Below are 260,000 nucleotides of genomic sequence, written 5' to 3'. Positions count from 1 at the left end.
CATGGTTAGGGTTAGGGATAGGGACAGGGTTAGGGTTTGGGACAGGGTTAGGGATTGGGACAGGGTTAGGGATAGGGTTAGGGATTGGGACAGGGTTAGGGTTAGGGATTGAGACAGGGTTAGGGTTAGGGATTGAGACAGGGTTAGGGTTAGGGATTGAGACAGGGTTAGGGTTAGGGTTAGGGATTGAGACAGGGTTAGGGCTAGGGTTAGGGTTAGGGATAGGGATAGGGACAGGGTTAGGGATTGGGACAGGATTAGGGTTAGGGACAGGGACAGGGTTAGGGATGAACTGGATATCTCAGGTCATATGAATCCTGTTCTCCTTTCTTTTTGTTCATGGTCGTCTGTGTAGCCAGTCAAGAGGTCAATGGCCACCCAGTCCCCCAGTGTGTCCCTATGCTACTGCTGTCCCTCAATACATCCCACTGGCTGATCACCTCCTTCAGTCCCCAGGCCTACATGAACATTATGGGTATCGTTCATATGACTGAACCACCCAGAGGTAGACTGTCCATTACGTCAGTGAGAATATCAACCGTTTAGTTCAACGCTGTGTCCAAACCCTTGGAATTAGCCAATGGATCAGTTTAGGAGAACTAAAACCATTCCATATCACACAGAGGTGGAACAACTCAACTCTTTAGCCCCCCTCACAGACGTGGATCATTTAGGCTACACAGCCCAAACAACCTTGCTTTGTTCCCAGCCCCATTCAACATGCTACGGCTGGAGTCACATGTCAGACAGAGAAAGGAAGCATTAATCCCCTGTCGTCCATTACAAGGCATTACTGCTGCTGTGCTGTCTTTTCTCAAAACGTTATTTATTTCCTGCCCTGTAATTAGGTCGCCTGCATAAGAAGCCGATTTGTTTACCCTGATGTTATATCTTATTATGTTTTGAATATGTCCCCCAGGGAATTACAGCATGTATGCAGAGAGAGGCCCCAAGAGGCATTACTGCATGTAGGCAGAGACAGGCCCCAAGAGGAATTACTGCATGTAGGCAGAGAGAGGCCCCAAAAGGAATTACAGCATGTAGGCAGAGAGAGATCCCAAGAGGAATTACTGCATGTAGGCAGAGAGAGGCCCCAAAAGGAATTACAGCATGTAGGCAGAGAGAGATCCCAAGAGGAATTACTGCATGTAGGCAGAGAGAGGCCCCAAAAGGAATTACAGCATGTATGCAGAGAGAGGCCCCAAGAGGAATTACAGCATGTATGCAGAGAGAGGCCCCAAGAGGATTTACTGCATGTAGGCAGAGAGAGGCCCCAAGAGGAATTACTGCATGTAGGCAGAGAGAGGCCCCAAGAGGAATTACTGCATGTAGGCAGAGAGGGGCCCCAAGAGGAATTACTGCATGTAGGTAGAGAGTGGCCGGCCCCAAGAGGAATTACTGCATGTATGTAGAGAGCGGCCCCAAGAGGAATTACTGCATGTAGGCAGAGAGCGGCCCCAAGAGAAACTACTGCATGTAGGTAGAGAGCGGCCCCAATAGGATTTACTGTGTGTAGGCAGAGAGAGGCACCAAGAGGTTGTGTTCAGCTTCCACCATGATAGGTAGTTCCGACTTGGTTCTTTTTAAGGTTCCCTCTCTTCATTCTACCGGATCCGTCAAGCCTTTGCACGTCACAGTCTTACTCATTTGCATGTACAGTACCTGTGATACTTTAATATACTGCGGGCTTCCAGTCAGAACACCTGAGGGTTGAGTGTATGTAATTGTTTTTAGGTACCCACAAGTTTGCACCTATACTGCCATTAATTGGGGACATGGGCTGGGAACCCTGTGAGGTGAGATGGACGGTGTGTGACGAGACTGTTGGATATGCCAATTGCCAGAATAGCCCCCAAAGTTTTTCAATGGGATCTCTCCATTGGGGGAGCCCGGTCAACCAAAATGTCTGACCTTTTCCAACAGTCTGACTGTGAACAGTTGTAATAAAATGAAGGGAGACATAGACACAATGAACAAACAACTGAGGATGCAATATCACAAGAAATGGGTGGAGGAGATAAATCATAAACCCAAATTGAGAACCTTTTCTTTGATTAAGGGTGAATTGGTATGTGAGAGATATATGATGTATAACCTACCTAAAAGCTGGAGATCGCTATGTGAACAGGTCAGATCAGGGTTATTGCCCTGTGTATTGAAACAGTTCGGTATAATGGTGACATGGAAGAGGATAGACTATGTAACTATTGTGACCTTAAAGAAATAGAGAATACATTTTTTAAATGATCTATTTTCGTTTTTTCCTTATTCTAATTTATTCCAGAAAGCCCACCAGATAGGGTACCCTGGAATTATGTGGCTGAGCCATGAGGAGAAATATGTGGCTGAGCTGGAATTATGTGGCTGAGCCATGAGGAGAAATACCCTGGAATTATGTGGCTGAGCCATGAGGAGAAATACCCTGGAATTATGTGGCTGAGCCATGAGGAGAAATACCCTGGAATTATGTGGCTGAGCCATGAGGAGAAATACCCTGGAATTATGTGGCTGAGCCATGAGGAGATATACCATGAGGAGAAATACCCTGGAATTATGGGGCTGAGCCATGAGGAGAAATACCCTGGAATTATGTGGCTGAGCCATGAGGAGAAATACCCTGGAATTATGTGGCTGAGCCATGAGGAGGGCTGAGCCATGAGGAGAAATACCCTGGAATTATGTGGCTGAGCCATGAGGAGAAATACCCTGGAATTATGTGGCTGAGCCATGAGGAGAAATACCCTGGAATTATGTGGCTGAGCCATGAGGGAGAAATACCCTGGAATTATGTGGCTGAGCCATGAGGAGAAATACCAATTATGTGGCTGAGCCATGAGGAGAAATACCCTGGAATTATGTGGCTGAGCCATGAGGAGATATACCCTGGAATTATGTGGCTGAGCCATGAGGAGATCCTACCCTGGAATTATGTGGCTGAGCCATGAGGTCAATACCCTGGAATTATGTGGCTGAGCCATGAGGAGATGTCCCTGGAATTATCCCACTGGCTGATCCCCCTGGAATTATGTCCCTGAGCCATGAGGAGAAATACCCTGGAATTATGTGGCTGAACCACCCAGAGGAGACTATCCAATTATGTGGCTGAGCCATGAGGAGAAATACCCTGGAATTATGTGGCTGAGCCATGAGGGAGATATACCCTGGAATTATGTGGCTGAGCCATGAGGAGATATACCCTGGAATTATGTGGCTGAGCCATGAGGAGAAATACCCTGGAATTATGTGGCTGAGCCATGAGGAGAAATACCCTGGAATTATGTGGCTGAGCCATGAGGAGAAATACCCTGGAATTATGTGGCTGAGCCATGGAATTATGTGGCTGAGCCATGAGGAGATATACCCTGGAATTATGTGCTGAGCCATGAGGAGAAATACCTGGAATTTGTGGCTGAGCCATGAGGAGATATACCATTATGTGGCTGAGCCATGAGGAGATGTACCCTGGAATTATGTGGCTGAGCCATGAGGAGAAATACCCTGGAATTATGTGGCTGAGCCATGAGGAGAAATACCCTGGAATTATGTGGCTGAGCCATGAGGAGATTACCCTGGAATTATGTGGCTGAGCCATGCTCCCTGGAAAATGAGGAGAAATATGGAATTATGTGGCTGAGCCATGAGGAGAAATACCCTGGAATTATGTGGCTGAGCCATGAGAAGATATACCCTGGAATTATGTGGCTGAGCCATGAGGAGAAATACCCTGGAATTATGTGGCTGAGCCATGAGGAGAAATACCCTGGAATTATGTGGCTGAGCCATGAGGAGATATACCCTGGAATTACTGGAATGTGGCTGAGCCATGAGGAGAAATACCCTGGAATTATGTGGCTGAGCCATGAGGAGAAAGGACCCTGGAATTATGTGGCTGAGCCATGAGGAGAAATACCCTGGAATTATGTGGCTGAGCCATGAGGAGATATACCCTGGAATTATGTAGGCAGAGCCATGAGGAGAAATACCCTGGAATATGTGGCTGAGCCAGAGGAGAAATACCATGAGAAGATATACCCTGGAATGTGGCAGAGCCATGAGGGCCCTGAGCCATGAGGAGAAATACTGGAATTATGTGGCTGAGCCATGAGGAGAAATACCCTGGAATTATGTGGCTGAGCCATGAGGAAATACCCTGGAATTATGTGGCTGAGCCATGAGGAGAAATACCCTGGAATTATGTGGCTGAGCCAGAGGAGAAATACCCTGGAATTATGTGGCTGAGCCATGAGGAGATATACCCTGGAATTATGTGGCTGAGCCATGAGGAGAAATACCCTGGAATTATGTGCTGAGCCATGAGGAGAAATACCCTGGAATTATGTGGCTGAGCCATGAGGAGAAATACCCTGGAATTATGTGGCTGAGCCATGAGGAGATATGTGGCCCTGAGAAAAGGAATTACTGTGGCTGAGCCATGAGGAGAAATACCCTGGAATTATGTGGCTGAGCCATGAGAAGATATACCCTGGAATTATGTGAGCTGAGGAGAATACCCTGGAAACCCTGGAATTATGTGGCTGAGCCATGAGGAGAAATACCCTGGAATTATGTGGCTGAGCCATGAGGAATATACCCTGGAATTATGTGGCTGAGCCATGAGGAGAAATACCCTGAATTATGTGGCTGAGCCATGAGGAGAAATACCCTGGAATTATGTGGCTGAGCCATGAGGAGAAATACCCTGGAATTATGTGGCTGAGCCATGAGGAGATATACCCTGGCCAAGAGAACCCCTATTAAGGGTGTGGCTGAGCCATGAGGAGATATACCCTGGAATTATGTGGCTGAGCCATGAGGAGAAATACCCCAAATTATGTGGCTGAGCCATGAGGAGAATACCCTGGAATTATGTGGCTGAGCCATGAGGAGAGAATACCCTGGAATTATGTGGCTGAGCCATGAGGAGATTACCCTGGAATTATGTGGCTGAGCCATGAGGAGAAATACCCTGGAATTATGTGGCTGAGCCATGAGGAGAATACCCTGGAATTATGTGGCTGAGCCATGAGGAGAAATACCCTGGAATTATGTGGCTGAGCCATGAGGAGAAATACCCTGGAATTATGTGGCTGAGCCATGAGGAGAAATACCCTGGAATTATGTGGCTGAGCCATGAGGAGAAATACCCTGGAATTATGTGGCTGATAGGAATTACCCTGGAATTATGTGGCTGAGCCATGAGGAGAAATACCCTGAGAATTATGTGGCTGAGCCATGAGGAGAAATACCCTGGAATTATGTGGCTGAGCCATGAGGAGAAATACCCTGGAATTATGTGGCTGAGCCATGAGGAGAAATACCCTGGAATTATGTGGCTGAGCCATGAGGAGATATACCCTGGAATTATGTGGCTGAGCCATGAGGAGAAATACCCTGGAATTATGTGGCTGAGCCATGAGGAGATATACCCTGGAATTATGTGGCTGAGCCATGAGGAGAAATACCCTGGAATTATGTGGCTGAGCCATGAGAAGATATACCCTGGAATTATGTGGCTGAGCCATGAGGAGAAATACCCTGGAATTATGTGGCTGAGCCATGAGGAGAAATACCCTGGAATTATGTGGCTGAGCCATGAGGAGAAATACCCTGGAATTATGTGGCTGAGCCATGAGGAGAAATACCCTGGAATTATGTGGCTGAGCCATGAGGAGATATACCCTGGAATTATGTGGCTGAGCCATGAGGAGATATACCCTGGAATTATGTGGCTGAGCCATGAGGAGAAATACCCTGGAATTATGTGGCTGAGCCATGAGGAGATATACCCTGGAATTATGTGGCTGAGCCATGAGGAGAAATACCCTGGAATTATGTGGCTGAGCCATGAGGAGATATACCCTGGAATTATGTGGCTGAGCCATGAGGAGAAATACCCTGGAATTATGTGGCTGAGCCATGAGGAGATATACCCTGGAATTATGTGGCTGAGCCATGAGGAGAAATACCCTGGAATTATGTGGCTGAGCCATGAGGAGAAATACCCTGGAATTATGTGGCTGAGCCATGAGGAGATATACCCTGGAATTATGTGGCTGAGCCATGAGGAGAAATACCCTGGAATTATGTGGCTGAATGAGGAGATATACCCTGTTATGTGGCTGAGCCATGAGGAGAAATACCCTGGAATTATGTGGCTGAGCCATGAGGAGAAATACCCTGGAATTATGTGGCTGAGCCATGAGGAGAAATACCCTGGAATTATGTGGCTGAGCCATGAGGAGATATACCCTGGAATTATGTGGCTGAGCCATGAGGAGAAATACCCTGGAATTATGTGGCTGAGCCATGAGGAGATATACCCTGGAATTATGTGGCTGAGCCATGAGGAGAAATACCCTGGAATTATGTGAGCTGAGCCATGAGGAGAAATACCCTGGAATTATGTGGCTGAGCCATGAGGAGATATACCCTGGAATTATGTGGCTGAGCCATGAGGAGAAATACCCTGGAATTATGTGGCTGAGCCATGAGGAGAAATACCCTGGAATTATGTGGCTGAGCCATGAGGAATACCCTGGAATTATGTGGCTGAGCCATGAGGAGATATACCCTGGAATTATGTGGCTGAGCCATGAGGAGAAATACCCTGGAATTATGTGGCTGAGCCATGAGAAGATATACCCTGGAATTATGTGGCTGAGCCATGAGGAGAAATACCCTGGAATTATGTGGCTGAGCCATGAGGAGAAATACCCTGGAATTATGTGGCTGAGCCATGAGGAGAAATACCCTGGAATTATGTGGCTGAGCCATGAGGAGAAATACCCTGGAATTATGTGGCTGAGCCATGAGGAGAAATACCCTGGAATTATGTGGCTGAGCCATGAGGAGAAATACCCTGGAATTATGTGGCTGAGCCATGAGGAGAAATACCCTGGAATTATGTGGCTGAGCCATGAGGAGAAATACCCTGGAATTATGTGGCTGAGCCATGAGGAGAAATACCCTGGAATTATGTGGCTGAGCCATGAGGAGATATACCCTGGAATTATGTGGCTGAGCCATGAGGAGAAATACCCTGGAATTATGTGGCTGAGCCATGAGGAGATATACCCTGGAATTATGTGGCTGAGCCATGAGGAGAAATACCCTGGAATTATGTGGCTGAGCCATGAGGAGAAATACCCTGGAATTATGTGGCTGAGCCATGAGGAGATATACCCTGGAATTATGTGGCTGAGCCATGAGGAGAAATACCCTGGAATTATGTGGCTGAGCCATGAGGAGAAATACCCTGGAATTATGTGGCTGAGCCATGAGGAGATATACCCTGGAATTATGTGGCTGAGCCATGAGGAGAAATACCCTGGAATTATGTGGCTGAGCCATGAGGAGAAATACCCTGGAATTATGTGGCTGAGCCATGAGGAGAAATACCCTGGAATTATGTGGCTGAGCCATGAGGAGAAATACCCTGGAATTATGTGGCTGAGCCATGAGGAGATATACCCTGGAATTATGTGGCTGAGCCATGAGGAGAAATACCCTGGAATTATGTGGCTGAGCCATGAGGAGAAATACCCTGGAATTATGTGGCTGAGCCATGAGGAGATATACCCTGGAATTATGTGGCTGAGCCATGAGGAGAAATACCCTGGAATTATGTGGCTGAGCCATGAGGAGAAATACCCTGGAATTATGTGGCTGAGCCATGAGGAGAAATACCCTGGAATTATGTGGCTGAGCCATGAGGAGAAATACCCTGGAATTATGTGGCTGAGCCATGAGGAGAAATACTGAGCCTGGAATTATGTGGCTGAGCCATGAGGAGAAATACCCTGGAATTATGTGGCTGAGCCATGAGGAGAAATACCCTGGAATTATGTGGCTGAGCCATGAGGAGAAATACCCTGGAATTATGTGGCTGAGCCATGAGGAGAAATACCCTGGAATTATGTGGCTGAGCCATGAGGAGAAATACCCTGGAATTATGTGGCTGAGCCATGAGGAGAAATACCCTGGAATTATGTGGCTGAGCCATGAGGAGAAATACCCTGGAATTATGTGGCTGAGCCATGAGGAGAAATACCCTGGAATTATGTGGCTGAGCCATGAGGAGAAATACCCTGGAATTATGTGGCTGAGCCATGAGGAGAAATACCCTGGAATTATGTGGCTGAGCCATGAGGAGAAATACCCTGGAATTATGTGGCTGAGCCATGAGGAGAAATACCCTGGAATTATGTGGCTGAGCCATGAGGAGAAATACCCTGGAATTATGTGGCTGAGCCATGAGGAGAAATACCCTGGAATTATGTGGCTGAGCCATGAGGAGAAATACCCTGGAATTATGTGGCTGAGCCATGAGGAGATATACCCTGGAATTATGTGGCTGAGCCATGAGGAGAAATACCCTGGAATTATGTGGCTGAGCCATGAGGAGATATACCCTGGAATTATGTGGCTGAGCCATGAGGAGAAATACCCTGGAATTATGTGGCTGAGCCATGAGGAGAAATACCCTGGAATTATGTGGCTGAGCCATGAGGAGAAATACCCTGGAATTATGTGGCTGAGCCATGAGGAGAAATACCCTGGAATTATGTGGCTGAGCCATGAGGAGAAATACCCTGGAATTATGTGGCTGAGCCATGAGGAGAAATACCCTGGAATTATGTGGCTGAGCCATGAGGAGAAATACCCTGGAATTATGTGGCTGAGCCATGAGGAGAAATACCCTGGAATTATGTGGCTGAGCCATGAGGAGAAATAATTATGTGGCCTGGAATTATGTGGCTGAGCCATGAGGAGAAATACCCTGGAATTATGTGGCTGAGCCATGAGGAGATATACCCTGGAATTATGTGGCTGAGCCATGAGGAGAAATACCCTGGAATTATGTGGCTGAGCCATGAGGAGAAATACCCTGGAATTATGTGGCTGAGCCATGAGGAGAAATACCCTGGAATTATGTGGCTGAGCCATGAGGAGAAACTGACTTTTTTTGTTGTCCTTTGTGTATTTCCATTTGAGGAATTTTTAGATAAAGCCTGGAATAATAAAAAAAAGTGTGACTAATTAAATATATACAGTTGAAGTCGGATGTTTACATGCACTTATGTCATTAAAATTCGTTTTTCAACCACTCCACAAATGTCTTGTTAACAAACTATAGTTTTGGCAAGTCGGTTAGGACATCTACTTTGTGCATGACACAAGTACTTTTTCCAACAATTGTTTTCAGACAGATTGTTTCACTTATAATTCACTGTATCACTGAATTATCCCAGTGAATGATTGTAATGTTTGTTAATGTGTTAATTAATCCCGTAAGGGATGGGTCGCCAACGGGTGATTTGACACGAAAATAAAATGCTATTCATTCATTTATTCATTCAGTCAGAGAAATGTCATAAGGTCATAATGACTACTGTGGTTGGGACTATAGAGCCCTCTATTTTCATTAATATCTGTGGGGATTAAATATCTGTTAAAGGTACAAGAGGACATCATCACGATCATCAACAGAGTATCAGACAACAGCCAACAGAATTCTAATTCGCCCAGACTGCCCATGCCATGTTTGCTCATGGCAATTGGCTCCTTGCACATTTAAATGCAGTGTGAGTGAAAGTGTGAATGAACTATGACCTTTCTGGTTGTGTGCTACCAGCCCATGATTGTAATGTTAGCATCACTAAAGGTCGTACTAAGGATGCCTGTGGTTTCAGTGGGTGATGTATTGTGATGACACGGAGACAGAGGTCAACAGATCTGCAGATTTAGGCATTGTGACGCGCCTCCTCCCACCACATCTAATTGCAATGTACAGATGTAGGATCTTAATTTGATCACTTCTGTTGCTGAGAACATTCCTGCACAGCAGAAAATGCAAATTTGTAATGTATTTGAGGTTTAATAAGGCTTCTAAAGTTTGCAATTTCCATTTAAAATGTCAGTCTTGATTTGCCCTAACGAAAAATTGATCTACCTCTACAAAAAAATGTCTATTCATTATAATCCACATCATTCACATTTCCTGTTGCTGCAGGATTATTTTCCTGTTGTAGCAAACTGGCTCAAATGAAGATCCTACATCTGTATGTCACTGGAGTCTAATCAATGGAGTCTAGTGTTCATCCACTCCAGCTTCATTCCTAAACTTAGACATGTTAGATCTCGATGACCAACGCCTCACGGCCTGTATATACAAGGAGTAGATAGCCATTCAATTGATGCGCACCAGCAGAAGCATCGGGCATGTCTGTGTGAGGTTGTGCCTGCAAAAAGGAGATAGGGTCACTAGGCCTACTCCTCGTGTAAGGAGACAGAAAAAGAAGTCTTAATACCGTGCCAGGTTGTGCTTGTCCGTTGTTGAACAACTGGCAGTGTGTAGGCTACAGACAGTGAGACACACAGTTAAATACAGAGGAAGCAGTATTGAGTGTTATTCCACTGTCTGCTGAAGTAAGAGCTTCGTCTTTACACGTGTTACAGAGAAGAAGCCAAATGCAGATGAACCAACTGTCTCTGGCACTGACAGCCCCTGCTTGAGATCACACATCTCAGAATGCCGCTGATCGCAGCTTGTCTCGACATGTCTCCTTGTTAACAAAGTAGCGCCTCCGAATCTGCTCCTCCTAACACCTCCTTCACTGGGTCATTGTGACTACCGAGGCGAATGCCACCGACGCCCAATCAGAAGGCAGAGCTCAGTGAGCTCATTGCCACAGGCCCCACCAACCGAGCATCATGGGAGGCATTCTTCAATGACTGACACTGAGAGTGCTAACCACAGTGAATATCAATTGTGGGGAGGAACATGGCACCAACAAGTAGCACATCATTATCACATGGCCTGTGAATGAATGAGTTTGGTGTGTGACACTACTCTACACTTGAATCCGTGTGTGATTATGCAAATATAGTGCATTTACAGCACCAGCTGCATAGATCAGTTTTTTTGGTCAGTGCTAGGCCCACACGCTGTTAGCGTACCCTAGCTGCTGTAAGGAACTTACAACAACGGACTATTTTGTAATAAATGCTTGACCGTCTGCTTATTTAACTGTACAATAGAGAAGTCGGCTATGGAGGTATGAATGTATACATGTTCAGTATTAGGTATGTAGTGGAGCATAAACTATCACGACTCTAGATATGACTCAGATGCAGACACAGAAGGTGGATGGTTCAGTTCTCAGATAATTTATTATAACACGGGGAGCAGGCAGGCAGGGTCAGGGTCAGGGCGGGCAGAGGTTCGTAACCAGATCAGAGTCCGACAGGTACAGGACGGCAGGGTCAGGGTCAGGGTCAGGGCGGGCAGAGGTTCGTAACCAGATCAGAGTCCGACAGGTACAGGACGGCAGGGTCAGGGTCAGGGCGGGCAGAGGTTCGTAACCAGATCAGAGTCCGACAGGTACAGGACGGCAGGGTCAGGGTCAGGGTCAGGGACGGGCAGAGGTTCGTAACCAGATCAGGCAGAGGTTCAGGGTCAGGGCGGGCAGAGGTTCGTAACCAGATCAGAGTCCGACAGGTACAGGACGGCAGGGTCAGGGTCAGGGCAGGCAGAGGTTCGTAACCAGATCAGAGTCCGACAGGTACAGGACGGCAGGGTCAGGGTCAGGGCAGGCAGAGGTTCAGGTAACCAGATCAGAGTCCGACAGGTACAGCACGGCAGGCAGGGTCAGGGTCAGGGCAGGCAGAGGTTCGTAACCAGATCAGAGTCCGACAGGTACAGCACGGCAGGCAGGGTCAGGGTCAGGGTCAGGGTCAGGGTCAGGGCGGGCAGGCAGATCCAAAACAACGTCAATAAGGGACAGAATGGCAGGCAGGGTCGGGGCAGGCAGAATGGTCAGAACCGGGAGGACTAAAATTCAGAAACGAGAGATACTGAAAAAAACGCTGGTAAGACTTGACAAGACAAGATAGCAACAGACCAACAGAAAACGCAGGTATAAGTACTCAGGGGATAATGGGGGGAAATGGCAGACACCTGGTGAGGGGTGGAGACAAACACAAGACAGGTGAAACAGATCAGGGTGTGACATAAACATTGTTTATGCATATTTTTATTCAGGGAGGAAGTGGTACTCGCTAGGCAAAGCAGCGTGACATCCATTACAGACAGTGTCATGACCCAGATCTGAAGTTGCACTCAGCTGAACTCTAAGTTGCTGTGGAGTGAGTTTGAGGGGTAAATGTAACACATTGGGATGTGAACTCACTACTCAAGTGTCTCCACTTGAGCTGCCGAATAGCTAGCTTTTCTGTGGTGTGACGAGTAAGAGGCTTCCGGAGGGCAGTCACGTTTGTTTTGCAAGGCAGAGGTCCTGGGTTTGAGCCTTGAGTTCCTCCTTGAGTGTCTGTGTTCTTTTGCCCATCTTAATCTTTATTTTTATTGGCCAGTCTGAGATATGGCTTTTTCTTTGCAACTCTGCCTAACAGGCCAGCATCCCAGTTCTTCGCTGTTGACAAGAATGGTGTTTTGCGGTTACTATTTAATGAAGCTGCCAGTTGAGGACTTGTAAGGCGTCTGTTTCTAAAACTAGACACTAATGTACTTGTCCTCTTGCTCAGTTGTGCACCGGGGCCTCCCACTGCTCTTTCTATTCTGGTTAGAGCTAGTTTGCGCTGTTCTTCGAAGGGAATAGTACACAGCGTTGTACGGGATCTTCAGTTGCTTGGCAATTTCTCTCATGGAATAGCCTTCATTTCTCAGAACAAGAATAGACTTACATAAGTTCTTTGTTTCTGCAAAAGGGGTTTCTAATGATCAATTAGCCTATTAAAATGATAAACTTGGATTAGCAAACACAACGTGCCATTGGAACACAGGAGTGATGGTTACTGATAATGGACCTCTGTACGCCTATGTAGATATTCCATTAAAAATCAGCCATTTCCAGCTACAATAGTAATTTACAACATTAACAGTGTCTACACTGTATTTCTGATCAATTGTATTTTATTTTAAATGGACAAAAAAATTGGCTTTTCTTTCAAAAACAAGGACATTTTTAAGTGATCCCAAACTTTTGAACGGTAGTGTACGTACGGTCACTGTGGGAACAACGTTGTTGATGCACTTATTAATGAAGCCACTAAGCAAGCAGTGTGAGGTCCGTGACATTAGAGCGAGCGTTTACGGAACTCAACACCATCTATGTTTAGCGTTTCTCTTGCTTTTACCACTAAACCCTTAGTAAAGACTGTTACAACCTGGCTCAAGATTGTAACAAACATTGGGAAACCACACACTGAGTAAAGGAATAACAGAATAACACCTCTCCTACTCCGCCCACCAATCTCCTGCAGGAAGTAAGCACAGCAAAATCCAGTAGACAGAGCAGGGAAGGGCAGTCACAAGACAGTATAGTTCACCCTTGGTAAGGACAGTATAGTTCACCCTTGGTAAGGACAGTATAGTTCACCCTTGGTAAGAACAGTATATTTCACCCTTGGTAAGGATAGTATATTTCACTCTTGGTAAGGACAGTATAGTTCACCCTTGGTAAGGACAGTATAGTTCACCCTTGGTAAGGACAGTATAGTTCACCCTTGGTAAGGACAGTATAGTTCACCCTTGGTAAGGACAGTATAGTTCACCCTTGGTAAGAACAGTATATTTCACCCTTGGTAAGGACAGTATATTTCACTCTTGGTAAGGACAGTATAGTTCACCCTTGGTAAGGACAGTATAGTTCACCCTTGGTAAGGACAGTATAGTTCACTCTTGGTAAGGACAGTATAGTTCACTCTTGGTAAGGACAGTATAGTTCACCCTTGGTAAGGACAGCATAGTTCACCCTTGGTAAGGACAGTATAGTTCACTCTTGGTAAGGACAGTATAGTTCCCCCTTGGTAAGGACAGTATATTTCACCCTTGGTAAGGACAGTATATTGCACTCTTGGTAAGGTATAGTTCACCCTTGGTAGTATAGTTCACCCTTGGTAAGGACAGTATAGTTCACTCTTGGTAAGGACAGTATAGTTCACCCTTGGTAAGGACAGTATAGTTCACCCTTGGTAAGGACAGTATAGTTCACCCTTGGTAAGGACAGTATAGTTCACCCTTGGTAAGGACAGTATAGTTCACCCTTGGTAAGGACAGTATAGTTCACCCTTGGTAAGGACAGTATAGTTCACCCTTGGTAAGGACAGTATAGTTCACCCTTGGTAAGGACAGTATAGTTCACCCTTGGTAAGGACAGTATAGTTCACCCTTGGTAAGGACAGTATAGTTCACCCTTGGTAAGGACAGTATAGTACTGTTCAACTCAACAACACTCTTCAGTAGAACACCTCAATTGTTAGCTGATTCAGTAAAGTGAAACATTGTTGGTAAGATTGGGAAGCCAATACGGTCCCTGTTTGCATCAGAGAGGAAATCAGCGCAGACAGCTTTAAATGCTCGTGCCCTTACTTGTCTCCATCCTTACAATCCAACTCCATATTTTATAGCTCAACGCTCTCAGTCGTCTGTTTGGGTTTGGTTTCATCTTCTCTGCGGCTCTATGAGTTCTTGATCCTTTTTTGATCCCCCGCCAATTAAGGCATTCATAAATGAAGAAGATTTACTTTACATTCCGGTGCTGAATGCAAGTCAGATGATGCCGAGATAGTTTCCTTATGAATTGCAGTCTGTAAAGTAATACTATTCTCTCTGTTAAACATTAGTGTGGCTCTGATCGTGACAAAACTACTCCCTATGACTGGAATATCATATCACAACTAGAAAAGAGAAGCTGCGTTATGAAAACAATATGCATATTTCACATTCATTATGATTCATTCATACCCGTCATGTTTTAAATTATTAAAGTCCCACAGAGAGTTCCAAGGATGAGTCGCTATAAAAGAGACCATTGAAATTCAGTTTAGACTTTAATGGGAACCAGAAAGAGAATATTTAAGTTTTTTAAGAATGTGTGGCTGTTCCAAAATGTATGATGGGGTTGAATGTATCAATATTGTGATATCACACCGAGTACCATTAGAGTTCAGTACTTTTAAAGCTTGAGTACACATGACATGACAACATGACAAGACAATTAGTCTCAGGGGGAATTTGGATATGGAAAAAACACATTTCCAATTCACACATGGATATTAATACACACGTGTACATGTATAAATTAGGACAAATATAAGCATCCACCAAATAATTATTATTATCATATTACAAGAACCATACAATATATCTGTTATTGGGATCCACACATATACAGTATGTCACTGCAAAGATGAATACAATGTTGCATCATTCACTGCCATGTATAATCCATTCAAACACATGCTCAGTCTCCCTATTTCTCTATTGAATAATATGGTGATATGTAGTCTATTACTAAGACAAGCTAAGTAAATTGTTATTGAAGCAGATTAGAACCAATTGTGGATGGTCAGAATCTGGGTGACATATGGGGACCCACTGGTGAAGCCCCCCCCGGGGCCTACAGAACAGGTGGAACAGCCTTTTTCAGAGGGGGGTGACTTCAATAATCGGAAGAGCCCCCACTGGCTGCATCTCGCTGTGCGCCCAGAGACGTGCCAGGGAGATGCCGAGCGGCCTGCCAAGACATACAGCTACGCTACCGACAACTGTGCCAGAGAAGAGGGGGGTGGAGCCCTCTGAGACGCAGCGGTGTGTGTCTATCCTTTCAGTCCACACAATTGTTAGAGGGACCATCAGTAGAGACCACATGAATACACACAACACAGCCTGAAACATTGGAATAAAGCTCTCATGTGGAACATGGTCTCCACACGGAAGGCAAAAAAGACACAAGTTCATACACAGTACACACTTAGACTGAAAATGGCCCCCGAAAACACTGAAAATGACAGACATTAGTCCTGTGTAAATACAATGGAAGAATTATCTATGTACAAAGAGGCCATTGTGCTTTTCAAGAAAATGCAATAGGCTAATATTGAGAAAGAGGTTAGTATACTTATGTGGTATAGTATATAATCCCATGTACTTACTAACTTATCATAATGTAATTACATGTAGTTACTAAAAGGCAGTCATCGTGCTGAATGGTCTTCTCATTATTCAATGCACTACACTACAAGATATATGGGATATGGGAAAATAGAGCCTTTGTTCCTGTCATCGTATAGCATATCTATATCAGTACATATACATCAAATATCCATACATCACTCACAAGCCATTACACACACAGGTGACTGCCGTCATCAACACATTACAGTCATTGTTTTATAATACCCTGTGCAAGCCCATACACATCATGGGGGACACACACACACACACACACACCACCAAGTAGCCTGGTTCTACCACCCAGCACTTAAGATTGACATTTCAGCTGCCATCAATCAAAACCCTCAACCATTTGCTAATCAAAAATATGTTGCCCATGCCGACCTCAATCACTTATCCAATAGGATGGCAAATTACACTATTTAAGGAGGATTTATGCTCAACGACTCAATCATACGCTAATTAACATGACAGTCATTTGGTGCACTCATAGAGTCTTTGGTAACAAAGAAAATGATATTTATATCAGTTATTTTTTGGGCAGCAGGGGAGAAATGTATGTCAGTGACTATAATGTCGATATGTATAATTCCATCAGGGAAACAAATCCTGCAGCAACAGGGAATGTGTGTTTGATGCATTTTTCATAAGAGAAAATCAAGTCTGAAATTTCAAAGTGGAACTTCAGAAGCCTTTTTTTTTCAACAAAAAAATGTCTCCCCAATTTCAATCTTGTCTCATTGCTGGAACTCCCCAACGGGCTCGGGAGGAGAAGGTCGAGTGTTCTCTGAAACGTGATCCGGCAAACCGTGCTTCTTAACACCCAACCACTTAACCGGAATCCAGCCCCACCAATGTGTCGGAGGAAACACCGTTCACCTGATGACCGAGGTGAACCTGCAGGCACACAGCTCGCCACAAGGAGTCGCTAGAGGGCAATGAGCCAAGTAAAGACCCCCGGCCAAACCCTCCCCAACCCAGACGACGCTGGGTCAATTGTGCGCCGCCCTTTGGGACTCCCGATTACGGCCAGTTGTGAACCCGGGTCTGTAGTGACGCCTCTATCACTGCGATGCACAGCCTTAGACCAGGAGGCCCCCTCAGAAGTCTTTTTAAACCTCAAATACACTACATGTTTTAAATATCCTGCAACAGTGTGATCAAATTTAGATCCTACATTTGTATCCCATTTTATAATACAGTACTTACAAGCACATTTGTACCAAGGACAGCAGCACAATGGTTAATAACCCAAGGGAAAGAGCAGATGAACACCATGTTGAGATTACGTTGACGATGAAGGTCGGAACAGCAGAACTGAGAAAATGTTTTAACCACTCACGTCTTTGTATTATTCAGTCTTTTAAACCTTTTACTGCGGTGGGCTGAATCAGGGTCACACAGAATGCTTCTTGGTAGTCTTAAACAAATCTACTTTCAAACAAATGTAAACACCTCACAGACATGGTCATGGCCTTAATAAAAAACAGTGTCAGATATACAGTTGAAATGTATTACATGTTGAGTTTGCATTCCAATATTACACTTTATATACATCACAGAAGACTGAAATATAACAAAACCGATTTTCGGCAGCTTTTTTGAAATAATAAATCATTAGGAAAAATATGAATAACATTCCACCCATGAGGCCACCAGGTCATTCGACTGCATGAAAGGGCTGCGTCATGAAATCCTCTGAAATCAGTTCATCTGGTACTTGTATCTTCTTTGGTAAGATTTATTGGGTCCAGGAGGCCCTTGTGTTCCTTCTGTGTGAGAGTAGAGAAAAGCCATTACAGAGAAGGCCTGCTTGGATTCACAGGCCCAGTTATCCTGAGTGATTGCAGGGAACAGCCTTGGATAAATCACCATAATGTGTTATTCATCACCTCGCAGCTCTGAGGCCCACAGCAACACACACACACTCACACCTGCACACACACACACCCGCACGCACGCACACACACACACGCACGCACACACACACAGACACACACGCACGCACACAGACACACACGCACACACACACACACACACACACACTCACACGTGAATGAACATTAACATACAGTACAAACACACATACTTGCATATGTACGTGCACACACATACCGACATAATAGCAGAGAGACAGACAGGCATACTTACATGGACACACACACACACAGAGACAGGCATAAATATACATGCCTGTATTAGCACAGATAACCTCTAGGATACACAGACATGCACGTACACATCCACGTTTACCCTACCAACGCAAACAAAAAGGAAGAAGCTACATTCAGATACAGAACATACTAGAATAATGCTCCATCTGAAAAACTATAAATGCACTGCTATTTCTTAATAAACTCATTCAGAACTAAGGGAACCTAGATACAATAATCCAAAAGCTGTTGGTGTAACTGAAATGATTGTGACTAATTATCATAATCAACTTAAATGATTGTGATTATCTAATTGATCCAATTATTCAGATAAATTGAGAAGGAGGTCTTTGGGATAAAAGATTTTTGTGTTCAGAATTGGCCGGCTCTATCGTCACTGGTCTGCCAAAACAACAGGAAATGGCTCCAACCAAACAAGCCAACATGGCTAACAACGTAGAGCTGATACACAGGCTACTTACTGTTAAGGGCTTTAGTCCCATTGTATGGTTTAATGACGTTTGATTACCTAGAAGAGCACAGAAAACATAGAATTGACAAAGTGAGAGTTTAGGAATATAAGGTTCAATCTGCAAAAAGATGATTCTGAGGTAATTGGCTTTAATGTGTCGAACTGTCATTGGTTGGAATGGTATCAGCTATTTTTATATTGTATTCTTTTGAACTTAACAACACGAATGAGGTCATTTAGAGTACTATATAGGGAGAGAACATTGAACATAACAAGGCTTAATGTCAATAACTACACTTAGACTAAAAAGCAGATAGAACCTTTATGTCATAAACTCTCAAAAGGACAATTATACGCTACTATAATCTGCCTCTACTGTAAAGTGAATGCAGGAAGAAAATGTCAAGCCACGTGTCGGTTCTTCAGATTTCTATTGAACAGTCTCCAAACCACAAACCACAGTCACGTTGCCAGAACATGCCTGGATGATTGGTGGGTTTCTCAAGCTGGCAACCTTTCATCACTGCAGAGATGCCAGTTCACTTCAGAGAATGATGCATCTGTGAAGGAGTGGGACCATAGAAATAGAATGACTAACTCAATATGGCCGCCGGTCCACCCATCACAGAACGTAGACTTCAAAGGGAATGTCCAGTCTGTAGATTATATTTCTATGAGTGAGACAGAGCTGAGGGGTATACTACAAAGCAGGCTCAATGAGTTAGCCTGCTAACTTTGATAAACAAACTGAAATAACTAGAGATTTTCTTGTTCATTAGGAATGCTAAACTAAGATATTTACTGTACTTTTGATTGTTGGGTCAATCAGACCATGCGTTATTTCAGAATATTTAGGTAAGTTAACTGGCTAAGTCCCGGATCTTGCTTTGTAGTATACCCCTCTAGGTAGCTTAGACTGAGCTGGCTGTGTAGCTAGCTGTTCATCTTGTAGACAGTGCAGAACTGTCTGCTCCCCCAGATAGGGCGATGTACTGCAGCCCACTAGAGAAAACCATGATGGATTGGGCTGTGCGAAACCAGTGTAATACCCTGTCAGCGTGTGAATGAAGATTGTACACTAGCGGCCGGTCACCATGTGTGTTTGGCGTGTTCAAGGAGTGACTTTAGTACTGATTCAATACTGTGAACAATCAGATTAATTATACATTGTGAGACTTTACCTTTACCATGGCAGGTCCAGTGAATATTATGTGGGAGAGTCAACAGTCAAAAGTAAGAGTGAAATTATGCTCTTTCTTGTTTCTGACCAATTTTCAATTTTACAATCTAATGAAGCTGTAACGTGTGGCTGGGAGTCGGGAAGCAAGTTCAGGGAGTGAAACATGTAATAAATAAATAAAAACATAATACAAAACAACACAAACAGCATACAGACATGAAACAGAAACAGAAACAATGATGACTGGGGAAAGAACCAAAGGGAGTGACATATAGGGAAGGAACCAACGGGAATGACATATAGGGAAGGAACCAAAGGGAGTGACATATAGGGAAGGAACCAAAGGGAGTGACATATAGGGAAGGAACCAAAGGGAGTGACATATATAGGGAAGGAACCAAAGGGAGTGACATATATAGGGAAGGAACCAAAGGGAGTGACATATATAGGGAAGGAACCAAAGGAACCAAAGGGAGTGACATATATAGGGAAGGAACCAAAGGGAGTGACATATATAGGGAAGGAACCAAAGGGAGTGACATATATAGGGAAGGAACCAAAGGGAGTGACATATATAGGGAAGGAACCAAAGGGAGTGACATATATAGGGAAGGAACCAAAGGGAGTGACTTATATAGGGAAGGAACCAAAGGGAGTGACATATATAGGGAAGGAACCAAAGGGAGTGACATATATAGGGAAGGAACCAACGGGAGTGACATATATAGGGAAGGAGCCAAAGGAACCAAAGGGAGTGACATATATAGGGAAGGAACCAAAGGGAGTGACATATATAGGGAAGGAACCAAAGGGAGTGACATATATAGGGAAGGAACCAAAGGGAGTGACATATATAGGGAAGGAACCAAAGGGAGTGACATATATAGGGAAGGAACCAAAGGAACCAAAGGGAGTGACATATATAGGGAAGGAACCAAAGGAACCAAAGGGAGTGACATATATAGGGAAGGAACCAAAGGGAGTGACATATATAGGGAAGGAGCCAAAGGAACCAAAGGGAGTGACATATATAGGGAAGGAACCAAAGGGAGTGACATATATAGGGAAGGAACCAAAGGGAGTGACATATATAGGGAAGGAACCAAAGGGAGTGACATATATTATTATATATAGGGAAGGAACCAAAGGAACCAAAGGGAGTGACATATATAGGGAAGGAACCAAAGGGAGTGACATATATAGGGAAGGAACCAAAGGGAGTGACATATATAGGGAAGGAACCAAAGGGAGTGACATATATAGGGCAGGAACCAAAGGGAGTGACATATATAGGGAAGGAACCAAAGGGAGTGACATATATAGGGAAGGAACCAAAGGGAGTGACATATATAGGGAAGGAACCAAAGGGAGTGACATATATAGGGAAGGAACCAAAGGGAGTGACATATATAGGGAAGGAGCCAAAGGAACCAAAGGGAGTGACATATATAGGGAAGGAACCAACGGGAGTGACATATATAGGGAAGGAGCCAAAGGAACCAAAGGGAGTGACATATATAGGGAAGGAACCAACGGGAGTGACATATATAGGGAAGGAGCCAAAGGAACCAAAGGGAGTGACATATATAGGGAAGGAACCAAAGGAACCAAAGGGAGTGACATATATAGGGAAGGAACCAAAGGAACCAAAGGGAGGGACATATAGGGAAGGAACCAAAGGGAGTGACATATATAGGGAAGGAACCAAAGGGAGTGACATATATAGGGAAGGAACCAAAGGGAGTGACATATATAGGGAAGGAACCAAAGGGAGTGACATATATAGGGAAGGAACCAAAGGGAGGGACATATATAGGGAAGGAACCAAAGGGAGTGACATATATAGGGAAGGAACCAAAGGGAGTGACATATATAGGGAAGGAACCAAAGGGAGTGACATATATAGGGAAGGAACCAAAGGGAGGGACATATATAGGGAAGGAACCAAAGGGAGGGACATATATAGGGAAGGAACCAAAGGGAGTGACATATATAGGGAAGGAACCAAAGGGAGTGACATATATAGGGAAGGAACCAAAGGGAGTGACATATATAGGGCAGGAACCAAAGGGAGTGACATATATAGGGAAGGAACCTAAGGGAGTGACATATATAGGGAAGGAACCAAAGGGAGTGACATATATAGGGCAGGAACCAAAGGGAGTGACATATATAGGGCAGGAAACAAAGGGAGTGACATATATATGACAGGTAGTCAAGGAGGTGATGGAGTCCAGGTGAAACAGTACTGTCCATCATGATACTTCATCTGATATTCTTTTCTCTAGGGAAAGGGAATCTTAGATTCAAAAACACTTTGAGCAAAGCCAAGACTATTACTGTATCTAACGCAATAACTTTTCAAGGTAACCTGTTTTGAAGACAATTAATCTGTTCAGCAGTTTATAGTCCCTGTATGCTACTTAATGTGGTAGTAGACCTATCTATGTTAGTGATAGAAAAGAGAAACGTAAAAGTCACCCTTCAACATGCGAGCACAGGAAGTAAGCGGTTGCCATAGAAATAGATGTTGATTCACTGGAACTAAAATACATTTTATATAGTTGACTTTCGCAAGTAAGCATGCATTCAAAACCATTCATAACATGACATTGACTGACACACAGTTACAGGGGAATTGTTGCTATTGGAGTAAGTGCAGTACAACTGGCTAAGCTCAACAGCTGAGGTCTGGAGAAGTCATAAACAATCATAGGCATAAACAGAACAACACATAAACAGAACAACACAAACAGAACAACACAAACAGAACAACGCATAAACAGAACAACATAAACAGAACAACACATAAACAGAACAACACAAACAGAACAACACAAACAGAACAACACAAACAGAACAATAATAATAATATAATATATGCCATTTAGCAGACGCTTTTATCCAAAGCGACTTACAGTCATGTGTGCATACATTTTACGTATGGGTGGTCCCGGTAATCGAACCCACTACCCTGGCGTTACAAGCGCCATGCTCTACCAACTGAGCTACAGAACTGCCAGAACAACACATAAACAGAACAACACATAAACAGAACAACACATAAACAGAACAACACATAAACAGAACAACACAAACAGAACAACACATAAACAGAACAACACATAAACAGAACAACTCATAAACAGAACAACATAAACAGAACAACTCATAAACAGAACAACATAAACAGAACAACACAAACAGAACAACATAAACAGAACAACACATAAACAGAACAACATAAACAGAACAACACATAAACAGAACAACACATAAACAGAACAACACATAAACAGAACAACACATAAACAGAACAACTCATAAACAGAACAACACATAAACAGAACAACATAAACAGAACAACATAAACAGAACAACACATAAACAGAACAACACATAAACAGAACAACACATAAACAGAACAACACAAAACAGAACAACACAAACAGAACAACACATAAACAGAACAACACATAAACAGAACAACACATAAACAGAACAACACATAAACAGAACAACGCATAAACAGAACAACACATAAACAGAACAACACAAACAGAACAACACATAAACAGAACAACACATAAACAGAACAACACATAAACAGAACAACGCATAAACAGAACAACACATAAACAGAACAACAAACAGAACAACACATAAACAGAACAACACAAACAGAACAACATAAACAGAACAACACAAACAGAACAACACATAAACAGAAAAACACATAAACAGAACAACACAAACAGAACAACGCATAAACAGAACAACACAAATAGGACAACACATAAACAGAACAACACAAATAGGACAACACAAACAAAACAACACAAACAGAACAACACAAACAGAACAACACAAACAAAACAACACAAACAGAACAACACAAACAGAACAACACAAACAGGACAACACAAACAAAACAACACAAACAGAACAACACATAAACAGAACAACACAAACAGAAAAACACAAACAAAACAACACATAAACAGAACAACACATAAACAGAACAACACATAAACAGAACAACACAAACAGAAAAACACAAACAAAACAACACATAAACAGAACAACACATAAACAGAACAACACAAACAGGACAACACAAACAACACAAACAAAACAACACAAACAGAACAACACATAAACAGTGTGATCCCAAACAAAAATCATATGAGTAACATTCCCTGAATGCTAAAAAGCTGAGCAGTGCCAGCATATTGTGCCAGCAGTTTTTTTACGAGTCGGTTTAGCCCTAATGTCCAATTGCCTTCAAGGCAAAGCATACAGTTGACTGGCCCCGGTGGCCATATGGAGTGAGGTAGAACAGCACTCGGCTGAGGGAATCAGGCCAGACCACATCTCTCTGACCTTGTGCAGAGAACTCAAACAATGCATTGCCTTCATATGAGAACCAGCCTAGGTTTTCTCTTCCTCCCTGTTTTCAAAGGAAACCTTATTGGCTGTCATGTGAAGTGACTTTGCCTTTGCGAAATCGAGGACTGCTCCGAGCAGCGGAGTGGGGCCTGTCTCTCGATGTCCCGCCAATCATCTGGGTGTGTAACTCAAGACAGGGTGCAGAGCCACATTTAAACAAACCCTCCTCTGGACCGGGGGCTGACTGATGAGGTGCTACGCAATGGCCATGACCCTACTCAGCTCTCTCTCCGTCCAATAACAACACACACTCGTACGAACACGTCCATGATGCCTAATAACATTGCCACCCGATACAACTGTCTCCATTACATAACATGTCACTTTTGACAAAGGCTGTGGTTGGGGGTGTGTGGGGTGGAAGGGGTGGAGGGAGTGCATTCCACAGTGAGGGCCTGTTGTATGTAAGCTATGGGGCCCATAATGAAACGCAGGAGCTGTAAAAAAGGGACATTTGGAAGGTACTTATATAACCCCATAGACTTGACTCTGGATCTCCAGGATGTCAGGGGAAGCTATGGTTTGACTCCAGATCTCCAGGATGACATGAGGAAACCATGGTTTGACTCCGGGTCTCCAGGATGTCAGGGGAAGCCATGGTTTGACTCCGGGTCTCCAGGATGTCAGGATGTCAGGGAAGCCATGGTTTGACTCCGGGTCTCCAGGATGTCAGGGGAAGCTATGGTTTGACTCTGGATCTCCAGGATGACATGGGGAAGCCATGGTTTGACTCCAGATCTCCAGGATGACATGAGGAAGCCATGGTTTGACTCCGGATCTCCAGGATGACATGAGAAAGCCATGGTTTGACTCCGGGTCTCCAGGATGTCAGGGGAAAGCCATGGTTTGACTCCGGATCTCCAGGATGACATGAGGAAGCCATGGTTTGACTCCGGGTCTCCAGGATGTCAGGGAAAGCCATGGTTTGACTCCGGATCTCCAGGATGACATGAGGAAGCCATGGTTTGACTCCGGATCTCCAGGATGTCAGGGGGAAGCCATGGTTTGACTCCGGATCTCCAGGATGTCAGGGGGAAGCCATGGTTTGACTCCGGATCTCCAGGATGTCAGGGGGAAGCCATGGTTTGACTCCGGATCTCCAGGATGACATGGGGAAGCCATGGTTTGACTCCGGGTCTCCAGGATGTCAGGGGGAAGCCATGGTTTGACTCCGGATCTCCAGGATGACATGGGGAAGCCATGGTTTGACTCCGGGTCTCCAGGATGTCAGGGGGAAGCCATGGTTTGACTCCGGGTCTCCAGGATGTCAGGGGGAAGCCATGGTTTGACTCCGGGTCTCCAGGATGTCAGGGGGAAGCCATGGTTTGACTCCGGGTCTCCAGGATGACATGGGGAAGCCATGGTTTGACTCCGGATCTCCAGGATGACATGGGGAAGCCATGGTTTGAAGCAATGGTTTGACGGATCTCCAGGATTACATGGGGAAGCCATGGTTTGCTGACTAATGACTGCTAATGTTTGTTGGGTGTTTAAAGTGGTCAGACAAGCAGTCAGCTGTTCTCCCATTGGCCAGCTTTATGCCCCTAACGACTAGGCTATGGCGGTGATTTCTTGATTGGCTCAGAACCCGACTGGGAGTGATGAAGAGTTGATCCGAATTCGGTTACCAGTAGAAAGTAATTCAAGCATCTGTGATGTGTTTGACATCTGGACAATTTTTTCCCAGGCCTCCATAGTTGATGACCCATGATCCTTTGCCCACCTCGGTTTACCCTGTCCTTAGTGACAGCTCCACTGCAGCTGGGTTGAGTTACCTACCTCCCCCACCCTCCCTTTCCAGTCTTGAGTCTTTCACTCGGGCACCAAGGTTCCACTCTAGGACAATGGGTAAAAGAAGAAGGCAGGCGGAGGTAATGTTGTCAGAGGTCATGTAGTCAGAGGTCATGTAGTCAGAGGTCATGTCATCAGAGGTCATGTAGTCAGAGGTCATGTCATCAGAGGTCATTTCATCAGAGGTCATGTAGTCAGAGGTCATGTAGTCAGAGGTCATGTCATCAGAAGTCATGTCGTCAGTGGTCATGTAGTCAGAGGTCATGCAGTGATACAAAGCAGGGTTTAAAGTAAGGTCTTTCTTTCAGAATTGCTGTTTAGCCTGCTATTAAAACAATGTAAAGTCATTTTACAGAGGACTTAAGACTTCCTGTGCTTGATTCCATTTACGAGACTTCTATCCTATACGGATTAACACAGCCATCTTGTTCATGGGCATCAGCCCAGAGCATGTGCTGCACAGACCCACCAATCTCTGCGTGGGATGGATTACCTAGCCACAAATCAATGATTAGATTGACACATCCATATCATAAAGTTGGGGAGAGCTTTGCAGCGGCTGCTCTAAACTGATAAAAAAGGCTTTACAGTAAAATGCATTAAGGTTTGCTTCTCTCCCTCTCGTGGGGAATTCGAGGAGGGAATTTGAATGAGGCCTGTCTGTGAGTAACAGTTTTCTGGTTTTGGTTAATTCGGTACGAGAATGGGAGCGATTTGACTCAGAGAGCAAAGAGCTTCCATTGGGATATAAACCTGCCCTGATTAGTGGAACATTACAACTACATCCATCATTCAGATCAACAACTTCATATCCCAACATTCCTGGCAGGGTCCATCCACAGAGACTCTCCCTACTCTGTCTATCTTCACACTTCCTCACCATCTTAATGAGAGAAACCTGTGGTGCAGTGAGATGAAGCAGATCACTCCAGCTAGTCGATGACTGGCTCTGGCTGAAGATTCTTCTGTGTGATAGACAGAGAATGATTAATGAGCACACTGAATACAACACGGCCGGGAGATACTCCATAAATGTGTCTATTTTTCTGGCTGCTCTGTTATAGAAGCTGGCAGAAACAAAGAGGTCTGAAGATCGACCCAGGTGGGACTCTCCCGCTGCTGGGCTGCATCAGTCTTCTCCGTCAGCATGACAGCTAACAGGTGGCTGCTTCAAGGAGATGGATGTCTGAGGGAGGAGTAGACTGCAAAACACTCCGCTGAACGACAACGCAGTCTGGACTCGTCTTGTGTTAATGGCGCTATGAACACAATGTAACATCTACCCCCCTCTGCGACTCTGTTATCATCATCATCATCACTCAGCAGCTAATTATTTCAGCTACCCGTCCGGAATGTCTAATGTCATATGTTGACAGCACTGTTGTTTGCTTTTTCAGGAATTCCTCTGCGTGAAAACATGAATGTTGTTCTGTCTCTGGGGGAGTTGTAGAGACTATTTTCAATACTGAACCAAACCCCTGTAGGTTTGTCTTAAGTAGTATGTAAGCAGTCTCAAAGGTGAAGAATCTGTTCAGCGATTTGACAGATTGGAGTGTAGTTCATTTCACAAACATAAGCTACTCTCAATGAAATTGAACATGGAACACAGGCTGCTCTCAACAAAATTCAATATGGAACACAGGCTGCTCTCAATTAAAATAATTGTGGAGCACAGGCTGCTCTCAACGCAATTAATCATGGAACACAGGCTGCTCTCAACGCAATTAATCATGGAACACAGGCTGCTCTCAACGCAATTAATCATGGAACACAGACTGCTCTCAATGAAATTTAACATGGAACACAGGCTGCTCTCAATGCAATTAATCATGGAACACAGGCTGCTCTCAATGAAATTGAACATGGAACACAGGCTGCTCTCAACACAATTAATCATGGAACACAGGCTGCTCTCAATGCAATTCAACATGCACCACAGGCTCCTCTCAATTAAATTAATCATGGAACACAGGCTGCTCTCAACATAATTAATCTTGGAACACAGGCTACTCTCAATGAAATGAATCATGGAACACAGGCTGCTCTCAACGCAATTCATCATGGAACACAGGCTGCTCTCAACGCAATTCAACATGGAACACAGGCTGCTCTCAACGCAATTAATCATGGAACACAGGCTACTCTCAATGAAATGAATCATGGAACACAGGCTGCTCTCAACGCAATTCATCATGGAACACAGGCTGCTCTCAATGAAATTAATCATGGAACACAGGCTGCTCTCAATGAAATTAATCATGGAACACAGGCTGCTCTCAATGAAATTAATCATGGAACACAGGCTGCTCTCAACGCAATTCATCATGGAACACAGGCTGCTCTCAATGAAATTAATCATGGAACACAGGCTGCTCTCAATGCAATTCAACATGGAACACAGGCTAGGCTTCTCAATTAAATTAATCATGGAACACAGGCTATTCTCAATTAAATTAATCATGGAACACAGGCTATTCAATGCAAATCAAATACATTTTTATTGGTTTTGCAGTACACAGTTATCACAGTTGCAGCAAAATGCTTATGTTTCTAGCTCCAACAGTGCAGTAATATCTAGCAATACAATAACAATACACACATAGCCCAAAAATAAAAAAAAGAACAAGAAATTAAGACATTATGACAGAACGAGCAATGTCAGAGTCTGCAATATATATATATAATCAGTGTAGATGAAAGGGAGAATACAGGTTAAATAATGTTTTTTAAGCCTTGGAACAATTGAGACATGGGTTGTGTGTGTGTCATTCAGAGGGTGAATGGGCAAGACAAAAAATGTAAGTGCCTTTGAACGGGGTCTGGTAGCAGGTGCCAGGTGCACCGGTTTGTGTCAAGAACTGCAACACTGCTGGGTTTTTCACGATCAACAGTTTCCCATGTGTATCAAGAATGGTCCACCACCCAAAGGACATCCAGCCAACTCGACACAACTCTGGGAAGCATTGGAGTCAACATGGGCCAGCATCCCTATGGAATGCTTTCGACACCTTGTAGAGTCCATGCCCTGACGAATTGAGGCTGTTCTGAGGGGAAAAAATGGGGGGACTCAATATTAGGAAGTTGAATGGTGTGTATAGATATTGACAGTATATATATATATATATATTTTTACCTTTATTTAACCAGGCAAGTCAGTTAAGAACATATTCTTATTTTCAATGACGGCCTGGGAACCGTGGGTTAACTGCCTGTTCAGGGGCAGAACGACAGATTTGTACCTTGTCAGCTCGGGGTTTTGAACTCGCAACCTTCCGGTTAATAGTCCAACGCTCTAACCACTAGGCTACGCTGCCGATAGAACAAGTGTGTACAGCAATAGTTATATAGGAGGAGCCTTGACTAGAGTACACTATTTACATACACTGTGTTAAAAACACTAGGACACTAGGACTCTAGAAGGTGTCGAAAGCGTTCCATAGGGATGCTGGCCCATATTGACTCCAATGCTTCCCACAGTTGTGTCAAGTTGGCTGGTAGAGGATCTCTACTCCAAATGGCTTGTTCCATCTCCTCCCACAGATGCCCAATTAGATTGAGATCTGGTGACTGGCCACTGCAGTAAGCTGAATTCACTGTCATGTTCGTGGAACCATTCCTGGACAATTCTAGCCCTGTGGCATGGGGCATTATCCTGCTGAAAAAATACATTCACTGATGGATACACTGCTGCCATGAAGGGATGCACCAGGTTGGCAGTGATGTTCAGATATCCTGTGGCATTCAAGCTCCACTTTTATCAAGGGGCCCAATGTGTGCCATAAAAACACACCCCTCACCATCACACCACCTCCAGCCTGCAATGTTGCCAAGCAACATTATGGATGCATCTACTCATGTGGTTTTCTCCATAACCTAGTCCTCCCATCAGCGTGAAACAGGATTCATCAGACCAGGCAATATTTTTCCAGTGTTTTCATTCATTAGCCTACAACAACCACAGTTTCATTCTGAAAGAAGTGGACCTCTGTCGTCCTTGGCTGCCATACCCCATTGGTTTTATTTTTTTATCCATTATTTTACCAGGTAAGTTGACTGAGAATACGTTCTCATTTACAGCAACGACCTGGGGAATAGTTACAGGGGAGAGGAGGGGGATGAATTAGCCACTCAGTGTACAAAGTGGGTAAAACACTATGTAACCATTATTAAAGTGACCAGAATTCAATGATTATGTACATAGAGTAGCAGTCTCTAAGGTTGAGGGTAGAGTACCGGGTGGTAGCCGGCCATTGGTGACTGTTTAACAGTCGGATGTCCTGGAGATAGAAGCTGTTTACCAGTCTCTAGATCCCAGCGTTGATGCACCTGTACTGTCTCCACCTTCTAGATGGTAGCGGGGTGAACATGCTGTGGAAACATAGGCTGGAAACATAGGCTACTCCATTCAACATGGAACATAGGCTATTCTCAATGACATTCAACATGGAACATAGGCTATTCTCAATGACATTCAACATGGAACATAGGCTACTCCATTCAACATGGAACATAGGCTATTCTCAATGACATTCAACATGGAACATAGGCTATCCATTCAACATGGAACATAGGCTACTCCATTCAACATCTACATTCAACATGGAACATAGGCTACTCCATTCAACATGGAACATAGGCTACTCCATTCAACATGGAACATAGGAACATAGGCTATTCTCAATGACATTCAACATGGAACATAGGCTATTCTCAATGACATTCAACATGGAACATAGGCTACATAGGCTATTCTCAATGACATTCAACATGGAACATAGGCTATTCTCAATGACATTCAACATGGAACATAGGCTATTCTCAATGTCATTCAACATGGAACATAGGCTATTCTCAATGACATTCAACATGGAACATAGGCTATTCTCAATGACATTCAACATGGAACATAGGCTATTCTCAATGACATTCAACATGGAACATAGGCTATTCTCAATGACATTCAACATGGAACATAGGCTATTCTCAATGACATTCAACATGGAACATAGGCTACTCCATTCAACATGGAACATAGGCTATTCTCAATGACATTCAACATGGAACATAGGCTATTCTCAATGACATTCAACATGGAACATAGGCTATTCTCAATGACATTCAACATGGAACATAGGCTATTCTCAATGACATTCAACATGGAACATAGGCTATTCTCAATGACATTCAACATGGAACATAGGCTATTCTCAATGACATTCAACATGGAAGTGTCATCTTCCATACATCTACAACAGGGACATTTTCCACTGAATGATGTGAGCTTCACAGTGGCACAAATGTGCTATTCCTAGATAGTCATATCTGGGGACATTGACACATCAGTTCCCCCTACCTACCTCTCTCCCTCCTCCTGTTCCTCTCTCTGCCAGTTAGAGTACCTGCTCTGCTCAGATTACAAAGCCTGTGTCAAAGGGCCAGCCCCTCAGGCTAGCTGTAGCAGAGATGTAGGGGCCGTCTCATCCAACCATTCCACTAAGCATTTGGGCCTGTAATATACCAGAGTGCATAAAAACGTGAAATACATGCCATTTAGAGTTGTGGGCGATATATGCAGTCAGTACACCATCAGAGATACATGCCTGCACATGCCTCGTCTCAAGGGCAACACATTTACATAACTTCAATGTACTTGACTTAAACAGTTTTGATCAATAGAGTTTAGTCTCAATCAAAAAATAATGTGGGTGTTATTTTAGCTTTCCTTCTCTGCCTAACCACCCAAAACATGAATGGAAAAAAACTGAGGACTCAACCAGGCAATTCATTACCATGCCACCTCATCCCCATTGTCAGGGAACTCTACACTGTACACCTCCCTACCAAATCACTCTCATCATCCCAGCTCATCTTCAGAGCATCTTCCCTCTCCTTTGACCCTATGCCCAGTCCTCCTCAAATTGTTCTGTTTTGAAGGTAATATAGAATATTAATTCAAGTTCAGACCTTGGTGGGAGTGCAGTCATTATGGTATGCTGTACACGGGAGGGGCGATGAATAGAACCAGGGAGAGAAACACTGGAGTGACCCTCGTCACCTTCACCTCCTTTCATCATGGCTGCTGTACGCTACCAAGCGCTCCATTACCCAGCATCCTCTCTGGCTGACGGATGGTTAATCGATGTTCCTATGTGGATGAAAGAGGGATGGGGGTGATGGAGGGGGAGAGGTGAAGTGAGATGAAGGAGATGAGGCTGTGAAATATGGTGCAGCTGACAGAGAGCTTTGATGTTGTTTGATACCAAGTGCAATAATGCAGCATTACTTTTTACATAAACCAGATTTAAGGTTTGTTGGATTGCAAAAGCAATGCTTAAATTTAGCCTGAAAAGAATTGGATCTAATATCAATCATATGTACATATGTTTTATACCACACACCAGGTGGATCTTAGACCAGGTGTATTCAGTTACTTACTCAACCCACCCTATAGGGTACAAAATTATTCCCAGCCTGAAAAAACTGCCTCGGGATCAAAGAGTTTCTCCTAAACAAAATTCTCTATCTTTTCTTGTGAAAATACACATGGACACCTCTATTTAAAAGACCAGTGATAAATTAGAGATACGTTTTACAGATAAACAACAGCCAAAAGATAGATTTGGCATTCTGTTTGATTGGTTAAAGAAGTGTGTCTGTTTGATTGGTTAAAGAAGTGTGTCTGTTGGATTGGTTAAAGAAGTGTATTGACTTCCAGGTTTGTTTGCTTGGTATATGACAAGATGTTAGGGGGGACGTTCACTGTGACCCCTGCCATCGGTGTAACAGATCTCTCCAGCAGGATGTTAGGGGGGACGTTCACTGTGACCCCTGCCAGCGGTGTAACAGATCTCTCCAACAGGATGTTAGGGGGGGCGTTCACTGTGAACCCTGCCATCGGTGTAACAGATCTCTCCAACAGGATGTTAGGGGGGACGTTCACTGTGACCCCTGCCATCGGTGTAACAGATCTCTCCAACAGGATGTTAGGGGGCCAGCCATCGGTGTAACAGATCTCTCCAACAGGATGTTAGGGGACGTTCACTGTGACCCTGCCAGCAGCCAGCAGTGACCCCTGCCAACAGATCTCTCCAACAGGATGTTAGGGGGCGTTCACTGTGAACCCTGCCATCGGTGTAACAGATCTCTCCAACAGGATGTTAGGGGGACGTTCACTGTGACCCCTGCCAGCGGGATATAACAGATCTCTCCAGCAGGATCCAGCAGGATGTTAGGGGGCGTTCACTGTGACCCCTGCCAGCGGTGTAACAGATCTCTCCAACAGGATGTTAGGGGGCGTTCACTGTGACCCTGCCAGCGGTATAACAGATCTCTCCAACAGGATGTTAGGGGGTTCACTGTGAACCCTGCCACGTTCACTGTGAACCCTCCAGCAGGATGTTAGGGGACCACTGTGACCCCTGCCAGTGTAACAGATCTCTCCAACAGGATGTTAGGGGGACGTTCACTGTGACCCCTGCCAGCGGTGTAACAGATCTCTCCAACAGGATGTTAGGGGGCGTTCACTGTGAACCCTGCCAGCGGTGTAACAGATCTCTCCAACAGGATGTTAGGGGGCGTTCACTGTGACCCCTGCCAGCGGTGTAACAGATCTCTCCAACAGGATGTTAGGGGGACGTTCACTGTGACCCCTGCCATCAGTGTAACAGATCTCTCCAACAGGATGTTAGGGGGGGCGTTCACTGTGACCCCTGCCAGCGGTGTAACAGATCTCTCCAACAGGATGTTAGGGGGACGTTCACTGTGACCCCTGCCAGCAGTGTAACAGATCTCTCCAACAGGATGTTAGGGGGACGTTCACTGTGAACCCTGCTAGGTGTAACAGATCTCTCCAACAGGATGTTAGGGGGACGTTCACTGTGACCCTGCCAGCGGTATAACAGATCTCTCCAACCGTTCACTGTGAACCCTGCCAGCATAACAGATCTCTCCAACAGGATGTTAGGGGGCGTTCACTGTGACCCTGCCAGCAGTGATCTCTCCAGCAGGATGTAACAGATCCATCGGTCTCCAGCAGGATGTTAGGGGGACGTTCACTGTGACCCCTGCCAGCAGTGTAACAGATCTCTCCAACAGGATGTTAGGGGGACGTTCACTGTGACCCTGCCAGCGGTGTAACAGATCTCTCCAGCAGGATGTTAGGGGACGTTCACTGTGAACCCTGCCAGCGGTGTAACAGATCTCTCCAACAGGATGTTACCCCCCCTGCCAGCAGTGTAACAGATCTCTCCAGCAGGATGTTAGGGGGCGTTCACTGTGACCCCTGCCATCGGTGTAACAGATCTCTCCAACAGGATGTTAGGGGGACGTTCACTCAGATCTCTCAACAGGATGTTAGGGGACCCACTGTGACCCCTGCCAGCGGTGTAACAGATCAGATCTCTCAACAGGATGTTAGGGGGCGTTCACTGTGACCCCTGCCAGCGGTGTAACAGATAACAGATGTTAGGGGGCGTTCACTGTGACCCTGCCATCGTGTACGTCACTGTGACCCCTGCCAGCGGTGTAACAGATCTCTCCAACAGGATGTTAGGGGGGGCGTTCACTGTGAACCCTGCCATCGGTGTAACAGATCTCTCCAACAGGATGTTAGGGGGACGTTCACTGTGACCCCTGCCATCGGTGTAACAGATCTCTCCAACAGGATGTTAGGGGGGACGTTCACTGTGAACCCTGCTATCGGCAAGACGGATCTCCCCATAATCAAAACCATTTGAAACGCATAGTTTACATTATCCTCCCGTAGATAGAATTAGGTCACTTTCAAGTGGTCAAAACCACAATTCCCTCCCCCACACACACACGGCAAGTTACGACAGAAAAATAATAAGGAATGTTTCGCTTTTGAAGAGGAAGGAGCTTTCGAAAACATCCGAACTGAATTGCTTGACAGCCAAGCCGTGAAAAACACCAGTGTTTACATGACTTCTCCTGACCAACAGCAGTTGTCCGCCCTTTGGATAACTTACAGGTTGACTTGAGCTTTCTCGCCAATTCTGTTTTTCTCTGTAAGCCTACAATTGGCCCAGTTAGATAGGGTGGTGGTGCTGCAGAATCTTATCTGTGGGGAGAAATAGATGTGTTGGGCACCCTGTGTAAAGACTCACTGCCTGGGGTTTAATATCTGTTGAGTGGACAGAGATTTACGAAGGTGAACGCTGAGATCACAGCTTAATGTCACAGTGAGCTCTCCTGCCTGGCTAACCACTAACAGCACCGCCAGGCAGCTGTCGGAGTCAACTCAAGGTCCACCTGAGTCTGTTCTGTTGGTTGGAGGCTGGACAGTTTGTATATCTCCTGAACTGACGAAGAACATGCTGGTCATAACACTGTGGAGTGTTGTGTAAAGGTCACTTGGAAGAGCAGCAAAATGTATTGTTTTCTTTCACTATTCTTTCCATATCCAGATGTGGCACAGCAACTGGACAAAAAAGCTAAACAATGCCTTTTTATGTTTTATCTCAGAATTGAACAGTTTATCTACAAATACTGTACTGTCATTAACAATTAGGATGACTGATATCGATTCCATGATCTATTCCATACAGCCCTTTGGAAATGTGATATGGGTCACAGCTGTTCTTAGCACCTATTTCAAATGGTAGATGTTCAGAAGAAGCCAATGTGTCTTTTTAACTGTCGTCACCCACGTGTTGCAGTAAAGATGGAATAACTGTGTCATGAGGCACCCTCAGGTGATCACTAAACTCCAGCCTGACTCTCTGGCCCTCTCCACCTCTCCTTGACCCCTTTCTGACCCGATTACCCTCCTCTCCTCAGTAATGTTTACACCATGTCCTAACCCGTTAATGAAAGGCAGCTTTCAAACGGTCTCGACTTTTCCAAATGAGTTTCTTAAGCAGTGCTTTTAAGTTTCTTAAACTAGGTAAAAGTCTGCAGAGGTATTTATTTCTAAAAATCATATTTCCTTAGAAGGTGAGTGTCTGAATGTTTTCAATAATGTGCAATCTTCTCACATATAGGGAACAGTAATTTAGCGACTCTGAACAAGTGAACAAGAAGTGAACATTCATACATTGATTTGTAAGATGCTGATGGGATAAGTGCCAGCAAACCCTGGAGGTGTTTACAGTTGTTATGGTAACTCTGAACAAAAATCTAAAACTGTCACGGATCCCTCCGGAACTGTGTGATTACGCACACCTGGTCCCTATTTCCCATTGATTAGTAATTGTATAAGTGTGCCCTTTGTTTACCATTGTCCTGTCGATTATTGTTATTGTTCCAATGTCCGTTGGTCGTGTGAGTACCTGTGTTATGTTGTTTTGGCTTTCATGCCACGTATATTGTGCAGATGATTAAGGGTCTCGCCCCGAGTGATAATCATTGTGCAGTTGTGTATTTATTCGAGGTACTCCTCTATCTTTTTTGGGGTCTCTACCCTGTGTTTAGTGGTCGTGTTTGTTTGTTTGGTCTTCGTCCCCGTGCCTGTACATGGTATGCTGTAATTTGGGTAACTAAAAAACCCTATTACGCATTCCTGCGCCTGTCTCCCGACCCTTTATAACAGTGTGACAAAAACGAACAAAATAAAATTTCCCTCTGAAATGATTCTCTGGAAGGTTTCAATAAGGTGTTAGTCATACAGAGGAGTGCAGGTAGAACATACAGTGATACATCTTCCAACAAAATCCTCTCAAGGACATGGTTAAATATAATCTTGTCCCCTCACTATGTTAACCTTCCAAGGCATTACAGGACCTAATGTTCAGTTTCCTCCACGTCACTCCCACAGAGTAATGAATGGGCATGCATGCTACAGAGGCAAACATTAGGAGCAGCATTATTGACTATCACTCGCCCTTTCACATAACATTCAATACTGAAAGGCAGCGTCTATGTGTAAGAGGCAGCAAGGCCAAACCCACTGGGCACACTACGTCATTTAAACATGGATAATTGGGTAATATTTGGTTGATCAATGAGATCACTACCTATATTTACACACTCAAATGCAGCTTTGGGTAGTTGAATTTCCAATGTGTTATCACTATATTTTCAACCATCTAAAAGCACAACCAATTGAAAAACAATGTCTGATTTTGTGATTAGTTGTCATTTAGCAGACGCTCTTATCCAGAGCGACTTACAAATTGTCTATCAATGCGCTTTCAACCATTTAAAAGCACAGCAAAGTTCAAATGGGAATAATTGAGTTTATTTACTGTGTACAACAGATTAATGTGATATCCATAGGTGGCTGCTGAGGGGAGGATGGCTCATAATAATGACTGGAACGGAGGGAACGGAATGGCATCAAACTGTGTTTGATGTATTTGATTCCATTCCACTAATTCCACTCCAGCCATTACCACGAGTCTGTCCACCACAATTAAGATGCCCCAAACCTCCTGTGGTTTGATATCGCTGTGCTTCATCTAATACAAGGTTTCCCAACATGGGTCCTCTGGACCACAAAGGTGTACCTTTTATTTTTTGTCTTAACACTACACAGCTGATTCACATGATCAATGCGTGATGATTAGTTGAATCAGCTGTGTAGTGCTAGGGCAAAAGCTGAAACGTGTACCTCTTGGGGTCCCGAGGACCAGGTTTAGGAAACCCTGATCAAATAGCAGAACCAAATGATCTGGATTGCAGTTGAGATTACATTAAAAGGTGCATGGTGCAAGTGATCAATACTATTGGAGATTCTGGTCAGATTATTACAGGAATTGTGAAGATTTCCACAGACCTGCGATGACCTATTCATGCTATCTTGAACATACACATGTTATATGATAACAGAAGAAGACATTTATAGTTACACTAACTTCAAAATGTGGCCGTAGATGTGTTACTCATTTTAAAGTTGAATGTTACATTAGTTTGTAAGATAGTAAATAGCCTAAAGGTAAAGCTGTCTTACAAAAGTAATATGGAATTGTGTTTGGTTGACAATGCAAACAAATATCATTTAAAGGAGACTGCGGCTAGTTTCATCTGAGCCACTGTGTCACGTTCTGACCTTAGTTCCTTTCATTTGTCTTTTGTTTTAGTATGGTCAGGGCGTGAGTTGGGTGGGTTGTCTATGTTAGTTTGTCTATGATTTTCTATTTCTGTGTTTGGCCTGGTATGGTTCTCAATCAGAGGCAGCTGTCAATCGTTGTCCCTGATTGAGAACCATATTTAGGTAGCCTGTTTTCCATTGTGTTTTGTGGGTGGTTGTTTCCTGTTTAGTGTTTTTGTTTCACCTTTCAGGACTGTTTGTTTGTCGTGTTTGTTGTTTTGTCTTAGTGTTGCATATTTCATGAAATAATATGAACACTTACCACGCTGCACCTTGGTCCTCCTCTCCTTCCCCAGACGACAAGCGTTACACACTGGCTTAATCACATTCCTTAACTGTTTATTTTTGGTTGAGTTGGAGACATGAATCAAACATATCATTTCCTAACTGGTTGAAAAGCTAATAGGCAATTTATTGTATTTTAAAAGTAGCAATTGTTTGAACAAAACAATTCCAGTTTTCAAATGAATAAGTGATGGAGTCACGTCTCCATCTCAACCAAAAGTTATAGAATAGGACTAAATGAAACTTTAAATAATTATTTGTAGACAAACTGGAAATAAAGCCAGACTCCGTTAGTGGTACAGATGAAACTATCCAAGCAGAAGATACATCTCCTTCAAATGGTGATATTTGGTTACAATGACAAACGCAATTCAATATCACTAAATATCATTACATGTTTAAGTGGCAATCTCTCAACAATCATTCTCATGATAGCACATTGGTAATAGTCAGTGACATCACAGCTAAGCAGGGCTGGGCTTGGTTAAAACCCTGGATAGGAGACCAAAGGGTTGGCTGTAGATAGATCAACTCTCCAGTAGGAGGTGCTGCCAAGCCTATAGTTTATTCCTTAAAGATATAGCGTTGAAAATCTGACGTTTTAAAGGTACAAATATTATATATATTATACAAGGTTTGTCTGTTGACATTTGGTTACCACAATGACATAATCCTGTGATGGAAATGTCACCCTCTAAACAACTTAGACTTTTTTCAAATCTAATGTATTTTCCACATTACAAAAAGTTAACAAATTACATTAAAAAAAACATTGATTCTACCAGTTTCTACCCAGTGGGTACCTATCATCTTCACAACATGTAAGCAATATGACATTACAGAGAGATCCCAAGATATGCATCATTGGACCTGTGGTGAATAATACTGCAACGATAAGGGAGAAAAGTTCAGTTGAAATCATTCAGGGAAATTTGCAAAAAGAGCAAAGTGGCTAAGATCAATATCTCAGTGATATAAAGACCTATGTTTATCCTACTGCAAAAGAGGGATCTTTGAATGCAATTAATATGTGCTTCAGCGTTTCAATGAAGGTGACACCTGATCTAAACCAAGAGAAGACAATCAGCTGTAACGGTCAGACCATTTGTTTGTAAACACTGGAAGCCTCCATCATGAAACCTGTAAACAATGACATGTTAGATGTGATAAACATGCAGGTAATTAGTTTGTAAGCACAACCATGACAAGCCTTCTAATAGAGCACAATATCAGAAGTCACATCCTCTCTGTGTGTGTGTGTGTGTGTTAACACACTGAGCCCTGTGTATGGGATCATGCTGGGGTGCGCCCTGGGCCCTGTGTATTGTAGCAGACATGATGTGTAACAGGTGTATGGGTGAGAGAGGAGGAGACATCTACAGCTGTCCCTGCAGATACAGGTCATGGCCTACCCCATCTGCCTTCCCCACTGCCCCCGAGCGCCCTGTGTGTGTGTGTTAGGGAGAGTGGACATGTGTATGTGGTGTGTTTGAGAGAGAGAGAGAGGGAAAGAAAGAGTGCCGTGTGTGTGTGTGTGTGTGTGTGTGTGTGTGTGTGTGTGTGTGTGTGTGTGTGTGTGTGTTTCAGAGACCAGACGTTGGTTCCCTCACACTCCAGCCAGGGCTCAGCGCCTGTCCCTCTGCCCTCCAGCATCCCACAATCCCCTTCCACCTGCCCCGTCCACCATCGATAACCCACAGGCACACGAGGAGGCGGGACTCACACTGGCTCTGCCATGTGTCCATTTACCAACTCACCATCATGGCCCATAGTCCTGCTTTGGCCTGCAATACCAAGTCCCAAGTATATCTCAGTGAAACAAATCTATTGAAATAAAATGGTTAGGGCAAATGTGTTGTGAAATTGATAGGTGGCCTGTATTTGTAATGGGGAAATGATAGGTGGCCTGTATTTGTAATGGGGAAATGATAGGTGGCCTGTATTTGTAATGGGGAAATGATAGGTGGCCTGTATTTGTAATGGGGAAATGATAGGTGGCCTGTATTTGTAATGGGGAAATGATCGGTGGCCTGTATTTGTAATGGGGAAATGATAGGTGGCCTGTATTTGTAATGGGGAAATGATAGGTGGCCTGTATTTGTAATGGGGAAATGATAGGTGGCCTGTATTTGTAATGGGGAAATGATAGGTGGCCTGTATTTGTAATGGGGAAATGATAGGTGGCCTGTATTTGTAATGGGGAAATGATAGGTGGCCTGTATTTGTAATGGGGAAATGATAGGTGGCCTGTATTTGTAATGGGGAAATGATAGGTGGCCTGTATTTGTAATGGGGAAATGATAGGTGGCCTGTATTTGTAATGGGGAAATGATAGGTGGCCTGTATTTGTAATGGGGAAATGATAGGTGGCCTGTATTTGTAATGGGGAAATGAAAATGATGATAGGTGGCCTGTATTTGTAATGGGGAAATGATAGGTGGCCTGTATTTGTAATGGGGAAATGATAGGTGGCCTGTATTTGTAATGGGGAAATGATCGGTGGCCTGTATTTGATATTTGTAATGGGGAAATGATAGGTGGCCTGTATTTGTAATGGGGAAATGATAGGTGGCCTGTATTTGTAATGGGGGTGGCCTGTAAATGAAATGATAGGTGGCCTGTATTTGTAATGGGGAAATTTGATAGGTGGCCTGTATTTGTAATGGGGAAATGATAGGTGGCCTGTATTTGTAATGGGGAAATGATAGGTGGCCTGTATTTGTAAATGATAGGTGGCCTGTATTTGTAATGGGGAAATGATAGGTGGCCTGTATTTGTAATGGGGAAATGATAGGTGGCCTGTATTTGTAATGGGGAAATGATAGGTGGCCTGTATTTGTAATGGGAAATGATAGGTGGCCTGTATTTGTAATGGGGAAATGATAGGTGGCCTGTATTTGTAATGGGGAAATGATAGGTGGCCTGTATTTGTAATGGGGAAATGATAGGTGGCCTGTATTTGTAATGGGGAAATGATAGGTGGCCTGTATTTGTAATGGGGAAATGATAGGTGGCCTGTATTTGTAATGGGGAAATGATAGGTGGCCTGTATTTGTAATGGGGAAATGATAGGTGGCCTGTATTTGTAATGGGGAAATGATAGGTGGCCTGTATTTGTAATGGGGAAATGATAGGTGGCCTGTATTTGTAATGGGGAAATGATAGGTGGCCTGTATTTGTAATGGGGAAATGATAGGTGGCCTGTATTTGTAATGGGGAAATGATAGGTGGCCTGTATTTGTAATGGGGAAATGATAGGTGGCCTGTATTTGTAATGGGGAAATGATAGGTGGCCTGTATTTGTAATGGGGAAATGATAGGTGGCCTGTATTTGTAATGGGGAAATGATAGGTGGCCTGTATTTGTAATGGGGAAATGATAGGTGGCCTGTATTTGTAGGGGAAATGGCCTGTATTTGTAATGGGGAAATGATAGGTGGCCTGTATTTGTAATGGGGAAATGATAGGTGGCCTGTATTTGTAATGGGGAAATGATAGGTGGCCTGTATTTGTAATGGGGAAATGATAGGTGGCCTGTATTTGTAATGGGGAAATGATAGGTGGCCTGTATTTGTAATGGGGAAATGATGTATTTGGTGGCCTGTATTTGTAATGGGGAAATGATAGGTGGCCTGTATTTGTAATGGGGAAATGATAGGTGGCCTGTATTTGTAATGGGGAAATGATAGGTGGCCTGTATTTGTAATGGGGAAATGATAGGTGGCCTGTATTTGTAATGGGGAAATGATAGGTGGCCTGTATTTGTAATGGGGAAATGATAGGTGGCCTGTATTTGTAATGGGGAAATGATAGGTGGCCTGTATTTGTAATGGGGAAATGATAGGTGGCCTGTATTTGTAATGGGGAAATGATAGGTGGCCTGTATTTGTAATGGGGAAATGATAGGTGGCCTGTATTTGTAATGGGGAAATGATAGGTGGCCTGTATTTGTAATGGGGAAATGATAGGTGGCCTGTATTTGTAATGGGGAAATGATAGGTGGCCTGTATTTGTAATGGGGAAATGATAGGTGGCCTGTATTTGTAATGGGGAAATGATAGGTGGCCTGTATTTGTAATGGGGAAATGTAATCTTCCCCTGACTGATTGAATGTGTTGAATGCCTGGCTGGTGCATTCAAACAGGCCCCTATTTGTTCTAGTCTGAAGTGAAATTACAGTCCATCGTTACTCATTGTACATTTATTCCTTGTGTTATTTTTTTTCCCAATATTTTCTCTCTGCATTGTTGGGAAGGACCCGTCAGTAAGCATTTCACTGTGAGTCTACCTACACCTGTTGTTTACCAAGCATGTGACAAATACAATGTGATTTGGTAAGATATTATTGCTGGCGATATGCCAAAGAAAGTCAGAATGATCTGTTTTAAGTGGATCTATCTTACGGTGTATGTCAACACTAAGTCGTTTTCATTGTCAAACACGCACAGTAAATACTGGATGGATGGTCCTTTGTTATAGATCAAGTCACACACCACTCTCTTCAAATATGACGGAGTTGAGGAAAGGAAAATAAGTTGAGTAACTTTGCCACTTCCAATCTTGTCAAGCCTGTGTTGTCCAGCTGTCACCAACGTCGTGTGAATAATTGGACCAAGTAGAGTTCCACATTTGAATGATAGTGAAACTTCCAAAACAACAAAGATATAACGATCGTGAAATACGTAGCGCACATAGGCACTCATACACAACAATATCCCCCATCGCAGGTGGGGAAAAGGACACACTAAGTATGATCCCCAATTAGAGGCAACAATTATCAGCTGCCTCCAATTGGGAACCATGCACCCAAACCAACATAGAAATATAATACCTAGAAAACCCCCTAGTCACGCCCTGACCTATTACATCATAGAGAACCCCGAGGGCTCTCTATGGTCAGGGCGTGACACCAGCCTTTCCCCACCAGGGCTTCTGACAAGATGTTGATTGACAGGTGAACCACAGATTATCATATCCAGCCAATGTGGACCCCATTAGCTCTGGCTGATGGAAAACAGAGAGGCTAATTGGTTCAATGCAACACAATGCCTTCTGGGTAATACCACATGGGCAACATGGGAGAGAAAATGAATCGTCTGAATTTCCCTCTGGATTAGATTGGCTCTGCTGTCAAAAAAAAGGGACTTATGAAAATGTTTTACTATCATTGACTACTGCTTCCTATTACTATCATTGACTACTGCTCCCTATTACTATCATTGACTACTGCTTCCTATTACTATCATTGACTACTGCTTCCTATTACTATCATTGACTACTACTTCCTATTACTATCTTTGACTACTGCTTCCTATTACTATCATTGACTACTGCTCCCTATTACTATCATTGACTACTGCTCCCTTTACTATCATATTACTTCCTATCTATCATTGACTACTGCTCCTATTACTATCATTGACTACTGACTACTTGACTACTGCTCCCTATTACTATCATTGACTACTGCTCCCTATTACTATCATTGACTACTGCTTCCTATTACTATCATTGACTACTGCTTCCTATTACTATCATTGACTACTGCTCCCTATTACTATCATTGACTACTACTGCTTCCTATTACTATCATTGACTACTGCTCCCTATTACTATCATTGACTACTGCTCCCTATTACTATCATTGACTACTGCTTCCTATTACTATCATTGACTACTGCTTCCTATTACTATCATTGACTACTGCTCCCTATTACTATCATTGACTACTGCTCCCTATTACTATCATTGACTACTGCTTCCTATTACTATCATTGACTACTGCTCCCTATTACTATCATTGACTACTGCTCCTATTACTATCATTGACTACTGCTTCCTATTACTATCATTGACTACTGCTTCCTATTACTATCATTGACTACTGCTCCCTATTACTATCATTGACTACTATCATTGACTGACTACTCCCTATTACTATCATTGACTACTGCTCCCTATTACTATCATTGACTACTGCTTCCTATTACTATCATTGACTACTGCTTCCTATTACTATCATTGACTACTGCTTCCTATTACTATCATTGACTACTGCTCCCTATTACTATCATTGACTACTGCTTCCTATTACTATCATTGACTACTGCTCCCTATTACTATCATTGACTACTGCTTCCTATTACTATCATTGACTACTACTCCCTATTACTATAATTTTCTATTGCTCCCTATTACTATCATTGACTACTGCTTCCTATTACTATCATTGACTACTGCTTCCTATTACTATCATTGACTACTGCTCCCTATTACTATCATTGACTACTGCTCCCTATTACTATCATTGACTACTACTTCCTATACTATCATTGACTACTGCTCCCTATTACTATCATTGACTACTGCTCCCTATTACTATCATTGACTACTGCTTCCTAATACTATCATTGACTACTGCTTCCTATTACTATCATTGACTACTACTTCCTATTACCATCATTGACTACTGCTCCCTATTACTATCATTGACTACTACATGTCACATTTATCACAGTAATGGTTAATGATCACACCAGCTACCACTAGTTAGTGTGACAGGGATATTCAACTCTGACTCTAGCAGGTCTGGAGCCTGCTGCTGTCCTGTTCTACCTGATCATTAATTCCACCCACCTGGTGTCCCAGGTTCTAAACCAGTCTCTGATTAGAGGGGAACAATGAACAACTGCATTGGAACTGGCTTCCAGGTCCAGAGGTGAGTTTGAGGGGTATATGACATACCCCATTCCAACCTGTGGAATAGATAACCTGATGAAATATACACATGCATTTCTAGATATACCTATTTTGCACTGCTAATGTCGTACAACTCTAAAATACAGCTCCCCTTAACTAAAGAGTAACCTTGTCTCATAATATACACATGGGCCCTTAGACCTCTCTTGGCCTCGGATCATTACACTTTAGTCAATTAGCAGATGCTCTTATCCAGAGCAACTTACAATTAGTGCATTAATCTCAAGATGGCTAGGTGAGACAACCCCACATCACAATCGTATCAGGTCAATTTTACCTAAATTTTATCAGCAGCATGCTGGTCTACTGGCTGTGGTGTTCTGTGTGTAGCAGCATGCTAGTCTACGGGCTGTGGTGTTCTGTGTGTAGCAGCATGCTAGTCTACGGGCTGTGGTGTTCTGTGTGCAGCAGCATGCCAGTCTACTGGCTGTGGTGTTCTGTGTGTAGCAGCATGCCAATCTACTGGCTGTGGTGTTCTGTGTGCAGCAGTATGCTGGTCTACTGGCTGTGGTGTTCTGTGTGTAGCAGCATGCCAATCTACTGGCTGTGGTGTTCTGTGTGCAGCAGTATGCTGGTCTACTGGCTGTGGTGTTCTGTGTGTAGCAGCATGCTAGTCTACGGGCTGTGGTGTTCTGTGTGTAGCAGCATGCTAGTCTACGGGCTGTGGTGTTCTGTGTGTAGCAGCATGCCAGTCTACTGGCTGTGGTGTTCTGTGTGTAGCAGCATGCCAATCTACTGGCTGTGGTGTTCTGTGTGTAGCAGCATGCTAGTCTACTGGCCGTGGTGTTCTGTGTGCAGCAGTATGCTAGTCTACTGGCTGTGGTGTTATGTGTGTAGCAGCACGCTAGTCTACTGGCTGTGGTGTTCTGTGTGCAGCAGTATACTAGTCTACTGGCTGTGGTGTTCTGTGTGTAGCAGCATGCTAGTCTTCTGGCTGTGGTGTTCTGTGTGCAGCAGTATACTAGTCTACTGGCTGGGGTGTTCTGTGTGTAGCAGCATGCTAGTCTTCTGGCTGTGGTGTTCTGTGTGCAGCAGTATGCTAGTCTACTGGCTGTGGTGTTCTGTGTGCAGCAGCATGCTAGTCTACTGGCCGTGGTGTTCTATGTGTAGCAGCATGCTAGTCTTCTGGCTGTGGTGTTACGTGTGTAGCAGCATGCTAGTCTACTGGCTGTGGTGTTCTGTGTGCAGCAGTATGCTAGTCTACTGGCTGTGGTGTTATGTGTGTAGCAGCACGCTAGTCTACTGGCTGTGGTGTTCTGTGTGCCGCAGTATACTAGTCTACTGGCTGTGGTGTTCTGTGTGTAGCAGCATGCTAGTCTTCTGGCTGTGGTGTTCTGTGTGCAGCAGTATGCTAGTCTACTGGCTGTGGTGTTCTGTGTGCAGCAGTATGCTTGTCTACTGGCTGGGGTGTTCTGTGTGCAGCAGTATGCTCATCTACTAGCTGTGGTGTTCTGTGTGCAGCAGTATGCTAGTCTACTGGCTGGGTGGGGTGTTCTGTGTGCAGCAGTATGCTCATCTACTAGCTGTGGTGTTCTGTGTGCAGCAGTATGCTAGTCTACTAGCTGTGGTGTTCTGTGTGCAGCAGTATGCTAGTCTACTGGCTGTGGTGTTCTGTGTGCAGCAGTATGCTAGTCTACTAGCTGTGGTGTTCTGTGTGCAGCAGTATGCTAGTCTACTAGCTGTGGTGTTCTGTGTGCAGCAGTATGCTAGTCTACTAGCTGTGGTGTTCTGTGTGTAGCAGCATGCTAGTCTACTAGCTGTGGTGTTCTGTGTGCAGCAGTATGCTAGTCTACTAGCTGTGGTGTTCTGTGTGCAGCAGTATGCTAGTCTACTGGCTGGGGTGTTCTGTGTGCAGCAGTATGCTCATCTACTAGCTGTGGTGTTCTGTGTGTAGCAGCATGCTAGTCTACTGGCTGGGGTGTACTGTGTGCAGCACTATGCTAGTCTACTGGCTCTGGTGTTCTGTGTGCAGCAGTATGCTAGTCTACTAGCTGTGGTGTTCTGTGTGCAGCAGTATGCTAGTCTACTAGCTGTGGTGTTCTGTGTGCAGCAGTATGCTAGTCTACTAGCTGTGGTGTTCTGTGTGTAGCAGCATGCTAGTCTACTAGCTGTGGTGTTCTGTGTGCAGCAGTATGCTAGTCTACTAGCTGTGGTGTTCTGTGTGCAGCAGTATGCTAGTTAATTACTGGCTCACCAGGCCAGCAGAATGTTGATGGATCTCCCCAGGACTCTCTCCACACGCCGTCTGCAGCCCGCTGGGTAATGGCTGTTAGGCCTCTAAGTGCAGTCCCACTCTATATCCTTATGAAGCTTAGTCAGAGAGAGAGGAGAGGGGAAAGAGGAGAGAGAGGGGAGAAAGAGAAGAGAGTGAGGGGAGAGAGAGAGATGATGTATGAAACCGGCATCAGAGGTCATCTGTTTCAATAAAGCCCCGAGCCCCTCATCCGGCTGCATCCTAATTAACCAATAAAGGACTGCCGCTGGTTCACAGCTCCTACTCTCTCATTTCACAGCCACACAAGGAAATGGAGGGGGACAGCTTATTCAGAGAGAGAAAGCGAGAGAAAGAAAAAGAGAGCGAGAGAGAGAGAAAGAAACTAAGGGAGGGAGAAGAGAAGCTTGCGCCAGATTTCTTATTAGCCTGAAGTGAAATAGGATGTGGAATAGATTTGCCAGGAAGAGGACTGTCCAGAGCTTCCCTGAGAGCTGCATTAGAAGAGATGAGTGGAAGGGGGGGGGGGAGACACACTATCATTTGCTCCATCTGTACAGCTCATCCTAGCTGTGAGCTCTTGGAGGAAGGAGGAGGACAGAGGAGAACGGCCCTGGTTGGCTTTGTGCATGGAACCTGCTACAACACTTCTATACAGTCATCTACGGTGGGAATGACTTCACACATGGTTGTCATGGTTATTCGTAGCTCAGTCAGCTGTGGGGGCATAATATCCTTGTAACTTTAATATGCTTGTAACTTAAAGGTTTCCTTTATGGATATTTGTATATGGAACTGTGTAACCAGACATTTTTGTAGATTCACAAATATATGCAGTTTGAGCATCAACGGTACTGGAGAATGTCATGGTTCTTTATGAAAGCAAAGATGTTCAGACCTGAAAAGACCATCTTCTTTAAAAGGTCCTCTTTTAAACTCTGTGTATTGATTGTTGCCTACCACACAAACAGCCAAAGCAGATGAATAAACATTTGACCACCTTATTGTGATACAAGTGGCCCATGCTTAATTCAGATAATGTTTGTTGGAAAGAAATAGATTCCATGAAGAACCGTAATGATATGCTTGGTCATCTAGCTCTGCCCCAGCAATGTTATTCCGCCCCAAACCGTTGTTACTGACTCGTCTTTAAACGCTGTGACAGGAAGTTTAAAACAATGCAATGACTGCTCTGGGAGCAATTAACGCCATGGGTTAGTCCTGATTGATGACCTATTGCAACACACACGCCAGGACAGACACACACACACCACACACACACACACACACACACACGCCAGGACACACACAAGAACCCATGTTGTGAATGTTCATGCACATACATGTATACAAACATGTACACACAGAAACACACAAACATGTACACACAGAAACACACAAACATGTACACACAGAAACACACAAACATGTACACACAGAAACACACAAACATGTACACACAGAAACACACAAACATGTACACACAGAAACACACAAACATGTACACACAGAAACACACAAACAGGTACACACAGAAACACACAAACATGTACACACAGAAACACACAAACAGGTACACACAGAAACACACAAACATGTACACACAGAAACACACAAACATGTACACACAGAAACACACAAACATGTACACACAGAAACACACAAACATGTGCACACAGAAACACACAAACATGTACACACAGAAACACACAAACATGTGCACACAGAAACACACAAACATGTACACACAGAAACACACAAACATGTACACACAGAAACACACAAACATGTACACACAGAAACACACAAACATGTACACACAGAAACACACAAACATGTACACACAGAAACACACAAACATGTACACACAGAAACACACAAACATGTACACAGAAACACACAAGCAACATGTGCACACAGAAACACACAAACATGTACACACAGAAACACACAAGCATGTACACACAGAAACACACAAACATGTACACACAGAAACACACAAACATGTGCACACAGAAACACACAAACATGTACACACAGAAACACACAAACATGTACACACAGAAACACACAAACATGTGCACACAGAAACACACATATGTACGCTACGCATGCACTTTTTCATGTACACACATAAGATACAACGCTTCTCACAATAATAAACAACATCCTTACCTCCTACTATGTCTGTAGTGAATCATTGCTGTACTGATACACACACAATCTACTGCTGCAGGTTGCCTTGTCTCAACAATGTCAGGGCTCCAGGCTGTTGACACGTCTGTCATCTAACACCTGGACATCTAAAATGAGACCTGGCTGTATCACATTCCTAAGCCAGTGATGTCATTGTCCCATTGATCCAGAGACAAGAAAACAGCCAGGCCAGTTTTCCATTATTCACTGCTTGGTGCTCCAGGGCCAGACGACCACATCTCTCTACTCACTCACTGCATCCATAAATACAAACACACCCCGGAGACGTCAACTTCTTCCTTACCTCAAGTGTTCTTACGATTCAGAGCACGAGCTGCAATGTCCTCTGTCCTGTCCTATACCTCACCTCACCCACAAGCACTGAGCTCTCTGAGCTTGGATATTTTATGAGTCAGTACTCCTGTCTGCAGCCACCATTTTGGGAAGTAGCCAGTGACTTTGGATTTGGAGTAATTGGTCGAGATCAAGCTAGGAATTATTAGTGCCTCTCTTGGCACATTTATAACTTAATACAGCATGCACAAGTCACGGTCTGACATATCATTGACTTAGAGACACATCTAGCCTAATTAAGATGCAATTAAGCTGATAATTGAGTGTCTTCAGACGAAGCAATACCTGGTTATTGGTTGATTCTTATAGCCAGTCAGATCAATGTGACTTAAATAAATGATTGAGTTTCTTCATTCCTTTCAATCATTTTGTTGAATATGATGTGCATGTCTCTGAAATCTGAAGTAGCCTATTTATGACAGAATTTCACTATATCTTTGTAGCTTCTGTTATCCAGTGTTCAGACATGTACTGTACATTTTGGTGTCTTGTAGAATAGATGGTGTCTGTTCCCCTGGTGTTTGAGAGCTGCTGACTGCAACCGACAGACTCATTATAACAACACTTGTTCTCCACTCAAATTGTCCAAACCAGAAGCCTAATAAGAAACACCATTAAGCCAACAGCCCAGTGGAGAGGAGAAAAAATACAAGAAGAATAACATGCTAAATACAAGATTGGCCATTTCTTGTATCCTCTGGAAAAAAGGAACTTGTCAATTTCTCCTAATTGCACAGTATCAGCAGGAAACTGTCAAGTCATATCCAAGATGGAGATATCTGCTCTTAGAGACCATTGCCAGGGACAGAACTGTGGAGAAAGATGAATTGTATGAATTCTCCACTATTAGTGTTTCTACTCTACTCTGAAACACTATTAGTGTTTCGGTCTTTCATTTATTTGCAATTGAAAGAAATGGCGGTGTTATGTTGCCTATCAGAAGATGATAGAACAGTGTCATATTCTGTTATGATGAGGTCATTGATAATGCATTGTGGGGCCTTGTTGAGATTAGTTTTTATCGAGACCATAAAGACAAACATTATGGTTGTGTATTAATGCCATTATTATTCCTCTTGACCATAAATTATTGGAAAAACATGCAGCACATGTAGTATTCTTGTCGCAACTCCAAATGATATCTAAATATCAACACTCCTACCATACAGTGTACATGTCAGTGCTCCAACCACTGGTCCATCATCACTGGTGTGTGGTGGTATTGACTTCTTCTCCGGGGTAAATGTACATAGTCATATGGCCATAAACACAGATTCATTCAATCCCAAACTGACCCAATCAAAGGACCATCAAAGTCCAGGAGAAAACTGGTCCTTCTGTAACAGTTAAGGACTATATGTATGCACACATGCACACAGTCGTTTTTGATCGTTTTTGATAAAAGCGTCCGCTAAATGGCATATATTATATATTGCTGCGATGGGCACTAGCAATGGTAATGAAATGTGACATTATTGTCCAAACAGTAATGGGATCTTTTATTTACAAAAAGCATCAATAGGACTTTCCATGAGCCACCTGTTTAGGAACGTATTATAGCTATGCATGTTGTCTTGTTGAAGTGGAAACCTTACTTCCAAATATGTTTCTATCAGACCAGTCAAAGGGAAATAAGGAAGCAAGTAGTCTTGGAAGTCCAGGTTTCCTATGATTAGGAAGGAAAACATCTCAATAGAACAGGTGACCTGATCTTCCTGTTAAGTTTAGTGGTCCTGACTCATTGCCTCCATGTTGTTGACCTGATCTTCCTGTTAAGTTTAGTGGTCCTGACTCATTGCCTCCATGTTGTTGACCTGATCTTCCTGTTAAGTTTAGTGGTCCTGACTCATTGCCTCCATGTTGTTGACCTGATCTTCCTGTTAAGTTTAGTGGTCCTGACTCATTGCCTCTATGTTGTTGACCTGATCTTCCTGTTAAGTTTAGTGGTCCTGACCCATTACCTCCATGTTGTTGACCTAATCTTCCTGTTAAGTTTAGTGGTCCTGACCCATTACCTCCATGTTGTTGACCTGATCTTCCTGTTAAGTTTAGCGGTCCTGACTCATTGCCTCCATGTTGTTGACCGACAGCTCAGTCAACATGACTGACATGCTGGTTTACACTGCCACGCCTCTGCCCTCCTCCGGTCTGAGACAACACACTATATTTCTCTACAGGGCTGAGAGAGAGGTTAATGGAATCTGAAAAGAGAAATAGAACACAGGTTTTATTCTGAGACTGATAACAGAAAGAGAGATATTCAGGTGGATGGATAGATAGAGAGAGAGGCCTTGTCACGACTTCCGCTGAATGTATATTAAACAGCTCAGTTTTTACCCAGTTCATTCTCCTGCGTCTGACTTCCCTGCCACCAGCACGCACCACATTACAGTCCTGTTGTTATTGATATCATATCTCATAAAAATCTATAGGAATCTGAGGAGTGGCAGGGAGGGGGATTGGATATGTTTGCTTCCTATGAAACTCTGGCCCCGCTGAGAAACCAGCCAAAGTCCCTAACCCCCTAGACACTTGAATAGATCTGAACCAGCCCCTAACCCCCTAGACACTTGTATAGATCTGAACCAGCCCCTAACCCCCTAGACACTTGTATAGATCTGAAACCAGTCCCTAACCCCCACACTTCTGTAGATGATCTGATATCAGTTCCTAGACACTTGTGTAGATCTGAAACCAGCCCCTAACCCCCTTGACACTTGTGTAGATGATCTGAAACCAGCCCCTAACCCCTTGAGACTTGTATAGATCTGAAACCAGTCCCCAACCCCTGTTGTATAGATCTGAAACCAGCCCCTAACCCCTAGACACTTGAATATATCTGAAACCAGCCCCTAACCACCTAGACACTTGTATAGATCTGAAACCAGTCCCTAACCCCTAGCACTTGTGTAGATCTGAAACCAGCCCCTAACCTTGACACTTGTGTAGATGATCTGAAACCAAACCCCTTGACACTTGTGTAGATGATTTGATACCAGCCCCTAACCCCTAGACACTTGAATAGATCTGAACCAGCCCCTAACCCCTAGACACTTGTATAGATCTGAACCAGCCCCTAACCCCCTAGACACTTGTATAGATCTGAAACCAGTCCCTAACCCCCTAGACACTTGAATAGATCTGAAACCAGCCCCTAACCCCTAGACACTTGTGTAGATCTGAAACCAGTCCCTAACCCCCTAGACACTTCTGTAGATGTTCTGATACCAGTTCCTAACCCCCTTGAGACTTGTGTAGATCTGAAACCAGCCCCTCACCCCCTTGACACTTGTATAGATCTGAAACCAGTCCCTAACCCCTAGACACTTCTGTAGATGATCTGATACCAGTTCCTAACCCCTAGACACTTGTGTAGATCTGAAACCAGCCCCTAACCCCCTTGACACTTGTATAGATCTGAAACCAGTCCCTAACCCCTAGACACTTGTGTAGATGATTTGATACCAGTCCCTAACCCCCTAGACACTTGAATAGATCTGAACCAGCCCCTAACCCCTAGACACTTGTATAGATCTGAACCAGCCCCTAACCCCCTAGACACTTGTATAGATCTGAAACCAGTCCCTAACCCCCTAGACACTTGAATAGATCTGAAACCAGCCCCTAACCCCCTAGACACTTGTGTAGATCTGAAACCAGTCCCTAACCCCCTAGACACTTCTGTAGATGATCTGATACCAGCCCCTAACCCCTAGACACTTGTGTAGATCTGAAACCAGCCCCTAACCCCCTAGACACTTGTGTAGATGATCTGAAACCAGTCCCTAACCCCTTGAGACTTGTATAGATCTGAAACCAGTCCCTAACCCCTAGACACTTGTATAGATCTGAAACCAGCCCCTAACCCCCTAGACACTTGAATATATCTGAAACCAGCCCCTAACCACCTAGACACTTGTATAGATCTGAAACCAGTTCCTAACCCCCTAGACACTTGTGTAGATCTGAAACCAGCCCCTAACCCCTTGACACTTGTGTAGATGATCTGAAACCAGCCCCTAACCCCCTTGACACTTGTATAGATCTGAAACCAGTCCCTAACCCCCTAGACACTTGTGTAGATGATTTGATACCAGCCCCTAACCCCCTAGAGACACTTGAATAGATCTGAAACCAGCCCCTAACCCCCTAGACACTTGTATAGATCTGAAACCAGCCCCTAACCCCTAGACACTTGTATAGATCTGAAACCAGTCCTTAACCCCCTAGACACTTGAATAGATCTGAAACCAGCCCCTAACCCCCTAGACACTTGAATATATCTGAAACCAGCCCCTAACCCCCTAGACACTTGAATAGATCTGAAACCAGGCCCTAACCCCCTAGACACTTGAATAGATCTGAAACCAGCCCCTAACCCCCTTGACACTTGTATAGATCTGAAACCAGTCCCTAACCCCCTAGACACTTGTATAGATCTGAAACCAGCCCCTAACCCCCTAGACACTTGTATAGATCTGAAACCAGCCCCTAACCCCCTAGACACTTGTATAGATATGAAACCAGCCCCTAACCCCCTAGACACTTGTATAGATCTGAAAGGATTGGATAGCATAAAGATAAATGTAGCTCCTCACATTGCCTAACTGAAAGTCCCACTCGAATACTGAACTACTGGTAGTTACCTTAAAGAACAAGTTCATACAAAAGGAGGCTGGTTTACTTTTAGCCTGTAAGCTTCCAGGGTCGTTGCTCACAGCAGATGTTCTTCCAGGCGGAGGTCGTACAGGTACATATTCCACAAGTATGTTGACCACAGGTTAGTTATGTCACACAAGTCATGACCTTTCTCCTCACCAACTCAGTCTCTTGTGACATTCTCTGGCAGCTGCTCGTGATGAACTCAATCAGCTGCAAATGTAAGTCATCTTCATTTGGAAGTGTGTGGAGCCATCGGCCAGGCACGTAGTAGCCTTCACGCATCATGCCAGGCCATTACAAATCATACTGTTACAAGAACGCTTTATAACAAGTAACATTGTGGAGAGACTTGAGACATACTGACATGGCATGACAGCCATTTCCAAAACCAACAAACAACTCTCACAACAGCTCATAACATCTGCAATGTCACACTTCTTACTTTGTAGACTGTATGACTGAGAGTTCAAATCAAGTTTTCCTGTAAACAGCAGAAAAGGATCCCCTGCCTTTCCTCTGTCGTGTTCTTCATAGTCAGCAGGCTTTGTGATATCATTGTAATCTAAGTACTGCTTAAACTACCATCAAAGGGAACTTCACGCTCCCTGTTCAAACGGCCAAAGGGGATAATCCGCTCTTTTAAGCAGCAGGATTCTTTGACCATGTTGGAGACATTGGATCCAAATATAGAATATAAATTTGAAGGTGACATTGAAGACATAATGGGCCTGTGAATCAGAGAGTTGGATTTCACATGGGATGTTAGGAGATGCTAGACGGTTAGTATAGGGCTGTAGGGGAAACTGAACTAAACTGAAGTGTATGATATTGTTATTACCTTGGTTGAGATGTATGCAGGATGGAACTTTGAATGTTTGCAGGTATTGTTTCCAGGAAAGTGCATGAACCTGTATAGCTCTCCCTTTCCTGTTGCTATACCCATACAGCCACACCTACACAGACAATGACAATACAGACTAAAGTGGTTCTATTAGTAAACAAATAAACAAGTGAACCATTCTGTTGAGAGTGAGCAGTAGAGCTCTAATGAATTGGGTCTTTCATTTCAGAGACTCTGGTAGGTTGTTATTTGTGACTGTCACTCGTAGCCTGCGGCTGACACTTCAAGACGATCAAGACGAGGGGGAGAGGAGAGAACTCACACTGATAAAGCCACTCCGATGAGCAGCCTGCAGGGGGGCTGTGAGTCTAGGCCTACTCTGCGAGACGGGGGGTGAGTTTGGAAGGCAGAGCCGAGAAGTAAACAGTATCTCTTAAAAACAACAACAACAGTCCCTTAATTTAATCAAGAAAGCTTCGTTAATAAGATGCAAAGACGAGCTTCTCGGTTTCCCTGACGAAAAAACGAGGTGATTAAAATGAAAATACATTATACGCACCATTACACCAGCTAAATGACATGTTTAAACACCAGCCAAGATTTTGTAACATTATAAAATTAGGCATTATTAGTGTCATCATGAAATATGAGATAAAGCCACTGAAGCTAGGCGGATTAATTATGTGGAAGTGCACTGTGCCGATATGAGGTTTAGGCTACTTGACTTTTTGTATTCCAACCCAAGGTTTGAATACATCAGTTTTCTGCCTAATCCAAAACAGGTTTGCGTCACAGACTAAACTTAAAAGACAGCGATTTGGGGGACGAAATGTGTTTTAGCAGTTAAAGGAAAGGGTAGAATCCTTAATTGCTACCTCTATTTACAAATTGTGATTTTTAAAAGCCTGTTATATTCAAGTCAGGATTTTGACATGTCCCTTCATGCACCCCCTGGACTTCCAGGAAGATTTTAACCCACATCCCTACAATTTCTCAAAGTTTTCACCATCATTTTAAAGCCCTAGTTATTTTTTTGCCTTTACAAAGTCATTTGTGAAAACAATTGGGTAGCACTTCATTTTAATGGGACCGTAGTACAGTGTAGCTGCATGTGTAAGTATTGTAGTTAACTGTAACAACTCATAGTTACAGAGTAATAACAACATGTAACTGGTAGTAATTGCGGTATGTAATTACAGAGGTGTAACAATGAATGCTAGTTACCATGCTTGTAACAAATAGGCAGGTTTCCACTACATTCAACAACTCTGTGTTTCACTTCTTCTCGGCTGCGTACAGTAACAACTGTCACACAGGTTGTGATCCCTTGTGGATGCGCTGAGTGTCTGAGAGATTAGAGCCTAAGCCCAATATGCTCTGATTACTTACCCTTGAATGTGCACTGTTCAAACTATATCTCCACTCAGTGTTGTTGCTAGCGCTTGCCCCCAAAATAAACCTTTGTGATAGCTGTTACTGAATCGGAATGCAGCTGGGAACAAACAAAACACTGTTTGTCAATGTGGTGGGAACCTGCCTATTTGCAATAAGCATGATAACAAGCATTCATTGATTCACCTCTGTAATTACAGACTGCAATTACTATCAGTTACATGTTGTTATTACTCTGTAAAGTACTTAAGTAAAAATACTTTAAACTAAAGTACTACTTAAGTCGTTTTTGGGGGGGTATCTGTACTATACTATATATATATATATATACAGTGGGGAGAACAAGTATTTGATACACTGCCGATTTTGCAGGTTTTCCTACTTACAAAGCATGTAGAGGTCTGTCATTTTTATCATAGATACACTTCAACTGTGAGACGGAATCTAAAACAAAAATCCAGAAAATCACATTGTATGATTTTTAAGTAATTAATTAGCATTTTATTGCTTAAGTCGTTTTTGGGGGGGTATCTGTACTATACTATTTATATATATATATTTTAAACAAGAAAATGGTGCCGTATGGTTTGCTTAATATAAGGAATGTGAAATGATTTATACTTTTACTTTTGATACTTAAGTATATTTTTGCAATTACATTTACTTTTAGATACTTAAGTAAAAGTAAAAATCCCCCAGTAAAATAATACTTGAGTAAAAGTCTAAAGGTATTTGGTTTTAAATATACTTCTATTACCTTATATGAAAAGTATCTTTACCTTATATGAAATGGAGTACTTTTTCCACCACTGGTTGTTGCAGTTAAATGCAAGGCTTTCTACACTGTATTTACACCTGCAATTACACTAATAAGACCCTTTAAAATGAAGTGTTACCGATTATTATTTATTTAATGTGATTAAAGTTATTAATCACAGTACTGCGATGTAGTGTCATCGACCACTGCGCCACTCGGGAGACCCCCCAGTTTAAAGTTTAAAAAAACATGTTCCTTTTTTTAAGGTGACCCCTGTTACGTGAACTGAACTTGTTTAAATATGGTGAAACTATTCCTTTATAAATATATATATATATATATATATTGTCACGTTCGTCGTAACGAGGATACCGAGGTGCAGCATGATAAGAATACATACTTATTTTAATGAAGAATAAACACTAAACAAAGTATACGAAACAACAAAACGAACGTGAAGCTATGAGACACGAGTACTGACAGGCAACTACACATAGACAATAACCCACAAAATACCCAAGGAATACGGCTACCTAAATATGGTCCCCAATCAGAGACAACGATAAAACAGCTGCCTCTGATTGGGAACCAATCTAGGCAACCATAGACATATAACCACCTAGATATACAAAAACCCCTAGACAATACAAAAACTACACAAACCACCCTCGTCACACCCTGACCTAACCAAAATAATAAAGAAAACAAAGATAACTAAGGTCAAGGCGTGACACAGATTTTTTAAACATTGAACATCTAATAGTCAAATCATAGAGTAAAAACAAGTGAGCTGGTTCTACTCTTTTTGGCCATTTTCTGGTGTTTTGTTGTGGAAAACTGAGTGGGTTGAGCATAACACATCAACCCCGTTACCCATAGATAGACAGGCTAGACATTCATTTGAAATGTAATTAGTTTTGTAATGCTTGCATTCAATTGCCCCTCCCTGTTGTAAACAAAAAGCTTCCATTTCCCCTGTCACAAGGGGATTATGTCTGATTTAAGATGAAATCGTCAACCCTGTTACGGCCACACCTCAGAGCCTGGTTCCTCTCTAGGTTTCTTCCTAGGTTCCTGCCTTTATGGGGACTAAGTTGAACATATTCTCTTTATGACAGCATCCTCAAATTATGAGAATTAACCAAGTTACACATCTCAAAAAGGCACCGAATTGGTGAAACAACAGTTGTTTCCCTTGGTTGAGACTTTTGTAGCGCTACTTCATGGTTGCCATCATGTGTGGATGAGGTCAGAGGGCCCTGGTTCGAGCCCAGGTTAAAGCAACGAGAGGAAGATCATTTGACAAGGAGAGGAGGTAGGCTGTTGTGAATGACTCATCATAAGACATGGGGTAAAAGACTAAATACAGGCCTATATTGTATTCCACATAGAGAAAAATATATGTTACCATCAAAATACTTATTTACACACAAAATCTTGATTGAAGCCAAGAGATCCATTGGTTGATCCACAGCCGACTGGTTGTGTTCTTTTACAGCACCACTGATCAACATCGTCTTGGAGAGGAAGCAGCCTATCATTGTAGCTCCTGATCATGATATGGTGTACAGTATTCTGCCATGGAATGTAAAGCTATTTAATCTCAGCAATAAACATGACCCATCGTCATGGATCATAGCGACGTCGGCAATATTACGACTACAGCCTTGGGTTATTGAGAATTTCCTTAGAGCTTTTTGCGCTTGTAGCAATACATCTATTGGTACATTTGATTGAAATTTTTCTCAAAGACACTTTGTACAGATCATCCAATGCTCTTGAATATTCGAGGTAAGACATTACACACAACTACTCAATTTGATGTGAGTGTGTCAAATTAGCTTAAAAAGTTGTGTTGTACGCAGTCGTAAGTCATTGCCTTCGAACAGATGGCATTACTCCTCTGCAACATGGATTCTGAATGTGACCCAGGTGTGTTACTGCTGTGTTGGAACAAAACCCTGCATACCCTTTAGTTCTTCAGGAACAAGGTTGTGGGCCACTGATTATCAATACACAGGTGTGAAAGTGCATCCTTCCAAACCAAATAGATAGCCTAGAGAAGAAATATATGTAGTTTCCATCTATAGCTTTTGAAGATTTCACCACCTTTCATTGGTTGAACGTGACAGCAAGTAAAAGTTGTTGCCCATGACGTGTGAAACACACACGCGCAGCTTAGCCTTTCCTCATCAGTTTTTTTAGCAGGCAGTAAACACAGGGCTGTGGTGGAAAGCTCATCTCAGGCAAGGTCATCAATCTCATTAAAGAGGACCCAAAGGGTCTTGGGGGTTTTGGCTCCAATCAAGCACAAAGTCACGCTCTGAAATGGACATCTCTCCACCCGAGACTTCAGCTTCAATTTGGGAGATTTAGTTCATAAACCAGAGCTCTGGGCCTGTACCCAGGAAAAACACACCAAGGTATTTTGTAATGCAATGAAATCCAGTTGAAATGAGGCAATCGTAGCAATCAGCAATTAAATCGGAATTATTAACAGAAACACAATTTAATCAGAAATTGGAGAGGTTGAACAGTTAATCCGTGGAGTCTTTTATTTACTTGGCGACAGAATAACTAACTCAGTCGTTTTGGAGAATAAATTTAAGCCGGGTCAAAAGTTAAAGCCTGTTAGATTGAATCCAATCTAATTTCGTGGTGGTGGGTGTAGTTGGAACAAGGAGATTTTATATGTAATGTGATCGTTGGTCATCCATTATATCAGATGAAATAAGACAAGAGTACATTAAGTACAAGAAGAAAATGATTCAAAATTCAGGATCATTCAAATGTTTGGTCCGTAGGGTTTCTGTGAAGGGCAACAGAGGTCCTTGAAGCAACATTCATGGCTGCATATCAAACATTTTGGCCTTGGGGCAACAAAGTGAATTGTAATGATACAGGAAACACTGCATTCAGACATTATTAGTAGATAACAGAGTCCAGCCACAACCCAACCACCCAGTCCAGCTAATAACAGAGAAACCACATCCTACGTGAGCTTCATATCAAGTTGTTATGTTTCACTATATTGGATAACTCCAATATATTGGTATCACTCTGCGGCGGAGGGATACATCCGGGGTGAGGATTTACAGATTTACTCCCATGTACACCTGTGTCACGGCTGGGGTGCGCCACTATATATAGACCACATGGCCGTGACACACGTTCTCTTTCATTTTCTCGGCGGACGTCCATGTGGCTTGAGGTACAAACTTTCTGAAGTTCGCTTGGTCAGTCCCTGGTAACTGTAATATCTTGCATGGAAGTATACTCACTGGCTGTTTGCAACCTGGAGCAGCTGGCCACATGGCCAGCCCCTCCTCTTGAGTGCTCCACTCGCTGAGAGCGGTTTGTCGTACTTGTGTTTTGTTCGTGTTACACTACGAGTCCGTGTGCATCCATTAGTATGGTGATTCTTGCTGCCACAAACAGTCATTTAACTTACACAACTTGCCCACTGGCTTGTTCTATATGTGTGTTGTGAATTGCTTTAAACATGAAGCAACCTACATTCTCTGCTAATGATCCTGCAGGGGTTTTTCTTGTTCTTACCCTTGCAGAGTGTAAGAGTATCGTGGTGGACTTCCACTACTTTGAGACATTAACTTTGGAGTTCCTTAACGGAGTTACTCCATCATATGTTGCTGCTTTTACTGCTTGGATATTAAAGGTAATATTGCAGTAAAAAAAATCAAATCCATTACCTGGTTGCTGTTTTTTTTTGGTCTGTGTTTTTCCCACACGGGTCTTCCCCATTTTTTGCAGAGTTACTGGGTAATTTATCCCTCACCGGGTTCCTATTCCTCCAAGTGGGTCACGACATAAGCTCTCCCAGGGCGTCGGACCCCTGCTCCGTGGCCTTGTTGGCTTGGCTGAACTTATGGCTTCCCTTTGACAGGTGTGATGGTCAACCGTCACCACCATAGGGACGTGCCTGGGGGACCCAGGCGCTTGGGGCGCCAGAGGAGAGGCGGGCCCTGGCAGGACCCATAACACACCCATCGCCGGCCGCTTCTCCCGGTCTCAAAGGGCAAAGTGGGAGGAGGGTGTGGAGTCCCCATGGGTGTTGTCCACAATGCTCGAGGGGTACCGACTCCAATTCCGGACACCGTCCTTCAGGGGCCTTCATGTCACCACGGTGGTCGACCCCCTGAAGAAAACCCTGCGGATGGAGATCTCCTCACTCCTGGATAAGGGTGCCATCCACAGGATCGAGACATCAGAACGGTTAGGTGGGTTCTACTCCACTTATTTTGTCGTCCCAAAAAGAGACGGAGGGTTTTGACCGATTCTGGACCTCCACAACCTCAATGGGTACTTGAAGGTACTGAAGTTCCACATGCTGTCCCCAGCCCGCATGTTGCAGGGTGTGTCCAGGGACCAGAGGTTTGTGACACTGGACCTGAGGGATGCTTACTTCCATGTTCCTGTTCACCCAGCTCATTTGCAAGACCTCCGATTTGTGTTAGAAGGGATGGCTTACGAATTCATGGTTCTTCCCTTAGGCTTCTCCTTGGCACCCACACTTTCACAAAGTGCATGGACGCTGTCCTGCCACCTCTTATGTCTTGAGTATTGTTGATCCTCAATTACATGGACGATTGGCTGATTTGTACCCCGACCAAGACCAAGGTCCTGTCAGACAGAGACATGCTTCTGACCCACATCGGTGGGTTGGGCATTAATGTAAATGACAAGAAGAGACGTCTGATGCCCACCCAGAGGGTGGTCAAACTGGACTCTGTCCTCATGAGAGCACGCCTGCCCACCAGAAGGGTTCAGGCGATCTTATCTTGCCTCGACCACTTTCAGCAGGGGTGGGTGGTATCTGCCCTGACCTGCCAACGCCTTGTTGCAACGGCGGCCTCGTTTCCCCTGGGCCTGCTCCATCTCTGGCCTCTTCAGCAGCAGTTCAACTCCCACCGGCTGCACCCGAAGCGCCACCGTCACCACTAGCTGCGGGTTACCGCACAGTGCCTCAGGGCATTGTTGAGGTGGCGCTGTCGCTCCTTTCACTCAGGTGGGGTGAAGATGCTGAGGAAGTGCCGCCGGGAGCTGGTCAGCACAGACGCCTCCCAGATCGGCTGGGAGGGTGTGACCAAGGGCAGGTCGGCAAGTGGCTGTTGGCTACCCCCTTGGAGTGGCAGGCACATCAATACACTACAGTTCTGAGCTGTGCTGCTGGCTCTGCGGTCTTTTCTTCCACATCTGAAGGGAAGACATGTCCTGGTGAGAACGGACAACACCACAGTGGTGGCTTACATCAACCATCAGGGTGGCCTGAGGTCCTACCGCCTCCATCTTATGGCACAGGAGCTCCTTCTCTGGCCTCAGGGGCGTCTAACGTCTCTATGCGCAGCACACGTACCTGGCATCCTGATTGTGGCAGCAGATATGCTCTCAAGGGATGGACCGCCACCTTGGGACTGGAGCCTACATCCCCAGGTCGTGCAGCACCTGTGGGACAAGTTTGGGAGGGCGTAAGTGGACTGGTTTGCCTTCCTGGGCAATGCACACTGCCCCCTGTGGTACTCCATGTCACATCCATCAGGGCCTCTGGGTTTGGATGCTCTAGCTCACGATTGGCCAGGGCTGGAGCTTTACGCATTCCCCCCTCTTCATCCCCTGATCCAGGCTATGCTGGACAGGACCAGGATGGCGGAGCAGTGTCTGCTGCTGGTGAACCCATACTGGCCCAGACTACCCTGGTTCAGCATTCTGTCCCTGTTGTCTGGGACACCTTGGCAACTGCCCCTGAGACCTGACAGGGGAACTCTGTGGAGGCCGAGACCGCACCACCTTACTATCGCACCGCCAATGGTCCATGTTAGGACTACAGGAGGGTGTATTGAACACCATGCAGAACACAAGGGCTCAAGGGCACAGGCTACAACTGCGGCAAACCAGTTGTTCTGTTCTTGGTGCGCTGGTATTGAGGTTGTGCCTGAGACATGCGGGGTGCAGTGTGTCCTCCAATACCTACAGTCTCGCTTGGATGAGGGCTTGGCAGCATCTACACAGATAGTATTTGGCCGCTATATCTGCCTGACATGTGGGGTGGATGGACAGGCTGGTGGGGTGCTATCCCTTGCTCTCCAGGTTTATGAAGGGTGTTCATCACCTGCGTCCAGCTAGGACCCGCTCAATGGTGAGCCGGGATCTGGATGTGGTCTTGGCAGCTTTGGCAAAGCCGCCTTTCAAAACGTTGGAGTCTGCCTCCCTGAAACACCTCTCTATGAAGGTGGTGTTCTTGGTAGCGATTACTTCCACGAAGAGGGTGGGTGAGCTCCATGCTTTTTGGTAAGTTCTGAGGGCTACCAGATGGACCCCGGTGGGAGGAGTATATCTTTCCACCCCAACTCTTCATTCATCCCGAAGGTTCTGCTTACGCCCCCCTGCAGTAGCAGGGAAGTTTGGGCCTCCCTCCGGCATACTGTGTCCTGTGCGGGCACTGGCTGCCTATGTGGAGCAGACACAGTCAATGAGAACAACAGACAAGCTCTTTGTCTGCTACGGTGAGAGAGCCCTGGGGGCTGGGCTATCAAAGCAGAGGCTCCCTCACTGGATTGTGGACACCATTACGACAGCATACCGCCTGGCTGGGAGGACGGTGCTGGGATGTGTGGTGGCACATTCAACACGAGGTGTGGCTGAGTCCTGGGCACAACTGAGATGAGTGCCACGAGCTGATATAAGTTCTGCGGCCAGCTGGGCTTCCTCTTGCACCTTTACTAGGTACTGTCGGGTAAATGTGGCACCTCCCTCTGCGGTTGATTCAGCGGTCCTGGGTGTCACCTCCCCTTCCGGGGACTGTGCCGGGACCCCCCTTCCACATTGACAGCCCCTGCATCTCGGGTCCCACATTGGGACTGTGCAGCTGGCTGACCAGGTCCCTCTAGCACCGACTAATCTGGTATGGGTATAACAATATATTGGAGTGATCCAATATAGTGAAACACAATGAAGGTTATGTATGTAACCACGGTTATGTGAGCTATATGGATCACTCCAATCCTTTTTGAGTCGCCTCAAAAATGATGTTGAGAACGTGTGTCGCGGTCATGGGTTCTATATATAGGGGCGGACCCCAGCCGTGACACAGGTGTAAATCTGTAAATCCTCACCTCGGATGTATCCCTCCGCCACAGGGTGATACCAATATATTGGAGTGATCCATATAGCTCACATAACCGTGGTTACATACGTAACCTTTGTTTTCTATTATACCTTGTCCTTGGCGATGACGTGCAGACACAAAACAACTGGCTGCTTTGGTTTCTCTCAGAGACCTTCCAGACTGGTCATTTTAAGAGTTGGTAAGTGATGCGGTTTGATCATCGTTATGATTTTTCGATATATGAGTATTTATTATAAATTCAAATAAGCAAATCAGAGATGGAATTATGAATACTCTGAATGGCCTTATCAACATCCCCATCCCACGCTCCTCAAGGATTCAAATTGCCAGTGTGTGGTACCCTTTGTCAATACATACACATGATTTACATTCATTACTGTTTTCCAATATCCATGAGGTTTGACATTTTACAGTCCTTTACCGAGCCAGGCATTTACTATCTCATTCCAAACACTCCCATTCTAGCTCTCTCCTAGTCAAACAAGCCAACATTCTCATTCCTCAGTCAGACATTCCAAGTGTGGCATTTATTGGTCCTTCTGTGGCTCAGTTGGTAGAGCATGGCGCTTGTAACGCCAGGGTAGTGGGTTCGATTCCCGGGACCACCCATACGTAGAATGTATGCACACATGACTGTAAGTCGCTTTGGATAAAAGCGTCAGCTAAATGGCATATATTATTATTATTATATTATTAAGATTGTGCTGTTTCAGAAAAATACATTGGTTCAAGACTGCAGTATACTATAACTTCTTGACCAGATGAAAAACAGAGCAAATGCCAGTTGTCCTTGTAAATAGGTAGTACTATTCAGACAGACATACACTGAGTGTACAAAACATTAAGAACAACTTCCTAATATTGAGTTGTTTTGTACACTCAGTGTAGATACTGTATGCCGTCCTGATCCAACACTGCTCCCTACTGGCAAGTCAAAACACTGCAGAAGCTGTGTGTCTGAGGTAAGGTATAATGAATGTACAGGTAACTGTGAAAATAATGGAAACACTTGAGTAAATTCGGGACACAAGGGGGTTTTCTCGTTTAAGCAAAAGACAGTCCTCCGTGAACTAGAAGCCGGGGCGACAGGGTAGCCACAAAGGGTAGTACAAATCTGTCGTTCTGCCCCTGAACAGGCAGTTAACCCACTGTTCCTAGGCCGTCATTGAAAATAAGAATTTGTTCTTAACTGACTTAAATAAAGGTAAAAAAAAAAAAATAAGTAGTCGAGGAGTGTGTCAGTTAGTAGCAGAGAGGAAGATCCATCATCTTTCTTAGTAGGCAAACGGACGTAAGAATGTTCTCCTCTCGTCGATAGAAACCTTCCATCAAGGATACTCATGTGTATCCTATCACGGAAGGGTTTTGAAATCTGCCACACCCCCTTTGAATTAGCTTTTGTTTTGTCCGATGAGGAAAAACATGCACACGTTTAAAAAACATATGCTACGTATTGTTTTATCTATAAAATGTATTGTACAACTTCATTTATTTGGGATCCACCCCTGTAAACGTCACTTGCCTAATGACGCACGAGTGGAGAAGGACCGTCTAAAATTTAAGCAAGCGGCATTCCATCCACGTTCACTCTCCTCGATGAACATTCATTGACACTTTTTCAGAAGGAGCCGCGATAGGGCGAGGTGAGCAAATCAAATTCATAATAGGCCAATGTTTATTATAAGCCGGTGTTTTCACACATGTATGGTCCTTACAAGCCAACACCTGCTAACCATGCGTACGTGACCAATCATTTTTGGGGGAGTTAATTAAGCAATTAACATCCCATCAGGCTTAGGGTCACGTCTAAAAATTATGGGCATGCCATTATTTTTGGAACTATGGCCATGTCCCCATAGGTGACAATGCCCCCACCCACATATGCCATGGTCATCTGTCACCGGGGCCGTTTTTCAAAAGTTATCGGATAGGATTAAATGCATAGAAATAATGAATGGAACGGACAAATTATTGATCTGAATTGGGACTCTCGTCCTATTCTACTTCTATGCATTTAATCGGGATAGATAACTTTAGAAAAACGGCCAAAATGCAGATCTCAACCCAATAGAACACTTATGGGAAATGTTGTAGTGGCGTCCGAGACAGCGTTTTTCACCAATAAAAACAACAAATGATGTATTTTCTCTTGGAAGAATGGTTTCGCATCCCTCGGATAGAGTTCCAGACACCGGTAGATTGCAGCTGGCCAAACTCCCTATTAAGACACCAAGACACAAATGGCCACCCGGACCATTTACATTGACCCTCCCCTTTTGTTTTTACACTGCTGCTACTCGCTGTTTATTATCTATGCATAGTCTCTTTACAAATTACCTCGACTAACCAGTAACCCCTGTATATGGCCTCGTTATTGTTATGTACATTTCTTGTGTTACTTTTTGATTCGATAAAAAAACGTGTTTATTTAGTAAATATTTTCTTAACTATTTATTGAACTGCATTGTTGGTAGGGCTTGTTCACGGTAAGGTTTACACGGCGCATGTGACATAACATTTAATTTGATGTATCGTTTATTTAGTCAGTTACCTGTATCTTACATGCACGTTCACACACACTTACACAAATGAGTCTTCTGCGTGTCACAACTGTTAGCCGCTGAGCTAAAGTCAAGTTTTTAGTCTCAGACAAGGCTACTGATCACGCCAGCATGGTTTACCCAACCAACCGTGTCGCATTTAGCCGAACACTACTCTGACTAAAATAAAGAGCAGAACACTATCAATCACCTTCATGGCACTTTGGATTTTGCAACAATAAATACACATCTTCTGTCAAACATCACAATTTCTAAACATCTTAAAATTCCACAATAGTTAAAAAAAGGCCCTTGATAAATCCATATATTAGGTATAAAACACTACAATCTTTATTTCCCTCATCTCATTCATGATTGTCATATCTTAGAGGTTACTTAAATGGAGGAATGTATATTTAGTGTCATTATAAACAATAATCCAGACCTGCCACTGACCAAGGCTAAGTAGAAAAAAACAAATGCTGCATTTGACACAGCCAGATAGAGAAAGTTGAACAGGAAGTATCTGAAACTACTGAAAAGAGATCATGTCAAGGCCTTTGATGATCAGGAAGTCAACTCATTATGACACCTCTGGCTGGCTCACCTTGGTTAGTAAGACCATTAAGAAAGAGCAACATAAAGCACTTTGTAACAAGCTAAATCAAAAAGCTAGTGGCCTTGTGGCCTTCGACTAACTATTCTTGATGAAAACTAAAATGAATAGAGACCGAGTGACATTCTGGGAGTGATGATACACTACAGGCCTGTGGACTAGATAAGCTGAGTGACATTCTGGGAGTGATGATACACTACAGGCCTGTGGACTAGATAAGCTGAGTGACATTCTTGGTGTGATGATACACTACAGGCCTGTGGACTAGATAAACTGAGTGACATTCTGGGCGTGATGATACACTACAGGCCTGTGGACTAGATAAGCTGAGTGACATTCTGGGCGTGATGATACACTACAGGCCTGTGGACTAGATAAGCTGAGTGACATTCTGGGCGTGATGATACACTACAGGCCTGTGGACTAGATACGGGACGTCTAGTCTAGTTCAGCTCTTGCTTCAACTTGTTCTTCTTGACTTTGGGTTTGGCTGCCAGAGGGGGCATGGTGGTGGAGGGGTCTGACTCTTCTGGCTGAGGGGCTCGGGTGGGGGTGGTCTCCACATCAGGCTCCTCCTCCAAGGCCAGGGAGGGGGGCGTGGGCTGGCTGTGGGGGGACACTCCTGAGAGACAGGTATTAGATATTGAAAATGTAACTAAAGTATATGCAGTGTTCTGTAAAGAGTTAATGTTGTATTGGTGTTACACTTCAAGGAGCTCTCAGAGATGTGATTCAAGTTAACAGTCTACTGACAAGATCATATTATTATGTTAACTTGACACGTATCTATCTCATTCATATACCCTAGTTAATTACCAGTAGTGTAGTGGAGGGTAAACACTATGTTAAGCGAGCGTTTACCCAACTATCACGGAAAATGCATAAAAAAATATAAGGATGGTGTGATGTGTTACCTGTGGGGAGTGTGATGCTCTTGTTGTAGCCTGCGGCGGAGGACATGGCCTGCTCCAGGGCCTGGTTGGTGCCTAGCGGCTGCTGGGAGCTGCCAGGGGTTTTACTGGGGGCCCCAGCCGAGCGCTGCTTAGACTTGGGGTCTTTGACCGGCTTGGTCCACTCCAGGCTCTCTCCCACCTGCAAGGCAGTGGCCATCTTCTGAGCCATGTCCATTAGCTAAGGAAACAAAATGGCTGTATTTGGAAAAGTCAAGAAATTGAAGAGGGCATTTATTGTTGTTGATATTATTAAGCCGAAGCGAGAATGTGGTACAATATACTGACCATACTGTATTACATTAAATGCGTCATATTAACATCAACATCACGTTAATGCAACATTGGCAAACGTTTCTCTCTTCCATCAGTAGTTTGAGCTCACAAGAAGCTGCTGAAGGGAGGACGGCTCATATTAATGGCCAGAAACAGAGCAAATGGAATGGCATCAAACCATGTATTTCATACCATTCAACTTATTCCACTCCAGTCAATACCACAAGCCTGTTCTCCCCGATTAAGGTGCCACCAACCTCCTGTGTTTGACCTACACTGTATGTGCCATGTCAGACAGAGTATAGAGAGGAAGCTACTGTATTGTACCTCAGGGTCAAACTCGGTGTTGCTGTCCTTCAGTATGTTGACTTTCCTTTCCATCTCCTGGTACTGTTGCAGGGCTCCCTTCTTGTCCCCGTGGTTGTACAGCAGAATGGCAAAGTTCAGGTTGACCAGAGGGTTGGACCTGGGAGGAACACGGAGCCAGTCAAAACAGATGGGCTTGAGATAGATAGGTAGATCAGTAATCAAAGGTAGAGTCAGCGATGTACGAAGTAAACAGCAATATTGGGTTGATGTCCGCAACAACTAAGAGCATTAAAGCGTGAGGTATTCTGATCACAGGAGGCTGCTGAGGGGAGGATGGCACATAATAATGTCCGGAACGGCGCAAATGGAATGGCATTAAACACCTGGAAACCCTGTGTTTGACACCAATCCACAGATTCTGCTCCTCCCCCTCGGCCTGCGGTGCTGCTCGTGGAAATATCGTATCTCAGTCTCATTTTAAATGAATTACATTCAACACAACTTGAACTACGTGGATTGACTCAGGACAAAAGTTCAAACTATATGGAAGTTCGATTGGGAGGAACTTACTGGTCTAAAGCCACAGCTTGTTCATAGGATCTCCTGGCATTGTCCACGTCCTCCAGATTGGTCAGTGCAACTGAAAGAGGAGAGTGGTCAGTTCAGTGGGAACTACAAAAACTAAACCTATAAAACCTATAGAAACCTGTAAACATCCATAAACACATTATAAAACAGATCCCATTACATTAACACTATTCCAGGGTAAATATAAGGGAATGCAATGTGGTACCTTGAACCAAATATTTAAGGTTGCAAGTTACATAGTACTCATAATGCCCTAGGCACAGATTTAGCCTGGTCTTGGACTTAAAGGACTGGGCTGGATCTGTATCTGGGGAAAGTGGCACATAAAGCCAATTCAGATGGGAGCAGGCCGGGCAGGCTAGTGTTACCTGCTAGTAGCATGTAGAGTTCTCCCAGGCCAGGCTAGTGTTACCTGCTAGTAGCATGTAGAGTTCTCCCAGGCCAGGCTAGTGTTACCTGCTAGTAGCATGTAGAGTTCTCCCAGGCCATGCTAGTGTTACCTGCTAGTAGCATGTAGAGTTCTCCCGGGCCAGGCTAGTGTTACCTGCTAGTAGCATGTAGAGTTCTCCCAGGCCAGCCTAGTGTTACCTGCTAGTAGCATGTAGAGTTCTCCCAGGCCAGCCTAGTGTTACCTGCTAGTAGCATGTAGAGTTCTCCCAGGCCAGCCTAGTGTTACCTGCTAGTAGCATGTAGAGTTCTCCCAGGCCAGCCTAGTGTTACCTGTTAGTAGCATGTCGAGTTCTCCCAGGCCAGCCTAGTGTTACCTGCTAGTAGCATGTAGAGTTCTCCCAGGCCATGCTAGTGTTACCTGTTCGTAGCATGTAGAGTTCTCCCAGGCCAGCCTAGTGTTACCTGCTAGTAGCATGTAGAGTTCTCCCAGGCCAGCCTAGTGTTACCTGCTAGTAGCATGTAGAGTTCTCCCAGGCCAGCTAGTGTTACCTGCTAGTAGCATGTAGAGTTCTCCCGGGCCAGGCTAGTGTTACCTGCTAGTAGCATGTAGAGTTCTCCCAGGCCAGCCTAGTGTTACCTGCTAGTAGCATGTAGAGTTCTCCCAGGTGGGGCTGCAGGTTGGTGGCAGCGCTGAGGAAGTAGAAGGCAGAGGCATACTGCTGCATGGTGAGGTGCACCAGGCCCAGGTTGTACAGTACCTTCCAGTCAAACGGAGACAGGTAGTGGGCCCGCTTCAGGCAGCTGATGGCCTGGTTCACACAGAAAGGACACGGGAAAGGAGAGGGGTTTAACATGGCTAGACAACAAAACAACAACTGTCCTTAAACTGTCATTTGAGGTACTGTAGTGTACTGTAGTCTTAGTATGCCCCTTTGATGCCATGGAAAGATATGACGTCTGTCATATTTGATCTATCATATGACATACATCTGTCCTTGACACCATTTTATATGTACAGTACATGAAATATGAGAATACGCACTGCTACATATTTCTTCTTGCCAAAGAAGCACATGCCGATGTTGTTCCAGAGCGGAGGGCTCTCGGGGACCATGCACGCTGCCACGCGGTACTTGTTCATGGCCACATCAAAGTCCCCATGGGTCTGCATCATACTGCCTGCTGCCAGGATGGCCTAGTAGGGACACATACACATAACTGACATACTGTACATCAGGGATCACCAGCTAGATTCAGCTGCAGGGATCACCAACTAGATTTAGCTGCAGGGATCACCAGCTAGATTCAGCTGCAGGGATCACCAGCTAGATTCAGCTGCAGGGATCACCAACTAGATTCAGCTGCAGGGATCACCAACTAGATTCAGCTGCAGGGATCACCAGCTAGATTCAGCTGCAGGGATCACCAACTAGATTCAGCTGCAGGGATCAGTCAACTAGATTCAGCTGCAGGGATCACCAACTAGATTCAGCTGCAGCTGAGGGCCTGATTCAGCTGCAGGGATCACAAACTAGATTCAGCTGCAGGGATCACCAACTAGACAGTTGCAGGGATCACAAACTAGATTCAACTGTCCTTCAAGCTAGATGTCATTTGAGGGATCACCAACTAGATTCAGCTGCAGGGATCATCAACTCTTCAGCTGCAGGGATCACCAACTAGATTCAGCTGCAGGGATCACCAACTAGATTCAGTTGCAGGGATCACAAACTAGATTCAGCTGCAGGGATCACAACTAGATTCAGCTGCAGGGATCACAAACTAGATTCAGCTGCAGGGATCACCAACTGAGATTCAGCTGCAGGGATCACCAACTAGATTCAGCTGCAGGGATCACCAACTAGATTCAGCTGCAGGGATCATCAACTAGATTCAGCTGCAGGGATCACCAGCTAGATTCAGCTGCAGGGATCACAAACTAGATTCAGCTGCAGGGATCACCAACTAGATTCAGCTGCAGGGATCACAGAACTGGATTCAGCTGCAGGGATCACCAACTAGATTCAGCTGCAGGGATCACCAACTAGATTCAGCTGCCAGGGATCACCAACTAGATTCAGCTGCAGGGATCACCAACTAGATTCAGCTGCAGGGATCACCAGCTAGATTCAGCTGCAGGGATCACCAACTAGATTCAGCTGCAGGGATCACCAACTAGATTCAGCTGCAGGGATCACCAACTAGATTCAGCTGCAGGGATCACCAACTAGATTCAGCTGCAGGGATCACAACTAGATTCAGCTGCAGGGATCACCAACTAGATTCAGCTGCAGGGATCACCAACTAGATTCAGCTGCAGGGATCACCAACTAGATTCAGCTGCAGGGATCACCAGCTAGATTCAGCTGCAGGGATCACCAGCTAGATTCAGCTGCAGGGATCACCAACTAGATTCAGCTGCAGGGATCACCAACTAGATTCAGCTGCAGGGATCATCAACTACAGTACCAGTCTAAAGTTTGGACACCCACTCATTCAAGGGTTTTTCTTAATTTTTACAATTTTCTACATTGTAGAATAATAGTGAAGACATCAACACTATGAAATAACACAAAAAGTGTTAAACAAATAAACATTTTAGATTCTTCAAAGTAGCCACCCTTTGCCTTGATGACAGCTTTGCACACTCTGGGCATTCTCTCAACCAGCTTCATGAGGTAGTCACCTGGAATACATTTCAATTAAAAGGTGTGCCTTATATATATATATATATATGTGTATACATTTTTGGGGGAAAGACATTTTTTACTCAGAAAACTTGGGCGGCCAAATAAAACGGATTTGTGTCACCAGTTGGGGAACCCTACAGTACATTATACACATACAGTACATCAGATTCAATGTTGCAGTTATACAGTACATTGGTGTCAGGGGTTTATAAAAAACAAAACAAGCTTATAAAATGGTGGCCACTTACCTTATAGTTATTAGGGTCATAAGTAAGTGCATTCCCGAGATGTTCAAATGCTTTTTGGTATTTTCCCAACTGTGAAAGATTATCAACAATCAGCGCGAACAAACATCACCATTCTGGAAAAATAAAATGTACATTTTTTTGGGACACAACATAATATACTAACCCATTCCCGAATAAAAAAAAACATTTCACTCTTAAGAGTGTGTTCAGAGTTGATTGCAGACCCACCTGCAGATACAGGAGCCCCAGAGTGGTCAGCAACTCTGCATTCTCTGGAGAGAACCTATACAGAGGGAAAGACACCTCTAATATCACCTTCACGCCTGCAATTACACATAATAATGTCTATCTACACTTTGCCTAATGCAAATGGAAGAATGGAGCTTGGAATTTGCTGATTATTTAATGGGTTTGTTTCAGCATAATTGCAGAGTATTAATTATGACTGGGGGGGGAAGAAAAGACTTAAAGAAGGAGCCCTGAGAGGAGGGGTGAGGTTGAATTAAGGCTCACAGTGGTTAGTCTAATTAAAAGCAAACCGAGTAGCTGGGCATCTTGATGAATTAATTTACCCAATAGGCAGTAGTAATAATGAACACGGAAAGGCGACCCCATATATACACTGACCTTTGCCATTACCTTATTTCCTCCGCTGCCCTGGATAGGACGATTATTTAATGGATATTTGGGCTTTGACCCTATATCCATACTAATATCCATACTGACTTACTCATACTAAAATACTATTTGCTAGTATGGATGCACAAACAAATGTATTGCTTCGTAATATGCTAGTGAGAGTATTGAAATAGATTTGGACTTTGTACAGTACGTTGAACAAGGCCATGAGTGGCCTTCAGTCAGAGATGATAAGTGAGCCTGATTCAGTTGTTTAGACGATTGAAATCAACAATTTTAGAGTAGAAAATGTAAAACTAGTGTGATTACAACGAGGAACAGATCCCACTGTTCAAAGCACAGCATGTTTTCTTCGTCTTTAGGGATTTTTTACTACTCTTTTATTCCATCTTAAATGAACATCATTAATAGCTATGTAGGGAAAATTACCCTTCTGCGGCATAATCATTACTGTGAAAAGGTTGTCTAAAACTCGTATATATTATCATCGCTCTATTATTAAACAACTATTCCCTAATGAAGGCTTTAGTGCTTCCAGTTTTTTGAATCATGTAAGTTCAGTGAAAGTTGTTCCTCTAGTATTAAAAACTAACACATTGGGTTTTTAATAACAAAGCAACCTTTCAACAAACCTACGTTTTCTTCCATGAGGATGAACTTCTTTGAAACAACTTAATTACAGTGAATGTTCTCCGTAAATGTCACCTATTCACAATTCTTTAAAAAAACAAATGTCCCTTAGGATATTTTCTAGGGCATATTAGAAGTGGTGCAAAGTTTCCCAACTTTTAGAACAGTTTGTTTGAACTTGTAACAAACTTACTCCACTGCACTCTTGTACACTTCGATGGCTTTGTCCGTGTCTCCCGCCAACAAGTGGACCTTTCCCAGTGTCATGAATGTCCTGTCGTGTTTTTTCAACTGCAGGGCTGCATTCAACTGCTGTTCAGACTGGAATACAACAGATACAGTATCTCTACTCCATCATCCACCGTCAAATACTTGTACACTGGCTGAGACGCCATTTCATATTGACATTTGAATGATAAAATAACCCTTTAGTCTAATTACATCCTTATGAACAGTGTGTCAAAATCCAGCTCATACTTACATTTTGGAAGTCTTTTATGAAGGAATAGCATACACCCAGATTATGGTTGATCTCCTGGAGTGAGAAAAATATCAGAGTGGCTATATGGAGCTACAACACAAATTAAAATGTCTGACTATGCATATAGTTCATTGTTCCACTCTTAAACCCTATAGCTGAGAAGCAGTGTGTAAATCCAGGAAGAGCAATGCTGATGGATAAATCTTACGATGCCAATGGTTACAGGAAAAGGCCAAAGATAAGCAACTCTCCCGAGTAGAGGAAACCACAATCTTTTCTCTTACCCAGTCTTTCTCATTGAGCTTCCCAGCTTCCTGATAAACCTCAATGGCTGCCTTGTGTTTCCCCAACAGAAAACTGAAGGACAAAAAGATGCATAAACAACTATAAATGGAAGTACACGCACAGAGTAACCCTAAATTCAACATCTCCTAAATCAGCTAATGTCCGGTGGGTATTCTGCTGCAAAATGGTAGACGTGCATCACCAAGGCGGATGCCGAACAGTTCCCATCCCTCATACCATATAAACTACTTTGATCTTGTAAGGAACCCTGCACGAACACAATCTTATATCGTTATTATATTCTGTATGACCTTTTCCTGGCCTGGGCCTGTAGAGTGATCTGATTAACAGCAGTGTCTCGCTGAGGCAGGGGTACTCTCTACTCACAGTGATCGGGCCACTTGTTTGAGGTTGTCGGGGCTGGTGGGATTGAGGATGGCACAACTCTGGAACAGCTCCAGGGATGGCTGGATCTGCCCCTCCAGACGCAAGATTAGCGCTTCATTGCAAGAAAACAGGCTTTTATGTTAGCATGAAAAGGCGTTAAACCGACACATTAAATTCTAAGGCGCAGTAGGGGGTAGAAGCCTTTTTTGGGGGAGGAAATGTTACATCTAACGCTTGGTTTTGACTGGAATAGACTAGAGCTCTGTTGTGGTTGGGATAAACCGTTTGAACGTGATGAACACATGATGAGGGATGTGGAACGTTATGTAGTATGGCTTCTTACCTTGTACATATATGGCATATTCACACATTCCCTGGGTCTCCTGTAGCTGCTCTTTGATCATTGCCTTTGGGAAACAACAAACATGATCTCTGCTCCTAGAGCAAACTGATGTTACAAGAATATTGCAAGAACTGAATATCAATAGTATTTCCTAAGTTGGTAGTCTCTTCCCACAGCCAGTATCGCCAACACACTGGGGTGGAGTGCCATGAGTCTGGCAAGGAAGACTAATACATTGGCTACACTCAATTTTGTGATTGACAGATAAAGCATTCCTATGACAACTAAGACAGACATACAGGTAACTGGCAAAATAATGTAAAAAATACCTTTTAAAAGTGTCTTTGCTCGCTTTGAGGACAATACAGTGCCACTGACACGGCCTGTTACCAAAACCTGCGGGCTCTCCTTCACCGCAGCCAACGTGAGTAAAACATTTAAACGTGTTAACCCTCGCAAGCAGACGCTGCCACGGCCCAGACAATGCACAGACCAGCTGGCTGGGGTGTTTACGGACATATTCAATCAATCCCTATCCCAGTTTGCTGTTCCCATATGCTTCAAGAGGGCCACCCTTGTTCCTGTTCCCAAGAAAGCTAAGGTAACTGAGCGAAACGACTATCGCCCCGTAGCACTCACTTCCGTCATCATGAAGTGCTTTCAGAGACTAGTCAAGGATCATATCACTCTACCCTACCTGACACCCTAGACCCAATCTGATTTGCTTACCGCCCCAATAGGTCCACAGACGACGCAATCGCAATCACACTGCCCTAACCCACCTGGACAAGAGGAATACCTATGTAATACCTATGTTCATCGATTACAGCTCAGCATTTAACACCATAGTACCCTCCAAACTCGTCATTACGCTTGAGACCCTGGTCCTCGACCTCGCCCTGTGCATCTGGGTCCTGGACTTTCTGACGGGCCAACCCCAGGTGGTGAGGATGGGAAACAACATCTCCACCCCTCAACACTGGGACCCCACAAGGGTGCGTTCTCAGCCCTCTCCTGTACTCCCTGTTCACCCATGACAGCGTGGCCATGCACGCCTCTAACTCAATCATCAAGTTTGCAGACGACACTACAGTGGTAGGCTTGATTACCAACAACGACGAGACGCAATACAGGGAGGAGGTGAGGGCCCTTGGAGTGTTGTGTCAGGAAAATAACCTCACACTCAACGTCAACAAAACAAAGGAGAGGATCGTGGACTTCAGGAAACAGCAGAGGGAACACCCCCTTATCCACATTAAGTTCCTCGGCGTAAACATCACGGACAAACTGAAATGGTCCAGCCACAAAGACAGCGTGGTGAAGAAGGCTCAACAGCACCTCTTCAACCTCAGGAGGCTGAAGAAATTTGGCTTGTCACCAAAAACACTAACAAACTTTTACAGATGCACAATTGAGAGCATCCTTTCGGGCTGCATCACCGCCTGGTATGGCAACTGCTCCGCCCACAACCGTAAGGCTCTCCAGAGGGTAGTGAGGTCTTCACAATGCATCCCTGGGGGCAAACTACCTGCCCTCCAGGACACCTACACCACCTGATGTCACAGGAAGGCCAAAAAGAAGAGAACAACCACCCGAGCCACTGCCTGTTCACCCCGCTATCATCCAGAAGGCGAGGTCAGTACAGGTGCATCATAGCTGGGACCGAGAGACTGAAAAACAGCTTCTATCTCAAGGCCATCAGACTGTTAAACAGCCACCACTAACATTGAGTGGCTGCTGCCAACATACTGACTCAAATCTCTAGCCACTTTAATAATTAAAAATTGGATGTAATAAATGTATCACTAGTCACTTTAAACAATGCCATGTTATATAATGTTTAAATACCCTACATTACTCATTTCATTTGTTTTTACTGTACTCTATACCATCTACTGCATCTTGCCTATGCCGTTCAGCCATCGCTCATCCATATATTTATATGTACATTATTCTTATTCATTCCTTTACACTTGGTAGTTGTTGTGAAATTGTTAGATTACTTGTTAGATATTACTGCACAGTCGGAACTAGAAGCACAAGCATTTCGCTACACTCGCATTAACATCTGCTAACCATGTGTAAGTGATCAATAAAATTTGATTTGATTTAATAGGGCGTTAGGCCACCCCAAGCCAGAACAGCTTCAATGCATCTTGGCATATATTCTAGAATTGTCTGGAACTCTATTGGAGGGATGCGACACCATTCTTCCACAAGAAATTCCATAATTTGGTGTTTTGTTGATGGTGGTGGAAAACACTGTCTCAGGCGCCGCTCCAGAATCTCCAATAAGTGTAAGTGTTCAATTAGGTTGAGATCTGGTGACTGAGATGGCCATGGTATATGGTTTCCATGCTCATCAAACCATTCAGTGACCACTCGTTCCCTGTGGATGGGGCCATTGTCATCCTATGGGGGGCATGGCCATGGTAGCCAAAACATTTTATACATGACCCTAAGCATGATGGGATGTTAATTGCTTAATTAACTCAGGAACCACTCCTGTGTAGAATCACCCATTTCAATATACTTTGTATCTCTCATTTACTTAAGTGTTTCCTTTATTTTGGCAGTTACCTGTAGTAAACCAACATGCTTGGTTCATTCCCATTTTCACCCACAACAAGTGTTATAACAGCTGTTGTTACAAAACTGTACTTCTGAGATTGTGTAGTGGGTTCATTCATTATTTTATTTATTTAACTACGCATGCAGGGTAGGAGAAAAATAGCATGCGCTAGTAGCATTTTCAAATTTCCAGACAGAACACAGCTTGAAACAGAAGATTACATCACTGTCTTCTCAGCAGAAGACACTAAGACAAAGTGAGGGGGAGGGAGCCCTTGATGCCTTCATTCATTACTTGCATGCTGTCTAGGCTGACAGAAAGGTCAGTGTGACACCAATGCACATTAAACAAGGGGGAATGAATGACAGTCAGGGACTGGACCAGACCACCGGGAGAGACAGCGCGGCGGGGGGGGTCCTACCTTGCAGATCTCATAGTCTTTGCGGATGTAGTGCAGGTGGATGAGCCAGTTTCTCCTCTCCAGAATGGGAAGTTCCGGAGCTGAGGAGGAGAGGCAGAGTAGACATTCAGGGGTGATGAGGAGACGGCATATTGGCCCGATACCAAACAAACCCCTCCACCCTTTCTCATTTAAGGCCCTTGTTGACCCGCACTGATAAGAATATATTTAATAGAACAATCCATGACGTGGTCAGAAATCAAGTACAGAAAAAACGGTCTCATTCTGACCTCTCAGAACAACTGAAGCTGACATTACTGTATATGAGTTGAGTCATGCTGCCAGTGAATGGCCATTTCATGTTATACTATCTCAAATCAAAGTTTATTGGTCGCGTACACAGATTTGCAGATGTTATCGCAGGTGCAGGGAAATGCTTGTGTTTCTAGCTACAACAGTGCAGTAATACCTAGCAATACAAAACAATAATACAAAAAAGTAAAAAGAAAGAAATGTAGAAATATCAATAAGATACGTAATTAAATTAAGAAATATTTATAGTCTCTTCTGAATTATCATTGAAAATGCTCTCTCTTTAAAAGTTATGGTCATTTTATTACCTGAAACTACGGTGCTCTGCATCTGTCTTTAATAAGACAAGGACTGATGCAACATTTTCCAACAAAAACCCTCCGGGCTACTTTCCTCAGACATAATAAGTAAGTTAGATAATAGTTGTAGTACTGCTAATTGTTAGTTACAGACAATGATGTTGTTTTATTACGCCTCTGCCTTTAAGATATTATCCTTGTTGCCCAGGCAACCATGTCTTTAACAAGCTCAGTGCTCCTGACAGGAATGAGAAGGAGCACATGCTACAGACAGACAGACAATGGGGAACATGAAATTCAATACAGTAGGATATATTTGTTGAGCTAAGATGGCCATGCCAACCATGCTTCTGTATAACAGTACTGGAAACCTTTTCTCTAGCAGAACACAATTGTATTCAAGATAGCTGCCATTGTAATTCCAAATAGAGTGACTTCTTTGATTTCAGTAATCCTGTTATCTTGTACCTACCTGTGAGGCAGCAATAGGACACTGGCTATATGAAATGAAGCTGCCTGAGACTACACTACAGGGTATTGGGTGGATGTTGTTAGGTTAGTGCCTGTGGAAAAACTGTGATTTACACCAAAGCTCCCCTCTGTTTTATCTCGCCAATTGTTAAGTCGGAGCTCCAGTTTCTTACAGCAAGAACCTCGACTGGAAGCCCACTCTAACCCCACAGAGAAAGCCTTCCCTTTTCCCCTGTTCGCTGAGTGGTAGACTGCAGTGCATGGAGACGGCATCCCCCTCTCATATTTGCCGCATCAGATTTGGAGTGGCCTTATTTGTGGGCTTAATCCGCTTTGGCTCCTGCCGAGACAGCAATAATATTCTTGTCTCTGGGTTTCAGCTGCAGCCCTGTGGCACTTTAAGTCCACTCTTACTAAAGCTGGGCAGATTTTGAGGAGGGAAGGGGGGTTTGTCTGTGACATGTCTTCATGGGACAATAAAGAGAGAAGCAGCAATAGGAAGATGAACCCAGCATGGAACCGTCCAAATATAGCCAGCAAAAAGGTTTCATCCCCACAACAAAAATCCTCTCATTGTATGCATGATCTCAGTAATGTGTAGAGAGAGGAGACAGCTTTGTATTATTCTTTTCACCACAACAAAAAAGTCCAGCTGAGCAAAGAGGATAAGTTGGAGCAGAATGCTTGAAGAAAAGCCTGCTGGGATTAAAAGACCCCTGAAGAGGATCAAGTTCACTCTTCAACTTGTCACCTCTTAGGAAATTGAGGTCAATTGGAAGAGCTGTGCGTTAGTGTTTCTCCTACAATTGCTTTGTATCAATAACGTGACTTCTGTAGTGGGCTGCACAACAATATGAGTTGGCACACAAAATACAGTGGGTGATGTATGAGGGGGCCTAAGGGTGATATCATGGCCTTTTAAACATTTTATTAAAAAGGTCAACTTCTGTGGGATGGATGAAAACAATATCTACAAGCTATTCTATATGAATACTAGGCCTATATATTTTTTACTGTGTTCTGGAATATGGTTGCAAGTTTCTGTCAGCTTAAACGTTAGAAAAAGGGTAAGGGCGCCCTCTTTAGTCAAATAAAATACATGTTTAAAGTCTGTAACCCACTGCAGCGAGCATTAATTCAATTCTGGCATTTTGACTTAGTCTCGTCCCTATGCAACACTGAGGGTCAGGTTTCAACTGACGGACTGTTTTGGCAACTACGATAACGGGGTCCTCTTCAGACAGATCACAAAGCAGACATGCCAGATCACGAAGCAGATATGCCAGAATGTCGTGATTCGAAACCAAAGTTTGTGCATGCAAAACATTTAAAGCAGTTAATGCAAACTAGCCACTTGTGAAATGCACTCATAAAAAATAACCTACGTGATCTTCACCTTGCTAGCTATTTTGTATTTTATTCAAGCGGAAAAGGCAGTGACTTGGCAGCAGCGGATGCTGCTGAGCGGAGGACGGCTCATAATAATGGCTGGAATGGAGTCAATGGAATGCTATTAAAGACATCAAACATGTGTTTGATGCCATTCCAATGACTGCATTCCAGCCATTATTTTGAGCCGTCCTCCACTCAACAGTCTCCACTGGTAGGCAGTGACGTAGTTCTTCTGTCAAACTGACGTTCTATTACGTACAGACACTGTTATGCTGGAGCATTTTTTATGCTGGAGCATTTTTTAATTATGGGAGGGAACCTGGATGTCAAGAGTAATTTTGATTAGGGTGACCTTAGTAAATGCTGTCAGTTAGCCAAACCATTTCCCCTTAATAAATAGGCCTGTAGCATCATATATTTTTTTTTCTATAACTAATGCCCTCCACTGTCATGTTAAAACACAGGTTTATGTGACATTTCAATGGAAAACTGTAGTCACTGTTAAGTTATTAGACATTTACCTTTTGGAGCTTGGCGTTTCTTCGTCTCAGACGCCACTGGGAGCTGAAAAAGAGGGAGATCAATGAGTCTCAATTTTGGAGCAACTCCTGGCCTGCATCCTGCCACCTTCTTCACCATTCCCCTCTGAGGATGCATTGTAACCTACACCTGGACCATCATACTCTATTGGTCACAGACAGCCATTATACACTACACCTGGACCATCATACTCTATTGGTCACAGACAGCCATTATACACTACACCTGGACCATCATACTCTATTGGTCACAGACAGCCATTATACACTACACCTGGACCATCATACTCTATTGGTCACAGACAGCCATTATACACTACACCTGGACCATCATACTCTATTGGTCACAGACAGCCATTATACACTACACCTGGACCATCATACTGGTCACAGACAGCCATTATACACTACACCTGGACCATCATACTCTATTGGTCACAGACAGCCATTATACACTACACCTGGACCATCATACTCTATTGGTCACAGACAGCCATTATACACTACACCTGGACCATCAGACTAATTTGGTCACAGACAGCCATTATACACTACACCTGGACCATCAGACTAATTTGGTCACAGACAGCCATTATACACTACACCTGGACCATCAGACTAATTTGGTCACAGACAGCCATTATACACTACACCTGGACCATCAGACTAATTTGGTCACAGACAGCCATTATACACTACACCTGGACCATCATACTCTATTGGTCACAGACAGCCATTATACACTACACCTGGACCATCATACTCTATTGGTCACAGACAGCCATTATACACTACACCTGGACCATCATACTCTATTGGTCACAGACAGCCATTATACACTACACCTGGACCATCATTGGTCACAGACAGCCATTATACACTACACCTGGACCATCAGACTAATTTGGTCACAGACAGCCATTATACACTACACCTGGACCATCAGACTAATTTGGTCACAGACAGCCATTATACACCACACCTGGACCATCAGACTAATTTGGTCACAGACAGCCATTATACACTACACCTGGACCATCAGACTAATTTGGTCACAGACAGCCATTATACACTACACCTGGACCATCAGACTAATTTGGTCACAGACAGCCATTATACACCACACCTGGACCATCAGACCTTTTAGTCACAGACAGCCATTATACACTACACCTGGACCATCAGACTAATTTGGTCACAGACAGCCATTATACACCACACCTGGACCATCAGACCTTTTTAGTCACAGACAGCCATTATACACTACACCTGGACCATCAGACCTTTTTAGTCACAGACAGCCATTATACACTACACCTGGACCATCAGACCTTTTTAGTCACAGACAGCCATTATACACCACACCTGCACCATCAGACATTTTTAGTCACAGACAGCCATTATACACCACACCTGGACCATCAGACCTTTTTAGTCAGACAGCCATTATACACCACACCTGGACCATCAGACCTTTTTAGTCACAGACAGCCATTATACACTACACCCGGACCATCAGACCTTTTTAGTCACAGACAGCCATTATACACCACACCTGGACCATCAGACCTTTTTAGTCACAGACAGCCATTATACACTACACCTGGACCATCAGACCTTTTTAGTCACAGACAGCCATTATACACTACACCTGGACCATCAGACCTTTTTAGTCACAGACAGCCATTATACACCACACATGGACCATCAGACCTTTTTAGTCACAGACAGCCATTATACACCACACCTGGACCATCAGACCTTTTTAGTCACAGACAGCCATTATACACTACACCTGGACCATCAGACTATTTTGGTGACATACAGCCATCTTTGGTAGACTAGAACACTTAGTGAGTTTGATGCAGCTAGCAGTCCCTTTACTAGGCATGGCATGGATCTAGAGACGACATGCCTGTGTCCGTTTATGTAGGAGCTTTAATACACTCATTACCTCTTTCACCACCTTTTGTTGTGGGGCTTTCGCTTCCCTTATAACTCACTTTAACATAACATATCTACAATACAGCAACATCAACAGTAGTGTGTAACAATAACACATTGTTGCACACTACTCTCTGTAATTGTGATTGGAGCCCAGGAAGAGTAGCTGCAGCCAATGGGGATCCGGAATAAATACAAAATACTGTGTTTGGTATTTGTTAAAATGCAAGATTTGTCTGAGCTTTGTTGCCAAGTTTATTTGTTACATTTTCTATCACCGATAGGTTTTTTGTGTGAGTTTAAAATATTCAATTAAGTCTAAAATATGTTATTCAATTCATTGAGTGTTGATTTGATTGGACTAAATTGCATTGCGATGACTTTGCTCTACACATGTTCATAAAACCCATTTATTGAGGAGCTCTTACAAGAACAAAGTATTCACATAAAAACATCTTAAAAGTGTAAAGTAATGTAACATAACATTCACGTGAAAAAAAAAAATCAAGCAAAAACATTTTTTTTTAAATGTTGCACTGCAAATTCACATTGTTACAAAATGTTATTTTTGGCATAGCCACAACTTGAGCACCGCGATACTTAACAGTAATCACAAACAACTTGCACCACAAAGCTAAAACATCAGTGCACGGTTATGATGGTGTCATGTAAAGAGGTCCGAATTGCATCCCGTACAGTAGCAACACTTTCCTCCACTGGCCCTTGTAGTAAACTATGGTCTTGCTCTGTGAGCTTAGCCTCTGTCTGCTGATGATCTTGGCCAATGATGTTCCGGTTCCATTCAGCCAGAAACAATTATTTCTTCAGTTTGCACACATTGTGCAGTATGCAACAAGCCGTTACAGTGTCTGTCGTCAACTTAACGTCGATGCACTTCACCAAACATCTCTCTGAGTGTCCTTCAAGTGTCCTAAGACGTTGTCAATAGCCACCCTGGCAGAACTCAGGTGGTCATTAAACTTCTGCTGGTGGTTATTCAGAGATGTGTCCTGGGAAAAGCCTGTCATTAACCACCTCTTCAGGGTCTCCTACCGGATGAACTGGCATCTCTACACCAATGACAATCGCTGAACTCTGTGGAAGAGGAGAATAATTGTAGATTCAGAAACAATTGTATAGATGCAGTAAATAGGTCATTACTATGCTTGCAGAGGTTTTTAGTTATATTCTTATTCTCTATAACTGAAGCAAAATCAGATGTTTAATCACATACTTCCTGGGGGAAAAGATGCCCGCATATAGACATCAGTGAAGCTAGAAAAAGACAAACTGCTCAAATGTGGCTTATATCACCAAGTGGTAACATGGCCTCTATTTGTTTGTCAAAACAGAAATTAGATGAGCAGCAGAACACTTACCTAAGATTGTGATCAGCAACAGCCTGCAACACAGAATAATGCTGCCCTTTGCTGTTCAAGTAGTCCTTTGGATATTATTTTGAGGCAGTGATGGGGATGTGTGTCTCACCGATGGTCACCAGCACATTGGATACCAAGCTGCTTAAACCCACAGATGGTGGCTAGGATGCCTTTACCACCGGGTAGCGAAATACAGCGGGTGTACTTGTCTTCAGAATGATGCAAACAGTGGAAACACCGACTCCAAATTAACTTTAAATAATCTGGTGCTCGCTTGGTGTTGCACACCACCACCAAAAATAGAGCAGACGGTATTCAATTGTGTTTCAGACATTGGTGGTCTGTTTAGTTCCCAGACTCTACTAACTGTGCAAGGTGTTCAAATGTGGTCTGAGTCATGCGGAACTGTTTGCGCCTTTGATCGTCGTCAAAATCATCCAACATCATACTGCAAACATCTTCACCGGGTCTTCGACCCCGCTTCCACACACCTCGAAAGCATGTTGCATCCTCGATTGCTGCTTCTTCCGTCAGTACGCAAAAACCGTCGTCGTCTGTGCTGTCGTTCAACGTCATACCGTTGTCTGCTCAGGCGTATATTTTGAGTGAAATTATTCAGACAACTAGAAAGTAGACTCGGCATGCTCTATTGCAATTTCACTACAGCATTATTTACCAAATGCAGTAACGAAAGTACCTTAAGAAGGCTGGCTCCAGCAACACTTTCACCCGCAGTGTTTTCTGTCCAAAAATAACGTGTCGCCGACTAGTAATGACGACTTCACATCTGCTTGTGGCGTCCAGTAATATTGGTCTTCATTAAGAACGCAAGATAAATCATTTAACTATTTGATTTGAATGTACACGAATTATCGACAGTTATCGAGCTAAACAAAACCTGTTAATGTAGCATGTTGTGATAATTAGGTTAAGATTAGGTAAGGGGTTAGGGTTAGTTAAAATGCAAAACCTTCCAACTTTTGACGTTAATTTGACAAAAGATGGATCCCTTTTTTAGCCATGGCCCCATACGGAGCTGTAACGTCAACAATTACTGCTGTAACGACTTTGCTAGCATTAACAAGCTAGTCGTAAGCTAGCTGCTGTGTTTTCAGCTAGCTAGAGCTGGAGAATGCTAAGCAAGGCGTTTCTAGACATATTACACTGCTAACAACAAACATCCCAGCTAGTTTTATCCAAGACATTGCAGATTTTATTCGGTTTACCATTGTAATTCCAAATCATAGCAAGTAAATTATCCTCACAGTTAGTGTGTTTTCTTCGTCCGCCATCTTGACAGCACTGGAGGCTGTTGCTATGGTTACGCGAGAACGGGGTACTTTTGAGCTCTGTTTCAAAAAGCCTTCCCAGTAGCTAGATTATGAAGGACTTCTGTTTCTATCATCTCTGGCACTGCAGGGTTGGGGAAGTTACTTTGAAAATATAGTTTACAAAGCTACCAATTACTAAACACTAAAATACATTAAACTGCACTAAATCTACCCTTAATAAAAAACAAAGTTGACTACAGGAGTAGTAGTTCACAACACAAACTACTTCGTGATAAATGACCATAATTAGACATTCATATGGTCCCTCTGCCTGTGTGGGAATGATTCCGGGCACTCCTGTATCTCCCCTTTTATTCATGTTGGTCACACTGTCACAATATAGAATGTGACAGTGTCTGATGGTCCAGGTGTAGGTTACAATGCATCCTCAGAGGGGAATGGTGAAGAAGGTGGCAGGATGCAGGCCAGGAGTTGCTCCAAAATTGAGACTCCCTGACCAAAGGTGCAATGATTGAAGTGGGCCATTTTGCAAAAAATGTGTATGGAATTTACAGGCAGATTATCAATGATATCCTCGAGTACAAAGAAGGAGGCCATCTACAGTATAACAGGAGCAGAGGTGTGTTCACCCAGAGAAGGAGGCCATCTACAGTATGACAGGAGCAGAGGTGTGTTCACCCAGAGAAGGAGACCATCTACAGTATGACAGGAGCAGAGGTGTGTTCACCCAGAGAAGGAGACCATCTACAGTATGACAGGAGCAGAGGTGTGTTCATCCTACAGTATGACAGGAGCAGAGGTGTGTTCAAGGAGACCATCTACAGTATGACAGGAGCAGAGGTGTGTTCACCCAGAGAAGGAGACCATCTACAGTATGACAGGAGCAGAGGTGTGTTCACCCAGAGAAGGAGACCATCTACAGTATGACAGGAGCAGAGAAGGAGACCATGACAGGAGCAGAGAAGGAGACCATCTACAGTATGACAGGAGCAGAGAAGGAGACCATCTACAGTATGACAGGAGCAGAGAAGGAGACCATCTACAGTATGACAGGAGCAGAGGGAGACCATCTACAGTATAACAGGAGCAGAGAAGGAGACCATCTACAGTGACAGGAGCAGAGAAGGAGACCATCTACAGTATGACAGGAGCAGAGAAGGAGACCATCTACAGTATGACAGGAGCAGAGAAGGAGACCATCTACAGTATGACAGGAGCAGAGGTGTGTTCATCTACAGTATGACAGGAGCAGAGGTGTGTTCACCCAGAGAAGGAGACCATCTACAGTATGACAGGAGCAGAGGTGTGTTCACCCAGAGAAGGAGACCATCTACAGTATGACAGGAGCAGAGAAGGAGACCATCTACAGTATGACAGGAGCAGAGAAGGAGACCATCTACAGTATGACAGGAGCAGAGGTGTGTTCACCCAGAGAAGGAGACCATCTACAGTATAACAGGAGCAGAGAAGGAGACCATCTACAGTATGACAGGAGCAGAGGTGTGTTCACCCAGAGAAGGAGACCATCTACAGTATGACAGGAGCAGAGGTGTGTTCACCTAGAGAAGGAGACAATCTACAGTATGACAGGAGCAGAGGTGTGTTCACCCAGAGAAGGAGGCCATCTACAGTATGACAGGAGCAGAGGTGTGTTCACCCAGAGAAGGAGGCCATCTACAGTATGACAGGAGCAGAGGTGTGTTCACCCAGAGAAGGAGACCATCTACAGTATGACAGGAGCAGAGGTGTGTTCACCCAGAGAAGGAGACCATCTACAGTATGACAGGAGCAGAGGTGTGTTCACCCAGAGAAGGAGACCATCTACAGTATGACAGGAGCAGAGGTGTGTTCACCCAGAGAAGGAGACCATCTACAGTATGACAGGAGCAGAGGTGTGTTCACCCAGAGAAGGAGACCATCTACAGTATGACAGGAGCAGAGGTGTGTTCACCCAGAGAAGGAGACCATCTACAGTATGACAGGAGCAGAGGTGTGTTCACCCAGAGAAGGAGACCATCTACAGTATGACAGGAGCAGAGGTGTGTTCACCCAGAGAAGGAGACCATCTACAGTATGACAGGAGCAGAGGTGTGTTCACCCAGAGAAGGAGACCATCTACAGTATGACAGGAGCAGAGAAGGAGACCATCTACAGTATGACAGGAGCAGAGGTGTGTTCACCCAGAGAAGGAGACCATCTACAGTATGACAGGAGCAGAGAAGGAGACCATCTACAGTATGACAGGAGCAGAGGTGTGTTCACCCAGAGAAGGAGACCATCTACAGTATGACAGGAGCAGAGGTGTGTTCACCCAGAGAAGGAGACCATCTACAGTATGACAGGAGCAGAGAAGGAGACCATCTACAGTATGACAGGAGCAGAGAAGGAGACCATCTACAGTATGACAGGAGCAGAGAAGGAGACCATCTACAGTATGACAGGAGCAGAGAAGGAGACCATCTACAGTATGACAGGAGCAGAGAAGGAGACCATCTACAGTATGACAGGAGCAGAGAAGGAGACCATCTACAGTATGACAGGAGCAGAGAAGGAGACCATCTACAGTATGACAGGAGCAGAGGTGTGTTCACCCAGAGAAGGAGACCATCTACAGTATGACAGGAGCAGAGGTGTGTTCACCCAGAGAAGGAGACCATCTACAGTATGACAGGAGCAGAGGTGTGTTCACCCAGAGAAGGAGACCATCTACAGTATGACAGGAGCAGAGGTGTGTTCACCCAGAGAAGGAGACCATCTACAGTATGACAGGAGCAGAGAAGGAGACCATCTACAGTATGACAGGAGCAGAGAAGGAGACCATCTACAGTATGACAGGAGCAGTATGACAGGAGCAGAGAAGGAGACCATCTACAGTATGACAGGAGCAGAGAAGGAGACCATCTACAGTATGACAGGAGCAGAGAAGGAGACCATCTACAGTATGACAGGAGCAGAGAAGAGACCATCTACAGTATAACAGAGCAGAGAAGGAGACCATCTACAGTATGACAGGAGCAGAAAGGAGACCATCTACAGTATGACAGAGAGAGAAGAGACCATCTACAGTATGACAGGAGCAGAGAAGGAGACCATCTACAGTATGACAGGAGCAGAGAAGGAGACCATCTACAGTATGACAGGAGCAGAGGAACAGGAGCAGAGAGGAGACCATCTACAGTATGACAGGAGCAGAGAATCTACAGTATGACAGGAGAGAAGGAGACCATCTACAGTATGACAGGAGCAGAGAAGTAGACCATCTACAGTATGACAGGAGCAGAGAAGGAGACCATCTACAGTATGACAGGAGCAGAGAAGGAGACCATCTACAGTATGACAGGAGCAGAGAAGGAGACCATCTACAGTATGACAGGAGCAGAGGTGTGTTCTTATGTCATGAACAGATTTCCTGCTTGCCATACTAGAGGGAGATACTGGTTGTCTTTCAATTCCACACCATGGGATGATTGACCTGGATCTTAACCAGAACAGACTTCACCAGACACAGTAGAAATGAGGTCACAAGAAACAGACTGATTTGTGAAGAGGGACTACATCACCCAGAAAGCATTGCAGCAGTGTGTCCCTGGAGGCCCACAGTTTTGTTGTATGTAATGCATTGTTCTCGACCTCTGAGTGTTTGGAAATACGACTTGTAAACTCGGTGCATCAAGTTGCATGCGTTCACGTACCTTGAACCAAGGTCAACCTAAGTACCGAGGTCAACCATAAACAAACAGTACAGCTATCATGCTGGCATGAAACGGCAGTTGAAAATTGCTTTTCCAGATCAGTCCAAACGTTCCTCCTGACTGTTATAATCAACATGTTTGAATGCTAAAATGATATGGGACTACGTTTTTCTATTGCAACGCTTGAATCACGTTAATATTTTTGGTTATAACCTGGACAACTTTTGAGCTCTTTTTTTGCTTTTAAAAAGTTTAGAACTAACTTTTGTTTGTTTATATTAAACTACTAGTTGTTGTTGTTTCCACTAAGACTGTAATGTCATTGTAATTGGCAACAGTGTGGTGATTTTAACTCACGTCTCTAAAGATAAACCACTCCAGTTCTTAGTCCATGAAAAGAGGTCGATTTAATAGTTAAATGGTAACTTGATATAGCTCCTTGTGGTTCGACATTCATATGGTCCCCCTGCCTGTGTGGGATCGAATCCCGGTCCCTGTATCTTCCCTTTTCATATCTGTCACAATAAACAATAAAACATTTAAAAAAATAATCTGATTAGATAAAATCAAATTAAATAACTCAGTCAATTTCTCAAATGACCTGTATTTTTAGAGTTCGCTGTCATATTTATTTTCCCCTGTATTGTCGGATAGCTCATATTATTAATTGTATAGATGTTTTTAGTTAACTAATTATCTGTGACTAAATGGGACTGTTGATGGGTCAGCTAGTTTAGGTACAATAGGCTGCAGTAATGCTGTATGATCGAAGCCAGGCTGCATGTTGCTGTAAAACCCCTAAGAAGATACAAATGGTTGAATCAGGATCCAAGTGCCGTTCGTCCCCAAATTGCACGCGAGAGGAAAGCGGGGAGACATCACCACCCTACGACATGTAGGGCTGTACGACATGTAGGGCTGTTGGCACATTCATAATAAGTCAGAAACTAGGAACCGCCGGCTCAGAGTTAAAATTAAAGTACGTTATTTACGTAGAGCTTCCTGTTGGTTGATTCTGATACTTTCCAAGTGGAAAAGTTGGGTAGCATCTTTCTACAATAACTTTCCTAGTTCCAACAGCACTTGAACGTCCCACAGGCAGACAGAAAGCCTGGGCATGAACCTTTTTTTATTAAAAAAAATATTTAAAAATCTTTGACATTCAAGAGAGAGCAAAGAAATGCATCCATTTATTGAATAATAGCAGTAACAATAGATCTATAAATTACTTCAGAGATAAGTCGTAAAAATCACTCAGACAAAAGAACAGCTTTGTAACATGTCTGACATATGTACAGCGACAAACAGATTTGATCCTTGACCTCCAGAAGGACAGCCATCCTGGAGAGCTACTGGATGTGCACTGTGCAGGCTTCCATTCCATCCCTACTTGATTCGACCAAATCTGAAGCTATCAGCTAGTCATGCAAGGCCCTGATGAGCAGTTGAATTAGGTGTTAGAGCAGGGCTAAAACAAAAGCCTGCACACTCAGTAGCTCTCCAGAAGAAGGGTTGGACACCCCTGTGCTAGATAATACCCAGTAACAGTACACTACCCAATAGAAGGATCAGATAAACACACAAGTATCTGGACAAACATTCAGAACACGGATGGATCATAATGGTAGTTAATAGGCAGAAGGTGAGGCTCATTTAAAGTCATGTCTCAGTGAGTTTTAGGCTCAAAAATAAATCTCAGTAAACCAGTGTCAGCTACATAACATCTGAGAGTTGACATATCAGGAACCAACAGCAGTAGTGTAGCAAGACTGCAAATGTCCAGTAGACAGCATAGTGACATTTCAGAAAACGTGTAGAGTAACCGTACATTAAATATAATAATATGCCTGTGTTGTAACTACTACCCAACAACTAAAATCAAGAATGTAAATCTAGTTTTTGATCGTTGCTGTATTAGAAGTCATGACTTGGTTTACTGCAATCTTTAGGGTTATTGTACTAAACTTTACTTTAGGCACATATCCACAATCAATAACTAACTATTCATTAATACATTTAGATCATCATGGAATTAGTCAAATCATTCATTCATTTGTCCTGTCAGCTCATTCCTCCATCCACTCACTCATTCTCACATGGCTGTACCTATATTCTATTCTTGCACTAAATACATTCAATCTTCCAGAAATGTCCATGAGCATGCCACAGTACCCACATTGACTGGTCTATATCTCATTCATAGAGAACAATAATTAAGTGTCAATTTAAAATTAACTAGTGCTTTTCTGATTTGTAAGAAAAGATCCCACCTGTCCTGATGTCATAATACCAAAGCCACCAACTCCAAAATGTAGTGGTGACAGCACAGAAGTGGTTCTATGTTCATTAAAGTAACGGTCCCGTGTAAATATTTCTATGAAATATGACCTATAATTATGCACAATATGACAAATAGTTCCTTCCAATTAAAATAAATAAATAATTAAGTACGATAAAAATACCAAAAAACAGCTATTCTGTGTTGGAATGGTGTATACCGGTTATTAAAAATATTACTGCGAGGAGACCACTGATTGGCCAGCTCATCCTCCTCTGAGGAAATAGCAAGCATTTTTTAAACAGTTTTTTTCTCTCCAATTTATGGTTTTGACAAAAATATGAGTATCGGATGAGTCAACACCATTATTTGGGTATGAGTTAACAGAACAGGAACTTTTAAAAGTGTGATTTTCACTGGACAGTTACTTTAAAGTACAGTAGGAGGGATACAGGGGGTGGTGCACTAACATCTGCGTATACAGTATTTCCCATTTAGTTAAACCGTCACCCAATATCTTCATTATTGTATCTACAAAAACACAGCAGTTGCCTTATCATACTTCAGCAAGTCCAACCCTACTGAGGGATTGAAGAACAGTAAAATATGAAATCACAAAACAAATCTAAGAAATAAAACCATTCATCCCTTCAATATATTATGATCAGAGCAATAATAAACCTCAACAACAATGTAAACTTCACAAAATAAAATGTAATTCCTTCAGTAGACATTTCAGTGTTTTTACCTCAGATGCCGACTTCGGTAACATTTTTGTACCCAAAACCTTGTAATACAAGGATCTCCAACTTCAGTCTTGGACAGCCACTGGGTACACAGGCATTGTTCCAGCCGAGCACCAACACACCGGATTGAACAAAAATCAAGGTCGAGACTGAAGACTGTGATCAGTTGGGTATTTGAAACGTGTGTGTTAGTGTTAGGAAAGAACAGAATCCTGCACTAACAGTGGCTCTCCACAACTAGAGTTGGAGATCTCTGCGTTAACGGTACAGTATGTCCTGAGAAGAGGACCTGAGTGTCTGGATAGGGCAGGACAGTGAGGAAGAAGAGAACTTAACGAGGTAAAGACTAGGCTATGGGACAAAGCGCAATTGATATACTGAATAAAAATACAACTTAATTTGAGATTGTGTTTTCATAATGATATAAGCGCCATGCTGGTACCAAACTATTTCATTCTAGTGAGGATTAAAATGACAATGTAAAGTATTCTAGGGAGAGGATTCCTCATTTGCTAGGAGCATAGTGTAATAGCATTACAACCTACAGGAGACGAGCAATACAGACTACGCATTCGCTTTCTTAACGTATCACATTCCACTTAGAAAGAAAATGTACATTATTGTCATGGAATGTTTGGTACCAACATGGAGGACACTTTGCCAAACTCTGGTGCCCAAACCAACCCTAGCCCCCTACCAGCTAGACACCCCAATCCCAAACCAACCCTAGCCCCCTACCAGCTAGACACTCCAATCCCTAGCCCCCTACCAGCTAGACACCCCAATCCAACCCTAGCCCCCTACCAGCTAGACACCCCATCCCTAGCCCCCTACCAGCAAGACACCCCAATCCAACCCTAGCCCCCTACCAGCTAGACACCCCAATCCCAAACCAACCCCCCAGACACTTGGATAAGTCCAATCAACATGGTAATAGCTCCATTTATACCCTCTGATTAGCTAGCAGAGTTTCCACCACATTGAATACACGGGGCTAGTGGTTGAATTGGGATTATGCATCAATGGCTGTGGTTAGAGAATGTCCATGATACAGCAGTAAATTGTAATGTTCCTGTATACCAGTCTAGTTTCTGTCCTGTCAGCCATTTCTGTTGCCTCTGCAGAGACACTGAGGCCATGGGACAAAACGGGGCTTGGAGTGAATGAGAGGTGCCTAGAAAGGTTAGGAGGAACCTGGCCCTGTGGCTTTAGGATCACTAGCGTCCTTGGAAGGCCCCCTGGGCGGCTGAGGAGGCGGCGCTGGCCGCGGCGCTCTGAAAGGTCTGGTTGGTGAGGACCCCCGAAGAGAACTCCTGCTGGGCCTTGGTGAAGTTGGCCCCCGTCCGACGATAGTTGGAGTGGACCTGACAAGGGGGAGAAGGCAGGGGTCAGGCACGATAGACAGGGGATTATTGAAGGGAATGGAGTTGCCTTTTCAGGCTGTATTGGCCTTGGTGGGTGGATGTTTAATAATGACCTCAACACTTTGCAATAAAGTTTGAATCAATTCTGAAGGATTGAGATAGCCCAAAATATACCATTTTGAGTAGGATGATGGCGAGGACAGCGTTCACAGTGAAGCAACCGGCCACAACCATCATCACCACAGCTACAGCCATGTTGCTTCTTATCATGGTGATGGACGAAATCCATCCACTGGAAAACAAGACAAATAACACATCCTCATTTACACTTTCAGAAAATAAATCCATAGCAACATAACATCAATGAGGCATACAAAACCCTTTGTCGACAGAATTATTTTTAGCAAACAGTCACAAACCCACACGATGACCAACAGACAGGCAAAGTTTATTAGGATGACACGGGACAGTGAAGCCTACTCCACAAAAGAAGCAAGACCAAAGGTTTGAGGAGCCAGAAGGGCTTTTCCCACTACTAAGCCGAACCAAACTACTGAGCTGGTCTGGTTACTGGAATCATGTTGAAAATGACAATGTGAAAATAAAATATTTGCACCAACACAATTTGGTTTGGGTCAACACGACAGTGTGAAATAAGGTAAGAGAGATGAGCCGAGTGTCACACACTTACAAAGCAGCCCCCAGGACAAAGAGCACAGCAACAGATTAGCCAGCAGGAGATCTGTCAAAGAGATGCAAGAGAGAAGATGCAGGACCAGATGCACACACACACGTACACACCCACACAAAGATGTGAAGGGAGACCTACACCCACCCAAACACAGTACATATTACACACCCAAAGACACAGTACATATTACACACACACCTGTACTTGTGTGCGCAAATACATACACAAACATACCGCACTCACACACTTCCGCAAAGAAGATTCCCTGAGGTGCTATCTAGTGTATCATGTTGTTTCACTGACCTGTTTCCCCACTTGGGGATCCCCACACACTGGATGATGTAGACAGACACTTGGAAGAAGAAAACAAAGAAGAAGAAGAAGAAGCTGAAGGAACTGTCCGACCTGAAGAACAAACCAGGACAAAGGGTTAACAATCACCCGCACATATATGGACTTCACAATAAAACTAATTAGGTCATGTGGAATAAAGACATTCTACAGTGTTAAGTAGGTTCCAGTCTGTTTTGACTTCGTCGTCACAAGGGACTTTACTTATATAAACACTTTTATTCAAAAGAAAAGTAGAACTATATTTGAGCAAAGAACTTGCCTGAAGGCTTTGTACACTGGCCTGTACCAACAGACGAAAGAGACGGGGGTGAAGAGGACGAACCAGAGGATGGACAGACCAAAGTCCACCCCCGCGTTTGGATCGGCAGTGAAGTAGGCCAGGCAGGCCAGAAGGTTCAGGAAGAGTGTGATACTGTGAACTGGAGAGACAAAACAAATGAATGTGAGACTAGAAGAAACTGGTGCAGTGTTGGAGAGGAGCTTGGGGACTAATATTTTAAGACTAGTACTTTGGGATTGTTGACTGTTGTCACTGACAAGCATGTAATATGATTAATTACTCAATTAAAGGTGCAATATGCAGAAATCACTCCACCAATCCCTGGATGCTAAAATTGGAATAGTTCGCCTCATTTCAGTTTGTGACAAAACAAGTATAGCGTAGAGAATCATTGTACCAGTTTTATACATGTTCCATAACCAAAAATATTGTATTTTCAGCTGTTGAAGCTGGTGTGGAAAACCGAAAGTAGGAGGAAAAAACAAAACTTAAAAACCAGAAACCTAGAAATAGCACACATAGAACAGATCTACTGCTTCTTAAGACTTTCTTGAATGTGAATGAGAAATCTATAACTCGTATTTCTATGTGAATTTGGTGGGTTGCCCAAAAAAAGTTACATAGTGCAGCTTTAAGATGCAAGGTGTACGTACACATCCAAAGGTAGTACATCCTCTTGCATATCTTCTGGTACTCTTCAGGGATGTCTTCGTTGAAGTCCTGGTAGAAACAAGGCTTTATGGGGGAAAACTTGGGAAGTGGCGGCCAGTTGTTTTCTTTTGCTGTCAAATAAAGAGTTTACTGCCATGAAGAGTTACACGAGTACATAATCTGACGAAACAACACAAGTACAACGTAACTCAGAAAGATAAAACACTACAGTAGGGAGTCAATTTAAAAGGCATGATGGATTCTGTTAAAATGTAACATGTTTCAAGTTAAACTGCAGTTTGTTAGTATCCCGTTTAGTGAAGGATTACTGTGAGTATTAATGGAGTTCAGGCCATGAAACTGTGTGTATGCTAATTTAGAAAGGTTGAACTAATTAGATAAAAGGAAATTGCCTAGGATCAGAGAGCAGGGTCAGGCCCAGGATGAAGATGGACGGGTGGGATTTTGACATCAAAGTAAACAAGAGAGGATCATGGACATTCCACAGGAGAAAGGCGGGAAACTCATTGGGGTCATAAAATGTATAGCTGGGGAGGTGACACCTACAATGGAAGAGCATAAGATGTGTTGTGAGCTTTCTAAATGTATGCACTCAGCTGATGGCATCCTTGGTATTAAACACTTGAAACTTCTCTTGAGCTTTTGGTCTCAGTTCCTTATTGCAAAAAGTTTGCAATAGCATTTTTCTTTTTAACAGAAGTTGAATCAACTTTTGTATTTATAATTTGGTCAAAACAGATTTCAATTGAACATAATCAAGTGACAATCTATAGCTTACTAATGTGGCCTCCAGGCCTGTTCTGGAGCTCCTGCTCTTTCCGATCCAGTTCAGCAGCTTTCTTCTCCAGCTCCTCCTGTTGCCTGAGCAGGTTAGCCTGGGCAGCAGCCGCAGTAGCCTGGTGGACAATGGGAAAGAGCTGTGTTACAAACCACCTTGAACCAAGATGGAGTGTTCGGGCACAAAATGGTTGCAATACATCAAGTTGGTGGGTACAATGCATTTAATAAGAAGTTCCTTCTCTGCCCAATTATCTCTTCCCATTTGCAGAGACAATTCATACCAACTCGTGCAATTTGTTTATTACACGGTTGCATTTTCATATTAAACCTCCTATAACCCTAGGTAAATTGTTTTTTCATCTTTATATTGTGAGGTAACTTACAAATGGGACATGTGAAGTCTCAAACAACAATTGGAAGAATGTGTACCTAAACTACACTGTCATTACACAGTACTGGCTTATGGAAATACTACTTTGTCCACTTAAGGTAAAGTAGGACCAAAACCAGGGACCTTGCAAAAAACCTCGAATAGTATGACCAAGTCAGGATGCTTTTCCAGTTCTCTCTGACCTTTGTTTTAATGTGCCTATTCAGATCAATGCAGATGGGTTAGTTATTTAGCAACAAAACCAAGGCACAACTATGGGGCGAAACAGAAGGTGTTGGTTTAGATTGTTTGTGACAACATGTCAACTATATTTCATCTCCAATGTTTATTGAAAGTATGAATATATTTACACAATGAGTACTTTTCTCTCAAATACATCGTTATAGTTGTTGGTTAGCTAGCTAGCAAATTTTTGCCATATCAACATGAAATCAGTCAAAACAAGACATAGTATTAAGAACAATATGAAACGAGCTGAAATTATTTTCCTTCATGTGGCCTCGCTTAGCCACTTAGTCATCACAAACAACTCAGGAGTTCAGTGAATTTGAGTGCGTGTTGTACTAAGCGTAGAGCAATAGCTACAGTCAAAAGGAAATCCTTGTTGTGTCTAAAATTGTCAGTGTACCACACTGCCAACCTCCCTCCTCCTCATTCAGGTCTCTGTTACTCACTCGTGGGGTGGGCTCCACAGCAGAAGCCTGTAGGACAGCTGGTTGGGAGGAGGCAGCAGAGATAGGGATGGTGGTCCCAGTGTGGGTGCCCTGAAACAAACAAACACACACACACACACACACACACACACACACACACACACACACAGTCAAAATCACAAATAAAAAGAAATCTGCATGTAGATATACAAAACCACATGTGCATATACTCTTGTCTGAAATGAAATGAAGCCTCATTCACATCAGAAGACACTCCCAAATCAACATATTTCCTCTTGATGTTTGTCAGATGCATTTGCTTCTTTTCAGGAAGATGATGACATCACTGTGCCCACATTATATGAATGTGCATTGGAAGTAAATGTAATTGCTAAAATATACTTAGTATACATTATTTAATATTCCTTATATTAAGAAAACCAGGCAGCACAGTTGTGTTTATTTTTTAATTCGCGGAAAGCCACCAGCACACTCCAACACTGACAATTTACAAACAAAGCATTTGTGTTTAGTGAGTCTGCCAGATCAGAGGCAGTAGGGATGACCACAGATGTTCTCTTGATAAGTGTGTTAATTGGACCATTTTCCTGTCCTGCTAAGCATTCAAAATATAATGAGAACTTTTGGGTGTAAGGAAAAATGTAGGGAGTAAAAATGTATGGAGTAAAAAAGTACATTTATTTTCTTAAGGAATGTGATGGAGTAAAAGTTGTCCAAAATATAAATACACAAATACCCCCAAAAACGACTTATGTAGTACTTTACAGTATTTTAACACCACTTCTCCTGGCTCATCTTACCATAGCACTGGCTGAGAATGGGTTGAATTCCTCAACGGTTTCAATCCCACCGCTGGTGATTCGTGTGACTGAGGCATCCTGTATTAGAGACGACAATATATTTTCTTAGAGTAAAAACACGAAATAACAACTCCCCTCTGGTTATTTGACTGATAGTTGGTTCTTTCAGGTATAAAATCCCACGCAAAACTATAGGGGATAGTTCATTAGGCTAGAATTACAATGTGTGAAAACAGAGAATAGCAGGGGGCTATATTCGTTGGCAGCAAGACAGGTGCACTTGCTACGGGTGCATAACTATCATTATTGGTAGGAAATGAGTCCTGACCTTCTTACATGCGTAGGCCAATAAATGGCATATACTCGTCTATAAAAACAACTTGCTCCCAGTAGTCGTTTTAATTGAGCGGATGACAGGACAGGTTGTTGATAGCTAGCCATCTATGGGCCTATACAAGTCAAATGGGGCCTAGCTACCTGCTTAGGTAAAGGCTAATAGAACACCTTATACGTGTCCTTATTGGTCTACCAAATATATTGACTGAAATGACTGGCACACAACATTGTCAATCATGCTACGTTCTCATCTGAACAAGGAAGTAGACCCAGGCCCAACCCAGCAACCAACCAAACTGGTTTATGTTGCAGTATATCTTTTACAGCGTTCAGAAGGGAACATAAGGACAACGCAAGTCAGAGCTTACAGTTAGGTCTAAATAAATTGCTCACCTGGAAAGGATTGACATCCACTGCATCTACAAATGGGTTCTCGTCAAATCCAGACATGTTGAGAAAATGTTATCTTCTTCTTTTGGAGGTAAACAAAACGCCAGCTTGTGCCTCTCCTCTGGCTGCTTGTTCCCCAGTCTGTTGATGGTGCTGTTAGACAGTGCTCAGTGCGCAGGCGTAGCAGGATACGCACACTGCGTCAGCTGATCTGGGGCAGTCTCGAGCGTTCATTTAAAATCAATTATCTTTATTTTTAGAAAATAGGGTACAATTGGTTTCAAATGTGACATTCTCGTGACTTCCTAAATCCTACTCCCATGTCTCAGAGCTGTACAGTGAAGATTCCATTTAATTGATATTTTATTTAACCTTTATTTTATCAGGGAGTCATTTACCAAAGCATGTCTTGAAACCAGTTCAGAAAAGTATTTGTAGGCTATGGTAGGCTTGTAACCATAAATAAAAAAATAAAAAAAACTGTAATCTGACATGAAGCTTGATGGTTCTATTTAAGTAAAGTCAAATGGTTTGATATTGAAGCAAACCTGTGTCGAACCCTACGCATCATGCCGACAGGGTTAAACCATTTGGTGGTACGTGTAATATTGTTCATATTAGTGAGGATCGATACACTGCCCCCTCTAAACGGGATGGCACGTCCCGTATTTCGACCACATTAGCCCCTCACACGTACGGCCATACGCTCCGATGGGCTCACGGCTACCATCCCATTTTTAGACACCGGTGTAGAGAACGGAGGGACAGGGAAGTAGAAGGCAAACAACCTATGCATCACGCCAATAAGGGTAACCCACTTCAAATCAAATCAAATGTATTTATATAGCCCTTTGTACATCAGCTGATATCTCAAAGTGCTGTACAGAAACCCAGCCTAAAACCCCAAACAGCAAGCAATGCAGGTGTTGAAGCACGTTGGCTAGGAAAAACTCCCTAGAAAGTTCAAAACCCAGGAAGAAACCTAGAGAGGAACCAGGCTATGAGGGGTGGCCAGTCCTCTTCTGGCTGTGCCAGGTGGAGATTAGAACAGAACATGGCCAAGATGTTCAAATGTTCATAAATGACCAGCATGGTCAAATAATAGTTCTGGGACAGGTAGCACGTCCGGTGAACAGGTCAGGATTCCATAGCCGCAGGCAGAACAGTTGAATTCCCACTTGGTGGGAATTGTAACGTGGTTTATCTCCCGAAGAGTCAGGATTTAAAACTAAATCATAGTTTAACAGACACCCACTCTATACATGGATGTAATAAGAGTTGTTACACAGCTCTGTAAATTCCATAATTATCTTTATCATAGGCATTTTAAAGTCTAAACAAATCCCTTTGGTAAATTTGTATCTTGACAAATCAGCCTGGCAGTTGTCCTGTTCAGTGCAGTCCAGTGGTCAGCTCAGGGTTGAACCATCAGTCACTCTTCGGACCAGTGGAGAGATGGAGAACACCAAGTACTATGCAGTGATCGGAGGACCACAGACAGGATACTTTCCCAGTATCTTCTTCCAGAGAGTTCAGACCAGAGCACAGAATTGTGGACCACGCTGACTGATAAAGATAAAAAGGAACTAACCTTCCTTGCAGATGAATCAAGGTGTTTGATATTAGAGTTTGAGATCATTTTAATGCAACGCAAAAGTAAGTATGTATATATGTATGGGAAAATATACTGCAGATGTGTGTCTCGCTACACATGAAATATGAAAGTAGACAGACAGTATATGTTTAGTGTACATGTCTATTTGTCTGTCACACTGACCAGTTTTAATTTTTTACAATTTATTTTACCTTTATTTTACTAGGCAAGTCAGTTAAGAACAAATTCTTATTTTCAATGACGGCCTAGGAACAGTGGGTTAACTGCCTGTTCAGGGGCAGAACGACAGATTTGTACCATGTCAGCTCGGGGATTCGAACTTGCAACCTTTCGGCTACTAGTCCAACGCTCTAACCACTAGGCTACCCTGCTGCCCCAGCGGGCCACCATAGTTTTCAACAGCCAACATACGTATTATTCTGTATCATAATTGATGTACAAGTCTATGGATTTTGGTAGAGGGACTGTGTTATCTACTTACATGGCTGGAATGGACAGTGTGCAAGTGTCAAAGCTATTTGGAGCTTTGCCTTAAAGTGTATAGTAGGACATGTACCATTATGGTTCGATCTTTGTCAGGAAGTGTATAAACGAGGACATGTACTGTTATGGTTAGATCTTTGTCAGGAAGTGTACTGTTATGGTTAGAGAAAGAAGAACAAATAAGACAACATTAAGCGTCTGTGAAGCACTCATATCGCATCTGGTGGAGATATTCCATTCCAACTGATTACAATAATTACTGTATTGATCAAAGTATTATCAATATTAATAATAATTACAGGACTACCCATAAGTAAAATGTCTAAGTCACTTTGGAAAAAAGCATCTGCTAAATGGCATATATTATATTTATTAATAACAATACTTTATTCTACTGCTCGGTGATCATGTACACTGCACTAGTGTAATCAACCTGAATTAATAATATGTTTTGTGTATGCGATGTGTGAGCTGTGCCAAGGTCTTCCTCTTGTATGACAAATGCACATCTGATTTTGAACCTCTGAATTAAAGCTCATGCCTGTACCATGCAGTATAAGAAAAATATTGTTTGGTACAACTACAGTACCATTACCAATGTCTGGACACACCTACTCATCCAGGGTTGTTCTTTTATTTGTACTATTTTCTACATTGTAAAATAATAGTGAAGACATCCAAACTATGATATAACACGTTCTTGAAATGTTCCGGATTGACCAACCTTCATGTCTTAAAGTAATGATGGACCATCGTTTCTCTTTGCTTATTTGAGCTGTTCTTGTCATAATGAGCTGCCCTTGTCACAACACAACTGATTGGCTTAAGAAGGAATGAAATTCCACAAATGAACTTTTAACAAGGCACACCTGTTAATCGAAATGCACACCTGTTCATCGAACTACTGCATTCCAGGTTGAGAGAATACCAAGAGTGCGCAAAGCTGTCATCAAGGCAAAGGGTGGCTACTTTGAAGAATCTAAAATATATTATGATTTGTTTAACACTTTTTTGGTGACTACATGATTCTGTGTTATTTCATAGTTTATGTCTTCACTATTGTTCTACAATGTAGAAAATAGTAAAAATAAAAAACCCTTGAATGAGTGGGTGTGTCCAAACTTTTGACTGGTACTGTATAACTAACAACTTTTTCTTACACTGTAGGTATGAGGCCTTTTGACACTTTCCCCCTCAAACACTAGAACTGTGAGGTGTTTGAATATCCTTTAAAAAATATATATATATTTTTTAAATATTTGAGTCTGATAGCTGATAGTGATTTAGTGTTACAAAAAGCATGTTTTAAACTGAAAGGGGATTTTTGACTGTTGCCTGAAAAACAGCTGACTGTCCAACATGACAGCGCCACAAAACTATCCCAATAAAAATGTAAAACTAACACATCCAGAAAAAAACAAGAAATGTTACGAATAATGACAGAAGACAAGAAAGTGCATGTCCTTGTTTGGTTGCTATTGAGTCCAACACTGATATCTCAGGAAGACAAGTATTTGGGGGTAACATGTATCCAGAGCAAGGAGAATGGTATTTGTCCAATACATATTGTACTGTACATTCTAATTGTTGTATGGCTGTTAAGCTGTGAATGCAGTGATTTTCTACACATCCAACATTCTTTACAGAGCTGGGATCCCCTTGGCTAGAATACACACCAGCTAACTTGGTCCCTTTCATGGCCGTAGTTCCCTCAGGAGAGGAACGAAGCAGCACAAACATAAAAACACATGAAGTGGTCTTCTCTCACACACACACACACACACACACACACACACACACACACACACACACACACACACACACACACTTTAACACTCAAACACGCACACGTACACAGCCTTTGTCCAATACCATACATCTCTGCCCAAGATACTCAAGAAAAAGATAAATATTTGACTTCAACTACCCAGCAGTTACTGGTGTTCCGGCTTTGTACAGTATTTATACCTTTATAATATAGTTATATAGATTTATACTTTCCATGAAATTAAAAATTTATTAAATAGGCTTAAGGGAAAAATACATTTGTAATAATAGAGGAACCACTGCTTACATTGATTGTTTTTAACTGTAAACTTTAAAGCAGCCAATGATTGAGATCTCAAGTTCATGGACACGGCGGCACAGTCAATGGCTCGGTAGGTTTTTAATTATTTTTTTCTTCCCATCTTCTAGCCTCGTTCCACCTCCTAGTTTGCATTGGGACGTCAGCTCGGGAGATCTCCCGGATGCTGAGTAGTCCTCTCCCAGTGTCCCAGCATTCCCTTTTCTCTGCCTTCCTGCTCCACACGTCTCCTCTCCCCTGGGCTGAGGGAGGCCCAGACCTGCAGAGGGACCATGGGGAGTGCGGTTGGCAGTTAAGGCCACAGGAGATCAACCTTCTACTGGTTCCTCCTCTCCTGTCTCTTTGAGGTGGACACACAGTGTGTACATGGCACTTGGGGGGACAGTTCTGCATCATTGCGGATGTGGACTGAGAAAGGGTGAGCTGGAGTGTTTGAGGAAGGGGGTCAGATCGCATGCTCTTAGGGAGAGTGGGCTGTGACGAAGGAGGTGTTCCCACTGTCCTTCATACCATGAACTCATTGCTGCCATACAAAACCCGCTGCTGGGGTAAGTCAGGCGGATCCCTGCTGCGGCCCCCACTGTCATGGGAGTGCCTCAAGGGTGAGTTCTTGGATCCTTTCAGTTTCTGTTTGCCCTTTTCCGGGTTGAAGGTGCCTCGGCTGGTGAACTGTGACCTCTCTTCGAATGCCCCCTCCTGTTTGGCCGGGGGGGGACAGTCCAAGATGTCGCGGTGGGGAGGCTGGGGCAGGTACAAGCCCTGGGCAGAGCCAGAGCCAGAGCCAGAAGAGGGCGACTTTGAGCGGTAGCGAAAGTGGCGAGCTGTGGCCACAGAGGAGGAAGAGGACGGGTGGAAGTGGGAGGAGGAAGAGAGGGAGGAGATGGTAGAACAGGAGTCCACTGAGTCCTGGGAGTCTGGTTGCCTGCGTAGGTTGCGGCGTCGGTGGCTCTTCCCCTCTGACCTCTTGGTTCGAGCGACGGGGGTCAGCGTGGGTTCTCTCTCTGAGGGACCTAAAAAGGTCAGCGGTCAGACCATGATGCAGGATACTATAGTAGCAGCAGTAGAAAACTATATGCTTCAACTAAATAAACAAATGTTTTACTCATGTCTCTTTTTGCTACACAGAATTGTAGAGAGAAACTTAAAATATGACCACAAGTTTTAACAAGCATTTTCCAAACAGGTTGACCATGGTACTGTTTAATATCATGGCATACCGGAGAAGTCGGAGGTGGCTCCTTCAGAGTCCACGTTGAGGTTCTCAGAGCTGTCGGCCGTGCCGATGGACGCCTCCGACTCCAGGGTCTCATCGTCTGATGCTCGCTGCTCCAAAGTCAGCATCTCAAAGGTTAGCTCCTCCCTGGGGTGACAAACATGGTGAGGTCAATGCAGAAGGAAAACACACTGACAGTTTTAGTCATTCATTTTCCTAATTTTAGATACACTTTGCCATTCATTTAATATTCCTCAAATATCCTGTAGGTAAAGGTATAATACTGTATTTCTACATTTATTTTATAACATGCTTTTCGTTGCACATTGACTGAGGGCGCCCCCTAAATGCTACTGTAGGTATAATGCTATAAGGTACTTCTCTTTCTGCAGGCTCTCGATCTGCTCCGTCAGCACCCTCTCCTCCTGCTGCATGGCCAACTGCTGGTGCTCCGATACCTCAGGCTCCTTCCCCGCCCCCACCTCCTCACCGCCGCTCTCCTGCATCACTGCAGCCGTCACGGACGGCAGGCGTGGGCTAACCGGGGGCGAGGGCGTGTGGTAGCTGAACCGCCGTACGTGGCCCTTGCCCTGCGAAACAAAGCACAAAACAGTCAGTCAGGGAGAAGTTAGTGTTAGCTTAGGCTAATGCCAGCGTTTGTCCTGGTGTAGGATTGTCCTGATTCATGACAAGAATAGCAAAGCAGGGAAAATAACAGCGTCTGGCAGCGAATTCTATTTCAGGTTGTATAGCCAGCAGCCGTTACTCCTACTACCTAGGAGGGCCCTTCCACCAAGTTACTTTGACGGCACATGCAAAAATAACACTTTGTAATACTTGAAACATCAATGTTTCATAGTTCGCCTTTTAAACCCATAACGACCCCAAGACTCATGCTCCCCACACATGCAGTCTAGCAACCAGCAGTCACAGCAGATACCCAATCGCAAAATCATGTTGGATGCTGTGCAGCATGGGTTACCTTTTTGCCTGCGTTTGGCTGCGTGGTACAAACAATTGAGAAGCAAAAGAGAATATAAAAGTGAAAATGAGGCCAAAGACACTGGACAGTATATGGTCCCTAACCTCTTACAAAGTCCTCCATAATGCTACCATGTGATGATACACCAGGACATTTCTCCTGGAATTGCTTTAATACCAAAGAGCTGCTATGGTCTACAGCACATGTAATTGGGACAATCTTTGATTGGATCATGGGACAAGAGGCAGAAAAATCTAAGAAATTCTATTATGAATAGGTTATATTACATAATAAGTCATCTAGTGTAGGACATCATTTCCCAAATTTTGACCACAAGGTCAGGAGGAAATGGAGTAAACAATCACATTTCTCAAATGTGTATTTTAGGATGAAACTGATTAATGTGATGATACACTTTATACAATATACTCTATAAACTTACAAATACAATAAAAATAACAACCCAACGTGGGTTTAGTAGATAGTAAACATTGAGTGAACCAGACAATGACAAACATAAAATATGTCATTAAAATATGGAACTATAGGTTATGAAATCATTATAACGTATTTGAGTTGGATCACTGTCAAATACAGAAAATCCTGTCAGAGTACAGCATAGTCAAAATCTAATGAACAAACATCTGCATGATTAACTTACAGTAGGTCAATGTTTTGAACTTTCATCCACAAGACACCGTTATATTATACAGTCAGGCTCACACAAAGCAATAGAGAGAGGAAAAAGAGAGGAGAGAGAGGAAAAAGAGAGGAGAGAGAGGAAAAAGAGAGGAGAGAGAGGAAAAAGCAAGAGAGGAGAGAGAGGAAAAAGCGAGAGAGGAGAGAGAGGAAAAAGCGAGAGAGGAGAGAGAGGAAAAAGCGAGAGAGGAGAGAGGAAAAAGCGAGAGAGGAGAGAGAGGAAAAGCGAGAGAGGAGAGAGAGAGGAAAAGAGCGAGAGAGGAGAGAGAGGAAAAAGCGAGAGAGGAGAGAGAGGAAAAAGCGAGAGAGGAGAGAGAGGAAAAGCGAGAGAGGAGAGAGAGGAAAAAGCGAGAGAGGAGAGAGAGGAAAAAGCGAGAGAGGAGAGAGAGGAAAAAGCGAGAGAGGAGAGAGAGGAAAAAGCGAGAGAGGAGAGAGAGGAAAAAGCGAGAGAGGAGAGAGAGGAACAAGCGAGAGAGGAGAGAGAGGAAAAAGCGAGAGAGGAGAGAGAGGAAAAAGCGAGAGAGGAGAGAGAGGAACAAGCGAGAGAGGAGAGAGAGGAAAAGCGAGAGAGGAGAGAGAGGAAAAAGCGAGAGAGGAGAGAGAGGAACAAGCGAGAGAGGAGAGAGAGGAAAAAGCGAGAGAGGAGAGAGAGGAAAAAGCGAGAGAGGAGAGAGAGGGGGCGAGAGAGGGATCAAGAGAGGGAGCGAGAGATGGATTGAGAGAGGAGAGCCAGAGAGCAGAGAGAAAGAAAGTGAGAGATAGGTCAGCCAGACATGGACAAAGTGAGGTGGTGCCATGTTGTGAGGATGGAGGACACCGGGCAGACCTCGGCATTAGGACAAGGTGGGCACGGTGAGCAGTGATCAATGCCACAACAAAATAGCTGACAGCTGACTATGATTAGGCGAGCCTGGGCTTGGTAACAGTGAGTGGATACATACCGGGACAGTACTGCGAGACATGGTCATAAATCTAACAGCAATTAGTACAGGTTTCTGGATTAGGAAGGAAAGACAGGAAGGGGAATGACAGGATTAAAATGGGAGAAAACAGAGTTAGTGTGAAGAGGAGGTGGTTCAAGGTAGGCTGACTTAAGAAGGGTGTTTTAACAGGATAAGTTAGCTAGTTGGGGGGTTTAATTTAAGAACAGTGTTTTAACAGGATAGGTTAGCTAGTTGATGGGAGTTGATGTCTTGTCAAATACGGTCTGTGGATAGTGGTGATGAACAGCTATAACTCTTGACTTTTACCATTGATCGCCGAATGAGGGTCAATCTGCACTTGGCTTTGTTCTCGGCAAACTCCAGACTGTTGATGTCCTTTAGCCGGGCGCAGTACTTATTCATCTGCTCTCCGATGATGAGCTCCACACACCTAGAACAGGAAGAGCCATGGTCACATTGCAGTCTAGTACTACATCTATGTAATCATATAGTAGCAGCAGCAGGATACTATAGTAGCAGCAGCAGGATACTATAGTAGCAGCAGCAGGATACTATAGTAGCAGCAGCAGGATACTATAGTAGCAGCAGCAGTAGGATACTACAGCAGCAGCAGTAGGATACTACAGCAGCAGCAGTAGGATACTACAGCAGCAGCAGTAGGATACTACAGCAGCAGCAGCAGGATACTATAGTAGCAGCAGCAGGATACTATAGTAGCAGCAGCAGGATACTATAGTAGCAGCAGCAGGATACTATAGCAGCAGCAGGATACTATAGTAGCAGCAGCAGCAGGATACTATAGCAGCAGTAGACAACTATAGTAGCAGCAGTAGGATACTATAGTAGCAGCAGCAGGATACTATAGTAGCAGCAGCAGCAGGATACTATAGCAGCAGTAGACAACTATAGTAGCAGCAGTAGGATACTATAGTAGCAACAGTAGACAACTATAGTAGTAGCAACAGTAGACAACTCTAGTAGCAACAGTAGACAACTATAGTAGCAGCATGATACTATAGCAGCAGCAGGATACTATAGTAGCAGCAGGATACTATAGTAGCAGCAGGATACTATAACAGCAGCAGCAGGATACTATAACAGCAGCAGCAGGATACTATAGCAGCAGCAGCAGGATACTATAGCAGCAGCAGCAGGATACTATAACAGCAGCAGGATACTATAACAGCAGCAGCAGGATACTATAACAGCAGCAGCAGGATACTATAACAGCAGCAGCAGCAGGATACTATAGCAGCAGCAGCAGCAGGATACTATAGCAGCAGCAGTAGGATACTATAGTAGCAGCAGGATACTATAGTAGCAGCAGGATACTATAGCAGCAGCAGTAGGATACTATAGCAGCAGCAGCAGGATACTATAACAGCAGCAGCATGATACTATAGCAGCAGCAGCAGCAGCAGCAGCAGGATACTATAGCAGCAGCAGCAGGATACTATAACAGCAGCAGCAGGATACTATAGCAGCAGCAGCAGGATACTATAGCAGCAGCAGGATACTATAGCAGCAGCAGCAGGATACTATAGCAGCAGCAGCAGGATACTATAACAGCAGCAGCAGGATACTATAGCAGCAGCAGCAGGATACTATAGCAGCAGCAGTAGGATACTATAGCAGCAGCAGCAGGATACTACAGCAGAAGCAGCAGCAGGATACTATAACAGCAGCAGCAGGATACTATAGCAGCAGCAGCAGGATACTACAGCAGAAGCAGCAGGATACTATAGTAGCAGCAGCAGGATACTATAGTAGCAGCAGCAGGATACTATAGTAGCAGCAGCAGGATACTATAGCAGCAGCAGGATACTATAGTAGCAGCAGCAGGATACTATAGTAGCAGCAGCAGGATACTATAGCAGCAGCAGGATACTACAGCAGAAGCAGCAGGATACTACAGCAGAAGCAGCAGGATACTATAGCAGCAGCAGCAGGATACTATAGTAGCAGTAGTAGGATACTATAGTAGCAGTAGTAGGATACTATAGTAGCAGTAGTATGATACTATAGTAGAAGTAGTAGGATACTATATTAGCAGTAGTAAGATACTATAGTAGCAGCAGTAGGATACTATATTAGCAGCAGTAAGATACTATAGTAGCAGCAGTAAGATACTATAGTAGCAGCAGTAGGATACTATAGTAGCAGCAGCAGGATACTATAGTAGCAGCAGCAGGATACTATAGTAGCAGCAGTAGTAGGATACTATAGTAGCAGCAGTAGTAGGATACTATAGTAGCAGCAGTAGTAGGATACTATAGTAGCAGCAGTAGTAGGATACTATATTAGCAGCACTAGTAGGATACTATATTAGCAGCAGTAGGATACTATATTAGCAGCAGTAGGATACTATATTCGCAGCAGTAGTAGGATACTATATTAGCAGCAGTAGGATTGTGGTCTCACGCTGTGGTCTTGCCGATGTCCTGGACACTCTGCAGGGGGTCGATGGTGTCGGGGCAGCGGAGGATGCAGGGGGCGAAGACGATGGCTATGGCGTTGGCCGACATACGGTTGGTGTCCTCCTGCCCTGCGATCCTGGAGAATACACCAAACAAAAACAGTGCCTTCAGAAAGTATTCATAACACCTCTTGACTTGTTCCACATGCTGTTGGTTTATAGCCTGAATTTAAAATGAGATATGAATTGAGATTTTGAGTCACTGGCCTACACACAATACCCCATAATGTCAAAGTGGAATTATGTTTTTACATCGATTTTCTTTTTTTTAAAAATGTGTTAAAAATAAAAAGCTGAACATTTTTGAGTTAATAACTATTAAACCCCTTTGTTATGGTAAGCATAAATAAATGCAGGAGAAAAATAATAAGTTGCATGGAGTCTGTGTGTAATAATAGTGTTTAACATGATGGTTGAATGACTACCTCATCTCTGTACCCCACATATACAATTATCTTTAAGGTCCCTCATCTCTGTACCCCACACATACAATTATCTTTAAGGTCCCTCATCTCTGTACCCCACACATACAATTATCTTTAAGGTCCCTCATCTCTGTACCCCACACATACAATTATCTTTAAGGTCCCTCATCTCTGTACCCCACACATACAATTATCTTTAAGGTCCCTCAGTTGAGCAGTGAATTTGAAACAATGATTCAATGAAAAGACCAGAGATGTTTTCCAATGCCTCACAAAGAAGGGCCCCTATTGATAGATGGGTAAAACAAAACAAAAGCAGACATTGAATATCCCTTTGAGCCTGGTGAAGTTATTAGCTACACTTTGGGTGGTGTATGTATCAATACACTCCTTCCTATTACAGTTGCCGGAGAGGAAGGAAACCACCCTGGGATTTCACCATGAGGCCAACGGTGATTTTAAAACAGTTATAGAGTTTAATAGCTGTGAAGAGAGAAAACGGAAGATGGATCAACAACATTGTAGTTCCTCCACAATACTAACCTAAATGACAGGAGGGAACAGAAGGATGTACAGAATAAGACATGCATCCTGTTCGCAATAAGGCACCACTCTTTATATTTTCAAGCATGGTGTTGGCTGCATCATATTATGGGGATGCTTTTCATCGACAAGGACTAGAGAGTTTCAAAATAATACAAATACATGGAATAGAGCTTAACACAGGCAAAACCTTGGAGGAAAACCTGGTTCAGTCTGCTTTCCAACAAACAGACACTGGGAGAAAAATGTCCTTTTCAGTACAATAACCTAAAAAACAAATATACACGAGTTGCTTTTACCAAGATTGACATTGAATGTTCCTGAGTGGCCTGGTTATAGTTACAGACGTACAATAGTCTGGAAATCTAATGGAAAGACTTGAAAATGGCTGTCTAGTAGAGATCAACAACCAGCTAGACAGCGCTTGAAGAATATTGTACAATCCTGGCGTGCAAAGCTCTTAAGAGACTTACCCAGAAAGACTCACAGCTGTAATCTCTGCCAAAGGTGATTCTAACACTCAGGGGTGTGAATACTTACAGTACCAGTCGAAAGTTTGGATATACTTACTCATTCAAGGGTTTTTCTTGATTTTTTACTATTTTCTACATTGTAGAATAATGGTGAAGACATCAACACTATGAAATAGCAAATGGAATCATGTAGTAACCAAAAAGTGTTAAATAAATGAAAAATATGTTTGAGATTTTTCAAAGTAGCCACCCTTTGCCTTGATGACAGCTTTGCACACTCTTGGCATTCTCTCAACCTTCTTGTCCTGCAAGCCTGAAAACACATTCATTTTAATTAACAGGTGTGTCTTGTTAAAAGTTCATTTGTGGAATTTATTTCCTTCTTAATGCGAGTCAATCAGTTGTGTTGTGATAAGGCAGGGGTGGTATACAGAAGATAGTATTTTACCAAATAGGGCTAAGTCCATATTATGGCAAGAACAACTCAAATAAGCAAAGAGAAACGACAGTCCACCATTACTTTAAGACATGAACGTCAGTCAATACAGTCTATCACAGTGCCATCCGTTTGGTCACCAAAGCCCCATATACCACCCACCACTGCGACCTGTATGCTCTCGTCGGCTGGCCCCCGCTGCATATTCGCCGCCAGACCCACTGGCTCCTGGTCATCTATAAGTCTTTGCTAGGTAAAGCCCTGCCTTATCTCAGCTCTCTGGTCACCATAACACACCCTCCATAGCACGCTCTCCAGCAGGTATATTTCTCTGGTCACCTCCAAAGCCTCCTTTGGTCGCCTTTCCTTCCAGTTCTCTACTGCCAATGACTGGAACGAATTGCAAAAATCACTGAAGTTGGAGACACATCTCCCTCAATAACTTTAAGCATCAGCTATCTGAGCAGCTAACCGATCGCAGCAGCTGTACATAGCCCATCTGTAAATAGCCCATCCAACTACCTACCTCATCTCCATATTGTTTTATTGACTTTTTTTACTCTTTTGCACACCAGTATTTCTACTTGCACATATTGTGTTATTGACTGTACTTTTGTTTATCCCACGTGTAACTCTGTCTTGTTGTTTTTTGTTGCATTGCTTTGCTTTATCTTGGCCAGGTCGCAGTTGCAAACGAGAACTTGGTTCTCAAAGGTGAAATAAAAAATAAATAAAAAATACAGAAAATGTCAAGAACTTTGAACGTTTCTTCAAGTGCAGTCACAAAAACCATCAAGCGCTATGATGAAACTGGCTCTCATGAGGACCACCACAGGAAAGGAAGACCCAGAGTTACCTCTGCTGCAGAGAATAACTTCATTAAAGTTAACTGCACCACAGATTGCAGCCCAAATAAATGCTTCACAGAGTTAAAGTAACAGACACATCTCAACATCAACTGTTCAGAGGAGACTGTGTGAATCAGGCCTCCATGGTCGAATTGCTGCAAAGAAACCACTACTAAAAGGACACCAATAATAAGAAGAGACTTGCTTGGGCCAAGAAACACAAGCAATGGACATTAGACTGTTGGAAATCTGTCCTTTGGTCTGATGAGTCCAAATGTTCAATTTTTGCTTCCAACCGCCGTGTCTTTGTGAGATGCAGAGTAGGTGAACGGATGATCTCCGCATGTGTGGTTCCCACCGTGAAGCATGGAGGAGGAGGTGTGATGCTGTGGGGGTGCTTTGCTGGTGACTCTGTCAGTGATTTATTTAGAATTCAAGGCACACTTAGCCAGCATGTCTACCACAGCATTCTGAAGCGATGTCATCCCCTCTGATTTGCGCTTAGTGGGACAATAATTTACTTTTCAACAGGACAATGACCCAACACACACCACCAGACTGTGTAAGGGCTATTTGACTAAGAAGGATAGTGATGGAGTGCTGCATCAGATTATCTGGCCTCCACAATCACCCAACCTCAACCCAATTGAGATGGTTTGGGATGATTTGGACCGCAGAGTGAATAAAAAGCAGCCAACAAGTGCTCAGCATATGTGGGAACTCCTTCAAGACTGTTGGAAAAGCATTCCAGGTGACTACCTCATGAACCTGGCTGAGAGAAGGCCAAGAGTGTGCAAAGCTGTCATCAAGGCAAAGGGTGATTACTTCGAAGAATCTAAAATAGAAATATATTTTGATTTGTTTAACACTTTTTTGGTTATTACATGATTCCATATGTGTTATTTAATCGTTTGGATGTCTTCACTATTATTCTACAACTGAGAAAATAGTAAAAATAAAGAAAACCTTTGAATGAGTAGGTGTGTCCAATTTTTGACTGGTCCTGTATGTAAATGACATATTTCTGTATTTCATTTTCAATACATTTGCTAAAATAAAAAAATAAAAACATGTTTTCACTTTTTCATTATGGGGTAGTGTGTGTAGATGGATGAGGGGAAAAAAAATATTTCAACCATTTTGAATTCAGGCTGTAACAACAAAATGTGCAATAAGTCAAAGGGTATGAATCATTTGTGAAGGCACTGCAGTATAATACATGTGTGAAGTTTGGTTCCAACTTCTTACTAAAGGTGACAGGCTTAAGAGTTCAGACATTACAGAAATGTTCTGTTATTGGACAAATCTTCTCTCTGGCATTTCCCTTTTGATTTGACGTGACGAACAAATGCTACAGCAGATACTAGTGCAATAGAGGGAGGAGAACGTCTGTTACCTAACTAGGTGGAAGAAGAGCCGTTCCAGAGTGTTGAGGTGAGTTCTACTGAGCTGGTCGATAATAGAGTAGACCCCTCGAATCACCTCCTTCTTGTCCTGCAGGCCTGTAAAACATATTCACCACCAAACATATTGATGACATTTTTCATGGCGTTTTGAATCGGTTTTTGATATATTCATCTGAAATAAAATATCCTGTTGTAGGTCAGTGAGAGAAGTTATTTTCAATGTCCAACAATGATGTTGAACTACATACATAAGGAGTACACATTTATCAGAAATTAAAATGACAGGAAGGTCGGAGTATTTACACATGGCGCGGAGGAACTCCTCGTATAGTTCAAAGGTCATCAGCGGATTGGGTAAGTCCCGGAGCCACTGCTTGAAGACACTAGCGATAACGTGGATGTTGTAGTCATCCAGGTTCATGTTGTTCACGTCTGTGTGGACAAACAGCCAAAATGTCAGAATGAAACAAGCATCCCGGGTTGAAGTTATCTTTAGCCATAGCGTTGACATTTTCATTTGTAAATAGCCATTAGTGTAACTAGGTGCCTCACCCTGGTCTTTGTTAGCATGTATACAGTACCTGTGTCCAGTCCCTGCTTGAGCTCTTTGATCTTATTGGTGGAGCCAGACTTCCTGTAGATGCCCTCGGTGTAGAGGCCGTGCATCTCAATGTAGTTGATGAGCTTCTCCACCACCAGAGGCACTGTCCTCTCCTCGTTGGTCAGACGGGACACCTCCACCCCAAACTGCCTGGACGACAGCTCTGGGTCGTACTGCGCACACACACAGACACAAAAAGAGATGTAGGAGCGCATGTGGACACACACACAGACACAAAAAGAGATGTAGGAGCGCATGTGGACACACACACAGACACAAAAAGAGATGTAGGAGCGCATGTGGACACACACACAGACACACACACACACAAACACAAACACACAGCTTCTACCGAATAAATATCAATGTACGTTGATCTAGTCGTGGTAGCCTTACCTTTTTGCTGCATTTGGTGGTCAACTTCAGGCAGCACTTTCTGTGGCAGGCGTAGCGACACACTGGATAAACACAGCCAGAGAAATGCAAGTCAGCGCCATTTTCCACGGAAAGACAGTGCCTCCGCATTGTTAACATGGGAGGAAAAACAAAAGGTTATGGCCGCTAACTAACTGACTACAGGGCTAAGAGACAGATGCAACATTGACCAGGGAGGAGAAAACATCCTTTCTGACTGCTGCTTGAGAAAACTGTGGAGGATAAGGAGCTGCAGACCACATGAGTCCAGTTGAACACAATCTGATTAGTAGGAGGGGTTAGGAGGGGCCACAGCTCAAGGCTTGGCCAAAGGGCCGCTGAGGACGTGCACAGTAATAACGTGTGTGTGTGTGTGTGTGCTTGCGTGCCTGTATTGTGTGTGTGTGTGCGCACGAGTACTCACATTTGCAGACGCAGGCCCTGTCCATCATCCAGATGAGAGAGGAGCAGTACTCGCAGTAGGTGGGGATACTGTACTGGGTGGCCTTGAAGATGTGGCCATTGTGTTCCTCCACCTGTAGGGGGCAGCAGAGAGCAGGTGAGAAAAGAGCCAAGGAGAGTTTATGTTGACATGAATGCTTTCTATTGTCTCTGACTCTCCTGTGTATTCTAGTTACTAGCCTATTTCCTTTTTTCTCTAAAGGACAGATGGAAGCATTGCTGACAGGCGGTTAATATGTTTTAAATGGAGACGAGCAGCAACGCAGATGTTGCATAGTAGTGCAATGCAAAACGATGCACTCACAGAATATCAGAGTACCTCAGAGTATCTGCGCATGTCCACAGTTCAATCTGCTACAGTGTGATAGCTGCGGGAACAAAACAGCGGAGAACTTTCGCCTCGTGCTTCAATGCTCTTAGTTGTTGCGGAAATTGCCCCGATATTTCTGTTTACTTGCATCACTGACTAAACCATTTTTTAAAATTTAATTGTCAAAAAAAAACAAATGATTATGTTTTTGTTTTTTTTACCCCTTTTTACCCCATTTAACCTGGAAGCCAGCCGCACCAATGTGTTGGAGGAGACACCTGGTGACCGTGTCAGCGTGCCCTGCACCCAGCCCACCATAGGAGACACCTGGTGACCGTGTCAGCGTGCCCTGCGCCCAGCCCACCATAGGAGACACCTGGTGAGAGCAGACCTCCATAGGAGACACCTGATGGGACAGCGTGCCCTGCGCCCGGCCCACCATAGGAGACACCTGGTGACCTGACCGTGTCCGTGTCAGCGTGCCCTGCGCCCAGCCCACCATAGGAGACACCTGGTGACCGTGAGCGTGCCCTGCGCCAGCCCACCATAGGAGACACCTGGTGACCGTGTCAGCGTGCCCTGCGCCCAGCCCAACCATAGGAGACACCTGGTGACCGTGTCAGCGTGCCCTGCGCCCAGCCCGCCATAGGAGACACCTGGTGACCGTGGGTGCAGCAGAGCCCTGCGCCCAGCCCGCCATCCCAGACACCTGGTGACCGTGGCGTGCCCTGCAGCCCGCCAGGAGACACCTGGTGACCGTGCAGTGCGTGCCCTGCGCCCAGCCCGCCATAGGAGACACCTGGTGACCGGCCCCCAGCCCGCCACTGACTATACCTTTAGGAGACACCTGGCCGTGTCAGCGTGCCCTGCGCCCAGCCCACCATAGGAGACACCTGGTGACCGTGTCAGCATGCCCTGCGCCCGGCCCGCCATAGGAGACACCTGGTGACCGTGTCAGCGTGCCCTGCGCCCGGCCCACCATAGGAGACACCTGGTGACCGTGTCAGCGTGCCCTGCACCCAGCCCACCATAGGAGACACCTGGTGACCGTGTCAGCGTGCCCTGCGCCCGGCCCGCCATAGGAGACACCTGGTGACCGTGTCAGCGTGCCCTGCGCCCGGCCCACCATAGGAGACACCTGGTGACCGTGTCAGCGTGCCCTGCGCCCAGCCCACCATAGGAGACACCTGGTGACCAGAGCCCTGCACCCAGCCCGCCAAATGACTGTCATGCCCTGCGCCCGGCCCGCCATAGGAGACACTGGTAGTTTGCACCCAGCCCACCATTGGTGACCGTGTCAGCGTGCCCTAAGCCCACAGAGACACCTGGTGACCGTGTCAGCGTGCCCTGCGCCCAGCCCGCCATAGGAGACACCTGGTGACCGTGTCAGCGTGCCCTGCGCCCAGCCCACCATAGGAGACACCTGGTGACCGTGTCAGCGTGCCCTGCGCCCAGCCCGCCATAGGAGACACCTGGTGACCGTGTCAGCGTGCCCTGCGCCCAGCCCGCCATAGGAGACACCTGGTGACCGTGTCAGCGTGCCCTGCGCCCAGCCCGCCATAGGAGACACCTGGTGACCGTGTCAGCGTGCCCTGCGCCCAGCCCGCCATAGGAGACACCTGGTGACCGTGTCAGCGTGCCGCCCAGCCCACCATACACCTGGTGACCCGGCCCCCTGCCAGCCCGCAATAGGAGACACCTGGTGACCGTGTCACGTGCCCTGCGCCCAGCCCACCATAGGAGACACCTGGTGACCGTGTCAGCGTGCCCTGCACCCAGCCCACCATAGGTGGTGACCGTGTCACACCCGTACACCTGGTGACCGTGCACAGCCCGCCATAGGAGACACCTGGTGACCACCTGGTGACCGTGTCAGCGTGCCCTGCGCCCGGCCCGCCATAGGAGACACTGGTGACCGTGTCAGCGTGCCCTGCGCCCGGCCCGCCATAGGAGACGCTAGAGCGCGATGGGACAAGGACATCCCTGCCGGCCAAACCCTCCCCTAACCCGGACGACGCTGGGCTAATTGTGCGCCACCCCATGGGTCTCCCGGTCGCGGCCGGGTGCGACAGAGTCTGGACTCGATCCCAGAATCTCTAGTGGCACAGCGAGCACTGTGATGTAGTGCCTTAGACCACTGCGCCACTCGGGAGGCCCCCACTGACTATACCTTTAAGATCAGTCTGGCTTCAGTCTCATACCAAAATGGTTGACTACTAGTTTTAAAAAACAGAAAGAGCAGGCACTCACAATGTCGGCATCCTTTTTCCTCCTCTTCTTTCGCTCGGTTTTGGGGACCTGCTGGGAAAGACAACCAAATATAACAGAGCTCCAAAAACTACAACAAATACTGTCATACCCTGGTAGTTTACCAATTACTAAGATCGTAAAGACCACAATGCTCTTTTCCAGTGGACACTCTCTTTTAGAAGGGCTTAGTATAGTAGCCAAGGGCTTCATGTGACCAGTAGTGTTTGAATTAGCCACCTGGGTGTTGGAAGTGGTTAGCACCAGTAGCTAACCAGGCCACTGGAGCAATGCTGTACCTGACCACACACACACACACACACACACACACACACACACACACACACACACACACACACCACGGCTTCAGCTACCAATATTACTGCTAACCCACCTAAACCACGGTTTCATCTACCAACATCACTGCTAGCCCACCTAAACCATGGTTTCATCTACCAACATCACTGCTAGCCCACCTAAACCATGGTTTCATCTACCAGCATTACTGCTAGCCTACCTTAACCACGGTTTCATCTACCAGCATTACTGCTAGCCCACCTAAACCATGGTTTCATCTACCAGCATTACTGCTAGCCCACCTAAACCATGGTTTCATCTACCAGCATTACTGCTAGCCTACCTTAACCACGGTTTCATCTACCAGCATTACTGCTAGCCTACCTTAACCACGGTTTCATCTACCAGCATTACTGCTAGCCTACCTTAACCACGGTTTCATCTACCAACATTACTGCTAGCCCACCTAAACCATGGTTTCATCTACCAGCATTACTGCTAGCCCACCTAAACCATGGTTTCATCTACCAGCATTACTGCTAGCCTACCTAAACCATGGTTTCATCTACCAACATCACTGCTAGCCCACCTAAACCATGGTTTCATCTACCAGCATTACTGCTAGCCTACCTAAACCACGGTTTCATCTACCAACATCACTGCTAGCCCACCTAAACCATGGTTTCATCTACCAACATCACTGCTAGCCCACCTAAACCATGGTTTCATCTACCAACAACATTACCCACCTAAACCATGGTTTCATCTACCAACATTACTGCTAACCTAAACCATGGTTTCATCTACCAACATTACTGCTAGCCCACCTAAACCACGGTTTCATCTACCAACATCACTGCTAGCCTACCTAAACCATGGTTTCATCTACCAGCATTACTGCTAGCCCACCTAAACCATGGTTTCATCTACCAGCATTACTGCTAGCCTACCTAAACCATGGTTTCATCTACCAACATCACTGCTAGCCCACCTAAACCATGGTTTCATCTACCAGCATTACTGCTAGCCTACCTAAACCACGGTTTCATCTACCAACATCACTGCTAGCCCACCTAAACCATGGTTTCATCTACCAACATCACTGCTAGCCCACCTAAACCATGGTTTCATCTACCAACATTACTGCTAGCCCACCTAAACCACGGTTTCATCTACCAGCATTACTGCTAGCCTACCTTAACCACGGTTTCATCTACCAACATTACTGCTAGCCTACCTAAACCACGGTTTCATCTACCAACATTACTGCTAGCCCACCTAAACCACGGTTTCATCTACCAGCATTACTGCTAGCCTACCTTAACCACGGTTTCATCTACCAACATTACTGCTAGCCCACCTAAACCACGGTTTCATCTACCAACATTACTGCTAGCCCACCTAAACCACGGTTTCATCTACCAATATAACTGCATACATGGTTTTAGCTCAGACTGCATACAGTACACAGTGTGATGCTTAGCTACATAGCCAATGGCTGCAATAACAATCAATTGCACCAGACAGAAGGTCATTTGTGGAGGTGGTACCTTGCTGATGGTGCTGTCCATGGGCTTGTACTCGGTCATGAACTCATCCAGAAAGATCTTGAAGGTGTTGACCCAGACCTTGACGGGCGACTCGCTCCAGTCCCTCTGCTCCAGGCGCATGGTCTTCTCCAGGATCTGCTCGAACAGGGCGTACAGGTCCTTATAGCGGATACTCTTCCCATCATCCATCTGGAGAACACAGAGGGTTACATCAAAATCATGATGCTAACTACTGCCATGTAAATACATAGGCATTAAGGACACTACTGTAAAGTAGTTACCATGTAACTACTGCCATTTAAATACATAGGCATTAAGGACACTACTGTAAAGTAGTTACCATGTAACTACTGCCATGTAAATACATAGGCATTAAGGACACTACTGTAAAGTAGTTACCATGTAACTACTGCCATGTAAATACATAGGCATTAAGGACACTACTGTAAAGTAGTTACCATGTATTTACATGACTAGTAGTTACAACGGTATTAGGGAGCCTGGGATTCAGGGTTGCACTACTGTACTAACCGCTAGAGCAGTAGAGTAGGAGTTGAAGATGTTGAGGCGGAACTCCTTCAAGGCCTTTTTAAACACCACGTCCACCATTGTGTCTTTCTTACCGCCGTCCTCAGCCACCAGGTCACTGATCTAAACGAAACAAAAACAACTGCTTGATAAAAAAGGGTTCTCTCGGGCTTCCAGTACATGAGCATTATAAAACCACATCAGTCTGGACACTGGACAACCTCAACATCGATATTCAGAAGCATCATTGTTCAAAGCTCAACATTCAAAGAGAGAATTTATATTGGCAACCAACCTGAAAGCTCTACCTTCCTTGTGCTGTTGTAATAACACTCTTTCTTCATCTGCATGTATCTATATATGTGTGTGTGTGTGTGTGTGTGTGTGTGTGTGTGTGTGTGTGTGTGTGTGTGTGAGTCTGCTAACGCAGTGGTGGAAAAAGTACCCAATTGTCATACTTGAGTAAAAGTAAAGATACCTTAATAGAAAGTTACTCAAGTAAAAGTGAAAGTAACCCAGTAAAATACTACTTGAGTAAAAGTCTAAAAGTATTCGGTTGAAAATATACTTATGTATCAAAAGTAAAAGAAAAGGTATAAATGATTTAAAATTCCTTATATTAAGCAAAGCTTTCTTGTTTAAAAAAAGGAAGGATAACCCGGGGCCCACTCCAACACTCTGACATCCTTTAGAAAAGATGCATGTGTGTTTAGTGAGTCTGCCAGATCAGAGGCCGCAGGGATGACCACGTGTTCTTGATAAATCCCTGAATTGGACAGTTTTCCTGTCCTGCTAAGCACTCAAAATGAGTACTTTTGGGTGTCAGGTAAAATGTAGGCAGTTAAAATGTATTCAGGAATGTAGTAATGAAGTAAAAGTAGTCAAAAATATAAATAGTAAAGTACCCTAAAAACCTACTTATGTAGTACTTTAAAGTATTTTTTTACACAAGTACTTTACACCACAATGCATATGCCTGCATATTTCTGTGTGTGTGTGGGTGGGTGTGTCTTTGTGTGGGTGGGTGTGTCTTTGTGTGGGTGGGTGTGTCTTTGTGTGGGTGGGTGTGTGTGTGGGTGGGTGGGTGGGTGTGTCTTTGTGGGTGGGTGTGTGGGTGGGTGGGTGTGTCTTTGTGTGGGTGGGTGGGTGTGTGGGGTGGGTGGGTGTCTGTGTGTGGGTGGGTGTGGGTGGGTGTGTGTGTGGGTGGGTGTGTCTTTGTGTGGGTGGGTGTGTCTTTGTGTGGGTGGGTGTGTCTTTGTGTGGGTGGGTGTGTCTTTGTGTGGGTGGGTGTGTCTTTGTGGGTGGGTGGGTGTGGGTGGGTGTGTCTTTGTGTGGGTGGGTGTGTCTTTGTGTGGGTGGGTGTGTCTTTGTGTGGGTGGGTGTGTCTTTGTGTGGGTGGGTGTGTCTTTGTGTGGGTGGGTGTGTCTTTGTGTGGGTGGGTGTGTCTTTGTGTGGGTGGGTGTGTCTTTGTGTGGGTGGGTGTGTCTTTGTGTGGGTGGGTGTGTCTTTGTGTGGGTGGGTGTGTGTTTGTGTGGGTGGGTGGTCTTTGTGTGGTGTGTTGTGGGTGGGTGTGTGTGTCTTTGTGTGGGTGTGTGTCTTTGTGTGGGTGGGTGTGTCTTTGTGTGTGTGTGTCTGCGTCTTTGTGTGGGTGGGTGATTGTGTTGGTGTGTGTGTGTGCGTGTGGGTGTGTCTGGACGGGTGATTGTGTGTGTGTGTGTCTGTGGGTGGGTGATGTGTGTGTGGGGGGGGATTGTGTTGGTGTGTGTGTGTGTGTGTGTCTGTGGGTGTGTGTGTGTGTGTGGGGGGGGGGGGTGATTGTGTGTGTGTACCTTCTTCATGAGGAAGTCGTTCATGCTCCTGTAGTCGTTGGTGCAGGTGAGGATCTGCAGTGCATCGTTCCCCCACTGGGCAGGCTCTAGGGCAACACTGCTAATCTTGACGCTACGCCGCCTCTTCACTTTTGGCGAGGGCTCCTTGTTCTCCTTGAACTCCTTGGCCCCCCGCTCCAGGGTCAGGTCTGGACTACGAGGCGGTGACATGTAATCCTGTCCTGCTGGGAGGGAGGGATGGAGAGACAGACAGAGTAGCAGCATAGTAAGTCTAACGGCTTTCGTTCAAGTCTTCTAGACTCCCTTATTAAGTTTGGTAGTGATCTTCACTGTGTCTTCTTCTGACAGTTAAACCTGCTGAACCCCACAATGACCTTTAACCCTCCCCCACCTTCTCCTAGCAGTGGCCCCGTGTCTCCGTCATCTGCATCCATGGAGTCACCTCCACAGAACAGCTTCTCTCTGGACGACTTCTTCTCACCCTGCTTTGTCTTGCCCCAGAAACGCATCTTACCACGAACCCTGGTGGGGGGAGAGACAGATCACAGATTAATGAACCCTAATCTGAACCCTGGTGGGGGGAGAGACAGATCACAGATTAATTAACCCTAATCTGAACCCTGGTGGGGGGAGAGACAGATCACAGATTCATTAACCCTAATCTGAACCCAGGTGGGGGGAGAGACAGATCACAGATTCATTAACCTGAACCCTGGTGGTAGGAGTGACAGATCACAGCTTCATTAACCCTAACCCTGGTGGGGGGGGAGACAGATCACAGCTTCATTAACCTGAACCCTGGTGGTAGGAGTGACAGATCACAGCTTCATTAACCCTAACCCTGGTGGGGGGGAGACAGATCACAGCTTCATTAACCTGAACCCTGGTGGTAGGAGTGACAGATCACAGCTTCATTAACCCTAACCCTGGTGATAGGAGAGACAGATCACAGCTTCATTAACCCTAACCTGAACCCTGGTGATAGGAGAGACAGATCACAGCTTCATTAACCCTAACCTGAACCCTGGTGATAGGAGAGACAGATCACAGCTTCATTAACCCTAACCTGAACCCTGGTGATAGGAGACAGATCGCAGCTTCATTAACCCTAACCCTGGTGATAGGAGAGACAGATCACAGCTTCATTAACCCTAACCTGAACCCTGGTGGGGGGAGAGACAGGTCACAGCTTCATTAACCTGAACCCTGGTGATAGGAGAGACAGATCACAGCTTCATTAACCCTAACCCTGGTGGGGGGAGACAGATCACAGCTTCATTAACCTGAACCCTGGTGATAGGAGAGACAGATCCCAGCTTCATTAACCCTAACCTGAACCCTGGTGATAGGAGTGACAGATCACAGCTTCATTAACCCTAACCCTGGTGGTAGGAGAGACAGATCACAGCTTCATTAACCTGAACCCTGGTGATAGGAGAGACAGATCCCAGCTTCATTAACCCTAACCTGAACCCTGGTGATAGGAGAGACAGATCCCAGCTTCATTAACCCTAACCCTGGTAATAGGAGAGACAGATCACAGCTTCATTAACCCTAACCTGAACCCTGGTGATAGGAGAGACAGATCCCAGCTTCATTAACCCTAACCCTGGTGATAGGAGAGACAGATCACAGCTTCATTAACCCTAACCCTGGTGATAGGAGAGACAGATCACAGCTTCATTAACCCTAACCTGAACCCTGGTGATAGGAGAGACAGATCACAGCTTCATTAACCCTAACCTGAACCCTGGTGGTAGGAGAGACAGATCACAGCTTCATTAACCCTAACCTGAACCCTGGTGGTAGGAGAGACAGATCACAGCTTCATTAACCCTAACCTGAACCCTGGTGGTAGGAGAGACAGATCACAGCTTCATTAACCCTAACCTGAACCCTGTGTGATAGGAGAGACAGTGATAGGAGAGACAGATCACAGCTTCATTAACCCTAACCTGAACACTGGTGATAGGAGAGACAGATCACAGCTTCATTAACCCTAACCTGAACCCTGGTGATAGGAGAGACAGATCACAGCTTCATTAACCCTAACCCTGGTGATTTTTTTTTATTTTTTTTATTTCACCTTTATTTAACCAGGTAGGCTAGTTGAGAACAAGTTCTCATTTGCAACTGCGACCTGGCCAAGATAAAGCATAGCAGTGTGAACAGACAACACAGAGTTACACATGGAGTAAACAATTAGCAAGTCAATAACACAGTAGAAAAAATGGGCAGTCTATATACAATGTGTGCAAAAGGCATGAGGAGGTAGGCGAATAATACAATTTTGCAGATTAACACTGGAGTGATAAATGATCAGATGGGCATGTACAGGTAGAGATATTGGTGTGCAAAAGAGCAGAAAAGTAAATAAATAAAAACAGTATAAAAACAGTATGGGAATGAGGTAGGTGAAAAAGGGTGAGCTATTTACCTATAGACTATGTACAGCTGCAGCGATCGGTTAGCTGCTCGGATAGCTGATGTTTGAAGTTGGAGAGGGAGATAAAAGTCTCCAACTTCAGCGATTTTTGCAATTGTTCCAGTCACAGGCAGCAGAGTACTGGAACGAAAGGCGGCCAAATGAGGTGTTGGCTTTAGGAATGATCAGTGAGATACACCTGCTGGAGCGCGTGCTACGGATGGGTGTTGCCATCGTGACCAGTGAACTGAGATAAGGCGGAGCTTTACCTAGCATGGACTTGTAGATGACCTGAGCCAGTGGGTCTGGCGACGAATATGTAGTGAGGGCCAGCCGACTAGAGCATACAAGTCGCAGTGGTGGGTGGTATAAGGTGCTTTAGTGACAAAACGGATGGCACTGTGATAGACTGCATCCAGTTTGCTGAGTAGAGTATTGGAAGCCATTTTGTAGATGACATCGCTGAAGTCGAGGATCGGTAGGATAGTCAGTTTTACTAGGGTAAGCTTGGCGGCGTGAGTGAAGGAGGCTTTGTTGCGGAATAGAAAGCCGACTCTTGATTTGATATGTTTGATGTGAGTCTGGAAGGAGAGTTTGCAGTCTAGCCAGACACCTAGGTACTTATAGATGTCCACATATTCAAGGTTGGAACCATCCAGGGTGGTGATGCTAGTCGGGCATGCGGGTGCAGGCAGCGATCGGTTGAAAAGCATGCATTTGGTTTTACTCGCGTTTAAGAGCAGTTGGAGGCCACGGAAGGAGTGCTGTATGGCATTGAAGCTCGTTTGGAGGTTGGATAGCACAGTGTTCAATGACGGGCCGAAAGTATATAGAATGGTGTCGTCTGCGTAGAGGTGGATCAGGGAATCGCCCGCAGCAAGAGCAACATCATTGATATATACAGAGAAAAGAGTCGGCCCGAGAATTGAACCCTGTGGCACCCCCATAGAGACTGCCAGAGGACCGGACAGCATGCCCTCTGATTTGACACACTGAACTCTGTCTGCAAAGTAATTGGTGAACCAGGCAAGGCAGTCATCCGAAAAACCGAGGCTGTTGAGTCTGCCGATAAGAATTTGGTGATTGACAGAGTCGAAAGCCTTGGCGAGGTCGATGAAGACGGCTGCACAGTACTGTCTTTTATCGATGGCGGTTATGATATCATTTAGTACCTTGAGTGTGGCTGAGGTGCACCCGTGACCGGCTCGGAAACCAGATTGCACAGCGGAGAAGGTACGGTGGGATTCGAGATGGTCAGTGACCTGTTTGTTGACTTGGCTTTCGAAGACCTTAGATAGGCAGGGCAGGATGGATATAGGTCTATAGCAGTTTGGGTCCAGGGTGTCTCCCCCTTTGAAGAGGGGATGACTGCGGCAGCTTTCCAATCCTTGGGGATCTCAGACGATATGAAAGAGAGGTTGAACAGGCTGGTAATAGGGGTTGCGACAATGGCGGCAGATAGTTTCAGAAATAGCGGGTCCAGATTGTCAAGCCCAGCTGATTTGTACGGGTCCAGGTTTTGCAGCTCTTTCAGAACATCTGCTATCTGGATTTGTGTAAAGGAGAACCTGGAGAGGCTTGGGTGAGGAACTACGGGGGGGCAGAGCTGTTGGCCGAGGTTGGAGTAGCCAGGCGGAAGGCATGGCCAGCCGTTGAGAAGTGCTTATTGAAGTTTTCGATAATCATGGATTTATCGGTGGAGACCGTGTTTCCTAGCCTCAGTGCAGTGGGCAGCTGGGAGGAGGTGCTCTTGTTCTCCATGGACTTAACAGTGTCCCAGAACTTTTTGGAGTTGGAGCTACAGGATGCAAGCTTCTGCCTGAAGAAGCTGGCCTTAGCTTTCCTGACTGACTGCGTGTATTGGTTAGGATAGGAGACAGATCACAGCTTCATTAACCCTAACCTGAACCCTGGTGATAGGAGACAGATCACAGCTTCATTAACCTGAACCCTGGTGATAGGAGAGACAGATCACAGCTTCATTAACCCTAACCTGAACCCTGGTGATAGGAGAGACAGATCACAGCTTCATTAACCCTAACCCTGGTGGTAGGAGAGACAGATCACAGCTTCATTAACCCTAACCCTGGTGATAGGAGAGACAGATCACAGCTTCATTAACCCTAACCTGAACCCTGGTGGTAGGAGAGACAGATCACAGCTTCATTAACCCTAACCTGAACCCTGGTGATAGGAGAGACAGATCACAGCTTCATTAACCCTAACCCTGGTGATAGGAGAGACAGATCACAGCTTCATTAACCCTAACCTGAACCCTGGTGATAGGAGAGACAGATCACAGCTTCATTAACCCTAACCCTGGTGATAGGAGAGACAGATCACAGCTTCATTAACCCTAACCTGAACCCTGGTGATAGGAGACAGATCACAGCTTCATTAACCTGAACCCTGGTGATAGGAGAGACAGATCACAGCTTCATTAACCCTAACCCTGGTGATAGGAGAGACCGATCACAGCTTCATTAACCCTAACCCTGGTGGTAGGAGAGACAGATCACAGCTTCATTAACCCTAACCCTGGTGGTAGGAGAGACAGATCACAGCTTCATTAACCCTTACCCTGGTGGTAGGAGTGACAGATCACAGCTTCATTAACCCTAACCTGAACCCTGGTGATAGGAGAGACAGATCACAGCTTCATTAACCCTAACCCTGGTGATAGGAGAGACAGATCACAGCTTCATTAACCCTAACCTGAACCCTGGTGGTAGGAGAGACAGATCACAGCTTCATTAACCCTAACCCTGGTGATAGGAGACAGATCACAGCTTCATTAACCCTAACCTGAACCCTAACAGCTACAGCACATGGCTTAAAATCACAACTTGACACAGTTGGAGATCCAACCTTCATAATCCTCCAAAAGCAAACCCATGTCCACCATTTCTATTGAGTATTGACTACTTTAGATTATTATTGAGGAATCTAACCAAGAAATCAAGTGAGGCTATCAAGCCCCTCTACCTCATATGCATTGCTATCTACACTGAGTGTACAAAACATTAAGGAACACCTGCTCTTTCCATGAGACTGACCAGGTGAATTCAAGTGAAAGCTTTGATCCCTTCTTGATGTAATTTGTTTAATCCACTTCAATCAGTGTAGATGAAGGGGGGAGACAGGTTAAAGGATTTTAAACCTTGAGATCATTTAGACATTAATTGTGTATGTGTGCCATTTAGAGGGTGAATGGGCAAGAGAAAATATTTAAGTGCCTTTGAATGGGGTATGGTAGTAGGTGCCAGGGTGGTCAGTTTGAGTGTGTCAAGAACTGCAACACTGCTGGGTTTTTCACAATCAACAGTTTCCCATGTGTATCAAGAATGGTCCACCACCCAAAGGACATCCAGCCAACTTGACACAACTCTGGGAAGCATTGGAGTCAACATGGGCCAGCATCCCTGTGGAACGCTTTCAACACTTTGTAGAGTCAATGCCCTGACGAATTGAGGCTGTTCTGAGGGCAAAAGGGAGGGATGCAACTCAACATTAGGAAGATGTTCGTAATGTTTTGCAAACTCAGTGTATACTGTATTAAAATGATTACAATGGACACCATGATAGGAACAAACCTTCCATCTGACTGGGCGTTCTTGCGTATCGTGTCAACTTTGGCCAGATCTCCCGATGACATGGCCTTATGCATCTTCTTCTGTTCCTCAGAGCTGGTGGAAGGCTGAAACACCAATGAATGACACAATGTCAATGACATCATACATAAATAGATATGACAGTTAAAAGAGACTGTATATCTACAGTACTAACTGAAGTCGTGTTACTCTACATCTATGTTTTCCTATCTCACAGGAGACAGGAGGATTTTCCTCTACGCCAGTAGATGGCAGTACAACAATGCATTCCTTGACAAAATGTAGCACTTCCACAAGCCTGAGTTGTCAGTTGTACTCAAGTCTAACATTATTCAATACTGTCTATAGCTCAGTTTTTCACTAGCATACCTGACTAGCAGTATAGCTAACATGGATAGCCAGATAGCACAATAAAGACAGTTTATGTTACGCTGAAGTAAAGAGGTCAGGAATGTGTGTTAATTAATCATCAGGGAGGAAGGTCAAGGTTGAGCGATAACCTTCAACCCAGGATCCCAGGGTTCGGTCAGAGAGCAGGGCTACTGGTGAGAAGAGAAAGCTAACAGGCTAACAAGCTACAGTAACACATGCCATGGCTGATTATGCTGACAGAGAGGAAAACGGAGGAGAGTATCACTTCTGGGCTGTGAAGAAGTGAGGAGACAGACTAAGTTAGGCTAGAACCTTGATCAGGTTTTAAAGAGAAGAGTGTGTTAGCATCGTTGAAACAGTTTATGCTCGGAGGAAAAGGGAAAATCTAGTTAAAGCGTAGGTTGTTTTAGTTGAGTTGCTCGGTAGCGCAGGTCTACCTAGCCAGTGCTGAAGAGGGTTAACAGCAGGGGAAAAAAGATGGCCGTCCCAATGTGAACTTCTATTAGTTGAATTGGGGTGTAGAGGCCGAGGTTTAGGTATGGGTCTGTTTTCTTTACCATCTCTGAGTCACTGAAACACTCAAAGGAATCCTGTTTAGGGATGGTTGGGGAGTAGGGGGGAGGGGAGGAGAGGGGGGGCTTTCCGTCGTACTCGTCCTCCTCCGACTCGTCCCCCAGCGAGGAGGTCGGCGTGCGGGTCAGAAAGTCAGAGCGTGTCCGAGCCATGCGGGCTTTCTTTCTGTGGCCCGCCCTGCTGACCTGGTTGACCAAAAACGATATAACAGTTGAAACACACTCACAAACAGGCCAATGAACGCTGCTTTCCTCTTTAGGACCTGTGGATACTAGACAGGGTCTTGGATGCCCCGATGTTTCCCTTTTCAATCTGTGCAACTTTCTCTCTGTGTCGCCATCTTTTTATTCCGTCGCTCTCTCGCTCTCTAAGATGTATTTTTTAAATGAACCTTTATTTAACTTGGAAAGTCAGTTAAGAAAACATTCTTATTTTACAATGATGGCCAACCCCGACCAAACCCTCCCCTAACCTGGACGACGCTGCTCCAAATGCAAACCCTTCGAACATATACAGAAATACACACACAATATTTATTTATCAGTCTGATTATTTGATATGGACATGCAAATACACACACACACACACATTATGACAAATGTTACCGGTTCTGCCATTCACTCACCTCCTGTGTTTTCAGTCCTATGGTGGGCTTGGTGCTTGAGGAGGGGCCCTCTTTTGGGACTGCTACAGGCTTCTCTTGATTGACAGGCTTCTCCTTGTCAAACCTAAAACATATAGAGTCATTGAGTCAGGGAATGAAGAGGGGGTTAAAGCCGCAATATGTAGCTTTTAGAGCAACCTGACCAACTTCACATAGATATGTGAATTATAGATCTGTCATTCTCATTCAAAGCAAGTCTAAGAAGTGGTAGATCTGTTCTATGGGCACTATTTCTTTGCCTTTTGTTTAGCATCTTTTACTTTTGGTTTTGTACACCAGTTTCAAACAGCTGAAAATACAATGTTTTTGGTTATGGAAAATATATTTCACAGCGGTTTGGATGATACAATGATTCTCTACAATCAGAGTTATTGTTGTCATAAACTGAAATTAGGCGAACTATTAGTGATTTCTGCATTCTGTACCTTTAAGTTTCTGTGAAATAGTAAATCATTATTCCAAACCAATTCATTCTCAAGCAACACCTATTTTTCTGATGTTTTTTTAAACTTCTATAACTTTTATGTGAACTATGCATCTATTAGGGCTCTTGGTTTCTTTTCAGAGGTTAAGAATGATGTATGACATACGTTTTTAGGAATAATCTCCCATGTGTATCAATGTTTAGTTGGGTAGTTAAGGCCCTTACAGTACATGATAACTCCATGTGTAGTTGGGTGGTAAAGGTACCTATGGTACATGATAACTCCATGTGTAGTTGGCTGGTAAAGGTACCTACGGTACATGATAACTCCATGTGTAGTTGGCTGGTAAAGGTACCTACGGTACATGATAACTCCATGTGTAGTTGGCTGGTAAAGGTACCTACGGTACATGATAACTCCATGTGTAGTTGGCTGGTAAAGGTACCCTACAGTACATGATAACTCCATAGCTGGATTCAATACTCACTTAGAGAACGCCACTCTGTCTTTGGGCGCAAAGAAGATGTTTTCCGACATGTCAGTCATGCTGATGCTGGTGCCCTGATTAGCTGGGGCCTTCTTGGGAACCCTCCCTCTGGCTCCTCCTCCCCAACCTCTCTGGACTCCAGGGTCAAATTTGGCGCCCAGCCATCCGCAATGGGTCTCCCATCCCTGGTCTTTGTTTTGGGGGCTGAGGGAGGTGGAGGGAGCCGGGCCTGGTTGGGTTGGGCCTTGTTGGGCTGGGCCTTGTTGGTCTCAGGATGGGGCATGGGGACACTCTGGGTATCCATCGGCCCAGGAGGAGAGAGGTATGCATGGGCAGCGGACACAGACTGGGTCCTGGAGGGTGGAGCAAGAGCCGGGGCTCTCTCGATGAGAAGGGAGCTGGGTCTAAGGGGCCTGGTAGATGTAGCTGCGGTTGCACTCCTGTCTTGGGGGGGCCCTCCCTGCCGGCTCTGCTGAATCCTGACCAGGGCCTCACCCCTCTGCTTCTCCAACAGTTCTCTCTCGTGCTGGGCGAAGTGGTGCCGCTGTCTCTCCAGAACCTCCTTCTGCTTCCGGATCTGGTCCATCATCTCCCGCTCGTTCTGCTGCTGCAGGTGCCGCTGCCTCTCCTCCTTTTCCTCGTTCAGTCGTTCCAGCTTCTCCAGGACCAACTGGTTGGCAGCCGGGACAGGGGTGGGGCCAGAGATGGGGATGACTGGGGCGGGATCTAGTGGTGGAACGGGTGCAGGGACTGGTAGCCGTGGCGATGAAGGGGATTCGCCGGTTTGTGCCGACCCGTCACGAACCTCTACAGGGGGAAGACGAACGACGGCACCACCGAGCTCCTCCTGATCCAGGGGGGTTTCCTTCTGCATGCTGATGACCACAACCACAGGTCGCCGTGACAATTCCCGCCTTTGTTTGATTGACTTGAGCTGCTTGGTGACGATGGTGGTACTAGTGGTATCGGCCTCGAGGGGTCGCGAAGAGTCATCGCCAAGACGATGGGTGATGACCAAGCTGCCATCAGTTGACGGGACGTAAAAGGTAGGGAGGTAGTTCTCTATCTTGGGCGGAGGTGGAGAGGCGGCAGCCGGTTCTAGCTTGGCCTGACTCTGACTGTTTGGAGGTGGGGAGGCGTCATCGGACACAGAAACGCTGGGAGGCTCCTTCGACACGAGGCTGACCTCCGGGGCCTGCTCCAGCTGCACTTCAGAAGAGAGGGGGGAACCAAGCTCCTCCTCATCTGCCAAAGGTGCACTCTCCCTGAGTATCTCGTCATCCATGCTGAGTAGCTCGAAGCTGCCCTTGGAGCTCTGGCTGTCGGGGGTTCCGGGTCCCTGGGGGGAGCGGCGAGGAGGGGTGGTGGTGAGGGCCAGCTCGGCCGACCAGCGCCTCTCTTCAGAGGGGGAAGAGGCCCCACCACTGCCTGTGGCCCGCACCTTGAGCAGCTCCAGGCTGAACTTGGCCTGCTCCAGCTCCCTCATCCTCCGGCTCTCCCTCTTGGCCCTGGTGGTCCTCTGGCAGGGCTCGTCCAGGGTCCTGGTCCTCTCTCTCACCACCACAGCGGCTGTCGATGAAACTGGCGGTGGTTCCGACTGGGCCCTACCCGAGCTCTCTGCGGCCCTCGTCACTCCTCCCTCACCTCCTATTTCTACACCTCGTCCCTCTTTTACCCTCTCCTCCTGGCTGTTCAGTCTCTGGAGGCTCCTTTCCCGCTCCTTGTATGAGCGGTCCTCCCATGTGCTCAGGTCCAGGCCCATGATCCTCACTGGCAGTTCGTCTTCTTCTGGCGAGAGGCGCGTCTGTCCATTCTGCAGCAGCTGCTGCTGTTGTTGACTCTCTCTCTCCCTCAGCCTCTGCTCTTTCTCCCTCAGTCTCTGCTCCTTCAAATGCCCGAAGCTGTCAATCAAGGAAGCATGGTTACAGCTAAACCAATCACAAGGCAACACCACACCTTCATTAAGTCTTCCTTGTTCCTTGACACAAGACAGACTAGACACTTAAAAACATATCACAGTCTCTTCCTGTTGAATGTGTGAACTCAAAGTGGCAGCCTTAATGGGAGAATGTCCTCCTCTAGCTCAGCTGACTGTTGCTACTTTGTTCTGGGTGTTTATGTAACAACATTATCTGAACAGGAGACTTTTCAGCTGGCAGGCCATGAATACGAGCACGTCACCAGCTACGACTGGACGTGGAGGAGGATTGGATATAGAATTATGACCAATAAGTACAGTGAATTAACTTTGCAGCAATTTCCAATCTCATTGCAAGAATGTTTCCATCGATGAGTTGAAGTTATGGAGGCATGGAAGTTCAGATGGTCTTCTGTGGCTACACTGCCTTCATCAAATGTTCCATGGCATTTCATATTGATTTCCATAATGATTCATAAGCATCCAGAAACAGTAATGAAGCAAGCTCAGCTGCAGATAGAAATGTAATATGTAGAACAGACTATTCACTCTCATGTCATGTGGAGAACCACGTCTGCTCTAAAACATTCTGCAACACTTCACATTAGTTTACCTCTGTCTGGCCAGGTAGCCTTTGCCCACTGCCTGTAGCAGCGTCATGGTGCCACGCAGTCGCAGGAAGGCCTCTCTGGCCATGTGGCAGCGCCAGGCTGTCTGGATGGCGAGTGCCGCCCCCTCCCGTTCTCGCCGCTTCAGCAACGCCCTCCACTCCCTCTGCAGCAGCAGGGACGCCTCCCGCCACAGCCCGTACCTCCAGCGCTCCTTGTACCCCCGCCAAGCTGTCTGGATGCACAAGGCTGCCCCCTCCTGGATGCTTGGGTCGTAGTCATCCTCCTGCTTGGACTGGTAGGCACGCCACCATTTCTGTGTGAGGGGAAGTATTTTTTTAATTGAACCTTTACTTAACTAGGCAAGTCAGTTAAGAACAAATTCTAATTTACAATGACGGCCTACACAGGCCAAACCCGGACGACGCTGTAGGTGAGATCAGAGCTGTGGATGTTACCACATTTATAGTATGATGGAATTTATTGGATTTGAGTCCATTCTTCTGTAGCAACGTCCAATCCCAACCCCCAGGACCTAGGAGGCTAGGTGTGTTAGGGGGCTTAGCAGTATTAGGAGGGCCTGGGGGGCCAGGAGGCAAGGTGTTTTAGGGGGCTTAGCAGTATTAGGAGGGCCTGGGGGGCTAGGAGGCAAGGTGTGTTAGGGGGCTTAGCAGTATTAGGAGGGCCTGGGGGGCTAGGAGGGGCTGGGATTTGGCACTACTGTATAAAATAATGTTTAGTATAGTCAGGGAAAATGTTGTCATAACAGGACACAAAGCTATCCAAACTTGGATGACTACACAAAGAGCAAAAGCAGGCTCAGCAGAGATACAAGAAATGCATGAACTGTTTGACAGACCTTTTGTTCTCCTGCTCTGGGAACATTATCACAACTCCTCCATAAGATGCTTTATTTCCTTTTGTTAGCTCTCTCCCTCAGTCTCTGGCTATTAACACTTCTACCCATTGATTGGATTTATTTTTATTTTCAAGCAGACAAAACACCCGAGTCTCTTTCCAAAGGACCAATGAGGCGTTTCCAGTGTGAACAGATATAATACGAGGCCCTCTCCAAGCAGGGAAGTGTTGAACAGATATAATACGAGGCCCTCTCCAAGCAGGGAAGTGTTGAACAGATATAATACGAGGCCCTCTCCAAGCAGGGAAGTGTTGAACAGATATAATACGAGGCCCTCTCCAAGCAGGGAAGTGTTGAACCGATATAATACGAGGCCCTCTCCAAGCAGGGAAGTGTTGAACAGATATAATACGAGGCCCTCTCCAAGCAGGGAAGTGTTGAACAGATATAATACGAGGCCCTCTCCAAGCAGGGAAGTGTTGAACAGATATAATACGAGGCCCTCTCCAAGCAGGGAAGTGTTGAACAGATATAATACGAGGCCCTCTCCAAGCAGGGAAGTGTTGAACAGATATAATAAAGGGCCCTCTCCAAGCAGGGAAGTGTTGAACAGATATAATACGAGGCCCTCTCCAAGCAGGGAAGTGTTGAACAGATATAATACGAGGCCCTTCCAAGCAGGGAAGTGTTGAACAGATATAATACGAGGCCCTCTCAAGCAGGGAAGTGTTGAACAGATATAATGAACATTGCATTTTGTTACACTGTTTATTCACACTGAATATCTAGGCCCTCTCCAAGCAGGGAAGTGGTGAACAGATATAATACGAGGCCCTCTCCAAGCAGGGAAGTGGTGAACAGATATAATACGAGGCCCTCTCCAAGCAGGGAAGTGTTGAACAGATATAATACGAGGCCCTCTCCAAGCAGGGAAGTGTTGAACAGATATAATACGAGGCCCTAACTCCAAGCAGGGAAGTGTTGAACAGATATAATACGAGGCCCTCTCCAAGTTTAGGGAAGTGTTGAACAGATATAATACTGAGGCCCTAACTGAAGTTTAGGGAAGTTTGGATAACTGATAGTTTAACAGGGACACATTAAATTAGGGTTAACTGATAGTTTATACGGGGAACAAGGGTAGATGCCCTGATCCACTGTTATTTTGTGTTTCGTTTGTTGTTTCTTTTATACTGTTTTTCACACTGTGTATTCATTTACTGTATTCTTCACATATATCTCTTTCTAATATATCTACTACTGAACATTGCATTTTGTTACACTGTTTATTCACACTGAATATCTATATACTGGATTCCTGTCATAGCTCACTGTAATATATCTACTGCTGTACATATTCTTAAGTAGATATTTTAGGTGTAAATACAGATTGCTTTTGGATAACTGATAGTGTATACGGGATTAGTTTGGATAACTGATAGTGTATACTGGATTAGTTTGGATTACTGATAGTGTATACTGGATTACTGATAGTGTATACTGGATTACTGATAGTGTATACGGGATTAGTTTGGATAACTGATAGTGTATACGGGATTAGTTTGGATAACTGATAGTGTATACTGGATTAGTTTGGATTACTGATAGTGTATACTGGATTAGTTTGGATAACTGATAGTGTATACGGGATTAGTTTGGATAACTGATAGTGTATACTGGATTAGTTTGGATAACTGATAGTGTATACTGGATTACTGATAGTGTATACTGGATTAGTTTGGATAACTGATAGTGTATACTGGATTAGTTTGGATAACTGATAGTGTATACTGGATTAGTTTGGATAACTGATAGTGTATACTGGATTAGTTTGGATAACTGATAGTGTATACTGGATTAGTTTGGATAACTGATAGTGTATACGGGATTAGTTTGGATAACTGATAGTGTATACTGGATTAGTTTGGATAACTGATAGTGTATACTGGATTAGTTTGGATAACTGATAGTGTATACGGGATTAGTTTGGATAACTGATAGTGTATACTGGGATTAGTTTGGATAACTGATAGTGTATACGGGATTAGTTTGGATTACTGATAGTGTATACGGGATTAGTTTGGATAACTGATAGTGTATACTGGATAACTGATAGTGTATACGGGATTAGTTTGGATTACTGATAGTGTATACGGGATTAGTTTGGATTACTGATAGTGTATACTGGATTAGTTTGGATAACTGATAGTGTATACTGGATTAGTTTGGATAACTGATAGTGTATACTGGATTAGTTTGGATAACTGATAGTGTATACTGGATAACTGATAGTGTATACGGGATTAGTTTGGATAACTGATAGTGTATACGGGATTAGTTTGGATAACTGATAGTGTATACTGGATTAGTTTGGATTACTGATAGTGTATACGGATTAGTTTGGATAACTGATAGTGTACACTGGATTACTGATAGTGTATACGGGATTAGTTTGGATAACTGATAGTGTATACTGGATAACTGATAGTGTATACTGGATTAGTTTGGATAACTGATAGTAACTGATTAGTTTGGATAACTGATAGTGTATACTGGATTAGTTTGGATAACTGATAGTGTACACTGGATTAGTTTGATAGATAGTATACTGGATTAGTTTGGATAACTGATAGTGTATACTGTTTGGATTAACTGATAGTGTATACTGGATTAGTTTGGATAACTGATAGTGTACACTGGATTAGTTTGATAGTGTATACGGGTTTGGATTAGTTTGGATAACTGATAGTGTATACTGGATTAGTTTGGATAACTGATAGTGTATACTGGATTAGTTTGGATTACTGATAGTGTATACTGGATTACTGATAGTGTATACGGGATTAGTTTGGATAACTGATAGTGTATACTGGATTAGTTTGGATTACTGATAGTGTATACGGGATTAGTTTGGATAACTGATAGTGTATACTGGATAACTGATAGTGTATACTGGATTACTGATAGTGTATACTGGATAACTGATAGTGTATACTGGATAACTGATAGTGTATACGGGATTAGTTTGGATAACTGATAGTGTATACGGGATTAGTTTGGATTACTGATAGTGTATACTGGATTACTGATAGTGTATACTGGATTAGTTTGGATAACTGATAGTGTATACGGGATTAGTTTGGATAACTGATAGTGTATACTGGATTAGTTTGGATAACTGATAGTGTATACGGGATTAGTTTGGATAACTGATAGTGTATACGGGATTAGTTTGGATAACTGATAGTGTATACTGGATTAGTTTGGATTACTGATAGTGTATACTGGATAACTGATAGTGTATACGGGATTAGTTTGGATAACTGATAGTGTATACGGGATTAGTTTGGATAACTGATAGTGTATACGGGATTAGTTTGGATTACTGATAGTGTATACTGGATTAGTTTGGATAACTGATAGTGTATACTGGATTAGTTTGGATTACTGATAGTGTATACGGGATTAGTTTGGATAACTGATAGTGTATACTGGATAACTGATAGTGTATACTGGATAACTGATAGTGTATACTGGATAACTGATAGTGTATACTGGATAACTGATAGTGTATACTGGATAACTGATAGTGTATACGGGATTAGTTTGGATTACTGATAGTGTATACTGGATTAGTTTGGATAACTGATAGTGTATACTGGATTAGTTTGGATAACTGATAGTGTATACTGGATTAGTTTGGATAACTGATAGTGTATACTGGATTAGTTTGGATAACTGATAGTGTATACTGGATTACTGATAGTGTATACAGGATTAGTTTGGATTACTGATAGTGTATACTGGATTACTGATAGTGTATACTGGATTAGTTTGGATTACTGATAGTGTATACTGGATTACTGATAGTGTATACTGGATTAGTTTGGATTACTGATAGTGTATACTGGATTAGTTTGGATTACTGATAGTGTATACTGGATTAATTTGGATTACTGATAGTGTATACAGGATTAATTTGGATTACTGATAGTGTATACTGGATTAGTTTGGATAACTGATAGTGTATACTGGATTACTGATAGTGTTAAATGTATACTGGATTAATTACTGATAGTGTATACTGGATTACTGATAGTGTATACTGGATTAGTTTGGATTACTGATAGTGTATACAGGATTAATTTGGATTACTGATAGTGTATACTGGATTACTGATAGTGTATACTGGATTAGTTTGGATTACTGATAGTGTATACTGGATTAGTTTGGATTACTGATAGTGTATACTGGATTACTGATAGTGTATACGGGATTAATTTGGATTACTGATAGTGTATACTGGATTACTGATAGTGTATACTGGATTAGTTTGGATAACTGATAGTGTATACTGGATTAGTTTGGATAACTGATAGTGTATACTGGATTACTGATAGTGTATACAGGATTAGTTTGGATTACTGATAGTGTATACTGGATTACTGATAGTGTATACTGGATTACTGATAGTGTATACTGGATTAGTTTGGATTACTGATAGTGTATACTGGATTACTGATAGTGTATACTGGATTAGTTTGGATAACTGATAGTGTATACTGGATTAGTTTGGATAACTGATAGTGTATACTGGATTAGTTTGGATTACTGATAGTGTATACTGGATTACTGATAGTGTATACTGGATTACTGATAGTGTATACTGGATTACTGATAGTGTATACTGGATTAGTTTGGATTACTGATAGTGTATACTGGATTACTGATAGTGTAAACTGGATTAGTTTGGATTACTGATAGTGTATACTGGATTAGTTTGGATTACTGATAGTGTATACTGGATTAGTTTGGATTACTGATAGTGTATACTGGATTACTGATAGTGTATACTGGATTAGTTTGGATTACTGATAGTGTATACTGGATTACTGATAGTGTATACTGGATTAATTTGGATTACTGATAGTGTATACTGGATTAGTTTGGATAACTGATAGTGTATACTGGATTAGTTTGGATAACTGATAGTGTATACTGGATTAGTTTGGATTACTGATAGTGTATACTGGATTAGTTTGGATTACTGATAGTGTATACTGGATTAGTTTGGATTACTGATAGTGTATACTGGATTAGTTTGGATTACTGATAGTGTATACTGGATTAGTTTGGATTACTGATAGTGTATACTGGATTAGTTTGGATTACTGATAGTGTATACTGGATTAGTTTGGATAACTGATAGTGTATACTGGATTAGTTTGGATTACTGATAGTGTATACTGGATTAGTTTGGATTACTGATAGTGTATACTGGATTAGTTTGGATAACTGATAGTGTATACTGGATTAGTTTGGATTACTGATAGTGTATACTGGATTAGTTTGGATTACTGATAGTGTATACTGGATTAGCTCTGACATTCCGGATTTCTTGTTTCTAGTTTTTGATTATTATTATTTGTGTACTTGTTTGCCAATTTTGCTGCACTGTTAGGCTCTAGTTACACAAGCATTCTGCTGCACTGTTAGGCTCTAGTTACACAAGCATTCTGCTGCACTGTTAGGCTCTAGTTACACAAGCATTCTGCTGCACTGTTAGGCTCTAGTTACACAAGCATTCTGCTGCACTGTTTTTGCTCTTATTTGTTACACAAGCATTCTGCTGCACTGTTAGGCTCTAGTTACACAAGCATTCTGCTGCACTGTTAGGCTCTAGTTACACAAGCATTCTGCTGCACTGTTAGGCTCTAGTTACACAAGCATTCTGCTGCACTGTTAGGCTCTAGTTACACAAGCATTCTGCTGCACTGTTAGGCTCTAGTTACACAAGCATTATGCTGCACTGTTAGGCTCTAGTTACACAAGCATTCTGCTGCACTGTTAGGCTCTAGTTACACAAGCATTCTGCTGCACTGTTAGGTTCTAGTTACACAAGCATTCTGCTGCACTGTTAGGCTCTAGTTACACAAGCATTCTGCTGCACTGTTAGGCTCTAGTTACACAAGCATTCTGCTGCACTGTTAGGCTCTAGTTACACAAGCATTCTGCTGCACTGTTAGGCTCTAGTTACACAAGCATTCTGCTGCACTGTTAGGCTCTAGTTACACAAGCATTCTGCTGCACTGTTAGGCTCTAGTTACACAAGCATTTCGCTGCACTGTTAGGCTCTAGTTACACAAGCATTCTGCTGCACTGTTAGGCTCTAGTTACACAAGCATTCTGCTGCACTGTTAGGCTCTAGTTACACAAGCATTCTGCTGCACTGTTAGACTCTAGTTACACAAGCATTTCGCTGCAACCGCTAAAATATCTGTCCAACTTTAGACGCGACCAATAAACATTGATTTAATTTTGATTTGATCCTGGAGTGCCATTGCAGGGTTTCATTCCAACCAGGCACCACACCTCACTCTACTAATCACCTCCCCAACTGTGCTCGTTAATCAATATAAGTGATTGGCTAATTCACACCAAGGTCTCAAAGATCTAAAGCAAAGCAGGCCAACTGAAAACCCTGAAGTACCGATCCTCGAGGTGTGTTACATCCATTCCCATTCATAGCCAACTTCTCTAGTACAACAATGTCCCTGTTTATGAAAGGACTTAGTGTTTGGTTCCTGCTGGATACTGTAACGGAACTGAATCAACAATTGCATAATTACTAGGATCAAATATCTGGCCTAAGTCTTAGATTGTGATCGTGAAAGTTGAATGACATCCAAAACAAAGTTGAGGAACGGTCAAGAGAAATAGTTTAGATAATTCACAGAATTTTCCACAAAAATAAATTGTGGGGTTTTGTAGGATTACTGAAAGAGCTCTGAATCTAAACATCCCTCCATAACACATACAAATTAAATATCTTGCTGGCCCATCAAAACCGGGCTGAGCAAGATTGCACAGATGAGGACTGACACACAACATTGGGATGAGAAGCATTCCTGCCTCAGTTCAATAACACAACTTCCCACTTAAATCCATTTACTAAATACAAAATAAATATCACATATACATACAAACTCCTACGTATCAAGCCTGGATGTACTATAGATCATTTACACAGTTAATGTCACCAACTATGGTGCTGAGAGCCACAGAACAGGGTGTACAGACTTTCTACCAGCCCTGCGCTAACACACCTGATTCAACTAACCAAGACCCTGTTTGCATGCAAATGTAATGAAACAAAAGCCTTCATGCTCCTGGGTGACGAGGCTATAAGAAGGAGACTGTCCCTGGGTGACGAGGCTATAAGAAGGAGACTGTCCCTGCCCCTGGGTGACGAGGCTATAAGAAGGAGACTGTCCCTGCCCCTGGGTGACGAGGCTATAAGAAGGAGACTGTCCCTGCCCCTGGTGACGAGGCTATAAGAAGGAGACTGTCCCTGCCCCTGGGTGACGAGGCTATAAGAAGGAGACTGTCCCTGCCCCTGGGTGACGAGGCTATAAGAAGGAGACTGTCCCTGCCCCTGGGTGACGAGGCTATAAGAAGGAGACTGTCCCCCCTGGCTGTCCCTGCCCCTGGGTGACGAGGCTATAAGAAGGAGACTGTCCCTGCCCCTGGGTGACGAGGCTATAAGAAGGAGACTGTCCCTGCCCCTGGGTGACGAGGCTATAAGAAGGAGACTGTCCCTGCCCCTGGGTGATGATGGCTATAAGAAGGAGACTGTCCCTGCCCCTGGGTGATGAGGCTATAAGAAGGAGACTGTCCCTGCCCCTGGGTGATGAGGCTATAAGAAGGAGACTGTCCCTGCCCCTGGGTGACGAGGCTATAAGAAGGAGTCTGTCCCTGCCCCTGGGTGATGAGGCTATAAGAAGGAGACCCCTGGGTGATGAGGCTATAAGAAGGGAACGGTGGTTACCTGGATAGTTGTGGCAGCCAGTCTCATCCTGGTGAAGTGTTTCCTCTCCAGCAGGGCCCTGAAGCGGCGCTGCAGAGTGACGATACGGTTCAGGACTTCCCTGTGAAGCAACGCCTGCAGTCGCTGACGCTCCACCTCCCGCAGGAACACCTGACAGTGGACACAATGAGTGGCACATCATACACACACACACTCTCACTGTTCAAGTATGGACCTCCCCCTCCCTGGATGACCGAACACAGGAGCAACAAGAATTTCAGGTATGGGAGCTATGGGCTGCTAATTATAGACATCAAACCAAAGGAATAGTGCTGGATCCATCTATGTGTGTGTGTGTGTGTGTGTGTGTGTGTGTGTGTGTGTGTGTGTGTGTCAGAGGTACTGTCCATTCTTGGGGTATGTTCTTTATAACATCCTGTCTCCCAGAAAGACTACAGTGCTGGTAATATAATGTCACTGCTCCTTATTTTTCTGTTTCTCTATTTAACTAAGTTCAATAACCTAAAGCAGGGCCGAATCTCCACCCCCCCCTGTGGTGACTGAAACTGATGGTCAACTACCATTCATCAAGACAAACATGACGGACCATTTTGTCTTCTGACTATAAGGACAATGCAAGGCATGTCTGTCCTGTTGTAGTATAGTTCATTAGCCCAGCACCTGTGTTTTAAGGATGTGCATTTGGCCACAAACGTTTCTATAGATAAGGCTAGTCTAAATGTGTCAAATAAAACAGATCAGTGCCTTGTGGCAAATCCTCATATCACCTTTGGGGTACAATATACTAGAGAAAACAAGACAATTGGATACAATTGTTGATACCTTGACTAAAAAGTCTCAATTTTATCCCTTCCTCTTGGTTTTAATCTACTATAGTGACAGGCAGCTGGGTGAATAGTACCATGGTTTAAATCTACTATAGTGACAGGCAGCTGGGTGAATAGTACCATGGTTTTAATCTACTATAGTGACAGGCAGCTGGGTGAATAGTACCATGGTTTTAATCTACTATAGTGACAGGCAGCTGGGTGAATAGTACCATGGTTTTAATCTACTATAGTGACAGGCAGCTGGGTGAATGTCTCTCTATAGTGACCATGGTTTAATCTACTATAGTGACAGGCAGCTGGGTGAATAGTACCATGGTTTTAATCTACTATAGTGACAGGCAGCTGGGTGAATAGTACCATGGTTTTAATCTACTATAGTGACAGGCAGCTGGGTGAATAGTACCATGGTTTTAATCTACTATAGTGACAGGCAGCTGGGTGAATAGTACCATGGTTTTAATCTACTATAGTGACAGGCAGCTGGGTGAATAGTACCATGGTTTTAATCTACTATAGTGACAGGCAGCTGGGTGAATAGTACCATGGTTTAAATCTACTATAGTGACAGGCAGCTGGGTGAATAGTACCATGGTTTTAATCTACTATAGTGACAGGCAGCTGGGTGAATAGTACCATGGTTTAAATCTACTATAGTGACAGGCAGCTGGGTGAATAGTACCATGGTTTAAATCTACTATAGTGACAGGTAGCTGGGTGAATAGTACCATGGTTTAAATCTACTATAGTGACAGGCAGCTGGGTGAATAGTACCATGGTTTTAATCTACTATAGTGACAGGCAGCTGGGTGAATAGTACCATGGTTTTAATCTACTATAGTGACAGGCAGCTGGGTGAATAGTACCATGGTTTTAATCTACTATAGTGACAGGCAGTAGGGAATAGTACCATGGTTTTAATCTACTATAGTGACAGGCAGCTGGGTGAATAGTACCATGGTTTAAATCTACTATAGTGACAGGCAGTAGGGTGAATAGTACCATGGTTTTGCCAACTTGGTATCCATCGGGAGCAAGGTCCACCTGGCCCAGATACTGTCCGATGCCTTCCTGGGTGGCACTGGTGCCCTCGGGTAGCAGCACGCGGAAGTGGCGGATGAAATCCTGCCAGGCAAGTAGAGGGAAAATGAGAAACACACACAAAAAACAGTTATTATAAATGTAGGAGGCAGTCCTCTTAACGGCCACGGTCTCTACTGGTTGACTCTTCTCTATGTACTGATCAGCTGTTTGACTGGCCTTCTCTCCATTGGTCTGAATCTGTCGCAGGGAGCACAAAACACTGCAGCCCCTGAGGATTGGAGCTGTTCATTTCTAAGTGACATCACCAGCGAGTCTGAGGACAAGATCCAGTTCGGGGCACATGTGGTTTTAGGTATAGTCCATGGTGATATTTACAGGGAGACTAACTAACATCACCAAAAAAAGATTCACTCTCCCACTCCTCCAAACGGAGACCCGTTGTCTGATGTCAACACAGTAGGGCAGTCTGGGAAACCAGTGAAAGCTGTAGGGGTGTGGCTGACTGACTGGGAAACAGATGCTGTGTTTTTACAATTACCCCCACAGGGCCGAGTGTTTCATTACAGACTATAGAGGCCCTGTTCTCCACCATGACCTCAGGACAGTCTTCAGAAGATGACACGCGCTCCAGATATTTTTCATCATCACAGAGGACCGCAGCTCTAATCTGTCAGGGGAATTCAGATAAATGACAATGTCAGGCTGAGGCTAAAACTAGCCCGTGTTGTGAGTAAGTTAATGAGCGTATGGGCGGGGCATTTCTTCTCGTTTCACCGTCAAGGTTGTGTATTACAAACGTTCCATCACAGTGGTTTTTCCCGGTGATCTAATGTTTGGCTTCCACAGCTGTAAACACTAGCTCAACGGTTCCTTACAGGACAAGCAATACACGAAAATAAAAGGTGATGCTACTATAAAACTGAAGGATTTGCTAAAAGTACAGTAACAAGCTAGACACTAGACAATCTATAACATTATTGTGACATTACTGTACCCAACTAGTCATATTCAAATGCAACCTAACTTAAGAGCACTGTCCTAATAGTCCCACAATGCTATCATACAAACATCAAACTTAGTCTTCGAGACAATATGGCCACCACTTCAAATCGCAAGCAAGTCATTTCTTACAGCAGACGCCATTGTTTGCTCAATGAATAGCACAATAAGTTGCATACAACTGATCCCAATCACCAAGCCAACTGAAACACAGAAAGAAGTGGAAACAATGACTCAGATGTTGGACTTGACTCGGAGGTTGCTGAGCAACAGAGGACATGACTCGGAGGTTGCTGAGCAACAGAGGACATGACTCGGAGGTTGCTGAGCAACAGAGGACATGACTCAGAGGTTGCTGAGGAATAGAGGAAATTGCACCAGGGCTCGAGTCCACACCACCTTTAGACAGAACGAAAATGTTAATGTCGTCGCTAATGAGTGACTGAAACTTGCACTCTTTGTTTCATGTTTACAGGGGAGAAGACCAGCAGATTAACACTGACTAATGTCTACGATGTGAGTGTTTCTAGGAGAGAAGACCGGCAGATTAACACTGACTAATGTCTACGATGTGAGTGTTTCTAGGAGAGAAGACCGGCAGATTAACACTGACTAATGTCTACGATGTGAGTGTTTCTAGGAGAGAAGACCGGCAGATTAACACTGACTAATGTTAACACTGACTAATGTGTGAGTGTTTCTAGGAGAGAAGACCGGCAGATTAACACTGACTAACGTCTACGATGTGAGTGTTTCTAGGAGAGAAGACCGGCAGATTAACACTGACTAACGTCTACGATGTGAGTGTTTCTAGGAGAGAAGACCGGCAGATTAACACTGACTAATGTCTACGATGTGAGTGTTTCTAGGAGAGAAGACCGGCAGATTAACACTGACTAATGTCTACGATGTGAGTGTTTCTAGGAGAGAAGACCGGCAGATTAACACTGACTAATGTCTACGATGTGAGTGTTTCTAGGAGAGAAGACCGGCAGATTAACACTGACTAATGTCTACGATGTGAGTGTTTCTAGGAGAGAAGACCGGCAGATTAACACTGACTAACGTGTCTACGATGTGAGTGTTTCTAGGAGAGAAGACCGGCAGATTAACACTGACTAACGTCTACGATGTGAGTGTTTCTAGGAGAGAAGACCGGCAGATTAACACTGACTAACGTCTACGATGTGAGTGTTTCTAGGAGAGAAGACCGGCAGATTAACACTGACTAATGTCTACGATGTGAGTGTTTCTAGGAGAGAAGACCGGCAGATTAACACTGACTAATGTCTACGATGTGAGTGTTTCTAGGAGAGAAGACCGGCAGATTAACACTGACTAATGTTAACTGACGATGTGAGTGTTTCTAGGAGAGAAGACCGGCAGATTAACACTGACTAATGTCTACGATGTGAGTGTTTCTAGGAGAGAAGACCGGCAGATTAACACTGACTAATGTCTACGATGTGAGTGTTTCTAGGAGAGAAGACCGGCAGATTAACACTGACTAATGTTTAACACTGATGTGAGTGTTTCTAGGAGAGAAGACCGGCAGATTAACACTGACTAATGTCTACGATGTGAGTGTTTCTAGGAGAGAAGACCGGCAGGATTGTATCTAACACTGACTAACGTCTAATGTGAGTGTTTCTAGGAGAGAAGACCGGCTGACTAACACTGACTAATGTCTACGATGTGAGTGTTTCTAGGAGAGAAGACCGGCAGATTAACACTGACTAATGTCTACGATGTGAGTGTTTCTAGGAGAGAAGACCGGCAGATTAACACTGACTAATGTCTACGATGTGAGTGTTTCTAGGAGAGAAGACCGGCAGATTAACACTGACTAATGTCTACGATGTGAGTGTTTCTAGGAGAGAAGACCGGCAGATTAACACTGACTAATGTCTACGATGTGAGTGTTTCTAGGAGAGAAGACCGGCAGATTAACACTGACTAATGTCTACGATGTGAGTGTTTCTAGGAGAGAAGACCGGCAGATTAACACTGACTAATGTCTACGATGTGAGTGTTTCTAGGAGAGAAGACCGGCAGATTAACACTGACTAATGTCTACGATGTGAGTGTTTCTAGGAGAGAAGACCGGCAGATTAACACTGACTAAGAGAAGACGTTAACTGACTAACGATGTGAGTGTTTCTAGGAGAGAAGACCGGCAGATTAACACTGACTAATGTCTACGATGTGAGTGTTTCTAGGAGAGAAGACCGGCAGATTAACACTGACTAATGTCTACGATGTGAGTGTTTCTAGGAGAGAAGACCGGCAGATTAACACTGACTAATGTCTACGATGTGAGTGTTTCTAGGAGAGAAGACCGGCAGATTAACACTGACTAATGTCTACGATGTGAGTGTTTCTAGGAGAGAAGACCGGCAGATTAACACTGACTAATGTCTACGATGTGAGACAGACCGGTAGATGGGGTAAATTAGGGATGAGAGTGTGTGTGCATGTATGTATGTATATATGTTTGTGTATGTGTGTGTGTGTGCGTGTGTGTGTGTGTGCGCGCGTGTATATATAAACTCAGCAAAAAAATAAATGTCCCTTTTTCAGGACCCTGTCTTTCAAAGATAATTCATAAAAATCCAAATAACTTCACAGATCTACATTATAAAGGGTTTAAACACTGTTTCATATGCTTGTTCAATGAACCATAAACAATTAATGAACATGCACCTGTGGAACGGTCGAGAAGACACAAACACCTTACAGACAGTAGGCAATTAAGTCACAGTTATGAAAACTTAGGACACTAGAGATACCTTTCTACTGACTCTGAAAAACCAATAGAAAGATGCCCAGGGTCCCTGCTCATCTGCGTGAACGTGCCTTAGGCATGCTACACAGCGCCGTGAGGACTGCAGATGTGGCTAGGGCAATAAATTGCAATGTCCGTACTGTGAGACGCCGAAGACAGCGCTACAGGGAGACAGGATGGACATCTGATCGTCCTCGCAGTGGCAGACCACGTGTAACAACACCTGCACAGGATCGGTACATCTGAACATCACACCTGTGGGACAGGTACAGGATGGCAAAAACAACTGCCCGAGTTAGACAAGGAACGCACAATCCCTCTATCAGTGCTATGACTGTCCGCAATAGGCTTAGAGAGGCTGGACTGAGGGCTTCTAGGCCTGTTGTAAGGCAGGTCCTCACCAGACATCACCGGCAACAAAGTCGCCTATGGGCACAAACCCACCGTTGCTGGACCAGACAGGACTGGCAAAAAGTGCTCTTCACTGACGAGTCGCGGTTTTGTCTCACCAGGGGTGATGGTCGGATTCGCTTTTATCGTCGAAGGAATGAGCGTTACACCGAGGCCTGTACTCTAGAGCGGGATCGATTTGGAGGTGGTGGGTCCGTCATGGTCTGGGGCAGTGTGTCACAGCATCCTCGGACTGAGCTTGTTGTCATTGCAGGAAATCAACGCTGTGCATTACATGGAAGACATCCTCCTCTCCTCCTCCCCTCCTCACTCATGTGGTACCCATCCTGACATGACCCTCCAGCATGATAATGCCACCAGCCATACTGCTCGTTCTGTGCAAGATTTCCTGCAAGACAGGAATTTCAGTGTTCTGCCATGGCCATCGAAGAGCCCGGATCTCAATCCCATTGAGCATGTCTGGGACCTGTTGGATCTGAGGGTGAGGGCCATTCCCCACAGAAATGTCCGGGAACTTGCAGGTGCCTTTGTGGAAGAGTGGGGTAACATCTCACAGCAAGAACAGTCAAATCTGGTGCAGTCCATGAGGAGATGCACTGCAGTACTTAATGCAGCTGGTGGCCACACCAGATACTGACTAATACTTTTGATTTTGACCCCCCTTTGTTCAGGGACACATTATTAAATTTATGTTAGTCACATGTCAGTGGAACTTGTTCAGTTTATGTCTCAGTTGTTGAATTTTGTAATGTTCATACAAATATTTACACATGTTAAGTTTGATGAAAAACTCATTGATAGTGAGAGGATGTTTCTTTTTAGTTTGTGTGTGTGTGTGTGTGTGTGAGTTTGAGTACGTGTCTGTGCATCTGTATAAAACTGCTTACCTGGAAGGTGTACTTGATGCTGTAGCCTGACTGGCGGATGCGCACGGTCTCCAGCATACCCGTGTAGCGGAGCTGCCTGAGCACCAGGCCCTCGTTGAAGCGCAGGGGCAGCTTCTCTGCATTAGAACGGATGCATTTGACAAAGTAGGGCTCTGATTGGCCCAGAGTCTCCATCAGCTTATTGAGAGAGGCCTGTGGTAGGACAGATCAGGGGTGCCATCATTAGTCCAAAACATTTATTTAAAAAAAAACTGTTAACATCTCCAAACGGAAAACATTTCTATTGGACAATTTCAGGTAGGCCCCTCCCTGTTTCGTTTGCTTCTGTTTGGTTCCTAGTGAATACATACCAGGGCATTGACTTCACCAAAAACATATTAAAACATCGTATAAACAGACAGAAATACACGGACGGCTCACTGGCTTTGTTGGTTTTATAGCAGGGAGGAGTGGTTTTGTTGGTGTACTGTGGCTTGTTTTATAGCAGGGAGGAGTGGTTTTGTTGGTGTACTGTGGCTTGTTTTATAGCAGGGAGGAGTGGTTTTGTTGGTGTACTGTGGCTTGTTTTATAGCAGGGAGGAGTGGTTTTGTTGGTGTACTGTGGCTTGTTTAATAGCAGGGAGGAGTGGTTTTGTTGGTGTACTGTGGCTTGTTTTATAGCAGGGAGGAGTGGTTTTGTTGGTGTACTGTGGCTTGTTTTATAGCAGGGAGGAGTGGTTTTGTTGGTGTACTGTGGCTTGTTTTATAGCAGGGAGGAGTGGTTTTGTTGGTGTACTGTGGCTTGTTTTATAGCAGGGAGGAGTGGTTTTGTTGGTGTACTGTGGCTTGTTTTATAGCAGGGAGGAGTGGTTTTGTTGGTGTACTGTGGCTTGTTTTATAGCAGGGAGGAGTGGTTTTGTTGGTGTGTTGTTTTACTGTGGTTTTTTTATAGCAGGGAGGAGTGGTTTTGTTGGTGTACTGTGGCTTGTTTTATAGCAGGGAGGAGTGGTTTTGTTGGTGTACTGTGGCTTGTTTTATAGCAGGGAGGAGTGGTTTTGTTGGTGTACTGTGGCTTGTTTTATAGCAGGGAGGAGGGTTTTGTTGGTGGTTTGTTGGTGTTTTGTTGGTGTACTGTGGCTTGTTTTATAGCAGGGAGGAGTGGTTTTGTTGGTGTACTGTGGCTTGTTTTATAGCAGGGAGGAGTGGTTTTGTTGGTGTACTGTGGCTTGTTTTATAGCAGGGAGGAGTGGTTTTGTTGGTGTACTGTGGCTTGTTTTATAGCAGGGAGGAGTGGTTTTGTTGGTGTACTGTGGCTTGTTTTATAGCAGGGAGGAGTGGTTTTGTTTGTACTGTGTTTTATAGCTTGTTTTGTAGCAGGGAGGAGTGGTTTTGTTGGTGTACTGTGGCTTGTTTTATAGCAGGGAGGAGTGGTTTTGTTGGTGTACTGTGGCTTGTTTTATAGCAGGGAGGAGTGGTTTTGTTGGTGTACTGTGGCTTGTTTTATAGCAGGGAGGAGTACTGTGGCTTGTTTTATAGCAGGGAGGAGTGGTTTTGTTGGTGTACTGTGGCTTGTTTTATAGCAGGGAGGAGTGGTTTTGTTGGTGTACTGTGGCTTGTTTTATAGCAGGGAGGAGTGGTTTTGTTGGTGTACTGTGGCTTGTTTTATAGCAGGGAGGAGTGCTTTTGTTGGTGTACTGTGGCTTGTTTTATAGCAGGGAGGAGTGGTTTTTGTTGGTGTACTGTGGTTGTTTTATAGCAGGGAGAACTGTGGTTTTTATAGCAGGGAGGAGTTTTTGTTGGTGTACTGTGGCTTGTTTTATAGCAGGGAGGAGTGGTTTTGTTGGTGTTGTGTTGTTTTATAGCAGGGAGGAGTGTTTTGTTGGTGTACTGTGGCTTGTTTTATAGCAGGGAGGAGTGGTTTTGTTGGTGTACTGTGGCTTGTTTTATAGCAGGGAGGAGTGGTTTTGTTGGTGTACTGTGGCTTGTTTTATAGCAGGGAGGAGTGGTTTTGTTGGTGTACTGTGGCTTGTTTTATAGCAGGGAGGAGTGGTTTTGTTGGTGTACTGTGGCTTGTTTTATAGCAGGGAGGAGTGGTTTTGTTGGTGTACTGTGGCTTGTTTTATAGCAGGGAGAAGTGGTTTTGTTGGTGTACTGTGGCTTGTTTTATAGCAGGGAGGAGTGGTTTTGTTGGTGTACTGTGGCTTGTTTTATAGCAGGGAGGAGTGGTTTTGTTGGTGTACTGTGGCTTGTTTTATAGCAGGGAGGAGTGGTTTTGTTGGTGTACTGTGGCTTGTTTTATAGCAGGGAGGAGTGGTTTTGTTGGTGTACTGTGGCTTGTTTAATAGCAGGGAGAAGTGCTTTTGTCTGGTGTGAATAAATTGTTGTCATATCTTTATAACCTTTTTAACAACATAATAAAAGACTGTCTCGGATAAAAGGCTAGTGTGTCCTTGGCTGCTGTAGCATGGAGGGTTGGGGTGAGGAGAGAGACGGGTCCTCTTGGGTTCTCTTGCGCCGGACAACAAGAAACAGACTGGGTGAGGTCCATCTGAATGCTTCTTACGAAGCCACTCCTTCGTTGCCCGGGCGGTGTATTTGGGATCATTGTCATGCTGAAAGACCCAGCCACGTTTAATCTTCAATACCCTTGCTGATGGAAGGAGGTTTTCACTCAAAATCTCACGACACATGGCCCCATTCATTCTTTCCTTTACACGGATCAGTCGTCCTGGTCCCTTTGCAGAAAAACAGCCCCAAATCATGATATTTCCACCCCCATGCTTCACAGTAGGCATGGTGTTCTTTGGATGCAACTCAGCATTCTTTGTCCTCCAAACATGACGAGTTGAGTTTTTACCAAAAAGTTATATTTTGGTTTCATCTGACCATATGGCATTCTCCCAATCTTCTTCTGGATCATCCAAATGCTCTCTAGCAAACTTCAGACTGGCCTGGACATGTACTGGCTTAAGCAGGGGGACACGTCTGGCACTGCAGGATTTGAGTGCCTGGCGGCGTAGTGTGTTACTGATGGTAGGCTTTGTTACTTTGGTCCCAGCTCTCTGCATGTCATTCACTAGGTCCCCCCGTGTGGTTCTGGGATTTTTGCTCATTTTAACCCCACGGGGTGAGATCTTGCGTGGAGCCCCAGATCGAGGGAGATTATCAGTGGTCTTGTATGTCTTCCATTTCCTAACAATTGCTCCCACAGTTGATTTCTTCAAACCAAGGTGCTTACCTATTGCAGATTCAGTCTTCCCAGCCTGGTGCAGGTTTACAATTTTGTTTCTGATGTCCTTTGACAGCTCTTTGGTCTTGGCCATAGTGGAGTTTGGAGTGTGACTGTTTGAGGTTGTGGACAGGTGTCTTTTATACTGATAACAAGTTCAAACAGGTGCCATTAATACAGGTAACGAGTGGAGGACAGAGGGACAGAGGAGCATCTTAAAGAAGAAGTTACAGGTCTGTGAGAGCCAGAAATCTTGCTTGTTTGTAGGTGACCAAATACTTATTTTCCACCATAATTTGCAAATTAATTAATTAAAAATCCTACAATGTGATTTTCTTTTCTCATTTTGTCTGTCATAGTTGAAGTGTACCTATGATACAAATTACAGGCCTCTCTCATCTTTTTAAGTGGGAGAACTTACAATTGGTGGCTGACTGAATTTTTTTTTGCCCCACTGTGTGTGTGTGTGTGTGTGTGTGTGTGTGTGTGTGTGTGTGTGTGTGTGTGTGTGTGTGTGTGGCTATTTCGTTGGCCATGAATGCACTCCCCCCCCCACTCCACTCCACTCAGAAGATGAAAGCAATCAGCCACACAACAGGATGTGGGAAGTGATGTCACCACTCGCAGCCTTCTGCCCAGGCTTCCTGCCAGCCAGAGAGGGTTAGAGTACAGGCCAGGGCTAGGGGATATGGGATTGTTGTTGTGGGGGTGGTCACGCCTCTTTACTCTCATACTGCGTCCCAAATGCCCCCCCCACTCCAGGTCCTGGTCAAAACTAGTGCACTATGTAGGGAATAGGGAGTCATTTGGGACTCCTCCTCCCCCACTGTGAGCCAGGAGCAATAGAGACAGCCAGGCATGAGAAAAGACACAACAGAGGAGTTAAGAAAGACAAGATGGTGGGAGGGGATGGAGAGATGATTACGGCTGTGATAAAGGGGATGATCATAACTGAGATGAGTTGACAACGTCCCCTTCTGTTTCATCAGCCTACTCAGCTGCTCTTAGAGAAGCTGGGGACTTCCATATTTAAGTATTTACCTTTACTTTGGCGACTACAAAGTCATTTTTAAACCTAGTTTGAAAGTAACTGTTCTTTCTGGAAGGTGTGCTGCACCATTTCCCCTACATTTTCCCCCAACATAGTCCAGCAATTTGAGTTCAACCAATGAGCATCAGCCCCTTGTCATATGAGACAGCAGGCAAGATGCATAGGATGAACACACAGCAGGGCGAGAGCAATGACGTGTAGCACATATGTGATGTAGTACGCAATTTTCTGGGAACACTTTCGGCTCGTGAGCACTATTTTCCGAACTACTGGCTAAAAAGTATACAAAAGTGCCAGAGAATATTTCTAATATAAAATAGCATATGGGTTTTATTATTTTCTTTTTGACGTGGTGAAATCTGCTCAACTGAGCTGAACATTCATCATCAGGGATTACACTAGTTTCCAAAGTGACAGCGACATGGGGATGTTCTTGACAAGAGATGCTTTTTATGGCCTATTAAAATAGTTATTTTTTCCCACCCAGACATGATGTCATCGTTGTCTTTTGGGAGGGATGATAAAAAGAAAAAGACGTCACAGGCTGGGACCTGACAGTGGGCGGACAGACAGACAGACAGACAGACAAGGTTTTAAAAAGACGTCACAGGCTGGGACCCGACACTGGGCGGGCGGACAGGCGTACAGACAGAGGGAGGAGGTTGTAACAGACAGCTCATGGGACAACACCCAGAGTTCTAGAGAACATCCATTCTGTCAGCTGGACTCAGCTGGTCACTTCCAATACACATCCCAGATACATGTAGCAGAGAGATGTCACCCCTAACCACTGATCTGAGGTCAGTTTTGTATTTTATCCCCTGATACACAGGTGTCAAACTCCAGTCCTCGAGGGCCAGCGGGTCATTGCTCCTCCCTTGCACTTGATTGATCAATTAAGGTCACTGATTAGTTAGGAACTCCCCTCACTTTGTTGTCTAGGTCTTCATGGGCGTAATTGGAGAAGAATTTAAAAGATATAACAAAAACCAGCAGCTTCATGGCCCGCCAGGATTTAAGTTTGGCACCCTTGCCCTAATAGTAAAGGGCATGATTTGGGAAAGATACACTGATCCTAGATGTGTGCCTAAGGGGGACTGACTGACCTGGAACTGAGCGCTGATGCTGGGTGGTTTCTTCTTCTTGTGGAGGTGGAGGAGGGACTTGGTGATGCGGTCGTGCAGCGTCAGGTTGCTGAGATACTTTAGGGACTTGACGTCAAGCAAGTGCTGCGGTAACAGAGAAGAACACACAGCCAGTATGAGTCAGCACTAGTACCATCACTAGCGGTTTAAAAACAAGGTGGCCTAACAAGGTGGCCTAACAAGGTGGCCTAACAAGGTGGCTAACAAGGTGGCCTAACAAGGTGGCCTAACAAGGTGGCTTAACAAGGTGGCTTAACAAGGTGGCTTAACAAGGTGGCTTAACAAGGTGGCTTAACAAGGTGGCCTAACAAGGTGGCCTAACAAGGTGGCTTAACAAGGTGGCTTAACAAGGTGGCTTAACAAGGTGGCTTAACAAGGTGGCTTACCTTTGGAAGACTGGGCTTTGATTTGTAGTTTTTGTTTCTCCTGGTAAAAGAGAGCAGATGGTTTTAGGGACTTAGAAGAATATCTACACTGTGTCTTCTCTACCAGGCCAAAATAGGGCATAAAGAGGAGTGGTGTAGGAGGTTTGAGACAGAAACAGTCAGTCCTGACAGTAACTTAATGAGTGGTGTAGGAGGTCTTAGACAGAAAGTCATTCCTGACAGTAACTTAAGCAGTGCTGGTGGTGGGTGGGTGACCGGTGTTAACTTATTTGGGACTGGGGGGCAGTATTGGGTAGCTTGGATAAAAAGGTGCCCAGAGTAAACTGCCTGCTACTCAGGCCTAAAAGCTAGAATATGCATGTAATTAGTAGATTTGGATAGAAAACACTCTGAAGTTTCTAAAACTGTTTGAACAATGTCTAAGTATAACAGAACTCATATGGCAGGCAAAAACCTGAGAAAAAAATCCAACCAGGAAGTGGGTAATATGAGGTTTGTAGTTTTTCAAGTCATTGCCTATCGAATATACAGTGTCTATGGGGTCATATTGCACTTCCCAAGGCTTCCACTAGATGTCAACAGTCTTTAGAACTTTGTTGGATGCTTCTACTGTGAAGGAGGGGGGAATGAGAGCTGTTTGAGTCAGGGGTCTGGCAGAGTGCCATGAGCTCAGTCTCGCGCGCTCCCATGAGAGTTAGCTGCGTTCCATTGCATTTCTACAGACAAAGGAACTATCCGGTTGAAACATTATTGAAGATTTATGATAAAAACACCCTAAAGATTGATTCTATACTTCGTTTGACATGTTTCTACGAACTGTAATATGACTTTTCGCCTGGACTTGCCTGCGCCTCCTGAGTTTGGATTTGTGTACTAAACGCGCGAACAAAAAGTAGGTATTTGGACATAAATGATAGCCTTTATCGAACAAAACAAACATTTATTGTGGAACTGGGATTCCTGGGAGTGCATTCTGATGAAGTGAAGTGAGTATTTATAATGCTATTTCTGACTTCTGTTGACTCCACAACATGGCGGGTATCTGTATGGCTTGTTTTTTTGTCTGATCGCCATACTCAGATTATTGCATGGTGTGCTTTTTCTGTTAAAAAAAAATGAAATCTGACACAGCGGTTGCATTAAAGAGAAGTGGATCTAAAATTACATGCATAACACTTGTATCTTTTAGCAATGTTTATTATGAGTATTTCTGTAAATTGATGTGGCTCTCTGCAAAATCACCGGAAGTTTTGGAACTACTGAACATAACGCGCCAATGTAAACAGATTTTTGGATATAAATATGAACTTTATCGAACAAAACATGTGTATGTGTTTTTCTGTGACTAGGTGCTGACCTAACATAATTGTTGTGTGCTTTCGTTGTAAAGCCTTTTTGAAAATCAGAAACTGTGCCTGGATTTACAACAAGTTTATCTTTAAAATGGTGTAAAATACTTGGGATTTCTGTTGTTTTGAATTTGGCGCCCTGCAATTTCACTGGCTGTTGGCGAGGTGGAACGTTACCGTCCCGACTATCCCAGAGAGGTTAAACTAAGATGTAGAGTCACTCACATGAGGATGCCGTGGGCTCTCTCCAGGAGCTTGCTGCTGGTGGAGTTGACAAAAATTCCTCCGTCCTCTTCCGTGTTGGACCCGCTGGATGACAGGCGGCTCTGACGCCCACCACGCCCATTCCAGCCCACACCATCCCTGGTTAGGAAGTTTCAAATGATCCACAGTTAAACATATGTCTTGAGAAAATAGAGATTTCATTTTAGCTGGACAACTTGGAAAGAGCTGGGAAAAAGCTTAAATAAGAAAATTCTTGACCAACATTGACTGTATTTCATGTCCTGTAGACATATTAAGCACCACTACAAATGGGATATGCTATCCTAGCCATAGGTTCAGCAGTGTAAAGCCTCAGGCCTCAAGGTAAACCCTGGTCATCCTAGCCAAGTGCCTGAACAAACAGCAGGTTTTTCTAACAACTCAGCGGCTCGGGTCGGTTAACGGTCAACCCCTAACACCAAACCCCTAACACCAACCCCCTAACACCAAACCCCTTAAGCCCTGAGGGTAGGAGTCAGGAGTGAGTGAGTGAGTGAGTGAGTGAGTGAGTGAGTGAGTGAGTGAGTGAGTGAGTGAGTGAGTGAGTGAGTGAGAGAGAGAGAGAGAGAGAGAAAGACACTCCTGAGTAGCCACTGGTAGTTTACTGTGTCAGGACTGGGGAGGAGAAGGAGATCCATCATGGATTCCACCTGGCAAGCCATCAGGACTGGGGAGAAGGATATCCATCATGGATTCCACCCGGCAAGCCATCAGGACTGGGGAGAAGAAAGTAATCTATCATGGATTCCACCCGGCCAGCCATCAGGACTGGGGAGAAGGATATTCATCATGGATTCCACCCGGCAAGCCATCAGGACTGGGGAGAAGGATATCCATCATGGATTCCACCCGGCAAGCCATCAGGACTGGGGAGAAGGATATCCATCATGGATTCCACCCGGTAAGCCATCAGGACTAGGGAGAAGAAGGCCATCTATCATGGATTCCACCCGGCAAGCCATCAGGACTGGGGAGAAGGATATCCATCATGGATTCCACCCGGCAAGCCATCAGGACTGGGGAGAAGAAGGTCATCTATCATGGATTCCACCCGGCCAGCCATCAGGACTGGGGAGAAGGATATCCATCATGGATTCCACCCGGCAAGCCATCAGGACTGGGGAGAAGGATATCCATCATGGATTCCACCCGGTAAGCCATCAGGACTAGGGAGAAGAAGGCCATCTATCATGGATTCCACCCGGCAAGCCATCAGGACTGGGGAGAAGGATATCCATCATGGATTCCACCCGGCAAGCCATCAGGACTGGGGAGAAGAAGGCCATCTATCATGGATTCCACCCGGTAAATCATCAGGACTGGGGAGAAGGCCATCTATCATGGATTCCACCCGGCAAGCCATCAGGACTGGGGAGAAGGTCATCTATCATGGATTCCACCCGGCAAGCCATCAGGACTGGGGAGAAGGTCATCTATCATGGATTCTACCCGGTAAGCCATCAGGACTGGGGAGAAGGTCATCTATCATGGATTCCACCCAGTGAGCCATCCCAGCAGCCAGGGAGGGATGTTTGTTTTCACACTCTGACCCATAATGATTTATACACCACCTCCTACTGGGTCTGTGGCCACACACAACGACACGTTAAACATGGTATCCATGCGGGAGTACATATATAAATGTTACTAATGTGGGGGCTTCGTCTTTCCTTCAAGCAGGACGGGGTCAGAGGTTAGACACGTGTCCATGGGGTGGCATCATGGGTGATAAGTCCAAATAAAATAAAAAAACTATGAACACCAAAGTGTTTATTTGCTAAGTCAGAGTAAAACAACACTGAGGTCTCAAAGTATTTGGCTTTTACGACACAGTCTAGGATCCCATGGTTTTTGTCATATTTTGTGGCTAAACAGAGGGGGGAAAACATGGCATATTTTGCTCTGTTTCGTGCATTCACAGCCAAGAATAGTTTGGACAGTGGAGACAGATTGAAAATAAGACTGAGCATAAATGGCTGTCTCTTGGTTTGGACTTAGCAGGACCTGTTTAGATTTCTCTTCATAGAGGTCATGGAAGAGATCCAAAATACCTACTTTAGCCAAGCTACAGGAAGTAATCAGGTCCAAATTTCATATAAAGAACAGAGTAAATCCTGAAACCCAGTGGTGAGATATACTTCCAATTTAAACAGGCCTCCCAATAAGTTTTGATGATTTAAACTAGAGACCGATAACTCCGTTGACTAGGGAATTACAATTATAGCACTAAAGCAATATAAACAAAATGCCCTGGTGGAAATAAATTAGGTTTCCACCCTGACCACACTTGAGACTAACCCTAGAAATCTGAAAATGAGTAAGAAATGTTTCAGTTGCCAGTTCTGAAATATGGATACTTGTCCCTTTAATAAGGATCCGCTCCTTTATCCAAGTTTCACCTAAAATGACACACCCAAATCTAACTGCCTGTAGCTCAGGACCTGAAGCAAGGATATGCATATTCTTGATACCATTTCAACGGAAACAATTTGAATTTTGTGGAAATGTGATATTAATATGGGAGAATAACACACATTAGATCTGGTAAAAGATAATACAAAGAACAAAACATGCGTTTAAAAATTTTGGTTTTGTACAATCATCTTTGAAATGCAAGAGAAAAGTCATAATGTATTATTCCAGCCAAGGTGCAATTTACATTTTGGCCACTAGATGGCAGCAGTATACGTGCAAAGTTTTAGACTGATCCAATGAACCATTGCATTTCTGTTCAAATGTTTGTATCAGTTTATTAATACATTTTCAAGTTCATAACTGTGCACTCTCCTCAAACAATAGAGCGGTATTATTTTACTGTAATCGCTACTGTAAATTGGACAGTGCAGTTAGATTAACAAGAATTTAAGCTTTCTACCAATATCCTGGGAAATGTCCTGGGAAAAATGTTCTTGTTACTAACAACCTCATGCTAATCGCACTAGCCAATGTAAGCTCAACCGTCCCGTGAGGGACCCAACGATCCTGTAGAGGTTTTTAAACAATGTTCCTCTAATGCTGTGTATGCCACAAGGAGGAACGGCTACATAATATGTTTGTTTTCACAATACCCCTCTGGACCACAGACAGTACTGTAGCGTCCATCTGAGAAGACCCCTACCGAGAGCCAGTATTTACCCGTCTCCTGAAACACATAACTCTGATCTGACATCATGCAGGAAACAGCTGCATGTGGGCTTTAGCACTAACTTAGTAACCCTGAGTGTGTGTGTGTGTGTGCAGGTGTGTGTGTCTGTGTGTCTCCTCCTCCAAATCATATTAGCAGGACTTGTGTAACAGTCCAAGACTTGCCCTCTTGCAACAAAAGCACTGTTCTAAGGGTGGTCTTTTGCCACTTGCTGTATACTGGGGCAGTAATGTCATGGGGTTAATTAGGGGGTATGGGGATCGAGCGGGCAGTAATGTCATGCTACGGGGTTAATTAGGGAGTATGGGACTCGAGGGGGCAATAAAGTACTGTTATGGGGTTAATTAGGGGGTATGGGGATCTAGCGGGCAGTAATGTTATGCTACGGGGTTAATTAGGGGGTATGGGGATCGAGCGGGCAGTAATGTCATGCTACGGGGTTAATTAGGGGTATGGGGCTCGAGGGGGCAATAAAGTACTGTTATGGGGTTAATTAGGGGGTATGGGGATCTAGCGGGCAGTAATGTTATGCTACGGGGTTAATTAGGGGGTATGGGGATCTAGCGGGCAGTAATGTCATGCTATGGGGTTAATTAGAGGGTATGGGGATCTAGGGGGCAGTAATGTCATGCTATGGGGTTAATTAGGGGGTATGAGGCTCTAGGGGGCAGTAATGTCATGTTATGGGGTTAATTAGGGGGTACAGGGCTCAAGGGGGCAGCGGAAGGCGTTATGTGAGTCAGTGCACAATCATTATTTTAAAGCTTTGTTCGATTTTTCTCCAACCCATTGACCAACAACCCTCCTCTTCTGTACTGGGGAGCGTCATTATTAAACAACCCTCCTCTTCTGTACTGGGGAGCATCATTATTAAACAACCCTCCTCTTCTGTACTGGGGAGCATCATTATTAAACAACCCTCCTCTTCTGTACTGGGGAGCATCATTATTAAACAACCCTCCTCTTCTGTACTGGGGAGCATCATTATTAAACAACCCTCCTCTTCTGTACTGGGGAGCATCATTATTAAACAACCCTCTTCTATACTGGGGAGCGTCATTATTAAACAACCCTCCTCTTCTGTACTGGGGAGCGTCATTATTAAACAACCCTCCTCTGTACTGGGGAGCGTCATTATTAAACAACCCTCTTCTGTACTGGGGAGCATCATTATTAAACAACCCTCCTCTGTACTGGGGAGCGTCATTATTAAACAACCCTCCTCTTCTGTACTGGGGAGCATCATTATTAAACAACCCTCTTCTGTACTGGGGAGCGTCATTATTAAACAACCCTCCTCTTCTGTACTGGGGAGCGTCATTATTAAACAACCCTCCTCTTCTGTACTGGGGAGCGTCATTATTAAACAACCCTCCTCTTCTGTACTGGGGAGCGTCATTATTAAACAACCCTCTTCTGTACTGGGGAGCGTCATTATTAAACAACCCTCTTCTGTACTGGGGAGCGTCATTATTAAACAACCCTCCTCTTCTGTACTGGGGAGCGTCATTATTAAACAACCCTCCTCTTCTGTACTGGGGAGCGTCATTATTAAACAACCCTCTCTTCTGTACTGGGGAGCGTCATTATTAAACAACCCTCCTCTTCTGTACTGGGGAGCGTCATTATTAAACAACCCTCTTCTGTACTGGGGAGCGTCATTATTAAACAACCCTCTTCTGTACTGGGGAGCGTCATTATTAAACAACCCTCCTCTTCTGTACTGGGGAGCATCATTATTAAACAACCCTCCTCTTCTGTACTGGGGAGCATCATTATTAAACAACCCTCCTCTTCTGTACTGGGGAGCGTCATTATTAAACAACCCTCTTCTGTACTGGGGAGCGTCATTATTAAACAACCCTCTTCTGTACTGGGGAGCATCATTATTAAACAACCCTCCTCTTCTGTACTGGGGAGCGTCATTATTAAACAACCCTCTTCTGTACTGGGGAGCGTCATTATTAAACAACCCTCCTCTTCTGTACTGGGGAGCGTCATTATTAAACAACCCTCCTCTTCTGTACTGGGGAGCGTCATTATTAAACAACCCTCTTCTGTACTGGGGAGCGTCATTATTAAACAACCCTCCTCTTCTGTACTGGGGAGCATCATTATTAAACAACCCTCCTCTTCTGTACTGGGGAGCGTCATTATTAAACAACCCTCTTCTGTACAGGGGAGCGTCATAATTAAACAACCCTCTTCTGTACTGGGGAGCATCATTATTAAACAACCCTCCTCTTCTGTACTGGGGAGCGTCATTATTAAACAACCCTCTTCTGTACTGGGGAGCGTCATTATTAAACAACCCTCCTCTTCTGTACTGGGGAGCATCATTATTAAACAACCCTCCTCTTCTGTACTGGGGAGCGTCATTATTAAACAACCCTCTTCTGTACTGGGGAGCGTCATTATTAAACAACCCTCTTCTGTACTGGGGAGCATCATTATTAAACAACCCTCCTCTTCTGTACTGGGGAGCGTCATTATTAAACAACCCTCTTCTGTACTGGGGAGCGTCATTATTAAACAACCCTCTTCTGTACTGGGGAGCGTCATTATTAAACAACCCTCTTCTGTACTGGGGAGCGTCATTATTAAACAACCCTCTTCTGTACTGGGGAGCGTCATTATTAAACATCCCTCCTCTTCTGTACTGGGGAGCATCATTATTAAACAACCCTCTCTTCTGTACTGGGGAGCGTCATTATTAAACAACCCTCTTCTGTACTGGGGAGCGTCATTATTAAACAACCCTCTTCTGTACTGGGGAGCATCATTATTAAACAACCCTCCTCTTCTGTACTGGGGAGCGTCATTATTAAACAACCCTCCTCTTCTGTACTGGGGAGCGTCATTATTAAACAACCCTCCTCTTCTGTACTGGGGAGCGTCATTATTAAACAACCCTCCTCTTCTGTACTGGGGAGTGTCATTATTAAACAACCCTCTTCTATACTGGGGAGCGTCATTATTAAACAACCCTCTTCTATACTGGGGAGCGTCATTATTAAACAACCCTCCTCTTCTGTACTGGGGAGCATCATTATTAAACAACCCTCTTCTGTACTGGGGAGCATCATTATTAAACAACCCTCCTCTTCTGTACTGGGGAGCATCATTATTAAACAACCCTCCTCTTCTGTACTGGGGAGCGTCATTATTAAACAACCCTCCTCTTCTGTACTGGGGAGCGTCATTATTAAACAACCCTCTTCTGTACTGGGGAGCATCATTATTAAACAACCCTCCTCTTCTGTACTGGGGAGCGTCATTATTAAACAACCCTCTTCTGTACTGGGGAGCATCATTATTAAACAACCCTCCTCTTCTGTACTGGGGAGCATCATTATTAAACAACCCTCCTCTTCTGTACTGGGGAGCGTCATTATTAAACAACCCTCTTCTGTACTGGGGAGCGTCATTATTAAACAACCCTCCTCTTCTGTACTGGGGAGCATCATTATTAAACAACCCTCCTCTTCTGTACTGGGGAGCATCATTATTAAACAACCCTCCTCTTCTGTACTGGGGAGCGTCATTATTAAACAACCCTCTTCTGTACTGGGGAGCATCATTATTAAACAACCCTCCTCTTCTGTACTGGGGAGCATCATTATTAAACAACCCTCCTCTTCTGTACTGGGGAGCGTCATTATTAAACAACCCTCTTCTGTACTGGGGAGCATCATTATTAAACAACCCTCCTCTTCTGTACTGGGGAGCGTCATTATTAAACAACCCTCTTCTGTACTGGGGAGCGTCATTATTAAACAACCCTCCTCTTCTGTACTGGGGAGCATCATTATTAAACAACCCTCCTCTTCTGTACTGGGGAGCATCATTATTAAACAACCCTCCTCTTCTGTACTGGGGAGCATCATTATTAAACAACCCTCCTCTTCTGTACTGGGGAGCGTCATTATTAAACAACCCTCCTCTTCTGTACTGGGGAGCGTCATTATTAAACAACCCTCCTCTTCTGTACTGGGGAGCATCATTATTAAACAACCCTCCTCTTCTGTACTGGGGAGCATCATTATTAAACAACCCTCCTCTTCTGTACTGGGGAGCATCATTATTAAACAACCCTCCTCTTCTGTACTGGGGAGCATCATTATTAAACAACCCTCCTCTTCTGTACTGGGGAGCGTCATTATTAAACAACCCTCCTCTTCTGTACTGGGGAGCATCATTATTAAACAACCCTCCTCTTCTGTACTGGGGAGCGTCATTATTAAACAACCCTCCTCTTCTGTACTGGGGAGCATCATTATTAAACAACCCTCCTCTTCTGTACTGGGGAGCGTCATTATTAAACAACCCTCTTCTGTACTGGGGAGCATCATTATTAAACAACCCTCTTCTGTACTGGGGAGCGTCATTATTAAACAACCCTCCTCTGTACTGGGGAGCGTCATTATTAAACAACCCTCTTCTGTACTGGGGAGCATCATTATTAAACAACCCTCCTCTTCTGTACTGGGGAGCATCATTATTAAACAACCCTCCTCTTCTGTACTGGGGAGCATCATTATTAAACAACCCTCCTCTTCTGTACTGGGGAGCATCATTATTAAACAACCCTCCTCTTCTGTACTGGGGAGCTTCATTATTAAACAACCCTCCTCTTCTGTACTGGGGAGCGTCATTATTAAACAACCCTCCTCTTCTGTACTGGGGAGCGTCATTATTAAACAACCCTCTTCTGTACTGGGGAGCATCATTATTAAACAACCCTCCTCTTCTGTACTGGGGAGCATCATTATTAAACAACCCTCCTCTTCTGTACTGGGTGAGTTGGTTATTGAAACATCCTCTTCTAGTACTGTGGGGGCTGTGCTTTTAAACAACCCTTATATCCTTCTGTTTCATTATTAAACCCCTGTCTCTGATGGGGCCACATTATTCCTGACAACCCTCCTCTGTAGGGGAGCATATTTATGCTGCTCCTTATGTACTGGGGAGCTCATTATTAAACAACCCTGTTAAATATCTGGGAGTCACAACCTGTCCTTCGGTGTTGTGTGAATTTAAAAGGGAGCGTTCTCTATTAAACAACCTTCTCTTCTTTCTGGGGAGCTCTTATTAAACAACCCTCCCATTCCCCAGGGGACTACCTGATTAAATGACTCCTTTCTGTACTGTCCACCTGGCCATGCTGCTGCTCCATTATTAAACAACCCTCCTCTTCTGTTTCAACTGGCCTGGGCTTCTACTGGGGAGCCATTATCCCAACCCTCTTTCTGACATGAGGAGCTCATTGCTGTCCCCAACCCTCCACCTTCTGTCCTGGGGAGCTCCAGTTTAAACAACCCTGCCTCTTCTGTACTGGGGGGTCATTATTAAACATTTCATCTGTACTGGGAGCGTTTATTAAACAACCCTGTTAAATTATTAAACAACCCTCCTCTTCTGTACTGGGGAGCATCATTAAAACAACCTCCTCTTCTGTACTGGGGACCTCATTATTAAACAACCCCCTCTGACTGATGGCTCATTGCTGTCCCCTCCACCTGTACTGGGGCTGCTCATTTTAAACAACCCTGCCTCTTATTATTCTGACCCTCTTCTGTATGGGGTCATTTATTAAACATTTGAACATCTTGGTCATGTTCATGTATTAAACAACCCTACCTCTTCTGTAGAACCCCAAACAACCCTCCTCTCTGTACTGGTTTCTTCCTAGGTTTTGGCCTCTTCTGTACTGGGAGCGTCATTATTAAACAACCCTCCTCTTCTGTACTGGGGACCTCATTGTTTAAACAACCCTCCTCTTTTAGTACTGGGGAGCTGTCATTATTAAACAACCCTCTCTTCTGTACTGGGGGCTCATTATTAAACAACCCTGAAACAACCCTCCTCTTCTGTACTGGGGAGCATCATTATTAAACAACCCTCCTCTTCTGTACTGGGGAGCGTCATTATTAAACAACCCTCCTCTTCTGTACTGGGGAGCGTCATTATTAAACAACCCTCCTCTGTACTGGGGAGCGTCACTGCCCTGGAAACTCTGGAGTGTGTTCAGCAAAGACGCTCCTTAGTACAGAATCATCAACATTTGAGTCATTTAGCAAACACTCTTATCCAGAGCGACTTACAGGAGAAGGGCACATCTCACATTTTTCACCTAGTCGGCCCAGGGATTCAAACCAGCAACCTTTTGGTTATTGGTCCAATGCTGTTAACCGCTAGGCTTCAACATATCTCAGCATACACCGTACAGTACACAGCTGGTCTTACCGTGGAGATTTCTCGTTGAGCGTGTTGCTGCCCTGCAGGTCCGACAGCGGTGTTCGTAGACTCTTCCTGACCACACCTGAGCCGGGAGAGACAGGGAAGGAGGAGAACACAACAAGGTAAGAGGACACGCAAAGATGGACCAGGCCAAACCCAGACCAGAACAATACCAGTTCTAACTCAGTGGACAGAACTGGGCTGTTTCTGGTTGTAATGATGTCATAATGACAGTTACATGTATCCAAATGTCTGATTTAAAATCGGGTTATATAGTGCTAAAAATAATGGAGGTTAACAGTGAGTTTGGCTGTTAGCGTGGTTGTGAGAATTATGGAAGTCTGGAAGATCCACTTTGGAAGCGTTACTCAGTTTAGTTTGGACTAATGACTAACAAAGGTTTTAGTTCACTGTATGGACAAACACTTAAAGACAGTTATTGGAAACATGCCTTTTATAATTGGGAAGGTCCAACACTAAGAACCACGATTCTAACTCCCCAAAAACCAAATGTTTATATTAAACCCATGATTCATCCTGATATTCCAAGAAACATCTATTTTCTCAGAAGATGGTATTCTATGAAGAATTGCATGACGATATACATGAGGGGAGAATCTATGACTTTGTGGTCAAATATCCAAACATGCCAAATATAATTGAGCTGAATTGTTGCATTTAAAAGAACAATGGATGCTTCTGGATCATGTTTAAATGAACCATTGTAGCTCTGAAGCCAAAATATACATACACTCAATTCAGAGGCACCTATTTGAGTGAGATATTGTTGGCCTCCAATGGGAGAAAAAAATGGTTTTGTCAGGAAAGCATTTTTCTATAACTGTGACGGCTGTGTTTTTGGCAGCTGTGCGGTTTCCCTCAATCTGATTGGCTTATGACAGTTGGCAGAGGAGATGATGTAATCCATACACCAACATTCCATCTTCACGTTGTGAAACCTCTGCCAATCACACACAGTGAGAGAAAACAGAGCATCTAGAAAGCATCCCATCACTGAGAAAGTGATTTGAAGTGAACTACATTCTGGCGACTCATTTCAGACTGGTTCAAGGCTGTATGCTATTTGGTTTTCAGTATCATCAGTATGTTCTGCTATATCCGGCGCTGTTGAAGGGTAAAACAGAAGAAAAAACAGTTGGCTACAAGCTCTTAAAAACTGTGCTTGGTGTGGACTTGATGTTGAACAACCTTGTGTATTTTTTTAGAACACTTGAAGAGGGATATTATTGAAAAACCCTGAAGAATGTGTTATTTTTTCTAGAACAATTGAGTGATATTATTGGTTTGTGTGTGAATAGGTTACTTAGATTTACATGAGGGTGAGATGGAGGGACGGAAACCCCTCCAACCCAACCCCCATCCCTTACATGGACACTCTACCCGTCCAGATCGGCCCCTAGACCCTACCCGTCCAGATCGGCCCCTAGACCCTACCCGTCCAGATCGGCCCCTAGACCCTACCCGTCCAGATCGGCCCCTAGACCCTACCCGTCCAGATCGGCCCCTGACCCTACCCGTCCAGATCGGCCCCTCGGCCCCAGATCGTAGACCCTACCCGTCCAGATCGGCCCCTAGACCCTACCCGTCCAGATCGGCCCCTAGACCCTACCCGTCCAGATCGGCCCCTAGACCCTACCCGTCCAGATCGGCCCCTAGACCCTACCCGTCCAGATCGGCCCCTAGACCCTACCCGTCCAGATCGGCCCCTAGACCCTACCCGTCCAGATCGGCCCCTAGACCCTACCCGTCCAGATCGGCCCCTAGACCCTACCCGTCCAGATCGGCCCCTCGACCCTACCCGTCCAGATCGGCCCCTCGACCCTACCCGTCCAGATCGGCCCCTAGACCCTACCCGTCCAGATCGGCCCCTCGACCCTACCCGTCCAGATCGGCCCCTCGACCCTACCCGTCCAGATCGGCCCCTAGACCCTACCCGTCCAGATCGGCCCCTAGACCCTACCCGTCCAGATCGGCCCCTAGACCCTACCTGTGGGCACTTCAAGTAGATCTGAGATGATTGAAATATGGTAACAGGATAAGCATAAACAAACAATATGGTAATAGCACAACCATGCCCTCTGATAGGCTAGATGTTCTCTATATTTCATTTAGAGGTGTGTCTGTGTGTTGTGGGGGGGTGCAGACTAGTGACATGGTGGACCAGTGAGTTGACCCTTGATCTACGTCCCTGAGCAGGTACCAGGGCAGGGTAACAGGCCAGGGCCACCAGGGCAACAACACTGCATGTGTCTGTGGTGTTACTGTGTCTTACCCCAGACCACAGCTTGGATTAAACAGGAAGTTAGAGTGCCTGTCACCATGCTAACAGGACCGTTCAGTGCTGGGTCGCCCCACAAACACAGAGTTAGTGAGAAGGTGTGGGGGGGGACGAGCATAGGCACATACTAGATCACATGCAAGACTGGCTGTTAAGACACATACAGGTGCATGCAGAGATTGGGGGAGGGGGAGAGGAGACCAACAAGCATCTAATTTAATGGAAGGATGAATAGAAACATTATGCCTTCTTGGTTCACCTACTAAATATCTGGACAGTACAGGTGGATGACAAATGCTGTGGAACTAAACTAATGATTTTAATGAAGGGTAAACAAGAGATCTTGGGGTTTTAAATTAGTTCCCCCTCACAAAAATGATATCAAAAGAATGCTATAATTCAACTCCATCACAATGTTTATTTACTAAAATGTCTCTGGTCTGATGCTGTTGGTCTACCTCACCCCTACGGTTACCCCTCACAGTTGCATGAGCGTGAGGAGAGAGGGGTATTGTGGGAAATGCAGTCTTACTGTGCTTCTCCTCTTTGCACCTCTGCAGGATCTCTAAACTTCTCTGATGCACAGGGTGATGCAGAAAGCTAAAACTATCCACACTGCACAAAAGTGCACAGGGAGCAGCGGCATCATGCCCTTGGGAAGCAAAACAAAACAGAAGAAAACAACAAATAAAGAAAGAAAGAGAAAAAGACAGATTAGACAGCAGGAAGAATGAAGAGCAGCAGACTACAAGAGAGATACCTGCCAGACGTTCAGGAGAGAGGATATACACTACATTCAAACTGCAGTTGGGGTCAGAGGTGGGATCTGTTGTGGTTCTAGGAGGGTGAGTTTGACTAACGGTGACAGAGTTAACCTGCAGGCCATTTCCCCTCCTTCACACGGTGTCAGCTTTAGGAGATCATGTCACCAGTGATGGCCTCTTTGACAGTGTTACATTTACATTTGGAGTGAGCGCATTTCTGAATGAGTAATCAAGAATTTGAACGTTGAGTCATTTTTCTGACACACATTTCCGTCAATTGGTATGGGGCCCCTGCAGTTGGTATTGACGCTCATAAGGAAATGAATCAATGTCTTTACTGCTTTGTCAGCATGGAAGCTAGAAGTTACACTATGTTAAAGTGTGTTTAGGAATCAAGGAGTATACAGTTCATATGGCTGAATCACAATGTCAATGTGTCTATGTTCAGTGCAGGCAGACAAGAAGTAGCACCACTGTAGACTAAAGGGTTGAGGGACAGAAGGCACCACTGTAGACTAAAGGGTTGAGGGACAGAAGGCACCACTGTAGAGTAAAGGGTTGAGGGACAGAAGGCACCACTGTAGACTAAAGGGTTGAGGGACAGAAGGCACCACTGTAGACTAAAGGGTTGAGGGACAGAAGGCACCACTGTAGACTAAAGGGTTGAGGGACAGAAGGCACCACTGTAGACTAAAGGGTTGAGGGACAGAAGGCACCACTGTAGACTAAAGGGTTGAGGGACAGAAGGCACCACTGTAGACTAAAGGGTTGAGGGACAGAAGGCACCACTGTAGACTAAAGGGTTGAGGGACAGAAGGCACCACTGTAGACTAAAGGGTTGAGGGACAGAAGGCACCACTGTAGACTAAAGGGTTGAGGGACAGAAGGCACCACTGTAGACTAAAGGGTTGAGGGACAGAAGGCACCACTGTAGACTAAAGGGTTGAGGGACAGAAGGCACCACTGTAGACTAAAGGGTTGAGGGACAGAAGGCACCACTGTAGACTAAAGGGTTGAGGGACAGAAGGCACCACTGTAGACTAAAGGGTTGAGGGACAGAAGGCACCACTGTAGACTAAAGGGTTGAGGGACAGAAGGCACCACTGTAGACTAAAGGGTTGAGGGACAGAAGGCACCACTGTAGACTAAAGGGTTGAGGGACAGAAGGCACCACTGTAGACTAAAGGGTTGAGGGACAGAAGGCACCACTGTAGACTAAAGGGTTGAGGGACAGAAGGCACCACTGTAGACTAAAGGGTTGAGGGACAGAAGGCACCACTGTAGACTAAAGGGTTGAGGGACAGAAGGCACCACTGTAGACTAAAGGGTTGAGGGACAGAAGGCACCACTGTAGACTAAAGGGTTGAGGGACAGAAGGCACCACTGTAGACTAAAGGGTTGAGGGACAGAAGGCACCACTGTAGACTAAAGGGTTGAGGGACAGAAGGCACCACTGTAGACTAAAGGGTTGAGGGACAGAAGACACCACTGTAGACTAAAGGGTTGAGGGACAGAAGGCACCACTGTAGACTAAAGGGTTGAGGGACAGAAGGCACCACTGTAGACTAAAGGGTTGAGGGACAGAAGGCACCACTGTAGACTAAAGGGTTGAGGGACAGAAGACACCACTGTAGACTAAAGGGTTGAGGGACAGAAGGCACCACTGTAGACTAAAGGGTTGAGGGACAGAAGGCACCACTGTAGACTAAAGGGTTGAGGGACAGAAGGCACCACTGTAGACTAAAGGGTTGAGGGACAGAAGGCACCACTGTAGACTAAAGGGTTGAGGGACAGAAGGCACCACTGTAGACTAAAGGGTTGAGGGACAGAAGGCACCACTGTAGACTAAAGGGTTGAGGGACAGAAGGCACCACTGTAGACTAAAGGGTTGAGGGACAGAAGGCACCACTGTAGACTAAAGGGTTGAGGGACAGAAGGCACCACTGTAGACTAAGGGTTGAGGGACAGAAGGCACCACTGTAGACTAAAGGGTTGAGGGACAGAAGGCACCACTGTAGACTAAAGGGTTGAGGGACAGAAGGCACCACTGTAGACTAAAAGGGTTGAGGGACAGAAGGCACCACTGTAGACTAAAGGGTTGAGGGACAGAAGGCACCACTGTAGACTAAAGGGTTGAGGGACAGAAGGCACCACTGTAGACTAAAGGGTTGAGGGACAGAAGGCACCACTGTAGACTAAAGGGTTGAGGGACAGAAGGCACCACTGTAGACTAAAGGGTTGAGGGACAGAAGGCACCACTGTAGACTAAAGGGTTGAGGGACAGAAGGCACCACTGTAGACTAAAGGGTTGAGGGACAGAAGGCACCACTGTAGACTAAAGGGTTGAGGGACAGAAGGCACCACTGTAGACTAAAGGGTTGAGGGACAGAAGGCACCACTGTAGACTAAAGGGTTGAGGGACAGAAGGCACCACTGTAGACTAAAGGGTTGGGGACAGAAGGCACCACTGTAGACTAAAGGGTTGAGGGACAGAAGGCACCACTGTAGACTAAAGGGTTGAGGGACAGAAGGCACCACTGTAGACTAAAGGGTTGAGGGACAGAAGGCACCACTGTAGACTAAAGGGTTGAGGGACAGAAGACACCACTGTAGACTAAAGGGTTGAGGGACATTTGGCACCACTGTAGACTAAAGGGTTGAGGGACAGAAGGCACCACTGTAGACTAAAGGGTTGAGGGACAGAAGGCACCACTGTAGACTAAAGGGTTGAGGGACAGAAGGCACCACTGTAGACTAAAGGGTTGAGGGACAGAAGGCACCACTGTAGACTAAAGGGTTGAGGGACAGAAGGCACCACTGTAGACTAAAGGGTTGAGGGACAGAAGGCACCACTGTAGACTAAAGGGTTGAGGGACAGAAGGCACCACTGTAGACTAAAGGGTTGAGGGACAGAAGACACCACTGTAGACTAAAGGGTTGAGGGACAGAAGGCACCACTGTAGACTAAAGGGTTGAGGGACAGAAGGCACCACTGTAGACTAAAGGGTTGAGGGACAGAAGGCACCACTGTAGACTAAAGGGTTGAGGGACAGAAGGCACCACTGTAGACTAAAGGGTTGAGGGACAGAAGGCACCACTGTAGACTAAAGGGTTGAGGGACAGAAGGCACCACTGTAGACTAAAGGGTTGAGGGACAGAAGGCACCACTGTAGACTAAAGGGTTGAGGGACAGAAGACACCACTGTAGACTAAAGGGATGAGGGACAGAAGACACCACTGTAGACTAACGGGTTGAGGGACATTTGGCACCACTGTAGACTAAAGGGATGAGGGACAGAAGGCACCACTGTAGACTAAAGGGTTGAGGGACAGAAGACACCACTGTAGACTAACGGGTTGAGGGACATTTGGCACCACTGTAGACTAAAGGGTTGAGGGACAGAAGACACCACTGTAGACTAAAGGGTTGAGGGACAGAAGACACCACTGTAGACTAAAGGGTTGAGGGACAGAAGGCACCACTGTAGACTAAAGGGTTGAGGGACAGAAGGCACCACTGTAGACTAAAGGGTTGAGGGACAGAAGGCACCACTGTAGACTAAAGGGTTGAGGGACAGAAGGCACCACTGTAGACTAAAGGGTTGAGGGACAGAAGACACCACTGTAGACTAAAGGGTTGAGGGACAGAAGGCACCACTGTAGACTAAAGGGTTGAGGGACAGAAGGCACCACTGTAGACTAAAGGGTTGAGGGACAGAAGGCACCACTGTAGACTAAAGGGTTGAGGGACAGAAGGCACCACTGTAGACTAAAGGGTTGAGGGACAGAAGGCACACCACTGTAGACTAAAGGGTTGAGGGACAGAAGGCACCACTGTAGACTAAAGGGTTGAGGGACAGAAGGCACCACTGTAGACTAAAGGGTTGAGGGACAGAAGGCACCACTGTAGACTAAAGGGTTGAGGGACAGAAGGCACCACTGTAGACTAAAGGGTTGAGGGACAGAAGGCACCACTGTAGACTAAAGGGATGAGGGACAGAAGGCACCACTGTAGACTAAAGGGTTGAGGGACAGAAGGCACCACTGTAGACTAAAGGGTTGAGGGACAGAAGGCACCACTGTAGACTAAAGGGTTGAGGGACAGAAGGCACCACTGTAGACTAAAGGGTTGAGGGACAGAAGGCACCACTGTAGACTAAAGGGTTGAGGGTCAGAAGGCACCACTGTAGACTAAAGGGTTGAGGGACAGAAGGCAGTCATATAGAGTGGAAGCTAGCAGAGCTAGCTACTGAATGCAGGACAGTACTACCAGCACTAGGCACACACACTACAGTATACAAACTGAGGGGGGGTATGGGACACAGCCTGAGTCCTGGCTGCACTGGGGTCCACACGCACAGACACACGCCTCATAATATACAGCTACATAACTTCTGTATGCCTTATGACTGGTGTACTTGAATTAAAGGGACATTTCATAATGTTTCAACTCCATCATCTACAGCACCACGTGTGAAAATGATGCGTGTTTATGTTTCTTGTAGTAAAAAATTTAGCAATATTTTTTTTTCTCCAATGACATCATTGGCGTGCATCATTTTAACCAATTATGAGTAAGCATTTCCTTCTAATTGCTTACTAATTGTCTACTAAGGCTTGATTAAAAATAACAGGCAATGCCTACCCATAACTGGTTAAAATCCGAATCATTGCTGTGCATCATTTCTCCCTCAAAAAAAATGTCCTTGAGAGGAGGGGAAATGTGCAATATTCACATATGTTGATGTTTGGGTAGTGCTGGAGAGGATGAATATGAAGTAAAAAATATATATACATTTCCCTTTAAAAAGGAGCCTAAAGGGGGAAAAGGACCCAGGAACTAACAGGGGGAAAAGGGACCCAGGAGCCTAAAGGGGGGAAAAGGACCCAGGAGCCTAAAGGGGGAAAAAGGACCCAGGAGCCTAAAGGGGGGAAAAGGACCCAGGAGCCTAAAGGGGGGAAAAGGACCCAGGAGCCTAAAGGGGGAAAAGGACCCAGGAGCCTAAAGGGGGAAAAAGGACCCAGGAGCCTAAAGGGGGAAAAAGGACCCAGGAGCCTAAAGGGGGAAAAAGGACCCAGGAGCCTAAAGGGGGAAAAAGGACCCAGGAGCCTAAAGGGGGAAAAAGGACCCAGGAGCCTAAAGGGGGGAAAAGGACCCAGGAGCCTAAAGGGGGAAAAAGGACCCAGGAGCCTAAAGGGGGAAAAAGGACCCAGGAGCCTAAAGGGGGAAAAAGGACCCAGGAGCCTAAAGGGGGAAAAGGACCCAGGAGCCTAAAGGGGGAAAAAGGACCCAGGAGCCTAAAGGGGGAAAAGGACCCAGGAGCCTAAAGGGGGAAAAGGACCCAGTGTGCAGCACACTCACCAGTCTTCCTGTGTACATGTCTCTTCCCAGACTCCCTGAAGGCCACCATGGCTCTGAAGAAGGCTCTGAGGACAGCCCAGCGGAAGGTGGCTGGGGGGTCGATGCCCATCAGGCCACAGATGAAGGCGTTTTTGCTGCTCTTCAGTAGGGCCACGATGTCCGGACGCATATGGTCCGTATTCTTCTCCCGGAAGTCCTGTGTGGGGATACGTGAGTGTGATAGAGAGACAGAGATAAAAAGAGAGTGTGCGTGAGAGTGGGAGAAAGAGAGAGGGAGAACAAGGGAGAGAGTGTACGTGTAAGAGAGAGAGAGGAGAGAGAGAGACAGAGAAAGGGAGAGAGTATGGGTGCGTGAGAGAGAAAGAGCGAGAGAATAGCTAAGCATTGCACTCAGTTCACCGTACACATAAGCTCAGCTTCAATTCATCTTTCAGCTTTTAATTTCCTCTCTAGTGAGACTTTCATTGGAACAGGTAGGCAGCTTCTTGTATGGCAGAACTCCTGAGGTCCCTAATGTCCCTAAAGAAGCCATGTCATAGAGGATGGACTCGGTTTGAACTGGATTGCAACACCACTAATTAAAACCTTTCTTAATGCTTCTCTCCGCAGGGTAATTATATTGATTGATTCCTCATATATTGCCAATGTGGTTCCAACCAAGCTGTGAAATGTTACTTGGACTCTGTTCCATCCAAACACAACAATAGTAAATCCCATGGAAATGAACAGGTTGAATGAGTGCAAGAGAGAATGAAGCGTTTGTAGTTCGCAGGAGACGACACAGAAACCAGTTGAGCGAAACACGACTGCCCAGACCTGCACAATGTGTGACATATTCCTGGTTGCCAAGTCTGAGGTCTGGGTTATAGGAGAGTGATTAACAAATCATCCTGTACAGGTATGTGTAAGTCTTCACAGCCCATTACTGTGTGTGTGTGTGTGTGTGTGTGTGTGTGTGTGTGTGTGTGTGTGTGTGTGTGTGTGTGTGTGTGTGTGTGTCAGCTACAGCATACTGTAGATGTGAGATGACCCCTATAACCTTATCACTGCTGTGCTAACCTGAACCATGCTGGCTCTGATGTTCTCTTTTCACATGGTCCTTTCCAGGAGCATACCTGCCAGAGTAAACAGTAGTTTGTCCTACAGACATTTCTATTCCACTCAATGGATAGATTTAAGCTAGGACGCTATGACACACACATGAAGCTCTTGTTGACCCAGACAGTCAGACACTGACCTTGACCCCGTATTTGACCTTGCCGGCGTAGTGGCGGATGATGAAGGCGGGCTCCATGACGGCGGGGAACTCAATGTAGCCGTTTCCCTCATGCTGCCGCTTGAACTTGTCCAGCAGAGTCTGGTTAGAGGCCTGGGGGAAGCTGGGACAAGGACGGCAGGGGGGTTGGTGTCATCATGTCTCAGGGAGGATCATAATGCATACACAAGCAGGAACACAGAGACACATGCAGGAACACGAGCAGAGAGACACATGCAGGAACACGAGCAGAGAGACACACGCAGGAACACGAGCAGAGAGACACACGCAGGAACACGAGCAGAGAGACACACGCAGGAACACAGAGACATACGCAGGAACACAGAGACACACGCAGGAACACAGAGACACACGCAGGAACACGAGCAGAGAGACACACGCAGGAACACGAGAGAGAGACACACGCAGGAACACAGAGACACACGAGGAACACAGAGACACACGCAGGAACACGAGCAGAGAGACACACGCAGGAACACGAGCACACACAGAGGAACACGAGCAGAGAACACAGGAACACGAGCAGAGACACACGCAGGAACACAGAGACACACGAGAGAACACAGAGACACAAACAGAGACACACGCAGGAACACAGAGACACACGCAGGAACACAGAGACACACGCAGGAAACACAGAGACACACAGGAAACACAGAGACACACGCAGGAACAGAGACACACGAGAACACACAAGCAGTAACACAGAGACACACGCAGGAACACAGAGACACACGCAGGAACACAGAGACACACGCAGGAACACAGAGACACGAGCAGGAACACAGAGACACAAGCAGAAACACAGAGACACGAGCAGAAACACAGAGACACGAGCAGAAACACAGAGACACGAGCAGAAACACAGAGACACGAGCAGAAACACAGAGACACGAGCAGAAACACAGAGACACGAGCAGAAACACAGAGACACGAGCAGGAACACAGAGACACGAGCAGAAACACAGAGACACGAGCAGGAACACAGAGACACGCGCAGAAACACAGAGACACGCGCAGGAACACAGAGACACAAGCAGAAACACAGAGACACAAGCAGAAACACAGAGACACAAGCAGAAACACAGAGACACAAGCAGAAACACAGAGACACAAGCAGGAACACAGAGACACAAGCAGGAACAGAGAGACACAAGCAGGAACACAGAGACACAAGCAGGAACACAGAGACACAAGCAGGAACACAGAGACACAAGCAGGAACACAGAGACACAAGCAGGAACACACACGCAGGAACAGAGACACACACAGAGACACACGCAGGAACACAGAGACACAGGAACACAGAGACACACGAGGAACACAGAGACACACGCAGAACACAGAGACACACGCAGAACAGAACAGAGAGAACACAGAGAGCAGGAACACAGAGACACAAGCAGGAACAGAGAGACACAAGCAGGAACACAGAGACACAAGCAGGAACACAGAGACACAAGCAGGAACAGAGACACAAGCAGGAACACAGAGACACAAGCAGGAACACAGAGACACAAGCAGGAACACAGAGACACAAGCAGGAACACAGAGACACAAGCAGGAACACCGACAGATGGACAGACACCTATTCATTCCGCTCCCCTCTTCTGGTCCATACTGAATAATGATTCTGATTATGCAGGAGCACAAAGACTTACGGGTGGTTCCAACATCCATAGAATGTAGTCACCCTTGAACACTGACGTAAGGTCAGTTTTATATTTCCCCCGATAATGGCTAAGGCAAGGATTAATGGAGGGTGAGCTGATCTTAGATTTACACCTAAGAGTCAAACTCTCCCCATAGGGAGAATGTGGTTGGCCAGAGGAGGACGATAAACTCCTGCTTTCTCTCATGCCTTTAGAGACGCTGCACAGCAGTCCCCTGCCAGAAGTGTTCACAGTAAACCAACAGCTTACAGGAAGAGGACAGGAAGAGTGGGACAGGGAGAGGCTAAGGGGAACTTGATCTATGAAAAACACAGAGTTCCAGGGACTCGATTTCTAGCTATTTCAAGTGGGAGGAATTCAGTGTGTCAGTGTCCAGATCAGGAAGAAGCAGACCATTTAGTTACAGCACATGGAGAGGGAATTACCAGGATGTTGTACTGAAACAAAAATGTCAAATTTCAGCCATGCTTATGAATGAATTCAAATATGCTTATTAAAATGGTCTGTCATCAGACGAGGACTGTTAGGATATCAGGTTATGTATATTTTAAGACTTCATAGAGTCTGCATTATGATGCGACCTGAATATCTCCCATTACAGAGTATCACTGTTCTCCACTATAACATCACCTCGTCCGTTTTACGGAGTGGAATCACAGGTCGTATTTTGACCCAGGTCTGACAGAGAGAGAGAGCGAGAGAGAGAGAGGGCGAGAGAGAGAGAGAGAGAGAGAGAGAGAGACCGAGAGACAGAGAGACAGAGAGACAGAGAGAGAGAGACCGAGAGAGAGAGACAGAGAGAGAGACAGAGGAGAGGACTCCTCATCCAGAGAGAGAGAGCGAGAGAGAGAGAGGGCGAGAGAGAGAGAGACCGAGAGAGAGAGAGACCGAGAGACAGAGAGACAGAGAGACAGAGAGAGAGAGAGAGAGCGCGAGAGCGAGGTCTAATGGACTCACTTGGACTCCTCATCCAGCAGGTGGAGCAGCGCAGTGGGCTTCTTACTGATGAGGTTGATGCAGCCTGTGTTGTCGATGTAGTCAATGTTGTGCCAGCTGATGCCCTCCGCCCTGTACTCCTCCTATACAATCAAATCAAATTTTATTTGTCACATGCGCGGAATACAACAGGTTACCGTGAAATGCGTACTTAAAAGCCCTTAACCAACAATGCAGTTAAGAAAACATATTTTTAATCAAGTAAAATGAAAATAATAAGGTTATATACAGGGGGTACCGAGTCAATGTGCGGGGGTACATGTTAGTCGAGGTCATTGGAACATGTAGGTAGGGGTAAAATGACTATGCATAGATAATAAACAAGGGGGGGTCAATACAAATAGTCCAGGTGGCCATTTGATGGATTAATTGAACACTGAGCTGTAGTCAATGAACAGCGTTCTCTCATGTGTTCCTTTTGTCCAGGTGGGAAAGGGCAGTGTGGAGTGCAACAGAGAACGCGTCATCTGTTGGGGCGGTGTGGGAATTGGACTGGGTCTCGGGTTTCCGGGATGAACAAATAGAAACATGAAGATGTGTTCTCACAATGCTATGGTTCAACACTCAAGGTTTGGTCCTAGTCTAGTAAGAATGTTATCAACTCGTACTAAATACCACTGAGCCCCATAACATTGTATGGGACATCCCTCTTCTACGCTGTCTAAGTTCTACAGAGGTTTGGGTTGTCTGCCATAACTGCAGAGTCAGAACCCTTATGCATATGATAGTGGAGTAGAGGATAGCCCTGACAAACATCAATCACATAACCGTCATTCACAGCCTACATCACACATTTCATCCCAAGGACAGGTAAAACAAGATTGTGGCCTGTACTCTAACTGTGTTTCTTCACTCTTGGCACTGGAGGTTGGCCGCACCTTAATTGGGGAGGACGAGCTCTTGGTAATGGCTGGAGTGGAATAGGTGGATTGCTATCAAATACATAAAAAAACATGGTTTACATTTGTTTGACGCCATTTCAGCCATTATTATGAGCCGTCCTCCCCTGAGAAGCCTCCACTGAATCTTGGCCTGATCAAACAAAACAACAGTGTTCCAGTAGTAGTGTCGATACTGGGCCTGAACAAACAAAACAACAGTGTTCCAGTAGTAGTGTCGATACTGGGCCTGAACAAACAAAACAACAGTGTTCCAGTAGTAGTGTCGATACTGGGCCTGAACAAACAAAACAACAGTGTTCCAGTAGTAGTGTCGATACTGGGCCTGAACAAACAAAACAACAGTGTTCCAGTAGTAGTGTCGATACTGGGCCTGAACAAACAAAACAACAGTGTTCCAGTAGTAGTGTCGATACTGGGCCTGAACAAACAAAACAACAGTGTTCCAGTAGTAGTGTCGATACTGGGCCTGAACAAACAAAACAACAGTGTTCCCTGAGTAGTAGTGTCGATACTGGGCCTGAACAAACAAAACAACAGTGTTCCAGTAGTAGTGTCGATACTGGGCCTGAACAAACAAAACAACAGTGTTCCAGTAGTAACAAACAAAACAAAACAGTGTTCCAGTAGTAGTGTCGATACTGGGCCTGAACAAACAAAACAACAGTGTTCCAGTAGTAGTGTCGATACTGGGCCTGAACAAACAAAACAACAGTGTTCCAGTAGTAGTGTCGATACTGGGCCTGAACAAACAAAACAACAGTGTTCCAGTAGTAGTGTCGATACTGGGCCTGAACAAACAAAACAACAGTGTTCCAGTAGTAGTGTCGATACTGGGCCTGAACAAACAAAACAACAGTGTTCCAGTAGTAGTGTCGATACTGGGCCTGAACAAACAAAACAACAGTGTTCCTGTAACAAAAACAAAACAACAGTGTTCCAGTAGTAGTGTCGATACTGGGCCTGAACAAACAAAACAACAGTGTTCCAGTAGTAGTGTCGATACTGGGCCTGAACAAACAAAACAACAGTGTTCCAGTAGTAGTGTCGATACTGGGCCTGAACAAACAAAACAACAGTGTTCCAGTAGTTCCACTGGGCCTGAACAAACAAAACAACAGTGTTCCAGTAGTAGTGTCGATACTGGGCCTGAACAAACAAAACAACAGTGTTCCAGTAGTAGTGTCGATACTGGGCCTGAACAAACAAAACAACAGTGTTCCAGTAGTAGTGTTGATACTGGGCCTGAACAAACAAAACAACAGTGTTCCAGTAGTAGTGTCGATACTGGGCCTGAACAAACAAAACAACAGTGTTCCAGTAGTAGTGTCGATACTGGGCCTGAACAAACAAAACAACAGTGTTCCAGTAGTAGTGTCGATACTGGGCCTGAACAAACAAAACAACAGTGTTCCAGTAGTAGTGTCGATACTGGGCCTGAACAAACAAAACAACAGTGTTCCAGTAGTAGTGTCGATACTGGGCCTGAACAAACAAAACAACAGTGTTCCAGTAGTAGTGTTTTTTTCCTGTTAGGCTAGAACACAGCACAACCCTTCCCTGTGCTGAACTGTGCCTGCCTGGACCACCGTGCTGTGCCAGCCTGGACCACCGTGCCGTGCCGTGCTGTGCCAGCCTGGACCACTTTGCGGTTTAATAATATGAAAAGCATTCTTAGCATTTTGCAGTGTTTCTCCCTTACTGCACGTTGTTTCCTTGACTCGCTGGGGAAAAGAATGGAGCGATAAAGGGCTATAATCCCAGTGAGAGTTTCATCAAATCAATGGAGCCTCCTTTCCCCTCCTCTCTATTAGCCAAAACACACAGTCAGCTGAACAAACCAGTCAATCTGTTATCCCTCTGCCCTCGCAAATAACGACGGGGAAATACCAGAACCAACCTCATTGGTGGCAGCACGGGCACAGAAACAATAACCTAATACGGTGGTTTATGATCCCAGTCTGCAGAAGAATGGAATGAACCAACGGCCCAGTCCTTCAATGTTTAACTAAAATGTTCATATTAGCCAGCCATGAACATTGTACTGACAGTGTTCATGGTTAGAATTTGGGAAAGAGGAGCTGATCCTAGATCTGTGCCTAAAACGGGACCATATATATGCATTGTGTTTACACCACAAAGACTGAAGAAGGTCCTATAAAATGTTGTTGTGGATATTTCCCATATGGTAGGCTCAGGCTGATGTGTAACTGAATGTCATAGTGCATACAGCATCGGCTATGTTTGTCTGTTAACCTCCATCTCTATTCTGCTTCCCTCTCTTGACTCCATCACGTCTCCTCCAGTGAGCCTAGATCTATCCAACAACCTGAATGAACCCTGGTAGCACATGGAAAAAACAGAAAATTACATTTACAAGATCTCTATAAAATGGTAAAAACACATACCAAACCACATACCATTAACTGTATAATGAGCGCTCGTGTGCGTGTGTGTGTGCATGTGTGTGTGCGTGTGCGTATACACAAGTGTGTAATGTGTCTTACGATTCCAAGAATCCCTCCAGTGTGTAGTGATTTATGATGGTGATGTCATGCCTGCCAGATGTAGCTGGAGATGAGCCAACTTGACGTCTGTACACTTTGTCCCCCCGTCGCTTGTTCCGACACACACACACACACACACACACACACACACACACACACACACACACACACACCTTTCATTGAGCGGCAACTAGCACCTCCCCTCGCGCACTGTCAGAGTTACCCAACACAAAGGAAACGGCTCAGTCCAGCAATATTCAAAGGACTTGGCAAATGCAAATACAGGCCAGCTGAATATATCTCTTTAGACAAAATACTTATGGGGGGAAAAATCTCCTTGATGCCACCTTGATATTGTCTCCATGTTGATCTGTCATCTATTAGCGCCACCAGTAGGCCTTCACAATGCAGCCTCTCATCTCTTCGGTTTCCTACAACTACATGTGCAGGTCAGTCACGCTATCACAACAATACAATCCAGATATGCAAATAAATCCCCTGCTTTATTCAATTTCCCATGAGCTCAAATAACCTGCCATCTGCTGACGTCGAGCCCTTGAACAATGCTAGGACGGTTCTACACCGTGGCTGACCCTGCCTCCAATCCATGGCAAATAACCCAGTCCTTATTTTCTGTTAACCAGAGGACTTGGACGTCTCCAAAATGGGACCTTCCTGTCAAGTAAAGCACTGGGCAAAACATGCCTGGACAACTACGGTGAGTGCTTGGAAAAGGTAAAGCATTAGAATCCATGATCCTTGTGCTACTCAAGCAGGTCACATTCACAGCCCGATTCTTGGATGTCAACACGGTCACACAGTGATGATGGGCTGGTGTGTTCTCATTCTAACAGGGTCTGAACATGCCTGTCTGCACAGCGAGCCTTTTAGTGGGACTTACAGGATCATATATGGAGACATTTTCTAGTCAATCATTATCATGGACTTTGAGGGCATGTTGGTGCTTTATAGACTATGACTTCAATCAGCCCCAGTTCAGTCAGTAAAACCATCAAGGCCCATGCAGTGTTTACAGTATGGACATGCCAACTTCAGCACAGCGTAACAACACGAGACAAGATGATCAACACGATAGTGGTCAGCTAATAGCAGAATGAAGACTGTTGACCCTGCTAGCTGGCTGTGTACAGTACAGTAGACCACCATACTAGCTGGCTGTGTACAGTACAGTAGGCCAACATGCTGTTCATTGAGTGTGAATGGACCATAAACACTGCTCTAATGACAGTCCTGCTCTATGTTGCCAGCAGTGGTTTAGATGTCTGATGGTTTGCCAACACTTAAGAGTGTGGAGTTATTAGCTGATATGACAGTCACTGGGGAGTGAGACGTTGCAGCCTGCTGAATGACGCACTCCACCCGCTCTCTGGAGGAATTCAGGCCACACACACACACACACACACCTCTCTCTTATAGCAATGCCTCTACGAGAATGTGCATGCCTGGGATGTCTCCGTTTTTTAAGAATTTGCATTTATAAGATCAAAATATTTATTTTCTAAAGGTAGCAGATAAGCACATAACCACCATAAACGGTAGTGGATAAAGACATTTACAACCACCAGAAACGGTAGTGGATAAAGACATTTACAACCACCAGAAACGGTAGTGGATAAGGACATTTACAACCACCAGAAACGGTAGTGGATAAAGACATTTACAACCACCAGAAACGGTAGTGGATAAAGACATTTACAACCACCAGAAACGGTAGTGGATAAAGACATTTACAACCATTTACAACCACCAGAAACGATGGCATTTACAACCACCAGAAACGGTTGGTAGTGGACATTATCATAAGGACATGACATTTTCCCCACCACCTGACTGTGCTGCTGCAGTTTCAACTGTTCTGCCTTATTAATTTGACCATGCTGGTCATTTATGAACATTTGAACATCTTGGTCATGTTCTGTTATAATTTACCCGGCACAGCCAGAAACGGGACTGGCCACCCCACATAGCCATTTCCTCTCTAGGTTTCTTCCAGAAACAGTTTTGGCCTTTCTAGGGAGTTTTTCCTAGCCACCGTGCTTTTACACCTGCATTGTTTGCTGTTTGGGGTTTTAGGCTGGGTTTCTGTACAGCACTTTGAGATATCAGCTGATGTACGAAGGGCTATATAAATAAATTTGATTTGATTTGACATTTACAACCACCAGAAATGGTAGGGGATAAGGTCATTTACAACCACCAGAAACGGTCGGGTATAAGGACATTTACAACCAACAGAAACAGTAGTGGATAAGGACATTTACAACCACCAGAAAAATGTCTGCCTGCTTATGACAAGCAGCACGTGGTTGCTTTAGTACATTCTTATGAGTATTGAGTTCAGAACTATACCAGAGTATTGTCTTGATTGATCTCTAACACTTCAGAACTATACCAGAGTATTGTCTTGATTGATCTCTAACACTTCAGAAATATACCAGAGTATTGTCTTGATTGATCTCCAACACTTCAGAACTATACCAGAGTATTGTCTTGATTGATCTAACACTTCAGAACTATACCAGACTATTGTCTTGATTGATCTCTAACACTTCAGAACTATACCAGAGTATTGTCTTGATTGATCTCTAACACTTCAGAACTATACCAGAGTATTGTCTTGATTGATCTCTAACACTTCAGAACTATACCAGAGTATTGTCTTGATTGATCTAACACTTCAGAACTATACCAGACTATTGTCTTGATTGATCTCTAACACTTCAGAACTATACCAGAGTATTGTCTTGATTGATCTCCAACACTTCAGAACTATACCAGAGTATTGTCTTGATTGATCTCTAACACTTCAGAACTATACCAGAGTATTGTCTTGATTGAGCTCCAACACTTCACTAGTAGCATGATGCAATGGCCCAACCTCACCAAAGCATGAAGCAAACAAACCCTCTTAGAAGTTGAGTGAGTGTTGTACACGTTCAAAAGCTGTGGCTAATTTTTAACATGGAGATTAATGACGGCAGTGACTTTATGGATGGGTGCATTTGTACAGGAGGCCTCCTTGAGCAAATACAGTATGTGTCATTACTGAGATGGTACTGTTAAAAGGAACTCTCCAATCAGTTTCAGTTGTACACATTCTGATATTTTTATGTAATTGGTCTTTTGACCAAGCAGATCACCTTTGAAAAAGATTGATGTCATTGGTCAAAAGACCAATTAGTGGAAAAAAATATCGGAATTGGTCTGCCTGTGTGAATGCAGCCTAAAAAGTACTAAAGGACAATTGTGATTAAACATGATGTTTACATACAAAGCTGATCATGACCGAAACAACCTTTCTCTCCAATCCAGTCAGTTAACACCAACACACCTCCATCATAATGAGGGTTGAGGAGGTAACAGCCATCCATCATAATGAGGGTTGAGAAGGTAACATCCATCCATCATAATGAGGGTTGAGATTGAACTGCATCCCCAACTATAATGAGGGTTGTCTTGATTAATCTCCATCCCTCCATATAAGAGTATTGTCTTGAGGTTGACATCCATCCATCCAACATAATGAGGATTGAGAAGGATAACATTTACAACCACCAGAATAATGAGGGTTGAGGAGGTAACACTCCATCCCCTATCATAATAGGCTTGAGGAGGTTAACATCCATCCATCCATCATAATGAGGGTTGATTGAGGTAACAGCCATCCATCATAATGAGAGTTGATGAGGTAACAGTTCCATCCATAATGAGGATTGAGAAGGTAACATTCCATCATAATGAGGGTTGAGAAGGTAACATCCATCCATCATAATGAGGGTTGAGGAGGTAACATCCATCCATCCATCATAATGAGGGTTGAGGAGGTAACAATCCATCTAATTTGAGGAGGTAACATCCATCCATCATATGAGTGTTGAGGAGGTAACATCCATCCCTCCATCATAATGAGGATTGAGAACACTAACAGTATCCATCATAATGAGGGTTGAGACTTAACATCCATCCCCCCCACATAATGAGGCTTGAGGAGGTAACATCCATCCATCCATCATAATGAGGGTTGAGGAGGTAACAGCCATCCATCATAATGAGAGTTGAGGAGGTAACAGCCATCCATCATAATGAGGATTGAGAAGGTAACATCCATCCATCATAATGAGGGTTGAGAAGGTAACATCCATCCATCATAATGAGGGTTGAGGAGGTAACATCCATCCATCCATCATAATGAGGGTTGAGGAGGTAACAGCCATCCATCATAATGAGGATTGAGGAGGTAACATCCATCCATCATAATGAGGGTTGAGGAGGTAACAGCCATCCATCATAATGAGGATTGAGGAGGTAACATCCATCCATCATAATGAGGGTTGAGGAGGTAACAGCCATCCATCATAATGAGAGTTGAGGTAACAGCCATCCATCATAATGAGAGTTGAGGAGGTAACATCCATCCATCATAATGAGAGTTGAGGAGGTAACAGCCATCCATCATAATGAGAGTTGAGGAGGTAACAGCCATCCATCATAATGAGAGTTGAGGAGGTAACAGCCATCCATCATAATGAGAGTTGAGGAGGTAACAGCCATCCATCATAATGAGAGTTGAGGAGGTAACAGCCATCCATCATAATGAGAGTTGAGGAGGTAACATCCATCCATCCATCATAATGAGGGTTTAGGAGGTAACAGCCATCCATCCATCATAATGAGGATTGAGGAGGTAACAGCCATCCATCCATCCATCATAATGAGGGTTGAGGAGGTAACAGCCATCCATCCATCATAATGAGGGTTGAGGAGGTAACAGCCATCCATCATAATGAGGGTTGAGGAGGTAACATCCATCCATCCATCATAATGAGGGTTGAGGAGGTAACATCCATCCATCCATCATAATGAGAGTTGAGGAGGTAACATCCATCCATCCATCATAATGAGGGTTGAGGAGGTAACAGCCATCCATCATAATGAGGGTTGAGGAGGTAACATCCATCCATCCATCATAATGAGGGTTGAGGAGGTAACATCCATCCATCATAATGAGGGTTGAGGAGGTAACATCCATCCATCCATCATAATGAGGGTTGAGGAGGTAACCATCCATCCATCATAATGAGGGTTGAGGAGGTAACAGCCATCCATCATAATGAGGGTTGAGGAGGTAACAGCCATCCATCATAATGAGGATTGAGGAGGTAACATCCATCCATCATAATGAGGGTTGAGGAGGTAACATCCATCCATCATAATGAGAGTTGAGGAGGTAACATCCATCCATCCATCATAATGAGGGTTGAGGAGGTAACAGCCATCCATCATAATGAGAGTTGAGGAGGTAACAGCCATCCATCATAATGAGGGTGAGGAGGTTGATCATAATGAGAGGAGGTAACAGCCATCCATCCATAATGAGGGTTGAGGAGGTAACAGCCATCCATCATAATGAGGATTGAGGAGGTAACAGCCATCCATCATAATGAGGGTTGAGGAGGTAACAGCCATCCATCCATCCATCATAATGAGGGTTGAGGAGGTAACAGCCATCCCTCCATCATAATGAGGGTTGAGGAGGTAACATCCATCCATCCATCATAATGAGGGTTGAGGAGGTAACAGCCATCCATCCATCATAATGAGGGTTGAGGAGGTAACAGCCATCCATCCATCCATCATAATGAGGGTTGAGGAGGTAACAGCCATCCATCACAATGAGAGTTGAGGAGGTAACAGCCATCCATCATAATGAGAGTTGAGGAGGTAACAGCCATCCATCCATCCATCATAATGAGGGTTGAGGAGGTAACAGCCATCCATCCATCCATCATAATGAGGGTTGAGGAGGTAACAGCCATCCATCACAATGAGAGTTGAGGAGGTAACAGCCATCCATCATAATGAGGGTTGAGGAGGTAATCATAATGAGGTTGAGGTGGTAACATCCATCCATCCATCATAATGAGGGTTGAGGAGGTAACAGCCATCCATCCATCCATCATAATGAGGGTTGAGGAGGTAACAGCCATCCATCATAATGAGAGTTGAGGAGGTAACAGCCATCCATCATAATGAGGGTTGAGGAGGTAACATCCATCCATCCATCATAATGAGGGTTGAGGAGGTAACATCCATCCATCCATCATAATGAGGGTTGAGGAGGTAACAGCCATCCATCATAATGAGAGTTGAGGAGGTAACATCCATCCATCCATCATAATGAGGGTTGAGGAGGTAACAGCCATCCATCATAATGAGGGTTGAGGAGGTAACAGCCATCCATCATAATGAGAGTTGAGGAGGTAACAGCCATCCATCATAATGAGAGTTGAGGAGGTAACAGCCATCCATCATAATGAGGGTTGAGGAGGTAACATCCATCCATCCATCATAATGAGGGTTGAGGAGGTAACATCCATCCATCCATCATAATGAGGGTTGAGGAGGTAACAGCCATCCATCATAATGAGAGTTGAGGAGGTAACATCCATCCATCCATCATAATGAGGGTTGAGGAGGTAACCATCATAATGAGAGTTGATCCATCATAATGAGAGTTGAGGAGGTAACAGCCATCCATCATAATGAGGGTTGAGGAGGTAACAGCCATCCATCATAATGAGAGTTGAGGAGGTAACATCCATCCATCCATCATAATGAGGGTTGAGGAGGTAACATCCATCCATCCATCATAATGAGGGTTGAGGAGGTAACATCCATCCCTCCATCATAATGAGGGTTGAGGAGGTAACATCCATCCATCATAATGAGAGTTGAGGAGGTAACATCCATCCCTCCATCATAATGAGGGTTGAGGAGGTAACATCCATCCATCATAATGAGGGTTGAGGAGGTAACATCCATCCATCCATCATGAGAGTTGAGGAGGTAAGATAGATCCATCATAATCAGCAGTCAGAGGGTTGAAGAGGTGAGTCATGTGGCAGTCAGCCCCATAATAAACCCTATTGCATAACCCACTGGAGGAGCTGGTCTCCTCTTTAAAGGACCACTGTATTGTAAACTTCCATGTAAGTGCATTGTGGATACGTACAGTTTAGTAATGCCAAATGCCTTACCTGCTCAAGCTTAAAGATGTGCTGATTGAAGTAGTGTTGGAGCCTCTCGTTGGCGAAGTTGATGCAGAACTGCTCAAAGCTGTTGTTTTCGTAGTCCTCAAAGCCAAAGATGTCCAGCACTCCGATGGAAAAGATCTGTGAGGGATACATGAGGGTGAAATCTCAATTAACAATACGCTTTTTGACAACAACAAAAAAACAATTCAACATGAAAGTCTAAATGAGAAGGTTTGAGAAGGTTACCAAAGACCCTTAGGCACATAATGGAAAACAAGGTTGAAGCTGTTCAAACAACCACTGATGTCACTGATTCCAGAAGGTGGTTCATACTGTGATTTATTAAATCAATAAAACAACTAGTCTCTGCCAAGGTGTTCACGCTCTATTTGAACACCTGTAACAGAAGCATAAAGCCAGTTATTCTGGGCGGAGAGGTGAGCGTCGGGTAGCCTTAGAGAGGTGAGCGTCTTGTAGCCTTAGAGAGGTGAGCGTCGGGTAGCCTTAGAGAGGTGAGCGTCGGGTAGCCTTAGAGAGGTGAGCGTCGGGTAGCCTTAGAGAGGTGAGCGTCGGGTAGCCTTAGAGGTGAGCGTCAGGTAGCCTTAGAGAGGTGAGCGTCGGGTAGCCTTAGAGAGGTGAGCGTCGGGTAGCCTTCGAGAGGTGAGCGTCAGGTAGCCTTCGAGAGGTGAGCGTCAGGTAGCCTGAGAGAGGTGAGCGTCAGGTAGCCTTGAGAGGTGAGCGTCAGGTAGCCTGAGAGGTGAGCGTCAGGTAGCCTTAGAGGTGAGCGTCAGGTAGCCTAGAGGTGCCTTCAGGTAGCCTTAGAGGTGAGCGTCAGGTAGCCTTAGAGGTGAGCGTCAGGTAGCCTTAGAGGTGAGCGTCAGGTAGCCTTAGAGAGGTGAGCGTCAGGTAGCCTTAGAGGTGAGCGTCAGGTAGCCTTAGAGGTGAGCGTCAGGTAGCCTTAGAGGTGAGCGTCAGGTAGCCTTAGAGAGGTGAGCGTCAGGTAGCCTTAGAGGTGAGCGTCAGGTAGCCTTAGAGGTGAGCGTCAGGTAGCCTTAGAGGTGAGCGTCAGGTAGCCTTAGAGAGGTGAGCCTGCAACCGGAGGTGTTGCCAGTTCAAATCCCGAGTCCGATGGAAACCAATCTGGCAGGAGGTGAGCTGGCAAAAGGAGGGTAAATGTTGTGCCCTTGAGCAAGGCACTTAACTGCCCCACCAACAGCTCCCTGGCCGCCCAGTGTGGCAGCCCCTACACCTCCCCAAAACCTGTATATGTATGCAGTAAAGTATTTAAGTAAAAATACTTTAAAGTATTACTTAAGTAGTTTTGGGGGTATCTGTACTTTATTATTTACATTTTTGACAACTTTTACCTCACTACATTCCTAAAGAAAATAATGTACTTTTTACTCCATAAAATGTTCCCTGACAACCAAAAGTACTCATTACATTTTGAATGCTTAGCAGGATGGGAAAATGGTGCAATTGACACACTTATTAAGAGAACATCCCTGGTCATCCCTACTGCCTCTGATCTGGCAGACTCACTAAACACAAATGCTTCTTTTGTGAATGATGTCAGTGTCGGTGTGCCCCTGGCTATCTGTAAATAACAAGAAAATGATGCCGTCTGATTTGCTTAATATAAGGACTTTGAAATGGTTTATACTTGCACTTTTGATACTTATTTAAAATCCAATACTTTTAGACTCTTACTCAAGTAGGACGATTGGGTACTTTTCCCCCACCACTGTATGTATGCGTGTCTTTCGGAGAGGTTGGGTTAAAAGTGGAAGGAAGTAACCTTTTAGTTGGACCTTGAAAATGACCAATCAAGTAATCTTAATCTTAATGAAGTGGAGAGGTGAGCATGTCATCAACGCATGACATTGATATATTATAAGCAGACATAAGTATGCTGTAATAAAGCATGATAGCAGTCACGTTGGTCTTACCTTGGCGCTCTCCTCCAAGTCCCGGTTGTTGAGCAGTGCGTGGTTGATCCGGAACACAATCCAGTCAAACAGTGCGCTGTACAAAGACTTGGCCATGGAGTCCCGCACCGTGCCCGCCTGCAGGAACATACACAACCACACATCCATGTTACTAGTGACCTACTGCACCTCACTATTCATCCATGTTACTAGTGACCTACTCCACCTCATTATTCATCCATGTTACTAGTGACCTACTCCACCTCACTATTCATCCGTGTTACTAGTGAGCTACTCCACCTCACTATTCATCCATGTTACTAGTGACCTACTCCACCTCACTATTCATCCGTGTTACTAGTGAGCTACTCCACCTCACTATTCATCCGTGTTACTAGTGAGCTACTCCACCTCACTATTCATCCGTGTTACTAGTGAGCTACTCCACCTCACTATTCATCCGTGTTACTAGTGAGCTACTCCACCTCACTATTCATCCATGTTACTAGTGAGCTACTCCACCTCACTATTCATCCGTGTTACTAGTGAGCTACTCCACCTCACTATTCATCCGTGTTACTAGTGAGCTACTCCACCTCACTATTCATCCATGTTACTAGTGAGCTACTCCACCTCACTATTCATCCGTGTTACTAGTGAGCTACTCCACCTCACTATTCATCCGTGTTAGTGAGCTACTCCACCTCACTATTCATCCGTGTTAATAGTGAGCTACTCCACCTCACTATTCATCCGTGTTAATAGTGAGCTACTCCACCTCACTATTCATCCGTGTTACTAGTGAGCTACTCCACCTCACTATTCATCCGTGTTACTAGTGAGCCTACTCACTATTCACCTCACTATTCACTTCATCCATGTTACTAGTGAGCTACTTATTCATCCATGTTACTAGTGAGCTACTCCACCTCACTATTCATCCGTGTTAATAGTGAGCTACTCCACCTCACTATTCATCCGTGTTAATAGTGAGCTACTCCACCTCACTATTCATCCGTGTTACGAGTGAGCTACTCCACCTCACTATTCATCCGTGTTACGAGTGAGCTACTCCACCTCACTATTCATCCATGTTACTAGTGACCTACTCCAATTCACTATTCATCCGCGTGTTACTAGTGAGCTACTCCACCTCACTATTCATCCGTGTTACTACTGACCTCAAAAGATTGAATGTGAAAGACCTGGGCCCATATTCACAAAGCATCTCAAAGTAGCAGTTCTCATCCGGGATCAGAACCTCCTCTTATTCATTATGATCAAAAAGACAAAACTGATCTGAGATCAGCACTCCTACTCTGAGACGCTTTGTGAACACGGGCCCTGGTGCCATGGGTGATCAGTTAGGTACGCATGGAATACCCTAAACACTTCCATCAGACAATGGAATCAACTTCACTTGTGGGGATTTCCTGCTTTAATTATACAATGTTCCTAACATCTGGGACCTATCAGGTTTGTCTTCAAACAAATAACTAATAAACATCTAGAAATCAAGATGCATTTGTTGCTTGTTTTTCTACCTTGCAATCAAACAAGGCTAAATCTCTTCCAATATATACTGAACAAAAATATATAAACGCCACATGCAACAATTCCTATGATTTTACTGAGTTACATACCGTTCATTGTAAAAAAAAAATCAGATCAAGTGAAATAAATTCATTAGGCCACTTGGGACCAAGGCACACCCACTGGGGAGCTAGGCACACCCACTGGGGAGCTAGGCACAGACAATCAGAATAGGTTTTTCCCCACAAGAGGGCTTTATTACAGACAGAAATACTCCTTGGTTTCATCAGCTGTCTGGGTGGCTGGTCTCACATGATCAGATGAAGAAGCCGGATGTGGCGGTCCTTGGCGGTCCTTGGCTGGCGTGGTTACACGTGGTACTGCCAAATTCTCTAAAAACAACGTCGGAGGTGGCTGATTTCCTTGATAATTGTTGCATGTGGCGTTTTATGTCTTTGGAAGAGATTTAGTCTTGTTTGATTGCAATGTAGAAAAACAAGCAACAAATGCATCTTGATTTCTAGATGTTTATTAGTTATTTGTTTGAAGCCAAACCCGATGGGCCCCAGATGTTAGGAACATTATATAATTAAAGCAGGAAATCCACACAAGTGAAGTTGATTACAATGTCTGATGGAAGTATCTGATGGAAGTACACTCAGCAAAAATAGAAACGTCCCTTTTTCAGGACTCTGTCAAAGGTAATTCGTAAACTGCACAAGTGAAGTTGATTACAAAATAGAAAAAATAGAAACGTCCCTTTTTCAGGATCTGTCAAAGGTAATTCGTAAAAATCTGGATAACTTCACAGATCTTCATTGTAAAAAGTTTAAAAACTGTTTCCTGGGCAGCGCAGTGGTCAAGGCTGTGCCACCAGAGACTCTGGGCTCGAGCCCAGGCTCTCTGTCGCAGCCGGCCGCGACCGGGAGGTCCATGGGGCGACGCACAATTGGCCTAGTGTCGTCCGGGTTAGGCCGGTAGGGATATCCTTGTCTCATCAACTCCTGTGGTGGGCAGGGCGCAGTGCATGCTGACCAGGTCGCTAGGCGTACGGTGTTTCCTCCGACACATTGGTGCGGCTGGCTTCCGGTTTGGATGCGGGTTGTGTTAAGAAGCAGTGCGGCTTGGTTGGGTTTCAGAGGATGCATGGCTTTCGACCTTCGTCTCTCCCGAGCCCGTACGGGTGTTGTAGCGATGACACAAGACATTAACGACTAACAATTGGATACCACGAAATTGGGGAGAAAATGGGGATAAATAAATAAAAAATAAAACTGTTTCCCATGCTTGTTCAATGAACCATAAACAGTTAGTTAATGAACATGCACCTGTGGAACAGTTGTTAAGACACTAACACCTTACAGACGGTAGGCAATTAAAGGTCACAGTTATGAAAACTTAGGACACTAAGAGGCCTTTTACTGACTTTGAGAAAAAGATGCCCAGGGTACTTTTTCTGCGTGAACGTGCCTTTGGCATGCTGCACGGTCCTTCTGTAGCTCAGTTGGTAAGTTGTAACAGATGTGGGTAAAAAGCCATGTGTAAGTCCTATTAAGGACAATAAATTGCCATGTCCTAAGACAGTGCTCAAACAGGATGACATCTGATGGCCTAGTGGCAGACGTCACCTGCACAGGATGGTAGTTTCTTAACAACTGTTCCACAGGTGCACCTGCACAGGATCGCTCATCTGTGTGGAACGTGCAACTTTATGCTTTCATCAGTGCTCTGAACTGTCAGATGTGGCTGAGAGACAATTGAGGATTTTTTGTATTTATTCACCGCCAACGACAGGGCTCCCAGGCTGGACAGACAGATGGCAAAAAGTCTGATGGTCACTCGGGTCAGTGGTTTTGTCTCACCAGGGGTGATGGTCAGGATTCGCTGTTATCGTCGAAGGAATGACACCTGTTACACCGGCCTGTACTCTGCAGAGGAATCAACTTGAGGTGGAGGGTCCGTCAGGTCTGGGGCCTGTGTCATCAGCATCATCGGACTGAGCTTGTCCTCTGAGGCAATCTCAACACTGTGCGGAACAGGAAGAGATCCTCCTCCCTCATGTGGTACCCTTCCTGCAGGCTCATCCTGACATGACCCTCCAGCATGACAATGCCACCAGCCATACTGATCGTTCTGTGCATGATTTCCTACAAGACAGGAATGTCAGTGTTCTCCCATGGCCAGCGAAGAGCCTGGATCTCAATCCCATTGAGCACGTCTGGGACCTGTTGGATGGTAGGGTGAAGGCTAGGGCCATTCCCCCCAGAAATGTCCTGGATCTTGCATGTGCCTTGGTGGAAGAGTGGGGTAACATCTCACAGCAAGAACTGGAAAATCTGGTACATTCCATGAGGAGGAGCTGCACTGCAGTACTTAATGCAGCTGGTGGCCACACCAGATAATGACTGTTACTTTTGATTTTGACACCTCCTTTGTTCAGGGACACATTATTCAATTTCTGTTAGTCACATGTCTGTGGAACTTGTTCAGTTTATGTCTCAGTTGTGGAATCTTGTTGTTTTCATACAAATATCTACACGTTACGTTTGCTGAAAATAAACACAGTTGACAGTGAGAGGACGTTTCTTTTTTTGCTGAGTATAGTAACATGGATGAATATTAGACATATGACAAAGACTTGAGTCATGTTCCCAGTCCTCGGTCCCCATCGGTCCTCTGTCCCCGTCATGTCAGACTTCTGTCCCCGTCACATCCGGTCAGTCAGTCCTCTGTCCCAGTCTTATGTCCAACTCCGAAATGAAAACACTAAAGTTCTTATTAGATACACTAAGGTAGTGCCCTCCCCGTTTCACGTGCCTAATGAACATGACCCAGGAGATCCGTGAGCAGGGCCATATTCATAAAGTGTCTTAGAGTCGGAGTGCTGGTCTAGGATCAGTGCTGTTGTTTTGATCAGAATGAATACGATTACATGGACAGGGGGGGACCTGATCTTAGATCAGCGCTCCATGTCTGGTTAATATCTTTCAAGCACAGCATTGTGACTCGTGGCGTGGCAATGGGGCTTCAGCAGGTGGCCACAGGAGGCGAGTCCTGGGCTGGCATCCTGTATTACGTCCCAGCAGCACCTCTCCTGGTCATGATTAATGACATTAGTCTGCCTAATGACCATCAGAGTGACAGAGGCACTACCAATCCAATCTACTGTAGAACAGACACCAATGAAAACATTACCCCTCTGAGGATAGGCAGCTGATAGAATAGAGGTGTCAAGGAATGAGACAATGTATTTTACAAGGAAATTTAAATAGAGTGAGAGAGATGGTGTAATAGCAAAGTACAAGAGGACGTTTTCACACAAAAGTATTACTGATCTAAGTACGGTGTGGAAAACGGGCAATTTCACAATTGACTACAGTATATCGACTATAGACACGAAACATGCAACATAAGTTTTAATAACATAACCAAATCAAAATGTATTTGTAACATACACATGGTTAGCAGATGTTAATGCGAGTGTAGCGAAATGCTTGTGCTTCCAAGTTTCTCTTTAGGAAGGCTTTCTGTTGATAGCTGGGTTCCTTGGTGTTCTTGTCCCTTGTAGTGTCGGCTGGGTTCTTTGGTGTCCTTGTCCCTTGTAGTGTCAGCTGGGTTCTTTGGTGTCCTTGTCCCCTGTAGTGTCAGCTGGGTTCCTTGGTGTCCTTGTCCCCTGTAGTGTCAGTTGGGTTCCTTGGTGTCCTTGTCCCCTGTAGTGTCAGCTGGGTGTCCCCCTGTAGTGTCAGCATGGGTTCCTTGTCCCCTGTGTCAGCTGGGTGTCCCCCTGTAGTGTCAGCTGGGTTCCTTGGTGTCCTTGTCCCCTGTAGTGTCAGCTGGGTTCCTTGTCCCCTGTAATGTCAGCTGTCAGCTGGGTTCCTTGTGTCCTTGTCCCCTGTAGTGTCAGCTGGGTTCCTTGTCCCCTGTAGTGTCAGCTGGGTTCCTTGGTGTCCTTGTCCCCTGTAGTGTCAGCTGGGTTCCTTGGTGTCCTTGTCCCCTGTGTCCTTGTCCCCTTGTCCCCTGTAGTGTCAGCTGGGTTCCTTGGTGTCCTTGTCCCCTGTAGTGTCAGCTGGGTTCCTTGGTGTCCTTGTCCCCTGTAGTGTCAGCTGGGTTCCTTGGTGTCCTTGTCCCCTGTAGTGTCAGCTGGGTTCCTTGGTGTCCTTGTCCCCTGTAGTGTCAGCTGGGTTCCTTGGTGTCCTTGTCCCCTGTAGTGTCAGCTGGGTTCCTTGTCCCCTGTAGTGTCAGCTGGGTTCCTTGTCCCCTGTAGTGTCAGCTGGGTTCCTTGGTGTCCTTGTCCCCTGTAGTGTCAGCTGGATTCCTTGTGTCAGTTATCCTGTCTTGTTGTGCCAATTTGTTTTGTATGTGTTTTGTATTTATTATTTTATACACTTCAAGATTGTTCTGTATAATGAAAAAAGTGTTTTAAAAATGTTATAAATTATTATTATTATTAGGAGTCATTAACTCATACCATCACAGACAGTGAAGGGCTGTTTGTCATCTTCTGTTGCCATGCCTGAATGCCCATTAATCAACCAGGTGAGATAGATTTACCACACACACAAATGTGACTGAATTGTGTGGGAAGTTAGTATTGTACATTTCCAGTATAAGTGCCTGCAGAGCTTCAGATGTCTTCTTTTGCTCAAAACATGCCATTATACAACGGTCCAGCTAAAGTTGAAATGACTGTCTTTTACATAATGTACTACTTTATTTTTAGCGACTACAAAAAGATCTGCCTAGCAACTCCCGAAAATCATACAAAATGCTATTTATATTGCTAGCAAGAGTCTTCAAAAGTGAGAGGCCTTTTCATTATTCAAAGGAAGTTGGATTCAGAACATTCCGGTGAGCATCAATCTTTTAAATATCTCAATAACAAAATGGATGAGACCTGATCCAGGAAACGACTCATATCTCGCAAGTCACGACTTCACAGGAGAGCCGCTTGAACGTAAACTAGTTTTTTTCTAAATGCATTTTTTGGCAGAAATGTCTTGTAAAAAATGTGAGCTTTCATGTGCCTTAATAACAAACTTGTATGCCATCTGTAAATGCAATTGTTAAATTATGAGCCTTGTTAGTTAAACCACAAATGATTGGCTGAGATAATAAGTGGACTGGAAATGCAGAGAGATGAGTTCGGATTGGTCTGCCATATAGAAGGCTTCTGTCTATTTGAGCTCCTCAGTCTGTTGGTAATCCTGTTGAACGGGGCTTTAAAAAAAAATGTATTGTGTAGTGGAGCTGCATATGTGTTGCTCTCCATCTCCGGGAGGATCAAGTTTTGAAATCAATGTCATTAGAGTATGACAGATGAAGAGATGGCGAAAACACCTCCGGATTACATCTTCAAACTAAGGGCAACCGTGGCGTGGCATTCCTGACAGGGAGATGCGTCCATCATGCATGATGATGTATACAGGTAAAATAGCTAGTTACATTTTCAGATATTACACATTTCTAATTTTGACAGAAAGTGGTTTCATTTCAAGCTACTGTTAGCTGTCTGGCTGGCTCCCCAGCTGACGTTATTATCCGTATCCCAGAGCCGTTTGCTTTTCTAGTTAGAGGCTAATGTTCGCTAGCTAACATTGAATCTGGTTGGTTAGCTCCCCGCACTGTGGCATTGTTGGCACTGTTCATTGTGGTTTAACTAGCTAACGTTAGCTGGCTGACTCGTTAGCTAACATTACGTGACGTGTGTAACAACACCCGTTGAATATGGCCGGTGTCAGTCTGCAAAAAAGCGTAATGAAATTGTTGCCAGTAGAGCTGGTTAGGCTGTTTTCATGTTATCCATAGGTAAATAAATTATCGGCCAGAGCGTCAAGTATGCGCTCCGAGAGCAAAATGAGATGGGTGGGGCAAAAGCTTAAGAGGGTGTGAACAATGCTCTGCGACAAAAGATCATCAACTTTCAAAGCAGAATTACTTTCCCATTGCTCCTCAAATACAGTTTAGATATACCACTTTGTAGCTCTGTAAAAAACACAATTTCAAATGTTCCTCCATAAGACTGAATCCAGGTGGTGAGTCACAATTAGAGAGAAAACAAATCCATGGTACTTGAGTTTTCAAGTAGTAAAATACCAGTTGATACTACAGGGCGAATGAGTAAAAGTTCACTGTTGCAACTGTTACAACAATGTTTACAGAAAGGACCACCCAAAGAGCTGCCAGAACAATCAGCACTGTTTGTTCATATAAAATGGCTCCTAAACAGCTGGAACGAGGGCGTAGCTGTGTTTTGCATTATATGGTTGATAAAATAGCGGTCTTGTGGATTATTAAAGTTTTGTGTAGTGAGAAAGTGTGTTGTATGCTGTGATATGGCATAGCCACATGCTAGTTGGGGAGGTAGAAAAGGATAGACTTTATGGAAAAGATTTAGATAAAATACCCATCCAACATGTGGACATACTGTAGGTGTAAATAACAAAAAAATAATATGCAATTATACTAAAAATAATAATGATACTTTAGAATTACACTTAAAAGAATAGGCCTTTGATTTCCACTTTGTGAGCTTGTTGGTCTTTCAGCTGAGTCTTGTCTGCATTACATGGCCGTAGTGTGTTTGTTTTCAGAGAATCCCTCTCTGGTTTCTGTAAACAAACTAAGCAGCTCTCTGATGCTGCAGCCTTTGTGGACTAGCGTTGAGGAAAAGGAACTTGTGCCATTGGATTGAGAGCTGTGGCAGTCTTTCTCAAAAGGGGCTTTTTTCAGTAGCTTGGTGTAAGGCTGACTTGCAATGCGGATGCACATTTCAAGGATACTTTTTTAGTGAACTTAAAACCATATCTAGGTGTTTGCATGGTTACAAGCACACTCCCATTAAAGGGGGTCTGCCCGGTAGGGCCAGTGGAACTAACAGCTCTACACACAGCCACTTCCCACTCAGTGTTTCCAAGGTCAAAATGATGGATGTGGTGTATGAGTGCATGTGTGTGAGTGCATGTGTGTGAGTGCGTGTGCGAGTGCGAGTGCGCGTGCGCGAGTGCGAGTGCGAGTGCGAGTGCGTGTGTGTGTGTAGCTTTTAACGGCCCTGACATCCGCCATGGCCTACCCCACTGTAGACATCAATCTGATCCCTCAACTATCCACACCCAACCAGACAGACAGACCGACCGACTGACAGACCCAACCAGACAGACAGACCGACAGACAGACAGACCGACTGACAGACCCAACCAGACAGACAGACCGACTGACAGACCCAACCAGACAGACCCAGACTGACAGACCCAACCAGACACACAGACCGACTGACAGACCCAACCAGACAGACAGACCGACTGACAGACCCAACCAGACAGACAGACGACAGAGACTGACAAACAGACCAGCTCTGACTCCAGCTCCTTCACAGCCTGCCCTGGGACCCAGTGTTTCCCCTATATCGTTATTTAGATAGGCAGGGTGCCTACTATTCCTTAGAATTTACCAATGCAGAATAATGCAATATGTCTTGCTGATCAAATTTTAAAAAATACTTTGGGATTGGGTTGAGGAATGGTACATCTTGAGGTAAGGTGGAGTATTTGACTGTGCCCCTTAGTTGCACTAAGGGTTGAGAATGTTTGGGATGAGTTTCAGGTTTGTGCTGTTGACTTGGTCTCACCTCAGCCAGTTTGTAGGGCACGATCAACCTCTCTCCCACTGTCATGGTCTTCCTCGTCGTCAGGGCTTCAAATAGCATCTCCTCCTTGACCTGTACAGAAAAGAGACCACAATTCATTTCACAGTTGAAAGCTATTTCTGTTTCAGAAACACAAAGCCCATTCTTCTTCTGTACACACACCAAGCCCTACAACAGCTTTCATTCAGCTGAATGTTTAGGTAATGAGGGTGGATATGTGCCCTGCTATGTTTAGTGGGACGGGCACTCACGGTCATGAGAAAGACTTATTCCTAGTTATTGAAGAGGTCCAGCGGCCTGCACTATCCAATTAACATCCTGAAACTAGAGAGGAGTAGAGGCAGAGTGTTGGCTGTGTCCCAGCACAGTGCACTTCTCTTGGATGTAGACTATGTCCCAACTCAGGTTACAAACTTCCTGGAACGTTCAATAAATTCCCTGGTTTAACAGAAAACCTGGTTGTAGGACTCCAGATTTCCTGCTTTATTTCCTCCTCATTCCTGGGAATCTTACAAAACGGGATATCGGGAAAGCCAGGGAATTTACTGAACGTTCCAGGAATTGTGCAACCCGAGTGGAGGAATCACAGCAACACTTTATCTGAAGATACTTAAATACTGATTACAAACCATCTCATATTTTAAATCACAAGTCAGCTGTATAAATCATTACACATCTCATTTATCTATTATTTTAACATGATTTTAAAATGAATTTCCATGTATCTGTAAGATGCTTGACTGACTCTGACACCAACCCATTTGGGGAACATATGTTCTCTCACATGAGCACAAGCCATGTTCCTTAGCCACTAGCTGCTCCTGTTGCTTTCCTGCAAACCTCAACGATGGTTGGATCAGTATTCTGAAAATACATCTGCCCTTATAAGTCCTGACTTCTGTCCCTTCACAGCACATGTTCAGTGGAAAAACAATCATTCATAAACTGAGGCAGAGAGAGAGAAATAGTGTTGTGCCTACAGAATATTTGTAGACGGATGACAGAATTAGAAATGATGTAATTATACGCTGCATGCAAACCAAATTCCTGACCGAGGAATTGCATTTTCCACCGAGTGGCTTGGTACTGAAAAGCCTTGCGCACAGTACAGTATGTCCCTGCAAAAGCATCTGAAATCTGGGAACACATTTGAAGAATAGATTTCCACACTACGTAGGTCTCATTCAATCAACTTCTGTTGTATCCATTATAAAACAAGAAAATTAAAAATACAATTATATAAAGCCTTGCCTTTCTTGAACTTTAACTCACACGTGTATTTTCTTACTAGCACCGACTTGGTTGATAGCTCCTTTATTGAGAAGAAATGGACTATGGCTGTGATACGTGGTTGTCTAACCTAGCCATCTTAACAGGAATGCATTAACTTCTTTGGGACTGGGGGACAGTATTGAGTAGCTTGGATGAATAAGCTGCCCAGAGTAAACTACATGCAGGGCCAAAAGCTAGAATATGCATATAATTAGTAGATTTGGATAGAAAACACTCTGAAGTTTCTAAAACTGTTTGAATAATGTCTGAAGTGGGAAATCTGAGGTTTGTAGTTTTTCAATTGATTGCCTATCCAATATACAGTGACTATAGAGCCATATTGCACTTCCTAAGGCTTCCACAAGATGTCAACAGTCTTTAGAACCTTGTTTCAGGCTTCTACTATGAAGGGGAGCGAATAAGAGCTGTTTGAACCAGGGGTTTGGCAGAAAGCCATTAGTTTAGTCACACGCACAATCGTGAGAGCGAGCTACGTTCCTTTTCATTTCTAAAGACAAAGGAATTGTCCGGTTGGAATATAATGAAGATAATTTAAGATTTATGATAAAAACATCCTAAAGATTGATTATATACATCGTTTGACATGTTTCTACGAACTGTAATGGAACTGTTTTGACTTTGTCTGATCTCAGTGCCTGCGCCTTGTGAATTTGGATTTGTGAACTAAACAAAAAGGAGGTATTAGGACATAACAAAAAGGAGGCATTAGGACATAAATGATGGACTTTATCGAACAAAACAAACATTTATTGTGGAACTGGGATTCCTGGGAGTGCATTCCGATGAAGATCAAAGGTAAGTGAATATTTATAACGCTATTTCTGAGTTGTGACACCTCTCCTTGGTTGGAAAATGGCTGTATGTTTTCTGTGGCTAGGCGCTGACCTAACATAATTGCATGGTGTGCTTTTACCGTAAAACTTTTTTGAAATCTGACACAGCGGTTGCATTAAGGAGAAGTTTATTGTTAATTGTGTGTTTAACACTTGTATCTTTCATCAATGTTTTGATGAGTATTTCTGTAATTTGACGTGGCTCACTTTCACCGGATGTTTGTCTGAGACAATGCATTTCTGAACATAACGCACCAATTTCAAATGAGGTTTTTGGACATAAATATGATCTTTATCGAACAAAACACATTTATTGTCTAACATGGAGTCCTGAGAGTGCCATCCGGTGAAGATCATCAAAGGTTAGTGATTCATTTTAACGCTATTTCTGTCTTTAGTGACACCTCTCCTTCATTGGAAAATGGCTGTATGTTTTTCTGTGGCTAGGCTCTGACCTAACATAATCGCACAGTGTGCTTTCGCCGTAAAGCCTTTTTGAAATCAGACACTGTGGCTGGATTAATGAGAAGTTTATCTTTAAAATGGTGTATAATACTTGTATGTTTGAGGAATTTTAATTATGAGATTTCTGTTTTGAATTTGGCGCCCTGTAATTTCACTGGCTGTTGGCGAGGTGGGACGCTACCGTCCCACATATCCCAGAGAAGTTAACTGTAAGTGGATCTGGATAAGAGCATCTGCTAAATGACTAACATGTCAAATGTAAACATAATAAGGAATCATTTCAACAGTAACAGGCTTACCTCTAACAGTTCTGAGACAGTAACAGGCTTACCTCTAACAGTTCTGAGACAGTAGGTAGGACTTCTGGATTGCAGATGTCAATGGAGTCATCTCGGTAGGTCTTCTTCTTGTAGCGGATGTTCCCCAGGTGAAGAATGGCCGACAACAGAGAAAATATCCTGTGGGACAGAAACAAGGCTTGTCACCACAGTAACCTGTCTCGTTTCGACACAGTAACCTGTCTCGTTTCGACACAGTAACCTGTCTCGTTTCGACACAGTAACCTGTCTCGTTTCGACACAGTAACCTGTCTCGTTTCGACACAGTAACCTGTCTCGTTTCGACACAGTAACCTGTCTCGTTTCGACACAGAAACCTGTCTCGTTTCGACACAGAAACCTGTCTCGTTTCGACACAGAAACCTGTCTCGTTTCGACACAGAAACCTGTCTCGTTTCGACACAGAAACCTGTCTCGTTTCGACACAGAAACCTGGCTCGTTTCGTTACAGAAACCTGGCTCGTTACAGAAACCTGGCTCGTTACAGAAACCTGGCTCGAGCTGGACAGTGTATCCTGGTAATTTACCTGTGACTATGATTCCTTTGCCTGTGTTTGTAATTTCAGTGTATGTGTCAGTGTGCGTACGAGCAGTGAGATTTAGTGTGTGTGTGTGTGTGTACTCACTGTTTGCGCGTGGCAGGCAGGAATCCCACCATCTCCATGGCCAGCTGCAGTCTCTCAAAGTCATGCTTCAGGTCCTCCCCTTCCACTGTGAAGCAGTCCTGCATGGGCCAATGACAGGAGACCAGGTGTTATCAGTGTCCATATGGCACCCATTTTGGCTTTACCACATAACGGCCTACCACATGGTAGCCATTTTGGCTCAAACAACACTACAACTGTAGCACAAAATCAGTGCGACTGCCAAACAGTAAGTCAGCCCAGTGTGCTCAGAGCGGATACAGTAGGTGCTGTACTAGCCAGTACTGTGCCATCACCAACACTACATACTGTACCAGCGACTAACATAAGAGAAAATGTCCACCCAAGAAGTGAAGATGATTTTAGTGAGAGGCTTCTCCTAAGACAAATCAGTGGCATGACACAGAGACAAGCTGAGTGACTTATAAGAGCATGTCATAAGGAAGTTCGGTCTAACAAACCGGAGACAGAGATGCATTTCTGGTCAGATTTTAGGGGGCTGGTGAACGACAGCATATGCATGTTCTGCTCATGCAGTGGAAAATTCAGCTGGCATTTTCTGCTAAACTTTCAGGGGAAATTTGGCATGCTGGCAAAGGCAATAAGAGGAGTAGCAATTTATGACAGCCTTTACAGGGTCTGCAGGGGAAAGTGCCTTTACAGGGTCTGCAGGGGAAAGTGCCTTTACAGGGTCTGCAGGGGAAAGTGCCTTTACAGGGTCTGCAGGGGAAAGTGCCTTTACAGGGTCTGCAGGGGAAAGTGCCTTTACAGGGTCTGCAGGGGGAAGTGCTGAACAGAAGGCTGTGGAGAGAAAACAATATGGAAGAGGAGAGTTTGGGTATCCAGGTACAATGAGGGACACAATGAGGCTTCTAATGAGGTGCACGCACATACACACACACACACCCCTGTGGTGTGTAGCCCTGCAGGCAGCATGTTCTCTTTAACAGGTTTAATTCACCTGGCTTCAGTCCCAGAGTTACATCAACTAGGGCATCCAACTCCATGATTACATGCAAAGGACAGTAATGACAACCTGTTCCAAGACTATAGAATCTGTCCTGGCTGAGCTATGATTGGTATTAAATACTGAGACATGGTGCACTGTATTGTAAAATGGCAATGATTTAATAAGGTTGTACAGTATAAAACTACATGTAGCTGTATCATTCATTTGTTTGTCTGTTGGCCAACATACAGAAGGGATACTTCGGGTTTTTGGCAATGAAGCCCTTTATCTACTTCCCCAGAGTCAGATGAACAAGTGGATTATGTCTCTGTGTCCAGTATGAAGGAAGTTAAAGGTAGTTGCACGAGATGATGCTATCTAGCGATAGTGTATGCTAGCAACAAGTTCCGCTAGCATGCTAGCAAAAAAATATGTAAATGGTATCCACAAGCATGCAATTTGCATGCTGACTGCAGGAAAGTCCCACCAGAGCGGTTGCCAGAGACTTTAACGTTAATTTCTCTACCATAATCCGCATCAAACGCCATTGAAGAGGATTGGGACAACATTCCACAGGCCACAACCAACAGCCTGATCAACTCTATGTGAAGGAGTTGTGTCATGCTGCATGGTGGTCACACCAGATACTGACTGGTTTTCTGGTCCACGCCACTAACTTTAAGGTATCTGTGACCAACAGATGCATATCTGTATTCCCAGTCATGTGAAATCCATAGATTAGGGCCTAATGAAATTATTTAAATTGACCGATTTCCTTATATTAACTGTAACTCAGTAAAATCTTTGAAATTGTTGCATGTTACGTTTATATTTAGTTCAGTATAGATAAAGAGCCTCATTGCCAAAATCCCCAAGTGTCCCTTTAAGGCAGGGGTAGGCAGTTCCAGTCCTCGGGGCCTGATTGGCTGCACAGTTTTGCCCCAGTCCCAGCTAACACACCTGACTCCAATAATCACCTAATCATGATCTTCAGTTTAGAATGAGATTTGATTAACCAGCTGTGTTTGTTAGGGATGGAGAAAACAGTGACACCAATCAGGCCCTGGAGGACTGGAGTTGACCACCCCTGCTTTAAGGTCATAGTGAAATGAGAAAGATAAGCAGCAACTGAAATGATTACATAAGATGGTGCTTATCCTTCCCTGTCATCAGGGCTTGATTTATAGTGGGATCTACTGTACACAACAGATGGTCTTTTTGGACTCATCATGGAACATACAGTTAGAGTACTTTGGGGTGTGAAAATGTCTGAATAACTTTGGCTTTGAGGTGACCCTTGGTGGATGAGAGTGTGAATCAGATGGTATAACTGCTTACAACACCAGGAGGGCAGAATGGGTGGATAGAGATCAGCTGGTAAGGAAATGGCATCCTCTCCAGAGGAATACAAACACACCATACAGCTGTTGCTTACACACACACACACACACACACACACACACTCTACAGGGGGAAATGAAAGGTATATTTCCAGATTGGCATGTTTTACAGACATGCACTGCATAGCTCACACTCTAGAATTCCACAATGTCAGCGAAGGGTAGAAAAACAACGAACGACAGCGTCTTTGATACACAGTATATTACAATGCTAATACAATAGAACTATCATTAGACAATGATCATAATGTACTACTATGTATATAGAGCCGTAATATTCCAATACTGCAAGAGTGCCAATTCTTTCAGTGGTATCTTGTACATGATTTGACTTCCCTTTCTTTAATGACAAGACAGTAGATAATAATTCCGTGTTCAACATCCCCCCCAGAGCCATTTTCCTGGAACAAAGTAGTAGCCTTGCCTGTCCCCCTTGTTGCAGATGTGCAGCACATCAACACAAAACCACAAACACATACCTGGAGACATTGGGGGAAATGTCTTGGCATGTACTGTGATCGATGAGATGATTGATGAAGCACTACACTGATTCAAGGCTATGGAATATGCATATGGTGAGCATGCCATTCACAGACAACCAGAACACCCATCACTACATCAATCAGCACACCCCAGCTCAGACACCTGTAGCCAGGCTGTATCAGCACACCCCAGCTCAGACACCTGTAGCCAGGCTGTATCAGCACACCCCAGCTCAGACACCTGTTGCCAGGCTGTATCAGCACACCCCAACCCAGACACCTGTAGCCAGGCTGTATCAGCACACCCCAACCCAGACACCTGTAGCCAGGCTGTATCAGCACACCCCAACCCAGACACCTGTAGCCAGGCTGTATCAGCACACCCCAACCCAGACACCTGTAGCCAGGCTGTATCAGCACACCCCAACCCAGACACCTGTAGCCAGGCTGTATCAGGCACCTGTAGGCTGTATCAGCACACCCCAACCCAGACACCTGTAGCCAGGCTGTATCAGCACACCCCAACCCAGACACCTGTAGCCAGGCTGTATCAGCACACCCCAACCCAGACACCTGTAGCCAGGCTGTATCAGCACCCCCAACCCAGACACCTGTAGCCAGGCTGTATCAGCACCCCCCAACCCAGACACCTGTAGCCAGGCTGTATCAGCACACCCCAACCCAGACACCTGTTGCCAGGCTGTATCAGCACACCCCAAATCAGACACCTGTTGCCAGGCTGTATCAGCACACCCCAACCCAGACACCTGTTGCCAGGCTGTATCAGCACACCCCAGCTCAGACACCTGTAGCCAGGCTGTATCAGCACACCCCAACCCAGACACCTGTAGCCAGGCTGTATCAGCACACCCCAACCCAGACACCTGTAGCCAGGCTGTATCAGCACACCCCAACCCAGACACCTGTAGCCAGGCTGTATCAGCACACCCCAAATCAGACACCTGTTGCCAGGCTGTATCAGCACACCCCAACCCAGACACCTGTTGCCAGGCTGTATCAGCACACCCCAAATCAGACACCTGTTGCCAGGCTGTATAAGCACACCCCAAATCAGACACCTGTAGCCAGGCTGTATAAGCACACCCCAAATCAGACACCTGTTGCCAGGCTGTATCAGCACACCCCAAATCAGACACCTGTAGCCAGGCTGTATCAGCACACCCCAAATCAGACACCTGTAGCCAGGCTGTATAAGCACACCCCAAATCAGACACCTGTTGCCAGGTTGTATCAGCACACCCCAAATCAGACACCTGTAGCCAGGCTGTATAAGCACACCCCAAATCAGACACCTGTTGCCAGGCTGTATCAGCACACCCCAAATCAGACACCTGTTGTCAGGCTGTATCAGCACACCCCAACCCAGACACCTGTAGCCAGGCTGTATCAGCACACCTCTACTCAGACACCTGTAGCCAGGCTGTATCAGTACACCCCAACCCAGACACCTGTAGCCAGGCTGTATCAGCACACCCCAACCCAGACACCTGTAGCCAGGCTGTATTGGTCATCACCTGCTCAGGATGACTATTTATCCATTTATGCTAGCTAACATGAGAGGCTTGTTGGCTCAAAATGGAAACTTGTTGACATAGCCCAACAGAAGATGACCTTGATGCTCCCTTGTGGTTGAGAGTCAGTGACTTACTGTGCCCAGGTAGCAGGCCACACAGACGGACACAATCATTTGAATAGAGCTCCCCCTCCATGTTCCACTGCCTTCTGATTAGGGTCAAAAGTTCACAAGTCATCAACCCTATGGTGGTCAAGAGCAGGAAAGCTCTGAACAATCGACTGTCCATGTGAGCTTGCTGCCTGGATGCACGACACACACACACACACACACACACACACACACACACACACACACACACACACACACACACACACACACACACACACACACACACACACACACACACACACACACACACACACACACACACACACACAGAATAGGAGGCTGCTGAGGGTACAGGCTCATAAAGTCTGGAATAAATGGAAACCAGGTGTCTGATGTGTTCGATAACATTCCATTTACTCCATTCCAGCCATTACCATGAGCCAGTCCTCCCTAATTAAGGTGCCACAGACCGCCTGTGACACACACACACACACACAGGGGGGGGTCACGGGTCAGCTACTGTGAGGCTATGTCAACAAGTACCGGGGCAAATAGAGGAATGTTTGGAGGGCTGCTTATCGCCATGCTCTCATTCAATCTGCCCAAAGTGTTTGTTGGCAGATTCTGACCAGGATACTCCAGGTTCCCTGTATTAATATTAACACTAGTTCATGGCTGAGTGAGTGGTGACCCAGGGTACTGGTGTGTGTGTGGTGTGTGTGAGGTAGGCATACTGTACTAGTATCGTCCTCGCTAAGGTGGGTACTAGAGGTCGACCGAATATGATTTTTCATACCGATTAATCGGACAATTGTTTTTTAAATATATTTTTTACATTTATTTGTAATAATGACAATTACAACAATACTGAATTAACACTTATTTTAACTTAATAAAATTAATTTAGCCTTAAATAAATAATGAAACATGTTCAATTTGGTTTAAATAATGCAAAAACAAAGTGTTTGAGAAGAAAGTAAAAGTGCAATATGTGCTATGTTAGAAAGCTAACGTTTCAGTTCCTTGCTCAGAACATATGAAAGCTGGTGGTTCCTTTTGTCATGAGTCTTCAATATTCCCAGGTAAGAAGTTTTAGGTTGTAGTTATTATAGGACTATTTCCCTCTATACCATTTGTATTTCATTAACCTTTGACTATTGGATGTTCTTATAGGCACTTCAGTATTGCCAGTGTAACAGTATAGCTTCCGTCCCTTTTCTCGCTCCTCCTGATCTATTCAATCAATCTAGTCAACGACCAAATAATCCAAACTAGACAATGTTTCCATCTAGTCAACGACCAAATAATCCAAACAAGACGATGTTTCCATCTAGTCAACAACCAAATAATCCAAACTAGGCGATGTTTCCATCAAGTCAACGACCAAATAATCCAAACTAGACGATGTTTCCATCTAGTCAACGACCAAATAATCCAAACAAGACGATGTTTCCATCTAGTCAACAACCAAATAATCCAAACTAGACGATGTTTCCATCTAGTCAACGACCAAATAATCCAAACTAGATGATGTTTCCATCTAGTCAACGACCAAATAATCCAAACTAGACGATGTTTCCATCTAGTCAACGACCAAATAATCCAAACAAGACGATGTTTCCATCTAGTCAACGACCAAATAATCCAAACTAGACGATGTTTCCATCAAGTCAACGACCAAATAATCCAAACTAGGTGATGTTTCCATCTAGTCAACGACCAAATAATCCAAACTAGACGATGTTTCCATCTAGTCAATGAACAAATAATCCAAACTAGGCGATGTTTCCATCTAGTCAACGACCAAATAATCCAAACAAGATGATGTTTCCATCTAGTCAATGAACAAATAATCCAAACTAGATGATGTTTCCATCTAGTCAACAACCAAATAATCCAAACAAGACGATGTTTCCATCTAGTCAACAACCAAATAATCCAAACTAGACGATGTTTCCATCTAGTCAACGAACAAATAATCCAAACAAGACGATGTTTCCATCTAGTCAACGACCAAATAATCCAAACAAGATGATGTTTCCATCTAGTCAACGACCAAATAATCCAAACTAGACGATGTTTCCATCTAGTCAACGACCAAATAATCAAAACTAGATGATGTTTCCATCTAGTCAACGACCAAATAATCCAAACTAGATGATGTTTCCATCTAGTCAACGACCAAATAATCCAAACTAGACGATGTTTCCATCTAGTCAACGACCAAATAATCCAAACTAGACGATGTTTCCATCTAGTCAACGACCAAATAATCCAAACTAGACGATGTTTCCATCTAGTCAACAACCAAATAATCCAAACTAGACGATGTTTCCATCTAGTCAACAACCAAATAATCCAAACTAGACGATGTTTCCATCTAGTCAACGACCAAATAATCCAAACTAGACGATGTTTCCATCTAGTCAACGACCAAATAATCCAAACAAGACGATGTTTCCATCTAGTCAACGACCAAATAATCCAAACTAGATGATGTTTCCATCTAATAATCCAAACTAGATGATGTTTCCATCTAGTCAACGACCAAATAATCCAAACAGACGATGTTTCCATCTAGTCAACGACCAAATAATCCAAACTAGACGATGTTTCCATCTAGTCAACGACCAAATAATCCAAACTAGACGATGTTTCCATCTAGTCAACGACCAAATAATCCAAACTAGACGATGTTTCCATCTAGTCAACGACCAAATAATCCAAACTAGACGATGTTTCCATCTAGTCAACGACCAAATAATCCAAACTAGACGATGTTTCCATCTAGTCAACGACCAAATAATCCAAACTAGACGATGTTTCCATCTAATCAATCTAGTCAACGACCAAATAATCCAAACTAGACGATGTTTCCATCTAGTCAACGACCAAATAATCCAAACTAGACGATGTTTCCATCTAGTCAATCTAGTCAAACAAATAATCAAACTAGACGATGTTTCTCTAGTCAACGACCAAATAATCCAAACTAGACGATGTTTCCATCTAAACAACCAAATAATCCAAACTAGACAATGTTTCAACAATCTAGACCAAATAATCCAAACTAGACGATGTTTCCATCTAGTCAACAACCAAATAATCCAAACTAGACAATGTTTCCATCTAGTCAATCTAGTCAACGACCAAATAATCCAAACTAGATGATGTTTCCATCTAGTCAACGACCAAATAATCCAAACTAGACGATGTTTCCATCTAGTCAACGACCAAATAATCCAAACTAGACGATGTTTCCATCTAGTCAACGACCAAATAATCCAAACTAGATGATGTTTCCATCTAGTCAACGACCAAATAATCCAAACAAGACGATGTTTCCATCTAGTCAACAACTAAATAAACCAACCAGAAGATCAGAACAGAGATGGAAGGAACAGAGACTGGGACAGGCAACACACAACTGAGGAAGTGGACACACCCCAAACCAGGAAGAACAACAACAAAAGGGAAAAGCAAGGAGAAAGGCGTGTGGTAGCGCACAGAATGTGACAGGGGCACACGCACCTGTGAGGACAATGTAATTGTGAGGGAGAAGCCAGTGATTATTAGTTTTGATAATCAAAACTCCTACAGGTGATTGGTGAACACTCAACACAGTCTCGCCCAGAGAGATGTATACTGACCGCTTCGCTCTCATAGTAATTCTCCCAGTGCAGTCTCAGGACTTTCTTTGTCATCTGGAGAGGGTTCAAAAGGTAGAGTAGATGGGGTTAGGGTTAGGCAGCATTCCATACACCACGCACACACACTCTACACATGGGACTGGAAGGGACATGCAGTTAGTAGAGGGAATGGAGTCATATTTAGACGTCGAGTTGGGGCCCATCCTACACACACACACTCTCTCAATGCACACACACTCTCAATGCACACACACACACACAAAAACACTCAATCACATGCACACACACTCTCAACGCACACACACACACTCTCAACAAACACACTCAATGCACACACACACTCAATGCACACAAACACACACACACACACACACACACACACACACACACACACACACACACACACACACACACACACACACACACACACACACACACACACAATGCACACAAAAACACTCTCAATGCACACACACACACACACACACTCTCTCAATGCACACAACTCTCTCAATGCACACAAACACACAGATAGAAGCACGGGACATAGAACACATGGTGAGAAACCGATGTGGATGAAATATGTTTTCATCCTGACACCATACATACAGTATGCTAAGCTAATAGAACCACTGAAATTAGCCATAGGATTATTCTAATGTGTGGTGACTGCATTATGACGAATAAGGGCAAAACATATGGATAGAGATGCTATAGCTATGAGAACAAATTGCTCAGTTTGAAAATGGCTTATTTGGCCTGTAAACAGACTGTTTGAACTCCTTAGAATGTGAAGTTGTGAAATACTGTAAACTGTTCTGAGTGACTGGGTTACAATATACACTTTGGAAAAGAGAGAGGGAGAGAAAGAGAGGTAGTGACCACACACCAGAGAAATGGAAGGAATTCACACCCTTCTCAGAATGGGCGTCAGGTTGTCAGAGTGGGGGGGGGATCTCTATGTTATGAACATCTCTGGAGCTGGCAGAGGTGCAACAAGTTTTGAACAACATCAACATTCCACACTTTGCACCCCGCTTGTAATGTGTATCAGCTTGTAATGTGTGTGTGTGTGTGTGTGTGTGTGTGTGTGTGTGTGTGTGTGTGTGTGTGTGTGTGTGTGTGTGTGTGTGTGTGTGTGTGTGTGTGTGTGTGTGTGTGTGTGTGTGTGTGTGTGTGTGTGTGTGACAGAGGGTAGAATCTGCATGTAGATGGGTTTAGACACAGAGGGGTAGACAGAGGGGTAGACACAGAGGGGTAGACACAGAGGGGTAGACACAGAGGGGTAGACACAGAGGGGTAGACACAGAGGGGTAGACACAGAGGGGTAGACACAGAGGGGGAGACACAGCCAGTCAGCTTTTCCTTCTGCATGTTTATAAGTGTGTGTGTTCTTTTGTGATTGGTTAGACTGGGTTGGATCCCCTTGGGATTAGAGGAGCGGAGATGACAGAGATGGCAGAGTGTTATGAGAGCATATTGACAGTCATAGGGAGTGTGTGTGTGACAGACACAGAGAGTGACCCTGTCGTGCTCCAGGTCCCACACACACACACAAAAAGACATCCACATGTAGATATGCAAACCCACATGTACATAGACTCCACAGACCAACAAACATCCACGCGCCAAAAGCCAGCAGATTAACTGAGCCACAAGGCAGTGTCATGGTAATGAGAGGGCCCAGTGCCTTGTCTCTCTCTCTGGTGGGCTGAGGGATGAGGCTCTGTTAAAGCCTCTGTGTGTGAGAGAGACTATAGGAGCTGCTGAAAGGCACCAACAATGTCATGTTTCCTCTGCTTCCTGTTTGCGGAGAGAGAGAGTAAGAGAAATAGGTCTGGTCGACATCCACTGTGGGCCTCTGGGAACAGGCGTGATTCACACAGACGACACACACACAACCCAGAAACAACTAGTCAGTCAGAAAGACAATATACATAAACATTTTGGTACAGACACAGAGACAAAACCCAGAGACAAAACCCAGAGACAACCATGTGTCATGCACAGACAGACAGACAGACAGAGACTCAGTCAGATACATCTCGTCCAATTAGCAGTGCGTGAGAAGGGGCTACAGTGTTGAAGTCCTACTGGATCTCTCACCTGGTTGAGGTAATGATATTCTTCAGGCTTTTTGAGGTGAAAGGTGCTCCTCTCCTCCTCACTTGCTCCTGCCAGCAGGTAGTAAAACACATGGTAGTTCCTGAAAGACAAAAGCAGGTCAGAAAACATTAACACCACTTTACATTGTTTTTTACTGACAAACAAACACTGGATTGGCCAATAGGAACAAAGTTGTCTCATTGAGTGTGAGTGTGTGTGTGTGTGTATGGACATGTTTAACTATTCTTGTGGGGACCACAAGTCCCTGCAAGAATAGTAAACAAACAAAAATTTTGGGACATTTTGCTAGTCCCCACAAGGTCAAATGCTATTTCTAGGGGGTTTAGGGTTAAGGTTAGAATTAGTGTTCGGAGCTAGAGTGTGTAGCTTAGAGGTCAGGGGGCAGAACAGTGCTGCAGCTGTAGTGGGAGCCTGGAGTCAGAAATCTCTCAATAAGAGCCCCCAACCCACAGGGGTCCCATTTTAGCCCCCCACAGAGTGAGGTTAACCTTCGCACCACCATCCAGCCTGCACGGCACATTAGTGTCAACCCCACTTAGGGCTGCTGAGAAATACTTCACCCAGCCTGAGCTTGGCTGGGTAATACACCATCATCTAAACTGATTCTGTTGAACACTTGTTGATGTCAAACTGTACTTGATACTTGGCGTTAACTTCCTTTAGGACACAATCATAAACTGTGTAGGACCACAGAATTACAGTGGAAAAGTCCATATTTGTTAAGAGTTTTCAGGATATGGTGAATTGTGAGACAGCTACTTTGCTCCCGGGTGGCACAGCGGTCTTATGCACTGCATCTTAGTGCAAGAGGTGTCACTACAGTCCCTGGTTTGATTCCAGGCTGTATTGGTCCAGCGTCATCCGGGTTTGGCCCGGGTAGGCAGTCATTGTAAATAAGAATTTGTTCTTAACCGACTTGCCTAGTTAAGGTAAATAATAATAATAATAATACAGTATTGGAACATGAACTGCAGGAGGCTCCAGTCCAGGTCCACACTTGTGTCAGGACCAATTTGGCACCACATTTCTGTCACTGACCCTGCTGTGACCAACAAACTCACACCTACTGTAGGAAAATGACTTTCTAGCACAAATGGACAATTGGATTCCTCGACAAAAGTGTCAACGTCTAAACGCATTGGTGGCAGCAGTGGGATCCAGTCATGATTGAGTTCACCCTCTGTTTTGAGTGAGTGTGTGTGTGTGTGTGTGTGTGTGTGTGTGTGTGTGTGTGTGTGTGTGTGTGTGTGTGTGTGTGTGTGTGTGTTACTAGAGAGACTCAATTTCATGTGGCGCAATCATTCTCACATCATTCTATATAAAAGGGATGGAGTTGTTATTCACATGGAGTTGAAGTTCTCTCAGCAGAGACCACCTCAGTGGAAGGATTTCTGGACTAGTTTGTGAGAGCTACTCAATTCTGGATTCTTGCTTATCAAATTGTCTCTATATAGACACTGTGAATTCAGAGATCACTTTTTTAACACTGTGGTGAAAATAAATGATTCTCCAACTAGTCATTCATTGTGTATTTATTTACCCAATGTGGTTTACTGTGTAAGTGTTCCTAAACCACAACATGTACTCAGTCTACAAAACAATTAGGGAAATGATCAATGTCTGATTCTATTTGAATACAACGCTATGTCCTTGTTCTGCAGTAACATGATACTACAGTCCAGTAGTGTATGATGATGATTGTGTGTGTGGCAGTAGGATGGTTAAGTGTGAATGCTTACCGTTCATTGTGTTCCTGGTAGACCAGTCTTGATTTCTCCAGAAGGTACTTCTCCACATAGGCTCTGGAACAAACAGCACAGACCTGGCGTCAAATTCTGAATTGATCAGATATTGGCATTGGACAATGCACTCTGGGCTGCCACCAAATTCACTACTGAGGCTATGTAAAACTATAACAAGGATGAGTATAGATGTAGGACTGAGGGACTATAGACTGGTAGGATTATAGATGTGAGCAGGCGATGGGGACACCTAGTCAGTTGCGCAACTGAATGTATTCAACCGAAATTTGTCTTCCACATTTATTTGATTAAGGCGGCCCTCTCTGATTCAGAGAGGTTAGGGGGGCTGCCTTAATCAACGTCATTGATGCCTGAATATAGATGAATATAGAGGAGGAGCCAGGGGACATAGCCAGTCAACTAGGATGTAGGAGCTGCAGGTAAAACAAGGTAAACAATGACTTGAAATGTAATATCTGAATGGATCTTTCTCACCCTCGGACAGTGCCACTCTCCTGGTAATTCACTTGGATGAACTTGCCAAAGCGACTCGAGTTGTTGTTGTGGGCAGTTTTTGCATTCCCAAATGCCTGCAGAGAGAGAAGAGAGAGGGGATGAGAACAAATCCATGCAGGTAACAAGGTTATATGTCCATGTTGACTGGTGGGTGTGGGCATGTTTGTGGGTCAACCAATCTGGGATAACAACCACCGTGAGCCAACCTCAAGACATTTCTTTGATCAAGTACACCTCCGAGCCATATTCCAATCAGTCTAATAACATGGAATAGATCTTTATTTATGCATTATACAGGAAATGTATCATTTTGCTGACACAGGAGCCTCACCACACCACCCACACACACACACACACACACACACACACAACAGGCTGGGAGCATCACAGAAACCAAAGTTCTTCAGTTTAAAGTCAGACAAATGGCCCAAAAATGATGGAGCTGCAGCAAGAAGCCCTGATGGGAAAAAGTGTCCATTGGGTAATGAAATCCATGTGGACCTGCTGGAACATGTTTAGTGGTGTGCTTTAATAAGAGTCCAGTAATTCCCCTCTGGCTCTGTTTGTGTTGTACAGCTGCCTGGAGGGGAAGTCCTTATTCACCCTTCAGAAACCCTGCAGTTATTTGTAGCCTCTGCCGCAAGTAAACAAATTCCTCCACGAATCACTTTTTGAGCTGCAGTTTGTGCATCTGGAATGGGGAGAAAACAACCGGGCCGCCCGGTCCACTCCCTTAGCCTAGCATCATGACCGCCGTTCACTTCAGCTCGGTGTTGCTAACACGCGCGCTATTAAAACGGGTCGATAGCGTGCCAACGCAAGGCGGAGGAACGCCAGGACGGTTTGAGCCACCGCAGCCTGATGGGCAGAGAGTCCGAGTAAATAGGCCGGAGACCGCGGGAGCACACCTTCCTGCTCTTATTCACACTTCACTGGAGCACGCTACACTGGAGACCGCGGGAGCACATCTTCCTGCTCTTATTCACACTTCACTGGAGGACGCTACACTGGAGACCGCGGGAGCACATCTTCCTGCTCTTATTCACACTTCACTGCGGGAGCACACCTTCCTGCTCTTATTCACACTTCACTGGAGGACGCTACACTGGAGACCGCGGGAGCACATCTTCCTGCTCTTATTCACACTTCACTGGAGCACGCTACACTGGAGACCGCGGGAGCACACCTTCCTGCTCTTATTCACACTTCACTGGAGGACGCTACACTGGAGACCGCGGGAGCACACCTTCCTGCTCTTTTTCACACTTCACTGGAGCACGCTACACTGGAGACCGCGGGAGCACACCTTCCTGCTCTTATTCACACTTCACTGGAGGACGCTACACTGGAGACCGCGGGAGCACACCTTCCTGCTCTTATTCACACTTCACTGGAGCACGCTACACTGGAGACCACAGGAGCACACCTTCCTGCTCTTATTCACACTTCACTGGAGCACGCTACACTGGAGACCACAGGAGCACACCTTCCTGCTCTTATTCACACTTCACTGGAGCACGCTACACTGGAGACCACTGGAGCACGCTACACTGGAGACCACGGGAGCACACCTTCCTGCTCTTATTCACACTTCACTGGAGCACGCTACACTGGAGACCACGGGAGCACACCTTCCTGCTCTTATTCACACTTCACTGGAGCACGCTACACTGGAGACCACGGGAGCACACCTTCCTGCTCTTATTCACACTTCACTGGAGCACGCTACACTGGAGACCACGGGAGCACACCTTCCTGCTCTTATTCACACTTCACTGGAGCACGCTACACTGGCGGCAGAACCCAGGACACTTGGCTGCTGGGCCACACGAACATGTCTGGGTCGCAGCCGGCATCAGTGACCTCACAGCTCTATTTGTGACTTGCCCACCAGACAAACTGTCCACAGGCAGACAGAGGAAAAGTTAACACACCATGTTCCCATATTGAGCATATTGAGGTGAAACTGCATTAGTGCCAAGTCAATACTATTGGAGTACTGGATAGGCGTTGATGATGTGGAAACCAGTAAGGGTGAGATGTTGAAAGGCTAGATGATAGGCTGTGAATGAGATATGCTCCATGGAGAATTAACGTAGCAGGTTAGGAGAATTAGGTTAGGAAAAGGGTTAGGGTTAACTAAATTGAAAAAAATAAATAATAAAATATATTATTATTATTATTTTTTTTTAAACTTTAACTTGACAAAAGCTGTACCCCTTCTAGCCATGACCTAGCTAACCTGACCCATCCAAAAAGTACAGGTCAGACAAGGCAGCCAACCAGCCACCAGTATCCCTACTTCACTTCCTGCTCTATCGAGGAAGAAGTGCATCTTGGAACCCACGCATGAATCTAACACATTATTCAATGTGAAGGAAGCAAACTAGGGTCTAACAGCAGACCGTGGAACATTCCAGGTATTCTTCGATGCTCAAAATTCCACGTTATACATGAAACTGGAGTGGGAACCATTAAAAACTCTGAATGATTTACTTGGGTGTACCGTGTGTACATCCACCTGGTCTGTGTAAAAGCATCCCTAGTTAGAGCGGACACATTTATGGCCGACAACATATGTATGGTTCCGCAGGCTTGGCGAGCTCCATATCTGCCACAGTAAATCTTCCTCAGATAATATTGGGATGAGCAGGACCATGGCTAGCATCCAGCATGCAACAAGAAACACTTGGTCCTGGTCCTTTTAAGAAGCAGCTGGAGAAGTGATCAAAGGAGCGAACTTACAATTCCATTGGTTCACAGGTAGAAGTCTATGACAACTACAACAGGGGCGTGGTCAGAAACAAAAACAGCACTGCCAAACTGCATTATATCAGAGCAGAAATATGCGTTTCATAGCTTTTTTCAATAGGAAACATGAGGGCCTGTTTAGCTTCAGTGGAGTGGAGCCAGAGTAGAGAGTGTGCAGGAAGGGTGGGCTGGGACAGCTCCCGAGGGGCCCTTGGCTTGTGCTGCTGTGCTATAAAGGTTATTATAAACTGTGTGGTTCCAACCTTGAAAGCTGATTGGCTGACAGCCGTGGTATATCAGACCGTATACCACAGGTATGACACAATTTATTTTTACTGCTCTAATTACGTTGGAAACCAGTCCATAATAGCAATAAGGCACCTTGGGGATATGTGGTATATGGTGAATATACAACGGCTAAGGGCTGTATCCAGGCACTCCTCATTGCGTCGTGCATAAGAACATCCCTTAGCCGTGGTATATTCTCCATATACCACACTCCCTCGGGCCTTATTGCTTACGTGTCCTGCCACTGATACGCGACCCCTGACTACAGCACCTGCTGTGTGATATCATGGAATGCAACTGGGCATGGGATCAGAGAGTGAGTGAAGAACAGAGACAGCTATAGCACTGTTCTTGATGTAATCCGTCTCCAGATGCACAGATCTACTTTCCATAGAATACATTAGAAAAGCTGTGGTTATGAGTAACCTAGTACCGAGCTAACGTGACATTCATCAATACACTTTGGAGGCAGGGTTCATTAAATAAGGCAACATGCTACTAAGTGCAAGGGCACCGTAAAGACATCCTCCCAATTAAAAATATAACTATCTACAAAGTAGAAGAGCACATGGACAGATTAGCCACACTGAGTCACATTGACTTCATGATGGATCCTCTTCCTTTTCAACAGCAGGGTAAATAATTACAGTTGCAGTCAGATCTTACACATGTGCAACATTCTGTAGGAATTCCATTAGTGCCTCCCATCTGTGGTAGATAATAAGATCTTTGTATGTCGGGGACACTACAATGTGTGCACTGGGTCATGCAGCGATGAGCGGAGACACAGACCTTAATCATATAGGATGAGTTAATTAGTGACTCCTGCTGAAGGAGAGAGAAGAACAGAGCCGTTGTGAATGTGTGAAGTTTTAAAAGCGGCATTCGGGTCACATTGGGCCCTCAGAGAACAGAACAAAAGAGAGGCTGAGTTGACAGACAGTGGAGCGACTGCTCTGATGGGTTGCAGCTATAAGATCATTTTCCACGCTGGGTTGTAATTGGGAGTTTCCTGGTCCCATGTGATGCTGATAAGTGAACACAGCAACAACATCCCCATACATGGACTATACATAGTTGATGTGCATTTTCAGGCCCAATACTGCTTCAAGTGATGTAGGCTCATACCTAACATGGCTGTCTTGTATAGGGCAGGTCACCAAGTGGTACAGTAAAATCAGTCTGACGATGAACACTACTTACTGTACTTCACGTTGCTCACGTCCATTTCCTCCATGTCTCGTCTTTGGCTGCGTTTACACTAAATTGGTCACTAATTGTTCTTTTGACCACTCACATCAGATCTTTTCACATCAGATCTTTTTCAGAGCTGGTCTGATTTGTCAAAATAGCAATTATTGGAGAGAAAAAAAACAATCTCAGAATTGGGCCGCCTGTGTAAATTGGGCTGCCATTGAGGTCTCACTTCTGCTCACTGACTCACACAGCTTCCCTGAACACATCCTATCATTATCCACAATGGTGTGTCTACGACTCACCTAATGCAATCTGAGGGTTCAACTACTTTCACAATGAGATCAAACAGTCAATGATGACTAGACACAGCTTGTATCACAATTATGCCACAGTCTGTGTGTGTGTGTGTGTGTGTGTGTGTGTGTGTGTGTGTGTGTGTGTGTGTGTGTGTGTGTGTGTTGGCAGATCCAGTTTTATGCAACAGTGTGTGTGGGCAGATACGTTTAAAAAATAACCGCTGACGAAGGCTGTCGCTGAAACACGTACGTTTGCTCTGACCTCTGCTGCTAAAAAAATACAGTAAAACTCAAAAGAATATTTCAGTGAGTTCAGGTTCTTCCTTTTTTCAAATGTTTGCCCTTTGAACCCAGCATCCAAATACCTTTTTCTACTACAAACTTTTGTGAGTTGAGCACACCAATCACTCTTCGCAGATACTGTTTTACCCAGGCTAATTGCTAACTGTACCCCCTATAATCACACACCTTCTTAGGTCATTCTGGCTAAAGTTGCTGCGGTCAACGTGGTTTGGTTAATCGTGGGGTTATATTGAGTCATGTTTCCCCCAGGCTGTTTAAAGGGAGAGACAAGAAGGCAAATGGTTTTAAAGGTAGCAGTTGCTCACAGACAAGGTCCTAGAGATCCATGTCAGATTTCCAGTGTGATTCCTTCATATAGCATCTTAAAGTGACAGACTGAGGGATTACAGGTCCTGCTTAAAAAACAGTGAACATTGACAACATTTCTTAACACTACATTTAGGTGCTCTTCTGTGACAAACAAAATATGCTAATCTCCATTATTATGCAATTAGGGCAACTAACAACTAACAACTAACTAACACTACATAACAATTCTAAAATAATGTTGCTGAGACTAGTTAGAGATCACTTTACCAGGTGTTACAAATGATCACTTTTAATGAAGTATCTTCAAATAGGGAATGTTAGCCATGCTGGAGGTGCTCTGGTCGAGTTGGTTAACTAAATAAACCTGAGTGATTCAACTAAAGAGATGTATTGAAAAGCCACAACGTGATCCCAAAACACCCTTGAAACAAAATACTATTGACCCCTTGTCTAGAAAATAACGGTTGAAATCTCTCCAACGGAAATTCCCCACAATGAATCTTGCTCTGTGCTTCTTTGTGTTGAATCGGTTCAAACCCAGCAGGAGGAAAGGAGAAGAATTGAAGTTGTGGGCCTCAGGGAATTAGCAGCAACACTAACGCTAGCATGGACTGTGGTAACCTTGCTGCAATTAAACATGTCCACCCAATGCTACAAGTGTCCCAGGATCTTACACTGGAACAAACTAACTCCTTATGAGGATCTCTCTGCACGCAAAATGACTCTGCACTCAAAGTAGTCATCTACTCACCCTGGCCAATGCAGGAAATTGTGACTTGACTTCGGCAAGTTAATAATAGTTTCTGAGTTATTCAAGTATACAGAGGCACTGCCATTGACACGAGCGTTGGTCGAGTCCAAAGGTCCGTTTAAACAATTAAGCTCTTCAAACAGAGCACATAACGATGCCATTGTTAGAAGTCTTCCACATGTGCAATTCTACAAAGACTCCCTACCCCCCCACAACACCCTCTCCCTACCCCCCACAACACCCTCCCCCTACCCCCCCACAACACCCTCTCCCATACCCCCCCACAACACCCTCCCTCCCCCCACCCCCCCCCCACAACACCCTCTCCCTACCCCCCACAACACCCTCTCCCTACCCCCCCACAACACCCTCTCCCTACCCCCCCACAACACCCTCTCCTTATAACCACCATGCCATGGAAAAAAGTCAGACTTTACCCCTACCTACATGTAAAAATGAGCGACTAAACTGTACCGCCACACATTGACTCGGTACCGGTACACCCTGTATATAGCCTATTTTATTGTGTTACTTTGTATTACATTTTTTACTTTTGTTTGTTTTCGGTCAATATTGTCTAAACTCTATTTCTTGAACTGCATTAAGTTAAGTATTAAGTAAGTATATCATGTAAGACCTACATCTGTTGTATTCGGCGCATATGACAAATAACATTTGATAAACGAGGGCTGCAACATAGGGGGCCTAAGAGGCAAAACCCCATACTCTGTCCCATACTAAGTTCTTGCTTTGAAACCGACAAAAGATTTGAGAACCTTCAACCATTACTTTCTCCATTCAGTTTAATTGGGGGTGTTTACCTTGGTATAATATCTTGGTAAGAAGTCTATAAGATCGGAGACATTGAATTGGTGTGCTGGACACTGGGTTTGAAACTGAAACCACAGAAGAGTTTGTCTGACAAACTCTCTCATAGTGAACCACAACAGGTAGACGCAACCTGATGACTCATCACAGATATGGGCGTGAGGCAGGGCGTGAGGCAGGGTGTGAGGCAGAATAAGAGAAGTGCAAGACAGATGAAGGGTGCAATACAAAATGAGAGAGACAGAAAACAAGAAACAGTTTTTATTGTCACATACACCAGATAGGTGCAGTGAAATGTGTTGTTCTACAGGGTCAGCCATAGTAGTACGGCATCCCTGGAGCAAATTAGGGTTAATTACCTTGCTCAAGGGCACATGAGCAGAATTTTCACCTTGTCGGCTCGGGTATTAGAATCAGCGTAATTTTGGGATTACTGGCCCAATGGGTCAGAGAGAGAAACTGAGGCAGTAAAGAGAAGGAGCAAGAGAGAGACAGAGAAAGAGAGATGGAGAAAGACCGACCTATTTCCCCTAATGCCAGTAGCTCATTATGAGTTAGTTATGGGACATTATGAGTTAGTTATGGGACATTATGAGTTAGTTGTGGGACATTATGGAAATGAGTGGGCGTGGTTGATATGAAAGTCTGTCCTCATCACAACAATCAGCACGCTTGTTTGTCTCCTGAATGCACCATCTGAGACACCTTTCATGTAACATAAGTCTCTCTGAAGACAAAGCCAAAACTGGCTGCCTAGTTAAGAGTCCCTTGCAACTTGAATACACGTAGAGATTTTTTTTTTGTTCAGTTCATTTCAATCAGCCAGATTTGCTAGAGGGAAATAAGCTAGCAGGAAACAGATCAGATACTATACAACTCTCTCCATAATGACAACACTACACCATCCTAACCAACATCTACATCTTTAACACTACACCATCCTAACCAACCTCCACATCACTGACAACACTACACCATCCTAACCAACCTCCACATCACTGACAACACTACCCCATCCTAACCAACCTCCACATCACTGACAACACTACCCCATCCTAACCAACCTCCACATCACTGACAACACTACACCATCCTAACCAACCTCCACATCACTGACAACACTACACCATCCTAACCAACCTCCACATCACTGACAACACTACACCATCCTAACCAACCTCCACATCACTGACAACACTACACCATCCTAACCAACCTCCACATCACTGACAACACTACACCATCTTAACCAACCTCCACATCACTGACAACACTACCCCATCCTAACCAACCTCCACATCACTGACAACACTACACCATCCTAACCAACCTCCACATCACTGACAACACTACACCATCCTAACCAACCTCCACATCACTGACAACACTACCCCATCCTAACCAACCTCCACATCACTGACAACACTACACCATCCTAACCAACCTCCACATCACTGACAACACTACCCCATCCTAACCAACCTCCACATCACTGACAACACTACACCATCCTAACCAATTTACACATCATTCAGGCGGCAAGCAAACAACCCTCTCAGCTAGCTAGTTAGCACTAGCCACATGAGGCTAGGCATTCCAGAGGGTGACACAGCTTTCACCACCACCGCTGCCAGAGCACCTAGCATTTCACACACACAGTCACACACCTCCCTGCACCGCCCCACCATTTGTGGGAAAAGTGAGAGCAGGGAGAGATGGGGATTACCTCACTGTCCAAAGCCTAAAAGGAAGCCACACGGATGAAGTATGTAATCTGGCCTTTATCGGTAAGTGATACTGATAGGCATCTGGAAGTGTCCATTTCCTGTTTCAGTGGAGTGGAAGATGGGGCGGTTTCAGCCCTACAATCTGTGTTGGTTTCCCTGGCCACACACTAGGAGAGGGACATGACTGACTTTCTCCAGTGAGTCAGCAAAATGATTCACCCCTCCATCTCTTAATTTAAGTAGGGCAGAGTTGTGAGCTTCCTCTGACTGCCCATGTCAGGCATCTGATTCCTGTGGAATCTCACATTCTCCCTCTCTGACTGTCACACATGCACAGGCAGACATGCACACACACCATTTCCTGTTTCTGTCAATATCGCTTAATGTGTAATGAGGCGTTGCACGGTGATGTAAACAGTCCATCCTGCTTCTATAGTCACAGCAATACCACTGACTAAAGGATTAATCCAACTCCCCTAATCTCCTGCTACAGTACTACAGGATTAATCCAACTCCCCCTAATCTCCTGCTGCAGTACTACAGGATTAATCCAACTCCCCCTAATCTCCGGCTACAGTACTAAAGGATTAATCCAACTCCCCCTAATCTCCGGCTACAGTACTAAAGGATTAATCCAACTCCCCCTAATCTCCTGCTACTGTACTACAGGATTAATCCAACTCCCCCTAATCTCCGGCTACAGTACTAAAGGATTAATCCAACTCCCCCTAATCTCCTGCTACTGTACTACAGGATTAATCCAACTCCCCCTAATCTCCTGCTACTGTACTAAAGGATTAATCCAACTCCCCCTAATCTCCTGCTACTGTACTAAAGGATTAATCCAACTCCCCCTAATCTCCTGCTACTGTACTACAGGATTAATCCAACTCCCCCTAATCTCCTGCTACAGTACTACAGGATTAATCCAACTCCCCTAATCTCCTGCTACAGTACTACAGGATTAATCCAACTCCCCCTAATCTCCTGCTACTGTACTACAGGATTAATCCAACTCCCCCTAATCTCCTGCTACAGTACTACAGGATTAATCCAACTCCCCCTAATCTCCTGCTACAGTACTACAGGATTAATCCAACTCCCCCTAATCTCCTGCTACAGTACTACAGGATTAATCCAACTCCCCCTAATCTCCTGCTACAGTACTACAGGATTAATCCAACTCCCCCTAATCTCCTGCTACAGTACTACAGGATTAATCCAACTCCCCCTAATCTCCTGCTACAGTACTACAGGATTAATCCAACTCCCCCTAATCTCCTGCTACAGTACTACAGGATTAATCCAACTCCACCTAATCTCCTGCTACAGTACTACAGGATTAACCCAACTCCCCCTAATCTCCTGCTAAAGTACTACAGAATTAATCCAACTCCCCCTAATTGCCTGCTACTGTACTACAGGATTAATCAAACTCCCCCCAATCTGCTGCTACAGTAATACATTATTTAACTACCCCTAATCCCCAGCTCTAGGTCCACTAACTAAGGATTAATCAAATCAAATTGTATTAGTTACATACACATGGTGCATGAGTGTAGCGAAATGCTTGTGCTTCTAGTTCCGACAGTGCAGTAATATCTAACAACTACCTAATACACACAAATCTAAAAGGGGTGAATGAGAATATGTACATATAAGTATATGGATGCGAGATGGCCGAGCGGCATTGGCAAGGTGCAATAGATGGTATAAAATACAGTATATACATGTGATGTAAGATATGTAAACATGATTTAAAGTGACTAGTGATCCATTTATTAGTGATCAGGTCTCAATGTGTGCAGCAGCCTCTCTGAGTTAGTGATGGCTGTTCAGCAGTCTGCGTGCCTTGAGATAGCTCTTTTTCAGTCTCTCGGTCCCAGCTTTGATGCACCTGTACTGACCTCGCCTTCTGGATGATAGTGGTGTGAACAGACAGTGGCTCGGGTGGTTATTGTCCTTGATGATCTTTTTAGTCTTCCTGTGACATCGGGTGCTCAAGGTGTCCTGGAGGGCAGGTAATTTGCACCTCGTGATGCGTTGTGCAGACCACACCGCCCTCTGGAGAGCCTTGCGGTTGTGGGTGGAGCAGTTCCCGTACCAGGCGGTGATACACCCCGACAGAATGTTCTCGCTTGCGCATCTGTAAAAGTTTATCAGGGTTTTGGGTGACAAACCTGTCTGTCTGTGATGTGTTTGCCCAGGAGCTGAAAACTTTCCACCTTCTCCACTGCTGTCCCAACGATGTGGATAGGGGGCTGCTCCCTCTGCTGTTTCCTGAAGTCCACGGTCATCTCCTTTGTTTTGTTGACATTCAGTGAGAGGTTGTTTTCCAGACACCACACTAAAGGATTCATCCAATGGCAGTGTAGTAAATAGGACCCAGCATTGCCACGTGTCATCTACAGCCACCCACATCACCTGCTGTATTATCCAGTAGTTAAATAATCTATTACCTAGCTGGTATTATCCAGTAGTTAAATAATCTATTACCTATCTGATATTATCCAGTAGTTAAATAATCTATTACCTAGCTGATATTATCCAGATAGAATGTTCTCATATAGCAATGGCCTACAAATAGAGCAAACTACCTAATTCAGGGTACATGCTTGGATGCATGCTTGTTCTAAAGAGCAATGACAGAAAGATAGTTTTGAAAGGTCTTCATCACAAAAGACATCCATTTAATTTTGCCTTATTGTAGCTCTCACTACCACCCATGAGCCTGTTTAACTGAAATGGCTGAATTCCTTCTAAGCAGGTGCCGTAGGGGATGCGAGGACTCCTAAATTGAAGGTTAGCCATCTTTGTTTTGAAGTTCCCCACGGGGCTAGAATTCCCCAGCGAGCGCTCCTCATTGAAAGCAGGGGATGCTTTCTGTACCGACTGTACACAAACTCGGCACCAGATGCTTAGGTGTGTGTGTTTGTGTGTGTGTCTGTGTACAACAATGCTAAAATGTAGGGGTGCTGATGACTGGGCTTGGCTATATGTGGCCACAGGCATGGAACAGGAGGCAACGTGTCAACACGTCTGGAAGAGTCCAATAAAGAGGTGTTGAGAGGAGAAGAAAGGCTTTAAAACAGTGATGGGCGGGACCTCATAGCTGTCAATCACAGACCTGGGCTTTTTGATTTGTGGAGACACAGGAGAGTGATAATGCTGCCTTCAGACGCTGGTCTAGGATCAGCTGTTGTGTTTTCTCCATGATGGTAAGGTTAGGATTGAGGGAGGGAACTTGCTTCCCTCTGACATTTTACGAAGGAAGCGGGGATAGGGTGGACGACAGAGGATATGAGGAACGCCTTGAGATTTACCCCTATCAGTTCTCAATATTCAAGCATGCAGAACGGTACGTCTGCTAATACAAGGAGATACTACATAACTGGACAACTGACTGACATTCTACTCTGCTTTGGTCTAAAGCAGGGACGGGCAACCATTTGAAGGCCCCCACCCCCATTAAAGTTGCCCATCCCCCATCTACACCTAGCTGCTTATGTTGATATTAGGCAGCCATTACAGCTGTGAATTATTATGAGTAATTTTCTACTCACTTTGTACAACTCTTAGAGCAGGGATGGGCAACTGGCGGCCTTTGGATCAATAAAATACACGTGTGAGTAGGCAGATTCGCGAGCAACTGCAGCCCCTCATGATGAGTTCAGATGTTTTGTGGCCCCCACTCCTCATTATGTTGCCCATCCCTGATCTAAAGTGACTCACATGGTCACTCCTGAGGCCCCCTTTCAGCCTCTAGGGAAAGGGGGATACCTAGTCAGTTGTACAACTGAATGCGTCTCCCGCTGTTAACCCAACCCCTCTTAAAATCAGAAAGGCCTAGGGCATGCTGTCACACTGGTTTGATTTTCAACATTGCTAAGATGCCAGAGATGTGATGTCATTTGTCATAGCGCATACAGTGGGCTCCCTGTTCTTTAAAGTCGTATCCTGGCCAAACATTCACCCCATTATCATTCCTGTTCCTCAACTACAGGTTCCTCTAGATGAGGCATGTGATGAGAATCACAAATATGCCATGTTTCTTCACCCGTTTAACTTTTGACCCTTTGTGTGTTTGGTTCTTTAAGTGTGAGAAATGAGAGGTATGCGTCCCCTTTACTAAAGGTTGACACATTCAAACTCAGTTCCTCTCTGAGCTTGTGATTAATTATCCCTCCTTGATCCAGAGTGCCATCTGCGACAGACAGAAAACAAATGTGGAGCAAAGAAGCATGGTGGAACATGAATTCTGCCCCAACAATGATGGAGGTCAGCTGAGAGCAGAAGCTCCTTCTTTGGATACAAACTTTCCCAGGACATTCCAAGATAAACAATAGTGCAGTGTTCAGTGAAAGTGGAGCGAGCTTGAGAGAGAGAGAGAGGTGGTGAGAGAGAGAGAAAAAAAAAACTTAGAATGGTTGAAGGGTTCTTGTTTTGAGCAACCTCTGAGGCGTCTTGGAGCAGACAATCCCTGGTAGAAGTTGAGCAAGTCTCAGATCCAGGACCAGCTTTCCCTCCCTGAATCCGAACCCTAACTAACCAACTTCAAAATGGACATTAGAGTGGTGGATAACTTCACATAGAGTACCGTATTGGTGTAACAACTAACATATCATTCTCAACACAGAATCTAGACTAATATTCTGTAGCTCGTATAAAATTGTAACACTCCAAAAAGGACAAACACTATGTCCGATCTATTTTAAGAGAAGAGGCTGCAGAGTGATCCTCGAATGCACATGACAACGCAGCCCAACGTAGCCAGTCATCACAGGCACAAAACAATTAAGGTGATTATCGCTAGCGCTATCCAGTCATGATAAACGATGCACTCTGCTAATGCCTCCCTCTATTGACAGCGTTTTCACACAGAGCAGCAGTCGTGCGCATGCGGGGGGTAGTGGACGCTACCTGGTGTTTAGCAGCTAGCCACGGCCAGCATAACGAGCTGGTGAAAGAAAGCTAAAACCTCCCTAAGACCCCACTAACATAAAACTACACAAATAGCATGCAACGTTAGCTTAGCCTTTAGCCTAGCAGCTAAAAGCCAATTTATGCTTGATCCAAAAATGCAGAGGCCAAATTAAGCATCATACTGCAGTGCTGGGCGCCTCTCAATTGTTTTGACAACGTGGAGGGATCCATAGAGCATGATTGGTAGGTGGGGCGGTAAGCACTGTATAAACAAAGTCACTTTCTTGAACACTTCCTTCACAATAGCTCTGCTCCGCTAAGAGCAAGATGTATGAAAGCCCTGACATCTGTGGAGGCTGCATCGCAGTAAATGCTGTACGGCCACTTCAGATTGCCGGATTGACCATGCAGAGCCTTGAAGCCTCCATTGGTTTATAGTTAGGCTATAGCCTGAGGAGGGTGGGTTGCCATGGACACGTAAGTGTTCTATGCCTATTGTGTTTATTATTTACCATGAAAATGCCTTAAAAACCTAAATAGAAGGTCACATGATGAGACCATTCCTTCCATTCACCCACAGCCTAAGCTCTGGACTCTTGAGTCATCCATCCAACACACCCACCTACCTACAAAGGACCGTACTGTCCAGCCAACTGATCTTTCTCAGATAGCAGCTTTGCCAGCAGCATACCACCCTGCATCCCACTGCTGGCTTGCCTCTGAAGCTAAACAGGGTTTCCACTAGTAGGTCCCTGTATGGGAGACCAGATGCTGTTGGAAGTGGGGTTGGAGGGCCAGTAGGAGGCACTCTTTCCTCCGGTCTAAAATAAAATATCCCAATGCCTCAGGGCAGTGACATTGCCCTGTGTAGGGGGTGGTCTTTCGGATGGGACGTTAAACGGGTGTCCTGACTCTGTGGTCACTAAATATCCCATGGCACTTATTGTAAGAGTAGGGGTGTTAACCTCGGTGTTCTGGCTAAATTCCCAATCTGGTCCTCATACCATCATGGCCACCTAATCCTCCCTAGCTTCCAATTGGCTCATTCATCCCCCTCCCCTGTAACTATTCCCCAGGTCATTGCTGTAAATGAGAATGTGTTCCCAGTCAACTTACCTGGTAAAATAAGGGTCAAATAAAACCTTTAATAAAAAGCTCTCAGTGATGCTTAAGACAACCCAACCTTGACAAAAGCCTGACTGTTCAAACAGTCCCCACACTAGGCTACGCTGGGGCGGCAGCGTAGCCTAGTGGTTAGAGCGTTTGACTAGTAACCGGAAGGTTGTGAGTTCAAACCCCCGAGCTGACAAGGTACAAATCTGTCGTTCTGCCCCTGAACAGGCAGTTAACCCACTGTTCCCAGGCCGTCATTGAAAATAAGAATGTGTTCTTAACTGACTTGCCTAGTAAAATAAAGGTAAAATAAAAAAAAATAAAACGGTTCCTACTGATCCGAGAACAGTTCCTACTGATCCGAGAACAGTTCCTACTGATCCGAGAACAAGCTAATTGTTCCAGAAATAAAGCCATTGATCGACGAGTAGCTTGGAGGTCAGAGAACTGACTAATGAGAGTCAGAGAACTGACTAATGTGTCAGAGTACTCTCAGAGTACTCTCCCTGTTCCCCTCCCTCAGTTACCCCCACTGGTAGTACTGCATAAAGAACTTCCTGGTTGACTATAAATCCATACAAATTCCTCCTTAAATCCCATGTTACACAACGGATTTCTCAGCAGCCAGAAAGCTGACTATCGACAGCCCTGGATATTAAGAAATATAACAGCACCCACCCACTCACTCACTCACTCACTCACTCACTCATACACCCAGGATAGAACCGGACTACTCTGTTGCAGGAAGCTGAAACTGTTACAGCAGTCTCTTCTGCCCTGGCCTAGAGATCCCCACAGCACTGCATACAGAGTGTGTCAGCACTGCGCAGAGTGGAGATGCTGTGTGTGTGTGTGTGTGTGTGTGTGTGTGTGTGTGTGTGTGTGTGTGTGTGTGTGTGTGTGTGCAGGGATAGAGACTTGGCAGGGTGCCCTGCAGGGCTAGGCCTGTGTAGCAGCCTGCTGATGTCGAGGCACCCTGAGTAGCAGCACTCCCAGTTCCCCTGAGTTGTGTCCATACAGCCATTACGAACCACTGTGGGTCGTGCAGATAGAAATCACTTGTGTAGAACAGACATGCCTCTCTGACGTGTAGAGTAAGGAATCATATCAGTTCTATTCATAGCATTTCTATCGGCAACGTTCAGTGCTTTGCAGCCTCCTGGACACAACCCAGGAGTATAACTCCCTCGTCCCTCAGTGCTGAGGAAGGACTTTATCACTGCAACGCTTTAACCCTCCATCACAAGGACTTGATAACACTATCAGAACCATTACATAACGGACAACAGAAGAGCCATTACAATACAGAACTGATGTCATCTTACAACACCCGACTTCACATTACCATGACATAGCACCACTAAAGTAGTCCACTGACACAGAGCTGATTCCACCTCTGAGTAGGTCTGGGAATATCAGGCTTAATGCAGAAGTCCACTGACACAGAGCTGATTCCACCTCTCAGTAGGTCTGGGAATATCAGGCTTAATGCAGAAGTCCACTGACACAGAGCTGATTCAGTCTCTCAGTAGGTCTGGGAATATCAGGCTTAATGCAGAAGTCCACTGACACAGAGCTGATTCAGTCTCAGTACTGACTGACTACATATAGTGACAGACTAACCTTGCCACTGGGCAGAACTGAACCATGTGAATCACTAAGCGCCGCTGTGGGCATCCGACATCACTCATATTGATCCGAACTGACCAGTCTGGACCGCCCAGCCCGCCTGGGTCTGTGCCAGGCCACTGCAGCAAGGCAGAGATGGGCGCGACTGACTGACTGACCTCTATGGAGAATCCAGAGTGGTGAAGGTATTATCGTGTGTTAGCGAAAATAATGGTTTAATAGGTTGTTTCTATCATCTTACGTCTCACATTCATCTCACTGTGTAGAGACGTACTGTGTAAATGCACATCCCTGTGCAAAAAAGTGTATTTTTGCCCCTGTCTCCATCTGTAGGACTTTGAGGATGCATTAAACATCTATCAAAGTACTTTTGAAGCATTGTGGTTCCAAACTGCCATTTCTTTTGAAGTGACATTGATTCATCAAACTGCCTTAGGTGAATACATCAGACCAATCCTTAGCGCCTGTCCAGCCAGCAGTGTTCCTGAGGCTTTAACCCTTCAACGCCTGACCTTCAACTGCAGTACAATGCAGCAGAGGGTGAACGAAAGACCTGCAGGCCTGTGAGTGTGTGACACACTGATGTTGGCATCTGTTAGTGGTGGACTGCAGTCATAGGCAGGCTGTGAAGTAGAGGAGTGTACCAGGGCCAACTGAACCCCCTAACCTCCACACACACACACACACACACACACACACACACACACACACACACACGGGGCCGAACAGAGCCCTTTGTCCTCCACAAGAGCCACAGCTGTTCGAGAGAGAAACAGGGAAAACCAGAGAGAGAAAGAGAGATGGAGCCCACCAGGGGCACACAGATACAAAACAGGAGAACAGCAGCAGAGAGGAGTCAAAGCAACTGATGCAGGATGGGGAGTGATGCAGCGTTGAGAGTGTCTTTGCGCATGTGAGGGATGGGGGCTGTATTGGCAGTAGCTACAAAGCTGATTGCTTTTCCAGCTTAAGACACACGCCCAGAGAGAGACAGCGAGAGATCATATTATGTAAAGAGTGTCCCTATGATGTCTCTGGGGCAGTGTCAGCTCCACTAAAGACTACAGAGCCTAAAGAGTTAGAGACAGACAGCCTGGCCCCCACTCCCAAAACCACCTATCCTGGCCCCCACTCCAAAAACCACCTATCCTGGCCCCCACTCCAAAAACCACCTATCCTGGCCCCCACTCCAAAACCACCTATCCTGGCCCCCACTCCAAAAACCACCTATCCTGGCCCCCCACTCCAAAAACCACCTATCCTGGCCCCCACTCCCAAAACCACCTATCCTGGCCCCCACTCCCAAAACCACCTATCCTGGCCCCCAAAAACCACCTATCCTGGCCCCCACTCCCAAAACCACCACCTATCCTGGCCCCCACTCCAAAAACCACCTATCCTGGCCCCCACTCCAAAAACCACCTATCCTGGCCCCCACTCCAAAAACCACCTATCCTGGCCCCCACTCCAAAACCACCTATCCTGGCCCCCACTCCAAAAACCACCTATCCTGGCCCCCACTCCAAAAACCACCTATCCTGGCCCCCACTCCAAAAACCACCTATCCTGGCCCCCACTCCCAAAACCACCTATCCTGGCCCCCACTCCCAAAACCACCTATCCTGGCCCCCCCAAAACTCCCAAAAACCACCTATCCTGGCCCCCACTCCCAAAACCACCTATCCTGGCCCCCACTCCCAAACCACCTCCTGGCCCCCAAAACCACCTCCTGGCCCCCACTCCCAAACCACCTCCTGGCCCCCAAACCACCCAAACCATCCATTTAGGCCCCCACTCCAAACCATCCGGTGTCCCCCACCACTCCAAACCATCCGCCCCCACCCCAAACCATCCGGCCCCCACTCCAAACCATCCGGCCCCCACTCAAACCATCCGGCCCCCACTCCAAACCATCCGGCCCCCACTCCAAACCATCCGGCCCCCACTCATTTACATTTTACATTTAAGTCATTTAGCAGACGCTCTTATCCAGAGCGACTTACAAATTGGTGCATTCACCTTATGACATCCAGTAGAACAGTCACTTTACAATAGTGCATCTAAATCTTAAAGGGGGGTGAGAAGGATTACTTATCCTATCCTAGGTATTCCTTAAAGAGGTGGGGTTTCAGGTGTCTCCGGAAGGTGGTGATTGACTCCGAACCACTCCAAACCATCCGGCCCCCACTCCAAACCATCAGGCCTGATGGATCTATCCGATTGGTGAAAACATTCTGGGAGGAGAGTCGTTAGGTCTGTCTGGTGTAGCGATGGGACATGCTGTTCTTGGTTCAAGGCTAGAGGAGGTTCCAATTGGACAATAAGGCCTATGTCTAGTCTAGATCTCTACAGGCCACCATAGGGCCGCTGGGATTAGACTCAATGAAGGCACTTAGGTAATATGTCACAATGACCAGAATGGTGAAAAAGAATGGTCTGGAATCTCCAAAAAGTACAAACTATAGGCTGGGACAAGATTTATGCAAAAGACACATCTGGACACAGCTTTTTACCCTTCTCTATGTCAAGCCAATGATGTTACAGTGGATCCACAAGATAACAAACAGTCATCTAGTCTAGAGCCAAGTCCCTGGACTGACCTGACAGAGTGTATTACATCTGCAACCCAAACCCACTGGACTTAATGCTGATCTGTCACTTTCAGTGGAACATGACACGCAGGAGGAGTGTGTGGAGAAGAGCCAAAGCACACACATACACACACCCACGCAGAGCAGACTTCCACACACACAGGCAGAGATACATGCACACACACAGGCAGAGATACATGCACACACACAGGCAGAGATACATGCACACACACACACCCCCAGTGATGTGTTTGACATTGGCTAAATAAATCTGCTCCGCTATTTCTGAACAGGCAGTATCTTCTAGCGCAAACAATAAAACCCAGTCTCTCTCAAGGACTGTGTCAACATGGGATTTCTCAACAACTCCAACCATCTTCTGGTCGGCCTGCTGAGGTTTTGTTCCCCTATCCACTTAGCTCCCTTGTGAAAGACACTGGATTTTGTAAAAAAGCAAAAGGTTTAAAATAGCTGATTTAGGACAGTGAAATTACCCAATGTTGGTGGTCACACACCCAAAGAACATGGCTGACGTTTTACATTCTTCCAACCAATTGTTCTATTTTATTAGTTTTCTTTGCGTTTTGTGTAACTTTTTAAACTTATTGTGTACATAATATTGCTACTACTGTCTCTTATGACAGAAAATAACTTCTGGACATCAGAACAGTGATTACTCACCGCGGACTGGAAGAAACTTTTTCCTTTAACGAGTCAGACGAGAAGGATATCCTGCTTTCATTAGAACAGGCCCAGATCCCCGTCATTTGCGTGAAGAAAAGATGCCGGAAAAGGGGACGCAGATCGGGCATCCTTCTGAAGATCCGTAGGCGAGCGAGTAAACTCCCACTGCCATCCGTTCTTCTTGCTAACGTGTAATCATTGGATAATAAAATTGATGGCCTACTATTAAAGATTATCCTACCAACGGGACATTAAAAACTGTAACGTCTTAGACGTGGCTGAACGACGTTACGGACAATATAGAGCTAGCGGGATTTTGCATGCACCGGCAAAACAGAGACGCTACCTCTGGTTAGACGATGGGTGAGGGTGTGTGTCTATTTGTCAATAACAGCTGGTGGGCAATGTCTAATATTAAAGAGGTATTGCTCGCCTGAGGTAGAGTACCTTCTGATAAGCTGTAGACCACACTATCTACCAAGAGAGTTCTCATCTATATTATTCGTAGCAGTCTATACACCACCACAGAACTAAGCTGGAACTAAGACCGCTCTCAACCAACTCTATAAGGCCATAAGCAAACAAGAAAAAGCTCACACAGACGAGGCGCTCCTAGTGGCCAGGGACTTGAATGCAGGCAAACTTAAATCAGTTTTACCAAATTTCTACCAGCATGTCACATGTGCAACCAGAGGGAAAAAGAATCCTTGACCACCTTCACTCCACACACAGATATGCATTCAAAGCTCTCCCCCGACCTCCATTTGGCAAATCTGACCATAATTCCATCCTCCTGATTCCTGCTTACAAGCAAAAACTAAAGAAATAAGTTCCAGTGACTAACTCAATACAGAAGTGGTCGGAGGACACGGATGCTACACTACAGGACTGTTTCGCTAGCACAGACTGGAATATGTTCCGGGATTCATCCAATGGCATTGAGGAGTACACCACCTCAGTCATCAGCTTCATCAATAAGTACATCGACCACGACGTCATCCCCACAGTGACTGTACGTACATATCCCAACCAGAAGCCATGGATTACAGGCAACATCTGCATCGAGCTAAAGGCTAGAGCTGCAGCTTTCAAAGAGCAGGAGACTAATCCGGGTGCTTATAAGAAATCCCGCTATGCCCACCAACGAACCAGCAAAGCATCAATACAGGACTAAGATTGAATCCTACTACACCGGCTCTGACGCTCGTCGGACTTGGCAGGGCTTGAAAACCATTACGGAATACAAAGGGAAACCTCGAGACAAGCAACACTGACGCATGCACGAGAGCACCAGCTGTTCTGGATGACTGGGCGATAACACTCTCGGTAGCCAATGTGAAGAAAACCTTAAACAAGTCAACATTCACAATGCCGCAGGGCCAGACGGATTACAAGGACGTGTACTCAAAGCATGCACGGACCAATTGGCAAGTGTCATCACTGACATTTTCAACCTCTCCCTGACCAAGTCTGTAATACCTACATGTTTCAAGCATACCACCATAGTCCCAGTGCCCAAGGAAGCGAAGGTAGCCTGCCTAAATGATTACCGCCCCGTGGCACTCACGTCGGTAGCCATGAAGTACTTTGAAAGACTGGTCATGGCTCATATAACAGCATCCTTGACCCAATCCAATTCGCATACCACCTCAACAGATCCACAGATGATGCAATATCAATTACACTCCACACTGCCCTTTCTCACCTGGACAAAAGGAACACCTATGTGAGAACGCTGTTCATTGACTACAGATCAGTCTTCAATACCATAGTGCCCACGAAGCTCATCACTAAGCAAAGGACTCTGGGACTAAACACCCCCCTCTGCCACTGGATCCTGGACTTCCTGACAGGCCACCCCCAAGGTGGTAAGAGTAGGCTGTCACGCTGATCCTTAACACTGGGGCCCCTCAGGGGTGTGCACTTAGTCCCCTCCCATATTCCCTGTTCACCCATGACTGCCTGGCCAAATACAACTCAGGCCAAATGCTGATGACAACAGTGGTAGGACAAATCACCGACAACGATGAGATGGCCTATAGGGAGGTGGTCAGAGAACTGGCAGTGTGGTGCCAGGATGACAACCTCTCCCTCAAAGTGACCAAGACTAAGGAGCTGATCGTGGACTACAGGAACAGGCCTCCATTAACAGACAGGGCTGTAGTGGAGCGGGTCGAGAGTTTCAAGTTCCTTGGTGATCACATCACCAACGAACTAGAATGGTCCAAACATACCAAAACAGTCGTGAAGAGGACACGACAAACACCCCCTCCCTCAGGAGACTGAAAACATTTGGCATGGGTCCCCAGATCCTCAAAAGGTTCTACAGCTGCACCATCGAGAGCATCCTGATCGGGTGCATCACCACCTGGTATGGCAACTTATCGGCATCTGGCCGTAAGGTGCTATAGAGGGTAGAGTGAACAATCACTGGGGCCAAGCTTCCTGCCATCCAGGACCTATACAAGGTGGTGTCAGAGGAAAGCCCATAAAATTGTCACTCCAGTCACCCAAGTTAGACTGTTTTCTCTGCTACCGCCAACAAGTGGTACCAGAGCCCCAAGTCTAGGACCAAGAGACTCCTCAACAGCTTCTACCCCCAAGCCATAAGACTGCTGAACAATTAATAAAATCGCCACCAGACAATTTACATTGACCCCACCCCCTTTTGTACACTGCTGCTACTCGCTGTTTATCATCTATGCATAGTCACTTCACCCCCTACAAGTTACCTCAACTAACCTGTACCCCGGCACACTGACTCAGTACCGGTGCCCCCTGTATATAATCTCCTTATTGTTATTCTTATTGTGTTACTTTTTATTTTAGTCTACTTGGTAAATATTTTCTTCTTCTTGAACTCTTCTTGAACTGCACTGTCGGTTAAAGGCTTGTGCATTTCAAGGTAAAGTCTACGCTTGTTGTATTCGGCACATGTGACAAACTGATTTGATTTGACTTCAGGACACCCACCAACATGAATGGGAATATTTAGGTCTTTTATTGAAAGGAAACACCTTTATCCAGTGAACTCAACATTTTATGTCCAAGACCATACATTGAATACCCATCTACGGAACAGATGTTCCATCTCTCATGAAAATACAAAATCTTTAATTAAAATGTTTACACAAATTGGTCTAAATGGTGCTGCACTTTATTTGACAAATACCCATATGACCAACAAGAAAGTTCACTTGTAAAATATTCCACACAGGAAACCTTTGCTGAGATGTACTGATGATTCCACTGGGATATCCTCTAGACAAGACAATATACAGCTCCATCATAGAGGACCCTCTAGACAAGAGAACATACAGCTCCATCATGGAGGACCCTCTACACAAGAGAGCACACAGCTCCATCATAGAGGACCCTCTAGACAAGAGAACATACAGCTCCACCATAGAGAACATACAGCTCCACCATAGAGAACAAACAGCTCCACCATAGAGAACATACAGCTCCACCATAGAGAACATACAGCTCCACCATAGAGAACATACAGCTCCACCATAGAGAACATACAGCTCCACCATAGAGAACATACAGCTCCACCATAGAGAACATACAGCTCCACCATAGAGAACATACAGCTCCACCATAGAGAACATACAGAGAACATACAGCTCCACCATAGAGGACCCTCTAGACAAGAGAACATACAGCTCCACCATAGAGAACCAGCTCCACCATAGAGAACATACAGCTCCACCATAGAGAACATACAGCTCCACCATAGAGAACATACAGCTCCACCACATACCTCCACCATAGACATAGACCATAGAAACATACAGCTCCACCATAGAGAACATACAGCTCCACCATAGAGAACATACAGCTCCACCATAGAGAACATACAGCTCCACCATAGAGAACATACAGCTCCACCATAGAGAACACATCCACAGCCCTCCAAGCTCCACCATAGAGAACATACAGCTCCACCATAGAGAACATACAGCTCCACCATAGAGAACATACAGCTCCACCATAGAGAACAAGAGAACATACAGCTCCACCATAGAGAACATACAGCTCCACCATAGAGAACATACAGCTCCACCATAGAGAACATACAGCTCCACCATAGAGGAACAAGAGAACATACAGCTCCACCATAGAGAACATACAGCTCCACCATAGAGAACATCCACCATAGCTCCAGAGAACATACAGCTCCACCATAGAGGACCCTCTAGACAAGAGAACATACAGCGCCACCATAGAGAACATACAGCTCCACCATAGAGAACATACAGCTCCACCATAGAGAACATACAGCTCCACCATAGAGAACATACAGCTCCACCATAGAGGACCCTCTAGACAAGAGAACATACAGCTCCACCATAGAGAATACAGCTCCACCATAGAGGACATCCACATACAGCTCCACCATAGAGAACATACAGCTCCACCATAGAGAACATACAGCTCCACCATAGAGAACATACAGCTCTAGACAAGAGAACATACAGCTCCACCATAGAGAACATACAGCTCCACCATAGAGAACATACAGCTCCACCATAGAGAACATACAGCTCCACCATAGAGAACATACAGCTCCACCATAGAGAACATACAGCTCCACCATAGAGAACATACAGCTCCACCATAGAGAACATACAGCTCCACCATAGAGAACATACAGCTCCACCAGAGAACATACAGCTCCACCATAGAGAACATACAGCTCCACCATAGACAAGAGAACATACAGCTCCACCATAGAGAACATACAGCTCCACCATAGAGAACATACAGCTCCACCATAGAGGACCCTAGACAGAGAACATACAGCACCATAGAGAACATACAGCTCCACCATAGAGAACATACAGCTCCACCATAGAGAACGCCCACCATAGAGAACCATAGACAAGAGAACAGCTCCACCATAGAGGACCCTCTAGACAACACATACAGCTCCACCATAGAGAACATACAGCTCCACCATAGAGAACATACAGCTCCACCATAGAGAAACATACAGCTCCACCATAGAGAACATAGAACATACAGCTCCAGACAAGAGAACATACAGCTCCACCATAGAGAACATACAGCTCCACCATAGAGAACATACAGCTCCACCATAGAGAACATACAGCTCCACCATAGAGAACATACAGCTCCACCATAGAGACCCTCCACCAAGAGAACATACAGCTCCACCATAGAGAACATACAGCTCCACCATAGAGAACATACAGCTCCACCATAGAGAACATACAGCTCCACCATAGAGAACATACAGCTCCACCATAGAGAACATACAGCTCCACCATAGAGAACATACAGCTCCACCATAGAGAACATACAGCTCCACCATAGAGAACATACAGCTCCACCATAGAGAACATACAGCTCCACCATAGAGAACATACAGCTCCACCATAGAGAACATACAGCTCCACCATAGAGAACATACAGCTCCACCATAGAGAACATACAGCTCCACCATAGAGAACATACAGCTCCACCATAGAGAACATACAGCTCCACCATAGAGAACATACAGCTCCACCATAGAGAACATACAGCTCCACCATAGAGAACATACAGCTCCACCATAGAGAACATACAGCTCCACCATAGAGAACATACAGCTCCACCATAGAGAACATACAGCTCCACCATAGAGAACATACAGCTCCACCATAGAGAACATACAGCACCATAGAGAACATCCACCATAGAGAACATACAGCTCCACCATAGAGAACATACAGCTCCACCATAGAGAACATACAGCTCCACCATAGAGAACATACAGCTCCACCATAGAGAACATACAGCTCCACCATAGAGAACATACAGCTCCACCATAGAGAACATACAGCTCCACCATAGAACATACAGCTCCACCATAGAGAACATACAGCTCCACCATAGAGAACATACAGCTCCACCATAGAGAACATACAGCTCCTCCACCATAGAGGACATAGCTCCACCATAGAAACATACAGCTCCACCATAGAGAACATACAGCTCCACCATAGAGAACATACAGCTCCACCATAGAGAACATACAGCTCCACCATAGAGAACATACAGCTCCACCATAGAGAACATACAGCTCCACCATAGAGAACATACAGCTCCACCATAGAGAACATACAGCTCCACCATAGAGAACATACAGCTCCACCATAGAGAACATACAGCTCCACCATAGAGAACATACAGCTCCACCATAGAGAACATACAGCTCCACCATAGAGAACATACAGCTCCACCATAGAGGACATACAGCTCCAGAGAAACATACAGCTCCACCATAGAGAACATACCAGCATCAGCCCACCATAGAAACATACAGCTCCACCATAGAGAACATCCACCAGCTCCACCATAGAGAACATACAGCTCCACCATAGAGGACCCTCTAGACAAGCTACAGCTCCATCATAGAGGACCCTCTACATACAGCTCCACCATAGAGAACAAACAGCTCTCCATTCACTCCCCATACCATAGAACATACAGCTCCACCATAGAGAACATACAGCTCCACCATAGAGAACATACAGCTCCACCATAGAGAACATACAGCTCCACCATAGAGAACATACAGCTCCACCATAGAGAACATTCAGCTCCCCATAGAGAACATACAGCTCCACCATAGAGAACATACAGCGCCACCATAGAGACCATACAGCATCCACCATAGAGAACATACAGCTCCACCATAGAGAACATACAGCTCCACCATAGAGAACATACAGCTCCACCATAGAGAACATACAGCTCCACCATAGAGAACATACAGCGCCACCATAGAGAACATACAGCTCCACCATAGAGAACATACAGCTCCACCATAGAGAACATACAGCTCCACCATAGAGAACATACAGCTCCACCATAGAGAACATACAGCTCCACCATAGAGAACATACAGCTCCACCATAGAGAACATACAGCTCCACCATAGAGAACATACAGCTCCACCATAGAGAACATACAGCGCCACCATAGAGAACATACAGCCCACCATAGAGAACATACAGCTCCACCATAGAGAACATACAGCTCCACCATAGAGAACATACAGCTCCACCATAGAGAACATACAGCTCCACCATAGAGAACATACAGCTCCACCATAGAGAACATACAGCTCCACCATAGAGAACATACAGCGCCACCATAGAGAACATACAGCGCCACCATAGAGAACATACAGCTCCACCATAGAGAACATACAGCTCCACCATAGAGAACATACAGCTCCACCATAGAGAACATACAGCTCCACCATAGAGGACCCTCTAGACAAGAGAACATACAGCTCCATCATAGAGGACCCTCTAGACAAGAGAACATACAGCTCCACCATAGAGAACAAACAGCTCCACCATAGAGAACATTCAGCTCCCCATAGAGAACATACAGCTCCACCGTAGAGAACATACAGCTCCACCGTAGAGAACATACAGCTCCACCATAGAGAACATACAGCTCCACCATAGAGAACATACAGCTCCACCATAGAGAACATACAGCTCCACCATAGAGAACATACAGCTCCACCATAGAGAACATACAGCTCCACCATAGAGAACATACAGCTCCACCATAGAGAACATACAGAAGAACATACAGCGCCACCATAGAGAACATACAGCGCCACCATAGAGAACATACAGCTCCACCATATAGAACATACAGCTCCACCATAGAGAACATACAGCTCCACCATAGAGAACATACAGCTCCACCATAGAGAACATACAGCTCCACCATAGAGAACATACAGCTCCACCATAGAGAACATACAGCTCCACCATAGAGAACATACAGCTCCACCATAGAGAACATACAGCGCCACCATAGAGAACATACAGCTCCACCATAGAGAACATACAGCGCCACCATAGAGAACATACAGCTCCACCATAGAGAACATACAGCGCCACCATAGAGAACATACAGCTCCACCATAGAGAACATACAGCTCCACCATAGAGAACATACAGCTCCACCATAGAGAACATACAGCGCCACCATAGAGAACATACAGCTCCACCATAGAGAACATAGCTCCCATAGAGAACAGCTCCACCATAGAGAACATACAGCTCCACCATAGAGAACATACAGCTCCACCATAGAGAACAAACAGCTCCAACATAGAGAACATACAGCGCCACCATAGAGAACATACAGCTCCACCATAGAGAACATACAGCTCCACCATAGAGAACATACAGCTCCACCATAGAGAACATACAGCTCCACCATAGAGAACATACAGCTCCACCATAGAGAACATACAGCTCCACCATAGAGAACATACAGCTCCACCATAGAGAACATACAGCTCCACCATAGAGAACATACAGCGCCACCATAGAGAACATACAGCTCCACCATAGAGAACATACAGCTCCACCATAGAGAACATACAGCTCCACCATAGAGAACATTCAGCTCCCCATAGAGAACATACAGCTCCACCATAGAGAACATACAGCCCACCATAGAGAACATACAGCTCCACCATAGAGAACATACAGCGCCACCATAGAGAACATACAGCTCCACCATAGAGAACATACAGCTCCACCATAGAGAAACATACAGCGCCACCATAGAGAACATACAGCTCCACCATAGAGAACATACAGCTCCACCATAGAGAACATACAGCTCCACCATAGAGAACATACAGCTCCACCATAGAGACATACAGCTCCACCATAGAGAACATACAGCGCCACCATAGAGAACATACAGCTCCACCATAGAGAACATACAGCTCCACCATAGAGAACATACAGCGCCACCATAGAGAACATACAGCTCCACCATAGAGAACATACAGCGCCACCATAGAGAACATACAGCTCCACCATAGAGAACATACAGCTCCACCATAGAGAACATACAGCTCCACCATAGAGAACATACAGCTCCACCATAGAGAACATACAGCGCCACCATAGAGAACATACAGCGCCACCATAGAGAACATACAGCGCCACCATAGAGAACATACAGCTCCACCATAGAGAACATACAGCTCCACCATAGAGGACCCTCTAGACAAGAGAACATACAGCTCCATCATAGAGGACCCTCTAGAGAACTAGACAAGAGAACATACAGCTCCACCATAGAGAACAAACAGCTCCACCATAGAGAACATACGGCTCCACCATAGAGAACATACAGCTCCACCATAGAGAACATACAGCTCCACCATAGAGAACATACAGCTCCACCATAGAGAACATACAGCTCCACCATAGAGAACATACAGCTCCACCATAGAGAACATACAGCTCCACCATAGAGAACATACAGCTCCACCATAGAGACATACAGCTCCACCATAGAGAACATACAGCTCCACCATAGAGAACATACAGCTCCACCATAGAGAACATACAGCTCCACCATAGAGAACATACAGCTCCACCATAGAGAACATACAGCTCCACCATAGAGAACAAACAGCTCCACCATAGAGAACATACAGCGCCACCATAGAGAACATACAGCGCCACCATAGAGAACATACAGCTCCACCATAGAGAACATACAGCTCCACCATAGAGAACATTCAGCTCCCCCATAGAGAACATACAGCTCCACCATAGAGAACATACAGCTCCACCATAGAGAACATACAGCTCCACCATAGAGAACATACAGCGCCACCATAGAGAACATACAGCTCCACCATAGAGAACATACAGCTCCACCATAGAGAACATACAGCTCCACCATAGAGAACATACAGCTCCACCATAGAGAACATACAGCTCCACCATAGAGAACATACAGCTCCACCATAGAGAACATACAGCTCCACCATAGAGACCATACAGCGCCACCATAGAGAACATACAGCTCCACCATAGAGAACATACAGCGCCACCATAGAGAACATACAGCTCCACCATAGAGAACATACAGCGCCACCATAGAGAACATACAGCGCCACCATAGAGAACATACAGCTCCACCATAGAGAACATACAGCTCCACCATAGAGAACATACAGCTCCATCATAGAGGACCCTCTAGACAAGAGAACATACAGCTCCATCATGGAGGACCCTCTACACAAGAGAGCACACAGCTCCATCATAGAGGACCCTCTAGACAAGAGAACATACAGCTCCACCATAGAGAACATACAGCTCCACCATAGAGAACATACAGCTCCACCATAGAGAACATACAGCTCCACCATAGAGAACATACAGCTCCACCATAGAGAACATACAGCTCCACCATAGAGAACATACAGCTCCACCATAGAGAACATACAGCTCCACCATAGAGAACATACAGCTCCACCATAGAGGACCCCTCTAGACAAGAGAACATACAGCTCCACCATAGAGGACCCTCTAGACAAGAGAACATACAGCTCCACCATAGAGAACAAACAGCTCCACCATAGAGAACATACAGCTCCACCATAGAGAACATACAGCTCCACCATAGAGAACATACAGCTCCAACATAGAGAACATACAGCTCCACCATAGAGAACATACAGCTCCACCATAGAGAACATACAGCTCCACCATAGAGAACATAGCATACAGCTCCACCATAGAGAACATACAGCTCCACCATAGAGACATACAGCCCAAAACAGCTCCACCATAGAGAACATACAGCCCCACCATAGAGAACATACAGCTCCACCATAGAGAACATACAGCTCCACCATAGAGAACATACAGCTCCACCATAGAGAACATACAGCTCCACCATAGAGAACATACAGCTCCACCATAGAGAACATACAGCTCCTCCACCCATAGAGAACATACAGCTCCACCATAGAACATACAGCTCCACCATAGAGAACATACAGCGCCACCATAGAGAACATACAGCGCCACCATAGAGAACATACAGCTCCACCATAGAGAAACATTCAGCTCCACCATAGAGAACATTCAGCTCCCCATAGAGAACATACAGCTCCACCATAGAGAACATACAGCTCCACCATAGAGAACATACAGCTCCACCATAGAGAACATACAGCGCCACCATAGAGAACATACAGCTCCACCATAGAGAACATACAGCTCCACCATAGAGAACATACAGCTCCACCATAGAGAACATACAGCTCCACCATAGAGAACATACAGCTCCACCATAGAGAACATACAGCGCCACCATAGAGAACCCCCACCATAGAGAACATACAGCTCCACCATAGAGAACATACAGCTCCACCATAGAGAACCATACCATAGAGAACATACAGCTCCACCATAGAGAACAGCTCCACCATAGAGAACATACAGCTCCACCATAGAGAACATACAGCTCCACCATAGAGAACATACAGCTCCACCATAGAGAACATACAGCGCCACCATAGAGAACATACAGCTCCACCATAGAGAACATACAGCTCCACCATAGAGAACATACAGCTCCACCATAGAGGAACATACAGCTCCACCATAGAGAGACATACTCCAGAGCTCCACCATAGAGACCATACAGCTCCACCATAGAGAACATACAGCTCCACCATAGAGAACATACAGCGCCACCATAGAGAACATACAGCTCCACCATAGAGAACATACAGCGCCACCATAGAGAACATACAGCGCCACCATAGAGAACATACAGCTCCACCATAGAGAACATACAGCTCCACCATAGAGAACATACAGCTCCATCATAGAGGACCCTCTAGACAAGAGAACATACAGCTCCATCATGGAGGACCCTCTACACAAGAGAGCACACAGCTCCATCATAGAGACCCTCTAGACAAGAGAACATACAGCTCCACCATAGAGAACATACAGCTCCACCATAGAGAACATACAGCTCCACCATAGAGAACATACAGCTCCACCATAGAGAACATACAGCTCCACCATAGAGAACATACAGCGCCACCATAGAGAACATACAGCTCCACCATAGAGAACATACAGCTCCACCATAGAGAACATACAGCTCCACCATAGAGACCCTCTAGACAAGAGAGCATACAGCTCCACATAGAGGACCCTCTAGACAAGAGAACATAACAGCTCCACCATAGAGAACATACAGCTCCACCATAGAGAACATACAGCTCCACCATAGAGAACATACAGCTCCACCATAGAGAACATACAGCTCCACCATAGAGAACATACAGCTCCACCATAGAGAACATACAGCTCCACCATAGAGAACATACAGCTCCACCATAGAGAACATACAGCTCCACCATAGAGAACATACAGCTCCACCATAGAGAACATACAGCTCCACCATAGAGAACATACAGCTCCACCATAGAGAACATACAGCTCCACCATAGAGAACATACAGCTCCACCATAGAGAACATACAGCTCCACCATAGAGAACATACAGCTCCACCATAGAGAACATACAGCGCCACCATAGAGAACATACAGCTCCACCATAGAGAACATTCAGCTCCACCATAGAGAACATTCAGCTCCCCCATAGAGAACATACAGCTCCACCATAGAGAACATACAGCGCCACCATAGAGAACATACAGCTCCACCATAGAGAACATACAGCTCCACCATAGAGAACATACAGCTCCACCATAGAGAACATACAGCTCCACCATAGAGAACATACAGCTCCACCATAGAGAACATACAGCGCCACCATAGAGAACATACAGCTCCACCATAGAGAACATACAGCTCCACCATAGAGAACATCAGCTCCACCATAGAGAACATCCACCAGAGAACATACAGCCCACCATAGAGAACATACAGCTCCACCATAGAGAACATACAGCCCACCATAGAGAACATACAGCACCATAGAGAACATACAGCTCCACCATAGAGAACATACAGCGCCACCATAGAGAACATACAGCTCCACCATAGAGAACATACAGCTCCACCATAGAGAACATATTCAGCCCCCATAGAGAACATACATAGAGAACATACAGCTCCACCATAGAGAACATACAGCGCCACCATAGAGAACATACAGCTCCACCATAGAGAACATACAGCTCCACCATAGAGAACATACAGCGCCACCATAGAGAACATACAGCTCCACCATAGATAGAAACATACAGCTCCACCATAGAGAACATACAGCTCCACCATAGAGAACATACAGCTCCACCAAGAGAACATACAGCTCCACCATAGAGAACATACAGCTCCACCATAGAGAACATACAGCTCCACCATAGAGAACATACAGCTCCACCATAGAGAACATACAGCTCCACCATAGAGAACATACAGCTCCACCATAGAGAACATACAGCTCCACCATAGAGAACATACAGCTCCCCATAGAGAACATACAGCTCCACCATAGAGAACATACAGCTCCACCATAGAGAACATACAGCTCCACCATAGAGAACATACAGCTCCACCATAGAGAACATACAGCTCCACCATAGAGAACATACAGCTCCACCATAGAGAACATACAGCTCCACCATAGAGAACATACAGCGCCACCACATAGAGAACATACAGCTCCACCATAGAGAACATACAGCTCCACCATAGAGAACATACAGCTCCACCATAGAGAACATACAGCTCCACCATAGAGAACATACAGCTCCACCATAGAGAACATACAGCTCCACCATAGAGAACATACAGCTCCACCATAGAGAACATACAGCTCCACCATAGAGAACATTCAGCTCCACCATAGAGAACATACAGCTCCACCATAGAGAACATACAGCTCCACCATAGAGAACATATACAGCTCCACCATAGAGAACATACAGCTCCACCATAGAGAACATACAGCTCCACCATAGAGAACATACAGCTCCACCATAGAGAACATACAGCTCCACCATAGAGAACATACAGCTCCACCATAGAGAACATACAGCTCCACCATAGAGAACATACAGCTCCACCATAGAGAACATACAGCTCCACCATAGAGAACATACAGCTCCACCATAGAGAACATACAGCGCCACCATAGAGAACATACAAAGCCACCATAGAGCATACCACCATAGAGAACATACAGCTCCACCATAGAGAACATACAGCTCCACCATAGAGAACATACAGCTCCACCATAGAGAACATACAGCTCCACCATAGAGAACATACAGCTCCACCATAGAGAACATACAGCTCCACCATAGAGAACATACAGCTCCACCATAGAGAACATACAGCTCCACCATAGAGAACATACAGCTCCACCATAGAGAACATACAGCTCCACCATAGAGAACATACAGCTCCACCATAGAGAACATACAGCTCCACCATAGAGAACATACAGCTCCACCATAGAGAACATACAGCTCCACCATAGAGAACATACAGCTCCACCATAGAGAACATACAGCTCCACCATAGAGAACATACAGCTCCACCATAGAGAACATACAGCTCCACCATAGAGAACATACAGCGCCACCATAGAGAACATACAGCTCCACCATAGAGAACATACAGCTCCACCATAGAGAACATACAGCTCCCACATACATAGAGAACATACAGCTCCACCATAGAGAACATACAGCTCCACCATAGAGAACATCAGCTCCACCATAGAGAACATACAGCTCCACCATAGAGAACATACAGCTCCACCATAGAGAACATACAGCTCCACCATAGAGAACATACAGCACCACCATAGAGAACATACAGCTCCACCATAGAGAACATACATAGAGAACATACAGCGCACCATAGAGAACATACAGCTCCACCATAGAGAACATACAGCTCCACCATAGAGAACATACAGCTCCACCATAGAGAAATATACAGCTCCACCATAGAGAACATACAGCTCCACCATAGAGAACATACAGCGCCACCATAGAGAACATACAGCTCCACCATAGAGAACATACAGCTCCACCATAGAGAACATACAGCTCCACCATAGAGAACATACAGCTCCACCATAGAGAACATAGCAGCTCCACCATAGAGAACATACAGAGAACATACAGCCCACCATAGAGAACATACAGCTCCACCATAGAGAACATACAGCTCCACCATAGAGAACATACAGCTCCACCATAGAGAACATACAGCTCCACCATAGAGAACATACAGCTCCACCATAGAGAACATACAGCTCCACCATAGAGAACATACAGCTCCACCATAGAGAACATACAGCTCCACCATAGAGAACATACAGCTCCACCATAGAGAACATACAGCTCCACCATAGAGAACATACAGCTCCACCATAGAGAACATACAGCTCCACCATAGAGAACATACAGCACCATAGAGAACATACAGCGCCACCATAGAGAACATACAGCTCCACCATAGAGAACATACAGCTCCACCATAGAGAACATACAGCTCCACCATAGAGAACATTCAGCTCCACCATAGAGAACATACAGCTCCACCATAGAGAACATACAGCTCCACCATAGAGAACATACAGCTCCACCATAGAGAACATTCAGCTCCACCATAGAGAACATACAGCTCCACCATAGAGAACATACAGCGCCACCATAGAGAACATACAGCTCCACCATAGAGAAACATACAGCGCCACCATAGAGAACATACAGCTCCACCATAGAGAACATACAGCTCCACCATACAGCTCCACCATAGAGAACATACAGCTCCACCATAGAGAACATACAGCTCCACCATAGAGAACATACAGCTCCACCATAGAGAACATACAGCTCCACCATAGAGAACATACAGCGCCACCATAGAGAACATACAGCTCCACCATAGAGAACATACAGCTCCACCATAGAGAACATACAGCTCCACCATAGAGAACATACAGCTCCACCATAGAGAACATACAGCTCCACCATAGAGAACATACAGCTCCACCATAGAGAACATACAGCTCCACCATAGAGAACATACAGCTCCACCATAGAGAACATACAGCGCCACCATAGAGAACATACAGCCCACCATAGAGAACATACAGCTCCACCATAGAGAACATACAGCTCCACCATAGAGAACATACAGCTCCACCACCATAGAGAACATACAGCTCCACCATAGAGAACAAGCTCCACCATAGAGAACAAACAGCTCCACCATAGAGAACATACAGCTCCACCATAGAGAACATACAGCGAGAACATACAGCACCATAGAGAACATACAGCTCCACCATAGAGAACATACAGCTCCACCATAGAGAACATACAGCTCCACCATAGAGAACATACAGCTCCCCATAGAGAACATACAGCCCACCATAGAGAACATACAGCTCCACCATAGAGAACATACAGCTCCACCATAGAGAACATACAGCTCCACCATAGAGAACATACAGCTCCACCATAGAGAACATACAGCTCCACCATAGAGAACAAACAGCTCCACCATAGAGAACATACAGCTCCACCATAGAGAACATACAGCTCCACCATAGAGAACATACAGCTCCACCATAGAGAACATACAGCTCCACCATAGAGAACATACAGCTCCACCATAGAGAACATACAGCTCCACCATAGAGAACATACAGCTCCACCATAGAGAACATACAGCTCCACCATAGAGAACATACAGCTCCACCATAGAGAACCTACAGCTCCACATAGAGAACATACAGCTCCACCATAGAGAACATACAGCTCCACCATAGAGGAACATACAGCGAGAACCACCATAGAGAACATACAGCTCCACCATAGAGAACATACAGCTCCACCATAGAGAACATACAGCTCCACCATAGAGAACATACAGCTCCACCATAGAGAACATACAGCTCCACCATAGAGAACATACAGCTCCACCATAGAGAACATACAGCTCCACCATAGAGAACATACAGCGCCACCATAGAGAACATACAGCTCCACCATAGAGACATACAGCTCCACCATAGAGAACATACAGCTCCACCATAGAGAACATACAGCTCCACCATAGAGAACATACAGCTCCACCATAGAGAACATACAGCTCCCACCATAGAGAACATACAGCTCCCCATAGAGAACATACAGCTCCACCATAGAGAACATACAGCTCCACCATAGAGAACATACAGCGCCACCATAGAGAACATACAGCTCCACCATAGAGAACATACAGCTCCACCATAGAGAACATACAGCTCCACCATAGAGAACATACAGCTCCACCATAGAGAACATACAGCGCCACCATAGAGAACATACAGCGCCACCATAGAGAACATACAGCTCCACCATAGAGAACATACAGCTCCACCATAGAGAACATACAGCTCCACCATAGAGAACATACAGCTCCACCATAGAGAACATACAGCGCCACCATAGAGAACATACAGCTCCACCATAGAGAACATACAGCTCCACCATAGAGAACATACAGCTCCACCATAGAGAACATACAGCTCCACCATAGAGAACATACAGCTCCACCATAGAGAACATACACGCCCACCATAGAGAACATACAGCTCCATAGAGAACATACAGCTAGAGAACATACAGCTCCACCATAGAGAACATACAGCTCCACCATAGAGAACATACAGCTCCACCATAGAGAACATACAGCTCCACCATAGAGAACATACAGCTCCACCATAGAGAACATACAGCTCCACCATATAGAACATACAGCGCCACCATAGAGAACATACAGCTCCACCATAGAGAACATACAGCGCCACCATAGAGAACATACAGCGCCACCATAGAGAACATACAGCTCCACCATAGAGAACATACAGCTCCACCATAGAGAACATACAGCTCCATCATAGAGCGACCCTCTAGACAAGAGAACATACAGCTCCATCATGGAGGACCCTCTACACAAGAGAGCACACAGCTCCATCATAGAGAACCCTCTAGACAAGAGAACATACAGCTCCACCATAGAGAACATACAGCTCCACCATAGAGAAAATACAGCTCCACCATAGAGAACATACAGCTCCACCATAGAGAACATACAGCTCCACCATAGAGAACATACAGCGCCACCATAGAGAACATACAGCTCCACCATAGAGAACATACAGCTCCACCATAGAGAACATACAGCTCCACCATAGAGGACCCTCCACCATAGACAAGAGAGAACATACAGCTCCATCATAGAGGACCCTCAAAGACAATAGAGAACATACAGCTCCACCATAGAGAACAAAGCAGAGAACATACTCCACCATAGAGAACATACAGCTCCACCATAGAGAACATACAGCTCCACCATAGAGAACATACAGCTCCACCATAGAGAACATACAGCTCCACCATAGAGAACATACAGCTCCACCATAGAGAACATACAGCTCCACCATAGAGAACATACAGCTCCACCATAGAGAACATACAGCTCCACCATAGAGAACATACAGCTCCACCATAGAGAACATACAGCTCCCACCATAGAGAACATACAGCTCCACCATAGAGAACATACAGCTCCACCATAGAGAACATACAGCGCCACCATAGAGAACATACAGCTCCACCATAGAGAACATTCAGCTCCCCCATAGAGAACATTCAGCTCCCCATAGAGAACATACAGCTCCACCATAGAGAACATACAGCTCCACCATAGAGAACATACAGCGCCACCATAGAGAACATACAGCTCCACCATAGAGAACATACAGCGCCACCATAGAGAACATACAGCTCCACCATAGAGAACATACAGCTCCACCATAGAGAACATACAGCGCCACCATAGAGAACATACAGCTCCACCATAGAGAACATACAGCTCCCCATAGAGAACATACAGCTCCCCATAGAGAACATACAGCTCCACCATAGAGAACATACAGCTCCACCATAGAGAACATACAGCTCCACCATAGAGAACATACAGCGCCACCATAGAGAACATACAGCTCCACCATAGAGAACATACAGCTCCACCATAGAGAACATACAGCTCCACCATAGAGAACATACAGCGCCACCATAGAGAACATACAGCTCCACCATAGAGAAACATACAGCTCCACCATAGAGAACATACAGCTCCACCATAGAGAACATACAGCTCCACCATAGAGAACATACAGCTCCACCATAGGGAACATACAGCGCCACCATAGAGAACATACAGCGCCACCATAGAGAACATACAGCTCCACCATAGAGAACATACAGCTCCACCATAGAGAACATACAGCTCCACCATAGAGAACAAACAGCTCCACCATAGAGAACAAACAGCTCCACCATAGAGAACATACAGCTCCACCATAGAGAACATACAGCGCCACCATAGAAAACATACAGCTCCACCATAGAGAACATACAGCTCCACCATAGAGAACATACAGCTCCACCATAGAGAACATACAGCTCCACCATAGAGAACATACAGCTCCACCATAGAGAACATACAGCTCCACCATAGAGAACATTCAGCTCCACCATAGAGAACATTCAGCTCCACCATAGAGAACAAACAGCTCCACCATAGAGAACAAACAGCTCCACCATAGAGAACATACAGCTCCACCATAGAGAACATACAGCACCACCATAGAGAACATACAGCACCACCATAGAGAACATACAGCTCCACCATAGAGAACATACAGCGCCACCATAGAGAACATACAGCTCCACCATAGAGAACATACAGCTCCCCATAGAGAACATACAGCTCCACCATAGAGAAACATACAGCGCCACCATAGAGAACATACAGCTCCACCATAGAGAACATACAGCGCCACCATAGAGAACATACAGCTCCACCATAGAGAACATACAGCTCCACCATAGAGAACATACAGCGCCACCATAGAGAACATACAGCTCCACCATAGAGAACATACAGCTCCACCATAGAGAACATACAGCTCCCCATAGAGAACAAACAGCTCCACCATAGAGAACATACAGCTCCACCATAGAGAACATACAGCGCCACCATAGAGAACATACAGCTCCACCATAGAGAACATACAGCTCCACCATAGAGAACATACAGCTCCACCATAGAGAACATACAGCTCCACCATAGAGAACATACAGCTCCACCATAGAGAACATACAGCTCCCCATAGAGAACATACAGCTCCACCATAGAGAACATACAGCTCCACCATAGAGAACATACAGCGCCACCATAGAGAACATACAGCTCCACCATAGAGAACATACAGCTCCACCATAGAGAACATACAGCTCCACCATAGAGAACATACAGCTCCACCATAGAGAACATACAGCGCCACCATAGAGAACATACAGCTCCACCATAGAGAACAAACAGCTCCACCATAGAGAACATACAGCTCCACCATAGAGAACATACAGCTCCACCATAGAGAACATACAGCTCCACCATAGAGAACATACAGCGCCACCATAGAGAAACATACAGCTCCACCATAGAGAACATACAGCTCCACCATAGAGAACATACAGCTCCACCATAGAGAACATACAGCTCCACCATAGAGAACATACAGCGCCACCATAGAGAACATACAGCGCCACCATAGAGAACATATACAGCTCCACCATAGAGAACATACAGCTCCACCATAGAGAACATACAGCTCCACCATAGAGAACATACAGCTCCACCATAGAGAACATACAGCTCCACCATAGAGAACATACAGCTCCACCATAGAGAACATACAGCTCCACCATAGAGAACATACAGCTCCACCATAGAGAACATACAGCGCCACCATAGAGAACATACAGCTCCACCATAGAGAACATACAGCTCCACCATAGAGAACAAACAGCTCCAGAACATACAGCTCCACCATAGAGAGCGCACCACAGCTCCACCATAGAGAACATACAGCTCCACCATAGAGAACATACAGCTCCACCATAGAGAACATACAGCTCCACCATAGAGAACATACAGGCGCCACCATAGAGAACATACAGCTCCACCATAGAGAACATACAGCTCCACCATAGAGAACATACAGCGCCACCATAGAGAACATTCAGCTCCCCATAGAGAACATACAGCTCCACCATAGAGAACATACAGCTCCACCATAGAGAACATACAGCTCCACCATAGAGAACATACAGCTCCACCATAGAGAACATACAGCTCCACCATAGAGAACAAACAGCTCCACCATAGAGAACATACAGCTCCACCATAGAGAACATACAGCGCCACCATAGAGAACATACAGCTCACCATAGAGAACATACAGCTCCACCATAGAGAACATACAGCTCCACCATAGAGAACATACAGCTCCACCATAGAGAACATACAGCTCCACCATAGAGAACCATAGAGAACATACAGCTCCACCATAGAGAACATACAGCTCCACCATATAGAACATACAGCGCCACCATAGAGAACATACAGCTCCACCATAGAGAACATACAGCGCTCACCATAGAGAACATACAGCGCCACCATAGAGAACATACAGCTCCACCATAGAGAACATACAGCTCCACCATAGAGAACATACAGCTCCATCATACAGGACTCCACCATAGAGAACATACAGCTCCATCATGGAGGACCCTCTACACAAGAGAGAGCACACAGCTCCATCATAGAGGACCCTCTAGACAAGAGAACATACAGCTCCACCATAGAGAACATACAGCTCCACCATAGAGAACATACAGCTCCACCATAGAGAACATACAGCTCCACCATAGAGAACATACAGCTCCACCATAGAGACATACAGCGCCACCATAGAGAACATACAGCTCCACCATAGAGAACATACAGCTCCACCATAGAGAACATACAGCTCCACCATAGAGGACCCTCTAGACAAGAGAGCATACAGCTCCATCATAGAGGACCCTCTAGACAAGAGAGAACATACAGCTCCACCATAGAGAACAAACAGCTCCACCATAGAGAACATACAGCTCCACCATAGAGAACATACAGCTCCACCATAGAGAACATACAGCTCCACCATAGAGACCATAGAGAACATACAGCTCCACCATAGAGAACATACAGCTCCACCATAGAGAACATACAGCTCCACCATAGAGAACATACAGCTCCACCATAGAGAACATACAGCTCCACCATAGAGAACATACAGCTCCACCATAGAGAACATACAGCTCCACCATAGAGAACATACAGCGCCACCATAGAGAACATACAGCGCCACCATAGAGAACATACAGCTCCACCATAGAGAACATTCAGCTCCCCCATAGAGAACATTCAGCTCCCCATAGAGAACATACAGCTCCACCATAGAGAACACAGCTACAGCTCCACCATAGAGAACATACAGCGCCACCATAGAGAACATACAGCTCCACCATAGAGAACATACAGCTCCACCATAGAGAACATACAGCTCCACCATAGAGAACATACAGCTCCAGAGAACATACAGCTCCACCATAGAGAACATACAGCGCCACCATAGAGAACATACAGCTCCACCATAGAGAACATACAGCTCCACCATAGAGAACATACAGCTCCCCATAGAGAACATACAGCTCCACCATAGAGAACATACAGCTCCACCATAGAGAACATACAGCTCCACCATAGAGAACATACAGCTCCACCATAGAGAACATACAGCTCCACCATAGAGAACATACAGCTCCACCATAGAGGAACATACAGCTCCACCATAGAGAACATACAGCTCCACCATAGAGAACATACAGCGCCACCATAGAGAACATACAGCTCCACCATAGAGAACATACAGCTCCACCATAGAGAACATACAGCTCCACCATAGAGAGAACATACAGCTCCACCATAGAGAACATACAGCTCCACCATAGACAAGAGAACATACAGCGCCACCATAGAGAGCACATACAGCTCCACCATAGAGAACATACAGCTCCACCATAGAGAACATACAGCTCCACCATAGAGAACATACAGCTCCACCATAGAGAACAAACAGCTCCACCATAGAGAACAAAGCAGCTCCACCATAGAGAACATACAGCTCCACCATAGAGAACATACAGCGCCACCATAGAGAACATACAGCTCCACCATAGAGAACATACAGCTCCACCATAGAGAACATACAGCTCCACCATAGAGAACATACAGCTCCACCATAGAGAACATACAGCTCCACCATAGAGAACATACAGCTCCACCATAGAGAACATACAGCTCCACCATAGAGAACATACAGCTCCACCATAGAGAACAACAGCTCCACCATAGAGAACATACAGCTCCACCATAGAGAACATACAGCTCCACCATAGAGAACAAACAGCTCCACCATAGAGAACAAACAGCTCCACCATAGAGAACATACAGCTCCACCATAGAGAACATACAGCTCCACCATAGAGAACATACAGCACCACCATAGAGAACATACAGCTCCACCATAGAGAACATACAGCGCCACCATAGAGAACATACAGCTCCACCATAGAGAACATACAGCGCCCCCATAGAAACATACAGCTCCACCATAGAGAACATACAGCGCCACCATAGAGAACATACAGCTCATAGAGAACATACAGCATACCATAGAGAACATACAGCTCACCACAGAGAACATACACCATAGAGAACATACAGCTCACCATAGAGAACATACAGCTCCACCATAGAGAACATACAGCTCCCCCATAGAGAACATACAGCTCCCCATAGAGACATACAGCTCCACCCATAGAGAACATACAGCTCCCCATAGAGAACACAGCTCCACCATAGAGAAACATACAGCTCCACCATAGAGAACATGGCAGCTCCACCAGAGAACATGGCAGCTCTACCCATAGAGAACATACAGCTCCACCATAGAGAACATACAGCTCCACCATAGAGAACATACAGCTCCACCATAGAGAACATACAGCTCCACCATAGAGAACATACAGCTCCACCATAGAGAACATACAGCTCCCACCATAGAGAACATACAGCTCCACCATAGAGAACATACAGCGCCACCATAGAGAACATACAGCTCCACCATAGAGAACATAAGCTCCACCATAGAGAACAAACAGCTCCACCATAGAGAACATACAGCTCCACCATAGAGAACAAACAGCTCCACCATAGAGAACATACAGCTCCACCATAGAGAACATACAGCTCCACCATAGAACATACAGCTCCACCATAGAGAACATACAGCTCCACCATAGAGAACATACAGCTCC

At 44.8% G+C, this 260,000-nt stretch overlaps 3 protein-coding genes and 3 long non-coding RNA genes across 16 annotated transcripts; all 6 read right to left on the bottom strand.

Moving 5' to 3' along the window:
- Window positions 1-67,188: 67,188 nt before the first annotated feature.
- Window positions 67,189-86,684, bottom strand: LOC118374594 (Bardet-Biedl syndrome 4 protein-like). 2 transcript variants are annotated; one of them, XM_052515863.1, is made up of 16 exons: window positions 86,617-86,684; window positions 82,011-82,053; window positions 79,037-79,116; window positions 76,044-76,107; window positions 75,701-75,812; window positions 75,313-75,385; window positions 75,029-75,082; window positions 74,741-74,868; window positions 73,507-73,561; window positions 73,279-73,347; window positions 71,383-71,535; window positions 70,978-71,149; window positions 69,933-70,002; window positions 69,381-69,519; window positions 68,742-68,958; window positions 67,189-68,449 (listed from the first exon to the last, which is right to left on the bottom strand). In XM_052515863.1, the coding sequence occupies exons 1-16, from the start codon at window positions 86,641-86,643 to the stop codon at window positions 68,271-68,273; spliced, it is 1,635 nt and encodes a 544-aa protein (XP_052371823.1). In that variant the 5' UTR covers window positions 86,644-86,684; the 3' UTR covers window positions 67,189-68,270. The 2 variants fall into 2 exon arrangements, with proteins under 2 accessions (XP_052371823.1, XP_052371824.1); XM_052515864.1 differs by having other exon boundaries at window positions 86,578-86,654.
- On the bottom strand, window positions 84,365-86,567 carry LOC127928674 (uncharacterized). The gene is made up of 2 exons (XR_008131768.1): window positions 85,352-86,567; window positions 84,365-85,067 (listed from the first exon to the last, which is right to left on the bottom strand). It is a non-coding gene; the product is annotated as an uncharacterized LOC127928674 (long non-coding RNA).
- Window positions 86,685-91,512: 4,828 nt separating the features above from the next.
- Window positions 91,513-100,300, bottom strand: LOC118374592 (secretory carrier-associated membrane protein 2-like). The gene is made up of 9 exons (XM_052515866.1): window positions 100,095-100,300; window positions 99,366-99,443; window positions 98,566-98,655; window positions 97,499-97,616; window positions 96,702-96,830; window positions 96,028-96,187; window positions 95,718-95,819; window positions 94,898-95,015; window positions 91,513-94,723 (listed from the first exon to the last, which is right to left on the bottom strand). Exons 1-9 carry the CDS (start codon window positions 100,149-100,151, stop codon window positions 94,577-94,579), a joined length of 999 nt encoding a protein of 332 aa, XP_052371826.1. The 5' UTR covers window positions 100,152-100,300; the 3' UTR covers window positions 91,513-94,576.
- Window positions 100,301-103,644: 3,344 nt separating this feature from the next.
- LOC118374591 (unconventional myosin-IXAa-like) lies at window positions 103,645-216,663 on the bottom strand. Its single transcript, XM_052515867.1, has 42 exons — window positions 216,467-216,663; window positions 215,969-216,031; window positions 214,209-214,308; window positions 212,103-212,156; window positions 203,959-204,056; window positions 203,326-203,452; window positions 200,386-200,475; window positions 191,250-191,366; window positions 189,304-189,438; window positions 178,801-178,922; window positions 176,132-176,273; window positions 174,895-175,090; window positions 169,301-169,420; window positions 166,476-166,551; window positions 157,046-157,183; window positions 155,472-155,511; window positions 155,047-155,169; window positions 149,682-149,873; window positions 144,558-144,680; window positions 142,729-142,878; window positions 134,047-134,357; window positions 131,572-133,416; window positions 130,565-130,667; window positions 129,924-130,124; window positions 128,977-129,080; window positions 123,350-123,492; window positions 122,959-123,182; window positions 121,133-121,252; window positions 120,602-120,790; window positions 118,758-118,805; window positions 116,160-116,271; window positions 115,718-115,779; window positions 115,302-115,494; window positions 115,024-115,152; window positions 114,711-114,816; window positions 110,535-110,666; window positions 108,420-108,543; window positions 108,111-108,164; window positions 106,471-106,488; window positions 105,867-106,078; window positions 105,493-105,635; window positions 103,645-105,285 (listed from the first exon to the last, which is right to left on the bottom strand). Exons 1-42 carry the CDS (start codon window positions 216,646-216,648, stop codon window positions 104,780-104,782), a joined length of 7,467 nt encoding a protein of 2,488 aa, XP_052371827.1. The 5' UTR covers window positions 216,649-216,663; the 3' UTR covers window positions 103,645-104,779.
- Window positions 116,295-118,645, bottom strand: LOC127928675 (uncharacterized). 4 transcript variants are annotated; one of them, XR_008131769.1, is made up of 5 exons: window positions 118,368-118,643; window positions 117,931-118,126; window positions 117,833-117,881; window positions 117,450-117,694; window positions 116,295-116,883 (listed from the first exon to the last, which is right to left on the bottom strand). It is a non-coding gene; the product is annotated as an uncharacterized LOC127928675 (long non-coding RNA). The 4 variants fall into 4 exon arrangements; XR_008131770.1 differs by having other exon boundaries at window positions 117,833-118,126; window positions 118,368-118,645; XR_008131772.1 differs by having other exon boundaries at window positions 117,499-117,694; window positions 117,833-118,126; window positions 118,368-118,644.
- LOC127928676 (uncharacterized) lies at window positions 123,847-128,172 on the bottom strand. Of its 7 annotated transcripts, none has more exons than XR_008131774.1 (5): window positions 128,148-128,172; window positions 128,013-128,098; window positions 127,561-127,744; window positions 124,115-124,701; window positions 123,847-124,024 (listed from the first exon to the last, which is right to left on the bottom strand). It is a non-coding gene; the product is annotated as an uncharacterized LOC127928676 (long non-coding RNA). The 7 variants fall into 7 exon arrangements; XR_008131773.1 differs by having other exon boundaries at window positions 128,056-128,098; XR_008131775.1 differs by lacking the exons at window positions 128,013-128,098; window positions 128,148-128,172 and having other exon boundaries at window positions 124,115-124,750; window positions 127,610-127,630.
- Window positions 216,664-260,000: the final 43,337 nt, after the last annotated feature.

The sequence above is a fragment of the Oncorhynchus keta genome, unplaced genomic scaffold, assembly GCF_023373465.1.
Source record: "Oncorhynchus keta strain PuntledgeMale-10-30-2019 unplaced genomic scaffold, Oket_V2 Un_scaffold_3208_pilon_pilon, whole genome shotgun sequence".
Taxonomy (NCBI): domain Eukaryota; kingdom Metazoa; phylum Chordata; class Actinopteri; order Salmoniformes; family Salmonidae; genus Oncorhynchus; species Oncorhynchus keta.
Note: the sequence above shows the minus strand (reverse complement) of the source record. Positions and strands in the feature narration are given on the sequence as shown.

What these genes read in the sequence shown, in the direction of transcription:
- LOC118374592 (XM_052515866.1), bottom strand. Translation starts at nt 100,151, where the DNA reads ATGTCTGGATTTGACGAGAACCCATTTGTAGATGCAGTGGATGTCAAT. An exon ending in GATGTACTACCTTTGGATGT is followed by an intron (nt 96,188 to 96,701) that starts GTACGTACACCT and finishes TTGTCTCTCCAG; the next exon opens with TTCACAGTATCACACTCTTC. An exon ending in CCATCATCCTACTCAAAATG is followed by an intron (nt 94,724 to 94,897) that starts GTATATTTTGGG and finishes CCCCCTTGTCAG; the next exon opens with GTCCACTCCAACTATCGTCG.
- LOC118374591 (XM_052515867.1), bottom strand. Translation starts at nt 216,648, where the DNA reads ATGCCCACACCCACCAGTCAACATGGACATATAACCTTGTTACCTGCA. An exon ending in AGAGCCCACGGCATCCTCAT is followed by an intron (nt 155,512 to 157,045) that starts GTGAGTGACTCT and finishes CTCTTTTACCAG; the next exon opens with GAGAAACAAAAACTACAAAT. An exon ending in AGCCACCTCCGACTTCTCCG is followed by an intron (nt 105,286 to 105,492) that starts GTATGCCATGAT and finishes TGACCTTTTTAG; the next exon opens with GTCCCTCAGAGAGAGAACCC.
- LOC118374594 (XM_052515863.1), bottom strand. Translation starts at nt 86,643, where the DNA reads ATGGCGGACGAAGAAAACACACTAACT. An exon ending in GAAACGCCAAGCTCCAAAAG is followed by an intron (nt 79,117 to 82,010) that starts GTAAATGTCTAA and finishes TCTCCTCCTCAG; the next exon opens with CTCCGGAACTTCCCATTCTG. An exon ending in ACTCTACATGCTACTAGCAG is followed by an intron (nt 70,003 to 70,977) that starts GTAACACTAGGC and finishes CTCCTCTTTCAG; the next exon opens with TTGCACTGACCAATCTGGAG.